We start from the raw sequence: 272,660 nt of genomic DNA, 5'->3' as shown, positions 1-272,660 counted from the left end.
AACTTCTGGAATAAAATGGAATCATGACGTGTCAGACATGTCATGTGTCCTTAAGGGGTTAAAGTCTCTCTATCTTCTCTTTGTCAGGGTTGTAATTGGCAAAATATGAGGGTTTCATTTAAGATATGATAAAAACATGTAAATACATAAAGGGAATCAACACAGTAAAGGAGGAGACCATATTTAAAAGAAGAAAAACTACCACAACAAGAGGACATAGTCTTAAATTAGAGGGACAAAGGTTTAAAAATAATATCAGGAAGTATTACTTTACTGAGAGGGTAGTGGATGCATGGAATAGCCTTCCAGCTGAAGTGGTAGAGGTTAACACAGTGAAAGAGTTTAAGCATGAGTGGGATAGGCATAAGGCTTTCCTAACTATAAGATAAGGCCCGGGACTAATGAAAGTATTTAGAAAATTGGGCAGAATAGATGGGAAGAATGGTTCTTATCTGCCGTCACATTCTATGTTTCTATATCAGGGCCCTTTCTCCCCTATCTAATACAGGTAAATGTCTTGTAGTAAGGTATCCAAAGGGTGGGATTATGATTGCACTGACATCTTAAACAGCTAGATTGGCAACCATTAACATGTTGAGAAACATTTTAAATGTGATTGTAATTTTTCCCTTTGTGGTTTTCTTCGTTGAGATGACAAATATTTGATGATCAAGATATTTTGTGGTTGAGAAGCTGGACAATGTGAAGCACATTAATCACAAATGGATATCTAGAGCCGCTACATTTCTTTGTATGTTAAATAGATAATTAGAGGCTCGGTGTCCTTATGAATGTAATATTTTAAGTTTGTGGCTGAAAGGTTTGTATTTTAATTGAAAGCAGTGCAGACACAATGTATTTACACCTACCATAGTAATACCTCTCTGCCGGTGCTATAAAGGGAATGGTATAACTCTTAAAAATAAAAATGTTATCTTGTGATGTGTACATGTCAGTTTGAAAATCACCCCATTTGAAATTCCCAATTGATTCCAGGAGTCTGTCTTTGAAATACACATACACATTTGTGTTGTCGTTGACTACATTACAAAATATTACAGAACTAATCTGTTCCACAAAAAAATAAATGTTCCACAACAAAATGTATTCAATTACATTTACATAATTTCATGTACAAAATCACATAATGTGTTTCGTGCAGCAACAGTCTATTTTGTAAACAGTACCATTAAAAGTGGAAAATAAAACAAATCACGAGAGTCAAAAAGTCTTAAAACAACTGTAGCGGACTGGACCCTGCACCAGAGTCTGCCCCAGTTTCCGGGAGGGGACTGCTTGCTCGCCTCCTGCCCAGTGATTATGGCCCCTGGGAGACATTGCCATTGAAGGGACTGAGTTGGGGCTTATGGACTGCTATTATACTGTGCTGACCCTTTAAGAACTGTATTTGGGCATAATGGATCATATAATACTGTTCCTAGCCCTTTAAATACTTTGGGGAAAGATTGGCACTTCGGATGCAGCCGAAGTTGCCGAAGTTACCGAAGTTGTCGAAGTCGTTGAAGTGACCGGCGTCGGACAAAGGACCACGTGGCGGTGGCCATTTTAACGTCGAACACCTCTGACCCTTACCATCGCCTCCACTTCGACACTTCGACTAAAGTCGAAGTACAGGCAACACTTCGAACGGGACTTAGTCGTTTTTTCAGCCTGAAATAGACCGACCGCACAGCCCAAATCTATGGAACTGTTTTGGGCAGGAAAATGTGCTTGCGGTAGGTCATAAAGGGACTTTTTATCTACTGGAGGGATTTGTATGATTTTTGAGAGTGTTCCTAATTGAAGTATGCTGATTAAGAAAATGTATGTTTTATGTTTGTGACATGTATATTTTAGAAGTTATAAATATTGTGTAAAAAGTATGTTTTAAACTGTAAGAATATTTGGATTACCTCTGAGGCTAAGGGGAGGGAATCTGTGGGTTGCAACCCTTATGCTATTGGCTATTTTACACCTCCCCTGTGGGCGGTCTTATATGTGTAAGATGGAAATAAAAGCCAGGCTGGATGTGCCAGTCCTGTAGTTCTACTTTACCCTCAATTTGGAGTGCCGTCTCTTATTCGGGGAAACTGCTACAAGGGATTGCTATGCTTGTCATATTCCCTTGCTAACTCACTGCTAAGTTCTTGTAAGTGCTGGTTCCTGTTTTGTTCTCTGGAGGAGTCTATGGTGGTTATGGTGTCTGCTGCAGTGCTTGAAGTCCTCAGGAAGTGCTAGGAGCATCCTTCAACAGAGGTACCCAGTCGGGGTGCCAGGCGATCCGTTACAACAACATTCTATCGGGGGCGGAGCCAGCAGCGCAATGGAGCGGTCGCATCTCAGTGAGCTCCGACTCCAACTCAACTAAAAAGAACCTTAAGTGGTGAAATCTACACGTGAACCTACCTGTAAACCCGACCACGGAGGAAAGGTAGAACATGGGCAGAAAGTCCAAGAAAACAAAGGCTGACAAAAGCCCTCCCGGACGGGATATTGGCGAAATGCTGCGGAACACGCAACAGGCCGCATGGTCCAAGATGACGCTGGAGGACGATATCGCCTCGTACTCCTCAGAGGACTTTGACACAGACCTGATGGAGGGAGCGTCCTTCGGGCCGACACCAAAACACAACACGGCGCCCAACACACCCGGAGACCCGGTCACTGCAAGCCAACTTAAAGAAATGCTGGCCGAATTACGCAAAGACCTATCTGCAGACATGGCCTACTATAACAGATAACAAGCACACGGACACCCGTGAAGAAAAATATATAATAATAAAAAACTTAGCTGGTAGGTACACTGCTTCCCAGGGTTATCTCCCAGCTGATAACCGTATAACAGAACTGTGTAATTGATGGGCTATTTTGGGTATCTGCTAGTATACCTATAAAGAAGGACAAAACATAGTGCAAATATTGCTACAAAACTATTTAAAACTTTCGGTGATTAATATGCACTCACATATTCCAGGCAAATTAAGCGTGTTATGGGTGCCTCCCCTTGATGGAAATGGGGGGTTTTTGTCTTTTTGATTTTCCCTCCTCCAGTGATAGCCAATATGGGATCCAGGTCAGCCAAAGATTCCAAGGAAACAGCAACCAAAACGGAATACTCCAAAGGCAATTTATTCACTGTGGCGAAACCAACCTCGCCACTGGGCATTGGAGAGGCCTGGCTGCCCGCCTCCTACCTGCTGACTATGGCCCCTGGTAAAGTTGTACTTTTGAATGCAATATTTGGGCATATTGTATTTTATTGTGCGGCTACTGGCCCTTTAAGCACAGTGAATGGACTTTTATTGTACTGTGCTGGCCTTTTAAAAACAGTGTATGGACATACTGAAACTTTTTGGACACTTCCTCTTCCCCTCCCCCGGATCCATTGTTCTCCAGCAGGGTGTTGTCCCAGGGACAAGGAAAAGCCATGCTTGCAAGTGAAAACAAAGGACTTCGACCTAACCGTTAAACCCCTGAACCTATTCAAGTGAATTTTGGATATGTTTGTCCCCAAGTTATACTGGTTAAAATAATATAAGTTTTATGTATGTACGATGTTAACTCACCAAGTTATAAAAATGTATAAAAAGTGTAACTTTTCAGCTTGGAGATAATTGAGTAGATACAGTAATTGACTCAATTATCTCCTAAGCAGAGGGGAGGAATATGCTGGGTGTGTTTCTATTGTCCCATTGTGTCTGATTGGCTGCTGTACTTGCATTGTATGTGTTGTAATGTGTTTATTGGTTGTTCTGCAACACCTCTGAGCAGCACTATGTTTTGTGGATTGTGAATAAAAGCCAGGCTGGATGTCCCAGTCCAGAGTTCCTGTTTTACCCTCAAAGTGATGTGTCGTCTCATTATTGGGGGGGAAGGATTTATGGCATGCTGTTCCAGTTGACTGCTAGGAGTACAAGCCTATTCGTATGGTTCCTATTCAATGGTCTACGGCATTCATATGCTTGGGAGGATTTAAAAGGTTTCCCGGATTCGGTGATTGTGGTGTCTGCCAGAGTGCTTGGAGTCCTCAGGAAGCACTAGGAGCATCCATTAACGGAGGTACCCGGTCGGGGTGCCAGGCGATCCGTTACATTGGTGGCAGCGGTGGGATGGCGTCCTAGTGTGAGGTAAAGCAGCTCAGAGACACTGTTTGGATTTACAAATTGAGGGCAACGCTAGCAGTCGTGCAGCGCCCCGGGGAGCAGACAAGTATGGAAGGTTCTGGCTCTGGAGATGATTGGCTGGCCGAGGTGAGGCAGCGAGTGGCCGAGTATGGGGATGATATACCCATGGAGACACGCCGGGTGATCTGGAACCAGGTCATGGCTGAGCGAAACACAAGGCTGGACCGAGAATTCCGGTTGGCAAAAGAGAGGAAGTATGCTCAGCAGCAGGAGCGGTACAGCAGCCGAGTAGAGGCTGCATCCGAGGAGGTTAGCCGTCTTTCCCTGAGGCGGCGGGAGGAACCCGAAGTGGGGGTCCTCATAGACTGGTCCTGTGAGGAACCACAACAGGCAGGTAGAGATGGGACCAAGGTCTCTCCACCGGGCCCTTACTCACAAATGTTGCGGGGCCTCACGGATTGGTCCTGGGAAGACCCACATATGGCAGGTGGAGATGGGACTGCGGTCTCTCTACCGGCCCTACAGGGATGCTGGGCAGTCGGCCCAGATCCCCAGCGGCAGTGTGCGTTACAGGGAGCTGAAGGTGCCGTTCTTGCTCCCCAGCGGCATTCTACGGTGCAGGGAGAGGAGCCTGTTATCCCCTCTCCCCAGCGGCTGAAGGTGTGTAAGGGAGAGGAGTTTGTTATTCCCTCTCCCCAGCGGCAGCGCAGCTCACCAAGGGGAGACAGTAAACCCCTCACCAGCGCAGATGGGACCGTGGTCTCTGCGCCCTGCCTACAGGGAGTACAGAGGGTCAGCCCTGCTCCCCAGCGGCTGAAAGTGTGTAAGGGAGAGGAGTTTGTTACCCCCTCTCCCCAGCGGCAGCTTAGCACACCAAGGGGAGACAGTAAGCCCCACACCAGCGCAGATGGGACCGTGGTCTCTGCGCCCAAGTTACAGGGAGCTGAAGGGGCCGTCCTCCCTCCCCAGCGGCAGTGTGATTTGTTGGGGATTGGGAGCCCAGTCTCCATTCCCCAGCGGCAGAGTATCCAGCAGGGAATGGAGAGCTCAGCCCCCTTTTCCCCACAGCAGGACTCTGTGCTGGGAGGAGAGACAGTCGGTCTCCCTCCGCAGAGACGGGAAGTATGCATGGGAGAGGAGATTGTTACCACCTCTCCCCAGCGGCGGATCATTAATGTACAGGGAATAGAGAGCCCAGTCTCCATTCCCCAGCGGCAGAGTGTTCTAATGGGAGAGGAGATTGTTACCACCTCTCCCCAGCGGCGGATCATCAATGGGCAGAGTGTTCTAATGGGAGAGGAGCTGGTTACCACCTCTCCCCAGCGGCAGCTTAATGTACCAGGGGGAGACTGTAAGCCCCACACCTGTGCAGATGGGACCGTGGTCTCTGCACTTCCAGCACAGGGGGTAGGGACAGTCGGTCCTGCCCCCCCACAACAGGGCTGTTTAGCCAAAGGGGAGACAGTCTGTCTCCAGCAGCAGAGCTGTGTAACTAAAGGGGAGACAGTCGGTCTCCAGCAGCAGAGTTGTGTAACTCAAGGGGAGACAGTCGGTCTCCAGCAGCAGAGCTGCGCAGCTAAAGGGGAGACAGTCGGTCTCCAGCAACCAGGCTCCAACCAGACTACTCCTGTAGTAGTGCTGGCACCAGGGCAGAGTACCGCTGGTCTCTGCCCACTCAGCAACCCACCAAAACAGCCTACCAGTCCCCCACACAGCCGGGGTGAGGCACCTGGACCTGGACAAGTTTTTCCATTACTCAGGTGTAGTAACCATTCATTGTGGGTGGACTGTACTGCTGTTTCTGTTTTGTGGGTGGGCTGCTGGACTAACAAGGGCACTGACCGGCAAGAGGTCAGGTACCCTGTTAGTATGTTTGGAAAAGGGGAGAAATGTGGCGAAACCAACCTCGCCACTGGGCATTGGAGAGGCCTGGCTGCCCGCCTCCTACCTGCTGACTATGGCCCCTGGTAAAGTTGTACTTTTGAATGCAATATTTGGGCATATTGTATTTTATTGTGCGGCTACTGGCCCTTTAAGCACAGTGAATGGACTTTTATTGTACTGTGCTGGCCTTTTAAAAACAGTGTATGGACATACTGAAACTTTTTGGACACTTCCTCTTCCCCTCCCCCGGATCCATTGTTCTCCAGCAGGGTGTTGTCCCAGGGACAAGGAAAAGCCATGCTTGCAAGTGAAAACAAAGGACTTCGACCTAACCGTTAAACCCCTGAACCTATTCAAGTGAATTTTGGATATGTTTGTCCCCAAGTTATACTGGTTAAAATAATATAAGTTTTATGTATGTACGATGTTAACTCACCAAGTTATAAAAATGTATAAAAAGTGTAACTTTTCAGCTTGGAGATAATTGAGTAGATACAGTAATTGACTCAATTATCTCCTAAGCAGAGGGGAGGAATATGCTGGGTGTGTTTCTATTGTCCCATTGTGTCTGATTGGCTGCTGTACTTGCATTGTATGTGTTGTAATGTGTTTATTGGTTGTTCTGCAACACCTCTGAGCAGCACTATGTTTTGTGGATTGTGAATAAAAGCCAGGCTGGATGTCCCAGTCCAGAGTTCCTGTTTTACCCTCAAAGTGATGTGTCGTCTCATTATTGGGGGGGAAGGATTTATGGCATGCTGTTCCAGTTGACTGCTAGGAGTACAAGCCTATTCGTATGGTTCCTATTCAATGGTCTACGGCATTCATATGCTTGGGAGGATTTAAAAGGTTTCCCGGATTCGGTGATTGTGGTGTCTGCCAGAGTGCTTGGAGTCCTCAGGAAGCACTAGGAGCATCCATTAACGGAGGTACCCGGTCGGGGTGCCAGGCGATCCGTTACATTCACTTACAAGGATTTTAAGAGGGTGTACAAAAATGAAATAAAATAATAAAAACAAATATAGATAAAAGGTATTGGTCCTACGCGTTTCGTCCTTACACAAAACAGGACTTCCTCAGGGACCTCTTTCAACAATTATCCAGTAATAGGTACATCAAATAAAAACAGCACCCTAACAAGCTAACACATAAAACATCTTATATAGGGCTAATCCCTTAAAGTCATTGGTGGAATAGTGGGTGTCTTCTTATCTTCCAGCTCTGATTCGTCCACTTTTTTTCCTTCAGGTGTGTCCACTTCGCCAAGAATGGAAAAAAGCCGGGTCCGTTAAGGTGCTTTGTTACTTCCGCGTACGTCATACGTTGTGCGTGTGTCACGTGATGAAATGCCTCGTCATGTGATAACTATGCGTTCCACACTCGGGAAAAAACATGGCCGTGCATTCCACCATGTTAAAACGGACTGGGATATCAATTGAAGCCTGACAGTAATATACAAATGGCTGGAAGGAGAAGACTATTAGAAAAAATACACAAGTATTCATTTTGACATAAAAAAATATTGAAAACTATAATAATGAGATGTCCTCCAATATATTCTAATCGATTAATTTGCTAACACACCATAACCATGAATGAAAGAACTCCCCATCCGAGTTGATCATTCATTATATTCATTTAAATTTTGCAATAATCAGTACTGATATTTAATACATTAATAAATTTATATAGTGACAATGACAATTTATAAGATATTGGCATAACCAGCTAAACCAATATAGTGATTTTAGATGATTGATCATCTCTCAATTGCAAATCCACAAAAAGTATAAAGTGACATGAATAAATTAAATATTCAAACTACATATCCATATTGCGTAAAACAAAAAAACTTTTTTATGAAAAATTTCCTTTGTGAAAAGATTGTACATTCAAATAAGGTTCAAATTGAATCAGAGTGTTACACAATACACATTATTATATGTCCTAATTACGGGACCGATGTTCGGTCTTCTATTGACTATCACCTTTCGTTATTATTTATCTGAAAACCTTTTGAACCCTGTGTATATCCCTCAATTAATTCAAAAAACAGACAATGTCCATATCCACATTTAGTCCCTTTGGGCTTAGGGTACGTAATCTGTGGATCCAGTACGATTCCCTTTGCGCCAAACGTTTTTCTTTGTTACCCCCTCTCCAATGGGGTTGAATTTGTTCTATCCCTATGCAACGCAAACTCTTCAAACAGAAAGAAGGGCAGCTGTTGCAATGAAGCGGGACTGAGTGGGTGTCTAATCTTTTCTTTATATTGTTAATGTGTTCTAAAAATCTAACTTTCAGACATCTCTTTGTGCGGCCCACATATTGACTCCCACATGGGCACTGAAGTAGATACACCACATAATTTGAACGACAACCAATCTCTGATTTTATGGGATACTGATTCCCTGTCGTGAAACTGCTATAGGATGTAGCCCTGTCCGTATTTACTTGTGAACAAGCTTTGCAGTTTTTACAACCCCTGAAACCTTTTGTCCCCTTTTTCGTTTTTTTAGAGGCATTTTTGAGGGCATAGCTTGGTGCTAATAGGTTCTTAAGATTTTGTTGCTTCCTATAGATGATCTTGGGCCTTTTAGATAAATGTTCCCCCAGAATAGGATCCTCTAACAGGATCGGACAATATTTATGTAGACTCCTTTTAATTTTTGGGTGATCTATATTGTATTGCGTAAAAAAGGCTTGTTTAAAATCTTCTCCTTTTTTCTTATTGCTAGGGCCATCGACCAAAAGATCATTTCTACTTTTTTTAGACATACCATGAATTTCCCTCTTTATCTGTTTTTGATTATAGCCTTTTTTGATTAATTTTTCGGCTACATGTTGGGCCTGTGACTGGAAATCCTCAATGTGCGTACAATTTCTTCTTACCCGGGTCAGTTGTCCCTTGGTAATTCCCTTTAACCAAGGTTGATGGTGACAACTACGTTTATGTACGTAGCTGTTCCCATCAGTTGGCTTGAAGAAACATTTTGTTTTAATATCATTCCCTTCACAAAAAAGGGTTAAATCCAAGAAATGTATTTCTCTACGGTCCCAAACTGGAGAAAATTTTAAATTATATTCATTCGCATTTAGATGGTTTACAAATTTCGTGAACTCAGAATTCGACCCCCTACAAATGATAATAATGTCATCGATATATCGCCGCCATAGGACCAGGTTCGCCACCCAGTCATGCCCCAAACGCACGCAGAGGTCCTCCCACCTGCGCATGTATATGTTGGCATAACTGGGGGCGAACCTGGTAAATTGATAAATTATCAATTTATCAGGAACTAATTTGACAGATCAAGAGATGCAGTTATTAGAGAAGGGAATGAAATTTGCCCCAAATCAGGAAGCAGATGATTTCCAATTATATATTGATCTAAAAAAGTTTATTAGATCCATGACAGTTACTAGACATTTTTTAAAATTTCCCAATCCCATCGAGAGTAAAGATAACAACGAACCAAGTGATATACAGAGAAAATTCAAACCCAAGTCTAAGTTTTTTCCGGTACAGAGTAAAGGGTCCCATTTAGAGACGTTTGAAAATCTGGTTGAAAAGGATTTTGAAAAATGGGTAGGTAAGAGGAAAAAGAGAGGAGGGAATCAGACACAAAATTTGACTAAGGGGGAGCAATCGGCACTATATGATTTGATTTCAAGGGAGGACATCATTATAAAGGAAGCAGATAAGGGGGGGGCAATTGTTATCATGTCAGAACAATACTACCGACAAGAAGCTTTCAATATTCTAGCCGATGGCATAACCTATAAAAAACTAAAAAATGACCCCTCCCAGACGTTTAATACAGAATTAAAAACTCTTTTAGAAGAGGCAAAAAATGAAAATATTATTACAAAAAGAAATTTTGACTATCTTTGGAATCCTCATCCGGTTATCCCAATTTTTTATTTTATCCCAAAGATTCATAAGAATCTTACAAGGCCCCCGGGGCGTCCAATAATTAGTGGTATCGAATCAGTTACAGCCAATTTGTCCGCCTTTTTAGATTCTTACTTACAAAAATATGCCCAAATGGCATGGTCATATACAAGGGACACAAAATCATTTTTGCAAGAAATTGACAACATAGAGTGGCAGGAAGATTACAGCTGGGCCACATTGGATGTGACCTCGTTGTATACGGTCATTAGCCATAATCTCGGGTTAGAGGCAGTTGCCTTCTACTTATATCAGGATAAAGATATGACTCTTGGTTTAAGATCCTTTATTTTGTGGGGTATCCAGTTTATATTGGAACACAATTATTTTTTCTTTGATCAATCCTTTTATTTACAGTTGGTAGGTACCGCCATGGGAACCAGGTTCGCCCCCAGTTATGCCAACATATACATGCGCAGGTGGGAGGACCTCTGCGTGCGTTTGGGGCATGACTGGGTGGCGAACCTGGTCCTATGGCGGCGATATATCGATGACATTATTATCATTTGGAGGGGGTCGAATTCTGAGTTCACGAAATTTGTAAACCATCTAAATGCGAATGAATATAATTTAAAATTTTCTCCAGTTTGGGACCGTAGAGAAATACATTTCTTGGATTTAACCCTTTTTTGTGAAGGGAATGATATTAAAACAAAATGTTTCTTCAAGCCAACTGATGGGAACAGCTACGTACATAAACGTAGTTGTCACCATCAACCTTGGTTAAAGGGAATTACCAAGGGACAACTGACCCGGGTAAGAAGAAATTGTACGCACATTGAGGATTTCCAGTCACAGGCCCAACATGTAGCCGAAAAATTAATCAAAAAAGGCTATAATCAAAAACAGATAAAGAGGGAAATTCATGGTATGTCTAAAAAAAGTAGAAATGATCTTTTGGTCGATGGCCCTAGCAATAAGAAAAAAGGAGAAGATTTTAAACAAGCCTTTTTTACGCAATACAATATAGATCACCCAAAAATTAAAAGGAGTCTACATAAATATTGTCCGATCCTGTTAGAGGATCCTATTCTGGGGGAACATTTATCTAAAAGGCCCAAGATCATCTATAGGAAGCAACAAAATCTTAAGAACCTATTAGCACCAAGCTATGCCCTCAAAAATGCCTCTAAAAAAACGAAAAAGGGGACAAAAGGTTTCAGGGGTTGTAAAAACTGCAAAGCTTGTTCACAAGTAAATACGGACAGGGCTACATCCTATAGCAGTTTCACGACAGGGAATCAGTATCCCATAAAATCAGAGATTGGTTGTCGTTCAAATTATGTGGTGTATCTACTTCAGTGCCCATGTGGGAGTCAATATGTGGGCCGCACAAAGAGATGTCTGAAAGTTAGATTTTTAGAACACATTAACAATATAAAGAAAAGATTAGACACCCACTCAGTCCCGCTTCATTGCAACAGCTGCCCTTCTTTCTGTTTGAAGAGTTTGCGTTGCATAGGGATAGAACAAATTCAACCCCATTGGAGAGGGGGTAACAAAGAAAAACGTTTGGCGCAAAGGGAATCGTACTGGATCCACAGATTACGTACCCTAAGCCCAAAGGGACTAAATGTGGATATGGACATTGTCTGTTTTTTGAATTAATTGAGGGATATACACAGGGTTCAAAAGGTTTTCAGATAAATAATAACGAAAGGTGATAGTCAATAGAAGACCGAACATCGGTCCCGTAATTAGGACATATAATAATGTGTATTGTGTAACACTCTGATTCAATTTGAACCTTATTTGAATGTACAATCTTTTCACAAAGGAAATTTTTCATAAAAAAGTTTTTTTGTTTTACGCAATATGGATATGTAGTTTGAATATTTAATTTATTCATGTCACTTTATACTTTTTGTGGATTTGCAATTGAGAGATGATCAATCATCTAAAATCACTATATTGGTTTAGCTGGTTATGCCAATATCTTATAAATTGTCATTGTCACTATATAAATTTATTAATGTATTAAATATCAGTACTGATTATTGCAAAATTTAAATGAATATAATGAATGATCAACTCGGATGGGGAGTTCTTTCATTCATGGTTATGGTGTGTTAGCAAATTAATCGATTAGAATATATTGGAGGACATCTCATTATTATAGTTTTCAATATTTTTTTATGTCAAAATGAATACTTGTGTATTTTTTCTAATAGTCTTCTCCTTCCAGCCATTTGTATATTACTGTCAGGCTTCAATTGATATCCCAGTCCGTTTTAACATGGTGGAATGCACGGCCATGTTTTTTCCCGGGTGTGGAACGCATAGTTATCACATGACGAGGCATTTCATCACGTGACACACGCACAACGTATGACGTACGCGGAAGTAACAAAGCACCTTAACGGACCCGGCTTTTTTCCATTCTTGGCGAAGTGGACACACCTGAAGGAAAAAAAGTGGACGAATCAGAGCTGGAAGATAAGAAGACACCCACTATTCCACCAATGACTTTAAGGGATTAGCCCTATATAAGATGTTTTATGTGTTAGCTTGTTAGGGTGCTGTTTTTATTTGATGTACCTATTACTGGATAATTGTTGAAAGAGGTCCCTGAGGAAGTCCTGTTTTGTGTAAGGACGAAACGCGTAGGACCAATACCTTTTATCTATATTTGTTTTTATTATTTTATTTCATTTTTGTACACCCTCTTAAAATCCTTGTAAGTGAATAAATTGCCTTTGGAGTATTCCGTGTTGGTTGCTGTTTCCTTGGAATCTTTGGCTGACCTGGATCCCATATTGGCTATCACTGGAGGAGGGAAAATCAAAAAGACAAAAACCCCCCATTTCCATCAAGGGGAGGCACCCATAACACGCTTAATTTGCCTGGAATATGTGAGTGCATATTAATCACCGAAAGTTTTAAATAGTTTTGTAGCAATATTTGCACTATGTTTTGTCCTTCTTTATAGGTATACTAGCAGATACCCAAAATAGCCCATCAATTACACATGGCCTACTATAAAGCAGCCATAGAAGGGGCCAAGTCGAAAATCACCCAGCTGGAGGCCTGTACGAGCACCCAGGACTCCAGATTAACAACGGTAGAGCAACAAGTAGCTGACCTAGCAAAGCAGCAACATGCCACAGCAGACCGCCTGGATGCACTGGAGGACCAAAGGAGGCTCCACAACCTGAAAATCAGAGGGATACCTGACTCGGTGAACCTCACTGAGCTACCCCACTACATCAGGCGCCTCCTGGGTGCCCAACTCCCGCCAAAACAGGCGAAGTCCCTGAGGCTCGACGGGATGTTCCGACTACCGAAGCCGACCCGGGCTCCAGTAACCGCATCCGCGGACCTCATCTTACGTTTCCAGAGCATATCGGACAAAGCAGCACTCCTAACTACACTGAGGGGCAAAACTCCCTTGTCGTTTGAGGGCAGCAAACTAACATTCTTCCAGGATATCACCAAGAGTACGCTTACCTGGTGGAAATCACTACAACAGCTGTTACAACACCTCCGCAACAGAGAGCTGCCCTACCGATGGGGGACCCCGTGAGCAGTATTATTCCCTTTTAACGGGACCTCACATAAAGCACAGAGCTACCAAGAATTGGAACCACTCCTGACATCTGCGGGTACACTCTAAGCTGTACTCACAAAAAGATTGGGACTGTCCAGGATCAACCCAGCTACCATACGGGAGTTCACCCCGAGAGTACCTCTGGGACCGACACCGACCAGCCTGCCGACTTGAGACACTCGGGACTATATACTTCAAGGGGACACCTCTAACCCACCACCAACGATAACCATGTTTTACACAGTTTAAGACGTCTGCAAACTAGTGTTGTGTTTTATTAAGATGTATTTGCAGATCGCTCCTGACACTCACCTGAAGATAGCGTTAATATTGCCCCAGCAAATCCCTCCCTACACTGACATAAAATTGCTCCGTCTCGCTTTTTGCTACACCCAAGTACAGATAATGGGACTCGGGAAACATAGGCGGACAACCAAATAGACAGATGATGAGCCCCCACATGCAGTAGCCCTTAATGAAACGACCGAAGCCGGGCTCTTATCGCTATAGCCCAGCCACACTCGAGTAACCACACCAACCCCCCCCCACCCCCGGCTGCCGATTCCTAGACGAGCCCTTTCAAAAAGCATAAGCGCAAATAGGCAAAGCAGGGGTGGATCCCCTATGTGAAAGACACACATATAACACCCAACCCTGACAGCACAATCACATAGGCTTACACAGACGAGCATCAAGTATGTTTATAATAATGCAACCTTATTCAAAAATGTGCAATGTTTATATGCGGCCATTACTGGTTTTCAAATGTTATATTTATCGCTGACAAAGCTGTTGTGGCGTTGCCTACCGCCATGTTATATATGAGCACGATAAAATAAAGAATATAAATAAAACAACATTCTATCTTTTTATTAGATGTGTTCCTTTAAGATATTTGCTTACTCCCCCCATACAAAAACTAGCAATCAAAAAACCTTTTAAAGCACCATTAAACTTAGCTGTAATCCAGCACTGGGTCAATCTATTCATTGCAGACTGATCCTCCTACCATGATGTCATTAATCCTGATGAATCTTGTCCAATCAGGTGCTTCTCATGCTCGTCAATCACCACAATCTGCAATCAATTGCTTCTTACAGAGAAGCACTGCATGCCCACAATGTACAACATTAGCACACTTTGCATGCTGACACCGGACATCAATTGAGACAATAACCGAATCTTTGATATTCCGAAGCCCTTAGTGGCTGTCTGTTTGAATGACAGCCACTAGAATGCAAGGAAACTGCTAACATGGAAACAAAGGCATTCCTCAAAAATTAATTGCTTAGAGGAGTAGGTCTGCAGGAGCGAGATCTGTGCTCTAAAATCACTGCATTAATCTGAATTGATTTGGGTGAATGTCCCTTTAACAAAACTGGTATTGTGAGATTACTATGTGCATAATCTACAGGCTTCTTTAAGATCGTTTTTTGGCACAGGAACAATAATTGGAATAATTCGGACGAAGGTGAGGATCAAACCACCGTCAGTGCTGTTTATTGTTGATCTCATTAAGATGAAAGTCACTTGGAATAGGTACAGGGGCATGCTCTATGTACTACTGTCATTATAAATAATGGGGATGTTATTGCACCTGTCGAAACAGCGCTGGTTTACCCAGCTGCAAAACTTGGCCAGGAGCCCGGATTACAAACTTGTAACATACTGTGCTAAGACATTATGACATTACGATACAGCCAACATGCTCAGATGTTGAGATCAGTGAAGTAGTATGTTTTAAATAAGCCAAATTAAAGTCCAATCAGCGAAATCTGGAAAAATGCTGTTTTCAGTTTGGCTATTGGACTAAAAATATCTGTATTTCTAACACTACAGTCCTGATACCCCTTGTCATTTTGTCGACCCCCCTAACCCCTTCCCCACCCAACTGTACACAAATAAATGAAAGTTAAACACCTTCTCGGGTTGCGTTGACGTGCCAATCGAATTTTCCTCAAAGAGGAGCATTGGGGAGCATAGGAACATGTTCACGGCACCTATGGTTTCTCCATTGAGAAACATTTAATTCAGTGATTCTCTATGGCCAGTGGTGATGGCACTTCAACACTGAGTCCTGTTACTGTATGAGAGTTAGGTAAGAATTACGATTCAAATACCCAGTGCGCTTAAAGCTATTCTTCCAAGCATTCTAATTAGTTTAATATTGGGTTTTGGGGAATTGTGGACATCTCACAACAAAATCGTATTCTGTAGGCAAAACAATCAAGACTATCATCAAACTCAACTGCTCTCAATACATTTTTTTGTGTTTTTTTTTTTTTTTTTCTTTCTTGGTTACTTTTGCAATTCTATATAAAAAGAGACATATATTGGTATGGATCATGAAATGCTGTTTTAAAAATATTGTATTTAAAACATGTTGATTCTTTATGTAGATTTGAGGTGACTGAACACTTGACATGAGCACAGTCGTTATTCGGCATGTGTACATTTTACCCCAAACCCCAATAACCACAGACACCATATTTCTGTTGGGAATATAAAAAGTCCACAGCGGGGGGGGCGTGGCTTGGCAGCCGAAGAACATGGCCGCTTAAACTTTCCCGCCGCCCGGGTCCCGACGCCAAAACCGCAACCTACCCGCTACACAGCCGACATGGGGAGACCAAATAGGACCCCACAGACCGGGAAGACCCCAGAGCCCAAAAAGGGACAGCTTACCTCGTCCCTGCGCCAGTTCCTGGTGACCCCTGCAGACCTCGCGACACAGCCGCATGGCGCCGATGGATCAATGGCGTCGGAGGAGTCCGCGCCGTCATCACCGGCATCAGACATGCTCACGGGCGGCACAGAACGGCCCCCGTGGTTAGACCTCCTGAGAGCACTGCCCACCAAAGAAGATCTCCGCTCGGCCACCTCAGAAATGGGAGCTACAATCCGGCAGGACATCCAGGCACTGAGAGCTGACATGCAGGGCCTGTCAGACCGCGTGAGCCACATAGAGGCAGCCTGTGACAGCCTGAGGGAAACACAGAATACACTAGCAGAGGCTGCAGACACCACCTCAGAACAGGTACGTGGAATGGCCCTACATATTGAGGATCTGGACAACAGGGGGCGACGCAATAACTTAAGACTGCGCGGCCTCCCTGAAACTGAGGACTCCCCCCAGCAGCTACAAGAAATCCTCCTGGAAATATTAAATGGGATCCTGGGCCGCGACCGCCTGACACCCATAGAATTTGTAAGAGCTCATAGAGCCCTCCGTCCTAAGGGCACGCCAGATAGCCCACCCAGGGATGTCATATGCTGCCTGGCGAATTTTGCCTTAAAGGAGACTATCCTTAAACAAGCCCGAGGCCAGCAATCGCTCACCTACCGGAACCAAGACCTGCAACTCTTTCCAGATTTATCACCGGCTACCCTGACCTACCGACGCGCTCTGAAACCACTCACGAGGGTACTGGTGGCCCAACAGATCCGGTACAGATGGCAGATGCCCACGGGACTGCTCGTCCACACGCCGAGAGGTCCGTTCCTGGTCCGCACACACAGCGACTACATAGCACTGGGCACGGAGCTCCAACTGCCTGCCATCAACATGAGATGGCCTGACCCATTGGACATCTATACCACCGCAAGAAACCCCTACCCGAGACCGGCGCTGCCGCAACGCACTAGAGGGGGATGCCAGGAGGCCACTAGGCCCACAGGTACCGCCCGTTAGAGGGCATGACTTTTCCCCCTTCCCCCCCACAATGCGCCCAACACCAGCCTGACCCCCTCCAGGGCACTAATAGCCCCGTTCCAGGACATAGACACTGTCCCCAGATACGAACTTAGCCAACCTACCACTTGGACACCCCACATTGGCACCCTGTCTCTCCGCCCCACAGAACTGATCCTTATGCCGGGCGGACAGTTGCTGAGCCACACCTCAACTACAGCCAGGCCGCACAGAAGCGCCACCATGGACACGAGGGCCCTGTCTACCCCGATGGCGTTAGGTGTGGCGGTGGATATGGCCCAGGGGACCGTGGTACCTGACAATGTCCGCCAAGGTTGACACTGGCCCGCTGGGTGCACCTACTGCCCTATGTCCCTGTGGCACACGCGCCCACGCATGCTGCAACTGCCCACCGCTTATGTGCCAGCGCATGCTATAACTATCCACGGCGCTGCATATCACCCGCACAGGTCACAACTACCCCCCCCCCCCCACGCTGCACACCACTGTTTCTGCGCCCGCCATCACCAAAACGGCTCACCGCAGTGCAGGCACCACGGCACAAACGCCCACACCCGCCACAATTGTCTACTGCATTACATTGACCGCTGTAAACGTGCCGGCTGGTGTATAGCCCCATATGCACGCTCGCGCATGCTCAAATTGCCCATTGCATTGTATAGCACATGAGATGTTTTTTCCTAGGAGCTGTTCGCAGGTCCCCCTACTTGTGGGGCTCCCTTTTTGACATGCCCCCCTAGTACCCTGCATTGCTTTATATCTGTACAATATGGTGTTCGCGCCTGCTACTGTTAGACTTGTCTACTGCACTACATGAACCAATGTGTATATATTGTGTATATATGTGAATGTGTATATATATGTGAAGACCTGCCAGGCAGGCTAACGGTACTCCTTGGTGCACATGCCACACTGCGTACACACCCGTACACGCTACTAGCACCATGGGACTGGGTACAACACAACATATGCCCCTGCATGTCCCACACCTGGCTACTACTTATACCTCAGGTTCGGCGCACGTGCAAGTCCCCAGGGTATAGGGGTTCGCATGCAACATTGGGATAGGTGCCAGACCTCGCTACACCAGGGTACAGCTCTATATGTAATATAGTATGAGCATCCGCGTACACAACCCAGAGACCTGCTGCAACCAGAGCGATGCAACCCACCACCACACAGAAGGGGGAACCCACAAGGGGGTCCGTTAACCGGGATACCCTCCAGGGGGACACAGGCTTCCCATACCACTTCCAGGGACGGAGGAATGGCACCACGGGACTACGCTGATGCTCATAGGGGGAATGGGTTGGGGGAGGGGGGATCCACCAATATCCTAACCACCCGCACTGTAAAAAGGAGGTTACACCCTGGGTAGGCTAGTGCATCTTCCCTTCAGATAGGACAACGTCGGGACCCGGGGGCGAGTCCCTGCAGACACAGAACAGGTTACAGTTACAGCCGGAACCCGGCCATACCCTGGGAAACTCGCCCCAGGGGCGCGACAGCAGTTTTCACAGGTTTAAGTTACACCCGTTGGTGTTTGTTTTGATACACAACCGCCGCTGTTGGCGAGTTGACAAGGCGCCTTCCACTCCCCGTGAGGTCGGTGTCTACTGTATAGGGGGGCCATCCCCCACTCCGGTCTCCGGGCCGGGGGATCTCTACCCCCCTGACACCGGTGCCTCTGCTCCACTGCGCGGAGATATCCGCTCCCCGGCTCTGCCCTGCGTCCCCCGGATCGGGCTCTACCTACCTAGGCCATCACCCGCCCTCACTGACCGGGGCGACTTAGACACCCGTGGGACTTGACATTATGGCGACACCCGCACCCAAATACGCACCGGCCCCACTCACCTTCTTATCCCTAAACGCAAAGGGCTTAAACTCCCCCGAAAAGAGGTCACCTGCTCTACGCCTCTGTCGGAAAACCAGAGCCCATGTGGTCTACCTCCAAGAAACCCACTTTAAAACCAACGCCGCCCCGAAACTCTGCAACCATATATATACCCAAGGCTTCTACAGCAATAACCCGGAGGGGAAATCTAGGGGGACGGCAATACTCCTACACAAATCCATACCCTTCGTAGCTGACTCGACCATGACTGATAACTGGGGCAGATACGTATTCGTTAGGGGCAAAATCCTGGACGAAACCTACACCTTTGCCAACATCTATGCCCCAAACACGCGACAGGACAGATTCCTCCGGGACGCACTCCGGGCCCTTCACGACTTCACGACGGGCTGTCTGGTCCTGGGTGGGGACTTCAACATCGCTCTACACCCGACGATGGACGCATCCAGGGGCCACTCATCGACACCCCCCCCCACATTGCTTAAAATACGTAAACTTCTCCACCAGTACAGGCTTACAGATTGTTGGAGGGCGACACACCCGACAGCCAGGGACTACACCTTCTATTCGACCCCGAATGACTGCTACACACGCATCGACTACTTCTTTCTGCCATACTACTATCTACCCAGACTGCGGGACGCTGCCATAAGGGGGACAATGTGGTCCGACCACGCACCATTCACGATCCAACTCACATCGCCACTACACAAACCCAAAACCACGACATGGCGACTCCACGAAAACCTCCTATCCAACCCACAGGTGGCCCAAGACGTACAACAAGCCCTGACAAACTACTTCGCCGAGAACCTACCACAGGACACATCCCCCCTCTTGACTTGGGAGGCCCACAAGTGTGTGATGAGAGGAATTCTCATCTCACACTCCTCTGCCCTGAAGAAGGCACGGGACCACACGATCCAAGAACTAACTTCCAGGATAGGGACCCTAACACAGGCCCACAAGCAAACACTAGACGACACACTTCTCGGGGAACTTACAGCAGCCCGTGAAGAACTAGCACGGACCCTGCGGCAATCGTACACTAGGGCTCTCCAGCGCACTAAATCGTTCTTCTACACAGAGGGAGATAAGTGCGGCAGGTTGTTGGCCAGAATGATTAACAAAAAACGCTCCATGACATATATTGCACGCATACGCGACGCCGCAGGCCAACTACACCACATGCCAGATCAAATCGCTACAGCCGTAACCCGCTTCTACACGGAACTTTACGCGATCCCCCCCCACACCCCTCGGGCGGACCCTAACGTGGGAACGACCCGCATGAACGCATACCTCTCTAAATACACTAAATCTAAACTCTCCACAGACGCAGCGGAGGCTCTGGAAGCGCCCCTGACAGAAGGGGAACTGGCCCTAGCCATTAAATCCTCAAAGACCGGCACAAGCCCAGGCCCTGACGGCCTCCCCCTCAAATACTATAAAACCTTCCTGGCCACATTGTCCCCCCAATTTATCTCGGCCTTCAACTCTATAACAGAGGGAAATACTATCCCCCAGCAAACACTAGCGGCCAATATTGTCCTGCTGCCAAAGGAGGGGGGAGATACCGAACGGTGCACGGGCTACCGACCGATATCGTTACTTAACTGCGACCTACGCCTATTCGCCAAAATACTAGCTACAAGGTTGAACCCACACATACCAGACTTAATCTCACCTGACCAAGTGGGATTCGTCCCCCACAGGGAAGCCCGGGACAACACGGTCCGGGCCCTCTCCCTGATCCACCACGCACAGCGCACCTCGGAGAGCCTTCTCCTCCTCTCTACGGACGCGGAGAAGGCCTTCGACAGGGTGGCGTGGGACTACCTGTTCTCGGTACTGGAGCATGTTGGCATGGGGACCCACATGCGCCAGTGGATAGAGGCCCTCTACTCGTCCCCCACGGCCAGGGTGTGCATAAATGGGGTCTATACAGACGCATTCCCGGTCAGGAATGGCACCAGGCAGGGCTGCCCTCTGTCGCCGCTTTTGTTCATCCTGGCCTTGGAGCCCTTCCTACAAGCGGTAAGGGACAACCCAGATATCTCGGGAGTGGCGGTGGAGGCAGACCACCACAAAATCGCAGCATATGCGGACGATATGCTATTTTTTATAACAAACCCAGAAATCTCCCTCCCAAACCTCATGGCAGAGTTTAAGACATACGGCCACATCGCCAACCTCAAGATCAATTACGCTAAATCCTCTATTCTTAACATTGGCTTCCCCCAGAAGAGGGCAGACCAAATCCGACGAAATTTCCCCTTCCAATGGCAGGACACCGCTATTAAATACCTGGGGGTGAAGCTCACGGACGACCTATCCAATCTCTACCATATGAACTTCACCCCACTGATGGCAACATTACGGAAGAACCTGACAGAATGGGCCACACCTCACTTCTCCTGGCTCGGCAGGGTGGCCATTGCCAAAATAAACATCCTCCCACGGGTACTTTACCTATTCCAGACACTGCCACTCCAACTCCCTACCACCTTCTTCTCCGCACTCCGCACCCTCCTCATTAAATTTATCTGGAAGGGTACTAAACCCAGACTCAAGTATACACAACTCACACTCCCCAAAACAGCAGGAGGCCTGGCCGTTCCTGATTTTAAACTATATTACCAAGCATGCCACATGCAACGGGCCCTGGAATGGGCAAAAGAGGGGATTAGCAAACCCTGGAAGGCCATCGAAACACACCACGCAGGCAGGCCCCTTTCAGCCCTCCTGTGGCTGGACCCATCGATTGGTAGGCGGCTAGTCCGCCAACAGCCCTTCACCACCGCCACCCTAACCGTATGGCACTCACAAGCGAGGAAACTACGCCTCTCCTCCTTCCCGTCCCCGCTACTACCTCTGGCGTACAATCCGGAGTTTGAACCGGGGGTAAGACCGGGGAGCCTCCGCTGCGTCCTCCCTCAAACCATACCCAGACTCCGAGACATGACCGCCAATGGGAAAATTGTGTCCCTACAGACGCTCACGGGCACACCCACCCAGCCTTTCATGACAACATTTAGATACACCCAAATTAGAAACTACATCACCGCTATACCACAACATCCCGACATATATAGGGACCTTACGCCATTCGAACAGCTATGCCAAGACCCGGGGGCCAAGCCCCATAGTATTTCATACCTCTACTCAATGCTACAACGGCAACAGGGACACCCCCCACCTCCCTTCATGTCCAAATGGGAGACTGCCGTAGGGGAAACACTTACCGAGACCCAGTGGCACAAGATCTGCGACCTAGTGCACCATTGCGCAATCGCTAGCAAAACCCAGGAAACGGCCTATAAGGTTCTCACACAATGGTACCTGACCCCAGAACGCTTACAGAGAATGCATTTGGACGCGGACGGCCTCTGCTGGAGGTGCAAGAGAGGGGCAGGATCCTTTCTTCACATATGGTGGGAATGCCCACTCATAGTACCGTTCTGGGAGAAAATAGCTGCCATGGTGGCCATGTTCACGGACAAGGTCCCACCCTTCCAGCCCGCCCCATACCTCCTACACCACACGACAACCCCCACATCACGTTACAAACGCTCCCTGACCATCCGAATTCTTAATGTTGCAAAACACCTAATACCTTTGTACTGGAAAAAAGACACAACCCCAACACTCTCCCTGTGGTTTACCAGAATGGAGGAGTTACGAGTCACAGAGGAGATCTGGTATTCAGCCCAAGACCGAACGCAGACATACTTAGACACATGGACACCCTGGTTGGCACGGGTGGGTACAGAGGCATTCCGGACTATGCACTTGACCATGGGGGGAGGAACAGACAATCCCCAGGAGAGGACGCTGGGAGACTAGCGGGACGATCCACACCTGGCCCAAAACGTGATGCCTCACTCCCGCCCCCCGTCAAAAGGGGGTGGGGCGCGGTCCGGGGGACCCGGGGGGCGGTGCCTGGGCCGACCCCGCGGGGGTGTGCGGGGAAGGCTACAGCGCCCGCTGGGGTGCGACCACATGCGGAGCCCGGGGCGGCCTGCAGCCCCGCTAGCGAGGGGGGTGGAAGTGCACCAGTTTTGTGAGCTATAGAGCTAATGAGTTTGGAAGGAGTCATAGGATACCCCTTAGGTTATCCCCATCAGCACAACCTACACCGCTGGGCAGAACCGAACCATACTAAGGTAGGGGGCCAACACCCCACAACACTGCCCTCCAGGACCATAGACACAGGGTCACTGGAGGGTTGCACGTCCTGAAGGGACCCTATACAACAGATGGCCACATGCCTCACTACTGCCTAGAGGCTACAGGGTGGGCAGGGGGAATAGACAAACAAAACACAACAGTGGGGCATGCAAAACCACCCAACGTAGAAATGGTGCATATTGAATATAACAGAGTACGAAACACCACCGGGTAACACCGGACCTGCGAGTCCATAATACACATGCTATTTACTCAAGAAAGCGACCTGCGAGTCGCCCAGACACGTACGTCATCATATGCCCTCCGATGTATAAGCTTTTGTGAATGACCAGAGGGACCTGGGAGTCCACGTTTCTCTTGTACATGTTGCAAAACCAACAAAAACGAAAGGTTCAATAAGAAGATATTTACAAAAAAAAAAAAAAAAAAGTACTAAACACCATGTAACACCGGACCTGCGAGTCCACAATACACATACTATTTACTCATGAAAGCGACCTGCGAGTCGCCCAGACACGTACGTCATGACATGCCTTACAATGTATAAGCTTCTGTGAATGACCAGAGGGACCTGCGAGTCCACGTTTCTCTCTTACATGTTGCAAGTCCAACAAAAACGAAAGGTTTAATAAAAAGATATTTACAAAAAAAATAAAAAGTCCACAGCTTTATTTATTGTAATAAACAAGATAACAAATTGGGGTCATTGCCACATAGTGTTAATTTACTACCATCCCCCACCGTACATAATTACCCCTGGCAATGACTCCGTACCAATAACAATATATAACATCATAAATAACAAATAATACATAACACATGGCCTACCAAAGAGGCCCCATATCCATACGTTTTTTAACTGTAGGGGTGTACCGAGACACCCCTACACCACCAGGTTCGGAGCCACCGATGAGCTCGAACCTACAGACCACTTAACACTCCGGTCTAATCCAGCCTAACTTTAGCCTAACCACTTGATACTCCTCCTACATCCCAATTACCCAAGCCCTATCCTGCCGCTGTGACCAAACGGGAACTCCTAAACCACAGGGAGGGTGGGAGGGACAATTAACAGGTAAGTGAAGGTTCTGTTAAAATGGCCACTTTTCTAAAATGGCTGCTTAATATACCCCTTATTCCTCCACCCCTTTTTTCAAATTAAATCCACCCCCTTAAATTAATAACTCCCCTGCTTACTCCCTGGCTCTGTCAAGGCCCACTCCCCTGACTACGCTGTTCCATGGGCTTCATACTAGATTGTTAAGCAATGTCCAAATTGTAATATGTTGAAATCAAATCTGCAAAATTAAGGCAAAAGTAGCCAAGCTATGCCTATTTTTAATTTCACAGCAATTCTGAGTTTAGTTAATCTAAAAATCCGCAGATGGGAAAATATAAAACTTGTGTCTCTAAAAAATGATTATAAGACAGAATGAAACTTACATTTAAAGAGACACTATAGTCACCAGAACAACTACAGCTTAATGTAGTTGTTCTGGAGAGTAAAGTCAGTTCCTGCAGACTTTTTGCTGTAAACACTGCCTTTTCAGCCTAGAAACACTTTTAGTGGCCACTCCTCAGATGACCACTAGAGGTGCTTCCTGGGGATCTATAGATCTATTGATTCAATGCATCTCAATGAATAGATACGGATTGGCCAGGGCAGTGTTTGGCTCCGCCCCCACACTATGCCTCCTTGACTGAGATCATCAGAATTGACAATCTCATCCAATCCACTGCTTTCCTATGGACAAGCATTGTAATTGGCTAAGGTACTCAATTCTGATGATGTTAGCCAAGGAGGAGTAGGTTTTGGGAAATTAGGAAGAAAAAAGGTACTTTTAGATCAATGGTCCTTAAACACTGGTTGAGACCTGAATTTTGGTTCTGTGCTATTTAAATAGAACTCAAGTGGTTGGAATACATCCATCATATTCATTAGTCTCACAATATGTTTACTGTAGCTGAACTGCCTTCCCAGCCTGTGCAGTAAAGACTGCTCTCCTACTGGGAATAGTTTAATTATTTTTTTATTATTCAAAATATATTTCAGTTATATTATACCTGCAGAATGTGCCAGTGAGTTCATCTTACGTTTGAAGAATTGGTCTTTATGCTAAAGCCATGTGTGATTTGGACCCCTCTCAAAAAAGGGCCAGAACGACTATTCTGGATAAAAGGGAGAAAGAATTAGATGTATATCTGAATGTATATCACAACAAGAAGAATACTAAATGCTGAATGGTCTATTTTCTGCTTTAAATAAATAAATACAGAGACACCCGCAGCAAGCCACTGGACACCAGGGATCACATTCCACTTCAGCTTTCCCTTTCAAGGTAAGAAAATTGAGGTTGGGTGGGCCTCACTGTTAACCCCTTACCAAAAGAAGATATAAATTTAAATTAAGTGTGTGTATGAGTCTGTGTTTGTTTATGAGACTGTGTGTGTTTTTCATATGAATCTATGTGTATATATCCCTGTGTGTGTCTCTGCATGTGTCTGCGTGTATGTATGTATATAAATGTAGAATGTATATGTGTATGTGAATGTATGTGTGTATATGAATGTATGTGTGTATATGAATGTGTGTGTGTATATGAATGTAGAATGTGTATGTGAATGTATGTGTGTATATGAATGTATATGTGTATGTAGCGGACTGGACCCTGCACCAGAGTCTGCCCCAGTTTTCCTGGAGGGGACTGCTTGCCCGCCTGCTGCCTTTGGACTATGGCCCTGGGAGGTTGGGCCCTTTAAAAACAGTGTTCAGTCCTAACAGAGTGCATGTCACTCATTCTGGCCCTTCAATTACTGTGGGAGAAGGATTGGCACTTTTTCTATGGCACTTCGGATGCAGCCGAAGTTGCCAAAGTTACCGAAGTTGTTGAAGTCGTCGAAGTGACCGGCATCGGACAAAGGACCACGTGGCGGCGGCCATTTTAACTTCGAACACCGCCGACCCTTACCATCGACTCCACTTCGACACTTCGACTAAAGTCAAAGTACCGGCAACACTTCGAACGGGTCTTAGCCGTTTTTATGTAGGAAACTGACCGACCGCACAGCCCAAATCCATGGAACTGTTTTGGGCAAGAAAATGTGCTTGCGGTCGGTCATAAAAGAACTTCTGTGTAACTTTTGATATACTGGAGGGATGTGTATGATTTCTGAGAATGTTTATGTTAAAGTATGCTGAGTCTGAATATGTTATTCTTATGGAGATTGGATGTATGGTTTTAGAGTTATGAATGTTGGTTAAAAAGTATATTTTAAACTGTATGTATAATTGGATTACCTCTCAGGCTAAGGGGAGGGAATCTGTGGGATGTAACCATTGTGTGATTGGTGTGTTGTAAATCCCTCCCTTGCATGGGAGAATCCTTTATAAGACAGTGTGTGAATAAATCTTGAGTTCCTGTTTTACCCCTCAAAGTGAAGTGTCGTCTCATTCTTGGGGGAGGATTTATTGCATGCTGTTTCAGTTTGACTGCTAGGAGTGCAAACCTATTCGTATGGTTCCTATTCAACTGTCTACAGCATTCAGAGGCTTGAGAGGATTTATATGCTTCTCAGATTCGGTGATTGTGGTGTCTGCCAGAGTGCTTGGAGTCCTCAGGAAACGCTAGGAGCATCCTTCAACGGAGGTACCCAGGCGGGGTGCCAGGCGATCCGTTACAGTGTATATGAATGTAGAATGTATATGTGTATGTGAATGTATGTGTGTATATGAATGTCTATGTATTTAAATTTGTATGGGCATATGTATGTGAGTATGTTTGTGTGAGACACAAAAGACAATTCTAAATTTTGAGGGCAAGGTGCCAAAAAACATTTCCGCCCGGAATGACGTTACCTTGGTACGCCTCTAGGTACCGAATTGCTGCACCCATTTTGGTGGTGCCAAATTTTTCTGACTTATAGGTTCTGCATTGCTGAATAGACACAGGCATAATGAAAGAGTGAGAATCGGGAGCCTCATTACATTTGTCGAACAAACTGAAAACCTGAATGTCTGCGCATGCATGTGCTCATACGCCTTTTTTTCTGTTAATGTTGCAAGAGTGCACCTGGAGCATCATGGGATGATATCATTGCCCTGGACAATGCAATACTGCAGAGGAAAGTGTGTTTTACATACCTCCTCCACACTACTCACCAAGAAAGGGTTTGTAATACTATTTTGGGGTGAGGTAACTTTCAGATTAGTGACGGTTCTGCTTTAACGTAGTACCTAACGTAGTACATATTAATGCCCTATAAAGGGTTAAGCCAGATGGTTTGGATTTGAGGCACACAGAGTGCTTCTGGAGACATATAAACATGTCCTTGGCACAGCCAGAGTATGGTTCTAGTTGGCTGCCTGCTATGGCTTCAGACGCTCTCTGAAATCTTTATTATTCTTTTTGCAAATCCACTTACCAAATACAGCAAACCACTTGCTCCGCTCACTGCAAGTAGCGAGTATCTTCATTGAATGTGAGGCAGGACATGTGTCCTAAGAACAACAAATTAACAGCCACCCCCGCACCTCACCTCCAAATTAAGCCCCTTCCATGCTGCTCTCATGAAGTTTATTATAGGGTCAGAGATTAACTGTGTGAATAAACATTTTATCTCCAAAATTCATAGTCTTCAGAAATCTCCCTTTTAGGGGGGATTTTCCTGGGATCCATCATTCAAAATGACTTCTTCTTCCTAATCCAACAAAGTAAACTCATTAATAAACTCACTTATAGCCAGTGGTATGATGAAGCTATTCTTCACACATTTTGCACTGAAAGAGTTAATATAAGCTTGTGTTATGTCTAAAAGTGCATCTTCCTATCACCCTGCTCCTGGCATGGGAAGGGTTAATGATTGGTATTCTCTTCACTGCACACACTGTGGGTTGTGTATACATGTGTTACCACTAGAAAACTTTCATTTTTGTGACACGATTAGTGTCTTATGTATAAAATTGATTCCTGACAGAAATGGATAGTACTGTATCCAAACAGGCAAAATAAAAAACGGATCTGATAACTTTTCAGCCATTTTTTTGGAGAATATCAAAAATAAGAAAAAATAAATACACAATTGTCTAGGCAAGTTATTGCACTCAACATTATTCGCTAAACACATATGAAGAGAAATAAAAACTGAATTGCAAGGTCTGGGCTGAAATAGTTGTGACTATCAGTAATTTAAAACATTCAGCTTTTTTTTATATATTTATTTTACTAAATTCCCTAAATTGGTATAAATCCTCCCTAGACATTAAAAGAGATTGACAATAGTGAAAATCCCACTGGAAGCTTACCTCTAGCATGTAAGCTCATTGAGCAGGACCCCCAACCCCCTCTGTTCCTGTACATCCAGGTGTCTGGTTACAATTACAGGTTTGTTAGTCCACCCATTGTGCAGCACTACGGAATCTGATGGCGCTATATAAATAATAAAAATATAATAATAATAATAATTTATAAAATGACAACTTATTCTCAGCAGTCTACATTCATAGAATAATGTTTGTCCCTCCTTCTTGAGCAAAATCTCTGAATTTATTTGAAGGTCATAAAAGTTTCCTATTTATCAACAACTCTCTTGGTCATATTGTTCTGTTAAGTATATATGTTTTAATTGTATGTAAAATACATGAGCTAAATGTGCAGTAAGTTCTCTAGAAGAGGACATGCAGTGCAAACATATACAGTGACTCAGGTCGTTTTTCAAAAACGACCCAGATAAAGGCCAACCAACCACACGAACATAGCGGCATGATTCGAACCAGCTGTGTGCAGAACCTAAAACTGTATAATTTAAAAGGCAAATTCGGACAATTTAAAGGGACACTCCAGTGCCAGGAAAGCACTGCAGGTCCCCTCTCCCTCCCACCCCCCATCCCAAGTTGCTGAAGGGGTTTAAACTCCTTCAGTGACTTACCGGAGTTCAACGCTGATGTCCCTCGGCGCTGGTCCAGGGTCCGCCCACGCTCCTCCCCCGCCGATGTCATCAGGCGGGGTAGACCGATTGCGCATGCACGGCCACCGGTGGAGTGACAGGTAATGCGCATGCGCGGCAATGCCACACACGTGCATTAGACCTCCCCATAGGGGGATTTTAGCGATGCTGGAGGTCCTTACATAGCGTGAGGACGTCCAGCGACACTCTAGCACAATCTGTGCTAGAAACCCGGAAGTGCCCTCTAATGACTGTCTAGTAGACAGCCACTAGAGGAGGAGTTAACCCTGCAAGGTAAATATTGCAGTTTATGAAAACTGCAATATTTACAGTTGCAGGGTTAAGGGCAGTGGGAGTTGGCACCCAGACCACTCCAATGGGCAGAAGTGGTCTGGGTGCCTGGAGTGTTCCTTTAACTTTTGGGGCTAGATTCTATAGCCAGTACCAGGACAATACTATGGCACAAAGTAGTCTCTGCTTATGGAAAATAAAGCTGCAATGCACCATTTTGGGTTTGCTCACTAGTTCACTAATTAGGGAGTTGTGGTGAATTGAAAACCAAGTTACTCAATGTATTATAGAACCAGGGAGTTGATGTAGTTAGAGTTTTTCCAGTCTTGTCAGCTGTTTAAAGGGAAACTCTTACTTTCTGAAATTGTTCATATTATATCCACTAATCCCTAGATTTGACAAATATGTATTTGCGAGGTGTGAAAAATAAAATTGCACATAGAACGCCGCTACCTTAGCTTCCTGTCAATCATTGTTATAAGCTCTGTCCTTTGCAACTGGCAGTCAGCATAGAGAAAGCAAACAAAGAAGAGGAGAAATGGAACAATGTTTATATTTTTCCTCCTCATTTGCATTGTGTGCCCTACCTGTGTCTGGATTGAAATAGAATGTGTTGCCATTGGCTAAATTGTTAATAAAACAGACAATCACCTGAAACCCCCCCACTAGTTCTAGGCAATTTAAAATAATTTCTTCAATAGTTTAATTTTGAGATAAGTGATGGATCCCCTTTAATGGCAATATCTTTCACGGCGTCATTAGGCAAATATAATTAGTACATAGGCAAAGCAGTAAGGGAGCCCCCCGGACAGGGCTGTTTACGAGATGTGTTGCCAGTGCAGGACAGAGGAGTTGCATTTTCTTCCTGTCATATAATGGCTCTATCTAATCTCTGATCTGTGACACAGTCATAAGTCAGAGTCACAAGTTGGAGATAACCTATATTTTGCAATTATGAATACTATTAATTTACAAGCAGAAGCTGAATGTATTGAATGCCTCTTTCGTAAAGAAGAATCAGATATGTTTCTTCAAACATTCTATCCAAGAGATAGATGCTTTATTGAATGGAGGTTCCTTAAACATATGTCAATTTCTATAGACAGCTGTGTGAGTTCCTCCAAAGTGTCGAGTACTCCAACACGTGGTGCAAGTTCATCCTTTATTGTCTCAGACAGACCTAGACGAAATTGATCTGCTAGGGCTCTTACATTCCAGGCAGTATCAGCAGCCACATGGCGAAAATCTGTAATGTACTCCTCTACAGGTCTTTTCCCTTGGTTTAGAGCCCGTATGGTAGACCTAGCAGTGGATGTCTTGGATCCTCGTAAAGGAAATCCATAGATGATTTGAAGGAGTCCCAATTGTTAAGGAGAAGGCTTTGATTACGTAGGAGATTATGGGCCCAAATTCTGGGTTCTCCTGACATGAGAGAAATTACAGTTCGTGTTTTTATAAAGTCGTTGTGATAAGTACGTGGCTTTAAAGTACATAATAATTTGCAAGACATAATAAAGGCATCACACTTATTTCGTTCTCTTGCCAATCGTTGAGGCAGGGGAACCTGTTGGTTCAGGGGCATGAGGTTCATCATCCGGACGTAGAGTCAGATGAGCTGGATAGGTAGGTGATGCCATCAGCTTGACTGTAGCTGCATTTGTCCTGTCTGCAGATCTTGAACCGTCTGACCCAGGGAATTCACTTGACGGGGCAGGGTATTTAAAGCTTTTGCAATCTCTAGCTCAGTTGTTATGTCACGGGTTTGGGGTGAATGGGCTTGGTATGCAGAGATTTAATACGGACACAGTCACTGAATTTATGGATTTATTTTAAAATAAATAAGTATAATGCAAAAGGACCAATGGAAAATAGAAATGGAAAATAAAGCAATATCTTCATAAGAAATAAAAGCCCTTAACCCCTTAAGGACCAAACTTCTGGAATAAAAGGGAATAATGACATGTCACACACGTCATGTGTCCTTAAGGGGTTAAGGTAAAACAAAGTCTTTTAGTTTCAGCACTGGGCAAATGATTAAAGGTTTGATTGAAGTTGTAGTAGAATTGCAGGAGTTAAACCAAAAGCTGAGACAGCGCTGCAGGGGTTAACCAAGGCTGGAACAGCATTGCAGGGGTTAACCAAGCCTGGATTCAGGCAGACATGAGTTTATTCAGGAAATCCACACGTGAGGGTAATCAACTCCCTTGAGTCAGGATCTGGCTCTGTACCCCAAGGAAACAACTGAGCACAGACCTTAGGGTGGTCTGTGCGTAAATAGGGAAAAGGGAATGGGAGCACTCCCATGAGGAGGAGTCTAAGGCCTATATAAGTGAAAGGCGCCTCTGGGTAACTTGGTGTTCACACCTCCCTATGTGGGCGGTACGCTATGTCCATTTGTTAACTGAAATTCACTGTTCCCCACACTACTTCCAGAAAAACCCGTATGGGATCCCCAGGGTTCTGATAGCCTAAGGGGATCCTGGGGCAGTGTGGGGTACATGGCATACATGCCACCTAGTCCGTCCGCCAGAGGGGAGGTACGCTGGTGGACAGGCAGAATTTGTGTCCCTTCCCCCGCACGCCGCAGCCTACGTGGTGCCTCTGCGGGCCCGGGGAGACTGGAGAGGGAACGGCGCGCTTTGTGCCAATGGCGTGCCGCCGAGGAGTGAAGGAGACAGCCGACCATTGGGAGGTAGGTGAATCGCATCAGTTACTCCCAGGACGCCGAGAAACACGTGGCGTCCGGCGAGTGAGTGAGATGGGCTGAAACCTCCCGGCGCGCCGTGACAATGTCCTGTATGTCAATTGTTTTGGCTTAATTTTCTATCCTTACGGCTTCCAAGCACACATGCAGAGTTTGTTCTGTATTTGTGGTGGGTGGATGGATAAATCGATAGTTGAATGTGTTAGAGATATAAGGGTCAGGTTAAGAGATTTTAAGACAAGGGTTCTGTTTAAAGGGTCAGGATTTTTTTTTTTTTAAGTTCTAGATTTTATGTTTAGGGCTCCACTGAAAAGATCTGTCACCAAAGGCCTATTCCCAAACTCTCACATAATTATAAAACATAATGTGTAATTGGAACATCCCAAGCTGTCAGAGTCAGATGTCATTTAGAAATATAAGATTTAGATTTCTAACTGACTCGGGATTAAAGCAGACACAAAAATGTGACAATGACTTTGGACTCTGACAATAGATGATGTCCTACGGGCAAATGATGGGATAATATTGCGTTAGACAATAGATTCACTAGTGACACTGGAGACACTTTGGAATTATAGGTATAAACTAATATTTATGTCAGCATAGATACTGCTTGAATTCTTACCAAAATAAACAATGGTTTAATAAAGTTAGAGAAATAGTTGAATATCGATAATCTAAAATACTACGTTCAAATATGAAACCATATGCAAATAAAAAAAACATTACAAAAGACAGAATATACAATGAGTGAAATTTGACAAAGTATTTGGGTTATAAAGAGCTGAGGAGAAAAGCCTAAAATTGTTGATAGCACTTTATAGATGACTTTTAAGAGTTGACTGAAGTTGTAGATGCATTGAATGATGTGCCAGAAAATGTGGTAGATGGAATACTTGGCTGGTACCTGCAGTCGAAATGTAATACTCTGTACAGAACAGGATGATTTCAGAATAAAAATATAATTTGGGGGGGGAGGGGGTGGGGCTTAGCGCCTAACGCGGTCGGACGCAACTGCCGAGAGCTCCGAGCACCGGCCGCAATATCCAGTAAACTGCGGGATATCCCGCGGCCATCGGAGCACCGGACAGCACTCACCAGATCCAGGAGGGGGTGAGCTACGGGCACATGCCTTTTTTGTACCCGAAATCGAGCGGGAAAGCTCGCCGCAAGTCCGGGGCCTATCAGGGGTACAAGACCACGCAGTCAGCCGCACGAGACTTGGAGGCTGAACTGGAAGAGCTCTACAGCTCCCCCTGGCTACCTGACTACGCCGCACAACACACAGACAACATGGGGCGCAGAACCCAGAAAGCTCAGGCTGGCCACAGCACGGACTCCCAAGATATAGGGGAGATGCTACAACGCCCAATGGCACCCAAGATGGCGGTCCAGCCGGACACGGACGTGCAAAGAGCTAAACCTGCAACCAATGCTCACATAACCAGTGACGCTGAAGCCCCTACAACCTTCCTAGAGGCACTGTCGGAACAAGATCCACACGCCCCTGCCACAAAACAAGACATCGCCAACCTCTTAAGGGAACTGCGACAAATGTCGGCGGCCGACATAGACACGGTCCGCACCGATGTAAAAGTGGTGGAGGCTCGCACACAAGCCACAGAAAACACAGTTCTGGAGCTCCAACGAGAGGTACGAGACCTGAGAGACAAAATTAACATCCTACAGCACTCGCATACCTCCCTGACACAGCGGGTCGACATCTCCGAAGACCGCAATAGACTCCCTAACATCAAGGTCCGTGGTGTCCCGGATTCAATCAGCCAGGCGGAACTGCCGCACTACTTACGACGACTGGTAGAAACGATACTTCCACACTCACAAGCTAAGAAACTCCAGCTTGACGGCTGCTACAGGATCAACAAATCCAAACAGGCCCCTAGTGAAGCCACGCACAAGATAATAGTACGCTGCCACTCTGTGTCAGACAGGACCCGGCTTCTGGCAGCCGTGAAAGGCAAAACCCCCATGGACTTTGAATCATCCAAACTGACATTTTTCCAATACCTTTCCAGCAATACCTTTCCAATACCTTTCCAGCAATGGCGGAAATCACTAGGCGCAATCACAAGCCACCTACGGGCAGCCGGAGTGGAATATCGTTGGCTATTGCCGAGAGCTCTCACAGCCACAACAGCGGATGGTAGGACCCTAAGACTCACCTCCACAACCAATGCAGCAGGATTCCTCCGAACATTGGGACTAAGCATGCACTCTGAGGCACCTAATGACCCCACCGACGAGCAACCCCGGACACCGACTAGACGGACGCTCCGCACGTCTGACGAGGGAGAGAAACCAGACGAGACCTGAGCCCCTATGAAACCTACAGCTGCTACTATCTTTCTCTAAAGTTAATTTCAACACTGTTTACCATTACAACAGTTGATTCACCACACCTAAGCCTTATAAAAACACCACACACACTGTGGAACATCAACTGACTACATAAACCTCAGCTAATCCCACAGTCACTACCCACATAGACGACCCCCCACCACTGAAACGCCCAAACATACACAGCTAAGCCCCTTCCCCCCGTATGTTCCCTTGGTTAGGGGCATGGCACCAACTAAGCAAAGCAACTGGTACCACACCTGACGATAGTGTCACTCACTACAATACCAAACCTACATGTACCGAAACACGACAAACACAAGGGTTCGATACCTCACGGAACCACAGCGACAATTATCACAACACACTACCCACCCCGGAGGTACCCACACACACCACGACTATACATTACCAATCATACCATACATCCCCACTGACACACGAAGAAAAAATGTTAAATGAGGCATGTTAAAGTTGAATGTTTTATCTTGCAACTCTGTTACCTCACAGTTTACGCACTGAACAATGCATGTGTTAACCAATTTGTCTCAATAAAACAAAGATTGACAAAAAAAAAATATAATTTGTATAAAAACTGAAAACCTCTATATGGAGCAAGCCTTTGGGCAAAGCTCTCTATCTGAACATTTTATTATTTGTACTCAGTGTATCCAGAGCTGCAGAATTAACTGGCGCTACATAAATAAAAGATAAAAATAACTTCATTACAGTCACAACAAAAACAGCTTAGATCAAAATAATGACCCCTGGAAGACATTCGGCTTATGTAACAGAGATCTGTATATCTATCCTTAAGCTACCCATATTCTGGTGCGCCATCACACAGTGCAGCGTAGAATCGTGTCTTTTTCCAGTAGTTTTGTTTATGCACTAGTCGTTATGAAGCGTCTCTGAACGGATTATGTGATGTTTGTCTGCTTTCTATCTGCTAACAACAATAGCTACATACACTAAGTTTATCATGCCTTCCAACCATCCTGATTTTGGTAGGACAGTCCCGCCACTGTGATTTTATTCCCTGGTGTTCCGCTTTTGGGGACACCAAATGCAGCCCTGGAACACAAATAAATAATTCCTGATATCTCTGCCTGACCCCTTCATTTCCAACCTTGTACCTTTGTATATGTGTACGGTTATTTACTAAAAAGAGAATTCAAAGTGAATTTCAAAATTAAAGCCAGAGTACCTGAACACAAAGCAGAGCTGACTTAGGGGATTTTTCCAGTTCGACTAGTCTAACATTAATTGGAATCCATTATAAATTCTCATAGAATTTTCACTGTAATCAATACCTATATTAGCTTTGATTTGCTTTGCAATGTAAACTGTATACTATGATACTGTTACCCTTTCCCACTGCTGGTGAGGGACTTTGCCAAGCAGAGACGCACCTGGTCAATCCCACTGCCCAATGCACGGATTTTAAAGTTAACTTTATTCACTGTATGAGGGCATCTATAGTCAGCATGCCTTTTATCCTTAGATTGATTAAAGGTTGGGCCTCCCTTCCTCATTTTTTATACAGTGGAGCTCTCCTGATGTTGGTTTCCCCTTGTGGGACTCTACACATCACCTACTCCTATTATGTAAATGGGACATTGTTTGTAATAATTGTTCCTCTTGCAGTATATGGGATTCCATCGATCTAATGTGTGGTTTATTCTCCAATAGTGAAGCATTTAGGTATAGATAGCCAATCTGAGACTGGAATTGGAAACTTCCCCAAGATCTGCTACCATGCCCTTCATTTGGTTATCTATTCTCCGTTATTCGTTCAGTGGAGATACCCCTGTACGTTTACTTTGTATATAAATAAATAACCTGCCCAGACAGAGTCTTTGTTAAAAAAAAAAGCTGCCATATTACCTTGGAGTCTGTACAGTGAACAACAAACAGAATCTGTCACATGCAGACAATGTAACAGCAAAAATTATTAATTCATGGCGCCTGCCGGCTCTGCACTATATAAACGTTTCAAAGTTGTTTTCAGTTGCTTCTTGAAATGAAAGTGCGAACGTGTTTAGTCTGTCCCATTGGTGCTACTGTAATCTGCTCCTGTGTTCCTCTGCCTTCCCCTTTTCTATGTATATTTTTTATTTATAACAGCATGGGAAGAGTACTCACAGCTTTACGGATGGTGTCACATTCAAGGCCGGGAATATATAAAATAAACTAAGTTTGAGACCGACGAATGTTAGCCGCAGCCATTGACAGAGATTTTCTTCAACACTGTAACAACTGCGGTACCCAAATGGTTCTCACACAGATCCTCAGGTAATTCTCACCTTGACTGAACTGGACACACAAATACGTCCCCCTTTTTTATACAGGGTAACAGATTCTATCTCGCTTCATCCATATCGAATGTCAGATAGCAACGAAAGTACAACGAAAGTATAACCAAATTACAGTATTAGCAACCGGCCTTTGGAATCTTCCTATTTACCCTAAGAAACGTCCATTCTTCTTGTCCATATGCTCACTCATCCTGATCATCTACCCACTCTGCCCACTCATCCTGAGTGTCTATCCACTTTGACCACTCTCCCTGTGTGTCTACTCACTCTGCACTCTCACCCTGAGGGTATACCCACCCTGTCCACTCACCCTGTGCATTGGTCCACTCACCCTGAGTGTCTACCAACTCTGCTTACTTACCATATGCATCTACCTACTCACCCTGAGTGTTTATCCACTCTTCCAACTCAACCTGTGCATCTACCTATTCCACACCTAAGTGTGTACCCGCTCTGTCCATTCACCCTGAAATTCTGTACATCCATTCACTCTGCCCATTCACTCTGAACATCTTCCCTCTCTGCCCACTCAGACGATAGAAAGTCAGGTGGGGGAACACTCAGAACTAGTCATGAGCATGGACTAACAAGATTTAATAGTTATCTCGATGTAAATAACTTTCTCTCCCAGTCCTAGTTATAGAGGAGGCATGGCATTTTACGGAGGTGCCAAAATTGATTAATACCACTGAAGTGCCAATATTTATACAAGTCCACTGAGGGGCCAACAATGATAGATATTTACTAAAGTACTATTGCTGGTGTAGGGCCATTGTTGACGAATACCCACTAAGGAAACAGTAATGAGAAATGCCCACTGAGGTGCTAGTATCGATATAATCAACTTAAGGTGCCAGTATTAATGGATACTTATTAGACTTGTGTACTGCAGAAAAATTTGGTGAGGTCAAACCATTTTTTTTTTAAATTGTAATTTAGTCCTGGGCCTTCAATACTCCAATATTCTGTTGACGGCTCGCTTCGTCCAAATATCGTCCATGGGGGGGGGGGGGGGGGGGGTGTTTCCAGTCGTCGAAGAAGATGGCCACATAAACTATCTGCTCCTCACCTTTCCTCGCACAACACCTGCAATGGGTCATACAAAAAGACCGACAGATGCCGCTAGCACCCTAAAACCATTGGGGACAGGCGGGGAGCTATCCATCCGCTCCTTCCTCACTGTGCCCAGGGACCTGGTTACGCAACATGAGACGGAGGGCACAAGTCCTACCCAGGATTCCTTCCCCTCTAACCCAGCGTGGCTCTCGCCAATGCCATCCCATTCTTCTGAGGCACAGGCCACCTTTGAGGGAGAACTGCGGGCCCTTCTACCCATCCTACTCACCAAGGCAGAGTTCAACATGCCAGTGAGTGGTGAGGCGACCACCCCCACCCAGAAAGGTTGGAAATCAAACTCAAAGGCTGCAAACAGTGGGTGTGGAGGAAAGACACACACCCCACCAGCTACTGCCAAGATATGCCGCACGGCAACAAGCCCGCCAATAAGCACGCACTCCTCCATAACCCATGCCAGACAAACACACATTAGATGCCTGTTCTAGACGGACCCCCGTAGCCCCATCACAATGGCCCACACACGGAACACGTCCCTTCTGACTTGAGCCATCATTCCGACCGTAAGGGGAAGCACATAGAGACCAGCTTCTTACTATGAACTGCATACACCCACGCCGCTGCGAGAAGGTGCAGCGACTTCACCCCTAGATAGGCCATACAGGGGAAGTACTCTCACATACTTTCTCTAGAGAGACCACATACTGAATCTCTCGACTACACCCCTAGATAACTCTGGGTACTTAAGGAAGATGATGTCTTTCCACAGTAGACAGTACCACCCCCGTCAGGGATGGGACATAGCGAACTCCATATAAAGGGACATCGCTTTCCTTCAAGAGTTGGCCTGCGTCTTTGGTTATACTGAGCCAGCACGCCCTTCTGCCTGGACCCTTGTCCATTGACCTGCACAGACCCCTTGAACTAGACGAGGGCGGTTCGAGTTGCGGCCAGTTCGTATTCATCTATTGGTCCACTACTGGACCTTACCCAACCACCTTAGCTCACACACTCCCTTCCTCGCTCCTTATCCCCTTCCCACTACCAAGCACACCCACCCTCCTTTGCACCGGCTGTGCCGATGCTGGCCACCCTGGCGATGCCGACCCTGGGGAGTGGGGCGTGACCGATTCGCCCAGGAGGACCTGGTCCTCCTCTCGTATAACATACACGACCTCTATATGTACACACACATGAGAAACGCACGTCTTTTTTGCATTCTTAAACGATATAAGACATCAATAGCGTTCCTCCAGGAGACACATTTCCAGGAGGGCCGGGTTCTGAGAAACCGCAACTACCCTTTGGGATACTTCAGCAACAATCCACTGAACTGCACCCAGGGGGATTCCCTATACAGAACTATCCCCTCTCCGCTGCAAAAAAGGTAGATATTTTTCACATAGGGCACTATCCAGGATCAGACCTACACCTTTGCTAATATTTATGCCCCGAATTCGAAACAATACCACTTCCTCCATACCACCCTCAACGCCCTGACGAGATTTGCTGAGGGCATCCTAGTAATAGGGGGAGACCTGAATTTGGCACTGGACCCTGAGCAAGACTCTACATCATAGACAGGACCAAACCCAGACAACAGACACACCAAAACCATCTGCCTCCTCCACCACCACTAGCTCACGGACTGCTGGAGAGCGCTTAACCCATTGGCATGGGACTACACCGTTTACTCTTCGACCCATGCCACTTATACAAGATGTGATTATTTCCTCATGCCATATGGTAATCTGATGCTCCTCTTGGAGTCGGAAATGTTCCCTTCCGCCTGCAACTCAGCGCACCCCTGTTCCGGCCCCGTCAAACTTCATGGCTCCTGAACAAATCAATCCTTTCAGACACACAATTGGTTTAAACAGCGAGAAAAACACTTCAAGACTACTTCACCACCAATGAGATGGGAGATACCACCCCCCTGATGTGCTGAGAGGCAGTAATCCGTGGGCACTCGTTGCCGTATGCTCCTCGCGCAAAAGGGAATTGGCACAGGCTACCATAGACCTCAGCAGGAGCATAGCAGCCCTGGAGTCTAAGCACAAATGCACGCTGAGCTAAGGGATATACCAGGAGCTCATACTAAAACGAGGACAACTCTCCACAATCCTGAACCACTCGATCCAACGCTCCTATCAACACTATAAGCATCTGATATACGAGCATGGGAATAATGCGGGAGACTACTAGCGAACCTTCTCAAACAGCGCAAGATCCAACTGTACATCCCTAAAGTTAAAGACTCCCACCAACAACTTCAACACCTCCCCGACCAAATTTCGGCTACATTCCTCCAATATTACCAAGGATTGTACCATATACACCGAGACGCACGAGATGCCATAGACCCCCACAGACAAGAAGAACTGCAAAGCGAAATAGATTTGGCAGATATGCCAAGAGCAGGAGTTAGAGGCCCCCATCACACCCGAAGAACTGGCACACGCTGTAAAAAGGGCAAAAACTGCTAAATCACCAGACTCAGATGGCCTCCCTCTTCTGTACTATAAAACCTTCCTGCAGGACCTCCTCCTGACTTTACAAGCAGCCTTGAACTCAATTCTGGAAGGGGCCAGACCGTCGGCCCACTCTATGTCCGCGAATATCACACTCCTCCTGAAGAAGGGCAAAGACCCAACACTGTGTCAGAGCTACCGTCCAATTTACGTTCTAGATCTAGATCTAGATCTCAAACTGCTGGCCAGTGTCCTAGCGGCCCGCATCACACCACTACTACCTGCAATGGTGCACCCGGACCAGACGGGGTTCATCCCGGGACGTGAAGTCCATGACAATACTATCTGAGCACTGTATCTGATCTCTGCGGCCAGGCAGCTAAAATTCCCAGTTCTACTTCTGTCCACAGACGCGGAAAAAGCGTTTGACAGGGTAGACTGGGACCTGATGTTTGGGGTGTTCCGGTCCAAAACATCTCTCCTGGGTCGAGGCATTATACTCATGTCCCACCGCACGCAATCGGATTAACGGTGCCATCACAGACACATTTTGCATCCATAATGGGACGCGGCAGGGCTGCCCACTATCGCCTCTACTCTTTGAATTGACTCTGGAGCCTTTCCTGAACAAGGTTAGACGTAATGAGAACATCCATGGAGTCAAAATAGGACAAACTCATCACAAAATACTAGCATACGCTGATGACCTCATTTTCATTGTGACTGACCCACCCTGCAGGCTATTCAATCAGAATTCGACGCCTATGGTCGTGTCTCTAATCTCCAACTAAATTACTCTAAATCTGAAATTCTGAGCCTCACCTTCGACCCCGCGCTCAGACAAACACTCCAGCACCGATTCCCATTATGCTGGTGCAACTCACATGCGTTACCTAGGAGTGTGGCTCACACCGGACCCGGCGGACCTGTACACCCACAACTACCTACCCACTCTAAAGACGGCTATAGAAGAACTGCACGTATGGAATTCATATTACATCTCCTGGCTAGATCGCGTGAATGCAGTCAAGATGACGCTATTGCCTAAGCATCTTTTCATATTCCAAACAGCGTCGATTTCATGCCCCGGAATCTTTCTTCATCACTTTAAAAGCAGAAATCCGTAAATTAATGTGGAGAAGCAGGTCCCCCCGCATAGCACATTCTCAATTAACGTTGCCCAAGCTCTGTGGAGGCCTTGCACTCCCACGCTTCAAGAAATACTTCCTGGCAGTGTACTTCACCAGAATCGTCAGCTGATCGACAGCAGGAGGTGACAAGCCATGGGTACAACTGGAGTCCGACACCACCACATGCGATCTACGGACCTTACCATGGATTACAAAAGAAGAGTGCAAACGCATATCACACACCAACCCATTTGTTACAGCGATCCTGCAGATCTGACACTGGTATGGTACAAAACACTACTTGACAACGGACCCCGGTCCCATGCTACCCTTAAGAGGAAACCCAGACTTCCTGGTAGGGGACCAATGACCCTTTCCAAACATCACAAGATGAACTCCAGTGCTTCGCATGATGGATGTCTTGCAACCACCATTTGCCAGCTGCCCCCTTGCAAAATTATTCCCGTACCAGACACACACGTTCCTACATATACTAGCAAGAGAACAGAAGACACAATATGCTTGGTCGAGCCCACAGAAACCATACATACTCAGAGACCGTACGCAATTCAAATTGCTTTGTGCACAGGATAGGGAGCCAGCGAGGGCCATATCCGTGATCTACTCCAACCTTGTCATGGGACAATATCTCCTAGCGCCCCCGAGCATCCAACGATGGGAAGAGGACCTTGGAGAGGCACTGACGGAGGCAGAATGGGATAAGATCATAACCCATATACAGAAGACACCGGAGTCGGCATGACTACAAGAAAACTCGTACAAAATTTTCACATGCGGGTACCTCACGCCTACGGCGCTCCACGCCAGAGACTCTGCAATTCCTGACTCTTGCTGGCGATGCAGGAAGGAGACGGGCACTTTCACCCACATATGGTGAGACTGCGCACTCATCAAGCATTTCTTGGAGTCAATTAGGGAAGTGATCCAGGAGGTGACAGACAAATCCCTACTGCTCTCACCGACCCCATTCCTCTTACACCAACATGGCGACACCGGCATACAAAAGGTCCGTAGTCCCGAGGCTCCTCAACGCTGCAAAGGCAGTCATCCCACTATTCTGGAGACAACTGCAAGCACCCCCACTCAAGTGCTGTGTGGAGGAGGTGGAAGACACAAGGAAATTTGAGGACCTGAAAGCTATAACACCAAGAGACAGAGACAGGTACACACAGCACTGGTTCTACTAGCTCAGCCATGTCGTTTCAGATGCCTTCCTACAACTTCTGACTAACCCCTGAACAACTGGAGGAGAGAGGTACACATTCACATCGGGCGACTTCGGGGAGAACCAGGGGCGCGATGGGCCAGGGCGGTGACCAAGGGAGATGCTTAGCTTTTCCCCACCCACCCTAAACACTTCCCTGCACTCCCCCTCATCACCCCCTTCCTCAGACGCCTTCTTACGTCTTACCAATACCTTAGCACACCAGTAGTCTATTTCTCTGGTTCCATAGGTGGTAACTCAAACACGAATCAAATAAACATGCATGGCTATCGCGCTAGTCGTTTGTTTCATGATAAGTCCAAATGGCGCTTCGCAGATAGAGAATTGAGCAGAAGAGCCAATTGGCCAAAATTTGGACAAGACCAAAGGCACAAGTCTAATAATTCCAGAAGTGCCAATTTTGCTATTAATCCACAGAGATGCTTTGTTAATGGGTACTTACTGCAGTACCAGTTTTGATGGACACGCACAAAGTGTACTCTAAGTGTAAATGTTAATGGGGGCCTACTGAGGTGCCAATGTTGATGGGTGTCTAAAAGGTGCCATTTTTCATGAGCCCCCACTAAGTGGCCAGTTGTGATTGGCACCCAGTTAGGTGCAAGCACAGACCAGTTCCCATCGCTGTGCCATGTTCATGGATGTCATCTTTTATGAGAACCCAAGAAGATGACAGTGACTGGTACCAGGATTTTTCTATTTACCTTTAGCAGGCATTAAAATGATGAAGCTTCTTTATATTTTTCGTGTTGATAAGATATAATATTCTAAATGCAGGAAAATTAAAATGATAGAAACATGTTATATATGAGATTTGCCTGTGACCAGTAGTAATGTTACATAACGTGCCGTGTTCCGAAAGAACAAATATGTTATCCCTTTAGGTACTGAAATGAAAATAAAACGCATTAAGTAACAGGGAGCAAGGGCTGCAACATTTTAGGTGCCAATGCGCCCCCTGATGGATAACTCAAGAACTTTTACATTCCAAGTTTTATTCGCGAAACGGGGAATTGTACAGACTTGATAAGGGAAATTCAGCGTATAAGCCAAATTACACCAGAATCTGGTTATTTTGTTTAAAATTTGCAAATGTCTTGTATGCATTGTCTACAATTCCCAATTTAGTGAATTAACCATATTTTACTTTTATGGGGTACAGAAATGGAAAATGTAAAACTTTTGTTCGCAGAAGGCGTATTTATATAGAAATTTACGGGGCTAATCAATATAATTTGAAGTGATGGCTCAGAGAATTTATCTAGTTTGTATATTTTGACTTTAAATTTGAAATTAACTTTGAATTCTCACTTTAGTCAATATAAACTACAACACCTCTCTGTAATAAACCCCTACATCCAGGGATCACCCCTTGTTCGTCACTTTAAATACAGTCCCACTCGCTACTAAACAGGAAATGTGTAGGGACTCACCGGAGAATTGTAAATATTGGGATAAAATCTTCAAATTTGAAAAAAGTCACTATTTTAACCTAAAATTTGAAATTCCCAGTTTAGTTCTTAATTATTATTTTAACAAATAACCCTGCTTTTGCACTCAAAACTGCTTTCTGTAGAAACAATGTGATTTTGAGGCATTATTTGGAATTTTTAGAATCTATTGACTTTCCTTTCCACCAGCTACTGTCAGTTGCTAGTGAAAGCAGGCACAGAGCCCAGGGATGGGGTTTTGTATCAATGTAATACTATTTATTCAAAGAGTCTTTTTACTTTTAGAAATGCATGCCTAAGATTGAAGGTGGTAGCGTGGGTTTTGGAAGTCCCCGGAGAAAATGGCGATGCGGTCACTCTCATTGCCACACTCCACGATTACTCGCAAGGAATGAGAGATGTATGACCTCACTCACACTCACTCGGAAGGCTTATTCAATAAACAGTAAGCCGACAAATGGAAGTGATGTACCAAGCTCCAACTGTATCTTCAATTAATAAAATATGGAAAAATATAAGCATTTCGCCCCAAATTACAGTTTGGTTATTCATGGAGATACTTATCTGAAGGCAGGAGATTATGGCTCTCGTCCAATAAATACGGTTTACACCTGGTTGGTCGGTATAATAATGTCAAAGTCTGAACCTTTTTATTATCACAGCAACTTATATGATTATTCACTAAAAGTAAGAATACAAAGCGAATTTAAAGTTTAAGGTCAAAATAGCTGATTTGGATTCACTTTCCTGAATAACTGTTGTACCAGAAGACACCCCTCAACCTCCCCCCCCCCACCTCAAGGGGGGATGGGGGGTGACACAGAGAATATGGTCCTGAAATATAAATCTGTCCGATTAAATTTTATCTGTACCCCCCACCCATTGTCCCCCAAATGCCATCCCCCAATCTTGTACCCCATCTATACACCTCCTCTTGTTCCCTATTCCACAGATTCCCCCCCCCCCCCCCCTTCCTTATTCCAATATATCCCATAATATCTTCATTCCCATCTCTCCCCTTCCCCCCCTTGAAAAGTCTTCACCCTCCCATTCCTTGGTAACCTTCCCCCACTGCCCCCTGACCTCCCCCCATTCCCTGCTCTCCCTCCTTATCCCCTGCTCACATTGAAAGCTGCCCAGTGTGTAGTACATTCTGCGGCCGCTAGATGTCGCCGGCACACCCGGGAGGGAGGGGGAGGTTGTCTCAGTCCCTCCCGGCCGCACAATGACTGACACGGACCAAAGTTATCCCGGAATAAGGGGAGCACGCATGTGCACGGACCCGGATGTGAAAGGCTCCTGTAACGGGCCCGCTGCGGCTGATCCGGGCTGTGCCGAGCCGTGCGATTCCGGGCCGGGCCAGGGCCAAACCGTGCCACCCGCATCCGAGCATGGAGCAGCCGCGGAGGGGGGCACGCAGCTAGACCCGGGACTGTCCCGTGCCAAAAATATCCCCCATTGGCTTAAATGTCCACACCGTCTATCATTAACCATTTAAAGAACATCAAACAGCATATTTTTGAGGTTCAGGGGCCCATCACACAGAGCAGATCCCCAATAAAGCTCTGTCCCACATGGGCACGGGTTTACCAACACGGGTTTATTCGGGGGAATCAGTAAACGGGCAGAACCCTGATGTGTGTGGGTCATCTTTTGGGTTCCAAAGAATCAAATAGTTTACAAAGTTAAATAAATTATCTACTAAATGTATATCCTGGGATTTGAAAGTTGTTGGAACTTAGAAATATATGTATATATATTTTATTATAAGTCACATTGAGCACATATTTATAAGTACGTTTGCACTTAATAAGGTCCCTTCACGGTTTAGAGGTTTAGGACCAACTCTGGATTCATAGAAGATATTATTTTGGGTGGAGGTATCCTGGGATTTTGGTAGGAAAGGATTATCCAAATTACGCTTTTCTTGCCAGTTTTTTATTATATTATTTTTTGGTGGAGGTCATGGATTTCCGCGGTAAGAAGTATGAGCGAGGCAGTAACTGGTCAGACCCAGAGGTGGTGGAGCTTCTCCAGCTCTGGGGCAATGAGTCCGTACAGATGGAACTGGAGAGCTGCCTTCGCAACCAACATGTCTTTAACCGGATCGCTGATGTGCTCAGGGAGAAGGGCATCCACCGTACCGGGGACCAGTGTCGAGAGAAGATAAAAAAGATGAAGCTTGAATACCGGAGGCTGAAGGAGAACAGCAAGACAATGCGCAGTGGGAGAGCCTGGAAGTTTTACGAAGTGATGGACAGGGTCTTAACCCACCGACCAACACTATCATATGGGTCTTTGGGACCTGGAGGAGTGTTAGCCCAACCTTTGTTGCAAGGGCCATTATCTGATGGCTTTCATACCCACTTCCCCCAATATGGTCATACTCAACACCCAGAGCTAATGGAGATCAAATGTGAGGAGGTACAGTCAGATGAACAATGTTTGACTCCAGAACCACCTCCTTCGATGACTTATATCCAGGATTCTGGAGGAGAACAAGAGGAGGAGGATCACGCAATTCTAGAGAGAGGACCTGAAGACTCGCCTATTTCTAGGGTGGAGGTAGCAGGTGAAGCCAGTGTATCACCTTCAGGTATGGTCATTGAACATTGAAATTAGTGTATTCTGATGACCGAATGTATTTACCTCTCATGACCAGAGTAACCTCATTTTAATATAGAAACGTCATAATATAATCATGTGGGATAATCTTCAAGAGTTGAAAAGTCACAAAGTGAGATCTTAAATATTATTTGAGGAGACCTTTTCTCCAGATTAAAATACGTAGCCTTAGAATAAAATGAGAATTTCTGTTTTCAAACTTTTCACCGTTTTGTAAAGCTCCCCTGATTAACCCCTTAAGGACCAAACTTCTGGAATAAAAGGGAACCATGACATGTCACACATGTCATGTGTCCTTAAGGGGTTAAAGACATGGTTTGGAAATATTCTTTCCGGCAATTGAAGCCATGCTATGTCTGTCGCTGTGGGTGGAGCCTTCCACGGTTACTGCACAGGCTTTATAACAGTGATGCGCTAACCTCTGACAGTACAGATTTTGTAACCTATGGGTGATATTTATGAGCGTGTCCTGAAATTTGGCGGAATATTGGGTGCTTAAATGTAATTATTATTTTGAGCGTTTTTAGTAAAGTGACCTAAAAACTCATTATTTTTCTTGATAGTACATTTTCCCAATGTTGCAGAAAAGTCCATTTGAGAAACCCGCCAAATTTATAGTAGAGGAAAAATTGGTGTAAATATTCAAAAATCTGTTGCGTTGGCGACAATAGACACATTTTAAAACTTACAGTTTTAGCAATAAAAGCAAATAAAGCAGCTGATGGGGAAAAAAAACCAACAGATTTAATAAACTGCACCAAAAATTCACTGAAAATTAGATGGAAATTCACTAAAGGGAGAAATTGCTGGGGATTCAAAATGAATTTAGAAATTTAGGCAAAATTAGTTGATATAGAACAATTCTCCAAGTCATTTTTATGCTCAGTCTGGCTACTTTTGCCTTATATATACAGGGTTCTTTATTTTGAGAATACAAAGTGAATTTCGAAATTTAGACCCAGACTAGCTGAATGGAAAGTATCGCTGACTTAGAGAGTTTATGCTACTTTAACCTTCATTTTGAAATTCACATTGAATACAGTACTCACTTTATTGAATAACCCTGTTAAAAAATTAAAGAAGCACTATAGTGCCAAAAAAACAAATCCGTTTTCCTGGCACTATGGGGTTAATAGGTCCCCCCCTCCCACTGGGGTGAAGGGGTTAAAACCCCTTTAACCGCTTACCTTAATCCAGCGCCGGGCTCCCTCAGCGCTGGTGACCTCTCCTCCCCCTGCCGACGTCAGCTCCGAAAGCGCGTCCAGAGCCACGCGCGCATTGAAACCGCCCATAGGAAAGCATTACTCAATGCTTTCCTATGAACGTCCAGCATCAATCGCAGAAGCGGCCTCTAGTGGCTGTCAGGGAGACAGCCACTAGAGGCTGGATTAACCCTCAATGCTAAACTCAACTGCTAAACATAGCAGTTTCTCTGAATAGGTTAATATAGCTGCAGAACTGGATGGATTTATAACAGGAGTGCAGATTGTCCCCTTAGTCATCTTTATCGTTGGGTAGATTGCAGTAAGAGAGCCTAATCCATTTATATCATCACATGGTTATCACATAGGGCTGAGATTTCTAATATATTAAAGTGACACTCTAGTATTTCTAATATATTAAAGGGACACTATAGTCCCCAGAACTAAAACTACAGGTCATCGTATTTTTTCTAGTGAGTATAGTCAGTCCCTTCAGGCTTTTTGCTGTAAGCACTTTTTTCAGAGAAAATACAGTGTTTACATTACAGCCAAGGGACGCCTTCGATGGCCACTTCTCAGACAGATACTAGAGGTGCTTCCAGGGGCAGTGTATATTGTATACATGTTTATATTATACATTCATCATAGTCAGCAAAAAAAAACAAAAAAAAAACAGGATGTCAACTTCACCTGATTTACTTAAAAACAATGTTCAGGGTCATTCACTAAAGTGAGAATTCAAAGTGAATTGCAAATTCAAGGTAAAATTAGCCAAACTGGAAAAAAATCTCTGTTAGCTATGTTTCCAGGTCGGCTACTTTGGTCTTAAATTTGAAATTCACTTTAGTAAATAAATCGGATAGTGTTTAAAGCAGCATGTGAAGAGTCATGACAGTGGTGCTGCAGTGGTGAGAGCGCAGGGTAATAATTACAGTGCACATTACAATTGCAGACAATGTAACTCTGTATTCTAAGAGTGTAGGGGTGAATCTCCTAAATATAAAGCAATCAGGACACACCCCTTCAACCTCTCCCTAATATAAAGGAATCAGTAAAAGCCCCTTCAACCTCCTAATATAAAGCAATCAGGACACACCCCTTCAACCTCCCCCTAATATAAAGCAATCAGGACACACCCCTTCAACCTCCCCCTAATATAAAGCAATCAGGACACACCCCTTCAACCTCCCCCTAATATAAAGCAATCAGGACACACCCCTTCAACCTCCCCCTAATATAAAGGAATCAGGAAAAGCCCCTTCAACCTCCTCTAATATAAAGCAATCAGGACACACCCCTTCAACCTCCCCCTAATATAAAGCAATCAGGACACACCCCTTCAACCTCCCCCTAATATAAAGCAATCAGGACACACCCCTTCAATCTCCCCCTAATATAAAGCAATCAGGACACACCCCTTCAACCTCCCCTAATATAAAGGAATCAGGACACACCCCTTCAACCTCCCCCTAATATAAAGCAATCAGGACACACCCCTTCAATCTCCCCCTAATATAAAGCAATCAGGACACACCCCTTCAACCTCCCCTAATATAAAGGAATCAGGACACACCCCTTCAATCTCCCCCTAATATAAAGCAATCAGGACACACCTCTTCAACCTCCCCCTAATATAAAGGAATCAGGACAAGCCCCTTCAACCTCTTCTAATATAAAGCAATCAGGACACACCCCTTCAACCTCCCCCTAATATAAAGCAATCAGGACACACCCATTCAACCTCCCCTAATATAAAGGAATCAGGACACACCCCTTCAACCTCCCCCTAATATAAAGGAATCAGCACACACCCTTTCAACCTCCCCCTAATATAAAGGAATCAGGACACAGCCCTTCAACCTCCCCCTAATATAAAGGAATCAGGACCCTCCCCTTCAACCTCCCCCTAATATAAAGGAATCAGGACCCTCCCCTTCAACCTCCCCCTAATATAAAGCAATCAGGACACACCCCTTCAACCTCCCCTAATATAAAGGAATCAGGACACACCCCTTCAACCTCCCCCTAATATAAAGCAATCAGCACACACCCTTTCAACCTCCCCCTAATATAAAGGAATCAGGACACAGCCCTTCAACCTCCCCCTAATATAAAGGAATCAGGACCCTCCCCTTCAACCTCCCCCTAATATAAAGGAATCAGGACACACCCCTTCAACCTCCCCGTAATATAAAGGAATCAGGACCCTCCCCTTCAACCTCCCCTAATATAAAGCAATCAGGACACACCCCTTCAACCTCCCCTAATATAAAGGAATCAGGACACACCCCTTCAACCTCCCCCTAATATAAAGCAATCAGCACACACCCTTTCAACCTCCCCCTAATATAAAGGAATCAGGACACAGCCCTTCAACCTCCCCCTAATATAAAGGAATCAGGACCCTCCCCTTCAACCTCCCCCTAATATAAAGCAATCAGGACACACCCCTTCAACCTCCCCTAATATAAAGGAATCAGGACACACCCCTTCAACCTCCCCCTAATATAAAGCAATCAGCACACACCCTTTCAACCTCCCCCTAATATAAAGGAATCAGGACACAGCCCTTCAACCTCCCCCTAATATAAAGGAATCAGGACCCTCCCCTTCAACCTCCCCCTAATATAAAGGAATCAGGACACACCCCTTCAACCTCCCCGTAATATAAAGGAATCAGGACCCTCCCCTTCAACCTCCCCCTAATATAAAGCAATCAGGACCCTCCCCTTCAACCTCCCCCTAATATAAAGGAATCAGGACCCTCCCCTTCAACCTCCCCCTAATATAAAGGAATCAGGACACACCTGCAACCTCCCCCTAATATAAAGGAATCAGGACACAGCCCTTCAACCTCACCCTAATATAAAGGAATCAGCACACACCCTTTCAACCTCCCCACTAATATAAAGGAATCAGGACACTGCCATTCAACCTCCCCTAATATAAAGGAATCAGGACACGCCCCTTCAACTTCCCCCTAATATAAAGGAATCAGGACCCTCCCCTTCAACCTCCCCCTAATATAAAGGAATCAGGACCCTCCCCTTCAACCTCCCCCTAATATAAAGGAATCAGGACACACCTGCAACCTCCCCCTAATATAAAGGAATCAGGACACAGCCCTTCAACCTCCCCCTAATATAAAGGAATCAGCACACACCCTTTCAACCTCCCCACTAATATAAAGGAATCAGGACACTGCCATTCAACCTCCCCTAATATAAAGGAATCAGGACACGCCCCTTCAACCTCCCCCTAATATAAAGGAATCAGGACACAGCCCTTCAACCTCCCCCTAATATAAAGGAATCAGCACACACCCTTTCAACCTCCCCACTAATATAAAGGAATCAGGACACTGCCATTCAACCTCCCCTAATATAAAGGAATCAGGACACGCCCCTTCAACCTCCCCGTAATATAAAGGAATCAGGACACAGCCCTTCAACCTCCCCCTAATATAAAGGAATCAGGACACTGCCCTTCAACCTCCCCCTAATATAAAGGAATCAGGACCCTCCCCTTCAACCTCCCCCTAATATAAAGGAATCAGGACCCTCCCCTTCAACCTCCCCCTAATATAAAGGAATCAGGACACACCTGCAACCTCCCCCTAATATAAAGGAATCAGGACACAGCCCTTCAACCTCCCCCTAATATAAAGGAATCAAGACCCTCCCCTTCAACCTCCCCCTAATATAAAGGAATCAAGACCCTCCCCTTCAACCTCCCCCTAATATAAAGGAATCAAGACCCTCCCCTTCAACCTCCCCCTAATATAAAGGAATCAGGACCCTCCCCTTCAACTTCCCCCTAATATAAAGGAATCAGGACCCCCTTTCAACTTCCCCCTAATATAAAGGAATCAGGACCCTCCCCTTCAACCTCCCCCTAATATAAAGGAATCAGGACACAGCCCTTCAACCTCCCCCTAATATAAAGGAATCAGCACACACCCTTTCAACCTCCCCACTAATATAAAGGAATCAGGACACTGCCATTCAACCTCCCCTAATATAAAGGAATCAGGACACGCCCCTTCAACCTCCCCCTAATATAAAGGAATCAGGACACTGCCCTTCAACCTCCCCCTAATATAAAGGAATCAGGACCCTCCCCTTCAACCTCCCCCTAATATAAAGAATCAGGACCCTCCCCTTCAACCTCCCCCTAATATAAAGGAATCAGGACACACCTGCAACCTCCCCCTAATATAAAGGAATCAGGACACAGCCCTTCAACCTCCCCCTAATATAAAGGAATCAAGACCCTCCCCTTCAACCTCCCCCTAATATAAAGGAATCAAGACCCTCCCCTTCAACCTCCCCCTAATATAAAGGAATCAAGACCCTCCCCTTCAACTTCCCCCTAATATAAAGGAATCAGGACCCTCCCCTTCAACCTCCCCCTAATATAAAGGAATCAAGACCCTCCCCTTCAACCTCCCCCTAATATAAAGGAATCAAGACCCTCCCCTTCAACCTCCCCCTAATATAAAGGAATCAAGACCCTCCCCTTCAACCTCCCCCTAATATAAAGGAATCAAGACCCTCCCCTTCAACTTCCCCCTAATATAAAGGAATCAGGACCCTCCCCTTCAACCTCCCCCTAATATAAAGGAATCAGGACACTGCCCTTCAACCTCCCTCTAATATAAAGGAATCAGGACACACCCCTTCAACCTCCCCTAATATAAAGGAATCAGGACACACCCCTTCAACCTCCCCCTAATATAAAGAAATCAGGACACTGCCATTCAACCTCCCCTAATATAAAGGAATCAGGGCACATCCCACCTCCTCATAATACACAGATATCAGGGAATAACCCAACCATTTAAATTCTAATACACAGACTACATGATATAACATTACCTAACACAGGTATCTGATTAAAGCCTTTTCTTTACACAGCATCTGGATACACCCCTCTCTCTATACACAAAGTCTGGATACACCCCTCTCTCTCTATACACAGGTGTCTGGATACACCCCTCTCTCTCTATACACAGGTGTCTGGATACACCCCTCTCTCTCTATACACAGGTGTCTGGATACACCCCTCTCTCTCTATACACAGGTGTCTGGATACACCCCTCTCTCTCTATACACAGGTGTCTGGATACACCCCTCTCTCTCTATACACAGTGTCTGGATACACCCCTCTCTCTATACACAGAGTCTGGATAAACCCCTCTCTCTCTATACACAAAGTCTGGATACACCCCTCTCTCTATACACAGGTGTCTGGATACACCCCTCTCTCTCTATACACAGGTGTCTGGATACACCCCTCTCTCTCTATACACAGGTGTCTGGATACACCCCTCTCTCTCTATACACAGGTGTCTGGATACACCCCTCTCTCTCTATACACAGGTGTCTGGATACACCCCTCTCTCTCTATACACAGGTGTCTGGATACACCCCTCTCTCTCTATACACAGGTGTCTGGATACACCCCTCTCTCTCTATACACAGGTGTCTGGATACACCCCTCTCTCTCTATACACAGGTGTCTGGATACACCCCTCTCTCTCTATACACAGGTGTCTGGATACACCCCTCTCTCTCTATACACAGGTGTCTGGATACACCCCTCTCCCTATACACAGGTGTCTGGATACACCCCCCTCACTCTATACACAGTGTCTGGATACACCCCTCTCTCTCTATATACACAATGTCTGGATACACCCCTCTCCCTATACACAGTGTCTGGATACACCCCTCTCCCTATACACAGTGTCTGGATACACCCCTCTCCCTATACACAGTGTCTGGATACACCCCTCTCTCTCTATACACAGTGTCTGGATACACCCCTCTCCCTATACACAGTGTCTGGATACACCCCTCTCCCTATACACAGTGTCTCGATACACCCCTCTCCCTATACACAGTGTCTCGATACACCCCTCTCCCTATACACAGTGTCTCGATACACCCCTCTCTCTCTCGCTCTCTATACACAATGTCTGGATACACCCCTCTCTCTCTCTATACACAATGTCTGGATACACCCCTCTCCCTATACACAGTGTCTGGATACACCCCTCTCCCTATACACAGTGTCTGGATACACCCCTCTCCCTATACACAGTGTCTGGATACACCCCTCTCTCTCTATACACAGTGTCTGGATACACCCCTCTCCCTATACACAGTGTCTGGATACACCCCTCTCCCTATACACAGTGTCTGGATACACCCCTCTCCCTATACACAGTGTCTGGATACACCCCTCTCTCTCTCTCGCTCTCTATACACAATGTCTGGATACACCCCTCTCCCTATACACAGTGTCTGGATACACCCCTCTCCCTATACACAGTGTCTGGATACACCCCTCTCTCTCTCTATACACAATGTCTGGATACACCCCTCTCTATACACAATGTCTGGATACACCACTCTCCTTATACACAGTGTCTGGTTTCACCCCTCTCCCTATACACAGGTGTCTGGATACACCCCTCTCCCTATACACAGGTGTCTGGATACACCCCTCTCCCTAGATACCTTGGTTCTTTGTTGGACTGTCCGCGCTGAGGTGAGGAGAAACTGTCCTGTGATATTCCTGTGGAATTTAGAGAACGTTCTCTCCTTAGAAACTACACAGCTACTGACCTGAAGTGATACAGAGGGGCAAACAAGTGGTACTGTCAGTGTGTCAATTTCCTGCAGCTGGTCAGTAGACGGTCCCTCACCTGGGTTATGTAACTCTCTAATCAAATACTTCCCAGTTTCTTTGGGCAGGTAGGTTTCACAAAGTTAATTCATCCAGGTTAACATGTAATCCTCCCTTCTTGCTGGATTCGCACTAACCCCAAGTATCCTCAGCCGGCAGAAGCGTCTCCCAGCTGTACTTAGACATTATTGTAGCATCTGCTTTGAAAGTAAAATAAAATATTGGGAAATAACCTAATTGAGTTCAGGTCTTCGCGTGGTAGTGCGTTGACTGTTTTTCATTTGTCCTGCGTTGATAGCAATGACTGCAAAGTGTCCTGGAAGTTATGGCGAAGCGAATTGCGGGAATTAATAGCGCTGTGATCCAGGATGAGCTATTCATTCATCGTGTCAGCGAAATAGCGTAAAAAAATACATTGTGACACATACAAAACTCTGAGCCGGCAATATTTTCCTATGACACTTGAATTTTTTCCGTCAGTCTCAGTCATAAAAAAAATTATTAGATTGCTATTTTTTTTTTTTTTTTTTTTTTAATGAAAGGAGGTAAAAAAAAAAAAATTGAAGGGGTTAAAGACTAAAACAAACAACATTTGAGGTGCACATGTTGACGCAGGAATATTGAAATACCGTACCTACAGCTGTGATTGAACTCTAAACCCCTTTGAACTTTTGAGAGCCAAAAACGCAGCATGTGGCTGGCAAAGGTCCATGGGATTTTGAACAGCTGGCAATGAATCCGGAGCCATGCTTGTGCACTCTCGCTCTGTAAGTTAAAAGAATACTTGATGCACCAAAACCACATCTTCTTAAAGTTTTGGTGCATAAAGTTTGTCCCTGCACTCCCTGCCATTTGTGAGAAACTGCAATGATAATATTTATCACTAATGATACATCTAGTGCAGGGGTGGGAAACCTTTGGCACTCCAGATGTTGTGAACTGAAGGTTGCTTACCCCTGTGCAGGTGTGCCCAAAAAGTTGATCCCCGCATGTCGTAGAACTAAAAACTCCCTTTGGCGCTTTGCGTGCCTTTACAATGACAAGGCATCATGGAAGCTGCAGTTTTAAACATATGGGGATCTACCTTTTGGGCACCCCTGGTCTAGTGGCTGTCAATGAGAGAATCAGTCTATCAGACATCCACTAGAAGCACTTCCTAATAAACACTTTCAGTAATTAAAAGCTTTCATCTTTGGAGTCACATTTCTTCTTTTTACGAGCTGTGAAACTACAGGACCATTTCATTCAGATAAAATGGCCTGGGTACATTTAGCTGTCATTTAAGGGTTATCAAGATGATCGTCAGATGTTATGGCTTCTTATTTTTTTTTTTTTATTGTTAGAGCGTAACTTTAGGTTGTCAGCAGAAGAATCCCCCCCAACCCTGGATCTTTTATCATTTCTCCCCTTTCTGGTACCGGATTAGTTAAAAGGTGCACAGCCTGACAAGGTGATGCATAATGCAGGAATTATCTGGAATAAAGTGCGGTATCATGTTCGTCAAATAATCCGTCCTGTAGGGTAACTAGCTGAAAGCACCCACTCAGTCTTGCAGCTTCTACAGGCTCCAAAGATACAGCCCGTAGTTTGTGATGCAGGCAGCTATCTGTAACTATGTACTGCTCAGCGTGAAATCTCCGGAGTATTTCGGACCCCCGCTGGTTGCAGTCAAGACCCCCACAAAACGCTGTCCTGTCCTAAAAGTACTCACAGGGAGCGCCTTTTTCGGTAAGTCAAGAAAGGTTGTAATAACAGCCCAAACATCTCTTGGAAAAGGAAAGAATGTTGCTGTTGACAGCTGGAATCTTGATGACTATTCTATCTTTCAAGACTCTGACAGTCAGGGAAGCGAGTCCTGCAAACAGCATGACTGATATTACATAAGCCGTAGCGTAGAATGGGAGATAAGGGACTGAATGAAAGGTACTATATATGCGATGAGCTATTAATATGTAGGTAACTTTTTATACATAGAGAATCGCAATCAATATAACGTAGTGAAGCGTAACCCTTAAATACTAAACTCTAAACCTATCTCCTACCACCTACCTCTGGATTGTTCAAGATTTTTCCTTCTACCATTACATGTCATTTTGAAATCACTGGGGCCACAGCATAGGCATTGTGTTCTACCAGTAGCAACAAATTGTAGCCATATGTGTGATATTTTGTCTTATGTAAAAAAAATTAAAAATGATTTGTTCACTTAACAACAAACTTTGGAGAATTGGCAAGGGACCTGCCCGTTTGTAGGCAAAGATGGACAAATGCAAAAATGGCACAGGATGGAAAGTGAGTTCAAATAAAAGAATTTATGGAACTATACGTTTTTGACACTCTAGGACAGGGGTCCTCAAACACCAGCCCCCCAGATGTTGCTGAACTACAACTCCCATGATTCTTTGAATTACATAGATAAAACGAGAATCATGGGAGTTGTAGTTCAGCAACATCTGGGGAGCTGGAGTTTGAGGACCCCTGTTCTAGGGTTTGTTGTTTAGTTGAGAATGATCTGAAAGATTAACAGGTTTATTGATTACAAACCAAATTCTAACAAATTAAGGGCTCAGTTTATATTTTTGGATACGGCTTTCAAATCCTAATATTTAGCAAAATTATTTTAATATAGTGATTTTATATATATATTAATGTATTTATTTTGATAGTTTAATATTTAAAACAAAACAAAGCAAACATTTTTATTTTATCCACAGGTATTACATAATTTCAAAAACGTAATCAAAAATAATCAAAACCTAAATCAGAATGGAAAAACGGAGTAAAGAATAGCTGATCTTATAGCTTTAATTTGCAAAAATGTGAAGTTTACTGAATAGCCCTGTAGGTGTTTGTCATTTTGATCACTAACCACTTATTGGTTGTCTAAAGATCACAACACATTTTAAATTGTAGGTTTTTTTTTTTTTTTACATAACTCCTATCTTAGTACCAGTCCCCACCAAGAGGGGTCCCAGTTCTGATAATTACCGATCGTGAATTGGGAGACATTGCTAGTCTTTTCTGGTAATGAAGCAAACAACATCAGGACTAGGTTTATAGTGGAAACAGGTCTGGACACAGCCAGTACGAACACCTGCTCATAGATCTGTGCACTCGAGGTAAGGCGTATACAAGAAGTGATACTGCAACACACATTACTTGGGGGCTGATGTAGAGACTGCGTAACTTTGTTATGACTTTAACGCTTTCGTCCTGATTTATCTATATTACACAAATTACAGAGTGGTGTTTTTTTTTTTTTTCGTGAAACCTGCTTTGTCTTTAAGGCACTAAGTAAGGTGTGTTATTGAATAACATTGTTTAGTGAGCGGAATTGTGCTTTGCTAATGCTCCGCATTGAAAGGGTTAAGTTATGGAGTCTACCGTACCCCAACAATTACAGGAACGACAAACTAGGGGCTCCACCAGACACCCTCAATGTTTGACAAGGATGCGGTAGATATGGTAAACCTGACCCAGGGTTATTCAATAAAGTGTGACTTTCTGGAATTTCAAATTGGATTTAAAACTTCAGGTTACATTTTAGCTGAATTTTGAAATTAACCCTGAGTGGTAGCGTCATAGAGTGTTTTCTGTGTTTCATTTTGTGTGTGGATCGTAATATCAGTTTGTGATCGGGTTAAACTTTTTGTAGCAGAGTTGTGTGTGGCAGTATTTTTTCACTTTATGTTTGGTGTATGAGAACTTTGTTGCGTGCCAGTTGACTTTCCCAAGAAAATCACTTAATTTACTCTTTTTAAAGTTTGGTGTAATATGCAATGCAGCGATCGACTCAGAAGGGGTGAAATATAAATTAAACAGAAGCGTTGACTCTATGGAAAGTCTGGTATCCTCAGGTACTCATAAAAACCTGTCTCTGTTCCTCATATATATTTAAGTTTTAATATATTTTAAATGTAAAATGTATAACTGTACTTTTGACGGTACTTTTTATTTTTGTATTTTATTATTTTCTTTTTAGGCTTCAGTGAATCTAATATGGCGGGATCTTCATGTCCCAATGGTCGACAGAACCTATGGAGAAAGAGGAAAGTCCGGGAGCCGTTGGAGGAACTGATTTCACGGATGCTTACTGCCCAGCGGGCGACAGAAGAGAGGTTCCTACAGATGGAGGAACGCAGGATGGAACAAGAACAAGAGGCAGAGGAACGTCGAATGCGCCTCGAGGAGAGGAGGTTGCAACTGGACCGCCAGCACGAACTGCGCATGTTCAGTGTTTTTGCCCAGATGCTTGGTATGTTGCGTCCTGGAGGGGCCGAGTCTGTACCCCAACCTCATGTGGATCCTGGGTACCCTCAGGAAGGGGAGTCTCTTGTTAGATCTGGAGCTGGAGTGGTCCAGGAGTCAGAACTCTCTGAGGTTTATAATTGTAATCCGTTTAATAGCCCATATCTCTCCACCCGTGGGAACATCTTGAGTGGCTTCCGTGGCTCGTCAGAGGAGGGATACCGGGCTTATCATGAGGACAAGTATGATGAGGACAAGAATCCTAATGTGAGTCACCTTTGTCTGCATGTCTTTTCTCTCATACTCTAGAACTTTGGCCAGCAGCTTGAATTACCCTTTATTAGACATTCCCTTTTTTTCTTTTTTTTCTTTTTTTTATTGTAGAGGTTGATTAAAGGACCACTATAGGCACCCAGACCACTTCAGCTCAATGAAGTGGTCTGGGTGCCAGGTCCATCTAGGGTTAACCCTGCAGCTGTAAACATAGCAGTTTTAGAGAAACTGCTATGTTTACAATAGGGTTAATCTAGCCTCTAGTGTCTGTCTCATTGACAACTGCTAAAGGCGCTTCCGCTCTTCTCACTGTGAAAATCACAGTGAGAAGACGCTCCTGTCCATAGGAAAGCATTGAGAAATGCTTTCCTATGGACTGACTGAATGCGCGCGCGGCTCAAGACGCGCATGTACATTCAGCGCTGACGTCGGAAGAGGAAAGGTAAGAGTTTAGCCCCTTCCTCCCCCTTCAGATGAGATTTGTAGCTCAGCAGTCTGTCTGCACCCCAACTTCTAACCACAGGGTTTTTGTTTTTTTTGTGCCAAAATTAACTGGAGAAATACTTTGACATCCTAATGTGCCTAAAATGTGTATGATCCAGCAATGAAAAGGGCAGAGCGTTTTTAGCTCTGACTTTATCCAAAAGGAGGTCCTATGTTTTTGATGCATGTTTAATTATTGTAAAGATATTAAATGACATATTTTGGTTCAAGATTGTAGTCTGTCCAGGGTTGACAGAGTCCAACTTTTGGTTAAAAGAGTTGGTACATCCGTGTACACCTGCAGTAAAAATGAGCGTGTCTAGATTCCCTACAGGTGGGCATTTGTGCCTATTCCGTGGGCATTGCGCCTCTTCACTGTGTGGACTAGGGTAGAGAAAGTTCTCATCCATTTTTTTTTCTTTTCCACATGGGCCGTGTTAATGACAATCAGACGTGTCTCCAGATTAGAAGTAAAATTCACAGAAATCTGTAACTATCGCAGTCAACTGAGAATAATACCAGTTTGTTCTGAACTTTTAATTTATTTTGATATCGTACTTTTGACATTTGAATTCTAATTCATGCATGCACACTATTGCTTGAGAAAATATTGGTATTCCAATCCAGAAACAGTATAAAAGATCTGCAGCCTTTTCAAGCTTTTTTATATATACCCCCTATGGAAAAAAATGCATAATTAAATGCATGGATGTTTTAATTGGAGTATATCTACTAAATAGTGATTTAAAGTCATTTAAAATATATATATATTTGGGCAGTGGTTGTTTAAAAACTACATGTGTGGAACAAGACTGATACATAAATGCTTTTGGGTTCTCTCTCCAATGGCACGACTGGCCAAAATTCATTTGAGACTTCAGTTGCAGATTAATTGTAGATGTAACAAGATATAAAACCTTTTGTTCCTTTCTCAGTGTTTGTCCCTTAAAGCGGCACTGTCATGCCGAATCCCATTGTTTTTATTTAACCCCCCTCTCGCCTCCACTACATCCAATTGACCCCCTAGTCACCCCCAAATACCCCTAAGCCCCCCAGATTACCTCTTTTTTAATCTTTATCTTCTGCCCCGATCTATATTCAGGGCGCCGTCATCTTTGTGTGGGTAGGTGAAGTCCCTGTGGGACACGTCATCTGCCCACACTAGGCAGACTGTGAGATTCCCGCACATGCCCAGTGAAACACCTGGACATGCGAACGGGAATTTCATCTATTCATTCATTCATCAGACAGACGAATGAATGAATAGAAAAAATCAGACGAACAAACAAACACTGAGTATCAGTGTTCGTTTGCTCGTTCGGTTTATTACAAGGAGGGAGCTACCGGCACGCAGCTCCCTCCTTGTAATATGTACAGATAGAAGCGGCAGGGACCAGTGCTCCCCTCCACTTCATAAGCCCCCCATGTCCCCCCCTCACTCTATGGGGGTTAATATGACCCCCATAATAGCACAAGGGAGATTAAAATCTCCCGAATGCCCCTACTCGCTATACCGCGAGTAGGGGCATGTCCACTAAACAGTGAGCAGCCTGTGGCTGCTCACTGTAGAAAAAAAATTACATAAATTACAATAAGGGGGGGCGGACCTATTGTCCTCCCCCCCCTCCCCCACCCTGAGCGGCGGGTGGGGGCCATGAAGATAATGAGGGGGGGGGGACCTACTGTCCTTCCACCCCCAGCCCCCACCCCTGAGCGGCGGGTGGGGGCCCTAAAAAAACAATAAGGGGGGACGACCTACTGTCCTCCCCCCCTGGCCCCCACCCCTGAGCGGCGGGTGGGGGCCCTAAAAAAACAATGAGGGGAGGGGGACCTACTGTCCTCCCCCTCTGGCCCCACCCCCTGAGCGGTGGGTGGGGGCCCTAAATAAAGAGAGGGGTGGACGGGGACCTACTGTCCTCCCCCCGGCCCCCACCCCTGAGCGGTGGGTGGGGGCCCTAGATAAGAATGGTGGGGGGGGACCTACTGGCCCCCACCCCTGAGCGGTGGGTGGGGGCCCTAAAAAAAAAAGGGGGGGGACCTACTGTCCCCCCCCGGCCCTCACCCCTGAACGGTGGGTGGGGGCCCTAAAAAAACAATAAGGGGGGACCTACTGTCCTCCCCCCTGGCCCCCACCCCTGAGCGGTGGGTGGGAGCCCTAAATAAAGAGGGGGGGACCTACTGTCCTCCCCCCGGCCCCCACCCCTGAGCGGTGGGTGGGGGCCCTAGATAAGACTGGTGAGGGGGACCTACCGTCCTTCCCCCCGGCCCCCACACTTGAGCGGTGGGTGGAGCCCTTAAAAAACAATAAGGAGGGGGACCTACTGTCCTCCCCCCATGGCCCCCACCCCTGAGCGGTGGGTGGGGGCCCTAAATAAAGAGAGGGGTGGACGGGGACCTTTTTTTGCGCTCAGGTTTTTTTATTTTATTTTAAGTTTGACGGGTATGATGGCTTTTTATTTGGCCTTTTTTGGGGCTGAAAAATGAAGATTTTAGAAAAAAGAAGACGTCAAATAGTAAGTTTAATTTCTTTTTTTACATGTCAGTTATTTTATTCCCCCCTCACTATTTTTAGGGTGAGGGGAGTAGGTAGGGGATAGTTTGATTTGGGTGGGGGGAGGGGTGACTAGGGGCTTGGGACCCCTAGTCACCTTGATTGGGGGGGGGTTTCATTTAGCGCCCCCACCCGCCGCTCAGGGGTGGGGGCCGGGGGTGACAGTAGGTCCCCCCCTTATTGATTTTTTAGGGCCCCCACCCACTGCTCAGGGGTGGGGGCCGGGGGGGAGGACGGTAGGTCCCCCCTGCCATTCTTATCTAGGGCCCCCACCCACCGCACAGGGGTGGGGGCCGGGGGGAGGACAGTAGGTCCCCCCCTCTTTATTTAGGGCCCGCACCCACCGCACAGGGGTGGGGGCCAGGGGGGAGGACAGTAGGTCCCCCCCATATCTTAATTTAGGGCCCCCACCCACTGCTCAGGGGTGGGGGCCAGTGGGAGAGGACAGTAGGCCCCCCCCTTATTGTTTTTTTAGGGCTCCCACCCACCGCTCAGGGGTGGGGGCCGGGGGGGAGGACGACAGTAGGTCCCCTCCCTATCTTTATTTAGGGCCCCCACACACCGCTCAGGGGTGGGGACCAGGGGGGGGAGGACAGTAGGTCCCCCCCCCTTTATTGTTATTTAGGGGGCCCCCAACAGCCGTGCAAGGGGGAGGAGTGGTGGAGGTTATTAGTTTTTTTGTTTTTTTTACAGTGAGCAGCAACAGGCTGCTCACTGCTTACTAGACATGCCCCTACTCGCGGTATAGCGAGTAGGGGCATATTATTTACTAATACTAAGTAATCTTTACTTAGTGTTAGTAAATGTGGCTGAAAGACCAATTTTAGGTCTTTCAGCAATTTAGTAGATAGCTCAATGATACCGTGGGAATTAGGGAGTTATCTACTAAGCGGCTGCAAGATGCAGCCGCGGCAATGAATAGGATCGGAGTTTCATTGATTAGAATGAAATTGCGATCCGAACAAAGTGCCGAATTGCGTTCTAAAACAAACGAACATACTGCTCTCATTCAGTTAGAACGCAATTCGGCAGTTTCGTCTAAAATGACAGGAAGCATCGTGGGAACAGGGAGGAAAGGTAAGGATTATGGGAAAATTGCTCTGACCAGCGGAAATGAAGCACACTTTGCTCCTCCGCTGGTCAGAGCTGGTCAAGCGGAGGAATCCTCCATAAGACAAAGAGTCCCTACTTTGTCTTATGATTTTAAAGAAAACTAAAGAAGACAGGAAGAAAATAATAACAGATCCTGAGAGAGGGGGAGAAGAGGAAGAGTTTGAGGAAAGGTAAGTTCGGCATGACAGTGCCGCTTTAAGTTGTGCGTGCCTTGTTTATGATATTTCAGGGTATGTGAAATGCAATTAATTTGTGCACTTTCATTTGAGGTAAATGTTTTTGGCAACTCATAACAGAAGTTTTAATATAATCTGTTAATTTTCACCAGGGCATCATCAACTTCGGCACCAGTGAAAATAAACTGTGCTTCGACCTAATGTCCAAACGGGTAGGTGAACATTTGCTTCAACAATGTGAACTGTGATACTGATGGAAGGAGGGTAGATTATAGAATAGAATTACTGAATTTCAAGCAATTAAAAATTAATGTCTATTTGGAACAGTTACACTATTACAGCTGTGGTGAGATCAAATGTCATCTACACTGATTTCGTTGAGGAAATTCTGAACGTTACTGCTATGCATTATTCACGTCTTCCATTGTAAGACTTATAAAAAAAGCCTGCATCACACAGGGTAATTCTGAATAATTTCATTTCTACAATTCTCCCAGAATGCCTTGATAAATATGCAAATAAGCTCTGATTGCAATAACTTTTTGTAATATTCCAAACCCAAATTTCGTAACCCATAAAACAACATGTCATTGCTTAAGGAGCCAGCATAAATGTGGGTTTAGAACTTTAGAATCTAAAAAGTGACGACTGTCAGTGCTTATTTAAATATCAATCTTGGCTTTCTGGGAAAATTGTGGAAGTTTCTCTGTCCGAGGCAAATCTTTTGTAAGCTTTACCGTTTTATATATAGGGGATGCAAAATAGTACATTTGTGAATTTATATATGGCTATAGAAATAAAAATTCACCTTGAATTTTGGGTAAATTAATTGTTAGATTGCGTAAAATCTGGCATGCTTTCATTCCATTTCGAGATTTGGTGGGCCACGCATGGACCCGCTGTGGAGGTGTGTAAACACTGCCATATTTTTATGTTGGAGCCTGTTTGTTTTGTTTGTGTGCTGATCAGTGTTTGCCTTTTGTTTATCTCATTTTAAAAATGTTTTTATTTTTTTATTTTGTTTTGTTCTTTTTAAGTCTGAGGCTTTATGCAATTGTTTAACTCCTTAAAGTCTATGGATTGGACTAATCATTTACCTTCCAAAGATGCCATTGGTCCTTTAGAGGTTAAACATTTAGACAAATCCCTTTAACCCCTTAAGGACACAACTTTTGGAATAAAAGGGAATCATGACGGAATATTTCCGTCATGTGTCATTAAGTTATCAAAGGCTTCCAGAGTCTTTTCTTGTTCAAAATGCTACAATAAGGGAATTTGGTAACTGGCCTAAAACGTTACTATTTTGCAAGATGTTTTTGGGTACAGTCTGCACATTTTTTGCAAACATAGAAACATAGAATGTGACGGCAGATAAGAACCATTCGGCCCACCTAGTCTGACCAATTCTCTAAATACTTTCATTAGTCCCTGGCCTTATCTTATAGCTAGGATAGCCTTATGCCTATCCCACGCATACTTAGCATTCTACCACTTCAGTTGGAAGGCTATTCCATGCATCCACTACCCTCTCAGTAAAGTAATTATTCCTGATATTATTTTTAAACCTTTGCCCCTCTAATTTAAGACTATGTCCTCTTGTTGTGGTAGTTTTTCTTCTTTTAATATAGTCTCCTCCTTTACTGTGTTGATTCCCTTTCTGTATTTAAATGTTTCTATCATATTCCCCCCTCTCGTCTTTCCTCCAAGCTATACATGTTAAGATCCTTTAACCTCTCCTTGTAAGTTTTAAAAGTTTATAAGTTTTATATTTATAATAATAAACAAATCAGTTTATTATTATTATTATTGCCATTTATATAGCGCCAACAGATTCCGTAGTGCTTTACAATATTATGAGAGGGGGGATTTAACTATAAATAGGACAATTACAAGAAAACTTACAGGAACGATAGGTTGAAGAGGACCCTGCTCAAACGAGCTTACAGTCTATAGGAGGTGGGGTATAAAACACATTAGGACAGGAAATATCAATCAAACAAGGTGGAAGTGAAGCAGGGCTGGAAGAGAGAGTAAAGTGCTGCCCTTTAGGAGAGAGCAAGAGACAGGTGTGTAAGGTAGATGTATCTCTGGGAGGCCATAAGCTTTCATAAAGAGATGGATTTTAAGTTTAGTAGCCCTTCTCTGAACTCTCTCTAAGGTATCCATATCCTTCTGAAGATACGGTCTCCAGTACTGCGTACAATACTCCAAGTGAGGGCTCACCAGTGTTCTGTACAATGGCATGAGCACTTCCCTCTTTCTACTGCTAATACCTCTCCCTATACAACCAAGCATTCTGCTAGCATTTCCTGCTGCTCTATTACATTGTCTGCCTACCTTTAAGTCATCAGAAATAATCACCCCTAAATCCCTTTCCTCTGAGGTTGAGGTTAGGACTCTATCAAATATTCTGTACTCTGACCTTGGGTTTTTACGCCCAAGATGCATTATCTTACATGATAAAGGAACATAGCTCTCTCAGAACCCAAAGGCAGGCCCCTCTGCTACTACAGAGAGTTTTACAAACAGGATTTGGATATGGAGAGTTTTACAAACAGGATTTGTTAGATATTAAAAATATACCTCTTTTCCTCCGGTTTCAGGAGTATTTCACAGGTTAGATTTCTTTTGATGATCTTTAATATAGTTGCTAGTCAATATTGAGGGTCAAATTTGAGTTTAGGGGTAGAGGATGGGTCTGAGGTTGCCAGATATATCATGTCTCTTTCTAAATACATATTACTTCAACATACTGTATGGCAGGACATGAAAAGTGCTCCTTGATAAAAATTTAGCTTTCATGTTAACTCATTAAGTGATCCCAAAGAAGACTCGTATTATATAATTAAACGGACACTATAATCAACAGAACAACTACAGCTTGGTATCCCTCAGTCCCATCAGGCTCTTTGCTGTAAACACTGGCTTTTCAGAGAAAATGCAGTGTTTACATTACAGCCTTGGGATACCTCTAGTGGCCATTTCTCAGATGGCTACTAGAGGTGCTTCCTGGGGCAGTGCTGCATGCTGTGCAGCATTGCCATTCAGTGTCTCCACCCTCTGCATGAAGACACTGAACTTTCCTCATAGAGATGCATTGCTTCAATGCATCTCTATGAGGTGATGCTGATTGGCCAGGGCTGTGTTTAGCTTGTGCTGGCTCTGCCTCTGATTTGCCTCTGTAACAAGCTCGGCCAATCAAATGCTTTCCTATGTGCAAGCATTTTGATTGGCTCAGATCAACACTTCTGATGATGTCAGCCAAGCAGGCAGATCAGGGGCGGAGAAAGCAGTAGCAGACTGGAAATAAAGGTAAGATTTTACTCTAATTGGGGAGGTGGCGGGGGGGTGGGGGCTAGCCGGCAGTTTTAATACTATAGGGTCAGGAATACATGTTTGTGATCCTGACCCTATAGTGTTCCATTACGGCTGCCTTAAATTCTCCCTAGTACGGGCATATCGCTTTTCAAGTACATCCCTACATTGTGGTGAAGCGATATGATCCAAAGGATGCGAATATGATAACTCTATATGACCTTCGTCTGCATTGCGCTCTCTGTGAGTAATTCCTTGCTCCTTTGTGTTTCTCCAGTTGACTCAGAGTGATATGAATGTAATAGAGCCTCCTCTCCTGCAGTATCCAGACTGGAAAGGACACAATTTGTGAGTACATGGAAACGCAGACATTCTCCCAAATAACCTTTTACATGAAATGACTGTACCAGACTTTACGGATACAGATCTTTATCGAACCCTCAAAATGCTGACATCCCTGAATAAAACATTCAATATCACCTTTTTTCATATTCCTTGAGATGCTTCATTTTTCTATTAAATTTATATTTAACATTTAGCAAATCGCATTGCAGTCCAGCCCAGGCACAGCCACGGTGCAAATGATGAGATGTAATATTTAAGTCTTATTTACCTGAGGGTAAGTAACCTCTCCTTCCCAGAGGACCTAATGGGCATGCATGCCAGGTGCCGCATGCGCATTCAAAATTATCCATAGGAAAGTATTGAGTCAACGCTTTCCTATGGGGCTTCTGCATCATGTGACTGAGTTTTACTCGGTCAGTGTCACAAAAGTGCCTTTACTGGCCTTCGTACTAACACCCACCAGAGGAGGAGTTAAAGAAACACTATAGTCACCAGAACAACTACAGCTTTATGTAGCTGTTCTGGTGAGTATAGTCTGTCCCTGCAGGCTTTTTGCTGTAAACACGGCCCTTTCAGAGAAAAGGTAGTTATTACATTGATGCCTAGTAACACCTCTAATGGTCACTAGAGGTGCTTCCTGGGTCAGTGCTGCACATTTTGCATGCTTTGCATTGCAGGGCTAAGAGGACAGGGACACTGCATTGAGATGAAGTGGTCTGGGTGACAATAGTGTTACTTCGAATACCATGACCTTAAATCGTTCATCCAGTCTCACCAACAATAACTTAGAACTAGACAAATTGTGGAACAAAACATATGACTTAGTGCTTTATCTGGGGTCACTAGTAAAAGATTTAGCCTGCAGGGTGGCAGTGATATAATGTATCCCTGACATTTAGGTTTCCCATAACATATGGCTGCCTTATCTGTATATCACCAGAGTGATCATGTATTGCTCCTTGTTAATTATTTGCATGTTTTTTGTATTTGCATCACCTCTGACTTTTTTCCCCCCACCCTTTTCCACATTGTCCTCATTTTTCCTTAGTTTGAGAGAAGAAGTTGCTCGCTTCCTGACGTATTACTGCAAGGCTCCAGCCCCTCTGAGTTCTGAAAACGTGAGTAGTACCAGTTTAAGTCACTGTATTCCTCTTGGTAATGGAGAAGGACCCTCTCTGCCTGTGTAATTGGAGCTTGTATATTGCCCTTTATTAGGGCTCTATGTTGTTTGTGTCTGTCTTTTCCTTATTTCATTTTGTGCTTTGAGGTAGAATCTTTGCGTGTCTGGGAAGCCAACACTAGCTGGCTAGATGGTCAGTTTAGCCCAGCCACTAATATGTGTTCCAAACAGAAGGCAAATGTTTCTACAAGTTTCAGTCCTGTAAAGCACACTTTCACAGATGCCGAAACGGAGGTGCATGTAGGAACATATTAAAGCTTGGTTCATGATGGCAATACCAGCTGCTCACTTAGCACTGTCTTCTAGAGTCTAGACCAGGCATAGGCAACGTTTGGCACTCCAGATGTTTTGGACTACACCTCCCATGATGCTTTGCCAGCATTATGGGTTTTAGAGCAGTATGGGGGATGTAGTCCACAACATCTGGAGTGCCGAAGGTTGCCTATCCCAGGTCTAGACCCTGCCCAGACATATTGGTCCCTCTTGTCCATAATGCCAAATCTCAAGGCATCATTCACACTTTCATATGGCTATTCCAGTACATCAAGCAAAATGTATAACAAGACATCAAGGTCCCTGTACACTGGCATGCTAAGTCAAATGCATAAAAGCTGCTTCTATGAAGTGCACAGTTAGAAAAGAAATTCTGCCTTAAATTGGTCTGCAGATGCCCTCTGGTGGCTATTTCTGGAACTGCAGGTTAAGAGAATAAATAAACTTCCAGTCTCTTTACAGGCATTTTTTTTTCTCAAACCTTTAATTGAAATTATTATCCTGGGGCAATACTGCAATGTGACTGACATTCAGTGTCTCCACCCTCTGCATGGAGACACTGAACATTCCTCATAGAGATGCATTGAATCAATACTGATTGGCCAGGACTGTGTTTGGCTTGTGCTGGATCTGCCCCTGATCTGCCTCCTTGACAGTCTCAGCCAATCCTATGCTTTCCTATAACACTTCTGATGATGTCAGCCAAGGAGGCAGATCAGGTGCAGAGCCAGCAGCTACAGACGGGAACAAAAGCAAGATTTTACTATATTTAGGTAGGGCAAGGAGGGCCAGGGGGGCTAGATGGTGGTTTTAACACTATAGGTTTAGGAATACATGTTTGTGTTCCTGACCCTATAGTGTTCCTTTAACCCCACGTTCTATTTATCATGAAAAAAGTGAATGTCCAATATGTTATATGCACTATGCTTTTTCTTGATTGATGGTACCATGCATGTCATTGCGATTCTGTCTTGCATTCACAATAAAAAAAATTATTTGGACAAAAAAAATCTAAAAATCTATTTACCTAACCATATGTCAACCTTGGGTTTATGAGAGAAGACATGTGAATAAAACAATATTAACCATTCGCTGTGCAGTATACCAGATGAACCACCCCCCCTCCCCTCCCCTTAAAACCCTGTCTGGCTTATTCACTAAACTGTAATTTGTGGAGTATCGACAATCGAGCTTCGAAAATATTTAAATTGTCTACATTGTTCAGAGGTAGCCAAGATTTACAATTGCCGTGTTGGTGTTATGCAATCCCCTGTCTAGTAAATTTGGTGAGAAATATGTGATTTGATTGGTCCTTTGCATTCCAGGTTGTTGTACTAAATGGCTGTGGGTCCCTGTTCTCTTCTTTGGCAGCTGTTCTTTGTGATAATGGAGGTAAGTGGGATATTTGTACCCTCCGATCTGTCTGGTTGGGGTGACTTATCGAGCAGTATGATGAACTCCCATTGACACAATGACGCAAATTGCTTATGGTGCTTCACTTGACCCTTTAAGTGTGTGTGGTGCTTTGAAATGGTGGGTGCTTTGTGTCCATCGACATGATTTGATATTGTGAGATACCAAGCCGTGTGGCTTTTGATCTCTACATTTGCTAACAATTCACCAATCACAGTGTAAGGCTCAAATGGTATTATCGATCCTAAGTGGATCTATTTTCTTTACATGTAGTATAGTATGTATATCGGGACTATGTTAAAGGAACACTTTAGTCACCTAAATTACTTTAGCTAAATAAAGCAGTTTTAGTGTATAGATCATTCCCCTGCAATTTCACTGCTCAATTCACTGTCATTTAGGAGTTAAATCACTTTGTTTCTGTTTATGCAGCCCTAGCCACACCTCCGCTGGCTATGATTGACAGAGCCTGCATGAAAAAAAAACTGGTTTCACTTTCAAACAGATGTAATTCCTTAAATAATTGTATCTCAATCTCTAAATTGAACTTTAATCACATACAGGAGGCTCTTGCAGGGTCTAGCAAGCTATTAACATAGCAGGGGATAAGAAAATCTCAATTAAACAGAACTTGCAATAAAGAAAGCCTAAATAGGGCTCTCTTTACAGGAAGTGTTTATGGAAGGCTGTGCAAGTCACATGCAGGGAGGTGTGACTAGGGTTCATAAACAAAGGGATTTAACTCCTAAATGGCAGAGGATTGAGCAGTGAGGCTGCAGGGGCATGTTCTATACACCAAAACTGCTTCATTAAGCTAAAGTTGTTCAGGTGACTATAGTGTCCATTTAAACTGAAACCACCTTGTGCTTAGTTACTGGGACCTTATATCCACACTGTTTGTATGCCTGCACTTTCGGTGCCATTGCAGCCGAGTATGTAAGAGGCAAACAAAAGTGGAAACCACCCAGAATACGTATAAGTATAAAAATAGAAAAGGGGACAACCTGATGTAAATCAAATGTCCTTGAATCGAATCTATGAAAAAATTGAAATAGCTTGCATAGCGTAAAAAAGTATATATAAATAGTGGATATAAGTGAGATTGGAAATACACTCACAAACAAACGATAATTCAGGCCTTTCACCCTCTCAGGGGTTGTATGATGAGTGTAGGTATCCTCTGACACGATATATGTAAATGTAAAAAATGCAATATAGTGAAGTATGTTTAGAAATATACAAAATCACATTTATTCATTGCACTTACAAAATAGCAGCATAAAAAGGCATCTCTCCATATACATATGGAACTCCTGGTAGTGGTAGTAGAGTGTCCACAGTGGAGGTCCAAGACCAATAGAAGAAATGCAGGATCCAAACCAATAAATAAAAACAATAAGCATATATAAAAGTTCGGTTTTATCTGGTTACATCCAACGCGTTTCGTCCTGTCAGATGTCGGACTTCTTCAGGGAGTATGTAAGAGGTGATTGGTGGTGGAGTGCGGTGTCACAGTTTGTTTATAATCACCATATCTTTTTTTTTCAGACTCAATCCTGATTGCCACTCCCTTCTATGGAGGGATTACACAGAGCATCTTTCTATACAGTGGCGTTAAACTGGTCTATGTTCACTTAGAGAGCAAGGTGAGGTGATGCAGTCAGTACAACACCATTCTAAAAAGATGTGTGCACTGTTTAGCGATGTGATGCCATGCAGATGTAACTGCAGGTTAGTAATGCAACACTCTGCAGATTTAAAATGTATTGCTTAGTGAAACCATGCTATGCACACTCTTTAGAGATGCAATGTTCTGCAGATGCAAACCGTAACCATTTAGTGATGAAATGTGCTGCAGATATACCCGTACATTATTTAATGATACTTTGCTTTAAAAGTACAAACTGTGTACTACTGTTCAACAGTGGATTGCTCTGCAGAGTTAAAGATCTTTTTAGTGATGCAATGCTCTGCAGATTTAATAATGTATTGTTTATAAATGCAATGCTCTGCACCATTTACCCATGCACCATTCATTGATGTAAGAAACACATGACAGATCTGTTTTACATCATTGTCTATTAACCCCTTGGCTGAGAGAAGTAAAACAAATGGGGAGAATGGCAATTTTAGATATATTCTTCATGGACTATATCTCCCATAATGATTTTACAGGCACACTCCTGGCTAAGCATCATGGGAGATGTGGGCCAAAACATTTAAAGTGCCGTAGGTTGCAATTTAAAGAGTTTGTCTCAATTTTGCCCCTCAGGTTTCTGGACCACGGACTCGACCATTCCAGCTGACTGTTCAGAAATTGGAAACCACTCTCCAAGCAGCAAAAGACCAGGTGAGGAGAGAAGCAGCGCTAGAAATAAATTGAAAACCAAAAAATTACCAACATAAATGGCTAATGAACAAACAGCACCTCTGATGGCTATGCCATTTAATGCTCGAATAATGACAAAAAATATAAAAATAAAAAGAAATTATAAAATAAAAAATTCTATTCTTTTTTTTTTTTTTTTTTTGACTAAATGCAAAATTCCATCTGATTGTTTTAGGTTTAATCTACAGAGAATGTTATGTGATTTTACACTTTTCTGTCCATTCCACCGCAGTTATCTGTGTTCTAATTTAGGACTTGTTTTGAGAAAGCAGCCCATCCAGCGATAGGTTCACAGCCCTCAACACTCTAAGCTGTGCATTTTCTTTCAGGGTACCAATGTTAAAGCGCTGATCCTCATCAATCCCCACAATCCTTTGGGGGATGTTTACTCAGCTTCAGAAATGATGGACTTCTTGGAGTTTGCTAAGAGGTAATATACCTGTAACTTTATATCGGGGTGTTTGAGACCTTCCTCCATTTTTACAGGGGTGGCTGTGGGGTTTTATGTTTAATACTTGATATGTGTGAGCGTGAGTTCCTTCCTGGAACTTTATTCTGGTGGGCTTTGAGTCCTCCCAGGAACACATATGTATGGGCACTGTGTCCTGCCATTACGTTTACATGGGTGGGCATAGGACCCTCCCTTGGACTTGGATGGGTGGGCTTTCCATGACACTATGTCTGGAAATTATATCTACCTGCCACTTGAACTAAGTGGATATTGACCTTACAATGACATCGCACCACATTCACTTAGAAGGGTTACAGCTGTATCTGAATACCACAGAATCTTAGGACCCCCACAACACATACCCTAACACACAAATCCATTTTTTCTTCTGGTGATCAAGAGGTAGGAGCAGGAGAGATGTGCTTTGAGTGGCACCTCTCTTTTCTGCTCAATCTGTTCTTTTACTCACTGTAAAATGGAACAGAGTGGAGAGCTGTTCCCTACTAGAGAACCACAGACTTCAGAACTACATACTACAAAAGGTAAGTTCAGGAATGAGTAGTCCGCATATCAAGCAATTGTACATGGTGCCCTTAACAAATATGGAACAACACCAGCCCTGCCCATCCAATGTATATGCAAGCCTATTGTGAGTGGTCTGTTATGTGTCGGTCCTATGATATCCAGCAGGACGGATTACTCATTTTTATCTTCTTTCAGACATTCTTTACACGTCATTGTGGATGAGATCTATATGCTGTCTGTTTTCGAAGAGTCTACAACATTCCAAAGTGTATTGAGCATGGAGAAGTGAGATAATGTGTTATGCTGTCACCCCAAAGACACATTTTGACATCTGTCACCCCAAAAGCACGCAGCGCTCTATATCACGACACACTAAGACTGTATCTACTGGCTGTTAACTTGTCCTACTGCTGCCTGTTAGTCTGACCTCCAAGCTGCAGAATTCTCAACTCGCTTTCTTCTCCTTTAACATGAGCCGATATCTTTTCTCTACTTACCTGCGCATAACGCACCTCTGAAGGCAAACCCCCATTTTCTGCTTTTCATTCCATTTCACTCCTTTTCTGTTTATCATCTGATTTAATTCACAACCCACACTGACGTTTGTCTTTTTTCCCACCCAGACTTCCAGATCCTCAGAGAACGCATGTTATGTGGGGGATCAGTAAGGTAGGTACATATTAGTTTTACCAATCTTAGGTGTAAAATAAAATAACTCTTCACAAATATCAGAAAATGTTAATTATCACTTGGGTTGCATATTTCCTATGACTGTATTGTTAGATATCTGCGGAGCTGCAAGATATTCAGCTAAAATCTCTAGATCGAATAAGTAAAAGCACCGACGCAAAGAAACATCTGAAGATCAATGGGAAGAGGAAAAATCTAGTTCAGTGAATGAAAAGATACCATATGTCTTCTCTCGAAACCGTGGAAAACTCGGGGTCAATAACTCACGTAGTCCCAGTAACACCGTATTATTGGAAACCTACAGCAGTGTTTCAGTGCGCACACAGTCAGGATTTTATCAGAAGCAGTATATGCATCGACACACAGGCTCACACATCATTGTTGCAGTTTTTTAATCACATGATACAAAACGTATCCTCCTTATCTTCTCTCCGCTCGACCTGTTGGTCTTACATTTTGTGAGATTAAAGTATTTTTGTGATCCACAATATAGATATAGATGTGACTCGTGTCAATTTTTTTATAGGAACTCCCTTTTTTTGAGAGGGACTTAAATACATTTTGATTAACATAATCTTGTGAGAACAGAGCTGTTTTCTGAAAAGGAATAGACTGGAAACATTTCCCATAATTCTCTGGTACACCGGCACAATGTGTTTCACTTTCGACTTTAGAGCCTTCATTTCAGGAATTTGGGTGAATATTAGATTTGTACACAGCTGAAATATCTGGTTCCACTGAACCGTTCTTTTCTGAAAATAAAATGCAGTTTGAGAACTCCAGTACCCGTTCATTTGACGGTTCATTCAGGGAAACTATTCGGACAAACAACAAAGGGCGCAAAATGGGACGATCAGTGTATTGCAAAATATATATATATAATATAAATCTTTATATATTTTGCAGTACACAATAGGCACATTTTCTCGTCATTTGGTTCACAAATCAAGTGAGAAAAGTAACCAATGAGGGAAAAAGAGGAGGCGCAAAAAAAAAATATCTATATTTATATATTTAGTATATCATATATGATATATATTTTTTTACTTACTCCCTTTCCCTCTAGTGGTCACTTCTTACTTGAGCTGTAGATAAAATCAAATAAGTGGCTGTCCCCTAGACATCAGTCATTCTTTTTGTCCCCATCGACCATCTCTCTCTTTGACACCACAAGTAGGACTGCATAGACCAGCTTGGTTATATATTCATATGGCACTTTGGAGAAACGTAACTCAGACGAATTGCAATTCGGATGGAATCAAATGCAAAAGTCTAGTAAATAGCCAGTGTACTGCGCCCAAAAATTATACGTACATACACCTCTGCGAGGAAAAGTTGGTAAAATACCTCGGAATAATAAAACAGAAAAAAATAATAGTGCAATACAGTATATAACAGTGCAAATATTTGTGCTAGGTAACTGTAGGAAAAACACTCACATACAGTAGAGCTATATAAGAGCTCTACTTTTTTCAGCGTGGACGGTATAATCCCCGTCTAAGGATGTAAGGTGGTGAAGATGGTACTGGTCCTCCAAATGCACAATGGGGATAAAAGAGAGAGACGCTCTGATAGTGTAGTAAGTACTATAAAATCAGGGTGATAAGATAAAGTAATGTACTTACAATTTTTAGAGCAAGACTTGCTCTAGTTATCACAGCATGGGTGGTACTATCCCCACCTAAGGATATGATGGCACCAGGTAGTTGAACAGGACATAGAGGAATAATATATAAAATAATAAAAGAATAAATGTCTAAAAGTATAAAATAGACTATTTATTATCAAATATCACATATAAAAGTATAGGTACAAATGTCCAAAGTATAAGGGGGTCCCACTTGACGCGTTTCGCCTCTCCAGAGGCTTTATCAAAAGTGTCACTTTTGATAAAGCCTCTGGAGAGGCGAAACGCGTCAAGTGGGACCCCCTTATACTTTGGACATTTGTACCTATACTTTTATATGTGATATTTGATAATAAATAGTCTATTTTATACTTTTAGACATTTATTCTTTTATTATTTTATATATTATTCCTCTATGTCCTTTTCAACTACCTGGTGCCATCATATCCTTAGGTGGGGATAGTACCACCCATGCTGTGATAACTAGAGCAAGTCTTGCTCTAAAAATTGTAAGTACATTACTTTATCTTATCACCCTGATTTTATAGTACTTACTACACTATCAGAGCGTCTCTTTCTCTTTTATCCCCATTGTGCATTTGGAGGACCAGTACCATCTTCACCACCTTACATCCTTAGACGGGGATTATACCGTCCACGCTGAAAAAAGTAGAGCTCTTATATAGCTCTACTGTATGTGAGTGTTTTTCCTACAGTTACCTAGCACAAATATTTGCACTGTTATATACTGTATTGCACTATTATTTTTTTCTGTTTTATTATTCCGAGGTATTTTACCAACTTTTCCTCGCAGAGGTGTATGTACGTATAATTTTTGGGCGCAGTATACGCCACATCTTATATTTTCTGTTTCACCAATACACAAGGTTTGGGAATCCTTGTATTGTATACAGCAGCCCCCATTGTTATCTTACGGTATAGTGAGCGCCTATAAACCCTGTTCTTTCATTAAATAGCCAGTGTACCTTGGAAAACTCCCAATAAATTAAGTGGAATAAGTACATTGACACCATCTACTTTTACCAGGTTATAATGGGAAAGGTTAGCTAATTTCAAATTAAAAACAGATACGTTTATGTGTTGTATTGATGGTAGCTGTAAGATCACATGACATGTAGTGGTTCTAGTGAGATCACATGACATGCAGTGGTTGCAGTGAGATAACAATTGATGGTTCTCTAGTGTAGTAATCTGTTCGCTTTTGTTTTATATGTTTAGGATTTTGCCGTATCGGGAATTCGTTTTGGGACCTTGTACTCCCAGAATCAGGATGTGTGCAATGGGGTGGCCTCTCTCTGCTATTTCCATGGTGTCTGTGGTCCCGTTCAGTTTAAAATGGCCCAGCTGCTTCGTGACAGAGGTAAGACCGCATAACATGTTTTTGTGATACTTTAGTACACTTGAGCCACACTCCCCTACAACCAATGACTTGGTAGCTCTGGCTCAAAAACTAATCAGGCAATAACACGCTCTTTCAGACCACAGTTTACTGACCCCTAATGACATTTTGCCAGGTTTATATAAAGCAATATTACCTGATTTGCACTCTGACATGATAAAGAGGGATTTGCCTAATATTGTATATAACTCTGTGGATTGTATCCGTCTCACTTTTTTTCCTTCCCTTAAAGAGACACTATAGTCACCAGAACAACTGCAGGCTTTTCAATGTAAACACTGCCTTTCCAGATACAAACATTTAGGTGGCTTGCTCCCCTTAAAAGGTAAGAAAACATTTCTTATTTCCAGTGTTGCGCCGATCCGCCTCCTTGGCTGACATTGTTAGAATTGATGTTCTCAGCCAATCCAATGCTTTCCCATAGGAGGAGATCATGAAGGAGGCATGGTGGGGCCAAATGCTTCCCTGACTAATCAGAACCTCCTCATAGAGATGCATTGAATCAATGCATCTCGATGAGGAAAGCTCAGTGTCTCTGTGGCTCTCTCTGTAGAGCATGGAGATGCTGAACGTCGGTGCTGCACACTGTGCAGCACTGCCCCAGGAGGCACCTCTTGTGGCCGTCTGAGGATTGTCCACTAGAGGTGTTGCTTGGCCTTTCCCTGAAAAGGCAGTGTTTACATTAAAAAGTTTGCAGAGTCTGACTATACTCACCAGAACAACTCCATTAAGCTGTAGTTTTTCTGGCGAGTATAGTGTCCCTTTAAAGGGACTCTCCAGGCAGCCGAATTTACTCACCTGGTTCCAGCACCGGGAGCCTTGTGAAGCCGCGCCCCCTATTTCGTCAAAATGACGAAATAGGCGTGCGCAAGCAGGGAGCTATCAGACGCTTCCATTTGGAAGCGTTATTGCTCCCTTGTGCGCATGCGCGGCTTAGCCACACATGCGCACATACTTCAGAGGGCGGCATTCATGCCACCCTCTGAAGTCCTGAGCGCACCACCGCGCATGCCCGCCCCCCTCCTCTGCTGACAGGCTGGAGAGAGAAGGCGCGCACACACTGCCTTCTCTCTCCTGCACACGTCAGACGTATTTTACGTCTGACGTGTACAGGGCCTTTTTAGGGCCTTGCATGATAGGAAGTCCCTCTGGTGTCCATCTGAGTGACGGCCACTGGAGGTATTCCTATCAATCAATGTAAACACTGTATTTTCTCTGAAAATACAGTGTTTACATTAGATTGCCTGCAGGGAGCTATAGATCCTACCTGAACAACTACATTAAGCTGTAGTTGTTCAGGTGACTATAGTGTCCCTTTAAGGTTGACCTCTGAGTGCCCAGGCCCTTATTCTTGTGTGGGAAGAATGTTCTATGTTAATGTATCTCTTTTCTTTTCCCAGATTGGATCAACCAAGTTTACTTGCGGGTAAATCACGCCCGTCTCCGTGCAGCTCAGGCGTATGTAGCCGAAGAGCTTCGCGCTTTAGGTGTGCCCTTTCTCAACCGCAGTGCCGGATTCTTCATCTGGATTGATTTCCGGAAGGTGAGTGGCTGAGTAGGAAGTGAAATGAGTGAGTGCAGCTCAGATACTTTCATCCTATCTCTACCCTTTCTCTCTGGTATTATGTGATACAGAGCATGGAAAAATACTTAGAGGCCAAACCCTGTCTCATGCATTAAAGATGTGTTTATGCTCAGAGTGTCCCATTTAATATGTACAGTTGACATAGTTTTTGTGTTCTCTGACAATTTTGTGCTGATGGCTTTTTCTCTTTCAGTACCTGCGGGCTCCCACCTTCGAAGAGGAGGTGGCGCTGTGGAGGCACTTTCTTGACAACAAGGTCCTCCTGTCTTGTGGCAAAGCATTTGAGTGTGGTGAACCAGGCTGGTTCAGGGTGATTTTTTCCGACAAGACCCACCGCTTGCAACTGGGTAAGGACTGAGTTTTGCTTTTATAGAAGTGGCTAGAAAACTGCATCTCAGAAACCACTGATCCACTCTGGCGGGCAAAGAATTCTGGGAATTGTAGCCAAACAAAATGTTACTACAATTTCTGCTACTCACTTTAAGGCAAAGAATAATAGAATATAGCCCAACATTAGCCAAGGTTATGCACCCAGCTTAAACTGAGGTTGGATTGCAACTCCCATCATTATCTATTAATAAACTGCTTTGTTTTTCATATTATAACGAAGTAAACTTTTCTCTTCCTACCCCGCAGGAATGCAGCGTATTCGCAAGGTGCTGGAGGGGAGGGAGCGCGAGATGCAGGTGGAGGCACAGCGGAACAAGGAAGTTGAGGAAGGAAAAGCAGATAGCACTGATGAAGTCATCTATGTATCCAGCCACCGCGAGCCGGCCAATTCGAATTTGGGGGACCTCATCGTGCAGCTGCAGCATCAAATGCGCTCTTCAGACTGGCTGCAAAGGAACACCGCTGAAAACTTTGCCCAAGAAAACCCAGAGGTTTACCAAGTGTACAGCAAATTCGCAGGGAAGCCGTAAAACGAGGGAAAATTAGTACGTGGCGACACGTTCAGCACAATGTGTAGAGTTGTATAATCAATAAATTGAAGCGATTATACTATCTTGGGGGAAAGTGCGGCTCATTTATTTTGGCTTGAGTTTTAACTCTCTTAGATGCGCGCCAGCTATCAGAATCATGTCATATAAAATGTCAGTAAACCATAAAAGCTCCTGATCTCTCTGAGGTTTGAATCCAGCAATGTCCTAAGAGGGCTGTTTTAAGCCTTAAAGGACCACTCTAGGCACCCAGACCACTTCAGCTTAATGAAGTGGTATGGGTGCCAGGTCCAGCTAGGGTTAACTATTTTTTTTATAAACATAGCAGTTTCAGAGAAACTGCTATGTTTATCAATTAGTTAAGCCTTCCCCTTTTTCCTCTAGTGGCTGTCTCACTGACAGCCGCTAGAGGCGCTTGCGTGATTCTCACTGTGAAAATCACAGTGAGAGCACGCAAGCGTCCATAGGAAAGCATTATGAATGCTTTCCTATGCGACCGGCTGAATGCGCGCGCAGCTCTTGCCGCGCGTGCGCATTCAGCCGACGGGGAGGAACGGAGGCGGAGAGGAGGAGGAGAGCTCCCCGCCCAGCGCTGGAAAAAGGTAAGTTTTTACCCCTTTCCAGAGCCGGGCGGGAGGGGGTCCCTGAGGGTGGGGGCACCCTCAGGGCACTCTAGTGCCAGGAAAACGAGTATGCTTTCCTGGCACTAGAGTGGTCCTTTAATAAAGATGAGACTCATCAAATGAATAAACGTTTATACACTGACTTACAAATCTAATTTAAAGTGACACTGTTACCTGAAGATGTATTCCTAACACAATAGTGTTCTAGTCATTAGTTTGATTCAGTCCCTCTCCCCCACATTTAAATTTAAGGGGGAAAACAAGTTTTACTTACATTTTTTTCCAGTGCTGGGTCACAGTCCTTGCACCTGGCAGGTCCTTCTCCTGCAGCGTCATTTTGTCTGCTGCCTCTTCTTCAGTTTCTCGTCCAATCAAATGCTTTTCGCAGAAAAGCTCTGAATCAATTGCTTTCCTATAAGAAGCATTTGACAACATTCTACGTCCTAATGGATATCGATTGTCACATGACTGAGTGAGTGAAATTCTGGCATTGCAGTGGAAGCGCCTTGTCTTGTGCCCATCAGTAAGACAGCCTCTAGAGGAGTGTTTATCCCAGCAATGGAAACGTTGCCGGGCTAAACACTCCTCCTGTTTTACATCGCAGGGTTAAACTTAAAGGGACACTGCACCCAGACAATTGAGATTAGGTGGCCGTGGTGCCTTTAGTGGTCATTTTAAGGGGTTAATCTACTAATATGTGTATTGTCGCGTGAATAAAAAAAAATTGCAAAATTTTGAAATGTAGAAAAAGTAAATGAATTGGAGAATTCTCTCTAAGTTCAATCTTTTGGTCCAAGTTTTCAGTTTACCACATTTCAAGGTTTAGTAAACAAACCCTTAAGTGTGCCCTTTTCATTAACATGAGCCGTCGCAATTTTAGGCTCCTGTGAATATTAAATGCACAGAAAATAGTATTTAAAATTCAGGGTCCCTTAACCTTTAAATTATTTACATTTCAAATAGTCCAACATATTTTCACAACAATAGATGTTGATGTTTATTTACCGTATCCTGTAAACTGTCAGAATATCCAGATACTGTCAGCAGACTTAGCACCTGTGTTTGCTGCAAAATGAGGAGATATAATCGTTGGTTGGAATTAGTGTCTTGTCCTTGTTGTATGAAAAACATGAGGTGTCTACATTTTTATTTCATTTTACGTTCCTGTACCATTCCTGCTTTTCCACCTGATTTTGGCAATAAATTCTTTGGAGCCATTAACTATGGATTGCTAGAGGCTATTATTGAACGTCTTGTTCTGGCCTCACAATGATGCCTGTGTTTGAATTCAATTATTTAAGGAGGAATACCTGTGTTGTGTGTCTTTTGGGTCCACTGGCAGCAAGTGTAAGGTAGGTCCGATTTGTATTGTCATAGTGGAGAAATACTTAATTGGGGTATACCTCTGCCTGCTACATCTTTATATGATTTAAAAAAAAAAAAACACAATATAAAATATGTTTAGAAATACATGTTATCAAATCCAAAAACATAAATAACATAATGAAACAATAACAGTCTTAGCAGAAATGACCAGCAACAAGTTTTAAGAAGGGTTGAGAACCCTCAAAGTCTTAGCACGGTTACTAATGTATTCGTTTGAGAAAGTCTGCGCGCAGGGACCTTGGGGGTTATCTACGTACGTACGTCGTCTGAGTTGTTTATAAATTGCATTGGGTTTTTTCACTAGTGACAAACAAAAGCAAATTATATGCAAGACCTGTAGAATACACACCTGAGTATAAATGTAAGCAATACACTGTTACATTTATGTAGAATGTGTTCAGCTGTAACTAATGATTTGTATCCATATTCAACACACAAGAGATTTTACTAACATTTGAGGGAGCAGTATGACTGCTCAGGACTAGGGGCACTAGATAATGGGCTTCAGCAATCCTCACTGTGTCATAAATGGCTAGTTGGTACAGGCAACACCACATAACAGGATAAATCAAGCAAAAGGGTTAAAGATGATTTATAAATTCAGAGAAACCATTTTTTTTAAATTTATACATAAAATATATATCTACGTGTATTACACAACCCCCAAAGTATTCTAATTCTTTTCGTTGTTGTAAATGGGAGAATATACAGCATACTCCTTCCTACTTGCTTTGCTTAATCGCCACATTCCCTTAAATGTATAAAATGTTAATAAAAAATACTTGCTTGAGCTTTTTATCTTCTTACTATTATGATTTGTTTTCTTTGTTATAAATCTGTAAATATCCTCAAATAGAAATCAAAAAATCAAGTAAAATCACCTTCAAGAGGTCACCCAATAGTGTTTATCCTTTTCTCCTCACTAGAGGAGACATATTATGTATAACTTTTTTTCCTAGCTTGTTGCAAAATTGGTAGTGCTTCAAACTGGGTTTTTTTTGCCTTCTTTTGGATCAACAGCAAAAAACATGTGAAGAAGGCTGAACTTGATGGACGCAAGTCTCTTTTCAGCTATGTAACTATGTGACTGTTATACATAAGCAACTGAGAAAACGACTCCGATTTAAAATGCAAGTAAATGACTCGGCCGTTTCCAAAGCATATCTTCTGCAGTCTGGTGTCTGTGACTTGGCTCTGTGGGCCAGTAGCTTCATGCAACTTTGGTTAAGGGCATCAGTTTTTTAAACCACTCAGAATAAAATGTTGCAGCCATGCTATACGTAAGGTGGTTTCTGTTCCTTCGTGGATGTACAGACATCTGCTATGTATGTGACTGGTAAGATAACCAACAACATACTCCAGGCTAAAGCCCCCATCCAGTACGAGTAGCCAAGGGATATCTTGTTGTTCTGTATGTTATTCCAATGTTGCCAGGTGAAGATTGTCCAGCCCAGCAAAAAGAACATTCCTGGATGAAAAAAAAGGGACATTAGGATTAGTAACTGTTCAATCTGTGCCCAGTGGGTTTATGGATTTATACACTACATTCCAAATTGAAATCGGAACATCAAATTTAAAGTTAAACCGGCCAAAGTTACAGTTTGGCTGTTTTAACCGGACATTTGCCACTTGGATTCAGAGAGTGAAATGCCTTCCTTACTGTTTGTGTGACCGTGCATTTCACAACAACTCGTTCGGGGTTATCCACTAAAGTGAGAATTCCAAATTAATTTCAGTTTAAAGACCAAAGAAGGCAAATTGAAAGCGTAGCTGACTTAGAGAATTTTTCCATTTTAGCCGTTATGGCCATGAAATCTCGGTTTGCGGGGCAAAGTTCTAAATTAGGAGCAGCAGAATCTTTCTACTGGTTTCCACAGTGACTGCTTCACCCCTAGATCTTTGCCTTGGAGTTGGACTGTGTAAATAGCTCCTCTGTATGGTCATAACAAAATAGAACAAAAGTATGTATCTATAATAAAAAAGGATATGATTTCAATGGGTTTTCTTAGAATAGAAGGGAGACTTCAGATTTATTTACAAATCCTACTTCCATATTGGGTTAATGCATTAAGATCTACTATTTCTACTATATAGTATCATAGCATCTTTCCCTGCTGCTACAGCAACATGATTTCTTACACGTCTGGTTGATTTTATCATTAGCAGAAGAATTTTCTTCCCATCCTCTCGAACGTCATATTTCAGCACATATTGACCCTTCAGGTGCCATTTTCAGATGGCTAATTGCCTAAGGGGTCAATTCATGCATTAGTGATTTTTTGGGAAATTGGACATCCCACGTCCAAAATGTATACTAGACTGCGCAGGAAAATATTTGCAACTCTCCCACACACTAACAACTTAATTGAGATTAAGTTGTTAATGATGGCAGGAGTGGTTGGGTGCTGGCTTACCTCCAAAGCGAAGAAAGGGGCAGAGCTGTCTGGCACAGAGAGACCAACTTCAAGGTTAACCCCTAAAGATATGACAGCACCCAAACACTAGTGCCACCATAACTACTTCACTGAGGCTTCTAGTTTGGTCTACATTTTACAAACTAGTTGTCAGCTGATCAGGCCTTTAGTTTAGTGAATATACCCTTTCTGAGTTATGTGTTACCTGTAGGAAGAAGCACAGCTAGGAGGAGGCTGCCAGGTCTTGGTGGCTCCCGGGTACCTGGAACCTGTCGTGGGGGTCTCCAGCAAAACAGAAAAATGAGGCAGAGGCAGAAGCTGGCGGCCGCCATGATAAAAGAAAGTCCCGTAAAAAAGAGCTGCGCTTTCCTCACTGTCAATAAAAGGAGACTGAGCAGATGTTATATCCAAAGAACCAGCGTACACTCCGTCCGTGGAATAAAACATGTAAATGTTGTCCATTTTTAACACTAATAACATTAGGCATGAATTTCTTAGTCTTACCTCGTAGATAGGTTTAGGGGGATTCAGGGTAGAGTGTACCTGCCTTCAAGATGCTGTGAATTGCAACTCCAATGATTGTCAGCCCTAAACCTAACTCATGTGTTACAATGCTGTACTCATTACAGCAGTGTACCAGGAGCCGTACTGTCACTATAAGCAAATTAATTCATGCCAATACTCTGGTAACATTTGAGGACACAATGGGAGGTGAAAAATTTAATTTATATATAGCCCTCAATACATTTACGATACACACACACCCATCTAATTTTGCCTATAATTTACTATTTTTGTTCCTGTTGTCGTCCCCCCTTCAAAAGATCTGAAATATCCTGCTGCAACAATGAACAGTCACAGTACATACACAAACACAGGGTTATTTACCAAAGTGAGAGTTTTCAGTAATTCACAGTGAATTTCAAATTTAAGGCCAAATTAGCTAAGTTGTAAAAAAAAAAAAAATATATCTCCAATTCAGGTATGCTTTTAGTTTAGCTAGCCTTAAAGGGTTACTGCAACCCTTCATCAATTTTTATTTTATTTTTTAAAGTTAAAGCACTCTATTGGGCATTACTATTAGGTTCCCCATAGTAAAATGCTGCAAAAAAACTTTTAACCCTTTCCTGACATCCAGTGCCTGGTGAAGTCCTAGGGACTAGGGACTGACCTCTCCTCGTCTGACGTCACAAGGGGCCTTTGCGGTCCAATCGGAAAAGCCTGTGAATGGACTGTTACACTGACTCAGCGCATGTGTACGCTCTGGGCAAGGGAAGGGACAGGGTAGTGCAATTTTCAAAAGAAATAAAAAAAACAATACGGGTAAGTGGGAAGGCTTATTGAAGGAAGGGAGGAAGTGGAAATTTTACTTTACCTGAAAAGGCAGAAATCAAGCATTAATTCTCATAAATTATTTTTTATGCACAAAATTGACATTAGGCAGCCTGGGGCAGAGCTCTGGGCTGCCTAAGATACGTGTGCGGGTGGGGCAACTTGCCACCAGCACACAATAGCCAATGCTGAAAACACTGTACACATATATTGCTATCACTATCACAACTTCAAATCACTAGTGGTCATGATGGTTGGAGTAAAACTAATTTCATTTTAAATTCCCTACAATTCTCTCTTTAGTGAATAACTCTGAAATAATTATTTAACTTAAGTACAAATAAACTTGCTCACAAGAGCTTGCCGTCTACAGAATAGCTATTAAAGTACAGCAACATGTTTTTTAAATGTATGAATAAGATGTTAAAGAACTTTGACTTTGATGTTAAAGAACATTAGCCAAGTAACAGTAATATATATGCAGGTATCCCTTAGAAGTATAACAAGTGACACATACCTCGACTGGTAGAGATAATATTGCTTTGGTTAGCAATCAGAGACTCATCCAAAAAGTGGTCGTTTTCCCACAGACCTTTATTGTTGTACCAATGCGGAGTGAGAGCTGAAGCCATAAGTGACAATGTACCCATAAATCCAGCTATGCCCTCCAATATCTGGGTACCAGACAGAGTCACACAACCTGTGGACATAGTGCTTGCTCCTCTCCCAAAAAGCTACCTCTTGCGAACCACAACTAATAACTAGAATTGTTCTTTAGAGTGGCAGAAAAAGATCAAATCAGAAAGCTGGGTTCTGGAAGGCTCCACATTATTGCAAAACTAAAAGTAACCGAAACGGACTTGTACGGCCAATGAGTGATGAAAGTAACAAAAAAGTCCCTTTTGTGTCTTGGGGAAACCCACAATCTAAAAGTGAAAGCAGTAATCCTCTCCTTGTCCATCCAAGCGTCCCTGCAAAGCTTTGTCTTCCAGACTTGTTCTGCGCCTTGTGTTCCGGGCCAAGGACGGACATTAAACAGAACACAGCAATGTTTCCTTTGTATATAAAGGAAGTTATTCAGGAACAAGTGACATCTGTATTTTTCCTCTCCCAAGCATAGACTCTGCCATCCAGCTGCAGAATATTTTCTCTCCCTCAGATTTTTTTAAACGTGTAAATAATGCCTTTTTTGGATGTGTCTTTTTCGTCGAGACACAGAAATAACGGAGTTAGGGCAGACAAAGTTTAACCCCTTAAGGACCAAACTTCTGGAATAAAAGGGAATCATGACATGTCACACATGTCATGTGTCCTTAAGGGGTTAAAGGGGAACTGTCATTTTCGTGGATATTCACTATTATGTCTACTTATACCGTTTATTTAACAAGATGCGTTCGTGAGGTGTGAAAAAGAAAATTACAAAATTAATGTCAAAATCCGCACCACATTATACTGCGACTGGATGTGCCAGGACGGAATTTGATTGTTGTGTTGTTTGCTTAATCTTTAAAATAAATCTTAAAGAATACCAGATCATGTGAAAATTAGGTTAACACATAATATGGGGGATTTTCTGTGTTTTAAGAGAAGTGGAATTTTCCCTTAGATTCACTTTCACTTTGATTCCTCTTGTGTTAACATATAAAGTCAGACAGTAATATAAACTAAGGGTGTTGAGATAATGTATAAATAATCAAGCGGAATGTGAGACTCTTTAAAATGTTGCCCCCCATTAAAGGTTTTATGACATGTCACTGTGATTAAGGCCAGCTGTTTGGTATGAGCTAATGTCTTAAAGTGGTTCGGTCACCACAAACTCCATTTTATTATTATCGCCATTTATATAGCGCCAACAGATTCCGTAGCGCTTTACAATATTACTTCCTCTCCCTGAATTTTTTCTTGTTTTTTTTCAGTAAAATATATGAGACAAAATACTTTGTTTTATGCATTTTTTCCTACACTTGACAAACGGTGGAGCTTAAGGCAAGCTTGACTTCCTTTGCCAAGTCCCATTGTCCCCATAACACTCACCTCTCTGTCACATCAATCCTCTGTCCTCCCCGGTACAGTTGGCATTGGGCATGCGTGAGATCACAAAAAGGAGGGAAGGAAGGACAGAATAAGGCAGGGGTATCATGTTGCTGTCAGGCTTTTGAAGATGGCGCCGGGTAGGAAGAAGATTCAGGGTCAATAAAGAAGATCTTTTCTGGTGTGAGCCAGATGGTTCACCTGTGCCAAATAATACTTGGGGGGGGGGGGGGGGGGGGTTAGAGGACAATAACAAAAAAACAATTCCCTGTGCCAGGGCCGCTTTAAAATTGTCTCTAAGAAAAAAGTGGCAGAGGTTTAAGGTGGTACTATCACCCAAAAAATATTTTTGAGCATTTTATAAAGAAATTCCAACACAAACAAAAGATAGCTTATAGTAAAATCTAAACTTGACTAAAAGAGACAAAAAGGTGGAGCTTCCAATGTCGTTTTGTCAGTTCCTACAGGTGTTGCTAGCAAGAGCTGTGGGATTCAGGTGTTGTCTTGCTCATAGCCACACATGATCTACGCCGGCTCCCGCTGTCAACCAATTTAACTCTATCAATCACAATGCTACATTTTAACCCCTTAAGGACACATGACGGAATATTCCGTCATGATTCCCTTTTATTCCAGCAGTTGTGTCCTTAAGGGGTTGATACAGGACATTACCTGAAAGAAGGCTGCCACAGGTTATAGGTGCTTTCAGTGTATTTTTTATGATGTTATACATTCCAAAGTGACGGTTCCTCTTTTAAAAATCCCTGAAAGTGTAAATGTATTGACTTGAGGTTTTAAATGTAGCAAAGATATATGTAATACCACACAAACGTAAATCACCACCAAATACTTAATATATCTTTATACACAAAAGAACAGTGGAAGTCTGCACACTCTATCAGCGACTACAGCAAATGCTAAGCTGTTTAATTAGAGTATTGCATTCATAAAAGTGCTGATTTCTCAAAGCAATAGGCATTTCTATAAAATGTAATTAAAATGGGATACTCCTGTCCTTACACATAAAACACATCAGCAAGCTTTATTGGTGTGGAGTGGCCCTTTATATAAACATTATAAATGTGTATTCCTAATGCTATAATGTCCTAGTCACCGTTTATGTGACCCCCTCACTTAACTTTGATCCCACGCCACACTCCTCTCTGCGCAGATATCCCTTGGCTCTTTCAGAGGATGTGCCTCTATTGGCTGTCAGAGTGACAGCAACTAGAGGCACTTAAACTCTTTAATCTAAACATTTTCATTAATACAAATGGGCACGGTTTTCACTTGCAGGGTTCAAATGAGAGGGACATGGCATTGAGATTAAGCGGTCTGGTTGTGTCCCTTTAACTTGTGGCATAACTGCATTTATCAACATTGTTCGCATCTGTTCGGATCAGGCACCAGCTTATCCAACCATTTAGGGTAACAAATAGCACAAACAGGAACAAGTCAGGTTCATGAATACAGCAGCAATGGCAAAATTCATAAGCAAATTATAGTACTTTTGCACAGTAAAAGTTTGGATAAATGGATTTGTCAAAAACAACATTGTGTCAATACAGTGGAACCTAGGAGTTTGAACTTAAAGGGACACTCCAGGCACCCAGACGACTTCTGCCCATTGGAGTGGTATAGGTGCCAACTCCCACTACCCTTAAAGGGACACTCCAGGCACCCAGACCACTTCTGCCCATTGGAGTGGTCTGGGTGCCAACTCCCACTACTCTTAACCCTGCAAGTGTAATTATTGCAGTTTTTTATAAACTGCAATAATTACCTTGCAGGGTTAACTCCACCTCTAGTGGCTGTCTACTAGACAGCCACTAGAGGGCACTTCCTGGATTATAGCACAGAAATCCTGTGTTAGAGCGTCGCTGGACGTCCTCACGCTGTAGGAGGAATCCAGCGTCGCTCATTTCCCCTTAGGAAAGCATTTTCAATGCTTTCCTATGGGGAGCGCTAATGCACATGCGCGACATTGCCGCGCACGCGCATTAGGTCTGCCCAGCCGGTGGGCGGGATCAGTTTCGCCCACCCTTTTGACGCAATCACTGGGAGGAGCGGAGGAAGAAGCAGCGACGTGGGACATCGTCGCTGCTTCTGGTAAGTTACTGAAGAGGTTTTCACCCCTTCAGCAACCGGGGATTGGGGGGTGGGAGGGAGAGGGGACCTGCAGTGCCAGGAAAACGGATTGTTTTCCTGGCACTGGAGTTTCCCTTTAACCCTACAAGTGTAATTATTGCAGTTTTCATAAACTGCAATATTTACCTTGAAGGGTTAAGTCCTCCTCTAGTGGCTGTCTGCTAGACAGCCACTAGAGGACACTTCCGTGTGTAAAGAACACGGAAAAAGTGTGCTATAACGTCGCTGGATGTCCTCACGTTATGTGAGGACCTCCAGCGTTGCTGAAATTCCCATAGGAAAGCATTATTCAATGCTTTCCTATGATGAGGTCTAATGCGCTTGCGCATTAGGTCTCCCCCGCCGCCGGCCGCGCATGCTCAATAGGTCTCCCCAGCCGGATGATGTCCGCGGGGGAGGAGCGTGGGTGGACCCTGACCTCGGTGCTGGAGACAGGTAAGTCACTGAAGGGGATGGGGGGGTGGGTGGTAGGGAGAGGGGACCTGCAGTGCCAGGAAAACGGTTTGTTTTCCTGGTACTGGAGAGTCCCTTTAATCCGTTCCAGAAGACTGTTCATATTCCGATTTGTTTGAGAACAGAATCAACATTTCCCATAGGAATTAATGTAAATTTGTTTAATCCGTTCCAGACCCCCCAAATTACATGGATGGGGAAAGGTAACTGTTCTTCAGGCATTACATACAAAAGCATGTAAAATGACTGTATAAGGTTTAAAATATCTAATACCCCTCTTTCTTCTGCTTGTATCCTTATGTCCATAGCCCCTCTTCCCTTACTCATGTCCCTTTGTCATCTGGTATCCTTCTCCTCATATTTTCCTCTTTCTCCTTGCATAATAATTCTGTTCATATCCCTTCACCCTTTGCTTGTGTCCCTCTGCCATCTGGTTTTCCTCTCCCTATATTCCCCTCTATCCCTTTACATAGGCCATCTGCCCATATTTTCTCATCTCACACTTATATCCAATGCTTCCCCACACTTGTGTTCCTCTGTGAATGCTGCATGATGTGTTCGGGTACTGAAGATCGTTTGCCTATTTTTTTACGCGAAATTTTAGTTCGACTTCCGAATTGTTCAAGAACATTCGAGTTCCGAGGTTCCACTGTATATCCATGTGGCATTTTGGTTCAAATTTTTTCCCATGCAATCATTTTGGGAGAAATGATTTGGACAAACTAAAAGGGTGCAAAAAATACAAATCATTGTACTGCAAAATATATACAGAATAGAAAAATACATTTATTAAATCTATATTCTTATGGCTCCTCTGTTTTTCCTTATATTGGTTACGTCTCACCTGATCTGTGAATATAATCAACATTTAATGACTGTCCCTTAGCCAGTACCCTAGCTAGTATGCAGGCTCACTATCCTTTTCAAGAATGGCGAGTACTGTTTTGAATAAACGCTCCATAAACATTCAAAGAGGAAACGTTCAGTCGGTTACAGTTCGTTTTTTCATCACCCTAGTAAATATTACAGAAGTGTTCAGTAGAAGGAAGAGCACAGAAGTGGGAAGTATATAACACCCCCCCCCCCCCCCCCCCCGTATCCCCCCACTCCAACCTTTATAGCCACTTCTGCTTTTAGATGTGGTCATAGAGGAAGGGATCTATATTTGCATGTGAAGAGATATCTGTATTGTAAATATAGCATGTATGTATAGAATATATAGGACTGGCTGCCTAATATCAATTATGTGCAAAGCGACCAGGGGTGGGGCTGGTTTGGGAAATTTTAGGTGAGTTATTATAACAAGTTATATGACAAATTGTTATTAAGAAGTTACCTAAAATTTCCCAAAATTTCCCGCATAGATGCAACGAAGATGCAATTTAGAACAAGAACAATGTGTCTTATTTACACAGACTGATGTCTAAACATATTTATTGTAGTTTAAAGACACATTACTGGGAGTATTATTACTGTGGAGCTCTGTTATACTCTCAGACACATTACTGGGAGTATTATTACTGTGGAGCTCTGTTACACGCTCAGACACATTACTGGGAGTATTATTACTGTGGAGCTCTGTTATACACTCAGACACATTACTGGGAGTATTATTGCTGTGGAGCTCTGTTATATACTCAGACACATTACAGGGAGTATTATTGCTGTGGAGCTCTGTTATACACACAGACACATTACTGGGAGTATTATTGCTGTGGAGTTCTGTTACACACTCAGACACATTACTGGGACCATTATTGCTGCGGAGCTCTGTTATACACTCAGACACATTACTGTGAGTATTATTGCTGTGGAGCTCTGTTATACACTCAGACACATTACTGGGAGAATTATTGCTGTGGAGCTCTGTTATACACTCAGACACATTACTGGGAGTATTATTGCTGGGGAGCTCTGTTATACATTTGGACACATTACTGGGAGTATTATTACTGTGGAGCTCTGTTATACTCTCAGACACATTACTGGGAGTATTATTACTGTGGAGCTCTGTTATACTCTCAGACACATTACTGGGAGTATTATTGCTGTGGAGCTCTGTTATACTCTCAGACACATTACTGGGAGTATTATTGCTGTGGAGCTCTGTTATATACTCAGACACATTACAGGGAGTATTATTGCTGTGGAGCTCTGTTATACACACAGACACATTACTGGGAGTATTATTGCTGTGGAGTTCTGTTACACACTCAGACACATTACTGGGAGTATTATTGCTGCGGAGCTCTGTTATACACTCAGACACATTACTGGGAGTATTATTGCTATGGAGCTCTGTTATACACTCAGACACATTACTGGGAGAATTATTGCTGTGGAGCTCTGTTATACACACAGACACATTACTGGGAGTATTATTGCTGTGGAGCTCTGTTATACACTCAGTCACATTACTGGGAGTATTATTGCGTGGAGCTCTGTTATACTCATACACATTACTGGGAGTATTATTGCTGCGGAGCTCTGTTATACACACAGACACATTACTGGGAGTATTATTGCTGTGGAGCTCTGTTATACACTCATACACATTGCTGAGAGTATTATTGCTGTGGAGCTCTGTTATACAATCAGACACATTACTGGGAGTATTATTGCCGTGGAGCTCTGTTATACTCTCAGACACATTACTGGGAGTATTATTGATGTGGAGCTCTGTTATACACTCAGTCACATTACTGGGAGTATTATAGCTGTGGAGCTCTGTTATACACTCAGACACATTACTGGGAGTATTATTGCTGTGGAGCTCTGTTATACACTCAGACACATTACTGGGAGTATTATTGCTGTGGAGCTCTGTTATACACTCAGACACATTACTGGGAGAATTATTGCTGTGGAGCTCTGTTATACACACAGACACATTACTGGGAGTATTATTGCTGTGGAGCTCTGTTATACACTCAGTCACATTACTGGGAGTATTATTGCTGCGGAGCTCTGTTATACTCATACACATTACTGGGAGTATTATTGCGTGGAGCTCTGTTATACTCATACACATTACTGGGAGTATTATTGCTGCGGAGCTCTGTTATACACACAGACACATTACTGGGAGTATTATTGCTGTGGAGCTCTGTTATACACTCATACACATTGCTGGGAGTATTATTGCTGTGGAGCTCTGTTATACAATCAGACACATTACTGGGAGTATTATTGCCGTGGAGCTCTGTTATACTCTCAGACACATTACTGGGAGTATTATTGATGTGGAGCTCTGTTATACACTCAGTCACATTACTGGGAGTATTATAGCTGTGGAGCTCTGTTATACACTCAGACACATTACTGGGAGTATTATTGCTGTGGAGCTCTGTTATACACTCAGACACATTACTGGGAGTATTATTGCTGTGGAGCTCTGTTATACACTCAGACACATTACTGGGAGTATTATTGCTGTGGAGCTCTGTTATACACTCAGACACATTACTGGGAGTATTTTTGCTGTGGGGCTCTGTTATACACTCAGACACATTACTGGGAGTATTATTACTGTGGAGCTCTGTTATACACTCAGACACATTACTGGGAGTATTATTGCTGTGGAGCTCTGTTATACACTCAGACACATTACTGGGAGTATTTTTGCTGTGGGGCTCTGTTATACACTGAGACACATTACTGGGAGTATTATTACTGTGGAGCTCTGTTATACACTCAGACACATTACTGGGAGTATTATTGCTGTGGAGCTCTGTTATACACTCAGACACATTACTGGGAGTATTATTGCTGTGGAGCTCTGTTATACACTCAGACACATTACTGGGAGTATTCTTGCTGTGGAGCTCTGTTATACACTCAGACACATTACTGGGAGTATTATTGCTGTGGAGCTCTATTATACACTCAGACACATTACTGGGAGTATTTTTGCTGTGGAGCTCTGTTATACACCCACACACATTACTGGGAGTATTATTGATGTGGAGCTCTGTAATACACTCAGACACATTACTGGGAGTGTTATTGCTGTGGAGCTCTGTTATACACTCAGACACCTTACTGGGAGTATTATTGCTGTGGAGCTTTGTTATACACTCAGACACATTACTGGGAGTATTATTGCTGTGAAGCCTGTTATACACTCAGACACATTACTGGGAGTATTTTTGCTGTGGAGCTCTGTTATACACTCAGACACATTACTGGGAGTATTATTGCTGTGGAGCTCTGTTATACACTCAGACACATTACTGGGAGTATTATTGATGTGGAGCTCTGTAATACACTCAGACACATTACTGGGAGTGTTATTGCTGTGGAGCTCTGTTATACACTCAGACACATTACTGGGAGTATTATTGCTGTGGGGCTCTGTTATACACTCAGACACATTACTGGGAGTATTATTGCTGTGGAGCTCTGTTATACACGCAGACACCTTACTGGGAGTATTATTGCTGTGGAGCTTTGTTATACACTCAGACACATTACTGGGAGTATTATTGATGTGGGGCTCTGTTATACACTCAGACACATTACTGGGAGTATTATTGCTGTGGAGTTCTGTTATACACTCAGACACATTACTGGGAGTATTATTGCTGTGGAGCTCTGTTATACACTCAGACACATTACTGGGAGTATTATTGCTGTGGAGCTCTGTTATACACACAGACACATTACTGGGAGTATTATTGCTGTGGAGTTCTGTTATACACTCAGACACATTACTGGGAGTATTATTGCTGTGGAGCTCTGTTATACACTCAGACACATTACTGGGAGTATTATTGCTGTGGAGCTCTGTTATACACTTAGACACATTACTGGGAGTATTATTACTGTGGAGCTCTGTTATACACTTAGACACATTACTGGGAGTATTATTACTGTGGAGCTCTGTTATACACTCAGACACATTACTGGGAGTATTATTGCTGTGGAGCTCTGTTATACACTCAGACACATTACTGGGAGTATTATTGCTGTGGAGCTCTGTTATACGCTCAGACACATTAATGGGAGTATTATTGCTGGGGAGCTCTGTTATCAGACACACCAACAATATGGAGCTCCTAGAACAGATAGGGACTGCCCCTCCTACACAGGGACACTTGGGAGGAATGGGAATGTATACTGTATGGAGTGACAGCAAGCAGTGCAGCACAGTGTGTTGATCTAGGTTACTGAATCAGTAGGCTCTGGCCAGTCCCGCCCTCTCTATGGAACTGGAGACGCTCTGGCCAGCCCCTCCCTCTCTATGGTTCGGGGCTGGCTGGGCACCGACGTCACTTCCGTTTAGGTCTGGTGGCTGAGAGCTGGGGTAAGGCAGGGCAGACATGGGGCAGGAGCTGTGAGCCTGGAGGGGGCGGCCCTGGGTCGGGAGCTGCTACCACTGGGGGCCCAGGTAAGATATAAACACACTGCTTGTGCACACAAATACATAAACCATGGAGTGGGAGCCCCTAAGCTAGCCTGGCATAGTACCATGGTATATAGTATAGGCTGGCACAGTATACATGGTATATAGTACAGGCTGGCATAGTATCCATGGTATATAGTATAGGCTGGCATAGTATCCATGGTGTATAGAATAGGTTGGCATAGTATCCATGGTGTATAGAATAGGTTGGCATAGTATCCATGGTATATAGTATAGGCTGGCATAGTATCCATGGTATATAGTATAGGCTGGCATAGTATCCATGGTATATAGTATAGGCTGGCATAGTACCATGGTATATAGTATAGGCTGGCATAGTATCCATGGTATATAGTACAGGCTGGCATAGTATCCATGGTATATAGTATAGGCTGGCATAGTATCCATGGTGTATAGAATAGGTTGGCATAGTATCCATGGTGTATAGAATAGGTTGGCATAGTATCCATGGTATATAGTATAGGCTGGCATAGTATCCATGGTATATAGTATAGGCTGGCACAGTATCCATGGTATATAGTATAGGCTGGCACAGTATCCATGGTATATAGTATAGGCTGGCATAGTATCCATGGTATATAGTATAGGCTGGCATAGTATCCATGGTATATAGTATAGGCTGGCATAGTATCCATGTTATATAGTATAGGCTGGCATAGTATCCATGGTATATAGTATAGGCTGGCATAGTATCCATGGTATATAGTATAGGCTGGCATAGTATCCATGGTATATAGTATAGGCTGGCATAGTATCCATGGTATATAGTATAGGCTGGCATAGTATCCATGGTATATAGTATAGGCTGGCATAGTATCCATGGTATATAGTATAGGCTGGCATAGTATCCATGGTATATAGTATAGGCTGGCATAGTATCCATGGTATATAGTATAGGCTGGCATAGTATCTATGGTAAATAGTATAGGCTGGCATAGTATCCATGGTATATAGTATAGGCTGACATAGTATCCATGGTATATAATATAGGCTGGCATGGTATATAGTATCAATGGTATATATTATAGGCAGGCATAGTATTTGTTCTAGGCAGGCATTGTATCCATTGTATGTGTAATAGGTTGGCATAGTATCCATGGCATATGTTATGGGCTGGCATAGTGTCCATAGCCTGTATTATAATCTGGCATAGTATCCATGGTATATAGTATAGACTGGCATAGTATCCATGGTATATAGTATAGGCTGACATATAGTATTTATGGTAAATAGTATAGGCTGGCATAGTATCTATTGTAAATAGTATAGGCTGGCATAGTATCCATTGTATATAGTATAGGCTCTCATAGTATCCATGGTATATAGTATAGGCTGGCATAGTATCCATGGTATATAGTATAAGCTGACATAGTATCCATGGTATATAGTATAGGCTGACATAGTATCCATGGTATATAGTATAGGCTGGCATAGTATCCATAGTAAATAGTATAGGCTGGCATAGTATCCATAGTATATAGTATAGGCTGACATAGTATCCATGGTATATAGTATAGGCTGACATAGTATCCATGGTATATAGTATAGGCTGACATAGTATCCATGGTGTATAGTATAGGCTGACATAGTATCCATGGTATATAGTATAGGCTGGCATAGTATCCATGGTATATAGTATAGGCTGACATAGTATCCATGGTATATAGTATAGGCTGGCATAGTATCCATGGTATATAGTATAGGCTGGCATAGTATCCATGGTATATAGTATAGGCTGGCACAGTATCCATGGTATATAGTATAGCCTGGCATAGTATCCATGGTATATAGTATAGGCTGGCATAGTATCCATGGTATATAGTATAGGCTGACATAGTAACCATAGTATATAGTATAGGCTGACATAGTATCCATGGTATATAGTATAGGCTGACATAGTATCCATGGTATATAGTATAGGCTGACATAGTATCCATTGTATAAAGTATAGGCTGGCATGGTATATAGTATAGCCTGGCATAGTATCCATGGTATATAGTATAGGCTGGCATAGTATCCATGGTATATAGTATAGGCTGACATAGTATCCATAGTATATAGTATAGGCTGACATAGTATCCATGGTGTATAGTATAGGCTGACATAGTATCCATGGTATATAGTATAGGCTGGCATAGTATCCATGGTATATAGTATAGGCTGACATAGTAACCATAGTATATAGTATAGGCTGACATAGTATCCATGGTATATAGTATAGGCTGGCATAGTATCCATGGTATATAGTATAGGCTGGCATAGTATCCATGGTATATAGTATAGGCTGGCATAGTATCCATGTTATATAGTATAGGCTGGCATAGTATCCATGGTATATAGTATAGGCTGGCATAGTATCCATGGTATATAGTATAGGCTGGCATAGTATCCATGGTATATAGTATAGGCTGGCATAGTATCCATGGTATATAGTATAGGCTGGCATAGTATCCATGGTATATAGTATAGGCTGGCATAGTATCCATGGTATATAGTATAGGCTGGCATAGTATCCATGGTATATAGTATAGGCTGGCATAGTATCCATGGTATATAGTATAGGCTGGCATAGTATCTATGGTAAATAGTATAGGCTGGCATAGTATCCATGGTATATAGTATAGGCTGACATAGTATCCATGGTATATAATATAGGCTGGCATGGTATATAGTATCAATGGTATATATTATAGGCAGGCATAGTATTTGTTCTAGGCAGGCATTGTATCCATTGTATGTGTAATAGGTTGGCATAGTATCCATGGCATATGTTATGGGCTGGCATAGTGTCCATAGCCTGTATTATAATCTGGCATAGTATCCATGGTATATAGTATAGACTGGCATAGTATCCATGGTATATAGTATAGGCTGACATATAGTATTTATGGTAAATAGTATAGGCTGGCATAGTATCTATTGTAAATAGTATAGGCTGGCATAGTATCCATTGTATATAGTATAGGCTCTCATAGTATCCATGGTATATAGTATAGGCTGGCATAGTATCCATGGTATATAGTATAAGCTGACATAGTATCCATGGTATATAGTATAGGCTGACATAGTATCCATGGTATATAGTATAGGCTGGCATAGTATCCATAGTAAATAGTATAGGCTGGCATAGTATCCATAGTATATAGTATAGGCTGACATAGTATCCATGGTATATAGTATAGGCTGACATAGTATCCATGGTATATAGTATAGGCTGACATAGTATCCATGGTGTATAGTATAGGCTGACATAGTATCCATGGTATATAGTATAGGCTGGCATAGTATCCATGGTATATAGTATAGGCTGACATAGTATCCATGGTATATAGTATAGGCTGGCATAGTATCCATGGTATATAGTATAGGCTGGCATAGTATCCATGGTATATAGTATAGGCTGGCACAGTATCCATGGTATATAGTATAGCCTGGCATAGTATCCATGGTATATAGTATAGGCTGGCATAGTATCCATGGTATATAGTATAGGCTGACATAGTAACCATAGTATATAGTATAGGCTGACATAGTATCCATGGTATATAGTATAGGCTGACATAGTATCCATGGTATATAGTATAGGCTGACATAGTATCCATTGTATAAAGTATAGGCTGGCATGGTATATAGTATAGCCTGGCATAGTATCCATGGTATATAGTATAGGCTGGCATAGTATCCATGGTATATAGTATAGGCTGACATAGTATCCATAGTATATAGTATAGGCTGACATAGTATCCATGGTGTATAGTATAGGCTGACATAGTATCCATGGTATATAGTATAGGCTGGCATAGTATCCATGGTATATAGTATAGGCTGACATAGTAACCATAGTATATAGTATAGGCTGACATAGTATCCATGGTATATAGTATAGCCTGGCATAGTATCCATGCTATATAGTATAGGCTGACATAGTATCCATGGTATATAGTATAGGCTGACATAGTATCTATTGTAAATAGTATAGGCTGGCATAGTATCCATTGTATATAGTATAGGCTGGCATAGTATCCATGGTATATAGTATAGGCTGACATAGTATCCATGGTATATAGTATAGGCTGACATAGTATCCATGGTATATAGTATAGGCTGACATAGTATCCATGGTATATAGTATAGGCTGACATAGTATCCATGGTATATAGTATAGCCTGGCATAGTATCCATGGTATATAGTATAGGCTGGCATAGTATCCATGGTATATAGTATAGGCTGACATAGTATCCATAGTATATAGTATAGGCTGACATAGTATCCATGGTGTATAGTATAGGCTGACATAGTATCCATGGTATATAGTATAGGCTGGCATAGTATCCATGGTATATAGTATAGGCTGGCATAGTATCCATGGTATATAGTATAGGCTGACATAGTAACCATAGTATATAGTATAGGCTGACATAGTATCCATGGTATATAGTATAGCCTGGCATAGTATCCATGCTATATAGTATAGGCTGACATAGTATCCATGGTATATAGTATAGGCTGACATAGTATCTATTGTAAATAGTATAGGCTGGCATAGTATCCATTGTATATAGTATAGGCTGGCATAGTATCCATGGTATATAGTATAGGCTGACATAGTATCCATGGTATATAGTATAGGCTGACATAGTATCCATGGTATATAGTATAGGCTGACATAGTATCCATGGTATATAGTATAGGCTGACATAGTATCCATGGTATATAGTATAGCCTGGCATAGTATCCATGGTATATAGTATAGGCTGGCATAGTATCCATGCTATATAGTATAGGCTGACATAGTATCCATGGTATATAGTATAGGCTGGCATAGTATCCATAGTAAATAGTATAGGCTGGCATAGTATCCATAGTATATAGTATAGGCTGGCATAGTATCCATGGTATATAGTATAGGCTGGCATAGTATCCATGGTATATAGTATAGGCTGGCACAGTATCCATGGTATATAGTATAGCCTTGCACAGTATCCATGGTATATAGTATAGGCTGGCACAGTATCCATGGTATATAGTATAGGCTGGCATAGTATCCATGGTATATAGTATAGGCTGACATAGTATCTATGGTAAATAGTATAGGCTGGCATAGTATCCATGGTATATAGTATAGGCTGGCATAGTATCCATGGTATATAGTATAGGCTGACATAGTATCCATGGTATATAATATAGGCTGACATAGTATCCATGGTATATAGTATAGGCTGGCATAGTATCTATGGTAAATAGTATAGGCTGGCATAGTATCCATGGTATATAGTATAGGCTGGCATAGTATCCATGGTATATAGTATAGGCTGGCATAGTATCCATGGTATATAGTATAGGCTGACATAGTATCCATGGTATATAATATAGGCTGGCATGGTATATAGTATCCATGGTATATAATATAGGCTGGCATGGTATATAGTATCCATGGTATATAATATAGGCTGGAATGGTATATAGTATCAATGGTATATATTATAGGCAGGCATGGTATGTGTTCTAGGCAGGCATTGTATCCATTGTATGTGTAATAGGTTGGCATAGTATCCATGGTATATGTTATGGGCTGGCATAGTGTCCATGGCCTGTATTATAATCTGGCATAGTATCCATGGTGTATAGTATAGACTGGCATAGTATCCATGGTATATAGTATAGGCTGGCATAGTATCTATGGTAAATAGTATAGGCTGGCATAGTATCCATTGTATATAGTATAGGCTGGCATAGTATCCATGGTATATAGTATAGGCTGGCATAGTATCCATGGTATATAGTATAGGCTGACATAGTATCCATGGTATATAGTATAGGCTGACATAGTATCCATTGTATAAAGTATAGGCTGGCATGGTATATAGTATCAATGGTATATATTATAGGCAGGCATGGTATATAGTATCAATGGTATATATTATAGGCAGGCATTGTATCCATTTTATGTGTAATAGGTTGGCATAGTATCCATGGTATATGTTATGGGCTGGCATAGTATCCATGGCCTGTATTATAATCTGGCATAGTATCCATGGTATACAGTATAGGCTTGCATTGTATCTACGGTATAGAGTATAGGCTGGCATAGTATCCATGGTATATAGTACAAGCTGGCATAGTATCCATGGTATGTGTTATAGGCTGGTATAGTATCCATGGTATATATTATAGACTGACATAGTATCCATGGCATATATTATAGCTGGCATAGTATCCATTATATGTGTTATAGGCTGGCATAGTATGCATGGTATTTAATGGTAAATCCTAATTATTAACCTACATAGAAAAATCTCCCTACCTAGGTAGGCATAGGATTCATGATTTGAGGCATTTCATTGTTTATATTAGACTGGCACAGTATGTGTGACATCTCATGGTATATATTAACCATAACCCACCAAGAGGAATCCCTTAACCTATGCTGGCTTAGTATTAATGTGATTTCATTGTGAATATTAATGTTTCACCCACAGAGAGAAATCCCCGTTCCATGGTATAAATTCATCACTAACTAGTGGGCAAGCCCCTGAATCCCCCAAACTAGGCTGGCATAGTACCAAGGTATTCACGGTGTAACAATATATTGATTACTTCACGGTGGTGCATCTAAATCTTTCAAACTTAATAAGCATAGTGTCCAAGCCATTTTTATTGTATGTTTTAATTTGAGTTTATAATTTGAGGCAGTAGAGAAATGTTTTTATTTTATGCAATATACCATGTATACAGAGGATGCTGCATATTGTATTGACACAGTCTGCATATAAACAGAGGAACTAGCTTGAACTGCGTGTGTCATTTTTCATGCTTTGTAGGGAGTCAACTATATTCATCTTTCCCAAGCTACATGCTAAAAGGGAGAGGTTAAATGTGCTGCACGCAGTGGTAAAGTGTATTCATTGTTCGCAAGTTAAATTTTGACATGGATCGATGAAGCAGCAATGATTACTTTATCATTACTGTACTAAGATATTCTAATTACACAGGCTGTATGTTTATAGAGGACGTTACTTGGGTTGTATACATGCCGTAAGCAAGGGACATATTATTAATGCACATGCTGTATACCGAGGAGTTAAAGTATATTCTGTTTTCACAGAATCTATTTTAAAACATATTGTGGAAGTATGGCTGTTTGTGTTTTTATAAAGAAGGAAGTACCGTAGCTCAGATTATTTTACACACCCTGTAAACAGGGTAAATTAGAATGTAAGCATAAATAGAGAGTGGATTTATGTAGATTGTGTACTTTATGTATTATTACCTAGGGTTCATTTTAACAAGAAGTAGCTTAAATTGTATGTGTATTTATATTGCAATGTTTAGATAAAAGGGAAAGTATATTCTAAATAAAGAGTCTGCATATAAACAAAGGATGCAACTGAATTGTATTTACATTGCAAAACACTTGCTGTGGGATTAAATTATATTAACAAAGGCTGTTGAGAGAGGAAGTAACTGTGTGTGCATTTTATACTATCCGTTATAAATCATTAGTTAAATATCATAACTAATAGCTAGTAAAATTGCTGAAATACAACAATGCTGTTAAGAACCTATACTTTCTCCTCTGTACAATTTATAAATATGAGAGATAAATGTGTCAGGGGAATATAAAAGCTTACTATTGAAAAGGTGGTTGATTAGTTATTTGATAGGAAAAAGTAGACACGAGATTGGTGTAGCAAAAATAGAATTTTTATTTTTACCTTCTTAGTGCCTAATACAGGGATAAATTCCTAAATTACATACTATACCCAGTATACCACATTAGTTTTACCCTCCGCTCTGCCCGCTCGCACCCGTATGGCCAACTCACGCTTGCAGGACTTCTCACGGGCGGCTCCTCTCCTATGGAATAACTTGCCTACTGCCATCAGACTCTCCCCTAGTCTTCAATCATTTAAGAAGGGCCTTAAAACCCATCTCTTCAGGAAAGCGTATGGCCTCCCAGAGTAATCTCTCCCTTACATACCTGTCGCTTGCTCTCCTATGGGATAGTGCTTTGCTCTCTCCTCCAGCTCTGCTTCACTCCTACTTGATATTTCCTATCCTAATGTTTCTAATACCCCACCTCCTATAGACTGTAAGCTCATTTGAGCAGGGTCCTCTTCAACCTATCATTCCTGTAAGTTTTCTTGTAATTGTCTTATTTATTGTTACATCCCCCCCTCTCAAAATATTGTAAAGCGCTACGGAATCTGTTGGCGCTATATAAATGGCAATAATAATAATAATAATAATAATAATAATATATACAATGTAACTTACAGGAGCAGTCTAGACTCAATAGCAATTTGAACGCAGCAGTGGTTATGGTGTCAGGAGATACCTGGCCTACTCTCATTATTTACAATAGTTTGACACTCCCTCGGCGCCTGCTGTCCTTCCAATCTTCTGTGATATCACTAAAATGGAAGTCCCCTATCATACTTTAGCAATATCAAGTTTTTTCAGCTGTGGACATAATTAATTTGTGGTGGTGTAGTGGTTATGGTGCTTAGTTTCTCTTTTAAATGAGCTGAGACTTAAAAAAAAAAAAGGGTTATGCAAATCAAGTTAGTTAATGTAGATTCGAAACCGGTTTAATCATGTTTGCATTTATTTAGAATGCAACTTGATTTCCATATTCTTTTAAGTGCATTGATTTGTCCCAGCTTTTAAGTCCCACTTTCTCTGGGCAGGTAAAGCTATTTGGTCTGCTTATAGTAAAACTATGATGTTGCGATGACAAACTCCAGATATAGAGACATTATTGCAAATGTTAACTGATTTAACTGCCTGATCTACCAGTGATCGTTCCATCTAGAGAGACTGATGCAGTGAAGTGTACTTATTATATCTACTGATAAATCTCTGTTTCCTTTTGATAGCCCGCAGTATCTGGGAGGAGGGGTCCATTATGCGTGCCTCGGTCAAGTACAATATAAGGGGTCCTGCCTTAATCCCCAGAATGAAGTCCAAACATCGGGTTTACTACATTGCTCTCTTCTCTGTGGTCCTTTTGGGGCTCATTGCCACGGGGATGTTTCAGTTTTGGCCTCACACCATTGAACCATCTGGGGACTGGAGTCCTGAAAAGCGCAGCGTTCATGATGTCCCAGCAGTAAGGCTTCCAGAAAACAGTCCATTGCCAGAGAGGGGGGACCTTAGCTGTAGAATGCACACCTGCTTTGACGTGTACCGCTGTGGCTTCAACCCCAAGAACAAAGTGAAGGTGTACATCTACCCTCTGAAGAAATATATTGACGATTCAGGGGCATCTGTGAGTGGCGCAATATCCCGCGAATACATCCAGCTGCTAAATGCTGTTTCTCAGAGTGATTTTTACACAGAGGACGTAAACCGAGCTTGTCTCTTCTTACCCTCTCTTGATGTCTTAAATCAGAATACTTTGCGGATCAAAGAGACTGCACAAGCATTAGCACAGCTTCCAAGGTAAGGAATCATAACCAAAAAATGCATATTGTGTTATATTACTGGCAAAGGATGCAGTTATGAAAGTAAATGAGCATTATTTTATGTGTACTCTAGATAACATTTTATTTAAAGAGGAACCGTCCCTTCCCAGGATTTTTAGTATTCTGTTTACCTATCACCTATATTTAGCAAATATTTTTTTTGTAATGTCTGAAAATTAAGTTAAACCACTCTATTTAGCTCTATCCTGGAGGTCCTCAATCTTGGCCTCCTGTCAATTATAGTCATAAATGCTGACCATTTCTGCCATTTGAATATAGTGGAAGAGGAGAAACCAAGAGGCTGTCTCTGCTCTTTACCTCATTTGCATTGTGTGCCCTTGCTGTGCCTTGAATGAACTGGATTGTGATGTCAGTTGCTGTATATTTGAGATACATTTTAACCCCTTAAGGACACATGACATGTTTGACATATCATGATTCCCTTTTATTCCAGAAGTTTGGTCCTTAAGGGGTTAAAGGGAAAAAAAAGATGATCTGAGTTCTATGGGATTTTCAATGTTTTATTTAGTTGTTGTGCACTTCCATTTTAAGTGTAAACACCATGTGGTTAACTCAATAAGCTAAGAATTGTAGAGGATTGGCAAATCAATTTCAGATTTTCAGTTGTAGTTGGATAATTTTTCAAATCCTCCTATATTGGCCCATATATTACAATCCCAACATCAGTTATTCACAGTTTGAGAGTAGATGAATAAGCACTGTGTCCTTACATTGTATACATGCATAGTTTTCCTGGAAACCAAGGACAAATTTGAAATTCACATCCTTGAGATTCTTAATGTTTCAAACAGATGGAAAAAATTATCTTTGACATTTAAAGGAACATTTCAGGCACCATAACAACATCTCATTTAAGTTGCTATGGTGCCAGAAGGTCATGGGCACTATGTTGCCTTTAGTTATGTAACTTGCTCACACAATTTTGTGATTGGACAGAGCGAATGGGTGCTGTCTTTACAACTTTGTGGTTAAACTGTTTGTAAATTATTTAAAGGGACACTATAGGCACCCAGACCACTTCAGTTCACTGTCCCTATTGCACTTACTGCTGCAATGTAAAACATTGCCATTCCAGAGAAACTTCAATGTTTACATTGCAGCACTAAGTCTGCCTCCAGTGGCTGTCTACCAGACAGCCACTGGAGGCGCTTCCTGGCTGCTAACGGACTTTTGGTCCAGTAACTGATGCTGGACATCCTAATGCTCAATGCTTTCCTATGGGGAGGCGTAATGCTGCCTGGGACTTCGTAGGTGGTGGAGGCACAACCCATTGCCGAGAGACATCGCCGCTGGGATAAGGTAAGTAAATAAAGGATATTTAACCCTTTATTCTCGTTGGTGGGGGAGTGCGAGGGAGGCGGAAGGCAGAGGAACCTATAGTGCCAGGAATACAGCTTTGTATTCCTGGGACTTATAGTATTCTTTTTACCGCTTATTGTAAGATTGCACCATAACAACTTCAGCTTCTTTGTATTGCAGTGAAATGCTCTGCTAAGATGGGAGCCTCCCTGTCTGGTTGCTTTTCAAAGTTGGGAAAACTGTGTAAACATTTGGGATTGAGGTGGTTTTGGAAGTTCATCTTCTTGTCGTGTTGTCTTTTTACAGGTGGGACCGAGGTACAAATCACTTACTGTTCAACATGCTTCCTGGAGGACCCCCGGATTACAACACAGCTCTGGATGTTCCCCGTGACAGGTGAGGGTCTAGTTAGCACCATTCAGCTTTGTGGAGAGACCCATTACATTGATAATTGATTACATAGTAGTATTCCAGATAAATAATAGATAAATAACAGATCACTGAGTGCCTTTCCCTTGGTGCTGACATCATCATCCAGGAAATGGCTGAAACTGATGCAAGCATTATTTCAGTAATTTTCTTCAATCATTGGAGAAGCCGTGGGATTTCCTTTAGTTCATGCGCCAGCATCTCCTTTGATTTGCATTAAATACATAAAGGGAATCAACACAGTAAAGGAGGAGACTATATTTAAAAGAAGAAAAACTACCACAACAAGAAGACATAGTCTTAAATTAGAGGGACAAAGGTTTAAAAATAATATCAGGAAGTATTACTTTACTGAGAGGGTAGTGGATGCATGGAATAGACTTCCAGCTGAAGTGGTAGAGGTTAACACAGTAAAGGAGTTTAACCCCTTAAAGACCAAACTTCTGGAATAGAATGGAATCGTGACATGTCACACATGTCCTGTGTCCTTAAGGGGTTAAGCATGTGTGGGATAGGCATAAGGCTATCCGAACTATAAGATAATGCCAGGGACTAATGAAAGTATTTAGAAAACTGGGCAGACTAGATGGGCCGAATGGTTCTTATCTGCCGTCACATTCTATGTTTCTATGTTTCTATTATAAACCACAACCTAGTGGTTTTTGACAGACTTTTTTTAAAATTAATTTATTTTAAATGTCAGCCGTATATTTAATTCGATCTTGCTTTTTTGTTTTTGTTTTCCTCTACACATTTTCATCCGTTTCCACTAGGGGTCAGTCCTGCGCCATTCTAAAGCTTTCAGTTGCTATGTTTTGAAGCAGCTCTGTTATAATGTTTATGAAATATTCATGTGGACTGCGTTGGGATTTCATTCCAACACAGCCTAAAGGTACTATAAGACAAAATAGGGACTGCTTTGACTCATGGTATATCCTGAGCTAGACAAAAGATCCAGGAGCTAACAGGGGTATCCAGGAATAAGATGGGACAACTTCAAGTTATTCATAATAATAATAATATTATTATTGGCATTTTTTTTTTTTTTTTTTAATTCTTTATTTTTGTTGTGCGGGTGATTACAGAGCATTGTCATGCGCCACAACAGCGTACGTTTACATAAAGATACATATAGGTTAAACAGTGGCATGATAAACTTGCACAATTTTTCTGTTTTGTAAAACATGCTAAGCGAAGCAGTTTTGTTTAAACGATAGCAATCTATTTGAAATCAGGTTAGCTCTAAAAACGATTATTACAAGGCTAGGCATACAAGTTTAAACTATAGGGTTGCTAATAATAAAACAGGCTTATACGAGTCGAGAACATATTGAGGGTTGAGCAGGCTCATACTATTTATGCCACATTAAGAGGCAAACAGGCTGATACAATCGGTGAGATATTGAGAGTTGTACAGGCTTGTGCTAGGTGGCTCACCGATCAAATGAGTTAGTAGGTGATTGCCTAGGTACAGGTTAGCCCGCTAGGGTCACAGTGCGTCTTCACAGGACTAAATTATGCAACAGGCAAAGTACATCAGGTATAACAGTGTGGTAGTGCATAGGTCTGCGCAAATTATCCAGTGCAGTTTCAATGATGGGGTACTCTGTGTGATTGCGTGCTGTAAATGCTGAACTGAGTGTGGGGCACCAGGAAGCATAAAGGGTGGTCAAATGGTGTAAAACATAGTAGGGGTTGGCGCAGAAAGTTAATCTATGTAACCTGCGTGTGTGTGAGCATGGTTGTCCACCAGTATGTTTAGATATAGGTAAATAGAGGGTACTTTCTCGTGACTAATAGCTACCAGGGTATTAGAGTCAGTGAATCAAGTACAACCTGGAGTCCAGGTAGGGTTTGCTGCATGTCAGTTAGACAAAATAAAGGACCCTTGTTAGTCATGTGTTGTTTAAAATTAAAACAAGCGTAGGAGAGGAGTAAGAAATGCGTCTAGTGCCATGAGGGGTAATATGGTTAGATATGTCATATCCACATTTGTATGAACAATACAGAGTGGGATCTGTGCAGAGGTATAGCAGTCAGCATGAGTAGTGGACATGTGCATTTCTATGCAGGCAACCACGAGTACTAACATGTGTTAGGTGGTCTAAGAAGTATCTAACCGCATTTTTATAAGTAAGTAGATTAGTGTCACAAATTCTAGAGTCAAGAAAGAAAGAAAAACTATGTATTAAAGTAACATGTTAAATAAACAAGAGATTTAACCACATGTTGTCAGTTCCCTTAATAAACAGAAGAGAAGTTAAGTAATTCAGTCGCCTTAAAAGGGCACCAACCCCATCTGAGTTAGTAAGTATTTGCTGTGTAAGTATGAATAAGTATGAATAAACTATGCTTCAAGCTGATGACCTTAAAACAACACAGCGCCCCACCAACAGATGTTAAGTCCCAATTTCCCTGGCTGTGGATTGAGGCAGGTCCCTGTCCGGAATCCGTGGAACCAGGCTATGGGATATCAGGCTTACTCAAGGTTGGTCTGTTGCATGTGAGTCAGTAACAAAAATAGTGGTTGAATCAAAGGGCCAAGCAAATATTAAACATAAACATGTCTTTGGGCAATGTGGCCTCCACAGGGGTCCGGCAGATCTGGTAGCTCTGGCGTGACTCGTGCAGCAGAAGGTAAGTCCGGCTCAGCCTACCCCCAATGACGGGAAGTGCAGAGATCCTGAAAGGTAGTAATCGGCTTTTTGGGGCATAGGCAGGGACCCTGTCGCTGGTTTCGGTGGCTGTTGGGAGAAGGCAAAGTCCAGTAGTGGTAGGTCAGATGTCGGGCCCGTTCGCTTGTCGCTGTGGGTACCTGTAGTTTTATGGCAGGTAATTGGTGCTCCAGTCCTGGACTCTGCAACTCCCCTTGATGTGGACAGGTTTTGGCACCCTGATGGATGTTTGCGTCTAGATGGTTGCCTGGCAAGATTCGGTGCCGTGTGAGGTTGGGGTGGGATCCGCCTGACCCTTTGCGTTATCCGTGCTGTTTGGGGCAAACGCTTGCTGGTATGCGGGTGAGGTCTCCGATTTCGGCGCCATCTTGGGGCTGTCTCCGAGCGGGGGACAGCGCAGCTGCGGTCAGCACGAGCGGGTTCGTCTCTGAGCAAGTTCACTTGTATGTTTGCCTGCCGCTCTCTGAGTGCCAGTTGTGCCCAGAAGGCATCGAAGATTGCGTCTAGCCTCTTCAGGGTATCGGTCTCCGCTCTGCCGCCATTGCAGTCGCACGTGGCATCCGCCATCGTGTGGGCCTGTGCGTCTGGGTTCTGCTTGTCGGGCAGTTTGGTCCAGCGGGAAGATAGGGGCGCAGTAGTGCTGCTGTAGTGGGTCTCTGGAGAGACTTGCATTTCGCTGGGCTGTGCATCTGCCACGCTACAGTGGCTATCCGTCTGCAGGCACTGTAGTTGGCCAAGGTTCGTGCCAGTCCTCAGAGACCACAGAGGTGTGTGGGTCAGAGCTGGTTGGACCGGGATAACCCCCGCCGGTCCTGTGGGGGGGGAGGGAGCCGGGTACCGTGGGTGTTGCTTGTCTTGACGGGCTGGGAGAGCGGCCGTCTCTCCCATGTCCTGCATGTTGTAGGCCCCAAGCCTCGGCTCGGTCATTTTGATGGGTACGTGGGCTTGAAGGGTATCCCCCGATTCCCCAGCCTCAATAGAGTAAGATGAGGTGGGTTGCAGTTCGATCCAAGGCTTTTTTGACCCGGTTTGCAGTCGATTATCGGGCCCAGGCCTGGGAGCTCACAGAAAGTGTGTCTGATCAGCTCCACAGCCAGGCTCCGCCCCCTATTATTGGCATTTTTATAGCACTTTACAATATTATAGGGGAGATTTCCCAATAAATGAGACTATTACAAAAACTTACAGGAACAAAAGTGAGTATACCTATCTTCCACTGCACCCTGTAGCCACTAGACGATAAAGGGACACTAGAGTCACCACAGCAACTACAGCTTAATGTAGTTGTTCTGGTGAGTATAATCATTGCCTTCAGGCATCTTCATGCAAACACTGCCTTTTCAGAGAAAATGCAGTGTTTACATTGCCCCTAGGGACACCTCCCAGTGGCCACTTAGATGGTCACTGGAGGTGCTTCCTGGCTCAGTACTGCACAGTAGGCATGTTCCTTTAGTGTTCCTTTAAACATAGATGACAAAATATGCAAACACCCATTAATTGAAATTGGCAGATCCACTTCAAAGGAACACTCTGACTTTAAAAATAAGTATGGTTTTAACATTAGATTTGTCTTTTACTATGTTTATATTGTGCTACCCACCAAACAAAACTGCAATTAAACTTGCCTGTAATATGCAGTCAGACCACCCGGCTGTGAGTCAGGATCATCTCCTTCCAATCTATTGGGGACGAAGAGCTTGTGCGCGTTTGCAAGTCTCATGCTGATTGTCTTCCTGAAAGCCATTTGTGGTTTGTTTTAGGCAAGATGTAATCAGCACTATTTGAAATGAAAGATAAAATGGGACATTCAAATGTAGCTGCTTTGCTTCTTAATGTACTTTTTAATGAAAACTCCAAGCACCATAACCTCTCAGAGAATTCCCCAACACCCAAGCCCAGACCCTCAGCTTGAGCCAAAAGCGCTGTGGTGATTTGGGGTGCATGCAGATTCTCATTGCATTTAATACATGCTGCCACAGTATAAACACTTTGACAGATAATGAGGAAGTGAAACTTCCTCTTTGTGATGTCCCATGCTGAAGCGGCATCCTTTAGGTGCTGGGAAAACTACTGCCTTTTATTAAAGGATCACTATAGGGTTAGGAACACAAACATGTATTCCTGACCCTATAGTGTTAAAACCACCATCAAGCCCCACTGGCCCCCTAATCCCTCCCTAAATTATATAAAAAATCTTACTGTATTCAAGCCTGAAACTGCTGGCTCAGCCCTGTCTGCTTCAGAAAAACAAGCAGTCTGCTGACATCATTAGAAGTGGTGGCCTGATCCAATCACAGTGCTTCCCCATAGGATTGGCTAAGACTGACAAAGAGGCAGATCAGGGGCACAGCCAGCATGATTCAAACACAGCCCTGGCCAATCAGCATCTCCTCATAGAGATGAATTGAACAGCCATCTGAGGAGTGGCCAGTGAAGTTATCACTAGGCTGTAATGCAAACACTGCATTTTCTCTGAAAAGACGGCGTTTACAGCAAAAAGCCTGAAAAAAATGATTCTACTCACCACAACAAATTCAATAAGCTGTAGTTGTTCTGGTGACTATAGTGTCCTTATATCATTTGAAAACCAGAGTGAAAACACCAAGCCACCTTGCACCATACTCACTAAATTAAGTGTCCCTTTAAATACGTTCCATATGATGTATCACATTCTGTTCACTCTCCCCATTCCTTATATATTGTATTCTCTTGGTAATCTGCAGCAGGGTTTTAGGTCAGATGAGGAGTCTTTATTTTATCCTCTATGTAATCCTTCTTTTGCTGTATGTAAGATCGGGTTTCTTGTGATCTAAGGCTGTAAAATTCCCTGAGTTATCTTTAATTCCATGATACAATAAGGTGGAAAATTTAACTCATTTTAACCCTTAAACATTTGGGAATGTTTTTAGTTTGTGGAATCTGTGTTTTTATGCAAATACCTTTTGAGAGTATTTTGGCCGAATTTTAGGACTGTTTGTTTTTAGTGACCCTTATTTCAACCACTGAGAATTATTTCTACATTATCTTTCTGATTCTGAGACTCAAGTTGTGATAGATTTGGTTTCCAGTAGGGTTTATATGTGTTGCACAAGAAATTTGCGATAAGTTTAGAAGGAAAAACATATTTTTTCCCATGTACTTTTTTGTTGTATAAAGTTTTGTTTTCAAACTCCCCATAACTCTCTGGACTATAATCACTATACTCAGTGTGTCGTGAATTGATAAGGGAGTTGTAATGTTTAAAACAAAATGGCAAAACCGAATAAAAGAGCTGATTTAGAAAATGTTTGATTTACTGAAAAAAAAAGTGTTCACCTTTGTACATGTGGGACTTTAAAGGGACACTCCAGACCCCTAAAGCACTTGCTGAAAAGCTTTGTGTGAAGAGTGCAGATTTCAATAGAAATATACACTTCTATTTTTGCCTGGTGCCGGGTTACACCCCCTTGGCTACCAAGCAGGCAACAGGTAATGTTACTTCCTGGTTTCTTTAGCTCAGTGGAGCAATTGCTCAGTGCACCTGCCTTGCAAAGACTTATCATTAAGTTCCATTGGAAAGTCTATGATTGGACAGTCACAGAAAGTCTGGGTGGGGCTAGAAGGGGTGGACTTGCAAAGACTGCAGAAAAGAGAATTGCAGGTTTTACAAGCTGTTTTTAGATCTATCTCAATGAAAAAATGCATAATTAAATGCATGCAAGTTTTCCTTTAGGGTATATATACTAAATATTGATTTTTATTTGGGCAGTGGAGTATCCCTTTAACCCCTTAAGGACCAAACTTCTGGAATAAACGGGTATCATGACATGTCACACATGTCATGTGTCCTTAAGGGGTTAAGCAATCCAAGCTATGAGCAGCTATTACTTGTAAAAAGATGGGTGGATTACTTGTAAAAAAAAGAATAAAAAAAAGATGGGCTGTATTTTGCCATATATAATTGCATAGGAAAGACAAGACTCCAAAGTAGTCCCTATTTTGCTTGATTTGTATTTTTTCATTGCACTGTATATGTTTAAAATGGACAGTGCTGATTTAAGGGACACCTGTAGAATAAAGCTGGATCAGAAACACTTGGCAAGGGGCCTGTGTTAATTTCATGTGTGAGTAGGAATAGTATCAATAAGCCACACCATGAAAAGTAACTTTAAAGTCAAGAGGTAGTCATAAGATATAAAAGGAAAACAAATGGTCAAGGAATGGAAAAGGAAAAAAACATTATAGGTTTTTCATGACCTTCTCCATGCGACGTCTGGTCACCTTTTCCATATTCTATATAGAGCTGGCATTTCTAAAATGGATTTCGTCTGATTTAATAGATCCATGTTTTGAGGAGGTACCAAGGAGACTAGATCTTCTAATATTGAAGGACACTCCTGCTGACCTGTTATAAGAAGGCATTAGCAAGCTTGAGTTTGACCTTTTGTCGTCCTGCCTTCAGTTTGCCCTCTTTCTATAATTATGCCAATGAGATAGATAATTTGAAGGTAGCTAGATTGGTGATGACAGGTGCTTGAAATGAGACCACATACCTATTACTGACCATGTAATCCTTGGTAATCACGGCATGTGAGAGCTGACATGCTAGTTATGTCCTTTTACAAAAACCTTTGACAACTGATCTAAGAGTTTTCCAAGAATGAGTGGTTATTGTCCATGGACTGAGAATGCGAGAGGCGCTCCTCATTCCTAAAGTCTTTGTGTTGTCTTATGCTTTCACTGATCCGTCTTGCACTCGAAGAATGAATGTCTACATATCCATCATTTACAGGTTGCAGTGTACGCTCTTTGAAATCTGAGGTATGGTCAATAAGTTGGTTAGTCATATAAAATAGTAAAATGCTCTTGCGATGGTTGATACAAAATCTGTGCTGCACCTTCTTGTTTAATCCAAATTTTTTATAATTCTATTAGAGCCGTGTTGGCTGGTGGAGGATTCTCGACTTGGACTTACCGCCAAGGCTATGATGTCAGTATTCCCGTTTACAGCTCCCTATCTGCAGATGTCAACTTACCCGAGAGAGCACCTGGGTAAGTGCCAACTCTGAGTGCCCAATTTAAAACAATCAAGGGCAACAAACATAAAATCACAACATTAGGTATTAAAGGAACACTATAGTCACCTAAATTACTTTAGCTAAATAAAGCAGTTTTAGTGTATAGATCATTCCCCTGCAATTTCAATGCTCAATTCACTGTCATTTAGGAGTTAAATCACGTTGTTTCTGTTTATGCAGCCCGAGCCACACCTCCCCTGGCTATGATTGACAGGGCCTGCATGAGAAAAAAACTGGTTTCACTTTCAAACAGATGTAATTTACCTTAAATAATTGTTTCACAATCTCTAAATTGAACTTTAATCACATACAGGAGGCTCTTGCAGGGTCTAGCAAGCTATTAACATAGCAGGGGATAAGAAAATCTTAAATAAACAGAACTTGCAATAAAGAAAGCCTAAATAGGGCTCTCTTTACAGGAAGTGTTTATGGAAGGCTGTGCAAGTTACATGCAGGGAGGTGTGACTAGGGTTCATAAACAAAGGGATTTAACTCCTAAATGGCAGAGGATTGAGCAGTGAGGCTGCAGGGGCATGTTCTATACACCAAAACTGCTTCATTAAGCTAAAGTTGTTCAGGTGACTATAGTGTCCCTTTAAAAAAAAAAAAAAAAACAGCCATGAATGAATACTCCAAATCCAATTGCCCGGCAGCTGAGTATCTATATTTGACTTGCTGTAAAAGTTAGACTTATTCACACCACAAATCTCATCACCCTCAGGCAGTCTTGAAGGCTAGCACAACCATAATTCTTATTTTAATTCTAATTATTTTTTCAGAAAATAGTTTTGGTATTTAAGCATGAGAACTCTTACTGTTTGTTGATTTTATTGTATCATTGCAGGATTTACAGAACTTCTCTTTTATCAACTTCAACTATTTCTTACCATTTTTTTTTTTAACTGAATGCCTGCTCGTCAGTGTGATTAATTTTAGATGTACTGGACTTTTAGGGTCTATTGTCTTCTGCTGTAAAAATGATTTATTAAGTCGCAGTTACATCTTCCACAATTTGGGCCTAATTTGCCCACCATTTCTTAGGTAACTTCAACAGCTGTTTTATTTAGTTCATTGGCTAGTGCCCAGTCTGTAATATTTGTAGAACATTTTCAAACCGTACGTCCAATTCTCAGCAACATCATCTCAGATTTTCATCCTGACCAGGTCAATAATATGAATACATGGAAGATTTAAAACTAGTAAAATAAAGCAAGTAATTCATGTTACATACTCCAGAAAAACACATAAAACCCACTTTGAACAGTTTAAATAGTAATGTGTTTTTTAATTGTTGTGGAGATTTTGTGATAAACTTATACACATCGAACTGTTTGAGCTCCTAGGGATACGGGCCACCAGTGAAGGAAAGAAGGACAGTGGTGTTAAAACCTAGAAATAGCATCTGGGAAGATATGGAGAACTGTAAGGATCTTAACAATAACTCTTTTGTGCTTTGTCGTTTTTTTTTTTCTCTGCTTCCTTCGATCGACCATTTGGCTTAATTCTTTAGTCCCCGAACGTTCTTCATCCTCTCCTCCCAGACTACCCTGCATCCAGAATTCCGCACTGACCTCGAAACGATCCGTACAGAGAATGGAGACTCTGTTCTGCTCCTGGACAAATGCACTAACCTCTCCGAAGGAGCCATGCCACATCGCAAGCGATGTCATAAAAATACTGTTTATGATTATCCTCAAGTACTCCAGGTAATCGAGCGAAACAGTTTAGTAATTCTCTTGTTTTAGCTGATGGGTTAAATTAATAATCAGAATAAAAGTGAGAATAACTCTGCTTACTTTGATCTTTTGATATTGAAATTTACAAAACTCAAGAAAACTTGCCATAGGAATGTTTAGCTACTTCTTGGTTCATGGTTTATAGTGCACTTTGTTTTCACCAGTCTTGTACTCATTTAGGGACTCGCACTAAGGTACACCTACGCAGGAAACATAATTATATTCGTTTTATAGAGATTGGATGCAGGTAATGCGACTAAGATACCTCTTGGCAAAATTGCAGTTCTATCGGGTCCATGCAGTTGAATGGGCGATAAAGGGATATAATAAGCACCAAAACAAGTTTAGCAAAGTGAAGCAGTTGTTGTATAGATCATGCCCCTGCAGTCTTACTTCTCAATTCTCTGCCATTTAGGCGTTAAATCACTTTTGTTTCTGTCTATGCAGCCCTAGGCACATCTCCCTGTCTGTGACTCACACAGACAACATGAAGAAATTATTTCCATTTCAATCAGCGCAGTGTGTTTATTTTAGAAGTTTTTACACACAAGAGGCTCTAGCAGAACAGGATAAGAAAGTTAAACAGAGTGTGCAATAAAAGGAAGTGTAAGCATTAGATGTATCTTTACAGGAAGTGTTTTGGATGGCTAGTGGAATGAAGGGGCGTTAATAAAGGTGCCCCTAGGCTGTAGATGTAATTGAATTGGTTTCATAGTGATCAAATGACAGAACTTGATGTGTTTGTCTTTGCAGGAAGCTACATTTTGTCTTGTCATCCGTGGAACCCGATTGGGACAAGCTGTTCTCAGTGATGTTTTGCAAGCTGGCTGTGTCCCCGTCATCCTCGCCGATTCCTATATTCTCCCTTTCTCCGAGGTCCTGGACTGGAAAAGGTAAAGCCTCAGTGAAACTCTTTTCTAACTCTGTATATCTGGGGTATACCTCGGCTCTTTACTAACCCTCTACATCTGGGATATAGCTTGGCTGTTTACTAGCCCTGTATATATGGGATACAGCTCGTTACTAACCCTGTAAATCTGGGATACAGCTCGTTACTAACCCCGTCTATCTGGGATACAGCTCGTTACTAACCCTCTGGAATACGTCTCTGCTCTTTACTAACCCTGTACATGTGGGATATACAGTGAGGGGGAAAAGTATTTAATCCCCTGCTGATTTTGAACGTTTGCCCACTGACAAAGAAATGATCAGTCTATAATTTTAATGGTAGGTGTATTTTAACAGTGAGAGACAGAATAACAACATAAAAAATCCAGAAAAACGCATGTCACAAAAGTTATAAATTGATTTGCATGTCAGTGAGTGAAATTAGTATTTAACCCCTTCGACTTAGTACTTGGTGGCAATCCCCTTGTTGGCAATCAGAGGTCAGACGGTTTTTGTAGTTGGCCACCAGGTTTGCACACATCTCAGAATTTGTCCCACTCCTCTTTGCAGATCCTCTCCAAGTCATTAAGGTTTTGAGGCTGACGTTTGGCAACTCGAACCTTCAGCTTCCTCCACAGATTTTCTATGGGATAAAGGTCTGGAGACTGGCTAGCCCACTCCAAGACCTTAATGTGCTTCTCTTTGAGCCACTCCCTTGTTACCTTGGCTGTGTGTTTTGGGTCATTGTGATGCTGGAATACCCATCTACGACCCATTTTCAACGCCCTGACTGAGGGAATGAGGTTCTCATCCAAGATTTGATGGTACATGGCTCCGATCATTGTCCCTTTGATGCGGTGCAGTTGTCCTGTCCCCTTAGCAGAAAAACACCCACAAAGCAAATTGTTTCCACCTCCATGTTTGATGGTGTTCTTGGGGTCATAGGCTGCATTCCTCCTCCTCCAAACACAGCGAGTTGAGTTGATGCCAAAGAGCTTGATTTTGGTCTCATCTGACCACAACACTTTCACCCTGTTCTTCTCTGAATCATTCAGATGTTCATTGGCAAACTTCAGACAGGACTGTGCATGTGCTTTATAGAGCAGGGGGACCTTGCAGGCGCGACAGGATTTCCGTCTTCACGGCCTAGTGTGTTACCGATTTGATTTCTTGGTGACTATGGTCCCAGCTGCTTTGAAATCATTAACAAGATCCTCCTGTGTAGTTCTGGGCTGATTCCTCACCGTTCTCATGATCATTGAAACTCCACGAGGTGAGATCTTGCATGGAGCACCAGACTGACGGAGACTGACCGTTATTTTGTGTTTCTTCCATTTGCTAATAATCGCACCAACAGTTGTCACCTTCTCACCAAGCTGCTTGTCGATAGTCTTGTAGCCCATTCTAGCCTTGTGTAGGTCTGCAATCTTGTTCCTGACATCCTTGGACAGTTCTTTGGTCTTGGCTATGGGGGAGAGTTTGGAATCTGATTGATTTGCTTCTGTGGACAGATGTATTTTATACAGGTAACGAACTGAGTTTAGGTGCACTCCCTTTAACCCCTTAAGGACCAAACTTCTGGAATAAAAGGGAATCATGACATGTCACACGTGTCATGTGTCCTTAGGGGGTTAAGAGAGTGCTCCTAATCTCAGCTCATTACCTGTATAAAAGACACCTGGGAGCCAGAAACCCTGCTGAATGATAGGGATCTAATACTTATTTCACTCGTTGACATGCAAATCAATTTATAACCTTTTTATTTTATTATTTTGCGTTTTTCTAGATTTTTGGTAAATACACATACCATTAAAATTATAGATTGATCACTTCTTTGTCAGTGGGCAAACGTTAAAAATCAGCAGGGGATCAAATACTTTTTTCCGCTTACTGTAGCTTTTAACTAAGCCTGTATACCTGGGATATAGCTCTTTACTAACCCTGTGTATCTGTGATATAGCTTAGCTATTTACTAACCCTGTGTATCTAGGATACAGCTATTTACTAGCCTTGTATATCTGGGATACAGCTCAGCTCTTTACTAACCATGCAAATCTGGGATATAGCTTTTTACTAACCCTGTATATCAAGGATATTTTATCCGGTCTGACACATCTCTGTGATCTATCTAGAGCGTCTGTGGTGATACCTGAAGATAAAATCCTGGAAATGTACAGTGTTCTGCAGAGCATTCCTCAGAGGCAGGTAGAGGAGATGCAGAGACAGGTGAGATTCCAACTTTCCTTTTTATATTTACGGCACATATATGTATCTGTGTTAATGTTTTTATGAGAAATTGTCTGCAGTTAAATTATGTGCCACTAGGTGTCTCTCTCAGATTTAGATGCATTAAAGTGCCATTTCTTTTTTTTCTGTATAGAAAGATGCCTTGGATCACAAGAAAATGTAATGTACTTTTTGAAGATAGGTACATTTTTTATTTATCACCCTGTGTTAGAGTGAATATATTGCCTATTGCTACCTACAATTTCCGTCAGTCAGGGTCTAATTAGTTCTGTGATCTAGAAGTAGGATGCAAATCCATTCTTCATTACTAGTTACTTATAAACATGAAGGACAAATCAATGTGGCATGTAACAGCTCTCTATGATTAAGTACCATTAAGGGGCTTAAATGCTGGGACCAATTGTTTTGTTCTTGTCTCTCCCATTTGAGATTTTTTTTTTTTTTGGAGAAAACATGCATGAAATAAGCACACATCAAGTATGTTATAGTGATATTATGTGACTTGCTGTTAAGTTTTAAAGGAACACTCCGGCACCATAACAAGGTTATCTTAATGAATGTTATGTTGCAAGGAGGACCCCAGGCAGCAGCTTGTCGCAACCAACGAATGGATTGAATGACCACTTCACACTGTAAAAGAACCCCACAGTTTAATAGATATACCCACAATAAATACATTAATGCATTTTTTTATGCATGTATTCATTGGGGGTATAGTCTAAAACAATCTAATTGATAAGACTCTGTTTCTATTCCGTCTCTTTGCATTATCCCATGAGTCACTGCGTGATCGAGAGGTTTTTTTTTTCCCCCAATTTGTGCTGTTATTCTGAATTGCGAGAAGATTTTCTAGTCACTATTTTAATTTATTGGGTGTGCACACGCATGATCACTCTTACACGCACACATGTAGATATGTGCGCACTACTGGAAAGCAATCGGCATGGTGTGCGACATTGAGAATTCTTTGTGGGCAATTTTGGAAGGCAGTCGCACTCTAGTAGAACATGCTTGCTACTTTTGTTAGCTTAGTGGAGGCGTTTCTATTTTTAATTATAAAAGTGCTAATTTCACAATGAAATATGCACTTTTGTTAAAGGGATACACCATAGCCATATAGCAATTCAGCAACCTGAAGTGCTCTAGGGGTGTGGAGTGTTCCTTTAAACCCAAAGTGTTGAATCCTGCGCCCAATCATTCTGTCCAACTCCTTCTGTTGCACTCAGAGGCTTGAAACAGTATGCCTTGGACAGGGGTGCCGCTTAGAGCATTTACTGACACGATCAGTAGCTCCCTATTCACAAAATTACTTGAGAAAGGTACTCTTTTTCTCAAGCCAATTATTGATTGTGATTTTTTTTTTTCTCCCTGATTCAAACTTCAGGCTGCACTAGAAGGAGATGGGCAAAGCAGATGTGTGTTGAATAAAACACTTTAGGGTTAAACCGTTCTTTAGCGGTTTAAGTCCTTGACGTAAGCACCTGGGATCCTCCTCGCACCGTAGCATTTTCAGAACGTTGAAGTTGTTATGGTCCTGGAGTGTCCCTTTAATGCTCCCACAGACATATATACATTTACTCTCTGCGTGAACGCTAAAAAAAAAATGAGATCATTTTATTATGGTTTGGTCACTGAACATCGAACTTGGATGAAAACTGTAAATTCAAAGCCACGTGGCAGAATTAAAAATAAAATAGCCAAGCTGTGACTATGGCGGAATTGGGTATTTTTCTTTTTTTGACATCAGCTACTGTTGCCTTCGTTTTGCTATAAAATGTTTATTGAATAAACCCTTTTGAGGTTCATTTTCTTTCACATTAGGTAATGGTGTAATATTCACATGTTCCGTGATATGCCCCGTGCATGCACCCGGCCATATTCTGTCCTTTTTACTGCACCGCCTCTCGTCACATTCTGTTGCCAGTTGGTAAATGGTGAGGAAAAACACAGGATGGAAAAGTGGAACATTTTGTTGGAAGCATTTTCACCATCTTTCCCTTACCAAGGTTTTTTTTTTTTATTATTATTTTTTTTTCCTACTGGTGGATGTACTAGTGTGCCTCGCTTTGTGTTTTGCTGATACGGAAAGATAGACAAAGTCTAAAAACCATAGCGAAAGCAACTCATAGCAACGGGATATTTATCCCTCTGCTTGTTGATTTGGCATGTCAGTGGAAGGTCTGCCCTTTAACAAATGTTAGGTAACAGGGTAGACAAATTGCTGTTTGTTTAGATCATGTGAACCTTTGTGCAATAAGGGTTAATAACCTCTGCGTACACTGCAAGTTCCACTGTGCTCAATAAATTGCTGGCTAAGTGTGACAAGCCTTGTAGTCTACGTACGTGCAGTCATATCTGGATAGTGTTTTCATAATGAGTGTCTGGAATGAATGTTAAAGGGAAAGTGCTATATTGAATGTCATTCAGGTATTTAAGTCTTGTCCGGGAGGGAGAGTTCCATGTTCTCTCATCCCAGTAAATTCTATTGAACCATTTGCTCTTACCTCTGCGGCACTTCCATGTTCCAGCTGTCATTGGTGCACCCATGATGCTTTGGTTGTACTCTGGCATCTGTATAGAAATGTCCATTCTCGTGAATATGTGCATATTGCTGTTAATTTACATTGTATGTACTGTAATTCAGTCGATTAATCCTATAAATTAAAACTACAGAGATTTTTTGACACATAAAATCAAACACTTAAAAATTGTGCAAATATCTCCACAGTGACCTTTCAGCTTTTTAAAATAACGAATTCAGATCTATTGCGTGCAGGCCACCTAATTGGGATCCACTTAACTTATTAGATATGAACATGATTGCCTCAATTTTGCCATTTTCACTGTGCCACATTGCAGTGCTTCTAAAACCAGATGGGGACAAAAATTGCATATATCTTAATAAAAGGAGCTTTTAACTTACAGTTTATATATTTTGTTTCTTACCACCATGGCTACGTTGAAAAAAATGGATTTTAGGTTATTTGGAAATTTGTTGGTCGTCCCTTTGCACTGTACGGATTGTTTATTCATTCCCTGCCCACCTTCCTTAAGATTTTGCGTAAAATCCAGAGCATTCTTTTGTTTTGTGCCATGCAGCTGATAACGAGTAGTTATTTTTTTTTTATCTCTCAGACAGAGAGATGTGCTTTACACAAAAAAATTTGAAATGTAAAAAAACAAACAAAAGTGTATATATGAACATTTAACATTGACATCAAATTCGACAAATACATATTGGCAGTTTATCAAGTGGTACAGAAAAGATCTGTCTATCTTGTGATGGAACTTTCTCTTTTATTTTAGTCGATCCGAAAATGATTTTGAAGAAAGTGATTCTGTCGTTTGTTTGCTGTCATCCCCGCTGCAGAATATGTTGGCGCTATTTAAATAACTATAATAATCTTCATGCTGTCATAATGCAGTTTGTTTGTGTGTGGGGAGAGGGAGGGGGCTGTTGTTTTTTTTTTTTTTTTTGGCTGCATTGTCAAAAAAACTTGAGGCAATCTGTTCTTTTCAGTTTCATCTCCCATGAGAATTCTGACCCCAAATCTTCTCTTTTGCATTAACATTTGCAAAAAAATAAATAAATCAAGTTTGGGAGGCTGCTTTTTTGAGGGTTGTTTGCCTTTAGTTTGGCAAACGTACTAAAATCGCCATCATTCTTTCTCCAGAGTGTATTATCCAAATGGAGAAATGATTTACCTTACCTGCAGTGGTCGCCAAAGATTTGCAGGAAAATGTGAAGATGGCCACAGATTCCAAAATTCTCAGGAATTAGAAATGTATTTTTTTTTTACTTATGCTTGGCAGGGAGCAACTTTTTTTATTACGATTATTTAAGCATTTGTTGTTGCAGTATGCTGCAAATGTTTTGAAAGGCTTATTAAAACACAACCCAGACCCACTGCTCTCAAAATACACTCGTCACATAATAGTAGTTTTTCAAAAAGATGCGTTTCACTTTTACACTTGTATGACCATTCGGACATTGTTCAAACAATTCAACAATGTTTGGATTTTGTGTTCTAGGCGCTGAACCAGAATTGTCTCGCGTTCAGCCGGACTAACTAATGCTGGACCCGAATTTTAAATATCTGAAATATGAAAATAAAACAAACCCGCAGCAGTGCCAAGGGCTAATCGAAGGCGGCTCGCCAGCACTCTAGCTACTTGTCCTAATAAAGTAGAAAACCAAGCTTATGGGGTTCCATATGATGCCCATTTAACTTTAAAACACTTTAATTCTACCCATATGCCCCCAAATGCTTCCAAACCAATCAATCAAAGCGTTCTGACTCGCATTAGAAGGCTTGGGGGGACACTCTTTATAAATTGAGCCAATTTGGATTCGTTTATTTTTGGCGTTTTTTGTTGTCATCTCAATAACATATCTCAGATTTGTGGGACTCCCTAGGTCACCCCAATCGGATCCGGTGACGAGGGGGTGGGTATTTGTCCTGCAGGGAGGGCACGATCTTAAGGGCGTGTTTTGCCACCCATCGGGAGTGGGTTAAAAGAATATACTGAATTCCTGGCATTCCCTTTGCTGTATAGATTGTAAGCTCATCTGGGCAGGACCCTCGTCACCTACTGTTACTGTTAGACGTCATATGTATTTTGTTAAATGTTTGTCTTGTTTACCTATTGTACAGCGCTACAGCATCTGTTGTAGCAATCATAGAAATCATTGTAATTGTATATCTTGCCCTGAAACCCATGCTTCAGGTGAGGCTGTCTATTATATTTTATTCAGTGTAGAGATTGTAACCATATTAGTTTGTATTATTATTGGTTGTTTTTTTTTAACGAAAATCCAATCAGGGGAGCAACAAGGGACAGAGCAACATGTGTGGGTCAGAAGGCCTGGAGAGGTGTAAACAGATCTGTGATTTATCTGCTATGTGGCTTCTGCAAACAAGGTTTTATTTGGCCAGCAGCTTTGCTTTACTAACCTCTAACCCTGCAAGGCTCTGAAGTGCAGCAACTGACAGACCAACTCTTCTTTCAACTCTTCCTGCTAGCCTTCTTGTATTTTTTTGGGGAGAGCCCTTTGAGCATAGCGGGGCGTCGGGATGTGGTGAATCCCCAGCACTATTTGATAGATGACCAAACATTTTAAAGGTATCCCTGGCACATGGACCATTCAGAATAAGGACAGTTATTGGCTAGGACCCAGGTCGATGGATTAAGAGATTCTTTACCCAGAATCCTTTGCTCAGTTGTGCTATAAACCTGTTTTGGTCTCCATTACAGCACCACTTAACACCTTTGTGCCTGCAGAATTATTTACTTCATTCTAAAAGATAGTGTCCTTGTCCAGAATGCATATAGACCGACATCTCATGATCTTTCTGTAGCAATCTCTCAGGGTGCATCAGTCTGAATAGCTGCTAGACAGCATGATTCTTATTCTTGGTGTATTATGCACTTCAACAGAAATGAGTTAAGTCAACAAACAAAACAAAAATATGGTTAAAATAAGTACAGCAAACATTTAACGTCCAACTCGGGCCTTGTCTGAGACTGAACTAAATTGACCCAAAGTCAGGTTTCACAGCTGTGAACAACTTATCTCCAGAGCCAGTTTTCTTCTGTTTTATCGAACACGTGCAGATCTTTGGAAAATGCAGTCAGAAAATTCTGCACTCAAGGCAATAAATTGTGAGATATGTAATAGTTTTTTTTTTTTTTTTTTTGGTGTTTGAATAACTGCTGTTTTAGAGGACGTGCCACTGATTACTGCAGAGTCCCTGCAGTCGTTAGCAAGACTTTCACCAGGGGATTGAATTTAATAAGTAAGGAAGAAACCACTAAATTCCCTTAGATCTTTTTCAATATTTATTATTTGCCTGTACAACACTGTGACCTTCCTTCCTTTGAGCTGGTAGAGAGTGAGAGAGAGAGGATGAATGATGACTTGGGAGCTCCACAGAAAGAAAAAAAAAAAATGAAGGAGAATCAGTCTTATGCAAAAAGTAGAAACAAAAAAAAAAAACTAAACAAAAAGCGAGCACCCGTTTTAGCCTGGAGGCTACGCCATCCCTAGAGAGCTTCAGGAGAGTTGATCATGGCAGCCTGAAAAAGTGGAGATCCGAATAAGCAATAAATAATCCTTTTGAGTTATGGGTCGGCTGTATGTAAAATGTCAGCTCTGATTTGCCACTGAATATTTAAAGTGCGCAGCTTTTTAATTTAAAACCCAAACCTTGCAAGTCTTGGAACTGGCCGAAGCTAAATAAGGAGCTGCCTAACAAGGCAGGTTTTGGGGAGTGATGGATGACCGCTGGCCTAGAGCCAAACCGCAGAACATTTAAAGGACTACGGAGCTTGAAGACTGTTTATTCTGCAGAAATAAGCTTAGACAAGCAGAGCGATTGGCATCTGATAGCAGAAGGTGCTTGTATGTTTTTATTTTGCAGTGTCCTCATGGTCTGCAGGATTTGTAGATGTTTTATGATAAAACTGGGACATTTTAGGACAAAATGATTATTTCATACTTATTGCAAAAAAAAAATAAAAAAATCCAATCACTTCTGTTATATAATATATATCTTTTTTTTTTTTTGCACCAAATCCAATTTTTTTAGGTTTTGTGTGTGTCTATTATTCAGTTGTTTTGTGACCTGTAAACATATACCTTTTATGTTTATTTTAGTTAATATTTGTTGATAATAAACATGCATTGAAATGAACAAACTTAAAGGGTTACTCCAACCCCCATGACCACTTCTACTTTTAGAAGCGGTGATGGTGCAAGCGATCTGTATGTGCAGCTTTTAAGCTTGAAATGCTGTCTATTGAGAGAAATGTGTATTTGTGTGCCATAATCTAGTTGCACTCCTGGCACCATGTGACTTAGGCGGCCTGAAAACTCTGTTCCGGACTGCGTGTTCTGCGCAAATGAAGTCTGACATCGGCATGCACTGCATTCTGGTTACACATGTAATCACCTGCAAGGTGAAGCCTCTCTTCCTGGCGTTCATTCTCTTACTCTGTCCACCCCCCTACCTTCTTTATCCCTCCTTCTTCTCCTTGAATTTTGGTTGGCTGGTGGTCAAGCTCTAATGCCAAGATGAGATGCGACTTCTCGCATACGCAGTGTATCGTTCAGTGGTACAACAATGCTTCCCTGTGAGAAGTATTTGATTGGACCAGAGACGCAAAGAGATTGTATGTGGCATGATGGCAGTGAGGATGATCGTGAATGACTTGGCCTCGGAAAATTTAATGCCAAGAGCCCAATAGGGCATTTAGACTTTAAAAAGTACTGCACTTTAAAATAGGCTCGGCTAACATGCAATAGATGCTGTAGAGGATCCTTCGGTGCTGGGGATTACAAGGCTGAGCTCATAGAAAATGTTTCTTAGCAACAATTAAAGTGTTACCAATTGGTTGCTCTTGACTAAGAATATCAACTGTGTTTTTTTTTCACTTCAATGGACACTATAGGCACCCAGAGCACTCTATCTCAATGAAGTGGTCCATGTAAACTGTCTCTGGCCTCAATGCCCATTGCAGGGTTAAAACTGCCTCTAGTGACTGTCTACCAGACAACTGCACTTCCTTGCTTTTCATCGAGTATAACTCTTGCATGAGGAAGTCCTGTGTCTTCAAAATCCCCACAGGTAAGCATTGAGTGAACGCTTTCCTATGGCAAAGGTCTAATGTGCTATGCATTCATATGAGTTACCATCTGCTAGCGTCACAGAAGGAGTTTGATCTGACGTCGATGGATCTCGCCGCTGGACTCTTATACGTGTTTAAAGAGACGCTGTAGGCACCCAGACCACTTCAGCTCATTGAAGTGGTTCGGGTGCTGTGTCCCTTTTGCACCTAGTGCTGCAATGTTAAACTTTGCAGTTCCAGAGAACTGCAATGTTTACAGTGCAACACTAAGTCTGCCCACAGTGGCTGTCTGCCAGACAGCCACTAGGAGCGCTTCCGGAATCGTGACAGACTTTTGGTCTGTTATCTGATGCTGGACGTCCTCACGCTCTGCCTGAGGACTTCCAGAGTCAGATTTTCCCCTTAAGAAAGCATTGATTCAGTGCTTTCCTATGGGGAGGTCTAATGAGCGTGCGGCATTAGACCCCGCTCATCGAGGGGCGGAGCTTCGATATGGTAAGTAAATAAAGGGTTGTTGTGTTTTTTTTAAAACCCTTTATTCACCGAGATGGGTTGTGTGTAAGGGACACTAGTTTTAATGAATACAAATTTTAAATTAAAAGGAACATTCCATTGGAAATAACACCTTTAAATTACAAAACCCAGTTGCTTTGGCCCAATCTCCAGCTTGTTTTTCATTCCCTGTTTAGTGAATTAGCCCTATTTTTTCTGTGTGCCTGTGGAAGGTTATTCTTTGAAACCTGTTCCAGTTCTCAGACTAGGGTGAGTTTCCCATTCATGATTTTCCGGACAATAAAGCGCGTTCATTAAATATTCATTTGGTTTGTAACAGATCCAATATGTGTTTTTTGGTTTTTCTGATCTAATCACTACCTTAATCTTTCCTTTATGATTTGACTTTACATATATTTAGAGATACCTGCTCGAATAAAGACTCTACTTCATATACAACATATGGTATACTTTTTATTTTTTTCCCCTACTTTACCACTTTGTCTTAACCAGCTGCAGGCTGTACTTTTACATACATCTTTGGCTCACCAAAGACTAACTGTTGTTAAAAAGTTAGGATTCGTGCATTCTTGTGGACATATTTCATTCTGTGCAGTGTCATACTAATTTGTTTTTTGCGTCCTTTGGAATTTTAGTAGCTATCTTGGACTTTTAAGCAGAAATGTGTCTGTATGCCGCCTTGCTCATCTGTAAACCTTAAACCAGGAGAGATGTGATTTTAACGTGCCGTTAAGTTTAATGATCCGGTTTTTTTTTTTATTCTATACGTATGTCTGGGCAAATAGTTCTTGTGAGAATGCATGTTACTTACCATTTGCGTTATCTTACTATGAACTCTCTCTAACTTTTACAAGACACATTTGACTATATTGTCCTGCACGGACATCCATTTCTTATAAAACTCCTCTTTCAGTATGTTGGTGACCGAAAAGAGACAAATCTAGGCCAAAGGCATGTTGATGGTCAAAGTGTTAATTTATTGTTCATCATTAAGAGCATTACGTCTTCGTTTTGGTGGCCAGTCTTTGTATATTTTGAAATTTGACCAACCTGTTAAATTCAGGTATTGGGGAATAAACGGTGCAAGCAGTTACTTTTTGTAGGCACCATGGCCGAAACAACAGTCAGCTCATAGTATGTTTCAAAGGAGCAGGCACAATATTTGATTCATTTTGTATTGAACCCCCCATTAGCTAGGATGTTTTGAACAAATGTAGTAATTTAAGATCCTCTTGTAGGAGACCCTTCATATACACTTTTCAGTAGACAAAGTGAAATGAAGAACTGAGAGCACAAAACGAATTAATCTGCCTTGGGCTGGCTGATGTGTTTTATCTCTTATTTCATAGACTTATGGTATTTAGAAGTTCATATTTATTTAATTTCTGGCCTCTTTGCTATTCCATGATAAACTTGTTTGGCCACATGGATAATGCCACATGAATGTTGAGACCAACCACTGTGGAAGAGCATTGACCGTGTGTCATGCCCTCGATGCATACCGCCAATCTTCTAGACTGACTGGGTTATTACTCCAAACACCATAACTAGTGGTTATGGTGCAAGGAGTGTCCTGTGCCCCCCCCCCCCCCCCCCCTCTACAGTGTAATTAGTCAAACCAATTTAAATTTGACAACTTTTATTTTTCAGACAAATAAACAGGTACAGAAAAGAGGAAGGGGGAGGGAGGGGAAGGTTCAGCAGATAATCAAATAGTACATTGTGGGCATCACATACTCATGGTCTGTGGTATAGATTAACAGTTTCTAGTAGGAGGTTTTCAAGTGTCTTTGACAATAAAAGTGGCAATGGCTTCTTTTTATACATACATTTTATGGTGTGGATAGTGTACATTAGTGGTACTCTGTTGTACAGAGTGGAACGATCTCCATGCGTCCCAGGTGTTCCATGTTGCCATGGTTGTCTGAGATGAGGGCCACAGTTTACTAAAGTTTTGTTCATAAGTGCATTGGCCATCTACGTCCGAGGTTGGCATATACATAGACGGGCATTTTGTGGACTTCCATGCTCTGGCTATTAATTTATGGGCTGACAGTAGGATATGGTAAATGACTTTCTGTTTAAATTTGGGTATCCCTTCTGGGAGAAGCATAGGTACATAGATTTGTGGGTCATGGGGTATTTTGAGTTTGGTCATTTTTCAAGGAGGCTTTGGACAGCGGTTCAAAAAGGTCTAATGGATGGACATTGCCACCATATGTGGTGAACGGTCCCTTCTTCCAGTCCACATCTCAGACAGGTGGGGGGGGGGGGCGCACTATCTGGGTAGATTTTAATGGAGACGTGTCGGTACCAATATACCACCTATAGATTACTTTTCGCTGTTGTTCCAACAGAGAGTGGTGGATTTAATCAGTCGGCTGGTGTCTAGAAGCAAAGCATTCCATTGTTGCGGGGGAACGTCTGTCCCTAAATCTGCGTTCCATTACTATGCTATTTTTGTTTCGGGGAATGGGAGGTGGTCCACAAGCCTTTTGTAAGGCATGGAGATGGGCTTACAAGTAGGTGGCAATTGCCCATTGATACAAATCTGTTCCCAGAGCGTAATATTCTGCTCTTTAGGCTCTGGGTGTGAGTCAGCAGTTAGTGAATTAAACCAATTTAGAATGGTTCGACTTCTTACCTGGGTGCCAGGCCTTGCCTCCACAGTGATCAGCTGATGCTCTCAGCCAATGAGCAAGACCTGCATTGCTTGGCTTATCTCAGCGGGCACCAGTGAACTTGTGATGTGCTGTAGTGGTTATGGTGCTTAGTGTTCCTTTAACGTCAGCTGGCAAACTTTCCAATAGACTTACTAAGACTGGGAAGTGAAACTAAGAATTTACGTATTGGGGAACACTGTCCCTTTAATGTACATGCAGCACACTGTGATAGGAATCTCTGAATCTTATTGTTGTATTTGATTTTCTGCGCAGCTTACTTATGGTATGTGTGCTTTACTTGTAGATATGGTCCTTTAGCTGCTGATTTGTGCTTGTGCGACACAAGCCCCTTTGCTCCCCCTCCATTCTCCTTTAGCATGCAATCTCCACAGGGCCATTGGTAAACCCCCGAGGCTGTAAATTAAAACCGCTTTATTTGATAGTCAGCCCTTCAGAGGCCCCCTTTCTTCAAAACTTTGTAACTCTAGAGGTTTGTAGCATGAAGTCAGCATCCCTGAAGGTACAAGATTTGACAAAATGGATTTCAGTCAAGGAATTTCAGGAAGGCAAAGGAATTTTTTTTTCCCTTTAACTCTAGCTATAATCTAACTATTAAATACTAGCCCTTGGCACTTTAACTGTACGTGATCTGATGATGTACAACCAGGTATTTGGTTCACTGTGCATCAGGGGAAATGTAGTCCATAGCAGCTGGAGTGCCAAGGGTAAACCTGGTACAACTCTTAATCCACAACAGCTGGATTGCGAGAGGTCTGCTAATTATGCTGTGTATACACAAGTTTGAAGGTCAGTCTTCCTTAAAGAAATCCAAAGATCGCCATTGCTTGTGATCTCCGTACTAGTCTATAACGGCATTCGTAACCAGAGAGTGAAATGGTCACTGCCGGCTGGATTTGACCTATTTGTTTATCCATATACATTTGGAGCAATGTATTAAATAAGAAAATAAGACCTCGATTTAATATTTTCAGATCAGCTTGTCAGAGGACTTATTATTTTTGGATAAACTTTTAAATGATTTAATATTATGAAAAAAATATTAAAATGTCATATTTTTATATTTTTTGATAAGTGTGTGTGTGTGTGTGTAATAAATGTATATATAATTAATTTATTTATGGTCGGTAACATAAAAGCCGTGTAATAACATTATTGATGGTACAGGTCAGTAGTGGTTTGCCGAAACGGACGTTAAGGGTAGACCTGTAATAAAAGAGGGCATCCCGGTAAAATTAATTTAAAGGAGAAGGGTGAGGTGGGTGGGATGAACTGAACGGCACGGCAAAGGTAAGATGGGGGGTGTGTGGTTTTTTTTTTTATAGGAACGTTAACTCCTCCCACAAATACAGGCCTTTGGCCTTGAAACACATACACACACATATATATATATATATATATATATATACACTATACATGATGTATTTTCTTATAACATTTAAGAAAAAAAAATATTTAAAAAGCTTATTGAAAAATATCAATTTATTTTAAAAGTTTATCTAGCAATATTACATTTTGCAATATTGTAATAACTGGATTCTGCACCAAAATGCATAGCATATTCAATATTACAACAGAGTAAATTAAAGTTTGAATGACAGGTGAATATACATTATATGCCTTTCTGTTTTCATGTGCAGTGATCTTCAGCTGTAAATATATCAAAGCCAGTGTTCACAAACCTAGGAGATCTGAGCAAATCTTTCAAACTGATGATCTTTGAGGCCTTCAGTGTTCCAAACAGACAGGCCAACTGCTTCCCTAGATATTTCTGTTTAGCTGCAGACACACTGCCATATAGAGTGTAGTGAAAAAAATGTGGACCTTATAGGCTTCCTTTGGTTAATGAAACTTTGCCCATGTTTTAGTAGAGAGGTGAGCTACATTCCAGATATATGGTGATTGGCTTTTTTTCTTCAGCAAGCTTTGGTTAATCCCCTGCCAGTGTAATGCAGTAAATGGCTGAGTTGTCACATGTTTTTACTGTCTCTATAAATCATTTATTCAATTATTAGTGACTTTATTTCCCTTTCAGAATGTCTGCTACAAATCGTCAACTTTATTATTTTGCTGACATCCCCATTTCTGCAATAATATTTTAATTGATTCTTCTCTTGGGTTTTTCAGGCCCGCTGGTTCTGGGAGGGCTATTTCCAGTCAATGAAACACATTGCGTTGGCGACCCTCCAAATCATCAACGACCGGATCTACCCCTACGCCGCCAGGTCCTACGAGGAGTGGAATGACCCTCTTTTTGTGGTGAGTGGATTAAGGACAAAATGACATATTAAGTACAAATTGACACTAATCCTGTAAGAAACACAAACAAAGCCTTGCCTTTGTATGTGTTCAAAGTGCATGTCATGCGCGACACTGAAATGAATGAGAAGTCTACTCATCTGCTAAAAGCTGAGTATACATTATATTTGTGAGACTATTAACCCGTTCACTCCCAATAATGGGAAGCAAGGCTATGCATCCAGATGACCAATCTCCGGGCTATTAATTGCATTCAAAGAATCATGACAGTTGTAGTTCAGCAAAAGCTGCAGAGCCAGAGTTTTTGAATACCCTGGTTTAGAGCAGTGCTGGCTAACTTTGGTATCCCAGATGCTGGTAAAATACATAAATCATTGTACATGGGAAATGTAGTTTAACACATCATGAGTACAGGAGGCCGTGCATTGTATGTGAACCAGCCTCTTACTGTATAATATGTAGCAAACCGCAGTTGTAAACAAGTTGAGCCAGCTACCTTTACCAGATAGTAAGCCGTAATTATATTAAAGAGACACTCTGAGCCCCATGACAGCACAGTTTATCGCAGTCCTCGTGTCTTTTTCATGTTGCTTTAAAATGGTTTGACAATAAAATGGGGCTCTCCTGAAACGCAAACCTGTTCCATTTCCACATTACGTGTATACATTTATCCAAATTTGGATGCCAGCGACCATGTGTTAGCGACAACCTATCCTGCATTGCATCTAGCACCATGGCAACCAAAAAAAAAAAACTTTGTGTACCTTTACTTAATGTTAGTCCAGGTCCTATATTTTACACAATTTTTGTCAAACCCAATTCCAGTACCCAGGTCTGCAAGTGTACTTTGACTTTGCGCTCTTAGTTGGACACAAGGCTGCTCAAGAATAAAGTCATGAATAGTGGCCTTTTTGTTGTATCCCATCCACCCCTCTTTGCCTTCTTTTAGGGAAGTGTCTCTATGAAAATATTGAACCCCAGTCAAGCCTTCTGTGTCTTTACTCTTTGCCATGTCACAATAAAGTTGGCATTTTCCAGAGAGTCTTCTGGGTAGGGAGAGAGAAGGGTTAAATTTATTCCAGTGGCGCCCTTTAACCGCTCCAGGATGAGAATCACGCTGAAATTCTTTCTCAGAGTGTTCTGTGGAAATACATTGTGCATAATTGGAGCAAAACACAGAATAAATCAAGACTTTTCCTTTTTGTAAGGTCTGGTAAGTCATAATTGAAACCATACACTGGGTTGAGGTTGGTATTTGTTTTAAGAAAAAAAAAAAAAAAAAAAATAGAAACATGAAAATACTGTGAAAAAGCAAAATGCTGCTCTATACTCTTCACGACCATGACAGAATCCGTTAATTTAAAAATAAAAAAGAGAAAAAGAAACCCCAAACTTTTTTTGAAGTTGGTGAAACCTTGCCATTATATTGAATGGCATAAAATCACTAAGAACAATGTCTCAAGCTTAGTGGCAGTAAAGACCACTGTTAAAAGGCTATATGTTCTTTTTTAGATTAAAAAAGTTACATTTGTCAACTCTGTCCTCCGTTTGTGCATCACAATGCAGCATCGTTTTCAAATGAATTGTTTTTATGAGGCATATGAGACCACATGTCTTGCAACCTTTCAAATGGCAAAGACAGAGTCTATAGACTGGAGCAAGACACGCAGAGTTATTTTAGAATATTTTATTTGACTTCATGACCTACTGATAGCCATTTGGTAATTTTAAAGAAAAATGATACGCATCTATGCCAAAGTAGTATTTTTACGCAAAGTGATTTCTGTACGCCTTTGCTCTGTTTTAGACTGATTACTGTGATGCTCAATCACACTACATTTCAGTGAATTATATTGCTGTGGAGCTCTGTGACATACTCCTACACATTACTGTTTGCTGTGGAGCTCTGTGATACTCAAACACACAGCACATTACTGTTAGTTGCATTTCTGTGGAGTCCTGTGATAGTCCTATACAATGTGCATTACTTAGAATTTTCTTGCTGTGGAGCTCTGTGATATACTCATGCACACCCCACATTTGTATGAGGTTTTTAAAGCTTTCAAGCTCCGTGATAGTCAGTCTCCCTTCACGTTACTGTGAGTTGCATTGCTTTGGAGCTCTGTGATATAGTCGTATGCAATCCCCATTGCTGCATTGCAGTGGAGCTCTGTGATATACACATTACTGTGAGTTTTATTGCTTATTGCTTTGGAGCTCTGTGATGTAGTCATGCACACTCCTCATTTCTATGATGTTCAATCGCCTTCCCCATTACCGTGAGTTTAATTGTGGTGCTGCCATGTGATTTACTCATATACACAACAAATAAAATACGCGTTTCATCGGAATTAATGAGTTTGTGATTCTGCCTTTCCTGCTTTTTCCTATGTTCTGCTCTGAAACCATATACATTGTTTAGGTGATGTGATCCCATTAAGAAATGCAGTTTAAAAGCCTGTTTAATATAGCTGTCAGTTTACATAAAGTTCAGTTATTTTGACTGCTGTATTCTTAGAAACTATTTCTCCATGTGGGCGTTGCTAGCCGTTTGTGGCTCCCATGCCTGGGTCAATAGGGCTTGCTGGATATAAAAGAAAAGCCAGCATTTTGTGCTATGTTTTTAACACATTAGAAGGCTGATCATACTAAGCTGGTAGTTGATAATGTACAGTTTGGTCCCCTCTTTTCTTATCTTGCAATGCTGTCTCTTCTACTTACATAAAAAATATATTTTAAAGGGACACTTTCAGCACCGTAACCACCACAGCTTATGTAGTGGGTTATGATATAAGGGGTCTTTGGTTGCATTCTCACCATTTTTTTTCCCCTTCTAATTGTTTTTGAGCTGTTTGACAAAAAACAGGGCTTTCCTGGCACCCAGCTCCGGTCCCCTCTGCTGCGGCCGAGATAAAGAGGATATTCACTCCTCATGAGAAAGAGGTGTTTTTCAATCCTTGGTAGAGGTGTAAACACTGTGTTAGTCATTGATATAGGTGAAAAGCCTACATGAGTATCTATCATGCCTAATAAAGTACTGTTCATGTTCTCACAAGCTTCCAATTGCACTTCTTGGCTTAAGTGCCCACTTCTGATATTGGCTTTATCTCATCCTTTATGTTTATCTACAAATTATTCTACCTATGGATTTACATAATGCAAAAATACATTCCTATGTATTTAGTGTGTCTCCGGTAGTATATAGGTGCCTGGGTAACTCCCCACATTATGTTGCTTACTGTAGTGGTATTGTGTTCCGTAGTGTAAAGACAAACCTTTTCCCAGAGGGTTTTGGTGCTTTGTGCGATGTATTTTAATTGTATTACACTTGATAATAGATCACCTTCAGGGTGCAGTGTGCTTAATTTGGGGTCTTCCAGTGCATAATTACCTGTATATTTGGCTACTAAGCAGAATCATTTTCAGAACAAGTGTTTGACAGCATCACTAAGGCAATATGTCCTCCTTGTTATCTGTGTGTTTAAACAAGTAATCATCTCTATTGGTCAGGAAACAATCATTGTGCCTCTGGAGACCTCTACCCAATGCTAAATAGCGTAGTGGTATTAGAGCTGGTAGATTTCACAAGTCGTGTCACAGCCTGCCATCATAATGGGGCTATAAATGGCCCCTGATGTTAAGCGCCTGTTTGCCTTTCTGTCCGACAGGGGTGTCTTTAAGTCCCCTCCCTCCCAATCCCATTGAGTTATTGGCTCTCAATGAGCCTGATTTCTCCTTTTGAAAGGAGAGAGGTCAGGAGGTCTCAGACAGCAGACACACAGGCAGGGGGTCGGCTCTTAAAAGCACTTGAGAATAAGTCCTAATAGACCCATTTGAAAGAGTTTTCCTTACAGGGGCACTTGATGCTGGAAACATTTAATGTTTGACCTGGCCCGGCTGTCAGTGTGTTAATGATTTTGTAGCATAGAACTTGGTCTCTGGTGTTCAATTCTTATCCGTTTGCAGGTTTTCGGCTGGTCTTTGAGCCCTGCGCATCAGTCAGTGTGTGACCATTCCAGACACTCGTCATTTACGCTTCCAGATCATTGGTGAACTATTGGGTTGGCAGTCTAGGTAATTTGCTTTCAACAGATCTAGAAAAGCTTTTTTGCTGCCACTGATGGAACTATAGCTCGGACAAGTGTCTCTCTCTATGCAAAAGGCAATCTCATTTATTGAAGCCTATTGGAAAGTAATGAATTTAGTGACACGTTTGGAGAAATTGCCCTAAATTGTAGCCACAGTTAAAGCATTGCTTTACGAATAGACTCCATTGTGCACGGAGTAAACAAAATATAAACTATTAGAAGAATGGCCAATTATCAGGGTATATATATATTCTTTCAGTTCACAAGCCGTTTTGCACAGCACATTTATTGCTAATTATTCTAGGTCTGCTGTGAAATGCCTTAATTGTCCCTACATCGTGTTGAAATTAAATGTTATGGGCTATATTTCAAAGTGCCATCTCTTTCTTGTGCAGATAGAGCCCTGCGTAGTACGTGTAATATTATATGTTTTAAATATTTTTATTGCACCTTGCCTGTGTTAAATCCTTAAATACCCTTTTCAAACCAATGAGTTTTCTTTATCATTTTCTGCACGGTGAGATTACTGCGAAACCAAACTGTGAGCAAGGCTTACATCTGTACATCCCTCTGATTATGTCAAAATAAATATTCTAGATAGCCATATGAGGTTACTTTTTAATCACTGCTAAGTGAATAGAATGCATTTGAAACCTGCCCCATAATTTTATTTTTTTCTTTGTAAACTTATGCTAGCCATCCTGGGGTAATTCAATAGCTGTGGATAACCTACAGACCGTGACATTCAGTATGTTAATATTTTGTGCGAGTGATGAGGATCGGTTCTAGCTGCAAAGTTAGTTGGGTGACATACGGCTAGGTGCTATGAATTTTGACTTGTTTGCAAAGAACTCTGTAACACTGTAATTGGTAGTGGCAACGTATTCTCACTTATTCCAAGTGCCGGACTGAGCTTCTGAATATGCATCACAGAGCTTTCAGCCACTAACGGGGGACAAAAGAAGCCCTGTATACCTCCAAAAAAACAAAAACCTGCTTTCATTCCTTTCGGCCTAAAAGCAAATAATTTGAACACAGGTCTTGGAGTCATTAAAGCTACTTAAAGTGTGTGTTGTTAGATCTGTTAATGTTAAATAATGCATAGTGTGCTCCTCAAAAGTTTTGTTTTATAATCCTTTGCAGATTTATTCGCATAGCCTGTGTTCAATGCGTTTGGGTTGTATCCGCTGCTTTTGCCATTGTCTAGAGATGCGTGCTGCAGCTTTAATGACATAGAATAGATCAATGCTGCTGCAGGTATAGTCACATGGAAAAGTCAAATTGAGCCCAACTTGCAGAAACCTAAGGCTTGAATTTATGTGGGTCAGTTATCAGTTGGTACCCTGCTTTCCCCATTGCCATGTGCATTGCCATTGCCAACTCCTCCACTTTTCCCTAACATGAAGCTCCCAGTCTCCATCAGGATGAGCTCCTATGAAAGATTTGACGTTATCGAGAACAACCTCATCGGAACCAAAAACTCCTCACCGAATGGCTAACAGCCAAATTGTGCTTGAGATGTGCTAAATAATTGTCAGTTTCAGGGCTCAAATTTATGACATTCCTATTAAGACCCCATTTGGAATATTTCACCGCTTAAATTATTGACTACTTTAGCTAGAATCAAATTGCTCAGGGCCAATACTACATCTCTAGTCTGTTGGATCACTACTACAACTTGTCATTGTCTTGCATTGTCTAGTAGCTGTCGCTACCATTGTCTAGATGACTGCTATTGCTGTGGTCCAATGGATCAGGATCAATACTGTTACTGGTTCTACTATAAATTCCTTATCGCCAAGTGTATTCACTTGCACTGCTGATTATACACTCATTCGGCTATTAATTGCTTTATTGCTCTGATTATTCACTGGTTCTAATACAAATTGCTTTATCACTCTGAATACCAAGTGTAAGAACTGAGGAATTTATAGGCAATGTTTGTACATGTTCCTGTTGGCCTTTTCACCTCCCCATCACATCCAAACACAGGGGGATTCATAGAACATTATCCAGTAGACAAGTGGTGCAAAATTCCAATATTACCATGGAAACTAAGGGAATGGTCCTACAGATCCCACTTGTTTCCATGGTGATTGTTCAACTGTTAGACCTTTGCTCACTTTACAAATAGCAGCATCAAGATGAATTCTTGTTCTCATTCATTGATAATCTTAAATTAAGTTATGGTCCCTTCATTGTGTTCTGGGTGGCTGAAAGCTTAAATCCAGCCCCCCGCACCATAATCACTTCAGTCGGCTATAGTGGTTTTGTGGCTGGTAGTGTCCCTTTAAGGTAAGCATTCTCCGTATAGCTGAAATGTACATATTGGCTGCATTAATTTTTTTTCTATACACTGAAATATCACAACCTCCTTATAAAATGGCAACCACTTACGGTAATTTCCTGTAATACCCAAGTCCAATAAATGATGTAAGTGCATATGTTTAATTTATTTGCCCAAGGGTAGCCTTGATTTATTTTATTCTATGGGGAAGGTAATTGTGGTTCTGTGTGTGTTTTGTTTACATGGAATTGTAAAGCATCAAACTTCATGTATATTTCTTTAATGACAAATTTTATTTTTCCATAATCCTTGTTTTGTCCAATACCAGCCTGGAACCTAAGTGTAGATCTGCCTATGTAATTGCATGGCTTGTAAAGTTGCTGATGAACTTGTTACTGCTTGCATTTTTGCTGGGAATTCTTTTGCCTTCCACGGTAATACCTGTTGCCTTAATGACATTTTCCATGTATTTGGACCGCCTTTCTAATAGTTATAAGCTATAAGCATTTTTCCCACTGAAGCTAATATAGCAAAATCCTGCTTTTCATTTGCTATTTACATTGCTAGCTTGCTTTGACACATTAAAACACCTGTGATGCAAGGCTTGCACAAATGTTTTGACAATCCAGGTACTATAGTTGTTGTTATTATTATTATTATTTATATAGCGCCATCAGGTTCCGTAGCGCTGTACAATGGGTGGACTAACAGACATGTAATTGTAACCAGACAACTGGACGTACAGTCTCAGAGAGGTGGAGGGCCCTGCTCAATGAGCTTACATTCTAGTTCTGTGTATATGTACAATATATAGCAAATGCCACAGGATGGGACTAGGGAACCCAGGAAGTAAGGGACACCCATAGCTATAGGTTCTACTAAAATAGATGTCTTACCCCTAAACAATCACATATTACAGTAAGACGCATTTAGCTGTGCATACATGCCAGTTAATAAATAAGTGTTTCTCTTTAAGTAAACCTATTGTGATAAGTTATTGAAGAGAAAAATAAAATAGATCTGATTGGTTGAATCATCCCAACAGTAACCAAACTTCAGAACAATAATATATTTTGCTGTCACTAAACTAAATTTGTGCCAGATACAGATTATCTCAGCCCAAGGCTGGGTAGCTTATGCAACAGTCACATTTTGTGGATCACTGTTAATTTATTCATTTGTGGGTTTTTTTAAATTGCAAATATTTTTTTATTTTTTTAAGTCAACAGACCTATGTGTTTATTGATTTATGTCCAGTGGTGCCCGTTACCCTGTGCCACTTCACCCCTCCTCTGTCTGTGCGGCACTGGTTGGCGCTCTTAATAGGAACAGACTGTGTGCCTTCTAGCTTGCCAACCCCTCTGGGTTCCATCTCTTTGGCAGGACTCAGGAGAAACAGCTTAAAGTTCTTAACAGGTTTGCCCTAATTAAAATTCAAATCTTGTAACTCTGCAAAATCAATCTTCGCAACGCGCTCTGTTATTTCCCCCACTTCAAGTTTAATGGATTCCTTGGCCATTTTTTCTTGCAGAAGAACAACCGTAGTTTTGTTTGAGTTGTTATTTAATCCGTCTGTATTGCGGCCTCTTTATTTACTTTTTTATTTTACATGCCCATTTTGTGTCAGAGTTCTGTATCTGCCTCACTCTGTTCCATTTCCTTTCACAAGGGAAAAAGGGGACGAGGGAGAGAGAGAATGAAAAGTCTTAGGACTTCCAGTGATGCCCAGGCTGGGACTACAGACAGTATTTTCCAGTCTCTGGAATCCATACTAAGCCCAGCTGGCTGACAGGGATCATGCTTTCTCTCTGTTGCCATTTCTAAATCATTGAAACCCACCTTTTAAATAGCTTTATGTTGGACTAGACCTCCCGTTAACTCTTCAAGATTGTGAAGGTTGTTTTAAAATAAACAAATTAAATAAGAAATGGTTGTCTGAGAATACTTGTTACATTAACTTTTTTTTTTTATTCTTTTTTTATTCCCCTGCTCATAGGTGCAAGAAGGGCATATAATCATTATGTACAGACATTGTAGAACAGTCAATAACAATCTGATATTAACCTTTGAACTAGTTATAATCCGGCAGGTAGTACAGAGCTGAGGGTTTTGAGTATGTAAGGAATCGCTACTGTCTGGTATGTGTGTTCGTGCCTATGTAAGGTCCGTGGCTTGGGTGGCGCTAGTAGGTGAGGGAGCAGTCCCCGCTATGTGGGTTCTTGGTTTTCCGTACATACTCCCCTGGGTAAGGGAGTGCTCCTGATCGTAGGTTGCAGGACCAGTTTGTTACATTTACTTTTATCCGTATCTTTTTAATCTAATTTCTTCTCTAAAGTTCTACACTTTTGTCAAGAATTGATAAGTCACTCAGTGCACTAAAGTGGTCAGTTGATTTCATCAACCGAGGCATTTTTCTTGCCATATGTGTGAGTAGAGTACATTATTGTGAAGTGAATACTAAATGGCTACTTTGGTTATGGTAACGAGAGTACCCATGTACCAGAGCTCCTGCACCGTGTGACCTATGAATGCAGAGGTTAGTATTTGCTTGCCCCCCAGTGCAGGGACATCAGAAAGAGTGCTTGTTGTGAGTACGAATACGTACGATGGTAGTCCCTACACTCCCCCTCACTGCGTCTGTACATATGCATGGTTGGTGTTGTGGGAGGCGCTAGTAGGTGAGGGAGCAGTCCCCGCTATGTGGGTTCTTGGTTTTCCGTACATACTCCCCTATGCAGGGACAGTAAATGTGCTGACAATAGCCACACAATGGGTGCTATCAGTTTGTTGATTGATTCCACTCATCATTTGTGATATGGCACTTATTGTTTAAACATAATGGACTCCCAATTTTCTCTGAAGTTAAACATCTAGCAATGACTAAGTCTATTACTCTACTGAGTTGAGTGCGTAGCACTCTGAAAACCATTTTAAAGTGGAAACATAGTCCTGTTATGAGACATATCTGCTAATATAGAGAAGCAGAAATAGATTGCATGTATTGTCTTGTAAGACTATCTGTCTCTGTGACCTTCTTAGCTGAGTTACTGTTTTATTTTCATTATTCTAGAAATGGAGCAGTGTATCCAATCCTCTGTTCCTGCCGCTGATCCCTCCACAGTCGCAAGGATTCACTGCCGTAGTGCTAACATTTGACCGTGTTGAAAGCCTGTTCCGTGTTATCACAGAGGTGTCTAAAGTACCAAGCCTGTCCAAGTTGCTGGTGGTTTGGAATAACCAAAATAAGAGCCCACCTGAAGGTAAGTGTATAAGGTTCTAAGAATGCAGTATCGATCACTATTATGCTACAACGTGCTTATCAGTTAGTTGGTGCCAGAGCTGTGGTGTGATTGTGTTCACCCACATGTGATCTGACAGAGCTTAGTGTTGTACATGATCTCTGGAACACCACGTATAAAGCTAGGTGGAGTGGAAGTGAAGCTCTAATCTGCCAGCAAGTCACACAAAGTTTTGGCCTTGTTACTTAAAAACAAAATAATAATAAAAGTACACCCTACATCAGCCACTGTAACAGTTATATTAAAGTCTATTTATTTTCTGTTGTTTACGGTAGAGGTGTTCTGGTTTTTTTTACTGCAAACCATTCCAAACTAACTACATTTTCCATGCACCCAATTTTTGTGTTGATTACTTATCGCTAGCATGAGAACATATTGCCAGTTATGATAAACTGGTAGCTTTGATAAACTGGGCGCTTTGCATGGGGTGTTCATAAAAAAAACAAAAGCAACCAATGAGCGCGAAAGAGTGCTTGCAGGGTAGATGGGGTTGATAATGGATTATTTGCCATTAGGAGAGACTGTCTGGGCCTGACTTCTTGTACAGAGTATATGGAGCACAGGCAGACCCATAAATAATGGCAGACTGTGTCCCATAATGACATTTACACTTTAAAGCCTCTGCCCTTTATTGACCATTAATGGCAGGATGTTTTTGAAGACTTAAGCCTTGAGGAATGGGTTTGAAGTCCGTAATGCCGTACAGTGTCAGATAAGACCTTCCCTATTGCTCTATTTTATGACCACGTCCATTTGTTTTTAATTGCCCCATGGAAACTCTTATGCTTCATAGCTATCTCTTCCATATGCCCAACTTTGTCCACAGTTTTGAACTACAATTCCCATAATTCTTTTCTTGCTAATGGTAGGTTGAAGAATAATGGAAAATATATAAAACTAAAACACTGTTTACACACCTTTGGATAGGTGGAGATTTACTGTTAATCCAAAGATTTGACAGCATGGTGTGTTTAAAGTTATTCTTACCTAAATCTAGCATGTAGCTTCCTGTCTATGGGTGCTGAGTTGTGGTATGCTGAAATGACACTTTTTTCCATTATTGTAGATGTAACCGTAAATCTTATTAAGGTGAAAAAAAATATATGGTGATACAACTTTATTAATTTGGATAACACAATGTATACTTGAATTTTTATTTTTTTTTACATTCTCTGAAAAAGTGACATCAATTCATAGTTGTCAAGATTGTTGCACCTTAAGACACATAGGTTATAAAAAAGAAGACAATATTTGTATGACGTAATTATTTCATGGAGGTAAATTATTGCCACACTCTTTGTTTTAAAAAAAAAAAAAAAAGTTGAAAAGAAATCCACATTGTGTTTGAGAAGTTAAAGACTCTGCTTTCCCCCCCCAAAATGATATTTTCAAACACTCGATAGAAACAATTCTGCGATGTGAATGATTATATGTAAATATGCTGTCATAATGTGTTCATATTGCAGCACTGTGCAAAGTACTTCATCAACCGGCTCTGCTAGGTTCACCGCTTTTACGGTAGCCAACAAGGGTGATAATTAGGAAGCCTGCATTTGACTGTGGCTTTGAAATGTCTGCTGAGGGATTGTTTCTCTGGCTCCCTGAGCTCCCAACTTTAATTTCATTTAAATAAATAGTGCGGTCAGACGTTTTAAAACTGCAGGGAATATGTATACGTAGACAGAAGCGAAAACGGGCTTTAAGTGTATTTATCTTCATTTTCGGTTCCTTTCATGCCCTACTGCTACGCAGTCATTTTATTTATTTTTAAACTGCAAGGGAAATGTGTTTGGAAGTTAATCCGCTGCCACTCAATAGATTAAATCGAACACAATTAAAGGTGCTCCGTCAACTAAAATGTTTTTAATGCAAGCATAGAAAAATGTCTCGATTCTGCCTGTGACATTGCCTTAACGTCTAATGCATATTTATTTTTCAGAGCAGACTGATTTGAACCTGTTTTATTCATTTGATCTATACATTTTAGCTGCTGCTCCCACACGTAAAATGTTATAGCTGTTTTTTTTTGTTTTGTTTTTTAATTGTGTGCTGTGTTGACACTGACGTGACGTGCAGCAGAGATAAATAAAAACACACTTCCTTCTACTGCATAGAGGCGCAGCCATCTTTGCTGTTCTTCCGATTAGACTTTATGTGCCCACTTTTTATCGTGAGGGTTATGCTACTTCTTTAAAATGTAGCTTAGTTCTGATAATGTTTTAGTGAAATTTGTACATTTAAATGTTTTTCTGACATTTTACTTCTCTCCTAACAGTTTCTCTTTGGCCCAAGATCCGCGTGCCCTTGAAAGTGGTGAGGACCGTTGAGAATAAACTGAGTAATCGTTTCTTCCCGTATGATGAGATTGAAACAGAGGCTGTGCTAGCCATTGATGATGACATCATTATGCTGACCTCGGATGAGCTGCAGTTCGGTTATGAGGTATGTGGCCGAGCTCTTCCTCGTGTGATCTTATTTAAAACCGTAACGGAGATTTGTTCACAGAGATGGCTTTCTGTTTTTGGTTTGTGCGAAGATACAGTTGCTCCTTATCTAGTAACTTTTTAAAATAGACGTGGCTTGCAGTCACTTGCCCAAACTAGGGTGGTCCCCGGGACTCTAGACTGCACTGATGATTGCTTGCATGGGTTTATGGAGTGGTGGGACTTCTTTTCATGCTCTAATAACAGACAAGGTTGATATACTTTGGGTGAAGACATTGCATTGCGATTTTTATTTTTTTTTGTTAACGCCATTCAAAATAATGAGCATTAAGACAGTTTTGCAGCTCCTTAAAATAAGCCCTGTCTGTAGGTGAAGCTCTTCTTGGGTTGCTCCTAAATGGTATATAACCTACCTATTCATTGCTCTAAAGCTAATGATTTATTTATTTGTTCTTATTATTATTATTCTTCTCTACCTGCTCTGGAGGGGAGGCTTATACATGGGGGTTTATAGTAATCTTTTGCTGCTTGTATTAATCGTGTACAGTGGTTTCATTCATGCCTTTTTATGACTGAAACTGCTGCCTAGTGCCGTGCTTTGTATATTTCAGCACAATAGAAGCACCAAGACTAGCTGAGAATTCCATACCACAACTAGCTTCTGGCAGCAATAAAATATATAAATATGATGAGACCCATAAGGACTAAACTGCAGTCCGTGGCTGGATCATAGACCATGGTTCGTTTTAAAATAAAAATAAAGGTTCTGTTTAAAAGTGTCCATTGCTAACGGTATCTTCAGAAATACAGTATGTACTCCGAAACCTAATTCCAGTCTGTGCTCATTTGAATGTAAACTTCTACAGGGAGTGCAGAATTATTAGGCAAATGAGTATTTTGACCACATCATCCTCTTTATGCATGTTGTCTTACTCCAAGCTGTATAGGCTCGAAAGCCTACTACCAATTAAGCATATTAGGTGATGTGCATCTCTGTAATGAGAAGGGGTGTGGTCTAATGACATCAACACCCTATATCAGGTGTGCATAATTATTAGGCAACTTCCTTTCCTTTGGCAAAATGGGTCAAAAGAAGGACTTGACAGGCTCAGAAAAGTCAAAAATAGTGAGATATCTTGCAGAGGGATGCAGCACTCTAAAAATTGCAAAGCTTCTGAAGCGTGATCATCGAACAATCAAGCATTTCATTCAAAATAGTCAACAGGGTCGCAAGAAGCGTGTGGAAAAACCAAGGCGCAAAATAACTGCCCATGAACTGAGAAAAGTCAAGCGTGCAGCTGCCAAGATGCCACTTGCCACCAGTTTGGCCATATTTCAGAGCTGCAACATCACTGGAGTGCCCAAAAGCACAAGGTGTGCAATACTCAGAGACATGGCCAAGGTAAGAAAGGCTGAAAGACGACCACCACTGAACAAGACACACAAGCTGAAACGTCAAGACTGGGCCAAGAAATATCTCAAGACTGATTTTTCTAAGGTTTTATGGACTGATGAAATGAGAGTGAGTCTTGATGGGCCAGATGGATGTGCCCATGGCTGGATTGGTAATCCGACTCAGACGCCAGCAAGGTGGAGGTGGAGTACTGGTTTGGGCTGGTATCATCAAAGATGAGCTTGTGGTGCCTTTTCGGGTTGAGGATGGAGTCAAGCTCAACTCCCAGTCCTACTGCCAGTTTCTGGAAGACACCTTCTTCAAGCAGTGGTACAGGAAGAAGTCTGCATCCTTCAGAATAACATGATTTTCATGCAGGACAATGCTCCATCACACGCGTCCAAGTACTCCACAGCGTGGCTGGCAAGAAAGGGTATAAAATCTAATGACATGGCCTCCTTGTTCACCTGATCTGAACCCCATTGAGAACCTGTGGTCCATCATCAAATGTGAGATTTACAAGGAGGGAAAACAGTACACCTCTCTGAACAGTGTCTGGGAGGCTGTGGTTGCTTCTGCACGCAATGTTGATGGTGAACATATCAAAACACTGACAGAATCCATGGATGGCAGGCTTTTGAGTGTCCTTGCAAAGAAAGGTGGCTATGTTGGTCACTGATTTGTTTTTGTTTTGTTTTTGAATGTCAGAAATGTATATTTGTGAATGTTGAGATGTTATATTGGTTTCACTGGTAAAAATAAATAATTGAAAAGGGTATATATTTGTTTTTTGTTAAGTTGCCTAATAATTATGCACAGTAATAGTCACCTGCACACACAGATATCCCCCTAAAATAGCTAAAACTAAAAACAAACTAAAAACTACTTCCAAAAATATTCAGCTTTGATATTAATGAGTTTTTTTGGGTTCATTGAGAACATGGTTGTTGTTCAATAATAAAATTAATCCTCAAAAATACAACTTGCCTAATAATTCTGCACTCCCTGTATATACAACTCCATAACATGTTTGAAAATATGTGCACAGGTGTTATTTTGGTTTACCTGCAGGATAGTAGAAATATTGTAAGAGAAGAATTGTGGATTTCTGGAATTGCCTCACAATACAGGGATCTGGAGTGAATTTTAGAGTGAAAGGTCAAGAACACTTGGCATAGACACTGTTGTTTTGGGCACGATCTAAAATGAAGAATAAAGTTTACTCTTTTTTTTTTTTTTTTTTTTTTTTTTTAGAAGTTACTTCACTTTAAGTGACTTTAAATGTTTCTTGGAAACACCGCTTTTAGATTCATGGAAGTTTGAGAGAGGCGACACTTCTTCTTAACTTGACTGGAAAAGGGACAAAAATAAAGCTCTATTTTTGTTTTGTTGTTTTTTGTTGTTTTTTTTTTCCACTCGTGGACCAGAGCCAAAATTGGAGCCATATTTGTACCGGATGACTAAAGCAAATTGGGTTTGGTTGAAGTTTTTTCTCCTTGGTCTTGTATATGGGTGTACTGCTCGTTTCTGAAGGTTACTGCCAGTCTCGAAGGATGGGTATTAAAGCCCTCTTGGTGCCAATTGTCAGACTGTGGGAAATCTGTTGCTGATAAAGCTTCATGCTGAGTTCTGTTTACTTTAGGGACATATAACATTTTCAATTTATTGGTCTTTTACCCATCATGTCATCTGGGAACAGGCAGAGATGATTAATGTCTCCACTATTGGAGCTTTTGACGTATTGCTTGTGTAATGTGCATATTTGTGTCTGCGCTGTCATTGCTGTGTGTGTTTATTTACATGTATTTACCCATGTATAAATATTACATTGTGCTCTCACTTTGTCAAGTGTGTGGAGAAAGAATGATATATTACATGTTTAAACAGAAAAATATTTAGTTAAGTACAATTATTTAATATTCTCATTGTGTATATATGTAAAGACAAATCTTACATAGATTTTAAACTAGTGAACAATGTGTTTAATAGTTGTGGAGCTCTGTGGCAAACAGCCTGACACACTGCTTAAATTACTAGACGTTGACTAGAATTTATAGAGGTGTGGGGAGCTGCAGTGGGCATATGCTGTTCAGGTAGTGTTGGTTAGAGAAAGTTACATAGTTACATAGCTGAAAAGAGACTTGCGTCCATCAAGTTCAGCCTTCCTCACATTTGTTTTTTGCTGTTGATCCATACGTTGCTTGTGTATTCTTTACGCCGAAGTGCATAACTTTGCATTTTTCAACATTAAATTTCATCTGCCATTTGAGTGCCCAGTCTAATTCCCTCTGCAGCAAAGTAATATCTTGCTCACATTGTATTATTTTACAAAGTTTTGTGTCATCTGCAAACACCGAAACATGTCTTTCAATGCTGTCTTCAAGATAGGTGTGGGATGCTACGATGAGTGGGCTGTACAGGTAGTGTGTGGGTTATAGGAGGTGTGGGGAGCTGGAGTTAGTGTGCTGTATAGGTAGTGTGTGGGTTATCGGAGGTGTGGGGAGCTGGAGTGAAGACGCTCATTATAAATGGAAAGGTTATGGTGCAGGGCGTGCCCTGCACTCCTCCCTGCTGACAGAGGTGTGAGCAGAACACCACTTTAATATACAGCAGAATTTGTTGAGCTTGCCTTAAAGGGACACTATATTCACCAAAACATCTTTAGCTCGTTGAAGCCATTTTAATGTTTAGATCATGCCTCTGCAGTCTCACTGGTTGATTCTCTGCCATTTAGGAGTTAAATCACTTTTGTTTCTGCTTATACCAGCCTAGCCACACCTCCCCTGGCTGTGACTGACATTACCTGCATGAAAAAAAAAACTTTTCATTTTCAATCAGATGTAACTTACTTTAAAAGTTTTTAACTCCTGATCTGTAAATTGAGCTTTAATTACATACAGGAGGCTCCTGTAGGGTCTAGTAAGCTATTAGCAGAGCAGGAAATAAGAAATTCGAAATTAAACAGAATTTACAATAAAGGAAGTGTAAACATAAATGACTCTTTCCAGGAAGTGTTTAGGAAGGCCGTGTAAGTCACAGGCAGGGGGTTGTGCCTAGGGTGCATAAACAAAGTGACGTAACTCCTAAATTGCAGATAAGAGCAGTGAAACTGCTTATTTATACACCAAAACTTCATTAAGGTATAGTTGTTTTGGTGACTATAGTGTCCCTATTTTTTTTATATTTGTCTGTTTATTGGTATGGGAAAAGCTCTATCCTTTGTTTACATTACCCTTCTTTAAGGGTATGCGCTGCCTAAAGTGATAGTAACATAAGTGCTCTCCAGGTTTAAAAGTGAATCATAAGGAACGTTCCTTTCAGCAGCTGCATCTGAGCGTCTGCGTCAAGCAAGCCTGTTCTACTTGCACGTCTAACATGCTCAAGAGAAGGGGAAAGTGTATTCCATCATTCTTCATCTGAAAGGATTGTCTGGACTAACTTTATTTCAGACCCAAGCCTGTAAATCAGTAACATTTAATGTAGCCAGTAGCATGTTGAACATTTTGGGGTGCTGCTAATGATTGCCCAGCCTGTTCTCATTTACCTATATTCTTGATCCTGTTGTCAGCAGTTTGATTATGAATGGAGTGGTAGAGATGGGGGTCTGATTGCATCCAGCTGCCAGCCACGTTGCCGGGGGGGTATGTCTGCTGCGGCGATACAAAACCATCACATCTTCACCCCCCAGCCCTGTTTTTTTTTTTTCCCCACCATCTCCCATGACACTTGCTGTAGCTGTGTCTGTCTCGCCCTGTCCAACAGAGTGGCATTTCCCCTCGTTTCTTTCCTCATTTGTATCTAATTTTTTTAAAGACCGTATTGAAACTTATGTGCATGTGATATATGCTAAAAGGTTGCTCTCTTTAACAAAAACATATTCTCACCACAATTCTCCTGGGTTGAGGAAAATATTCAGGGGTAGGAATATATGAATTGTTGGCTTATATACACATGTTACCTATTTTATTATGATGTTCATATTTATCTTTCTTGATAAGATATTCATTTGCCACTTTGGAAAATCAAGTTTATTGTTCAAGGTGCCTTGCTTCCTAAAAACGTTACTTTACTGCATTGATGGAATATTTTATCTAGAACTCTTTCGATGTATCAAAATTTGCCTGTCTTTCTAAATTCTGCATGTTTTGGTCAACATTGCCTTTTATAGTATGATCCTTCAGATCTGACCGACTGCATCTCATGCTGGATTACATCACGTTAGGGCAAGTAGTTGACATGCCCAATCTTTAGACCTTAAATTGTTCATGAATGCTTTTCCACGGGCCCCTTCCTCTAACTCAATTCCTCTTTCTTGCACAGGTTTGGAGGGAGTTCCCAGACAGGCTGGTGGGATATCCGGGTCGACTACACCTGTGGGACCACGAGATGAGCAAGTGGAAGTACGAATCGGAGTGGACCAATGAGGTTTCAATGGTTCTGACTGGAGCAGCTTTCTACCACAAGGTATTACTATTACTACAGTTTGTGGAATGATTTCTACACCTGTAAAGGGATTAATAGACCGTAATAATAATGTCTAAATGTGGACCTTCCTTGTCTTGATTTGCTTTTGTTAAAGTGACTGACATCATGCGTTGTCACTTTAAAGTATACAGTTTAATAAATATTTTTTTTTTTTAGCCAAAGTGTTAGTAAATGTGGGTCTACAGGTAGGTATTTCTCTAATACTTGATGTGAACTATCAATTTGTGAATAACAGGTTCACTTTTACTGGGTTGCATATCCTCCAAAAAACTTCCTTTTGTATGGAAAATGGGAAACGCTTAGATTCTTCTCAATGGTCTAATGTGAGTTTGTGTGATTTAAAAAAAAATAAAAAAATATATATATATTTTTTTCATCCCATCGTATCTTTTCCTTCAGTATTTCAATTATCTGTATACCTACAAAATGCCTGGAGACATCAAGAACTGGGTTGACGCTCACATGAATTGTGAAGATATTGCTATGAACTTCCTAGTGGCCAACTTGACCGGAAAAGCTCCTATAAAGGTGAGCTCCCAGCACTTTGTACTGCTTTGACAATATGAACTTTTCTTTCTTTCTTTCTTTCTTTTTTTTCTTCAAGCGAATGCCACGTTTTGGGGTATTTGCATATTTTGGGGTGACGCAGAGATGAGGTGTATTTTCCTGTTGCTGTCCCTCGCTGGTATTGCTGTCTTCTTTCTTCAGATCCTGACTCTTCATCCGCCAGTGCTGTGTTCTTGCGCATGCACAAGAGTACAACATTGGTGCCTATGGAACATCCACAGGAACCTCAATAGATGTTGTTTTGCAATACTTGACAGCGGTAGCTTTGCCTTTTGTCAAGTTTAGGAAAAATATGTAATACACATTAGCCCCACTTTGTTTTATGACAGTCATTGTGAATATTTTATAAACCGTGAATGATGTGTTTAAACCTGCCCCAAACAACAATTTCCCACTCGATGAACGTTGTAGTATGTAGTTCTTAATAAAATATCATGTTCAACATTTTCGTGCCTTGCTGGAGCTTGTGTGCTAGTGATTTTACATCTGGTTTTAAACCAACTGACAAGATACATAACCGTATCACCTATTGCCCAACTCATGTAGTGCAGAACATGGGTTGATTAGTTAATAGCGTGTACGGCAGCCTGTCACCGTGTAAAGGAAAAAACCCTAAGGGCTTCTGGGAATATTCAAGATGAACCATTGTAAGACCAGTCCTGGGAGTATAGTCATCGGATTGCCCTTTTTAGAAGGCCATCTGTTTGCCTGAGGACAGCTGACTAGAGGAATGTTAATTATAAATTTCGCTCCCAGGGAATGTTAATTTAAAAGTGATCTTGCAATCATCTTCCCCAATCCACCAGCATTAATGGAGTATCTTGGTGTAACCGGCCGTTCTTTGATCCCAAGCCCTTCACACATTCATTTCCCGTGGTGTCATCAGCAGCCGCTATCATGTGCCGCAGCTGAATCCCTTCGCTTGTAATCTGCCCATCCTTTGGTAGTCCTGGGTCCGTGCCAGTTCTGTAACCGTGATCACTGAAAATGGTGTTAGGGACCATAGCTCTCTCAGTATCTCTTCTCTCGGATTATCTCGTACTGCTGCTGGCAAGAGGGTAACACAACGTATTTGCTTTGGTGGTTGAAGGTTACTGGGAAGCAGTGTTTAAGCATGAAAACTCTGCAAGAACAAATTATGTTTACACAGGGACTTTGGCTGTGTGAAAAGTCATTAAAAGGGAATTAAAGGGGCTTGTCAGCACCATCTCCAGTACAGAAATAAAGAAGGGATAGATAACTGAAAGTGGAGTTGGCAAATCCTTAGAAATGTTTTTGTTGGGTCTCTACGGACTGCCCAACTAGAGTAGCCTTTGATGAAAGAACGAGCAAGCCTTGTGTTATGTAAGAAAACAAATAAAAAGTGCTATGTAAACAATATTATATATACATTTCTGCCCTTCCTGAAACCTTCATTTATCCTTTTCACCTTTACAGGTAACTCCACGGAAGAAATTTAAATGTCCTGAGTGCACTGCGATCGATGGACTGTCACTGGATCAGACGCACATGGTAGAAAGGTGAGGCATTTATCTCCGTTATGTTTTATTTGCAAAGCTGCTGTGACTCTTACACTTGTGCCACAGCGTAGTGTTATTGAAAATCTATTTTAAAAAAAAAGATTAAAATATTATACTCTCCGTTTTTAATATTAGATGGACCAAGACACTGCATGGCGAAATATGTTGGTGCTTTTTAAATTATAACGCTGCTGTAAAGCAGTCAAGCAAACTTCGTGTGTTCTTGTCAAAAAATGACAATGAATCTTTCAGCACAGAGCCTTCCTTTAACTGAAAGCAGATTGCGTGATGTGGTTAAAGAATATAGCTCATTAAAATATTGCAAAACACAGAAATGGATACACAGCACTCCTAATCCTTAAAGGTATCACGCTTTATTTATTGATGGTGCTTACCCACTGTTGACATCATTGCAGAAGATGCAAATTTCAATCACATTAACCCCTTGAGAACTTATTGCCTGGCACATGTTGCTTAAGGAATTAAGTAACTTCTGGTGTTTGGATTATGTTGGTGATTTAAAATTTGTTTCATTATAATTTATTAATTGTGAACTTATTCTGCAGCACTTCATAATTTTACAAAAGCTGATAAAATAGCAAATGAGAGAAAAGCTATGAAAAAAAATTAACTGTGACTCAACATTAACTAGTAAAGGTGGTGTTTGTACAAGCTTAGTGGATTTGTGCATCTGTGTATAATTATTACTATTATTTATAAAGCGCCAACAAATTCTGCAGCGCTGTACAATTTGTAGACTTACAAACAAGAATTTGTAATCCGACAAGTTGGGCGCACAGGAACAGAGCGGTTGAGGGCCCTGCTCAATGAGCTTACATTCTAGAGGGAGTTGGAGTATAGTGAATCAAAGAGGTGTAAGGGCATACATATTTGTTTGTAGGGCATACCTAATTGTTTCACCCTCTGTCTTTCTAAGAGAATCATTCAGTGTGTCTGAACCATCTGCTGTCTTTTTGTTATACCAATGAAGATTGTTGGATAACTGTTAGTGTCAGCTATGATGAATTGACTGCCTTTATGAATCCTGTCCTCACTGCAATTGGTTGTGTCAATTAATTGACACGTCTTGGAATTGGAACGAGTTTGAAATAAGACTAGGTGTCACAGAAATAGAAGATTCTCATGTAGTACTGTACTGTATGCGTAAAGACTAACCCGTATGTTGCTCATTGTTAGTCATTTCCCATTTAAATGGACAGTTTTTTTCCAAATGGCTGTGTGTTATGAGGTCTTCATCTCCATGCTCCCAAGTTTCCGGCATCCAAGGCTTATCTTCAGCTTGGGGTCGAGCGCTGATTGCCTTTCTGATTCCCTGTCATGCACACACAGCGCTTGGAATGGCAGGAATTTCCAGGGGAGGAATTGAAGGCAGACAAGAGGGTAGATGGTGTTTCTCCTGCATCTCTCTGCTCCAGCTCTCTTTGCTTTTGAAGTCAATGTTAACCCTTTTTCTTTGCAGCTCAGCCTGCCACATCAGTCAGATTCGCACAGATCCCCTGCTTGTTTATTTGCAACTTTGTGTGTGTTCTACTGTTATCCCCTTACACTTAACATCAGTTTATGCTCAATGAAAATGTGATGTTAGTTGAGTATTTTATTTTTTCTGTACATTTTGCAACCTTTTTTTGTACTGTGCTGCGGAATATGTGGGCGCTTTATAAATGCCAGTAAAAAATAAATATAAATTTGACACCTGCATTAACTTTGCAAATAAAATATAATGCGCTAAACAGTACATAATTATAAAAACTAGAACAATACAGACAAATGAGAAATATATATATACGAATGTCAATAGTAGATATGCTGTGTAAGCAGTGACACTGTTGAAGTTGCTGGCAATTAAGGTGACATTGCTATTAGGAAGAAGAAAGAATAATGTATGCTTGAGTCTGACACAATGTAACTAGAGCCCAGGCTTTTAATGAGGCTATTATGTAAGTGTGAACTGCTGTACGGCGGGGAATGCGGCCCTAGCAGAAGTAACCTTCTTCCCTCTAACCTTAAAATGGTTCTTCTATCCCATTCCAAACGTAACTTTTACAAAGTGGTTTGAACACTTTCCCTCCGTGCAGGCACCTGTGACTCTTTTATTAGAATATTGGGAGTTCGAAGTCATCCCAGGAGGCTACAGTGTTGTGTTCCTTATTTTAATACAGACTGGTGGAAGGATCCTGTCATCTGAATTCAGCCATGCATGTTACCTTTTCTTACAGCTTGGTGTCTTGCTAAAGGCTTTCAGCTCTTATAAGATTGCAACTCTCGCAAGTCTCTGCCAGACTTTGAGTGTTATAGTAATCCTACAGCTGGGGGACTGAAGTTGGTCAGCCAGCATGGAATAAATGTTTAGGCAGGCATGCCTGTGGTTGTTCTCGTACCCCAGTCCATGCCTGTAGCTCTGTTTTGTCCCGCTGCATGCTTTTTATTACAATGATTGTTCTGGCTGTCGTGCTCCTGCAGACTCCCGAATTCTTGCACCCCAGGAGTTAGTCACTGAGCAATGAGACACAGAGCAGCCTGTGACCTCATGTTCTGCATGTGGGCTCGAGTTGTCATGTCTGTAGAGTTATGTTCTCTCCCTTCTATTCTTGAGAGAGTAGCTGCGTGCTGAACAAGACAGATCTCCTGCGGGGAGGAACATGTGAATATTAGCAGAGGAAAAGGAGAGGGCCTGTGAATGGTTGGCCTGGAACATTGCAGTGCTCTAAGTGAGGCAAGAGTGTCTGAAAGGAATGGCTTCTCCTGCAAAGACAAGGCTGTTCGTGTAAGCAAATGTCTCTAATAAGAGAATCCGCAAAGAGCCCGGTACATATCGTTGACATTTGTTTACAATGTATTCTCTGATTGCACTGTGCTGTTCACTAGGAAAAGCGTATACATTTGTAACTTTCTGATACAAATAATACCTGCTTTACAAGCCCCCAAAGATGTTGTTGGTACCCCACAGAGGCTTTTCTAGAAGGTTAAACTCATCAAGAGTTCAGGTATGTGATTTTACAACTGCCCTCCCAAGACAGGATCTAAAACGCATGAGTGAATTTAGTATCTTAGCTGTAAATGGCTGGAGCATACTTAGCACTGTAGGAAAACACTCACTTTAAACATCCACATAAATGATGTTTCTGACAAAACATGTTAAGACTTTTGTTGCAGTAGGACTTTGCTAATGCATATTGCGACCGTAATCCCCTTTTGGTCCTACGTGAGCTCAATAAAGACTCAGATACACTCAGTGGAGTTTTTCTACCCGTTTTATTATCAGCAAGAATTGGTAATAGTGATGCTGACTTATAGGTTTTTCCTTAAAAAGTTTACTAAACTTTAAATTGCAGGGGGGAAAAGCCTGATCCTTATCGGAGATTTCCTTCAAAAATGCTGAAATTCACTATGGCTCCATCATATCCCAGTTTCCCCATATATCATTCCGATGTATCACATAACAGATAATATATGCAACATAATTTATCTTATAATGAAACAAGTGAGAATAAACCATAACTTATATTCTTAAGGAAAACTAGCTAATAGTTAATACAATGGGCATTTTATAAAGCATTCATAAACCATAGGATTGGGATTCGGGGTGTTTAATATTAAGTATTGACAAACTGGCAGTTTACTATTAATTTTCCGCAGTTTAAAATCTCTGAATTCAGGGAGAGTTTTTGGTTCTTACTTTGCGTGTGTTTGTGTTGTTTTTTTATTATATTTTTTTTTATTATACTGTATGGATGAGTAACACGTTTTACTTTTCCCCAAATCAGGTCTGAATGCATTAACAAGTTTGCTACGGTTTTTGGTACAATGCCCTTGAAGGTGGTGGAGCACCGGGCAGATCCTGTACTGTACAAAGACGACTTCCCGGAAAAGCTAAAAAGCTTCCCAAACATCGGCAGCTTGTGACATCTAAGAGGGATTTCGATCACTCCGCTTCCTGGATACTAATTCTGTCCCGGCGACATCCCATTCACACGCAGGAGACTTAAATTATTTCAGAATGTCTAAACTTTCAGCTTGTCGTTCATTTTTTTTAATCTTCTGTTTTATTATTGCTGCCCAAATGCATTACTCTAAACAATTCCCAAGCTTTAACACGAGCCACATCACCCTGGAACTAATCTGAACCACACGTGCGTTAACCTGCTTTATATTTCAATCATTTTGCTCAAAACCTAGTATCTGTCTATCTGGTTTTACGGTGAAATTGACGATCCAGAGTGAACAGTATATTTAACGGTTGCAGCCAGTAATATTTATATAATCATGGACCTAATATTGGTTGTCCCTCTGTCCTGTGACCTGCAATTCATAGCAACAATTTGTAGAACTGATCTCCTAATGTATCCAAACTGTAACTTCTTTGTGTTGTCAGTCTGCAACTCCCATGAGCCTCAGCAATTCTGATGCAGAGCATCATGGGGTTTGTGAGTTTCACAACAGCTGGATATCATCCATTTTGCATGTTGGCAGCTCCAGTCCACGTATTTCAACACTTTGTATGTGCTTAAGTTCATTTCGTTCTGTGCTCTCATTACTCATGTTTTGTTTTATTTTTGTTTTTTTTAAATGTATTTTATTGATTTGATTACAGATAGGTTGCATATCACATTTTTTGTTGTATCATTTTGTTTTTAACTTGTGTTATACTGACAAACCTGTCTTTTAAGCCTCCCTGCGTATTTTGTGTTTTCTAAACTGTTACTTACACAATGTTTAAATGTAAACAATCTATAGTATAATAATGTACGTCCTACTCAAGCCTTTAATAGAACAGGCTTTTAAAAACAGTTTTTCCAAAGCTTGTTTGAGGATACTTTTTCTGTTGCATTTTCCAGCAATTTAAAGGAATTCTAATGATCTGGCTGTGCGTCTACAAGAATTGTATTGGTCAGTGTGTGTGGGGGGTGAGGGGGGGATCTATAAGTATAAGCCTGTCCTTTGCCTATGTACCTGTGATGGGAGTAATGATACCGTAATAGGTAGCAGTGACAGTATTCTATTGAACATTGAAAACCTGCACATAATCTGTCATTGTACTCCCATCTTGATGAGCCTCCTGGGACCCAGCATTCATACAGTCCTGAATCCTGGCTCTGGAGTGTCCTTATTTTGACATGTTTTCTCTCACCATGTGATTTGAAATGTCTACAGACTGACAGAGAATCATGGGAAATGTAGTTCACTAATCTCTTGGGTGCATGGTTTAGCCACCACTGCTCTAAACCTATTAATAATGGTTGATCCCTATGTTTATGTATGTGAACATGAGATCTTTTTTTTTAATTTTTTTTATTTTTTATATGTGACATGACTTGAAGACACTGCCTGACGTACACTGAATTTTATGAGCTGCTGATATGAATTTGGTTAGTTAATCACTACTTGGATTTCAAAGGAACTGCTTTATTTTACTGATTTCATATCCATAGCCCTACCCATCAGAACGCAGGAATTGTGTGTCCTACAACCAATGTTGGCACTAGCGACTTACTATATCATTTCTATCCGCCCTTTTCTTATTTTCTTGTAACGTTCCGTCATTTACGTTAAAATGACACTTCTGTTACGGATGGTTTGAAGGACACTTCCACAAAGTCTGGTTGTGGTATCGATCACAGCAGCCTACATGCTTATTTTCTGCCATAATTCTTCTATATAATTAAAGTACTTGGGAATGTTTAGAGTTTATTGTTGTAACGGTGACCACGTGAAGCTGCAAGGTGTTTTGTAAGTTAGTGGCCATCTTATGACAACTTACCTTTTAGTATGTAAACATCTGACTTTGACTACCAGCTGCTGTTGTATCACAAAGTAAGGTAGTCTGTCAAGGTTGGAGACCCCTAATTTTGAAGAATGACCCTCTATTTTCCTACTCTACTTTGATAATTAATGGTTGAGATTTCCAGACCATGGCTAATCCAGCTCACTATCCCCTACTCGGAGCGAACATCACCTAACCCGTTGCGAGCCCCCCTTCCCTTACGGTTTAACTATTGAGCTGAAGGATTGTGTCAACAATGTTTATCTCACCCTCTTTCTGACTCCTAAATTCTGCACCAATTTTTAAACAGACGGCAAAAATGTTACAAGAAGCAGGCAGTCGGGTGTAGAGAATGCTGGGAAATCTGATATTTGGGGTACATGAGACCAGTAATGCATCAGGAATAGCATTTTTAGAAATATATTTTACAAAAAATGCAAACTATATTTTATATGTTAACATTTTAGTTTTTTTTTTGGTTTGTTGCTCGTCTGCTTAATAAAAAAAAAAAGGTAATGTATTAAATGGTTCAATAAGCAGATTGTGTATAGATGGAATTTTAAACATTATTTTTTTAACACTAAAAGATCACATTTATTCTGTTGTAACATGCAATGTGTACTACTGTTTGTCCGTGAAATAAATTTAGAAAAATGTAGTCATCCACAATGAAAAATGGATTAATCGCTAAACAGTCAATTGATGACCTCAAAAGGAAAGTCCGGCATACAAGCCAAGCCTTTTCTTTTTCCCAGCTCGGCTCTTTTGGTCTGAATGTTATGATTGCACCATAAATTGTTGTTTAGTGAATAAACCCCAAGATCATGTGCATTCTTTGTAACTTTTAGATTCTGTCTGGATTCTTTAACCCAGGTGTGTCCAAACGGTGGATTCCCAGATGTTTCAAAACTCCAGCTTCCGTGAAGCTTTGTCATTCTAACGGCATGCAAGACATCATGGGTGTTGTAGTTTTACAACATCTGGGGATCTACCTTTTGGGCACCCTTGCTTTAACCCTATCACCTCCAGAAAAGACAGTTGCAGAGGAGGTTGCAATTCCAACAATAGGCCTACAACAGTTAACGAACAGATCTCATGTGAAGCTTTGCAGATTACTCTACAGCTGCTTGAAGGCTAACAGCGGTCTAGCATTTGCAAAGCATCCTGGGCCTTGTAGTTTTATTGCATCTAAAGTGCTACATGTGGGCTGACACCAAACTTTTAGGGTCAATGGGTGCATACTGTGTAATGTAGTTTGGCAATTCCTTGTATGTAGCACTGGGTGTGTTCATGCCGTTTGCTGTCTATTGTCCTATATTGATCATGTAAGGGATATATACGCCCCTGTTTACAATAAATGGAAACCAAAATGCAGTGGAAAAAGACTCAAAATGTTACCACTACTGGAAATAAATTCTAAGAATTTTAAACATTTAGCATCCGTGTTTTACTGTGTCATTAATCTTGCGGTATATATTTCTCTGCTCGTAGTTTTTCCTATTACTCCAAATGTTTCTATTCTTGTGGGGTGTCTGTTATTCATAGAAAATAGTACATATTCCTGAAATGTCTTTCTTCCCTCAATAGAATTTGCAATGCATTATTTAGGGGGCTTCTTGAACCCCCCCAACCCCCACCCCCATCTTTTTAACACCTGGTTCAATTCTTCATAGACAACAGCCTCCTGTTCTTAATCAAAGCGCTGTACTAATCCATTGTCAGTGGCTCAGAGGGGCATTTTCAGAGGTGTAGCCAAGAAGTATCCTCTGTCTTTCGACCTCTCAAATTATATATTACCTGTCACAAATCTGGCGGGTGAAGGACGGCCAGATGGGGTTAAGAGAGGTGGTGATTACTGCACATTCTTCTGAGAGTGGAATTATCCATCAAAGTTCTTTTAAGCTCAGCTGGTTCCACATCCGGATTCACAGCTTCCAGCTCTCGGTTCCTAAGTAAAACCAAACATGTCCTTCCACTTTCATGAGCTTATTCGCCAATATGTTTATGGCTGGAGCGCTTAAAGAGGACTTGGCACATTTCTATTTTTTGATCTTTGTAGAGGGTATTCATCCCAGCAAATGCTATTTATACATATGGTTTTGTCAGATCACAAGAAGAAGTATACATAAAATTCACTTTTTTTCTTCTCTTCACTTTTTTCTTATTACGTTCAGAACCAGAGATTTCAGGGCCACCATTTTGAATATCCAAATCTTCTACGGTCTTTTCTATATATTCCCCCCCCCCCCAGTGATTCCACCTCTTGCTGAGCCTTGTTAGTTTAAGGACAACTGTCTCCTCAAACAATGTTTAATATAATCCTTTTATCAAGTGTGTTTAAGGATATAGATTCTTTTTTAAATAAAGTATAATTTATATTTCACCTTTGATTGGACAGTGTTTGAATACAGACAGTCTCTATGGTCTTTTATGCCCAAGGTGGAAGGATCCTGTCACTTACTAATGGTAGGGATGAGTTTTTCCTATATTTTTTACATATCCTTCATTTCTCAATCCTTTTTTTTTTTTTCATCCTTTTTACCTTTCATTATAGCCCTTTGCATGTTTACTGGTCTCCTAAAATCTGGCTCTTGGATATGTATTCAGTTAACATTGAATTGCAGTGAATAAAAAGCAATTTGTAAAATCTGGCTAATTTCTCACCTATGTCTGGAAAATAATTCTGAGAGTTGTAGTTTAATACGTGCTTGAGTGTCAACGTTGCATACCACTGCTATACAAAAAAGAACCTCAAACTTACTGAACTGTGTGTTGGGCATATTCAGATCTGATAGTGAGCAGAGAATAATGAACAAAGTCATTCAAAAAATAGAAGAATTGGAAATACAAATTTTGGTCCGACTACACGCATTGGACAAATGTTTAAACTCCACTGCAATAGCTCAGCCAACTTGGAATAAAATGTAATAAATAAGGAATTATTTATTAATTATTATGTCTCCACAATTCCCAGTTTAGTGAATGAACTGATGAATGTTTAAAGGGACACTCTTAAGAACCATAACCACTACAGATCACTGTATTGATTATGGTTATATGAGTTTACAAACAGTTTAGTTTTATTTATTTATTATATTTTACCATGGTTTGACAAAAAATGTGTTTCGTCCTGGCGCTCATAGCGTACACCTTCCTGTTCCAGAATGTCAAGTGTGAATCCATTTACCCTTTGACACCGTGATATAGAATGTGACTGCAGATAAGAACCATTCGGCTCATCTAGTCTGCCCAAAAATTATAATCTGAGAGCGCTGAAGGCTTCTTAGTCCAGCCATGCTTCTTTTTGTTTTTCTCTCGAGTTTGCATAAGCATTTATCAAGTTATATATTTTTATAATAATTTTTTTTCAAAATTAAAAATAAATAAAATTTTAAAGGGTTTAACATTCTTAAATGTTAAAATATAATTAACTAATAAAAAACAAAACAGACTCCGTTACAAGAATCACCATTTTAATAAGTCATAGCAATAATGGTGTATAATACATATAGAGATGGCCTATATACAACTTATTTTTTTTAATTAATATTTTAGTGTTAAAATGTGTCCAACTCATTCTTTGTTAAGCAAAGCAAATACAATCACATAGGAAAAACATGAGAGAGGAGCAAATTGTCATTGAGGTTATGTCCTCTCACACTCCTTGTATCACTCACCCTCCTCCTTTCGCTCCCTAAGGGGTATTTATTTCTCTGTTGCAAGGCACTGCATGTTTAATCAGTAGTATTAAATAGATACCTCTCTACAGACTTAAAGAAGGATCCAATGCTACAGAACACGGCGGAGGAAACTGGCTGACATTCGCTTTTAAAATAGTGAGGCCAGTATGATATCCTCGAAAACCTTTAGATTATATTGAAATTGATCTGCACGAACGAATTTACATTGTCACATTCGCCATTTCTCTGCAGATATCCAGTATACATCAGTCTTTACATTTTCTTAGCAGTGAGTGAGATTGAAATTCTAGATATATTTTAAATTGCTGGAATGAAAATCAAATTTGTTTCCTAATCGTTTGCGTTTGTTTTTCAAACTGATTTATTTTTACCCTCCTATATTTTGTACAGATCTCATTGCTCATTTTGCTCCAAAAAGCTGAAATTCCCACACTGGTAAAAATATAGCAGTCAAGTTCCATATCTTGTACATTTTAATATGTTTCAGTGTGCCTTTTCCTATAGAAGCTATTAATTTGAAGGCGTAATGAACCATTCAAATATATAAATGCCATAGAATTGATCATTCCTCTTCACATTCGTGTGGTCTGATTTAAGGCTATTTTTCTTCCCCAGTCGCTTTTATGCATTCGACTGCCATATACCTATTAGAAATTACAATACGTTTATATCTGCCCTGCGTATATGCCAGGTGAATTGCTAAAACATTTACTGAGGTCCGCTAAGAACTATCTACAGCAGCAAATCCACGTATTTCACAATGTTTAATGCTGTCAAAACGCTAGATTGGTGCTTCTTAAAAAGTGGCCTCCAACAATTCATTTAAATTTACAATTTAGCTGGCATTTTTTCAAATTAACATTGTAATTACACCTTCGATGCAGGAATTAATCTATAGATAATCTATGCTGTTTAAAGTTACTGGCTACTCCATTAGTGTAACATTTGGTAAGGTCCCTAACACAGCTTGGTTCTGACGTGACATCACTGAGATGGGTCTCTCCCCACGTGTACTAGTAAGTGGTACACATGCAGTCTCAATAGGACCCAATTTCTACATAGCGAATGCAAGGACGCATTTGAAAAAAATAAAATTGGATAGTTGAGTCTAACCAATATTATTACAAGGGAAACGTGAGCTAGCTTATCATATAGATGGGATTCCAAACTTTGTGAAATCACGTCCAGTATGTCACAATTTGTGGAATTTGGCAGATTGTTTCTTTTTTATACTCAATTACAGGTTTCATGGAACATATTACAAATTCACTTTAGGATTATGTTTCCTTGTTACATTTTAATGGAACCAAATATATTTATCTCCAACACAATCTAGAGTAGACGGATGGACTTTATAAGCTCTTATGCATAGAGAGTGCTGGATAAAAGCCAACCAATGGAAAGCAGCATATGATCCCAAATGCCTCTATTTAACTTGACTTAAATTAAAGAGAACCTTCCATCTAAATAGAGAAAATGAGCAGAACATAAAACAAAAATTTAACAAAAATTGTGTAGAAGTTATTCGTCGGTCACTTGAAATTCTTATAGACATTTATCTCAACCTATCTTTTCTTTATCTATGGAACTCTGCAACCCCGTTCCTTTTAGGTTGCAGAACATTCTAAAAAGATATTCAGTAGCCAATCTGGAAGAGGAGGAGAGTGGCATTCTAGGAAAATTAAAATTTGTAGACACAGATGACCAACTATGGCATGTGTTTATGAAATGCAATTCTCACGTGGTAGATCATAGAAAATTTAGTTTACAGACCACGAACAAGGCCATTTTTGTTTTTCTATGCTCTGTTTGTCATATTTTGTAAGGTGATGGACTTTCTTAAAATTTGACATGTCCAGAAATTCTGGATACAGACCAACAGTTAAAACGTTTAAAGGAATCCCTCTGTGTGTACAACTTCACTAGAGACTTTTGTACGAATTAATTAAAGGTTGCTTATTTCGGCTTCAGTACCCAACTGCATTTCTTGTTTGAGAATAATCTTTAAAAAAAAAAAAAAGCACACTGGAAAAAGTGAGGATTTCTAAACCGACGCCTCTTCCATAAATCCCAGGATCCTGTCTTAGCATCTTTCTGATCTGCCCTGTTTTCTAAACCTAAGTATGAATTTCTAGAAAACCTCAGCTGACCCAGGAGGCGAACAGTGTCACTCGACTGCGGAGAGAGGAAATTTACAAGCCAAATTCTGTCTTTTGCACTGACCAGAAATGGTTTCTTTGGAGGTTTTCCAAGACTTTGAAAAACAAGAAAACCTTTTAATGCCGAGGTTGATGAGAACACTTAATCCACTAAAAATAGGGTAAACTCAAAGTTACAAATTTCTAAATCGCAGAGAGGTGACACATTGATGCCATACATCCGCTCTCCTGAACTTCAATTTGACTTATTGTATAGGTAGATAATGATCACTTATCCTGCTGTTTGTGACCTAAACTCCCACCATTTTCTGCCAAGCAAAAACAGCTTGAGACCTACCAGTTGTCTTTTTGACTAAACATGTTGTTACATTTGGTGGACTAACAGGCAGAATGGCTACAAACTGACCTTTTAGCTGAGAGGGTTCTTTGGCTACCTTCATCTCAACAGGAGAGATGGGGACCTTTCCAAACCTCCCATACTCCCCTTGTACCCTTTAGAGAAATGCGAAAGGAGAAAAAGAACAAAACACACACAAAAAAAAAACTCAACAAAATAATTAAAAGCAAAGCAATCCAATTTCCAAATATTATGAACATGAACAGGAGGACAAAATGTGATCTTGATGGCATCTGCATAAATTGTTCCCTGCACTGCTTGAAGCCTTTCTCTTGGGTCTTTTTGGAAATGATACAACCCGCGGACGTTAAATTATCTCCCAGTACTTTCTAGAAAATCAAAGAAGTGGCTGATATTCAGGAGTTTTCCAGCCCACTAGGATGTCAGGAATTCTCTGTATTACTCCACTATCCCCTCTTCAAGGCACTGTTGGGTGTTTGGAAGGGCACTACAAGTGGTAATAATGAGGAAGAGCAGATGATGACAGATTTTTGGTTTTTAGCGCACGCTTTGCTGAACTCCCTGTCTTTGGGGTGAAATATCCCTGATTAGTAACCTTAAGATTTGGATTGTCAGTGTACAGAATATTTCCTCTATCGCCCTCTGCAAACCCAATTTGCAGAGCTCCCAGCACTTCTTCAGAAGTAGACGTTTCAAAATTTGGCAAGTTTGGCTTCTAGTCTTTGGGGAAACTATGTAGAAGGCCTCCTTGTGGTGCGTTGTGTGTCTGTACCGTAAGGCATGGTTTAATGTCCATTTTATCTGGTGGTTCTGTCATGTGGCCCAGGACATAGCTGCGCTGTGTTCCTTGGCTTTCATCCTGAGAGCTGCAATGCTGGAGCTCTTGCGATCGGGCTCAGCATTCAAGTCGTACCCATTTATTCCAGGGCCCATGGCCCCACTGCTGAAGAGACCTCCCATGTGTGATTGACCCACATGAGCACCAGCTCCTTGAACACTGAGGAACTCGGACACTGCGCCAGCAGAGTGCGGATGGGTGTGAGGAGACATACAGGATGAGACTGTGTCACAGGGTACTACGCAGGCAGGTACTGGGGAACCTCCGCTGTTATTACCAATCCAGGAAGGGTTCTGAATCTGCAAGTAGGAAGAAGAACACAAATAATTAGAATGGGCTACAGACGTCCATTGTAAGAATCAGCCAAACTAAGAGTTCCAATATAAATGAGTGTTATTCTTAAAACAGGATATGAGCAGCTTAATCTCTCTTAATCTCCCATTTTTGGACTCCACCTCCTACACCCCTCTATGTCTTGATGCAGACTTTATTGGATGGCAATGCAACATTTTAGTATGGCCCTCAAGATGTTATCTAAACGACACAAACAAAAACAGATTGGGGAAGCATTTGAGTTAGGGAGAGAATGCACCGTTAGATTTAGGGATTTTATTTGATCGGGATAGAAATTGAGGTTAGATTTAAGTTATCAATGAAATTTACAGGGAGTGCAGAATTATTAGGCAAGTTGTATTTTTGAGGATTAATTTTATTATTGAACAACAACCATGTTCTCAATGAACCCAAAAAACTCATTAATATCAAAGCTGAATATTTTTGGAAGTAGTTTTTAGTTTGTTTTTAGTTTTAGCTATTTTAGGGGGATATCTGTGTGTGCAGGTGACTATTACTGTACATAATTATTAGGCAACTTAACAAAAAACAAATATATATTTCAATTATTTATTTTTACCAGTGAAACCAATATAACATCTCAACATTCACAAATATACATTTCTGACATTCAAAAACAAAACAAAAACAAATCAGTGACCAATATAGCCACCTTTCTTTGCAAGGACACTCAAAAGCCTGCCATCCATGGATTCTGTCAGTGTTTTGATCTGTTCACCATCAACATTGCGTGCAGAAGCAACCACAGCCTCCCAGACACTGTTCAGAGAGATGTACTGTTTTCCCTCCTTGTAAATCTCACATTTGATGATGGACCACAGGTTCTCAATGGGGTTCAGATCAGGTGAACAAGGAGGCCATGTCATTAGATTTTCTTCTTTTATACCCTTTCTTGCCAGCCACGCTGTGGAGTACTTGGACGCGTGTGATGTAGCATTGTCCTGCATGAAAATCATGTTATTCTTGAAGGATGCAGACTTCTTCCTGTACCACTGCTTGAAGAAGGTGTCTTCCAGAAACTGGCAGTAGGACTGGGAGTTGAGCTTGACTCCATCCTCAACCCGAAAAGGCACCACAAGCTCATCTTTGATGATACCAGCCCAAACCAGTACTCCACCTCCACCTTGCTGGCGTCTGAGTCGGACTGGAGCTCTCTGCCCTTTACCAATCCAGCCATGGGCCCATCCGTCTGGCCCATCAAGACTCACTCTCATTTCATCAGTCCATAAAACCTTAGAAAAATCAGTCTTGAGATATTTCTTGGCCCAGTCTTGACGTTTCAGCTTGTGTGTCTTGTTCAGTGGTGGTCGTCTTTCAGCCTTTCTTACCTTGGCCATGTCTCTGAGTATTGCACACCTTGTGCTTTCGGGCACTCCAGTGATGTTGCAGCTCTGAAATATGGCCAAACTGGTGGCAAGTGGCATCTTGGCAGCTGCACGCTTGACTTTTCTCAGTTCATGGGCAGTTATTTTGCGCCTTGGTTTTTCCACACGCTTCTTGCGACCCTGTTGACTATTTTGAATGAAACGCTTGATTGTTCGATGATCACGCTTCAGAAGCTTTGCAATTTTTAGAGTGCTGCATCCCTCTGCAAGATATCTCACTATTTTTGACTTTTCTGAGCCTGTCAAGTCCTTCTTTTGACCCATTTTGCCAAAGGAAAGGAAGTTGCCTAATAATTATGCACACCTGATATAGGGTGTTGATGTCATTAGACCACACCCCTTCTCATTACAGAGATGCACATCACCTAATATGCTTAATTGGTAGTAGGCTTTCGAGCCTATACAGCTTGGAGTAAGACAACATGCATAAAGAGGATGATGTGGTCAAAATACTAATTTGCCTAATAATTCTGCACTCCCTGTAAAGTGTGTGTTTAGGGTTTTCATTTTCAACCAGATGTTAACTTGCTTTAGAAGTTCTTATCTCTTGCTCTGTAAATGCCACTCTAATAACACAGGAGGGTCTATGGGCTATTAACAGAACAAGACACATGAAATTCTAGATTAAACTGAATTTGCAAAGCTAAAACCCATCTTCTTTGTGCCAGAGGGAACTTTTTATTACCCACAAAACTGGATTCAGATTTGAATTATCTTACGATCATGCCTATGCCCACAGTGTCTACAAGGATTCTACATAGGGTTTTTGAATTGTAAATTTTGAATTGGAAACATTGAATCAATTAACCAAACAAGTAGCAAACTATAGTACGCTGATATTATTAATAGTATTTTGAGAACAAGACAGGAGTGAATGCATAAGCTCGTCTTTTGAGATAGCTTAGAAATTCCTCGAGCCTTAGCCCTTCAGAAGCTACACAATTATTTATAACATTTATTAAATGAATTTATCTGCCCTCCAATATTTCTTTGTAACTGCCATGCTGAACAAGTAGTTTGGGGAAGAGTCAAATTTGAATGCACAAGTAAAAAGCTGTGTTTTTAACTTTTAGGTTGAATTCCTTTAAAAATCTTTGTGTGTGATGGTAGGAGCGCATCCCACGGCGGTAGAAAAGCAAACACATTCACAGAACTAGAACCACAGGCCCATGTCTGTGGGTCAGATTACACTCATTTACAAAAATTCAAAGTGAATTTCAAATTTAAGGCCAAGATTGACAAATTTGAAAAATTATCTGCTATGCTTTGAGTTCTTAAAAAAAATTGAATTCACTTTTCATTCTCACTTTAGTGATCAATTCTAATAATAAATTACTCTTAATATAATTATTATTATTAGCATTAACAAAGCGCCAACATATTCTGCAGCGCTGTACAATTCTAGAATGGGGATATTTGGCAAGTAATTTCTATACAGAATGTAACAGAGAAAGCCCTTCTCAAAAGAGCTTAGAATCTGGGAACTAGAACTTGCCAGAAATATGTTATGCGCCCTCGTCAATATCTACAGGACACATTTTTTTTTATAATTTTTTTTTTTTTTTATAATTTTTTTTTTATTTATAAATTGCCAATAAAAAAAAAATATCTACAGGACAAATTTTTTGGTCTGGACAGGATATTTCCCACAGCAACCTTGGAAAGCAAAACCGACACTTACTGCCTTTTCTTTCTTAATGCCTTATTGTTAACAGTTCTCGATGTACAGGAGTATTCTCCAAATACACGCCAGTTATCATGATCTGTGTCTTGTATGCATCCCAAATACGTATACCACGTGTCTCCACATCTGGGCGATGCTGTGACAGAAGCTTCAAAGTCAAATAAATTACACAGCGCGTTTCAGCAGCTCTTAACCCTTCACGTGTCAATGCTTCTAAAAGCACGAATCCACTTAACCCTGCGCACACCGCGACCCACGCTGCGCTTGATGCCTGTTCTGTGCGATGAAGAGCGCCAATGTTTGTTTTACATTCACTCAGATATTTTAAAACGTGCAGCTGTTTATAATGTTTATACAGTTTGATCAAACCGGTGTTATTTTTTATTTTAATTTTTATTTTTTTATAGTGTTTTACAAATCCACTGGTTCTTAGAAATGTAAGCTTTAACCTCTCAGTTAATATTAATGTTTATAGGGACTCTCCACGGAAAAGCGACAGGGCTGAGATTGGACATAATCCCAAGCAGATTTATTGTGGCATAAAAAGGGTCCTAAGAGTTTTTGACAGACTCCTGGTTAAATTAATTCCTGATTTCAGTGCGTTACAGGGATAATCCGTAAAAGATATGTGCAATAATATTATGAAAAAAATATTCTAAACGCATTGCTGTGGTTATGGTAGCAGGAGCGCTCTGGTACCATATTTAAGTAGCTGGACCATTTAGTAACAGTTTGACTTTAACCTTGCTGGAGTCTGTTGAGCACAACTCCTCTCAAGGGGAAGTTCTGTTCCTGCTTTCAGGAGAGCAAACGAAAGCTCCTAGCAGGAGCTTTCACCTCTCACTTCCAGGTAAGAGGAGGCAAGGAGTGGCACATGGCAGACTCTGGGTGATAAGTCAAACTGGTATCAAGTGGTTTGATTACTTACGTTGGAGGGGTGCAATGACACTCCTGGTACTATATCCACTACAGTGCATGATAGTGGTTATGGTGGTTGGAGTATTCTTTAATATAACAGGAAAACTAAAAAGGCTCCTTATGTTGGAAGCTCCTGCAGTTGCTGTAAGTACGCCTAGCACTGACCCTAGCACTGATCCATACGATGTCAAACCACTTGAGAGTAGTTTCCATCGCTCCAATCATCTTCAGGAGGAGGAATCAGTGGTTAGAGCAAAGAAAGATCGCAATCACTGGCTGAGAGCGTCAGCCGAGCTGTTTGGGCCAATTAGCGTAGTCCTGAATTTGCTTACTTTGCTCTACAGCGCAATACAGCTACTCTGGCTCGTAATGACCGTCTATGGCAGATGTGGAGAAGGTGGCTATAGGGGCTCAGGTAAGTTGTCACGACATGCTAAAACAGTTTGGCATCTTACTGTGGGATGTCGCACTCCAAGCACCATAACCACTACAGCAATCTGTAGTTATTATGGTGCTTCGAGTGTTCTCTCAAAGCATTGAGTACCCGTCTTAATGGTCCAACAAGGTCCTCTGTTCCTGTCTAACTACAGCTAAAATACTACCCTTCCTCCCTCTAACGTCAAAGGAAGACTTTCAGCGTCCACCTGAGCGCGGGATGTGCACGCGTAATATAAAAACAATATATAGCAAAGCTTGATAACAGTTAGTGAAATGGTGCTACAATCACCGTGTGTATCACGCGGGCCGCAGCGCACAATGCGTGACCCCACCTCCCTGGGCCACTGGTACAGGATCAGACCCTATAGACCAGACCGAGAGGCTCCTGATTGGTGGATACTCTTCCTGGAGAGGGGCGGGCTATCTGCTGTTGATGTTTAAGTTTTTTCAAATGCAGCAGGAACTTTAAAATAATAAACTAAAACGAACCCCTTTTTTTTTTAATTGTTTTGCGTATTTGCAGTCATACGTAATCTTATTATGGATTATTATTGGGGATCACTCCGAGCCGGGATGAAGGCTATTTAAATATCATGGTAATCAATGGAATGGGGTAGTTCTATAAAAATGGGTGCCATCAACATGAAACCAATGAAATCCGTTAGACCATTCAAACAAGCTGGTTTCCATGGTGATTGCCACAGATGTAGAACTAAACCAGACTTGCAATTTATAGATACCCATTCTTTAGAAGATAATAAATGGCCAGCAAACAGGACATGTTGGGGGCACGGTGTCTGTTAACCCTTTAACTAGACACTTTCAGCAATAAAAATACTGTTGAACGAACCCCAACGATTGGAGAGCCTGAGGTGACCTGATATGACTTAGGACGCAGGATAATAATGGCTAAAGCCATCCACTCAAACTGTAGGCTACCACTCCCATAATGCTTAGCCAACTTTACAAATGGTGGAGCATCATGGGAAATAATTTCCTACAGCAGTTGCTATGCCAACGACATTACTAACTAGACGGTTGTGATTAGAGTTAAAACCTGGAACAAGGTTGGCACTAGGGACTGTCTGCCGAAACCCATGACAGTTGTCCAGTATAGGTCACTAGCCATTCTGGCAGGGGAGCAGAGAGCTGATAGGCTTACGTTGATTTCTTCCCCGCACCCCATGTCCATTCTGATTGCAGCTCATATTTCAGAGATCACCCCCACGTCCCATAGGAATATATGAGATGGAGGGGGGGGGAGATTATGAAATGAAAGAATGTAACAGAAAAGCACCAGATGTGGACTATGGAGCAGAACATTCCAGAAGTCTCTCAGCAGCCCTCCTGCTCGTCAAACATTTGACCTTTTCCTTTCTTACAACTCATTCCTTTTTACACTCACTCTTGGTTTTATGGATACTGATTAAATACAAAATGACCGGGGAATCAAAGCTGCCTTAATCACAACTCCACAGAATCTTGTTTTACCCCTTCCTCCATTAAACGTTCTCATGCCCGCCTGATGGTGCACACACTGCTGGGATTTTAGGAACGGGTGAAGGACATCTAATAAGGACACGTTCATTTCTTGCAAAGGATGACAATATGACACTACTTTTTGTCCGGAGGCTAAATATGCAGAGTTATTAACTAAAGTGACAATTCTAACGTGAATTCAAAGTCAAATCCAAATTTAAGGTTAAAAAATGCTTCCCGTTCAGCTACTTTGGCCTTAAATCTGAAATTTACTTTAAACTTTCTCACGTTAGTAAATGCTGATAATATTAGACTCTGTATGTTTCACTGTAAGATGTGAGTAGATAATAACTGGTTCTCAGGGAAGTGATTTTAAGTGGCCACAATGTTTACTTTGTTAGATATTCCGTAATGATGTAAAATAGGGATGTGAAAACTATCAAATCAACTATAAATAAAGTTAACTGAGGCACAAGCGGGGGGTGCGTCTCTGCTACAATTCGGAGTTTAGTGTATAAAAAGCAAAGTACAGGTTAATCGAATGGATTTCCTATTTATGGAGCCGCCCTAAGGTGTACTCAGCACTTTACAGGTTACATTACAGTAAAGGGGGGTTCAGTAAGTGCAGTAGGTATACAGTGTATGTATATTTTATTTATATAGCACTAACAGGTGTACTCAGCACTTTACAGGTTATGTTACAGTAGAGGGAGGTACAGTAAGTGCAGTAGGTATACAGTGTAAGTATATTTATATAGCGCTAACAGGTGTACTCAGCACTTTACAGGTTACAGTACAGTAGAGGGAGGTACAGTAAGTGCAGTAGGTATACAGTGTATGTATATTTTATTTATACAGTGCTGACAGGTGTACTCAGCTCTTTACAGGTTACATTACAGTAGAGGGAGGTACAGTAAGTGCAGTGGGTATACAGTGTATGTATATTTTATTTATATAGCAATAACAGGTGCACTCAGCACTTTATAGGTTACATTACAGTAGAGGGAGATACAGTAAGTGCAGTAGGTATACAGTGTATGTATATTTTATTTATATAGCACTAGCAGGTGTACTCAGCACTTTACAGGTTATGTTACAGTAGAGGGAGGTACAGTAAGTGCAGTAGGTATACAGTGTATGTATATTTTATTTATATAGCAATAACAGGTGCACTCAGCACTTTATAGGTTACATTACAGTAGAGGGAGATACAGTAAGTGCAGTAGGTATACAGTGTATGTATATTATATTTATATAGCGCTAACAGGTGTACTCAGCACTTTACAGGTTACATTACAGTAGAGGGAGATACAGTAAGTGCAGTAGGCATACAGTGTATGTATATTTTATTTATATAGCGCTAGCAGGTGTACTCAGCACTTTACAGGTTATGTTACAGTAGAGGGAGGTACAGTAAGTGCAGTAAGTATACAGTGTATGTATATTTTATTTATATAGCGCTAACAGGTGTACTCAGCACTTTACAGGTTATGTTACAGTAGAGGGAGGTACAGTAAGTGCAGTAGGTATACAGTGTATGTATATTGTATTTTTATAGTGCTAACAGGTGTACTCAGCACTTTACAGGTTACATTACAGTAGAGGGAGGTACAGTAAGTGCAGTAGGTATACTGTGTATGTATATTATATTTATATTGCACTAACAGGTGTACTCAGCACTTTACAGGTTACATTACAGTAGAGGGAGATACAGTAAGTGCAGTAGGTATACAGTGTATGTATATTTTATTTATATAGCGCTAACAGGTGTACTCAGCACTTTACAGGTTATGTTACAGTAGAGGGAGGTACAGTAAGTGCAGTAGGTATACAGTGTATGTATATTTTATTTATATAGCACTAGCAGGTGTACTCAGCACTTTACAGGTTATGTTACAGTAGAGGGAGGTACAGTAAGTGCAGTAGGTATACAGTGTATGTATATTTTATTTATATAGCAATAACAGGTGCACTCAGCACTTTATAGGTTACATTACAGTAGAGGGAGATACAGTAAGTGCAGTAGGCATACAGTGTATGTATATTTTATTTATATAGCGCTAGCAGGTGTACTCAGCACTTTACAGGTTATGTTACAGTAGAGGGAGGTACAGTAAGTGCAGTAAGTATACAGTGTATGTATATTTTATTTATATAGCGCTAACAGGTGTACTCAGCACTTTACAGGTTATGTTACAGTAGAGGGAGGTACAGTAAGTGCAGTAGGTATACAGTGTATGTATATTGTATTTTTATAGTGCTAACAGGTGTACTCAGCACTTTACAGGTTACATTACAGTAGAGGGAGGTACAGTAAGTGCAGTAGGTATACTGTGTATGTATATTATATTTATATTGCACTAACAGGTGTACTCAGCACTTTACAGGTTACATTACAGTAGAGGGAGATACAGTAAGTGCAGTAGGTATACAGTGTATGTATATTTTATTTATATAGCGCTAACAGGTGTACTCAGCACTTTACAGGTTATGTTACAGTAGAGGGAGGTACAGTAAGTGCAGTAGGTATACAGTGCATGTATATTTTATTTTTATAGTGCTAACAGGTGCACTCAGCACTTTACAGGTTACATTACAGTCGAGGGAGGTACAGTAAGTGCAGTAGGTATACAGTGTATGTATATTTTATTTATATAGCACTAACAGGGGTACTCAGCACTTTACAGGTTACATTACAGTAGAGGGAGATACAGTAAGTGCAGTAGGTATACAGTTTATGTATATTTTATTTATATAGTGCTGACAGGTGTACTCAGCACTTTACAGGTTACATTACAGTAGAGGGGATGTACAGTAAGTGCAGTGGGTATACAGTGTATGTATATTATATTTATATAGCACTAACAGGTGTACTCAGCACTTTACAGGTTACATTACAGTAGAGGGAGATACAGTAAGTGCAGTAGGTATACAGTGTATGTATATTTTATTTATATAGCGCTAACAGGTGTACTCAGCACTTTACAGGTTATGTTACAGTAGAGGGAGGTACAGTAAGTGCAGTAGGTATACAGTGTATGTATATTTTATTTTTATAGTGCTAACAGGTGTACTCAGCACTTTACAGGCTACATTACAGTAGAGGGAGGTACAGTAAGTGCAGTAGGTATACAATGTATGTATATTTCATTTCTATAGCACTAACAGGGGTACTCAGCACTTTACAGGTTACATTACAGTAGAGGGAGATACAGTAAGTGCAGTAGGTATACAGTGTATGTATATTTTATTTATATAGTGCTGACAGGTGTACTCAGCACTTTACAGGTTACATTACAGTAGAGGGAGGTACAGTAAGTCCAGTAGGTATACAGTGTATGTATATTTTATTTATATAGTGCTAGCAGGTGTACTCAGTACTTTATAGGTTACATTACAGTAGAGGGAGGTACAGTAAGTGCAGTAGGTATACAGTGTATGTATATTTTATTTATATAGCGCTAACAGGTGTACTCAGCACTTTACAGGTTATGTTACAGTAGAGGGAGGTACAGTAAGTGCAGTAGGTATACAGTGTATGTATATTTTATTTTTATAGTGCTAACAGGTGTACTTAGTACTTTACAGGTTACATTACAGTAGAGGGAGGTACAGTAAGTGCAGTAGGTATACATTGTATGTATATTTTATTTTTATAGTGCTAACAGGTGTACTCAGCACTTTACAGGTTATGTTACAGTAGAGGGAGGTACAGTAAGTGCAGTAGGTATACAGTGTATGTATATTTTATTTATATAGCGCTAGCAGGTGTACTCAGTACTTTACAGTTTACATTACAGTAGAGGGAGGTACAGTAAGTGCAGTAGGTATACAGTGTATGTATATTTTATTTATATAGCGCTAACAGGTGTACTCAGCACTTTACAGGTTATGTTACAGTAGAGGGAGGTACAGTAAGTGCAGTAGGTATACAGTGTATGTATATTTTATTTTTATAGTGCTAACAGGTGTACTCAACACTTTACAGGTTATGTTACACTAGAGAGAGGTACAGTAAGTGCAGTAGGTATACATTGTATGTATATTTTATTTTTATAGTGCTAACAGGTGTACTCAGCACTATACAGGTTACATTACAGTAGAGGGAGGTACAGTAAGTGCAGTAGGTATACAGTGTTTGTATATTTTATTTATATAGCGCTAACAGGTGTACTCAGCTCTTTACAGGTTACATTACAGTAGAGGGAGGTACAGTAAGTGCAGTAGGTATACAGTGTATGTATATTTTATTTATATAGCGCTAACAGGTGTACTCAGCACTTTACAGGTTACATTACAGTAGAGGGAGATACAGTAAGTGTAGTAGGTATACAGTGTATGTATATTTTATTTATTTAGCGCTAACAGGTGTACTTAGCACTTTACAGGTTACATTACAGTAGACGGAGGTACAGTAAGTGCAGTGGTTATACAGTGTATGTATATTTTATTTATATAGCACTAACAGGTGTACACAGCACTTTACAGGTTACATTACAGTAGACGGAGGTACAGTAAGTGCAGTGGTTATACAGTGTATGTATATTTTATTTATATAGCGCTAACAGGCGTACTCAGCACTTTACAGGTTACATTAGAGTAGAGGGAGATACAGTAAGGGCAGTAGGTATACAGTGTGTGTATATTTTATTTATATAGCGCCAACAGGTGTACTCAGCACTTTACAGGTTACATTACAGTAGAAGGAGGTACAGTAAGTGCAGTAGGTATACAGTGTATGTATATTTTATTTATATAGCACTAACAGCTGTACTCAGCACTTTACAGGTTACATTACAGCAGAGGGAGATACAGTAAGTGCAGTAGGTATACAATGTATGTATATTTTATTTATATAGAGCTAACAGGTGTACTCAGCACTTTACATGTTACATTACATTAGAGGGAGGTACAGTAAGTGCAGTAGGTATACAGTGTATGTATATTTTATTTATATAGCGCTAGCAGGTGTACTCAGTACTTTACAGGTTACATTACAGTAGAGGGAGGTACAGTAAGTGCAGAAGGTATACAGTGTAAGTATATTTTATTTACAAACTACTAACAGGTGTACTCAGCACTCTACATGTTACATTACATTAGAGGGAGGTACAGTAAGTGCAGTAGGTATACAGTGTATGTATATTTTATTTATATAGCGCTAGCAGGTGTACTCAGTACTTTACAGGTTACATTACAGTAGAGGGAGGTACAGTAAGTGCAGAAGGTATACAGTGTAAGTATATTTTATTTACAAACTACTAACAGGTGTACTCAGCACTCTACATGTTACATTACAGTAGAGGGAGGTACAGTAAGTGCAGTAGGTATACAGTGTATGTATATTTTATTTATATAGTGCTAACAGGTGTACTCAGCACTTTACAGGTTACATTACAGTAGGGGGAGGCACTGGCGTACATCCCACAGTCGCAGGGATCGCAGCTGCGACCGTGCCCGCCACTCCAGGGGGCCCGGCCACCCTACGGACCCCTGCGACCAGGTACCCGCCGCCATGTTTTGCGGCTACGGCCCGCACAGCATACCTCCGGGGCCGCACATGAAGGGGTATGTATATTATATCTATGTAGCAGTAACAAGTATACTTAACACTTTACAGGTTACTTTACAAATGGTTAGTGCAGCCTTTATATTATTATTATTTTACTATTTATATAGCGCCATCAGATTCCGTAGCGCTGTACAATATTGATATTATAATGGTTTTATAGCAGGATAGATCGCCCCTTCTTTTTATAAAAATCTCCATTTTCAGCTGACTGTTCAGGTGTTAATTGGGAGGTGGTCTTTTTTTTGTCTACTCTTAACCCCTTAAGGACCAAACTTCTGGAATAAAAGGGAATCATGACATGTCAGGCATGTCATGTGTCCTTAAGGGGTTAAAAGGGTTTTGGCAGCAGCATTGTACAGTGCTCTTGAATAAAGGTGGTGTGCTTAATAAATAATAGTAAGCCATCTGTCCACAAAACACTTGGGAAGCTTCTATGACTGTAGCAGAGAGAGTGTAAATCATTTAACTAAAACCCCTCATTTCTATTATGTTTATACACTCAATGCCAACTTAAATAAGGAGGAGAGGCACATTTTCTCTAATAAAAGTGGATACGTTCACTCTTAATCCAATTTCCGCTGTAATTCTATAGATTATAGGTGTACACAGCCAATTTGTAAAAACCTCTGTCATCATCAAAATGTAAACTGGAACTAGGAGAGATCTGTGTAGCTCAGCGGTTAGTGCCCTGACTGAAGACTCTTACATGGTTATTCAATGAAGTGAGAATTCAGAGTGAATTTTAAATTTTAGGCCAAAGTAGCCAATCAGGAAACATACCTGGTTTTTCCAATTCTGATATTTTGGCCTGAAATTTTTAATTCACTTTGAATTAGCTCTGAATTGGCAATTTAGTAAATAAGCATGTTAGGATTGTAAATCTGACCTGACCCTTTAATAACTCAGCCTCTCGATCTTCTCAGTATGATTAAGGCCTCGATTTACTATTTTTGGATACAATTTTAAAAGTATTTAATATTTTGATTATTTTAATATTTTTAATATATTGATATATATTTTTTATATATTATATATTTTTGATATTTTATTATTTGATTGAAAGCAATCATTTTAAATGTTTGTGGGGAAAATATTAACTCGTTTGAAGAGGTCATCCTAAAATATTAAATGAAAGTCTAAGTTCGGTAATAATAACAACACAGACGACTAAATAACTCACCTGGGCGTAATTCTCTGCTCGGGTTAAGAGCGGCAGCTCATAGGCCGAGGAAAAGTGAGTTCGTACTTGCTGCATCTGTCCAAACCGTTCCCTCTTTCTCCACTTTGCCCTTCGGTTCTGGAACCAAACCTTGGAAAGAAGACAAGAGTGAAAGGTGCAAATGAGGCTTGTATTATGAAAAGATTTTTGGTAGTGTTGCCGTTTGCATGTATAGCGCCTACATATTCTGGAGTGTTGTATGGTGGCAGAAGATAATTGTGACGCAAAGGAAGATGTGCTTACAAAAAGCGAATTAGAGATAGTACTAATTTACTAATCAAATAGAGAGTTGTTAGTAAATTAGAAATTATATTGAAATCTTTCTGTCTATGAAGTTCTATAGAGTAATATAAAGAATTAATAATATAGATAAAATAAACAGTGCAAGTCCTCAAAACAAGTATCTAAAAAAGCTTTAATTTTGGAGACACTGAGCGGATATATATTATCAATAATGAGTTATGAGCATTTATTAAACACATGTGAGTGTAATAATAATAATAATGTGCACGTGTCTATATTTACGATGATATGATTATACTGGTTAATATCAGGTGATTTACAGATTGGTAGCTGCAAGATTCTCCCAGAGGGTATTTACAATGTCCTACCTCCTATTAATCACCACGTGTTTATTTAATATTTCAGCACAGAAGCACGTTCATTGAGACTGTGGCCCGTACAGCATATGGCGAGCAGGCTCATCAATCAAGCACAGTTTAGCGAAGCAAGCTGGGTCTGCTAGAGAAGAGGCCCTGGGTTCCCTAAACCAGGCATATAATCTCATCATTATCTATCACTAGTGACCAGCAATGTCACCGACTGGTGCATGGAAATAACGGTGATCACTTATGATCACAGATTATACCGCACACTATTATTCTGTCATTGGCTCAGAGGACCCCAGGTCCTGTTACCAAATAGGCCCAGCTTCTTTAAATGATGCTTGATTAATGAGCATGCTAGGGATCAGCTTCACTTGGCTGAGGATCATAGGAGTTGTTTACAATCCATTGCATGTTGGAAACAATTACCCCCCTAACCTTCCCCATGCCAAATTTTACCCTCACTTCCCCAAAATCGTAAAGGCCTGCATTAACTTAGTCCTTATTAACATTACTATTACTAAAGGGATACATCAAGTACCATGACCACTTCAGTGATTTGACGGGGTCACGGTGCCTGAAGTCTGTATGTGCAGCTATGAATCGCTGCGCATGCTGAGTTTAACTCCGTTGCTGCCGGAGTTGTAACTAAAGCTCCAGCTGGCTAATATCAATTGTGTGCATATTTAAAGTGTGTCATCAGGACGCAGAGCATGCTGGTGAAAGACGTCCAATAGCAGCAGAGCTTCCCCCTCAGTGCTGCCGATGTCCTTTCCTCAGCCTGTACTCCCCCTTTATCCCTCCCTCGGCAACAAAGGGGAGAGACATCAACAGAGGAGGATCAGGCTAATAGGAGATCTTGGTCTCTGTCTGGCAGTCAACAAAGCCGGAACAGAGATACATTTCAGCTTTTTTAACCCCTTAAGGACCAAACTTCCGGAATAAAAGGGAATCATGACATGTCACACATGTCACGTGTCCTTAAGGGGTTAAGTTTGGGAGGTGAGGCAGAATTGGAAGGGGTTACTCTAAACAAAACCAATGTTTTCTTAAAATACTAAGTTCCAATAAGCACAGCGTCATGCCTGTGTCATGACTGTAATGGAGAAATTTAAAGCTGGCCATTTAAATGCCAATGCATTAAAGGACAACACAAAGCACTATTACCACTACAGACCACTGTAGTGGTTATGGTGTCTTGCGTGCTCTAACTTCCTCTCAGTGTAAGTAGTCAAAACATTGAAGTATGGATTGACAACTTGCCTGGAGTCCATTAAGTGCCTATTGAGCATCTCCTGGAGTCGGAAGCTTTAACAAAGAGCTTCTGTTAGCTCCACTGACCTTAGCTCTGCCATGCCAGGCTAGGTCAATGAGAGTGTCACCTGCCAGGCTTGGCTCAGTGGCAGAGCTTCCGGCTGTAGTGGAGGTGGCAGCAGGCACTAAGTGGACTCTCAGTAAGTTGTCAAACTGCTCTTAAATGGTTTCACTACCTCATATGCCCCAACATTTCAAATGGATAAAGAGGTACACTTTCAATTTTGGGGTGTGAGTGGGCTGTGGTCATTTGCAGGGCTGTTCTGAGACATTTTAGATTACTTACTTATAACAATTTATGTAACAAAAATATAATGTAGAACAAGAACAACGTGTCTTATTTACACAGACTGATTTCTAAACACATTTATTGCAGTTTAAATAACATTTCTGGAAGTATTGTTGCTGTAGAGCACCAGGAACTGTAGGCTGTAGTGGTGCTGCTGTTTGAATGTACCTTCAAATGTATAAACAATATCTACAATATTCTAAACAGGTACAAATAAAGAACAAACACATTCCTCAGATCTCATTCATTGTATCTCATCCTAATTATAAATAGGAGAATCATGTGGCTCTTAGAGAGATGGAGCCAAAGTTCTGTGTTCACTGTTAATACATTTTAATTGTATGTGTAACATCCACATGGGCCCCTGGAGTCTGAATTGGGTCACAGGATGGATGACAAGACAGTCAGATTAAGATAAGAACTGGGCTATTTATCTCACGGTGATATTACAGCTACTCCCCGCCCCCCCCCCCCCCCCCCCATATTTACACTTTTATTTTAGGGGGGCGGATGGAAACCTGAGATGACATTGTTAGCATCCTGCCTTGGGAAAGCAGTGAGGGATGAGAGGGTCATGTAGATTATGCTTGTTTTCATTATATTTTTAATTTCCTGCAGCCTCTGCTGTCTTTTTCCTTTGCACCTACCCCCTATTGCTCATGGGGGATGGGACGAAGGGGCAGTGGAGAGAGAGAGGTCACTGTGAATGAAGTTTAGCAAGCAGAACAAAAAAAGGATAATTATAAGAAAGCGAAGAAACAAAGGACCCATGAAACTGCAAGGCCATTGATTCAATGTATCAATTCACGGACGATGGATACAAAAAGAAAACACCAGTTTTTTTTTGTTTGTGTTTTTGCTAAACACTGATTTTTTTGTAAAAAAAACAAACTGCAAAATTTCAGCAAAAAATTGTTTCTTGTCGAGCTTGAGAATTTTCCCAAATCAGCTACTCTTGCAAAATTTAGAACCTTAGATACATGTACAGATCTGAAAAGCCACAGTCTTCTCTAAGCCACCAGCATATAAAATGAGTTACTTGTTATTATTGTTAATAAAGCCCCAATATATTTCACAGCACTCTATTTTGTAATATTTTTTCAATTAATACAATTACACTCTGACAACACTGTTTTTCACCAAACCGGCATAGACAGGGCATTTCATGCAAATTACCCTACTTTTCCCATGATTCTCTCCTTTGGTCCAATTATTTATGTTTTTATTTATTTATTTTGAGCCTGGGTTGGCTCCTATTTGATTCCAATGGGAACAAGGCTGGTGAACCCAACTAGAAAACATTTGAAAAAGCTGACGTATTAATATTCAGTAAAGTTGTGAAAATGGGTAAATAATGACACAACTTCCACAAAACAGAGAATTATGGGAAACCCTCAATAAGCATCATTCAAACTATGGTCCGGCATTAGTGCAAGAGGTTAGCCAAGAGTGTTTGCTGCTATTGCATACATATATACTTAATATAGGACCCTCTTCATATACCAATATGGATATACAATTACAGGAAAAAGCTCAACCGGAGAGGGTGTATAAGTAATGTGGTATACAGGGTTCTGGGTGCTCTCAAGGGGAAAAACCCGTCCCCAAACAGGTATGACAATAAAGTGCAACAAATGTCAACCAACACCCATATAAATGTTATACTGACCAAGAGCAGGAGAAATAACAGCCCCGACGTTTCGACCCGCAGAGGAAGGCTAGAATCTGCATTATTATATGCCCTTTGTCTTCTAGAAATCTGTATAACTTATTATGATATTGCATGAATAAAATGTATTTGCTATGTGCAAATTCTGGTGTGCCTTGGGTTCATTCTCTAATTTCTGTATACCAATGTAGATGCCATGTTTTGCTGTACACAGGACATGAAAAGGGCTGCCCCGCGGTATAAAGAAATTAATTTGTTGGAGGACAAAAAGCTAGTAATAAAGGGAAAACTCAAAGGGACTGAATAGATTTTTTTAAACTTAATATGAAGCATAAAACTGGATAAAGCAGAATCTTTGAAGGCCGGATGATCATCATTTTTATATCTATTTTATAACAACCTGCATATTCTGTACTGCTGTAAATATGGGAAAATCCTAACGAATTGTGACATATTAAGACGGACAGGCTGGAAAGGCTTTAAAGACATGCCTGAATGGGACTGATTAGTGTGATTTAGGAAACAAGCACAAGGTTAACTAAACAAAAACAAAGATTTTCAAGGAATTGACGTCCTGCAGATAGAAAACATATTTAAAAGGGGCCGTAGATAAATATATGTATCTTACTTTCAGTTCAGTATTTCACTGGGGAGGAACTCCCACACCTTTTAGTAAATAAACTGGCCTTCCGAGGGAAATCACCTTTCATTGGATTCAGTGTGGCCATGAGTGTGGAATGATCGTGTATAAGCACACGCCCACTGCGCGGTGCAGCCTGTAAGCACACTCCCGCTGCAAGGTCAATGATGTCTGGGTGCTGGGTTGAATCATATCTCCCAACATTTCAAACACACATAGACGGATATTTTGATTTTAGGGATGTGGCCAGGTTTAGGCTTCTTAGCACCAATAACAATTTATACAACTAAAATGTAATTTAAAACAAGAGAAATTTATCATATTTCCACAGACTAATTTCTAAACACATTTATTGTAGTTTAAAGACACATTGCTGGGAGTATTATTGCTGTGGAGCTCTGTTATACACTCAGACACATTACTGGGAGTATTATTGATGTGGAGCTCTGTTATACACTCAGACACATTACTGGGAGTATTATTGATGTGGAGCTCTGTTATACACTCAGACACATTACTGGGAGTATTATTGCTGTGGAGCTCTGTTATACACTCAGACACATTACTGGGAGTATTATTGATGTGGAGCTCTGTTATACACTCAGACACATTACTGAGAGTATTATTGCTGTGGAGCTCTGTTATACACTCAGACACATTACTGGGAGTATTATTGCTGTGGAGCTCTGTTATACACTCAGACACATTACTGGGAGTATTATTGCTGTGGAGCTCTGTTATACACTCAGACACATTACTGGGAGTATTATTGGTGTGCAGCTCTGTTATACACTCAGACACATTACTGGGAGTATTATTGCTGTGGAGCTCTGTTATACACTCACACACATTACTGGGAGTATTATTGCTGTGGAGCTCTGTTATACACTCAGACACATTACTGGGAGTATTATTGCTGTGGAGCTCTGTTATACACTCAGACACATTACTGGGAGTATTATTGGTGTGCAGCTCTGTTATACACTCAGACACATTACTGGGAGTATTATTGCTGTGGAGCTCTGTTATACACTCAGTCACATTACTGGGAGTATTATTGGTGTGCAGCTCTGTTATACACTCAGACACATTACTGGGAGTATTATTGCTGTGGAGCTCTGTTATACACTCAGTCACATTACTGGGAGTATTATTGTGGTGGAGCTCTGTTATACACTCAGTCACATTGCTGTGAGTATTATTGCTGTGGAGCTCTGTTATACACTCAGTCACACCAACAATATGGAGCTCTTAGAAAAGAGGGACATTATTGTTATTTTATTATACATTGGGTGGACTAACAGACATGTAATTTTAACCAGACAATTGGACGTACAAGAACAGAGAGGTGGAGGGCCCTGCTCAATGAGCTTACATTCTAGAGGATTGAAAAGAGCGATAAAGTGATTTGATCACTATATAGGGACTGTCCCTTCTAAATAGGGACACCTGGGAGGCATGGGTTGTACCCATCTAAACCCTTCTCAATTCTAAGCAGAACAGAAGATCATAAATTTTTCAGCCACATTACAGAAAGGGTCAAGTTAGCTATTATGTAGAGTTTCTGTTAGAAATTACATTATAGTTAATTATTTATTATTTATTAAAGTGTGAATTACCTTTACAAAAGGTTATGACACCATGGCAAGATAGTTTTCCCCTCTGTTTCGCAAATTGCAAAACTAAGGCTCTAAAATTCAAGGAGCGTTTATATCTGACTTGAATAATTTCTTCAAATCAGTAATTTGCTTAAATGTAGGGACTTTCCCGATTTCAGGGTCCTGCAACGAGTTCCAACTTTGTTCACCGATGTCCTGCTTTTGAAGACACTGGGGAACTGTCTTCAGAAAGCATAGTCATGCGACACGTCCGCTAAGCTCCAAGCACTAAGACCATGAAACAGTAAACCATCTATTTTGTAACAAAAATAACAAAATGTGGGTTCCCAGAAAAACATTAAAAAATAATATCCATGTAATATAGTCAGAGAATAAGGATCCAAGATAAGGAGAGCAATGTTTAACTATATAAATGATAGAGATATGAAAGGTACTGCGTTATTAATGAAGACCAGGGGAAGATAGATTTGTTGCTTGAAACAAGGGTAAAGCTAGCTGTCTCGATAGATATTAAATCTCCATTTATCCTGAAAGAGAACGGATCTGCAAAGAAAGCTTTATAAATATCCACACGCAGGACAGAGGTCAATCCACAGATGAGGAAGATCAACTGAAAGTCTCGAAATTAAAAGAGTGGGCGAAATAGGAAATATCAGTAATTATTGAAGAAAAATATATATTTTGTAGATTGTTCCCTGCTGAATAAAGCAAAGGAACTCCCAACGCACAAATGCCTGATCCAAGGGCTGCGCAGACTTATAGAATATTTTCCTTTCGTTTTTTTTTTCCTTTCCTTTTTTTTTTTTTTTAAATTTGGATAAAGTGAAATCATTATCAAATAATTGATGTTAAAGTCCCTGAAAAATATTGAGACGTTTTGGTAGGTTTAATGAAAGGGAATCCATTATAGGAACTTCAACTGACTCTTATTTTGTAATTGTAAATAAGATAAATACAATAAAACTAATAAGGATTTTAACTATAGACTCACATTACAGTCCCTATGTTTGCTGCAAAACCACAAGATAATCTAGGAAGTGGCTGAAAGCACTTGGCCAATCCTGTTGCTCTCATTGCTGTTTATATCTCTCTTGCACAGGAGCAATTTATAAGATTTGTAATACAGTTGTTGCTGTAGCATATGGCAGAGACGGCTTTGAGGTCAGCTACTACAATTATTCACAGGCTACTTATTAACCAATAAAGTGGATTATGGCTTTTTAAAAATATATAGAAAACCATAAAGTTTACCTCCCCAAGGTTGACCTAAATTTTGAAATTCTGTTTTCAATTCACCAAGAAAACCGAGCAGAGCCTCGTCTAAGAAAATTATTTCATTGCATTGCTACTAAATTTATTTCAAAGGTTACTCCAAACTCCATGACTACTTCAGTTATTTGAAGTGGTTATGGTGCCTGGAGTATGTATATGCAGCATTTCGCTGTGAATGAAGCACACGTGGAGATTAACCACTCTGCTGCCGGAGGTGTAACCCTTCTCTAGCAGCGTAGTTTCATTAAGTGTCATTAGCTAATTAATTCTAATATTCTGTTCAAAATTGGTGTCTAACGCCACCACACACAGCTTGCTGGTACCAGACAGCCAATCGTAGCAGGCCCCTTACTCATGCTATCCTTGTCCTCCTCTGAACCCACCCTCACTGATTTCCCTACTTCTTCAGCAAGGGGGAGTGAAATCAGAGGAGGAAGATCGGACTGAGGGAGAACTTGGCCTCATCGCTAGAGCGTAAGGTGATTTTAGAAGTTTTTTTTTGTTTGTTTTTTGTGTTTTTTTTAAAACACTGATTTTTGGTTGAAGTAACCCTTTAACAGCAGAGCACAGTTTATAAGGTGATTACTAAATTTGGTTTACTCTTGCTTTTTTGGCGGTAAAAATACTTATAGATGTTTTCAACAATTCAACCAAAGGCAGAAATCAGAATCAATAACAAATTCAAAAGTAAGAAATCAGACTGACTGATTAAAAACCAGTAAAAAAAACAAAAAACAAACTAAATGTACTCCATCACATATTAAAAAGAGACCATATAGCCCTACATAACAATGGCTGGCATTTAAAGATGGTGGGATACTAGAGTCTTTCCCAGAATATGAATTTGCCACCTGACTTTCTGGGATCCAACCTATTCAACACCGTAAACCTATAGCTACACATATCTGGGACATAACCACCACTTTAAAGAGGTTCAGCTAAACCTCCAATGACAGTTCTAGAAGGTAGGACCATACACAAGCCTGTCTTTTAGGGCCTCCATGAGCTGACGTCCCAAAGCAAAGCCAATGGGTGATGTCAGAAATCTTGTTAGAACAGTCTAAACATATCTGAAAATGGAGCAGTTTTCAGGTCATGTCAAAATCATTGACATGATTCGTTTCTCAACCTTCCAGCCACATTTCTAGCCGTCAGTAAGTGGGAATCTAAATGGCAGAACTACTCATCATGACAGACACAACATGATTTTTTCCAACACACACTTACCATTAATCCTTAACACAACAATACATTTATTTTACTTTATTGCAACAAAAAGCTGCCTCCGTGGACTAGCCTCCACCGTGGTAGTCCAGAAAGAGCTTGATCCCTTCTACTGCACCTTTGATATTTATATGTTTTTTTTTATCACTGCAAGCACTCATCCAGTGCTAATGAATTGTGAGTGAAATGTATAAAAACCATTAACAATGAAAATAGTTTTACGAATTGTTTTCTTATTCGTGCCTCCTCTGGGAGAACGCTTTCATTTAACCCTTCGGGACCACTTCTTACGATTTAGGAATGCATGGGAACTGTAATAGTATATAGAATTTAAGATTTTTGTCTGCTGCTGGTTACATTAAACTACAGCAAACTGAGCTCAATGAAGCAGTGAGCTGAGCTATAAAGTAAAGCCATATTTAACTCACTACGCCAGGTCAGAATAGTAGTAATATCCATAGGGGCGTCATCGTAAAACCTCATAACAAATTAACAGTGATCATGAATTGTTTCGTTGGATAGGATTACGGCTATTACATACGTATGTAGCTGAACAAACTTAAAAACATGAGAAAAATAAATCCAGTTCACTGGCACAATATTTTTTTTTTTATTTGATGCTTTGATAAATGAAAAAATAATGTAAAACAATTTTTTCAGGATTTTCTTTTAAGGAAAATTCTATCCCCCCCCCCCCCCCACCTTTGTTGTGGTTTAAGGAACACTATAGGGTCAGGAACCACAAACATTTATTCCTGATTCAATAATGTTTAACCCATCATTGAGGTGGTTTGCCACCCCCCCCCCTTAGATCCCCTATAAAAGTTTAAAACTCACCTTATGTCCAGCGCCGCTTTCCCATGCATCTCTATGAGGAAAATTTAGCATCTCCATGCAGAGCGTGGGGACACTCAACATCAGGGCTGCTTTTTCGGCAGCACTGACCCAGGAAGCACTTCCAGTTGCCATCTGAGGAGTGGCCACTTGAAAGTGTCCATAGAGGCAATGTAAACACTGCTTTTTCTCCGAAAAGGCAGTGTTTACATGAAAAAAGCCTGAAGGGAACTATTATACTCACAGAACAACTACATTAAACTGGAGTTGTTCTGGTGACTATAGTGTCCCTTTAAGGAGAAAGGTTTGAGGGGAGGACATGGGTGGCACTGAGGGGAGACGCAGGCCAGCATTGTCTGCCTGGTGCCAGATCATACCTACACATTGTGTTAGAATCAAAAATACACAAAACCATATTCAAACTCATTCCTCCCCGATATAGTTGTTAATTTGCATATGGAGTTGTGAGATGATGTCAGAATTAGTAAGGGAATACATGATTTTAACTATTTTAATCCCTTTATCCTTTTATTTGCTTACATAGTGTACAGACTGCTCCCAGAGGCTCAAACCATTCAGTAAAAACTATAATGTTTCAAACTGCAACAATGGCAAAACAAAAACAGAACACAGACACAATCATGGAATGGCTGGCTGCATTTGGCCTGCTTAGGGGGGCACCAACAAATTTCCCAATTTTAGATCAAACAACCAGCAAACTCCACTCCCTTTCTTAATTTTTACATATATATTTTTATATTAATTCTGCAAGAACGATAATAATAATATAAGGCCTCAGTTACAAAGTATTGTTTCATTTTGTGCCCCGTTCCCCTTGCCAGCCCTCCTTTGGACTTAATACAAAGCAAGGATATCAAGTGGCAAAAAATGGGTTATCTTTACCCAGCCTAACTTTCGTATAAATAACACGTAAGAAATATAACTGTAAAAAAATAGAATGTAAGCAGTTTCATGGGGGAAACCTAGAGTGATTCCAACTATTTAAATCTTTATTTGTATTGCAATTCATTTTAAATATATACAAACATCACATAACGGCGAATAATCACAAACATAAACGCATACGGGACGGAATCCTTCATGATTTCTCTTAAATAATAAAAAAAAAAAAAAAATTTGGGACTTTGATACACGATCCTTATTCAATGCAAATGGAGCAACATTCGCACAGCTCGGAGACATCATTTTATTTCAACAATATAACAGGTAAACATGTTGTTCTAAAACAACTGGGTCGATTTATTGTACCCGTAAAGAGCCATGTAGCACGTAAAATGGGTTAGACTCAGTCAGACTAGTCTGCTAGCTTGCTGACTTCATAGCGTAATGTAACACTTCCAGCGTTAGTTTTTTCCAACATAAGTACCGAGTTTGTGTAAGGCCAGAAGAAAACGTTAAAAGTATTTACCTATATATTGTCCTTTGGCACCACAGAATAGACGGTCTACGTCACCGTATAATCTGCTCATTTTAAGGTTATATTAGTGTAATAGAATATCAATTCCTTAAGGTGTTAATATTGGTACTCTTTTTACTGCGCCATAGATCGGTCAAAAAAAAAAAGTTACAAAGATTTTTTTTAAATGTACATAAAATAAGGAAAAAAAGATGTTGTGGACATGTTACTAAACTTCCAAAGAAAGCATTTAGATTTTTCTTTTTACAGCTTACTGCGAATTATCTTATTTTATAGCAGTAGGTCTACTCTAAGGCATCCAATACATTTTTTTATTTTTATTATTATTGTTATTTTTTTGGGTGGAGGCATGTTGGTCAACATATTACGAATCATCATGTACCTGCACTCTGGCTTCTGTTAGGTCAGTCCGCATGGCCAACTGTTCCCGAGCGTAGACATCAGGGTAGTGCGTCTTTTGGAAGACTTTTTCCAACTCTTCCAGCTGGTAGCTGGTAAATGTAGTCCTGTTCCTTCGTTTCTTTCCTTTGTTGCTTTCAGATTCAGTCTTATCGATGGGCAGATCTCCACTCCCTCTGTCTTGGGATCCTTTTCCTGAAGTCTCCTTGCTGGTCATGTAACCACTCTCCATTCCTGGTGGGTCACTGTTTGGAGTCAGGGAGCTCTCTTTGGCTAAAAAAACAAGATACAATTAATTACAAAGTGGTCACACTGATAATACGATGGGGTAACATAGATATCAGTAAGCATTCCACTGGTCCATATAGTCTTCCACATTGTCATCTACATATAGGCACACTTTACATACACACATATTGTAGGTGCCATCACAAGACAATAATGTGCATGTTCAATGGTAAACTGTTCGTATGACGTTTCTCTGCTTATTTTGAATGAGTTCCCAGTAGTAAAAAAAAAGCCACAGTTAGTATAGGTCACTGAGTTAATGCACCAACTGCAATACCCGCTCTACTCTCAGTTACAGATTTTGTCCCAGAAATGTCATCCTAGACTTATATTCTTTTATCCTTAATGATAAAATAAGCAGCAGTAAGTTGGACATAGTTAAAAACAAGTGAAAATCTCTACTTTATGGTGAATGTATTTATGAACGAATTGTAGCAAACTGAGATCCAAATGGCAGAACCATCCAATCTGCTGCTCTGGTTGAGTTGGACTTTTTCTTCCAGATCAGATATGTTTGGCTTAGTTTCAGATTTCAATTCAGTACAATTCACTCTTTAGTGATTGTGCGGAGGAGGACTGACTATGATGCTGCAAGTTCTAGATTGTAACATATATGATATAGAAGAACTTCCCAGCTTATTTTTCCAGCTGGGTATACTTGCCCTAAAATGTGTGTCTTCCTTTTCTCTTCCCGAGAACGGAATAAGCCTCTTTTTTTCTATTCTTGCTCATTTGCCATGAATCTCTTTGTTTGAGTTTCTAAGTGTCTGTGTGGGGGATTCCTGTATTCTAGATATCCATCACAGGCCACCTTATAAGGTGTGTTTTCAACATGACTACACCAAGTTTTTCTTTCTCAGTTCTGCCGGAAAATCCTTCCTCCCTTTTCCCCCCATTGCATGATGCATTAGGGTTATAGTTCACTAAAATCAAATGTTCCCATAGCTTAAGGATTTAGGACCAAGACTTCAAGACTCAACTTTCCGTGACCTTGGAAAGGTAATTTTTATCTTTCTGTGCCTACAGCAGCACATTAGATTGTCAGCTCCTCTGGTGGTGGTGATTCATTACAGACAAAATGAGCGCACTAAAGTAAAATGGATGGATCCACAAAGCTGAAGAGGATTTATTTAATCCCTCCAGCGCTGTTGGGGCCCAGCATCTACAATGTACTTTCTTATCTATCAAAATTTATGAGCGTATTGTTGGAAGGTCCATCCAAGACAGGGCTCAGCTCATGGTATTGATAGATTGAATCAGAAAAGCTGCTGCCACATTATATTAAGAACTGTCTATCGGTGGATTTAACATGTTTCACAATGTTCAACTGTTTTTAAAGGAATACTCCAGTTAGTTATACTGGATGGGTTTATATTATTAAATGGACACCCCAGGCTCCTACACACGTTAGCTGCTCTGTGTAGGTTAGGTTACAGCTAGTTATACTGGGTGGGTTTATATTATTAAAGGGATACTCCAGGCTCCCACACACGTTAGGTGCACTGTGTAGGTTAGGTTACAGCTAGTTATACTGGGTGGGTTTATATTATTAAAGGGACACTCCAGGCTCCTACACACGTTAGCTGCTCTGTGTAGGTTAGGTTACAGTTATACTGGGTGGGTTTATATTATTAAAGGGACACTCCAGGCTCCTACACACGTTAGCTGCTCTGTGTAGGTTAGGTTACAGTTAGTTATACTGGGTGGGTTTATATTATTAAAGGGATACTCCAGGCTCCCACACACGTTAGCTGCTCTGTGTAGGTTAGGTTACAGTTATACTGGGTGGGTTTATATTATTAAAGGAACACTCCAGGCTCCTACACACGTTAGCTGCTCTGTGTAGGTTAGGTTACAGCTAGTTATACTGGGTGGGTTTATATTATTAAAGGGACACTCCAGGCTCCCACACATGTTAGGAGCACTATGTAGGTTAGGTTACAGTTAGTTATACTGGGTGAGTTAATATTATTAAAGGGACACTCCAGGCTCCCACACATGTTAGGAGCACTATGTAGGTTAGGTTACAGTTAGTTATACTGGGTGAGTTAATATTATTAAAGGGACAATCCGGGCGGAAGCCAAAGGATTAAAATTCACTATAAGGTTTAATTGGCATGTACTATTCACTGTGGCAGCCATATTTCTTCCTATGCTTTTGCTTGGGCAGTGGCGATTGGTGAAAAGTGTCAGAATTAATGTCCGCTCACTGATATTTACAGTGGGGGCTGCAAAAAGCACTGTAGGAGGCAGGGAAGATGAGCACCGCGTACCGAACTTCAAGGTGACACCATTCAAAAACTACTCAACACATTCATTAAGGTCTTTTCACGTTTGCTTCTATCAAAGTTTGAAATCATCGTTAATGCGGCAACGTCACATTGTCATTTTATTACTGCATCTTTTTTTTCTCCCCCTATTTCCCCTTGATTTTTTATTTTTTTTTTACATTCACTTTAGTTTGTGTTTGTTTTTATTACCAAACATAAAGTGGTGAATACTATGTGTTACGTTGAGCATGATCTTTGGCATTCTTTGGCAGATTAAAGATTGATTTCCGATATCAAGCTAATTTATTCACAGTCCACCAGTCAAAATAATCCCGCAGAAGGGCAAAGTGCAGACATTATGGACAGAGGAGAGCAAAATGGTGGCGCTCAGATATTGAGATTTAGAACAAGGAAGGAAATATATTAATGATAAATAAAGGTGAATGGTAAGGAGGGAATCTAGACATTAAGATACTAGGGGCATATGAAAAGAAAACCAACCAGACAAACAAAAAACATCACAGTTTAATTTGAGGATAATTTTGGCTCAAACTACTAAGTTATTAAACCATTGCAACTGTTGCAGATCTAAGAGAGATGGCAAGATGCTTGCTATATTACCATAAGTCACATCCTTATTGGGCTCAATAAATAGCGAGTCAGAGAGAATGAATAAACACTCTTAAACCATTACGTAATGCCACTGCTATAAAGTAAATTTATTAACATACCCAAAATGCTTACAATTAGTACCTGGCTGGTTCAGTAGGCTCCTGTGGATTCAATGTTGACACCGTGTATTTTTTTATAATTTTCTGCAAAATTTTAAAACTTACAAAGAGATATGGTATTTTGAAGTGATTATATTAGAAGAGAGTTAAAGATTTGTTTAACTACATTTAGGTATGAAACAGGACTACTGATACTTCATGGGTAACTAAAAGATTATTTTGTTTAACTCCTTATTGACCAAACTTCTGGAATAAAAGGGAATCATGACGTGTCACACATGTCATGTGTCCTTAAATTAAAGCGGTTCTGTCACACCACATCAAAAATGAGTTTTTCATAAAGATAGAATTTCAATCAAATACTCTGATTGGCTGTGCTGGAACTTCACTGAAATTCGAACCCAGTAAAATATACGGAGACAAAGTCTCGGTATTTTTCCTGTGCTTGACAAGATTGACAAAAAGGCAGAGTTACTGCTGTCAAGCTCGTCATTTACCCCAACCGTCACCAGTGATGGCTTTATGGAAAAAAAGCTATCTCTATGGAGGATCCCGTGACCTTGTGACCTTAATGATGTACTCTCGTGCATGTGCGAGAGTACAGTGGCAGCGCTAATGTCGGCTCTTGGCAGCTAAAGCGGTGGGAGCTGAAAATGACTAGATGGAAGAGGATGGCTGCGCACACGAAACACAGGTTCAGATAATCTCTTCATTCCCTCCCCCATGTCCACAGGACCCCCCAGCGGCGATATCCCCATCGGGGGTCTTTGCAAATTATGCAAAGCCCCCAGAGGGTGACAGAGCCGTTTTCATTTTTTATTTTTTATTTCTGACTCAGCTTCTTTTCTTGTATTTACTTTGTTCTGTATTGATTTAAGGCTACGCTGGCACAGCCTGGCATCTGATGTAAATTCCAAATGTCCCGTGATTCATGAACACACATACAGGTAATTTCAGGAAATCGTGGAAAAATAATGCTAAGACAGATCACCTCAAAAACACAGTGGTAAATGTGTATTATACTAAACTCTGCAACATATCTAAACCACATAAGCACTTTGGCAACATTTCCTAAGGCGAGGAGACACATGTAATATACTTATTAATTTGTCCCACTTAGTGTTTGTTATTGTTATATATTTCATCTCCTAATGAAGAGTAGGAGTAAACACACACATGATTACTTTGTATTTTTTAGAGACACTGAGTTTAAAAAGAAGGATAGGTTAAGTCAACTTCACTGATAAGGCAGCAAACTGCATCAGAAGATGACATAGAGGGAGGTGAGCCACACAGAACAATTCTGAATGTATTTATTGTAGATGCAAGGAGCCTATCAACTCTACTGACACAACCGCTAGGTTAGGCCGCAGAGATTTTGTTGCTTAGAGTGTCCCTTTAACTGTGTTATGCCAGAAACATGATATTTTTTTTTAAAGATTATGTTATTGAGATAAATTGTGCGTCTGACCAAAGTGGACCTGAAGATGGCCATCGCCATAGAACAATGGTAAGCCTGCAGATGACTAATTAAGACATTACAAAATAAAATATACACACAAGTCATAATAATACAAAATATGATGAACATTTTCTATAACAGGACATTCTAGGTATCTGCACAGTTAGGTACAGTGTGTAGTATAGGTTACAGCTCATTTTGTACATAGAATAGAATGTGACGGCAGATAAGAACCATTCAGCCCATCTAGTCTGAACAATTTTCTAAATACTTTCATTAGTCTTTGAAAACACACTTCTTCAGGAAAGCATATTACCCCACTCCCTCTAGGATGTAAGCTCATTGAGCAGGGCCCTCAACACCTCTGTTCCTGTGCGTCCATTTGTCTGGTTACAATTACATGTCTGTTATTCCACCCATTGTACAGCGCTACGGAATTTGCTGGCGCTATATAAATAATAAAATAATAATAATAATAATAATAATAATAATAATTAGTCCCTGGCCTTATCTTATAGCTAGGATAGCCTTATGCCTATCCCTTGCATGCTTAAACTAATTCACTGTGTAAACCTCTACAACTTCAGCTGGGAAGCTATTCCATGCATCCACTACCCTCTCAGTAAAGTAATACTTCCTGATATTATTTTTAAACCTTTGTCCCTCTAATTTAAGACTATGTCCTCTTGTTGTGGTAGTTTTTCTTCTTTTAAATATAGTCTCCTCCTTTACTGTGTTGATTCCCTTTATGAATTTAAATGTTTCTATCATATCCCCCCTGTCTCGTCTTTCCTCAAAGCTATACATGTTAAGATCCTTTAACCTTTCCTGGTACGTTTTATCCTGCAATCCATGAACAAGTTTAGAAGCCCTTCTCTGAACTCTCTCTAAGGTATCAATATCCTTCTGAAGATACGGTCTCCAGTACTGTATACTATACTCCAAGTGAGGTCTCACCAGTGTTCTGTACAACGGCATGAGCACTTCCCTCTTTCTACTGCTAATACCTCTCCCTATACAACCAAGCATTCTGCTAGCATTTCCTGCTGCTCTATTACAGTCTCTGCCTACCTTTAAGTCATCAGAAATAATCACCCCTTTCCTCAGATGTTGAGGTTAGGACTCTATCAAATATTCTGTACTCTGCCCTTGGGTTTTTACGTCCAAGATGCATTATCTTGCACTTATCCACATTAAATGTCAGTTGCCACAACTCTGACCATTTTTCTAGTTGACCTAAATCATTTGCCATTTGGCTTATCCATCCTGGAACATCAACCCTGTTTGATATCTTAATATCATCAGCAAAAAGACACACCTTACCATCAAGACTGCTGCAATATCACTAATAAAAATATTAAAGAGAATGGGTCCAAGTACAGATCCCTGAGGTACCCCACTGGTGACAAGCCCAAGCTTCGAATATACTCCATTGACTACAACCCTCTGTTGCCTGTCACTCAGCCACTGCCTTACCCATTCAACAATATTGGAATCCAAACTCAAAGATTGCAGTTTATTGATAAGCCTTCTATGTGCAACCGTGTCAAAAGCCTTACTGAAATCTAGGTACGCAATGTCTACTGCACCACCCTGATCCATTATTTTAGTTACCCAATCAAAAAAAATAATAATCAATGATTAGTTTGGCATGATCTCCCTGAAGTAAACCAATGTTGTCTCTGATCTTGAAATCCATGTGATTTTAGATGTTCAACAATCCTATCCTTTAACATGCTTTCCATTACTTTCCCCACTATTGAAGCAGACAATTGAACTACCACTCCCAGAAACCACTGCTGCATCCCTCAATCAATTATAGAATAAGATCAGCCGTGCTATAGTAAATTAAGAAAGCATTGTGAACGTTGTGGATTAGTAAGCACTCACTTAAGATGCTGCACAACTTGGTGTCATGCAGCAAATGCAGGGACTTCAAATATATGCTTATTATTATTTTTAGCAGTTTTCTTTAAATATTTGTTTTTGTTTCAATGCACTATAATAATATATCTATATATTGTTTTAATGCACTGTATAATATTTCCATATTATACAGCGTCAGTTGGATCATTAACGTATGCACCGACACAGTGTTTATCCCTCGCATTCAGTAACTCCAGTGTTACGTTCTCAAAGCCAGGAGGAGAAAATACTACAGTAAAACGGTATGTGGGCTTAATGTGACAATACTGAGGAGAAGCAGTGTACCATCTCTCTGATAACCTGTTAACTAGGCCATAACTCTGTCCTTTGAGGCCCTGACGGCTGATAACAGGACTTTGAATTGTTGAAAAAGACAGACAGTGGGCTCTGAAAAATCCAAGTACTGGGTCCTCTCACAGGAATGAATCAAAGGCAATAAAAGCGGGCAATGAAAAAATATCTTGCAGATAAGAAGCTCGTGATGACAGATCTTTACCTAACAGGATCTGCTAAAAGTTTTTCCACAAGCAAAGCACTGTGCTGCACATGTTATCGGCTGGATAGTAGTAGTGATTGTCAGCTCTTCAGCCCAATACCAGACACCTTCTGTATTATATATTTTATTCCAGGTTGTATACTATTATTTTTTTTATTATATCTATAAATTCAGGAGGAGTACAAAAATCAAAAGCATGTAACAAACCACCCAAACACCGTTAACACAAATTATGATGATACAATCAAGATGGCAAATGTATAATATATTTATGATGATACAATCACGATGGATCATAGATGATCCTATTGGTCAATTAGATAATGGTAATGATGAGATTGGTCGAACATTAAGCATCATATGGGAATTTGGGTACTTCCTGACTTTAGACACATGGAAATATAGATTTTGAAACACATCAGAATATGAATAGTTTAAGAATACTTGGGAGGTAGGAAATTGAGAAGGCAGAGGGAGACCCAGTAGGGTGCCAATTAAGCCTTTTTATATCACTAGTAATGCCATAAGAGAAACCTGTTTATAAAAGGGGTGAGCCAAGAGCCAATATGGAAAGGGGTCACTGAGGGCTGGCCATTTAATATTATCATCGTTAGCATTTCAATAGCACCAACATATTCCGCAGCACTTTCAAATTATAAAATGAGGATATCTAACAACAGGTAACGTAGCAGAGACAAGAGAAGAAGGCTTTGCTCAAATCTATGCTTGCAATCTATGAATATAGATACATATATTAATCTATTCACACTTTGAATAACCCTTAAAGGAACACTATAGTCACGTAAACAACTTTAGCTTAATGAAGCAGTTTTGGTGTATAGATCATGCTTCTCAGGTTTCACTGCTCAATTCTCTGCCATTTAGGAGTTAAATCCTTTGTTTCTGTTTATGCAGCCCTAGCCACACCTCCCCTGGCTCTGACTGACACAGCCTGCATGAAAAAAACTGGTTTCACTTTCAATCAGATGTCATTTACCTTAAACAATTTTTTCTCTTGCTCTGTAAATTAAACTTTAATCACACACAAGAGGCACTTGCAGGGTCTAGCAAGCTATTAACATAGCAGGGGATAAGCAAATCTAAATTAAACAGAACTTGTAATAAAAGAAGGATAAACATTAGATGACTCTTTACAGGAAGTGTTTATAAAGGCTGTGCAAGTCACATGCAGGCAGGTGTGACTAGGGTTAATAAACAAAGTGATTTTACTCCTAAATAGAAACATAGAAATATAGAATGTGACGGCAGATAAGAACCATTCGGCCCATCTAGTCTGCCCAATTTTCTAAATACTTTCATTAGTCCCTGGCCTTATCTTATAGTTAGGATAGCCTTATGCCTATCCCACTCATGCTTAAACTCCTTTACTGTGTTAACCTCTACCACTTCAGCTGGAAGGCTATTCCATGCATCCACTACCCTCTCAGTAAAGTAATACTTCCTGATATTATTTTTAAACCTTTGTCCCTCTAATTTAAGACTATGTCCTCTTGTTGTGGTAGTTTTTCTTCTTTTAAATATAGTCTCCTCCTTTACTGTGTTGATTCCCTTTATGTATTTAAATGTTTCTATCATATCCCACCTGTCTCGTCTCTCCTCCAAGCTATACATGTTAAGATCCTTTAACCTTTCCTGGTAAGTTTTATCCTGCAATCCATGAACCAGCTTAGTAGCCCTTCTCTGAACTCTCTCTAAGGTATCAATATCCTTCTGAAGATACGGTCTCCAGTACTGCGTACAATACTCTAAGTGAGGTCTCACCAGTGTTCTGTACAATGGCATGAGCACTTCCCTCTTTCTACTGCTAATACCTCTCCCTATACAACCAAGCATTCTGCTAGCATTTCCTGCTGCTCTATTACATGGTCTGCAGAGAATTGAGCAATGAGACTGCAAGGGCATGATCTATACAACAAAACTGTTTTTGGTGACTATAGTGCCCTTTAATGAGGTGCTGCTGATTGAACCTGAAAACAACATTTATCTGAAATTAAATAGTAACACACTATGGGATAAGGAGCCGATTAAATCAGAAAAATAGCAAAATAAATAAACAAATAGCCCAAACAACAAGAAACAGAATACAGTAAATAAGTAAAATGTGTACAAATAAAAAAGTACATCAAATAAAACTCTGTAGAAGTTTATAACAAAAAACGTGCTTCTGCCATCTCCTATTATAGGCAAGACCTATCCATCACATGACCCTGTCTCAGGACACCTGGCCTCCCCTAATTCTCCCAATAGTTGGCTGAGCTGAGTACAGTCAGCCGGTGTCAAGAAGACAAAGGGAATGTGCATTGTGAGCACATTTAGTCACACTCAGAGTTAAATTCAGGGCATTTCAAGCCAATATTTCAGCACTAAACCGGAGCTTGGTACATGGGCAGCCATGATTGGCTTGGCACTCTGGGATACTGCAACCCTTTTGTGGGCGCAGATATTGTCTGTGACGCTGATTGCATCATGGATCATGGATACGCCCAACTAACTGATATCATACCTGCTAAACGATGAGGTTTTTTTTTCTTTACCTGTGGGTCATTCCAGCAGCATTAGATACAGCTTAGTAAGATGGATATAATATCAATCAGTTTGTATTACTAGTAGAAAGTGATTTATATTACGGAAAAACATTTTCAAGGGACATTGAAATTTTAAAGGATAAATGTGATAATTAATTTTATTATTTGAAAGAAAATATTCAATGGAATATAGACTTGTTTTGTATTATTTTGTCATGAATACATATAAGGTAAAAACATTTAATCAAATCCCCTGACTTACTCTTGCTCTGTGGGGGCAGTCTTCTTTATACCTCCCAACATTAAGAGGTAGGAATTTGGCACAGGCGGTCAGTGTTCCATAATTTAAAGGTCTTACTCTTGCTATGTGGGGGCAGCCTTCTTTATACCTCCCAACATTAAGAGGTAAGAATTTGGCACATGTGGTCAGTGTTCCATAATTTAAAGGTCTGAAATCCCAGAGTGCATTTTTAAGATACCACCATCTTGCTCATAATAAGCCAAGCTAGTGATTACCTGCATGTTTATTGTTTGGATTATTATTATTATTATTATTTTATTATTTATATAGCGCCATCAGATTCCGTAGCGCTGTACAAAGGGATAAATTATGATAAGTTATGATCTGACCAAAGAAGACTTTAGATTATGGAGATGCACTGAAAGGAAGTATTTATTTATTTATATGTGTGCATTGCAAATTAATAGAGATTCTGTAATCTCCCATTTGAAATAATAAAAATAATTATGAAAATTTTTCTTTTAAGCGGGGCATCAGCTCTTGAATCCCTGTTGCAGATATAGAAGGAACTACATTACTCAGTACAGTTAAACATGGCACAATTATTATTGTACTAAAGGATCACGGGAGAATAAAGTTAATTTGTGTGAAATACAGTGTCACTTTGTTTCTTAGAATTCACTTGTGACGTTTGAGTGCTATTTTACAATTCAAATTATATCAACGAGGCACATCATTTGTAAAGCCTCTAAATGCTTTCCTATGGACACTTTGAATGCGCGCGGCCGGGGAAGCTGACGTCGGCCGGGGAAGCAGATGTCGGAGTGGGAGGAGAGGTCACCTGTGCCGAGGGAGCCCGGCGCTGGAATAAGGTAAGCTGATGAAAGGGTTTTAACCCCTTCAGCGCCACAGGGGTAGGGGGGGGGGGGACGACACCCTGAGGGTGGGGGCACCCTCAGGGCACTATAGTGTCAGGAAAACCGCTTTGTTTTCCTGACACTATAGTGATCCTTTAATTAAGTGCCGCATATTTTAGGGCTGCAGTCCACTTCAAACATAAGATAACACTAGTATTGATTAGTGGTTTGTCTAAAGTGGTCACATTAATAGCAATAAATATTTAATAATGAAACAAATCAGCTTTAATCCACCGAGTACAATTATTTATATAGCACCAAAATATTCCGCAGTGCTGTAGAATAGGTAAACAAGACAGCCATTTAATTTTAAAGCGACACTTCACTGCCCAAATACAAAATAAATTTAAAAAACTGTTTAGTAGATATACCCCAAATGAAAACTTGTATGAATTTAATTATGCATTTTTTCATGTGGGGTATATCGAAAAAGACCTTGCAAAAACTGCAGTTCACTTGTCTGCTGTTTTTGTAAGCACTTCCATTCTAACTCCGCCCAGACTTTCTGTGGCTGTCCAATCACAGACGTCCTAATGCAGCTTAATGAGAAGTCTTTGCAAGGCAAGGCTCAGGACAATTTGAGTTCAGTGCAAATAAGCTAACCAAACCAGGAAGTAACAGGACCTGTTGTCTGATTGAAAAGCCAGTGGGTGTAACCAGGTTAAAGGGACACTCCAGCCACCCAGACCACTTCTGCCTATTGGAGTGGTCTGGGTGCCAACTCCCACTACCCGTAACCCTGCAACTGTAAATATTGCAGTTTTCATAAACTGCAATAATTACCTTGCAGGGTTAACTCCTCCTCTAGTGGCTGACTAGGAGACAGCCACTAGCCACTAGAGGGACTTCCGGGTTCTTAAGTGACTTTTTGGTCGCTTAAACGATGCTGGATGTCCTCACGTTCTGTATGGGGACCTCCAGCGTCGCCGGAATTACCATAGAAAAGCATTGAATAATGATTTCCCATGAGGAGGTCTAATGTGCGCTCGCGTCCATTGGCGCGCATGCGCATTAGGTCTCCCCTGCTGACGTCGGCAGGGCAGGAACGTGAGCGGAGCCTGACACAGCGCCGAGGGACATCGGCGCTGGATACAGGTAAGTCACTGAAGGGGTTTTACCCCTTTCACCAATATGGGATGGTGAGTATGAGGGAGGGGGGCCCTGCAGGATCCCGTTGTGCCAGGAAAACGGGTTTGTTTTCCTGGCACTGGAGAGTCCCTTTAATTTATAAAAGTGTTCATTTCTATTGAAATCTGTACTATTTACAAAATGAAAAAGAGGTCGCACTCTTCACACATAAAGCTTTTCAGCGACCTAAAGAGCTTTAGGGGTCTGTAGTGTTCCTTTAACAAAACACGGGCATAGTATGTGAAGAGGGCTCTGCCCAAATGAGTTTACAATCTAAACCGGAGCAAGATACAATACGTTATGATTTAAAGATACGCCATGTCTTCTCCTGGCTTGTAAATCACTTTTGTACATACTACCTCTTCACGTTTATAAAAGCATGGCATGCTACCTTTAGAGTAGGACATGTGGCAGCTGTTAATGTCTTTGCCATGGGATGAAAAATAGCATTTCATATCAGCATATTCACAGGCCAGATCTGGAAGGGATTGGGTTAATCTGTGGAGACAAGGCCTATTTGTAAATCTGCGCTCATTATCATGAGTTATTTCCTTGAGTGAGGAGGTGATGATGTGGCTACTGTGTGTATATGTACTCTGCGAAACAACCGCTCCACAGTGGATTAAAGAGACAGGAAAATCTCTTTTATCTCCAGGAAAATAAAAAAATTAATGATATTTTCTTTGGCATTACTGAGCTGTTTGGGGTAAACGCACTTACAGTCTCCGAACAGCTTGCCATTCCTCCAGCAGGTTTAACAATTTATTTAGCCTGTTCTCTGGGAAGTGATCCCTTCCTATGCCTCTTTGACAGTCCCTTTGTGTGAAACATTCGTTCAAGCACAAAAGGCTGCAGACTTGCTACTCTAACTCCGCCAACATCCCAGGCTGAGGAGTACTGGGTTAAGGGCACACAGGGTGAATGCAGAGGTGAAGCTAGAGTGAATTTTACGTTTGAGACCAAAACAACTAAATTATTGTATGCTCAAAACGTCTCAGGAAAGTGGTCGGATTGCAAGTGTAATGTGTAGCAAAGATTAACAGAATTTTTTATACCAGCTAGCCCCCCATTACATCGGGGAAGGCACCCTAAGAGCGCTTATATCGTCTACATCTTGTGAGTGCAAAAGATTGCTGAGCAAAATATTGTATTTTATAACAATATCACACTATGTTTTGTTTTACGTTTTTTCTCTGTATATTTATATAGCCATATCCCGAATCTTCTCGTTTTGGTTTACACTTATATGATATAGGTCGCTTGTTTGGGTAGCGACCTAGGGAGGCTGTTACACATCTTTATAAGATAAGTACCATTGCTTTTTATATTATTAATTTTCTGTATATTGTTTGAGATATATTTGTAAGTTAACAGAATGTAACTCTGAACCTTTATTTGTGAATTTCATTACTCACAGGGTTGTAAGTGGTTGTGTATTGAAACTCCACAATTACGGTATATTGATAAATTCTATTTTTATTAATTACATACATTTCTCTTGCTGTTTTTTTTTTTGGCACATTTATTAAAAGATATACAAGTGAAACCGGTAAACTTTCTAAATAAAACTATTTCTAAAAAAAAAAAACTATTTCTAAAAAAAATAAAATAAAATAAAATATTGAATTGTACCAATTGCCAAGTGCAAAAAAAAGAATTTCCACTGGTTTCTGTCTAATTATTTGGCACCCCCACCCTCCCTAAAAAATTTAGATAGTATTAATGTGTAGTAGTTATAGTGTTTCAGGAGTCCATTTAATATGAATTGCATTAATAATACTAAAGTAACCAAATTACTATTGTAAAGAATTGTATAGTGCATCGGGGGACATCTTTCTGTGTTCTTCAAACATCTAAAGCCAGAAATAAATATTTGATTATTATAACTTTGCTCTATTCACATTTTATCTGGATAATATAAATGTTAACTTGTATGAATGAGTGAATTAGCTGTGTAAATTCCAGTTTAAATATATAAAGAATTTATTAAAATATCATGTTTGTAGGTTTTATTCCCCTCATGTCAATATAAGTGCCAGGTCTACACCATACGTGAAAAGCAGTAAAATCTAAAAATATCATCCTTGTTTTGATTTTAAATTGTTATTTATACTCGTGTGACTCAATTCTGTGCATGTGCCCTCCCTGACAATGCATCTCTATGAGAAACATCGGATTGGTTGAAAGGACATCGGTACTGACAATCTCGCAGTGGGTGGAGTGGAGTGATGCGGTGACGGACTGCCTTGCTACTGGATTACAGCTGAGTTAAGTCCTGTTCTAAAGGTAGTTAACTCTTTATTTTTTATTTTTTAATAGGGAAAAGAGGGCCCAATTGTTCAGTATTAACATTAAAGGACCACTATGGTCACCCAGACCACTTCATCTCAGAGAAACTGCTATGTTTACATAGCAGGGTTAATCCAGCCTCTAGTGGCTGTCTTCCAGACAGCCGCTAGAGGCGCTTCCGCGACGCTCAATGCGAACATCGAATTGAGCTCGCAGAGTAATGCTCTCCTATGGGCAGTTTGAATGCGCTCGCGGCTCTGACCGCGCTTGCGCATTCGGCTCCACTCGGGAGCTGACGTCGGAGGGGGAGGAGAGGTCACTAGCGGCGAGGGAGCCCCGCACTTGATAAAGGTAAGAGGCTGAAGTGGTTTTAAACCCTTCAGCCCAGCGGGAGGGGGGCCCTGAGAGTGGGAGGGGGGAGGGGGGGAGGGGGAAGGACCTAAGGACTATATAGTGCCAGGAAAACTAGTTTGTTTTCCTGGCACTATTGTGGTCCTTTAAATGTATTTATTGGTAACACTAAAGTGTCCCTTTAATGCATTAAAATGTCATATAAACTCCAGCTTAGGATGTTTCGTTTTAAGGTGTTACCATCATCCAACAGGTGTGGGTCCATGTAAGTTACTATTCAGGGCTTTGCAGCTGTGTACCCAGTGGAAATGAATCTACATCATACCTTTCAATCACCGATGTGACATTAAAACATTGCCAAACTGCACATGTCCTTCTGACTCTGCAAAAGGTTTTCTAAATGACATAATGACAGAACCAGGTGTAATCCTTATTATCCAATGAGTCAGGAGGCCCTGGATGGTGGACCAATCAGATTAGATCAATTTAGCAGTTATCCAAAATTAAGAATAGGCCAAATCTCTCTTTTTCAACATGCGGTGGATTATTTCTCCCATGATGCTTTGCTTTGCCAGACAAGCACGCCAGACAGCATGATAAAAGATATATGTGTTATCAAAAATGCCTTTTTATAAAGATTCAGCATATTCCACGTCACTGTGCAATAATTCCAAAAAGTTTCAATACTGCTCAGCTGTATTAAGGAAATTTAAATAAATGAAGTTCTGCCAACCAAGGATTAAAAACCACTATAACCCTCTCTCCTGGCACATGCATCATTTTTATCACAAGACTTAGAAGATTAATAAATTAAAGCTGAGTGTATATGGTAGCACTGTACACATATATAAAGAATTAGTAAAAACCACTGCTAATGTGCTATCCTGTTCTTTAACAGCAACATTCACACATTCAAGAGGTCACCCATTCAGACTGGAAGAAATGAGTTTTTACTTACAGCAAAGGAAATGGTTCTTTACAGTAAGAACATTAAAAATTTGGAATTCTCTACCCAAAAAGGTTGCCATCAGATTCTATAGGTAATTAAAAAAAAGTCTGGGATGTTTTTTGCAAAAACAGAATATGAAAGAGTATAATTAATGTGTGTGTGAACAGGTTGCTGAGCCAAAGAGAAATCAGATTGCCGTTATGGAGTCTAAAAAGATTTTTCTCTTTTTTTTTGTGGCATAATTGCTCATTGCTTCATATATTTGTTTTGCCTTCCCTTGGGTTAACAGAACTAAAAGAAATCTTTTCAAGGTTAATCTTGATGATGTTTTTTTTCATCCTATATTACTATATAAATATGTCAGCAGCCAATCAGCAAGACTGTACCTTTTTTTCTTAAGGAACGGATTTAACTCTTGCAATGTATAAAAGCAACTGCAGTATGTGTAAAATCTCACGCTATTACGCAATGCATAGTAAAGAAAAGTGACGTATCCCCAGAAAAATATGGCAATCTTGCAATCCCATTCTTGGGATTTAATTTTCTTTTCCTTTCTTAATTTAAGTTTGGACAGCAGGTGGTACAAAAAAATATATATTTGGAACACGTTAATATCAGTGTACAGCAGCAAATGATATCCCCAGATGTTGTAGAAATACAATTCCCATGATGCTTCACGTGCCTTTAGAATGACAAAGCATCATGGAAGCTGTAGTTTTTTTTAGACAAAATACGGGGATATATCTTTTGGGCACCCCTGCATTAAATTAAATCAGATAATGTTATGAAGAAAAGAAAAATAAGAGATTAGTAGAAAGAGGTCACCGTGAAAATGAGAGCCAAGATCCCCGAATGTCCCAGATAAGTAAAAAATGGTTTCAGTTTTTTATTAATGAGGTATTAAGAGCCTAGCTGCCTACTGTTTTCCATGATGCAATAATATAAAGCCCTGCTAGTTTTATCTAACAACAAGGTATTATTATTATTATTTTTACTGGTATGTATATAGCGCCAGCATATTCCGTAGCGCTTTGCAATATTATGAGAGGGGAGATTTAACTATAAATAGGACAACTACATGAAAAGTTACGGGAACAATCGGTTGAAGAGGGCCCTGCTCAAACGAGCTTACAGTCTATACTAGGAATGTATGCACATCAGTTACAAAAGTCTCAAACAATGAGATTTATTCAATAAATTGTGAATGCTGGGAACTGACAAGGAAATTAAAAATTTTAGGCCGAAATAATTTAAAGTGGAACTGCTACTTCTCTGCAATTTATACAATCAAATAAAACATTAATAGGTCAGTCCAGACAAGGCCAAGTTAGGATACACACTGCAAAAAAAATATAGAAACTGTTTCATTTCTCCTCTTCTCCCTATGCTCTCTCTATGCCGACAACCAGATGCAAAGGAGAGACTGTATAACAGTGATTGACAGGGAGGTTAATATGGAGGCACCCAGGAGCATCTCACATATTAACATATATTTGTTACATATAGGGATAAGTAATCGTAATATTAAAAAAACCCAAAATGTGACAGTTCTCCCCTCACTGACCTCCCCACCCCCCCCCCCCATTCCCAAATAAATATTTTAAAATGTCTCATCACTTAATATTATAGTATAATCATTATTTATTTTATGACTATCTGTTTATTCTACTTTTATTTATCTCATTCACTGGGACACTTTCACTTTTTATGGAGTGTGTTTGATGTGAAGCTCTGTTATACTAACTCATTTCCAGAAAAAAAACAGACCATAAAAAATGTTGGACAGGTGGATTAGGGTTCAAAATAGGGACTATCCCCGCTTAACAGGGACACTTGGAAGGTATGTTCTTATATCTTATACACTGTAACTGAAATGCTGCCTACATTTTTTTAAATATAAGGAAGGAAAGTACTGCCCAGATCACATCCATCTATGACACATATGCCCTGGCACCGCAGAGATCTAATGCTATAAGATGGTTTGGTTCAACATTATCCCAAGTGGCACCATTTTCTTGCCTATCAAACAGGCATATGTGCCAATGCCACCAAGGATTTGCACAGAATTCCTCTCTGATACACCAATTAGTATCTTGTCAATAATAGAAATAAATCAATATCTGATATTTTTCCATTTATCGCTAAAAATGTATAATATAAAAAAAAAAAATGATTTCCTATAAACCTAGAATATGCAATCGACCGAATTTGGAAATTGTGGAAAATCTACAGATAGACAAAGTAACAAAAATGTGAACCCCATTTATATAGCTCGGCTCGAGGCCAAATAGATACATTCTCAACAGTTCGGTAAGTAACCTCAACCAATGTTTTGACAGTGATGTAAAAGGAATCTCGGCCCTCACTGCTGATGTGGACTTTGGGAGGTATGTACAGGAGATTTAACTCAATCTTTTGTTTGTTTTTATCTGTAATCGCCACCCCACCATTCCTGCTAGCTCTTTGGACTTCCTTATTGACACAATATGCGAACCACACAAACGGAGCTAAGCTTGTGTTTGATACCCTCGCCACTTCGCCCCAAAGCTCCCCCTCTCACTCCAGCCAGAACTGCTTTATAATATCTATCCTTGTTTTGAAGTTTTGGAGAGAGTTAAGACTGACAGATAGCAAGGGCTGGAAACCACATGTTAAAAGGTTCCGATTTCTCAGTTTTTCTTTTTTTTTTTTTCTTTATCCCCCCCCCCCACTTCATTCCCTTTGGAAACCAGATGTGGACAAGGTTAGATTTTCCTTTAAAGTCAATCACACATGGAAAGCAAATGGGGGAATTTGAGAATCCCCGGCTCCAGAGCTGAACTTTCGGATATTCAATAACCGAGGACATGAGGAGCCGCCATCGCTGACTCGATGAAACAGACTGTGATTTCCTTTGGCCTCATTGATAGTGATATCAAGAGTTCTCTGGCCGCGGGCAGTGAAATGCAATGCTCTGCATATGGTTAGCGCTGCGTTGTACACATAGAGCTATTTATCAACAATCCCCAGGTGTCTAGATTATGCACAAGATTTAGCCGCTATTTAAATGAAATATTTAAGGTTTCAGCTGTGCTAAAAAAAGACCCCACCACATTTCTGACATCTGAAATTACTTTCTATGCAATATATTTATTCTTTTGTTTTGTTTTAATTAAAAAAAAAAAAAATCCAACAACACATAGTTTTTTAGTTTCCCCTGCTTTTACCTCTGTTCTAGACATTTATGGCATTCTCGGCTACCTGCATTTCACCTGTACCTCTGCCATTTAGATTGTACACTTCTGTGCGGGGATCTTAAAACCTACTGTATCTATATATATATATATATATGTGAGTTACCGGTATTTCCTTTGCTCACAAGCAAGAGGCATTGGGCTGTTCCGCCCCAGTAGAGGTATGCACAGAGCACCTTCCTCCCCCCCATAGCAGGTGCCTGCTCTCTGCAATGCATTTTTATTATTATTATGTTGTTATTATTTATATGGCGCCAACACATTCCGCAGCGCTTTACAGTGGGTGGACGAGCAGACATGTAGTTCTGTTTCTCTGCACAGTCAGTGTCCAGCTTCCTTGCGTGACTTGTAGTAATGAAGCTGGAGCCGGGATGTGATGTCATCACATCCCTGACATCATTACAGAGCTGCAGGGGACTGGGCAATCAGCACAAAAGGATCACAGCAACTCCCCCCTGGACTCAGGAATGAGGTTCCAAGGTGAGAAAAGGGAATCTGGCTGGACCTCGTTTTGAAAAAATAAGAAATTGAATATAAATGAAGTGTGTGTTTGAATGTGTGGGTCTGTGTGTATGTATGCGAATGTGTGTATGTCTCTGTTTGTATATGGATGTGTGTGTTTTTATGTATCCATGTTTATGAGTCTGTGAGTGCATGTATCAATATGTGTCTGTGTATATGTGTCCATATGTGTATGAATGTATGAATGTCTATGTATATGAATATATGTGTGAGTATGAATGTCGATGTATATGAATGGATGTGTGAGTATGAATGTCGATGTATATGAATGTATGTGTGAGTATGAATGTCGATGTATATGAATGTATGTGTGCGTATAAATGCATATGAATGTGCACATGAATAGGCATTTGTGTGTGCAAACTAACTAACAAAAAGGGATTGGTGGATGCGTAGTGAGACAAAAAAAAATCTACAGTTCTTGGAGGAGGTAGAGGGTGTCAAAATACATTCCCATCCTGGACGCACTAACCTAGGCAAACATCTGCTCACAAAGTTATTCACTAAAGTGTGAATTGTCTGGATTTCAAAGTTCAGTTTGTATTTTAGGGAAAATAGCCAAAGAAGAAACTGATTTGGAGAGTTTTAAATTCCTTTTGTATTCCAGACATTTGAACGTTTAATGAATAATCTTGTTTGTGTATATCGTGCTTCAGAGTTTGTTGGTGATCAATAAATGATCATCATATAACTAATCCATTATTAGATAAAATGGAGGTGGGCACATGTAGGGCATATTCCCACTGAGTATCTAAACATGCTTTTTATTAGCCAAACCTAGCAATCTAACAGTGACATCATAATTACTTAAACAAACTTATTATTATAATTCAGTGGCACAGTCATTTCTGGTGTCAGTGCATTTTTTGCAATTACCCAATGAAGTGATATGTATGCTTGCATGGAGGAGGCCAAGGAAGTAGTAGTTAGAGAGGTATACTTACCTTAAGGGAAACTATAGTGCCAGGAAAACAAAGCTCCCTATAGTACCCCAAAAGTCACAGACCCTGTGCCCCCTCCATGTGGCAGAACCCCTTCGGTCACTTACCTGACTCCAGTGCCGATGTCCCTTGGCACTGATTCAAGGTCCACCTCTGTTCCTTCCCAGCCAGTGGCCCCACTTACATTAGTACTTCCCCATTGAAAAGCATTGTATAATGCTTTCCTATGGGGTTTTACATGACGCTGGATGTCCTACTACATAGAGTGAGGACATCCAGCGTCAGTTAGGCGACCACAAATCGCCTAACAACCCAAAACAACAACTGGTAGACAGCCACCAGAGGTGGAGTTAACCATCAAAGGTAATTATTGCAGTTTATTGAAAACTGCAATAATTACAATTGTTTCTCTTTGGCACTGCCATCTTCTCACCAGCATCATTCTTCATTTGCCAGGAGCCATCGTTGAACTGTCACACACACAAGAGTACATATTTGGAGATTCCTGTGAGACAGCAGGTTCTTCCGTAGATAATTTTGTGCATGCGTAATAAGTTGCCATAGACAACATCTTCGTCCATCTTCAAGAACCAGACCATCTGTGCGCATCGAGCCAGTGACAGCTCGTGTTTATCTTTTCAAAGAAATTCCAACACAGTCAAAAAGAACTACATCAAGATTCTTTCAGCTTGTCCACGAGACAAAACAGAACCTGCTGCATCTTGTGATGTCTATGAGTTTTTTTTGGAATATCAATGAAATTCCAAAACAGTCTACATGAGTTTCTCATCAAGATTATAATCTAAATATGACAGTGCTGCTTGAAGGTCATGAAGACCATATGGGGGTCTAACCCTCCACCCTTCCAAGTCCTCATGAAGAAGAGGACAGCCCAGTCATGGCATTTAGGGGTTTGTTCTGGAGAACACCAGAGAACAACAGCTTTCTCTATATCAGTGGTTCCCAACCCAGTCCTCAAATACCCCCTAACAGTCCAGGATCTAGGTATTGCCCAGTTGTGTCAAAGGTGATTTTAGAAAAAAAAAAACACTTTCGACAAAACTGAGTAATCTCTGAATCCTGGTGGACCAGTAGGGGGTACTTGAGGGCTGGGTTAGGAACCACTGCTCTCGATGATCGTTATCCACATGCTTTATGTTCAATCTTTGTGTAATCCAAACCTCTGACATTGGGAGTTACGAAATTGGATTGGGGTGTGGGCCCCCGATTTGCAAAGCACTGGAAACATTTTTACTTGGACAGAAACGACTTGCATTTGTTTTGTGATGTGCGTATTTCTTGAGCTGTAATTATAGAGCACTGGAGAAAAATCCCAGTGCAGCAGGAATGGGGTAAAAAATCAGGACTGCCCTCATCAATCTGAGATAGTTAGGAGGTATGATAATCAATAAACAGCTGCCTGACTGAATTACAGCACTGAGCACCCAACATTATAACTCCCACCAATAGCCAAATACTGATCAGTTCCATTGATATTGATGTCATGATTAAATCAAGCTACTGTAGGAGATTTATTAATAATGATAATTGTGTTCGACCTGGCCATACAGTGTTTTGGCCAATGCAGCCAGGAACATCCCACTATAAAATAGCCATAGACTTGGTGTCCAATGTGGGGCCATAGGCAGGGCTGGCTCTACCACTAGGCAAACTAGGTAGCCACATAGGGTGCACCGCTGCCAAGGGCACACCCAGTGGCAGAAATTAAGGAGTCGCTGAGGTTGCGAGTGCTCCCTCTGTGTTCAGCCTGTCAGTGGGGTCTATGAGCCGCTGGGCTGGCCACCTTAAGGCTCCCCAGGCAGAGCGGGCACCTGCTTACCTGAACGACAGATGCCTACTCTTCCAAAATACAGTGTGTCCGGGGTAGGGCTGAGCATGTGCAGCGAGGGTGGGCTGATGTTCTCCTCTTCGTCACTGCTCCCTCAGATACCTTCTCTAGTGATGCTGGGAGCTGGAATATGACATCACTCCTGCCCCAGTATCACTTAACGGCATGCAAGGGAGCAGTGAGGAAGAAGATTCAAGCAGCCCCACACAAGACCTAAAGGTAGTGATGCTGGGTGGGCTTAAATGTTGTTTTTTTTTTTTTTTTGAAGACTACAAATAAAATGTATTTGTGAGTGTGTGTGTGTCAAATCAGTGATTGTGTCAGTGAGTATGTTATTACTACACGGTGTAGAAATAATAAAACCATGCATTATAAAAAATAAAAAACTGTAACAAGGAACCCCCACGCACTTTTTCCCAAGCGCTGCCTCTTTTTTCCCCTTTTCTTGAGCAGGGGGTGCATTAGCTGGTCTTGGCTAGCATCGGCACTGACTATAGGAGCAAAGAGACTCACATTCCATATTCCCTAGTTACTATGTAACAGGTCAAAGCAGAGCAAAGACAGAATGTTGTGGGTTCCAGCATCCAGCATCCCTACTAAAACATTTCAATGTGCATGCTCCATCATTTTTGTGTGTGATGCCATGGAAGATACTGCACTAAGCCTTCGCTGTGTCACTGTGCCCACTATATCTCTTGGCTAACCTCAGCTGGGTCCTTGGACTCAGGGCCCAGTAATAATGCCACCCTCTGCCACTCCTGTTACTGCATCATTGGATATAGAATATTGTACTGCCCTGCAGAATTTGTTGGCGCTATATAAATAATAATAATAATAGTAATTTGGCTCATACACATAACGGGGCTTATTCAATAAACTACGAATTGTGGAGAATTTATAAAAGAATTTATGGTCAAAATAGCTAAATTTGAAAAATTTGCTAGCCCAGCTATTTCTCCAGCTTAGATATTCTCGTCTAAAATGTGCTTTTCTCTTTATATCCTTGTTTAGTAAATATCCTTAAAAGAGTTACAATGTACCTTAGGAAATATACTTAATGTGTGGCTTCTGCCCCCCCATCGCTCTCACATTCCTGCTCTAGAGAGTTAATTTCCTGCATCTTAACATCAAACAAGTGTTTGTGTTTATAATGGTGTGTCCTTAATAAACTGCTGATGTAACTGTGTTTAGTCTGCGAAGCAGAAGTGTTAACCCCTTGACGCCTGGCTGGTGAGATCTATAGTGATCTGTTTGGCAGCTTGCTAAACAAACCTCGGATTCTCTGTTTATTGTTAACTCACATGGTACTGAACTGTGCTATGTTACCCCGTACTGTAACACAAGGAAAGCCAACCGATAGCTTTTCTGTGACTGCCTCAGGTCGATGTCATGTTCGCTCTAACATGAGATGTTAGAGATTATTGTACAATAACTATATTCTCTTTCTGTACCTTTCACTGCAAGAACATATAATTATATTATATTATTATATTTTTTTGTGTAAACCTCATTCTCGTGTTCTGTACCAGAAGCCTGGCGGTCTGATGGTTCTGTGCAGTATCTTAACTGTTCCTAGAACTGGACTCTTCTGGACCTGGTCCCACCTGGTATCTGTCGAAGTAACTCCCCCAATTTGGGATCGCAGCCCCATAGTGCTCCTACCACAACTGGGACTACTATTGCCTTCACTTTCAACATTCTTTCTAGCTCTTCTTTCAGTCCTTGGTATTTGTCCACCTTCTCATGTTCCTTCTTCCTGATGTTATAGTCACTGTGTGTTGCCAGATATTTTGGTACACAATCCCAATAACTTGGTTATGTCTCTATGTGTATGCTGTTCCTGCTAACAACTTGCACCCGGCTACTAAGAGCTGGAGTGACTCTTTGCAAAGTCTGCACCTTTGGTCTTGCTTGGTGTGGTAGACCTCTGCTTCTATTGATTTGGTGCTGAGTGCCTATTCATATGCAGCTAATATTAGTTCCTCAGTTCTATCTTTCATTCCTACCTTGTGCAACCTGTCCATGGGGTGTACCACCGGCCACATCCACTATCTGCCGGTGGTACAGAGGTTTGTCTTGCCATGGAATCTCCTCCTTTTCTGCATCCCCATATCTGTTGTTGTCTCAGTCATTCCCTTAGCAGTAATCTTTGGGAGCCATCTTCATGATGTACTTATTGATTGTCTGTATTTCATCCAGGACTGTGGCCTTGACACTCATCAGACACTGACCTCCTTTCTTTCGGCTGGTGTACAGTTTTTGAGAAGTGGATTTTGGTAGAATCCTCTATTCATAGTGAGTAGTTTCCTGGTCTTGACATCCATGGTGCTCTTGTCTTGGCCATGTTATTATTCCAGCTGGGTATCTGATGTGTTGATGGCTTGAATCTTGTAATTGCCATTGAGTTGGGACTTCAGGACCTCTCGGACTCTTTGCAGGTACTGTTGCTATACCCCTTGTCTCTTCCGCATGGTTGCCAAGTGTTTGTGGTACCCCCAGGTAGCTGTTCTCTACATCTCCTACTTGACCTTCTGGTACCTGAACGCCTTCTGTCCTGATCATCTTCCCTCTTTTTCTTATCATCTGCCTACACTTATCTAGTCCAAACGACATTCCTATGTCCTTGCTGTACATATCCTAGTTAGGTGGATCAGTGAGTCAATGCCCACTCACTCCGGGCATACATTAATATTCTCCATGTAGAGTAGGTGGCTGATGATAGCTCCACTCTTTAACCTATATCTGTATCCACTCCATGATTATCTTGCTAAAGGGGTTGAGGCCTCTGCATAACAGCATTGGGGATAGTGCATCACCTTGTTATATGCTAAATTTATTTACTTGTGTTATTGACCTGGACTTCTAGAGATGTTTTCCACTTGCCCATCAATTCTTGATAGTGATGAAGGCTCTTAGTGTCTTACAGGGACATCAAGACACTAAGAGCCTTCATTATATATATAAAGTCGGGGGAGTGGCTTATATATGACTGCTGGCATGGGGATCAGACTGGTTTACAAACCAACATGAGTTTTGCACTCCAGAATACTATTGCATTGGCGCAAATACCAAATAATGGCCTTGTACAGCTATAAGGCTGATATTCAATGCTCTTCTGTGTGATGAAGTTTCCTGGTGTTCCAAAAAACCCAGGCTGTCAGGACACCAGTCCCAAGTAGGCACTGTCTGGAAAGACTGGGAATGTTAAGAGATATGTATATAGATACAGTGTGTAGTTCTGTATATAATGGCTGCAAGAGGATATAAACAATGTAGCATACAGTTCCAGTTATGGTAAATTACAACCCTCAAATGTAGGTAGACTAAGGAACCGTAAGTATGGGCATTGCTGGGATGAATTTTATATCACGACAAATTAGCATACCGTTTTTTTAACAGATTTCCTCAGCACAGTGTTTATACTACAGTTATGAATTCTGGGTAAAACATGCAAATGGTTACCCACAATGGTTACATTTGTCCTCGGTATCAATTTAATACATGTTGTCAGGCAGTCTTCACATTTAGCATGATGACGCAGAACACAGCTGTACTTCTAATCTTATAGAGAAGCATTGAGTTCACTAGTTCTCTGTGAGAAGCATTGGATTGGCAGTGTGCCATGATTGTCACCCATGTGCCCAGTGGTGTATCCTGGTTTTGTGCTGCCCTAGGACAGACACACACTCACTCACTAACAGACGCACACTCACTCACTCACTCACTAACAGACACACACACACTAAAAGACACACACACTCACTCACTCACTCACTAACAGACACACACACACACACACACACACACACAAACACTCACTCACTAACAGACACACACACACACACACACACTCACTAACAGACACACACACTAACAGACACACACACACACACACTCACTCACTCACTAACAGACACACACACACACACACACACACACTCACTCACTAACAGACACACACAAACACACTCTCACTCACTAACAGACACACACACTGACACACACACACACTCACTAACTAACAGACACACACACACACACACTCACTCACTCACTAACAGACACACACACACACACACACACACACACACTAACAGACACACACTTACTCACTCACTCACTAACAGACACACACACACACTAACAGACACACACACTCACTAACAGACACACACACACTAACAGACACACAAACACTCACTCACTCACTCACTAACAGACACACACACACTAACAGACACACACACTCACTAACAGACACACACACACTAACAGACACACACACACTTACTCACTAACTAACAGACACACACACACACTCACTCACTAACAGGCACACACACACTAACAGACACACACACTCACTCACTAACTGACACACACACACACACATTAACACACTCACTTTAAAAAAAAATGAAATCCCCCCAGGCTCCTTACCTTTGTGAATGCTGGGGGGGGGGGTCTCCCTTTCGCTGGGGATCCAGTGGGGCTGCTGGGTGGGCAGGTGGCGCTGGCGTCATATCCCGGCTCCCAGCATCACTCTGCGGCGTGCGAGGGAGTTGAGCAGAGAGCTCACTAATCAGTGCTCCCTCGCCAGCGCCGCCTGCCCGCCCGACCGGATTTTTAGTTAGCCGAATGCCACCAGGCTAACAAGGTATTTGCCTGGGCATTTGGGGGCGGCTTTTTTTGCCACCCCCTGAAAAGTGCTGCCCAAGGCAAATGCCTTGTTTGCCTTGCGGCTAATACGTCCCTGCATGTGCCCCTAATCCTTCTCTACGATAACAAAAGTCATCAGGATTGATAACTTCATCTGAGGAGGAATGGGCTAAGAAGAGGAGTCTGTCCCAGTGATTTAATTGTTGGTTTATAACAAAAAAAGGAGAGCCCGTAAATCTAACAAGAATACAGGAACAAATCTAATTAAAAAAAATATATATTTTTTTTGTTATTTAAGTTGTTGATTTAAGAGACCTGGGCTGCATGCAAAGCACAGAATGTCCGAGTGCAAGAAAAGGAATTATTTACTAGGCCCAAGAGACATACAGTAAGCTCACATAACTCATCCTGACAACATTACTGGTGTTTTTGTTCCGGGTCTCTGCTGTCTGATCCCCAGGCTGAATACAAATTATTCACTAACGTTAGAATTGCATTTTCAAGCTTAGGCCAAAATAGACGATTTAGAAACATTCTCCAAGTGACTTTTATGTTCACTTTGATTATTTTGGCCTTGCATATAAAATTCTCCTTGAATTCACACTTTCTCGCTCTAGAATTCTTTTGGAGCTTTGAGTAAATGTATTGAACTGCACGTTGTGCTCCATGGACTAATTTAGACCAAACTAACAGAGTTCTAACAGCCGAGTTAGGATGTGTAGGTGAAAGTCAACGTTTAACTTCATTGAATAATCTCTCACTCGGCTTTTCTGTTCCAATACTCCATCTTATAAGCGGTTATCATAGCTACCCTTGTAAATATTCACAAAACAGAGTGAAACTGTGGTGAGATAGAGGCCATGTTTGCAAAATGATGGAGATATTCTTGACTTAACCCCTTAAGGACACGTGTGACATGCCATGATTCCCTTTTATTTCAGAAGTTTGGTCCTTAAGGGGTTAAAGTGCATTTTTTGCTGTGATTTTCTCCTTAATTAAGTATTTTTTGATATACTGTTTAGTTGCCAATGCAACCAGGAATACCCCACTATACATTAGCCATAGACTTGGTGTCCAATGTGGGGCTATAGGCAGGGCGGGATCTACTGCAAGGCCAACTAGGTAGCCACCTAGGGTGCACCGCTGCCAAGGGCACACCCAGTGGCAGAAATACAGGAGTTACAGAACAGTTTGAGGGACACTCCAGGCACACCCCAAGCAGCAATGCAATTTATGTGTTTGATAGTATGAATATCGTACATTCATATTTTATGTTTTTATCACATTTAAATCTCTTTCCTTTTACTAGAGACCAAAAAATAAATAAAAGCTTTGCAGAATTCTGCAGCATAGCCGGACCCCTTAGTCAAGCCCCCCCCCCCCCCCCCCTTAGCTTTGCCTTTTCCTGTCAATGCATTTATTTACATCAGAAACACCAAATTCTATATTTTTATCTTTCACATTTTTTAATAATGTTTTAAATACTTTATCTACATAATGCATTAAAATAAGGGACCCCTTCAGCGTGGAATGCCCTTAACCCCTTAAGGACCAAACTTCTGGAATAAAAGGGAATCATGACATGTCACACACGTCATGTGTTCTTAAGGGGTTAAATAACCCTTCTCCACCAAGTTATTTTCATTTAAACAGATACTAACTTTGTTTCGTCTAAAAATTAAATGATGTACATTTCCACAATTGTATAGGTTATTTGTTCATTCTATACAGCAAAAGTAAGGGTGTATTTTCTCTGAAAACACAGTGTTTACAGAACAAATACAATAAGCTGTAGTTGTTCTGGTGACTATAGTGTCCCTTTAACAAATCATTTTTTTTTTAAATGTTCCTCAACTGGATAAAATGGAGACTGATGACTGCCTCAGAGTGAAAATGTACCATATCAGACCATATCAGTGTAATCACCAGGTGAGAAAAGTGTTGATGCAGAATTATTGTTAAAAACAACATATGTGAACAGCTAAACTTAAAAATTGCATATATTTTTTTTTTTTTAGATATTTGGAACATTGCTACAGAAATGGACATAAATATAACTGCACCAAGTGTGGTAGAAGGTTACATTGTAAATGCAGGTGGAACTTAACCCCAGGATTGAGACCCAGAATTAATTACCTAAGGCTGTTTCAGTGGGTCTCATTTGGGGTGGACAGGCACATTATATTTCATCATAACCAAATGTATTAAAATGCAAAAGCTGTGGATCTAAGATGTTTCAGCAACACAGTTGTAATGGTAGATTAGCAGCGTACATATTGTAAATCTGAGGTCCCTTTAAACTTATACTTTTAACTCAGCGTTCTCAAAATGGGCATATTATCATTGCTACTTTTTTTTCTAATAAAAATATAAAACATTGTGGATGAAATTTCTAGGGAAGACTAATATTTGTTATCCACCTACAGAGTCTGGACAAAGTAACAGAAACAGCATTAACAGAGAGGTGAATTCTGAAATGAGCAAATTACGATGATAAATGTAGCCGTAGAGGTTAGTCATATTCGGGTGATTGCCAGCTGTATGATTCAGTTATAAAGTCTGACCAATATCACTTTGATGTGTGAGATTTCAAAGTAATATGGAGGAACTGAAACAGTTCTGTCTGGATAAATTGTATAAATAAAGAGTAACAGTAGTTCAAAATCAAAGCTCAGTTATTTAGATTTTTCACAGGATTGTTAAAAAGTATGACAAGACCAGTGCACAAAATAAAAATAGTACCAAAAAATAGATTGTGATCTGATAAGAAATCCCCCCTGCCCCATGCGTGCTTTTTAGCCCATGGTGTCTGTTGATATCTATTAAACATGTTGGATGAGCGATAGATTTAAAGGCGGCCATTTTGTATGAGACATTATTACTCATAACAATATCTGTACGGCCATATAATCTGTTTATAATATGGGACCAGGTACATAGAATAGAACGTAGATGAATAGAGATAGATAGATAGATAGATAGATGGATACAGACAGAGACAGACATATAGATGGATACAGACAGAGACAGACAGATAAATAGATACAGACAGACAGAGACAGACTGATAGATAGATAGAGACAGACTGATAGATAGATAGATAGATAGATAGATAGAGAGAGAGATAAAGAAAGAGATAGATAGATAGATAGATACAGACAGAGAAAGACTGATAGATAGATAGATAGATAGATAGATAGATAGATAGATAGATAGATAGAGACAGAGTGATAGATAGATAGATAGATAGATAGAGACAGACTGATAGATAGATAGATAGATAGATAGATAGATAGATAGAGACAGACTGATAGATAGATAGAGAGATAAAGAGATAGATAGATAGATAGATAGATACAGACAGAGAAATACTGATAGATAGATAGATAGATAGATAGATACAGACAGAGACAGACAGACAGAGACAGACAGACAGATAGATAGATAGAGACAGAGACAGACTGATAGATAGATAGATAGATAGATAGATAGATACAGACAGACAGAGACAGACTGATAGATAGATAGAGCGATAAAGAAAGAGATAGATAGATAGATACAGACAGAGAAAGACTGATAGATAGATAGAGACAGATACAGACAGAGACAGACTGATAGATAGATAAATAGATAGATAGATAGACAGACTGATAGATAGATAGAGAGATAGAGAGAGAGATAGATAGATAGATACAGACTGATAGATAGATAGATAGATAGATAGACAGATAGAGACAGAGACAGACTGATAGATAGATAAATAGATAGATAGACAGATAGAGACAGAGACAGACTGATAGATAGATAAATAGATAGATAGAGACAGACTGATAGATAGATAGAGAGATAGATAGATAGATACAGACTGATAGATAGATAGATAGATAGATAGACAGATAGAGACAGAGACAGACTGATAGATAGATAAATAGATAGATAGACAGATAGAGACAGAGACAGACTGATAGATAGATAAATAGATAGATAGAGACAGACTGATAGATAGATAGAGAGATAGAGAGAGAGATAGATAGATAGATAGATAGATAGATACAGACTGATAGATAGATAGATAGATAGATAGATAGACAGATAGAGACAGAGACAGACTGATAGATAGATAAATAGATAGATAGATAGATAGATAGATAGAGACAGACTGATAGATAGATAGATAGATAGATAGATACAGACAGACAGAGACAGACTGATAGAAAGATAGATATATAGAGAAAGACTGATAGATAGATAGATAGATAGATAGTTAGAGAGATAGAGAGATAGATTGATAACTAGATAGATAGATAGATAGTTAGAGAGATAGAGAGATAGATTGATAACTAGATAGATAGATAGATACAGACAGAGACATACAGATAGATAGATAGATAGATAGATAGATAGATAGATAGATAAAGAACGAGATAGATAGATAGATACAGACAGAGAAAGACTGATAGATAGATAGATAGATAGATACAGACAGAGAAAGACTGATAGATAGATAGATAGATAGATACAGACAGAGACAGACTGATAGATAGATAGATAGATAGATAGATAGATAGATTTACATGCATTCCATTTATATTAAACAATTCATCTGTGTAAAGCAGAAATATATGGAATATTATTAGTATTATTGCCATTTATATAGCGCCATACATATTCTGCAGCGCTTTACAATATTATAAAGAGGGAACGTTACAGAAACAATAGGTTGATGAGGACCCTGCTCAAAGGAGCTTATAGTCTAGAAATGTTAAATCTTTATCACATATTTAACAAACTGGAAATGAGAAATTTTAGCAACATCAAATTTCTCACTTAGATCAAATTACTTAATTGAAAAAAAATCTTTGAAACAATATAAAGGGGTCAACTCCTATACGCTTACCCTTTCTCTATGTATATCCAATAAATGATGAGATACAGAGATACTGTTGTGTAGGGTTGGGTTAAAAGTGAAAGGATTGTGAAATAAAGTGCTCTAGATAATGAGTGCTCGTTTGGTGTCATTTGAGCCCTTTCCTAAGGGAATTAACCTTAAAGGTCACGAAAACCTGCAATGTTTGTCACTCCAGTTAATCAAAGTGTCACCTTTCCCTTCTTTGTATTTGATCTTTAAGAAATAGTGTTTCCCAAACTTTTTTTTTCCGTGGTGCAACATCTAAAATAAATTTTCATGTCACCCGGCCAGAAAAGGCAAAGAGTTCAGTCAATTCGATTTCTGTTAATGTATTTGCACAAAAAATTTTTATTTCTAAAGAGCTGTAATAAAAAAAATACAGAATTATATTTTTTCTGTAGCTTATAATTACTTGTTACCAAATGTACAGAATTATTATAATTTTTATTTATTATTATTTATAAAATATTTTACCAGGAAAGATACATTGAGATTTCTTTCGTTTTCAAGTATGTCCTGCGAAACATCAAGCTTTGATGAGTTGCTCCTTTTACAAAGTCTAAAAGCTTTCTATATGATAAAGAAAATCTTCTAAGCAGGTCGCCATCCGAAATTCTGTAAGCCCAATTACATAATACTACAAAACATTATGTTGGATTTGCATTGCTGAACTAATATTGCTACTCAGACATAGAGAACACAGACATATGTGCGTTAGGTGGTCATTTTAGTAGGTAAGTCACTCTAGCACAGGTTGGTACCATCAAGGTTAGTCTCAAGGTTGCCTGCATTGTTTATACAAGGCAGGATGCTTCATGGGTTCATGTGATTTACACGAATGTACCACCTGTTAACAGAAATCAAGCTCTGTCATGGCATACTATTATTATTTTATTATTTATATAGCGACATCAGATTCCGTAGCGCTGTATGACATGTTTCGGACACTCTGTTTTCCTGTTCTGGTGATTATACACCTTACGTAGCCTCACCTGCCCATTCATATCTTTATAATGTTGTGCATTTAAAGATGCTATTTTCACACTTCTGTCTGCTTGAAAAAAACGTCCATTCTCTCTTGGCCTCTTTCGTTAACATTGTGTATCCAACCAATGAACACTGCCTGAACAGATACAATTATGATTCCATTTTCAGTAAATTTAAATTTTATGTAAAATATAGTATGTTTGCTGCACTGAAATGATGGAACCTCTACGTCTGGTACCCACCATTATCCACAAGTCACTTAGATAGCGAGCTGCCCTATAAAAGGTGTGTCTGCATACTTTCTGTGCTGAGTTGTTGCTACATGACCCCATTCAGGGTCATTCAACATAAAATGAATTGTAATGAACAAACATCGGATTCAAAGTGAATTTCTCATTTGAATTAAGTCGCTGAATTTAAAACATAGCTGACCTTGAAAGTGTTTTCTCTTTGGCTAACTTGGTTTAAAATTTGCAATTCTGTTGGAGCTTTGGATGGGGCACTGGTTGGAGCTTGGGATGGGGCATTGGTTGGAGCTTGGGATGGGGCATTGGTTGGAGCTTGGGTTGGGGCATTGGTTGGAGCTTGGGATGGGGCATTGGTTGGAGCTTGGGTTGGGGCATTGGTTGGAGCTTGGGATGGGGCATTGGTTGGAGCTTGGGTTGGGGCATTGGTTGGAGCTTGGGATGGCGCACTGGTTGGAGCTTGGGATGGGGCATTGGTTGGAGCTTGGGTTGGGGCATTGGTTGGAGCTTGGGATGGGGCATTGGTTGGAGCTTGGGTTGGGGCATTGGTTGGAGCTTGGGATGGCGCACTGGTTGGAGCTTGGGATGGGGCATTGGTTGGAGCTTGGGATGGGGCACTGGTTGGAGCTTGGGATGGAGCACTGGTTGGAGCTTGGGATGGGGCATTGGTTGGAGCTTGGAATGGGGCATTGGTTGGAGCTTGGGATGGGGCATTGGTTGGAGCTTGGGATGGGGCATTGGTTGGAGCTTGGGATGGTGCACTGGTTGGAGCTTGGGATGGGGCATTGGTTGGAGCTTGGGATGGGGCACTGGTTGGAGCTTGGTATGGGGCATTGGTTGGAGCTTGGGATGGGGCATTGGTTGGAGCTTAGGATGGGGCATTGGTTGCAGCTTGGGATGGGGCACTGGTTGGAGCTTGGGATGGGGCATTGGTTGGAGCTTGGGATGGGGCACTGGTTGGAGCTTGGGATGGGGCATTGGTTGGAGCTTGGGATGGGGCATTGGTTGGAGCTTAGGATGGGGCATTGGTTGGAGCTTGGGATGGGGCACTGGTTGGAGCTTGGGATGGGGCACTGGTTGGAGCTTGGGATGGAGCACTGGTTGGTGCTTGGGATGGGGCACTGGTTGGTGCTTGGGATGGGGCACTGGTTGGAGCTTGGGATGGGGCACTGGGTGGAGCTTGGGTTGGGGCACTGGTTGGAGCTTGGGTTGGGGCACTATTTGGAACTTGGGATGGGGCATTGGTTGGAGCTTGGGATGGAGCACTGGTTGGAGCTTGGGATGGGGCATTGGTTGGAGCTTGGGATGGGGCACTGGTTGGAGCTTGGGTTGGGGCACTGGTTGGAGCTTGGGTTGGGGCATTGGTTGGAGCTTGGGATGGGGCATTGGTTGGAGTTTGGGTTGGGGCATTGGTTGGAGCTTGGGATGGGGCACTGGTTGGAGCTTGGGTTGGGGCATTGGTTGGAGCTTGGGATGGGGCACTGGTTGGAGCTTGGGTTGGGGCACTGGTTGGAGCTTGGGATGGGGCATTGGTTGGAGCTTGGGATGGGGCACTGGTTGGAGCTTGGGATGGGGCACTGGTTGGAGCTTGGGTTGGGGCATTGGTTGGAGCTTGGGATGGGGCACTGGTTGGAGCTTGGGTTTGGGCACTGGTTGGAGCTTGGGATGGGGCATTGGTTGGAGCTTGGGATTGGGCACTGGTTGGAGCTTGGGATGGGGCACTGGTTGGAGCTTGGGTTGGGGCATTGGTTGGAGTTTGGGATGGAGCACTGGTTGGAGCTTGGGATGGGGCATTGGTTGGAGCTTGGGATGGAGCACTGGTTGGAGCTTGGGATGGGGAATTGGTTGGAGCTTGGGATGGGGCAATGGTTGGAGCTTGGGATGGGGCACTGGTTGGAGCTTGGGTTGGGGCATTGGTTGGAGCTTGGGATGGGGCACTGGTTGGAGCTTGGGTTGGGGCATTGGTTGGCGCTTGGGATGGGGCATTGGTTGGAGCTTGGGTAGGGTGCTGGGTGGTTTTAAGTTAGAGCGTAAGAGGTGTTATCAACTAAATATTTTGACCTGATGCTCCTGGTCTTTTTTTACATTTAGCAACGATCCTGCATTCAGGTAATTCTGGAAGTTGTAGGAAATCAACATCTTGGAGGCCAGAGTTTGAGATCCCTGGTTTAAAAAAAGTGTAATTTCAAAGTTTTTTTTCACTAATCCTTCGATTCCAAGCACTTTTTGTTTTAGAAATAGCAGAAAAGTTAAAGGGACACTATAGTCACCCAGACAACTTCAGCTCATTAAAATGGTCTGGGTGCAGTGTCCTTTTAGTGCAGTGTCTGGGTGCAATGTCCCAATGTTGTTTACATTGCAGCTCCAATTCTACCAGACAGCCACTGGCAGGGCCGCCATCAGGGGGTGACAACCGTGACAGTTGTCACGGGCCCGGCGGCCCTGGGGGGCCCGGACTGCTCGGGCCCCACTTTCCCTCCCTGCACACATAGATAGCGAATATCGCTATCTATGTGTGCAGCCGCGGGCCCCCGGCTCCCTGTTACCGCAGAGGGGGCCCAGGCAGCACACAGCTTCTCTTCTCCTCTTTGCTAATAACGCTCGCGAGACCCGGTTGCCATGGCAACGCTCCGCGGGTCTCGCGAGAGTTATTGGAGGAGAGAAGAGGAGAAGCTGTGTGCTGCCTGGGCCCCCTCTGCGGTAACAGGGAGCCGGGGGGCCCCACCATGCCACCGGACCACCGGGGATGGAATCTCCCCCCTCCCTAGACACAGGTAAGCAGGGAGGGGGGAGAAACAATTTACCTATTTTTTTTTTTTTTTTTTAAATAATGTTAAAATGCCCCCCCTCCCCCTCCTCATTGGACATTTACACACACACACTACATACACTGACACAACACACACACTACATACACTGACACAACACACACACTACATACACTGACACAACACACACACACACTACATACACTGACACAACACACACACACACACACACACACTGACACAACACACACACTACATACACTGACACAACACACACACTACATACACTGACACAACACACACACACACACTACATACACTGACACAACACACACACACACACTACATACACTGACACAACACACACACACACACACTACATACACTGACACAACACACACACACACACACACACACTGACACAACACACACACACACACACTACATACACTGACACAACACACACACACACACTACATACACTGACACAACACACACACACACACTACATACACTGACACAACACACACACACACACTACATACACTGACACAACACACACACACACTACATACACTGACACAACACACACACACACACACACTACATACACTGACACAACACACACTACATACACTAACACACACACACTAACACACACACACACACACACACACACTACATACACTGACACAACACACACACTACATACACTAACACACTACATACACTAACACAACACACACACACTGCATACACTGACACAACACACACACTGCATAGACTAACACAGCACACACTGCATACACTAACACAACACACTCTGCATACACTAACACAACACACTCTGCATACACTAATACAACACACACCGCATACACAAACACACACACTGCATACACTAATACAACACACACTGCATACACTAACACACACAGTGCATACACTAATACAATACACACACTGCATTCACTAATACAACATGCACTCTGCATACACTACACACTAACACACTCACTGCATCCCCTATACTGACACACACTCTGCATTCGCTACAAATTACCACACTCTGCATTCACTACACTAACACACACTCTGCATCCGCTACACACTAACACACTCTGCATTCACTACACTAACACACACTCTGCATCCGCTACACACTAACACACTCTCTGCATTCACTACACATTAACACTCTGCATTCACTACACTAACACACTCTCTGCATTCACTACACTAACACACTCTCTGCATTCACTACACTAACACACTCTCTGCATTCACTACACATTAACACACACTCTGCATTCACTACAAATTTACACACACACTACATTCATTACACTGACACACTCTGCATTCACTACACCCTAACACACACTCTGCATTTATTACACACTAACACACACTCTGCATTCACTAAACTATGCACACACTCTGGATTCACTATACTGACACACACTCTGCATTCACTACACTAACAAACACTCTGCATCAACTGTACACACAGCATCCACTACACAAACATCCTGTATTCACAGTACACAGACAGTGTCTAATACACACACTTCATCCACTACAGACACTGCATCCACTAAACACATTTCATCTAGTACATACAAACACTACATCCACTACACAAACACACACTACATCACTGTACACACACTACATCCACTACTCAAACACTCTGCATTCACTACACTAACACACACTCTGCATCCGCTACACACTAAAACACCCTCTGCATTCACTACACATTAACACACACTCTGCATTCACTACACATTTACAAACACTCTGCATTCACTGCACTAACACACACACTACATTCATTACACTGACAAACTCTGCATTCACTACACACTAACACACACTCTGCATTCATTACACATTAACACACACTCTGCATTCATTACACACTAACACACACTCTGCATTCACTAAACTATGCACACACTCTGGATTCACTATACTGACACACACTCTGCATTAACTGTACACACAGCATCCACGACACAAACATCCTGTATTCACAGTACACACACTACATCCACCACAAATTGAAACACTCTGCATTCACTATACACAGACACTGCGTCTAATACACACACTACATCAACTACAGACACTGCATCCACTAAACACATTTCATCTAGTACATACAAACACTACATCCACTACACAAACACACACTACATCACTGTACACACACTACATCCACTACTCAAACACACTCTGCGTTCACTATACACACTGCATCCGCTACACTAACACACTCTGCATTCACTGCACAAACAGTATCTAATGCACACAAACACTACATCCATTACACACATTCTAATTCACTTCCACTATACACACCACATTCAGTCCCGCATCATTGTCAGCGGACTAGGTAGGGCGTGGGCGGGCCCGGGAGGGAGGGGGAGGGGTGGGGAGGGAAGGGGGGGGGGGGGGCCAGACCTTGTGCTTTGTCAGGGGCCCCAAAATTTCTGATGGCAGCCCTGGCCACTGGAGATGCTTCCTGAGTCGTAACGGGCCTTTGGTCCGGTATCTAACGCTGGACGTCCTCACGCTCTGCACGAGGACATCTAGCGTCAGATTTTCCCCATAGGAAAGTATTGATGGAATGCTTTCCTATTGGGAGGTATAATGCGCGCACGGCATTTGCTGCACATGTGCATTAACGCCCGATCGTCGCGGGATGTTGGAGTAGGGAAACGTTGACCCAGTGGTGAGGAACATCAGCACTGGCATACAGTGAGTAAATAAAGGGCACAAGGGAGGAGGGAGGCAGGGGGAGTAATAGTGCCAAGAATACAGCTTTGAATTCCTGGCACTATAGTATCCTTTTAACAAAACTAATTCTAAGTTATTTGTAATTGTGTCTTTATAGCATATAGCTAGCACACATATGCAGGACATTTTTACTGTAAATTATTACTCATAGATAAATATAAAATATATACATTTTCATTATGTAGAGATAATACAGATCCAGAAGTATTGTATGATGCACGTGAGGCCCATCTCATGATATACAGGCTATACTCCTACATAATATAATAACGAGAAGGGCAGATAAGGTGCAGTTCCCACATTCCCTGCTTTGCTGGTCCCTCCTAGCATATCAGTCCTGAAAAAACACATAACTGATGGCATTCGAAAAAAAAAAAAAATATCAGCAGAGGGTACAAGTACACTCAGAGGGAACATCTGTCCATCTTGTCCTTTGACTGAAATTGATGCATTGAAGGTTTAGGCAAAAAAATTGAATAGCGTGAATGACTGCAAATAAAGTACAAGCATTTCAGAAGAGATTAAGGACAGCATGTACCAGACGTGCAAAAATTATTTGTTGAATAATATTCGACAGGTAAATCCTGGACGTATCAATTAGTTCAGGTGTCGATTAACAGGAATTTGATTCGTGTGAACTGGCTCAAACACATTATTGCACAAGTCTAGTATTTAGCATCAGAGACAGGTTTGGTGGAGAGTAGATGGACCCTTGCAGGTCATCAAAACCTAAGATAGCTTTAGTTTAGTGCTGAGTGTGATGGGATTTGTACTAAAAATTGCAGCTGTGGCCTACACGTTAACTATACCTCGGTATGCAACGGAGAGAAGTAGAGGCTATATAAGGGGTACAAAGACTTGGCTGTTACAGAAAATTCATATCTCAACCAGATCACCTCCTAATAAAAACACATTGTGGGTAACCAAAATTTCATCAGGCCGCGCGCCAAACCAGAAGGGGCAGCAAAGGAAAGGTTGCAAGCAGTCGTGTTAACGGGATATATACTTTCTGTACTTGTCTGTGTCACCTCTTGCTAAAATTGGATAATCTTAAGGGAACTTTGAGCCTCAAAAACTTCCTTTAAACTCGCAACACATTATGCACTGACAAATTAATAATGGGTGTAAATCTCTTCTGAGCACTGCACATTACATAATGGGGCGATACTTTCTTAAATTACTATATATTTTTATAGCAAACTTTCACACGGCAAACTCATGTTACCTGGAATATATTAAATGTATTGCATAATTAGACATTTATATATATTTATATATATATATATATATCTAGAGAGAGAGAAAAGGGCAAAAATATAAAGTACTAAAAACTTGGAAAAAAGTTACATTACTAATATTATTTTGTGTGCGACTAAACCGTTAATTGGAAAGATTGGATTTAATGCAGTAAACAGCTAGTGGAGACTAGTGAACATACAGACGAAATTTAAGGCTAAAAGATGAGAGTGGTAAATAAATCTTCAAAATTCTTCTAAATTAGCCATTTTTCGCAAACTTTATCATAATATTATTTTTAACTTGGTTCTCCTATCACCACATATAAATCCCATGTAGTCTAAAACTGTGTGTTCTAAAACTGTGTTTTTGGCAGGAAGCAAATCTGAGTCCTAATGCTAGTTTAACGTAATCCCATTGGTTTTGAACTGACTCACTAAATTCATCAGATAGCAGGTAACTGCGTACAGTCACTTGACTACTTTTATTTAAAATGGGCAAAGTGAAAATCTTAAATTGTTGGGATGTGAGTGGGGGTGGGACCGGGGGCGGGGGGGGGAGGGGGGGGAGCAATTTAGCAAATAGCAATTTATACAATTAAAATGTAATTTAGAACAAGTACAATGTATCTTATTTACACAGAATGATTTATAAAGACATTTATTGTAATTTAAAGGCCTATTACTGGGAGTACTATTGCTGTGGGGCTCTGTTATACATTTAGAAAAGAGGGACATCAGGATAGAAAAGAGAGACAGAGTGATTTGGGTCAAAAATAGGGACTATCCCTCTTAAAAAAGGACACGATAAAGGTATGCAGTTTTTTGATACAGTGAAGAGTCTAATGAAGGTAATCTACAGAAATGTTGATATATATACTGTTTCAATTAAAGGCTGGCTCACTGAACTAATTATAGAAATGAAGAATGGGTCACACAGCTAAATATACAATTAAAGGATGGGTCACCAAATTAACTTCATGTTTGTAATTTGTGCCTTTTCAAAACCTATTAATGAGCACTGCTCTAAAATACCTCCATCAGGGAGAAATCATTAAACTTTGATACCACTTATTGGTCTATCTCCTAAACAGCGATTTCGTGATAGCCTGATCGACGATTTGCAAAATTTAGGTAAAATTAGAAGACCTAGAATGAAAAAAGTAGGTAGTCAGGCTATCATTAATCACTGTTTGATTATAATGGAAAATAAAATTAAAAGTGAATTCAAATTCTAGACTAAAATAGCCGAATTGTAAACATTGCTAACTTGGAACTTTTTGGGGATTCAAATTTGAAATTCACTTTATTAGTTTCAAGTGATTTGTCTGAATAAAATCCCTTTTAAATAATTCCAGAATAAATTATTTTGAATCTATCCCACCTGTTGACTGTTAAAAATGTCGACAGGTAAAACTACAGATAAAGTGATTCTGAACTGATTCATCCAACAATTACCGGGAATTCTATTCGGAAAATTTGCTTTAAATTATTTTTGCACATCACTGGTGATTCCCTTCCAATCCTCAATAATTCACACTTTGGTTCATAACCCTGATTCTGGCTTCTGAGACTGGTGAAAGAGTAACAATACATTTCAAAAATCCTCAGAGGTTTTTTTGGCAAAACTAGAATTGTGGGGAAACTCTTTGAAGAGAATTCAAAGTGAACTTAAAATTTTAGATCGAAATAAGCAAATTGGAGGTGTAGCTGACACCATTTTTTTTCCTGTTCAGATATATTGGTCTTACATTTGAATTTCACTTTAAATTCACTTTGCATTTCCGACAATTCTCCCTTTAGTAAATAATCCGGTTAGTCTACAACACAATGTACAGGATGGTCTCTCCAATAAATCATCACATTCTGCAATTTAAGAGTCTGGCTCTTTCTTTGTAAAAAGTGAGCAAAGCTTGAACATTGAGGCCTTAATGTCCGATATATGTTTTTTCTAAAAATGTAGTTTTATTGCATATTGACTTAACGGCCTCTGAACGAATACATAAACCTAATGTATCTTACAGATAAATAACAATTCTCAGGCACATTTCTAAAGGCTGAGTATTAACATTCCATTGGTTCCATGGAGATTTCTTTTTTTACTTGTGTTCTTATATACGTAGCTGAAAAGAGACATGTGTCCATCAAGTTCAGCCTCTCTCACATGTTTTTGTTGTTGATCCAATATAAGGCAAAAAAAAAAAAAAGTTTGAAGCACTTCCAATTTTGCAACAAACTAGGAAAAAAATCCTTCTTGACCCAAGAATAGCAGTCAGATATCTCCTTGGATCAAGAAGTTATGTTACCCCATATATTAAAAAACACATCCCTAAATCTTGTGTTTTTGCAAGTATTCATCCAGTTGCTGTTAAAACATCGATGCAGACTCTGACAAAATCACCTCTTCAGACAGAGAATTCCACATCCTTATTGTTCTTTTGCTTTAGACTAAATCTCATTTCTTCCAGTCTAAAGAAGATGTGTCCTGTGCATAGTCCTCTCTCTCTGCCTATCTCTCTCTCTCTTTTCCATCCATCTATACATTGTTCTGTCCAGTTGATAAACAATACACATTCTGTAATTTATGTAATAGAACTTATTGAAGGATCATGGCTTGGTGTTTATGAATACAGAACTGTACTCTGTTTCAAGGTTCCATTTGCTGCAATTCACAGACATTTTCTATTTGGTTTCTATGGTGATTGGTCCAAATTTAGCATTTTGTCCTAGAAAAGCTATAGTAATTTGGTAAATAAAGTCCTTGATACAACTCTAGTTTCTCAATCACTACCTTTCTCTGCTCCAACTTACTCTCCCCCTCATAAGATTAAAAAAACTATTTTTTTCCCCTTTTTTTCATGCTTTACAGCAAAACCAAGTTAAGTAAAACTAATGTTTTTCAAACAGTGTAAACAGCTCACATCAGTCTCTGGGATGTGTGTATAACATGGACTGCTCTGTAGCCCTCTTCTTTATGTGATTTGAAACCGGCACCCTGCTGTGCTCTCCAATCTGTTTCAGGGCCTCAGGGCTGGAGTGGGGTCACACATCGGGGTACGTTTATATTATTTTTTTGAAAAACGGTCTAAGTGAACTGGGCATGCAGAACACATTCCTAATCTAACATTTATTTGTAGCGTGTGTGCTCTCATATGGAATATATATCTCCCAGCAGTGAAACACAAATGTATAGACATTCAGCTGGTGCAGGTGGTTTTTGAGCTAAAGGTTGGGAGATTAAACTTTATGGTCTTCAAATCCTTTTGTTTGATGCACACAATTACATTTACAAGCATGTAATAAAGCATCAATTGATCAGTATTTAAAATGTGTATGTATTTGTCAAACAAAAAAATTATTATATGTAATGAATATTATATGTGAACTCTCTACAGTGATATATATATATATCTGTTCCTGCCTAATATTATAACTATCAAGGGAATTTGTACATCCATAAATGTTCCGATCTCGTGTAAAGTTATATATATATATATATATATATATACATACACACACACATACACATACACATACACATACACACACACATACTTTTTTATGTGTTTAATGTCAGATAGACAAGATTAATTAGTGAGGAAGGAATTGTATTATTTACTATATTCATCTTAAAACCCAATCACACACTGGTGGAGTCTTAAAATGGCCAAAGAACAAAAAAAAATTAAATAAAAAAATTGCAACTTGCAATACAATCAGTTTTCTGGTCTATATCCAATTTTCTGGAATAGTGTACGTGTATGCATATGAAATCTGTTATTTTTTTTTTTTTAATAAACAGACAGTTTTGTTACTTCTTAATCATGTGGACAGGTTTTTAGAATTTTAGAAATGATGGGATTTTTTTTAAAGTTATACTATATTACTATATACTATATTAAATTCAGCTTTGATGATGTTTTTTATAAAAAAAATTGTATAACTTTTTTTCTTTTAGAATTTATTATTATTTTTTTTTTATTTTAATTTTTCTTTACAAAGTAATTGGATGACTTCATTCAAGTATTGAATTGCTGAACAAGACAATAGCGTAAACGTATGTGAAACACCAGAGGTTTTAAATATAATTTAAGGAAATGTATCTCCTATCTGTGTCTCGGAACACAGAGTCCTACACTCTAAAGTCCTCAGAAAATGTCGAAGAATGTGATATTATTAAGTTTAACATACAGAGAAACTTTATTTAATTAATCAGATAAGTGATAGTCAACGTTTAGACCCAGGGATGAGTTTTTGTGAAGACGGACCTTTATTTTTTTTTACATCTTATCATAAAAATTTCAAATAAAGCTAGCAGAAAAAAAGTATTTTGCTTTTATTTTCAAAGTCCGTCGTAAAAATTGCAAATAAAATTCAGTAACCATAAAGTATCGCACATAAAAGAAAAAAATCATATGTTTCCCAACAGAAATTTGTAAATAAAACCCGGTATATTTTTGTCTTGACATAGATCAGAGTTGTTGAAGAGCCCCATAAATTATAATTCAAGATTTATAGGGTACTAGAAAAAATGTTTTTTGAGTGCGAATGGTTGCCAATTTTTTTTTTTTGTTGTTGTTGTTAGCAACCCCTGATACGTTTGGTGTTTTAGAATCTATATTTTAATAAATCAAACTCAATGCTTTTTGGTTTTTTCAAATGTTTAAAAAGGAAATTACCTTTGCAAGTTTCATTATTTTCCTCTATGATTTACAAAGTGGAAACTAATTCCACGGCACTATAGAAAGGAACATAAAATATTTATGAAAAATAAATTTGAAAAAACAGAAAGTGTGGATTTAGAGAGACCGGTTATTGCATAGTGCAACTAGCTTCAAAATTGTGCGCGGTTAATAATCGGATACATTTTGCTATAATTAAATAAAGGTATTTTCTCTCAAACGCAAGGTGGAATGTTTCATCCACAATTGTAACACTAATTCTGTTGATAAAACACTTTCAATGTACGAAAACACCAAAAATCAATAATTCTCAGGTAGTACATGATTTGGCTGTGGTTAAAATTTTGACGATAGCTTGAACTAAAATATTAAAATTATTTTTATAAAAATCCTAGGATAGACTTAACCTTGAACCAGGGATGGCAAAAAAGTAGACCTGCAGGTGTTGGGAAACTACAACTGCCATGATACCTTTGCAGCCTTCAAACAAGCAAAGCATCATGGGATATGTAGTACTGCAACATATAGGGATCTATCTATCTTTCTCTCCACTCCTGCCTCTACCATTTCTTAACTTCTTTCCTTCAATGCAAAATACATGTATTCTGCTATCAAACTGAGGAGTTAGTTGTCAACCTCAATTTTCATCCTGCAGCTATGACATAGAAAGGCTGTTTGCTTATTTAAATAGGAAAAAAACTGCTTTCAAAAATAAATCAAATACAATTGCTTGCTTTCATTGGTTGGGTTTGCAATACGTCTTCTTTGAGCTGCATTTGCCATTATTTTGAATAAAACTCGAAAAAAAAAAATACAATATTTTTTTTAAGTACTGTCCTTGTATTTATGTATACATAATAAGATTTTGAGGCATTTTAATTTGTGCACATTATACAGGTGTTGATTTCAGGAAAATATGTGAAAACTATTATTTTTCTCCAAAATATTGTATTAAAAATGAAAGTTTTTAGCCAATAAAGATCTACCAAATTAATATCTCCATTGGTGTAAAACCTATCATGGCTCTATTATTATAGAACTGGCCGACACAGACAATCACACGTATCCTTCTACAACATCCAGCATGTACCCAGCCACCGTCTGGCTAAGCATGCTGTGAGTACTAGTTGGCCACATTACAGCGAAATTATTGTGAGTTAACAACCAACGCGCATGATTTAGGCTACAACGCTGGAGTGCACAAAATCTCTAAATCGAGTCTTGGCTTCCAGACTTATTTACTATAGTGAAAATTCCATAGGAATTTCAAATTCAAAGTAAAAATTTTTGAAACTGGAAAATTCCCCAATTCACCTATTCTTTAAATTTGGCTAATCTGGCTTTCTAATTGAAATTCACTTTGAATTACCTTGGTATCCTCACTTCACTAGATAGCCCTGTTAGACTCAACTCTAATTCTATATATTTTAAGTTTTTTTTTTTTTAACCTAAATATTAAAAGTCAGTCATCAACTTACCCCAACCCATTGCTTGGTTAATATCTCCACTGATGCAATGAAATATTATTGTTGCCCAGTATGTTAAAGGTTTCAGTAATCAATTTGAACCCTATTAACCCATTTGACTGTAAGCCTCTACGAACCAGGCCTTGGATGTGTTTTGTTCTGCGTGTCTAAAGACATTTTGTAGTTAAGATAAAACTATACCACCAACCCCCCTCCCCCTAGAGAAACAGGAGTAGGTCATTGTCAAATACCATCCGTGAGTACTATATATGTCTAGGCATTTATTTACGAAACAGCAAATTGTTTATTAATATTAATAGATGTTAATGAGATATTGCAATTCATTTGCAGGCTGTAATCAATACAAACCATTGCAATGGAGTAAAATTATTATTATTGTTATTATTATTTGTATTTATATAGCACCAACTAATTCCACAGCTCTTTACAATATTATGAAAGTGGGGGGGGGGGGGAATTTACAATAAATGAGACAATTAGACAGTGACACAGGAACAATAAGTAGATAAGAACTCTGCTCAAACGAGCTTACAATCTAGATGAGGTGGGGTACAAATACACAACAGGGCAGCAATGGTGACAGCCACCAAACAAGGTGGACACATAGCAGAGATGGAGGTGAGAGTGGAGTATGTATCTTTAGGAGAGCAAGTGACAGATTTGGATGAGTATAGATAAGCTACTCTGGGAGTCCATAAGCATTCCTGAACCGATGTGTTTTGAGGGAATTTTTAAACAATTGAAGACTAAAGGAGCGTCTGATGGGGGTAGGTAGGCTCTTCCAAAAGAAGGGGTAAAAAAAAACAATCCAATCAATTTATGTGTAACATAAAACTGCTAAAATTGTCACAATTACACGTTCACCCAAAATTCTACAGATCGACCATACTTTATATACTAAAGTGCAAACACGTGCCATGTAAAACCCAGGTCTTAATGAATTCATATATTTTTTTTGATATTTACGTTTTGATAGAAAAAAAATTTTTATGTTTTGTTTATTTTTCATATAACTTTGCAGAATACCATAACACTTTATATATATATATATATAAAAAAATAATATTAAGTTTAACTGAATGATACGTTCACGAATCAAGGTATTAGGTCCTATTTTATTTTCTACTTAAAAGGGGATCTTATGGACATATCGAAAAAGGAAAAAAACACAGAGGGAATTACAGAGCATGGCGCAAAACAGATTTCTGTTTAAGAGGCTCCATAGTTGAAATCTGATTGCCTTGTGTATATTTCACTTTCTCAGCTGATACATTGGCCATGGTTACGGCCTTGGATAATGGGATGTGACAACATGTTGATTTCTAAGACAACAATTGCTATGTGCATCCTGAATTTAATTCCAAAGGGTCTTCAGCTTTATAAACCTTTCCAGCCAACAGATCTGTGTAATGTAACAGAGTCACCAATCAAAGCTATATTATCTATACATCTAGTACAGCTGCGAATAGCAGAAAAAGAATGATGACCTAATTTTGAGATATTTGTGGAAAGACTGATATACGGAAACCGAAGAAAGTGGATCTATTATTTACAAAGGTTTTCCAGCTGCAAAACTGAAGCAAAATATAAGAAGGAGGGGTTAGGCCTGAACTATGTAGAAAAAATAAACCGCACTGCGAAATATTGCGCGTTGGGGACGTTGGAGTCATTGTGACCTTTCCCGGATTTGTAGACAGTAGGGTTACTCAGCGTAAATATTTGAATCAAAGATAACAAATTTACAAGAATTTTCATTTGAGACGATGGTAAGAAAATAAAAATTATCGGGGGGGGGGAGGTTGGAGGGGAGAAGGGAGTAGGGTGCATTTAGATAATACTTAAAAATATTATTGTGAAAATCCATAAAAAAAAGAAAAATGATAAGCACAAATAAACCTTACGGATCTGTTCACTAAATAAAAATGTGTTGTGACTTGAGAACCAATTTTCAAAATGTAGGCCAAAGTAGCAGGATCGGAAAAAAATATTTTTTTTCAAATCAAAGCTTTTTTTCAACTGTGATTATTTTAGTCTAAATTTTAAAAACTGTTTTCACATTCCCATAGTCCTCTCTGTTTAGTGAATGGAATTTACAGTTAAGGCAAAAATCACATTTCCACTTTCCTACTATGAATTGAAATTAACTTTTTTTTTTTTTTACCAATAAGTATACATTGAGAGTCATCTCCTTCCTACTTGTGCCTTTTTTGGTCAAGCATTTTACAATATTTTATTCAAAGCGATGTCATTTGATTTCCAAAGAGGAGAACAACTAATCTGTGTATTTTACATGTTGTAAAACTTGAAAGGTTATTCCACAAATTGTGAATTCAAGGTGAATGAATTCAAATTTAAAGTCAAAATAGTCAAACTAAATACATTCTGTAAACCAGCTATACTTTCAATTGAGCTGCTATGGCCTTAATATAAAATAAATTTTAAATTCACTTTAAATTGTCACTTTGGTAAATAACACTGTTAACCTAGTCTTCCTTGTAAAAAAAAAGGATTGCACGCACATTTTTCTACTTTTTAGAACTGCTTCAATAAGCACAAAATTGTAGTGCAAAAAATAGATTAAAACACCCAAACTGCAAATAAATGTACCAATTCAGCTGTTCTGTAGTCACTGTGATTATTTAACCTACATTTTACAATTTGGTTTTTAATAACCCTCTTTGGTTTTTGAATAACCCTCTGAGATGGTGGTTGAAAGATATTTATTGTACCAGTTAAGATCATATCTTTTTGTTTAATGCTTTAATTGTGATGGCTGTTTTGAAGTTTTCAAAACATGAAATGCAAAAACTTATATATATATTTTTAGGTTTTATTAAGATTAGGATATATGTGTATGCTTTTATATATGTCATATAATTTTGGTTAGAACACAATTCAATAGTCTCACAAACATTCAAAGACACACACACACACACACACACACTCACACACACACACACACACCACCTGCCAGTAAATTAAATAGGTCGATTAGAATTAGGTATTATTTGAGGTATTGTAAGGAGCACATAATCGAGTATAAAAAAAATTAGACGTTTAGCATTAATTTATTAATAGAGGTCTTGGTTAAGTATAGATATTAGTAAATATTGAGATGGTAAGGTTAAGATATAAGGTCTTATATTTGCATACGATATGAGGCTGCATTATGCGATAAAGTCCCGAATATTGTTCAGTTTTATCCAGATTAACCCCGGATTAGTTCGCGATTGATTGAGTTATTCCGGCGTTAACTATCAGCATAATAAAAGCGTTTTTAGCGCGGACAATGCGCGCTGTGCGGAGCGCCCGCGGAACTGAGTGAATCTCAGGAATCGCTGGGAAATAGGTTCTCTATAATAACAGGGATTTCAATGGAATCACAGCAGCCTCTATGGCAATCCCAGGACAGCAATCATTATCGGAAAATCGAACTACTCACATAAAACCAATACAATTCAATGTAAGCCATACATTTATAGAAATAGAAAAACAGAAAGTATTATTTAACTACAGTAACCACTTTAACAGTTTATATATATTTAATTGTAAAGTGCTTTAGAATATGCTGCCGTTAGACTCACGCTGACAATGTGTTTGTACCATAAATATTATAGAATAATTATAGAATTTTAAATAATAATTTGTGTGTATATGTGTGTGCTCTCTCTCTATATATAATTTCACACAAACACACATATACAAAAATAAACAGTATCTATATATTTAATGCAGTGTCCACTTTGTATATATTTAATGCAGTGTCCACTTTGTATATGTTACTTTGTATTTATCATATACATCGATCGTGTGTACACACGTGTGTAGCTGCTATCTCTGAGTTGATACATTTCTGTGTGAGCTGTGTCTTGGTATATTCATTCACACAGGACAATCCATACAATGCAGAAATAAATAAATAAATATATCCCTGGACCATCATATACTTTGCACTGAGCACCAGGGCTCAGTATACCCTAATAATAGCAGTAGTGACAGTAATCAGACCATTATACTCTCTATCTCCTATCTCAGCGATGCCCAGATACTGAATACTTACAGCAGGAGGCAGGTTCAGACTATTCCTGGGCTCATTCCATTCTGGTAGTTTATAGCATTCCCCCCATCAGACTAGCAGGGGTTAATTGCTCTGACTATTAAACATTCCCTGCTGGGAGAATGAAAGGTCTGGCCTGTACAGGGGCAATAAAACATATATTGCCCCCATCCTACCTGTGGCAGTGAGAAATTAGTTAAAGATTCGCTCCCAAGTTCTACAGAGACAGAAACTGGGGCAGCTTGGGAGCAGGAATGAGTTTATTAAGGAAAATAGTTCAAATAAATAAGGTTACAAGTGATTGGACCTATTGATCACATTTTTCAGAATTGCCCCAGGTTAGCATTTATAAAGATAGATAGATAGATAGAAAGAGAGAGAGAGAGAGAGAGAGAGAGACAGACAGACAGACAGACAGACAGACAGGCAGGCAGGTAGATAGATAGATAGATAGATAGATAGATAGATAGATAGATAGATAGATAGATAAATAGATAAATAGATAGATAGATAGATAGATAAGGCAATGATGAAATGTTTAATTGAAAAAACGAGTAAAAAATAAATTCAAATAATATAATAACAAATTCTATAAATATCGTTAAATTGCTTTGATTTTACACTTTCTCCTCTTTTTCTGCACATAGCTTAATAAATTGCTTTCCCTTTCCATAAAGCACTATTTGCCTCGCCTCCCAGAACCACATGCAGCGGGGCTTTAAATATTAGCCACCCCTGTCACCCCTGCACCAATACCCCATAGGGCACGCGTTAAATTACACTTAATCTCCATTAATTTTAAGAACTGTAAAGAACCCTGTAAATGCTACTAATCTGGGATAAAAGGGCAGTAAAATTCAACCAAGGGCTAAATCAGTGCCCTGAGTAATGTGTTCTAATAAAGGCTACAACTTAACAGCTACACAGAGCGAGTATTACTTCTGATACTTTATATCTCTCTCTACATATTATTATAAATAATTACCGATGTAACATTAATTTACCTACAAGATAAAGTGCTCGAACTATTCGTTACGTTTGCAATAAATAATCATATACTTATTTATGGACACTGTTTTTTTATTGCAGAATAATTCTGGGTCAACGTTCTAAAACTGACGCAGTCGCCATGGCAACTAATGGAATGTTGCCCTTGACCGCCCCACTTTTAGAACGTTGACCCAATATTATTATTTGTAAATATTCCCTTTTGTTTACAGGATACAAAAGTAAAATTTTTTTTTTTTTTTTTTAGTGAAGGGATTTATACAAAAAAAATGAATACGATTTTAAACTTGTCAAGAAAAATACAAATTAAAAATTAAACTATATAGATGCATAATTTATATATTAAATATATACGTTTTAAAAATAAAATAAAAATGGGTTTTCAACTGTATGAAATAATTCGCTGTTTCGCCTAGAAATTCAACGGTTCATTTGACATTAATTTACGTTAAATGCATAGAAATAATTACTCAAAAGATCTAATACTCCAAAAGTATTTTTAATATACCAGAGTAATACTTCTGTGCTACTACAAATATCTTTTTTTAGTTACAGGCTGAAAAGAAACTACATTTTTTTTTTACTAATTAAATATTATAAAGTTCTATCACTGCAAAATATTCACAGTATAAAAATAATGAAAAAAAAAAAAAAGGCAAATATTAAATTACAACCTCCTATTTTAAAACCCTGGGTTTTGTTTTTAGCCAAATTCTGCATATTAGGTTTTAGTCTTTGATGTCCTTTATTTATTCAGCTAGTTGCCCTCGGCTACAACACAGGGGAAATCTAGAATCTCTGGAAAAGCCTGTGCAATGTTTGCATCCAAATTTCAGGAATCAAGACATTTACAAGTCTACAGATCTAGGTTGTTATGACAAATAAGGCAAAGAATGGGTGGTAGAGCAGACAATGGGTATTGGGATGATGGGTATTGGGGTGCACCCTCTTACCGTAGCAGGGAATTAGGGGGTCCCCAGGACTGTCCTGCAGTTTCAAGCTGTCTGCTGGGGATTTGTTGCAGGAGCTGTTCTGCATGTAGATGTGAGGCTGGTATTTGGTGAAGGAGCCCTGTTGCTCTCCTGTGCCACTCTGTCCATTGCCATCCAAGGACTGGCACTCCTGCTGGTAAGGGCCCCTGGACTTGTCCCCAAATCCTTGTCCTTTGCTGGCCAGGAAAGCAGGATTGAACTTATCACTTGGCTGGAATGCCCTAAAAGGCGAGCTCTGTGTCTGCCTGCCCTGGGCAGAGGCTGTGGGGCTGTAGAAGCAATCCATAGCTGGGAGATCACAGTAAGACACACAGGGATCAGCATTCATTCCTAAAATAAAAGGCCCAAATGCCCTTAATTTTTGGAGAGTTACCAGCACTCTAGACGTCTCCCTCCTGTTCCCTCCCCCTCTTCTCCCTTACCTCTCTCTCTAGTTCTCTCCCAGGATCTCTTCTCTCTGTGTGAAAATCTTACAGCAAGATATCTCTCCTTCTGCTCTGTCTCATTCTCTCTCTCCCTCTCTCTCTCTGTTACTTAGCTGTCTCCAGTTCTCCGTTTCGCTCCCTCTCTCTTTCTGTCGCTCCCCTTTCCGTTTTCCTTTCTCTCTCACTCTACCCCCTCTGTCTATCTCTGTCACTTTCTTGCTATCCTTTTTTTTCTCTTTTTTTCTGCTTTCTCTCAATTTACCTTTCCTGCCATCCTCTCTCCTTCCCTCTCTCTGTTCTTCTTAATTAATTTTCCTCTGTGTCCCTACCCCCTGTCTGTCTATTCCTTGTCCAACTCTTTTTGGGATCTAATCCCCCTTCTCATCTATTTCTGTTACGCTACACTCTCTATTGCCTCTCTCTCTGCCTGTATCTTTCTGTCTGTCTCTCTGTCGCTCCCTTTCTGGAAGGCGGTCTCTCTCTCTGTCTCTGGCTGTCTCCTGTCTCTCACTGTCTCTCTCACACAGACACTCACAGCTGGAGATGTCCCCAGTTAGTGATGCGCTGGAGCTGTGGTTGCAGAGTTGGTCCTGTTGGGACAGAGATGTCTGTCAGTGTCAGTGCTGTCTCTGTCAGTGATAGACAATTCTACTTTACTCTCATTAATAAGAGGGTGGTGACACTGGGGGTAAGGGGGTGGGGGTGGGGGGGTCCATGGACCATTAAACTTTCTTCATAAAAACCCTTTTTAGATAAAAAGTAGGCAACAAACTCATGACATTAATGTAATTAGAGGCTGAATGTGTTTCTCTGTGATCAGACCGGGACTTTTGGCTTTGTCCTGAATGGAATGCCCTCAATTTGCTGTGCATGCTCTCTGCCTGACCATGGTTAGATTGGGGAGGGGGGGTCTCTATAAGTGCCATTATAGTACATACCCCCACCCCCGGGATATCCATGGGATATTAACCCCGATGCTGCTTTGAGTCCACTGTTGGTTATATATCACTTCCCATGGATACAATGTATTTCTCTCGCTCTCCTTCTTAACCCATTGTCTGCCAGCTGTTATAAAGATACAGAGAGAAGGCTTACAAGGTCCCCGATAAATTGGGCAGCGCTATGACACTGGCAGTAATATGGGAAACTGGCACACTGTGAGCAGTAATATGGATGACTGGCACACTGTGAGCAGTAATATCGGAGACTGATATGTGGGCAGTGATATGGGAGACTGGCACACTGTGAGCAGTAATATCGGAGACTGACATGTGGGCAGTTATATGGGAGACTGGCATCATGTGGGCCATGATATGGGAGACTGGCACACTGTGAGCAGTAATATGGGTGACTGGCACACTGTGAGCAGTAATATCGGAGACTGACATGTGGGCACTGATATGGGAGACTGGCATCATGTGGGCCATGATATGGGAGACTGGCATCGTGTTGGCAGCAATATGGGAGACTGGCACACTGTGAGCAGTAATATGGGTGACTGGCACACTGTGAGCAGTAATATGGAAGACTGGCATCATGTTGGCAGTAATATGGGTGACTGACATCATGTGGGCAGTAATATGGGAGACTGGCATCATGTTGGCAGTAATATGGGAGACTGACATGTGGGCAGTAATATGGGAGACTGGTATTATGTGGGCAGTAATATGGGAGACTGGCATCATGTTGGCAGTAATATGGGAGACTGACATGTGGGCAGTAATATGGGAGACTGGCATTATGTGGGCAGTAATATGTGTGACTGGCACACTGTGAGCATTAATATGGGAGACTGACATGTGGGCAGTAATATGGGAGACTGGCATCATGTTGGCAGTAATATGGGTGACTGACATCATGTGGGCAGTAATATGGGAGACTGACATCATGTGGGCAGTAATATGGGAGACTGGCATCGTGGGCCATGATATGGGAGACTGCAATCATGTTGGCAGTAATATGGGAGACTGACATCATGCAGGCCATGATATGGTAGACTGCCATCATGTTGGCAGTAATATGGGAGACTGACATCATGTGGGCAGTAATATGGGAGACTGACATCATGTGGGCAGTAATATGGGTGACTTGCATTCGGTGGGCAGTAATGGGTGTGACGATCATCCTATGGGACAGTAATAGGGGTAACTGCATCCTGTTGGCAGTAATAAGGGGGACTGGCATTCTGTGGGCAGTAATATGGGTGACTGGCATCCAGTGGGCAGTTATAGGGGAGACTGGCATCCTGTGACACAGTAATGTGGGTGATTTTACCATCCTGGGGGACAGTAGGTAATGTGTATGTATCAGCCAGCCCTGCGGTAAGCAGTAATGGGTTGACTGGACCAGCCTGTGGCCAGTAATGTGGATCACTATGCCAATTGTGGAGCAATATTGTGGGTAATGCCCTTTCTCACAGCATTACATTGTGCCAAACGTGTAAGAGTAATGGGCCCTGTAATAGACACTGGCCCCATCCTTTCATTTCCATGTATCAGAGGACCCCTATTACAGCAGAACAATGTGTGACAGAGCAAGGGCTCACCATGCAGTAACAAGGGCAGAGACATATAGCGCACACATAGGCAGTAGAGGACCCTCACCAATGTAAATCTAGATGGGATTTGTTAATGCAGGTTCCTGGGGATAAACAAATACTGGGGTTTTCTTAAATGACGTTGTGTCCCACCCAGGGCTGGGCTTGTTATACAATTCTCCTCTTCCTATAATGTTTATCATTTAGGACATGGGTTCATATCTCAGCCAAACACATAAATCATTATGCATCCTAAAAATATTTACACATGCAGCAAGAGAGTGCATTCTGGTTTATAGATCATAGGGTGGGATACATTACTACACATTGCATGTACATATAGAATATATACATTTCTGTATACATTTATCACATACATTTGAACATATTGTTTTCTGCACATCCAGGGTCATTTTAGAGCACTAGGCATGTAGCACATACAGTGAACACATACTAGGTTCACCTCACATTATAGTGCACACTTAGAGATTATATATGTGTATTACTGTGTAATATAGCATGTATAATATATTATAGCATATCTAGTGTAACACAGATTATCTGCAATGTATAGTGTTATAAAGAGTATGTATAGTGTAACCCAGAATTTACAGTATAGTGTAATACAGAATCTAATATAGTATGTATAATAGAGTATATTATATTATATAATGCTATACAGAATGTACAGTATAGTGTAATATAGAATCTAATATAGTATATATAATAGAATATATTATATTATATAGTGCTATACAGAATGTACAGTATAGTGTAATACAGAATATAATATAGTATGTATAATGGAATATATTATATTATATAGTGCTATATAGAATGTACAGTATAGTGTAATATAGAATCTAATATAGTATATATAATAGAGTATATTATATTATATAGTGCTATACAGAATGTACAGTCTAGTGTAATATAGAATATAATATAGTATGTATAATGGAATATATTATATTATATAGTGCTATATAGAATGTACAGTATAGTGTAATATAGAATATAATATAGTATGTATAATAGAATATATATTATATAGTGCTATATAGAATGTACAGTATAGTGTAATACAGAATATAATATAGTATGTATAATGGAATATATTATATTATAAAGTGCTATATAGAATGTACAGTATAGTGTAATATAGAATCTAATATAGTATGTATAATAGAGTATATTATATTATATAGTGCTATACAGAATGTACAGTATAGTGTAATATAGAATATAATATAGTATGTATAATGGAATATATTATATTATATAGTGCTATATAGAATGTACAGTATAGTGTAATATAGAATCTAATATAGTATATATAATAGAGTATATTATATTATATAGTGCTATACAGAATGTACAGTATAGTGTAATATAGAATATAATATAGTATGTATAATAGAATATATATTATATAGTGCTATATAGAATGTACAGTATAGTGTAATACAGAATATAATATAGTATGTATAATGGAATATATTATATTATAAAGTGCTATATAGAATGTACAGTATAGTGTAATATAGAATCTAATATAGTATGTATAATAGAGTATATTATATTATATAGTGCTATACAGAATGTACAGTATAGTGTAATATAGAATATAATATAGTATGTATAATGGAATATATTATATTATATAGTGCTATATAGAATGTACAGTATAGTGTAATATAGAATCTAATATAGTATATATAATAGAGTATATTATATTATATAGTGCTATACAGAATGTACAGTATAGTGTAATATAGAATATAATATAGTATGTATAATAGAGTATATTATATTATATAGTGCTATACAGAATGTACAGTATAGTGTAAGCTAATATAATATATAATATAGCATATATATAGCATATATAATTGTTTATGTTATATTATATAATGTAATATAGTATATATAGTATTATAGCATATTATAGATAATGTAATACACTAATGTAATGTAGTATGTTATAGTATCACACCCACACACACTCATACAGGATAGTGCAATGCAATAATGTAATATTGCTTATTTTATGTAGTGTAATACAGTTATGTGATATATTATATAGTGTAATACAGTCATGTAATATAGTATATAGTGTCATACAGTAATATAGTGTAATATAGTGTAATACAGTCATGTAGTTTAACATATTATATAGTGTAATACAGATATGTAATATATTATTTAATGTAATATAATATAATGTAATACAGTAATGTAACAAATTATATATTTTAATAAGTCATGTAATATATTATTTAGTGTAAAATAGTTTAATACAGTCATGTTATATAATATAAAGTGTAATACAGTAATGCAATATATTATTTAATGCAATATAGTGTAATACACTCATGTAATATATTATATAGTGTTATACAGTGTAATACACTCATGTAATATATTATATAGTGTTATACAGTGTAATACAGTCATGTAATATATTATTTAGTGTAATACAGTGTAATACAGTCATGTAATATATTATGTAGTGTTATACAGTGTAATACAATCATGTAATATATTATTTAGTGTTATACAGTGTAATACAATCATGTAATATATTATTTAGTGTTATACAGTGTAATACAGTCATGTAATATATTATGTAGTGTAATACAGTGTAATACAGTCATGTAATATATTATGTAGTGTTATACAGTGTAATACAATCATGTAATATATTATTTAGTGTTATACAGTGTAATACAATCATGTAATATATTATTTAGTGTTATACAGTGTAATACAGTCATGTAATATATTATGTAGTGTTATACAGTGTAATACAGTCATGTAATATATTATGTAGTGTAATACAGTGTAATACAGTCATGTAATATATTATTTAGTGTTATACAGTGTAATACAGACATGTAATATATTATGTAGTGTTATACAGTGTAATACAGTCATGTAATATATTATTTAGTGTTATACAGTGTAATACAGTCATGTAATATATTATTTAGTGTTATACAGTGTAATACAGTCATGTAATATATTATGTAGTGTTATACAGTGTAATACAGTCATGTAATATATTATGTAGTGTAATACAGTGTAATACAGTCATGTAATATATTATTTAGTGTTATACAGTGTAATACAGTCATGTTATATATTATGTAGTGTTATACAGTGTAATACAGTCATGTAATATATTATTTAGTGTTATACAGTGTAATACAGTCATGTAATATATTATTTAGTGTTATACAGTGTAATACAGTCATGTAATATATTATGTAGTGTTATACAGTGTAATACAGTCATGTAATATATTATGTAGTGTAATACAGTGTAATACAGTCATGTAATATATTATGTAGTGTAATACAGTGTAATACAGTCATGTTATATATTATTTAGTGTTATACAGTGTAATACAGTCATGTAATATATTATGTAGTGTTATACAGTGTAATACAATCATGTAATATATTATTTAGTGTTATACAGTGTAATACAGTCATGTAATATATTATGTAGTGTAATACAGTGTAATACAATCATGTAATATATTATTTAGTGTTATACAGTGTAATACAATCATGTAATATATTATTTAGTGTTATACAGTGTAATACAATCATGTAATATATTATTTAGTGTTATACAGTGTAATACAGTCATGTAATATATTATGTAGTGTAATACAGTGTAATACAGTCATGTAATATATAGTGTAATATAGTGTAATACAGTTATATCATATAACACATAGTGTATAGTGTAATACAGTTATATAATATAGCATGTATATTATATCAGGAAGTGTTCTATAATGGAGCTGATATTGGGAAAGTTACCCATCCAGGCAGATGAGACTCTGTTTACTCCTGGTGACCTGCAGCTCCAGCAAGTTTTCACCAGACTTTCATTTTTGCTCTTTACTGCTTCCTTAATTCTTTCCTGATTTTCTCCCTCTGCCTCTCAGGGTTTAATAAAAACCAAATCAGATGGGGGTTTCCTTCTTGCCAGGCTGTACAGAAGCCTGAGCTGGGATTCATGATAGAACGTTCTCTTTTGGGACACACAGACCTGTGCTGGGTGAGTAGGACCTCGCAGTTCTAGGTCTGCACTGCAGGTGACATTGGGGGTCCAGGAATGAGGGCGCTGGGGGCAACTATTTAATACGTCTCTCATAATTCAATGATCAGACTCAGGTCCAGGGCAGACTACCAGCCTCACTTTATTTATCACCGTAATTACAGAGAATCTCAAATAAATCTTTCCCAGGAATTGTTTTTATTTTTATTTTATTTTTCGTTAATTAGTCTCCTCATTAAAATATTAGAACTATTAATTACTGTTACTGGTTACATTACTATTAACAAGCGACAGCTGATTGAGAGAGGGGAATTAAGGCTTCTGTTCACAAGAGCTTGCACTCACTCTGTTCAATAAAGCCACATTCCCCTCACATGCTCTCTGACAGTTTATGAATAATTTAGGACTGCATTTCAAACGAACAAAATACATAAAACGATCAGTTCCTTTTTCTCTTTGCTGTATCATTCACATCTATCTGTAGCCTTACAGCAATGATTACATACATTTATGTTCTGTGTTTTCACAAGTTCCAGCCAATCTGTCCCTTTCTTCAACAGCCATTGATATATATGTATATTGGAGGGTGTACTTACTTATCGGTGAATTGTGGGAAGTCAAAAAGCAATCAGGAAAGGAACATTTTAGACTTAATTAAAGTAATGAGTTGGGAAAAAGGGAATTAAATGTGATTCTTCTATTTGGTTCTTTTGTCTAAATTTCCAAGGTCTGTATTCAACTGCTCACAGCCTAATTTTTATTCATCGAAATAAAAACAAACAAACAAACAAAACAAACACAACCAAATTAAAAAAAAAAAAAAAAAAAGAACTCCCCCCCAAAAAAAACCAAAAAGAAAATTGTGAACGAATCAGGTTGTATATGAAAATCTAATTTTATTTATTTAATCCCAATCCCAATTTATGTTCATCAAGTTTAAAATCTAAAAAGGGAATTCGAATTAATCTGTAGGATAATATCGTTTATTTTACATTTTTTGTTGTTGTTTTTTTTGCTGTGCATTAATTCTGGTGTGTTTACTTTAGCATCTTGCTTTTAGTTATTTAGTTATTGTTAATATTAGCTGGCTTTATACATCTGTTTTTCCTTAAAAAAAAATATACAATGACAAAATAGAACAAAATAAACAATGCAAAAATGTTATAGCCAGACATTTAAACACCCAACAATTAAAAGTATAAAGGTAACAAACACAGACTATTAACCATTTCATTGCCTGAGTGTTGGTATTCAGCTTGCCCTGGAGGGGTTAATCCTGCATGGTTTGTTTTGTTACACAACACCCTGTCAGAATGCAGTTGTGGAGGTAGAATTGGGATCTGGTGTCAAAGTATACTTTGTATCACATGTAATTACCCTTCATTTTAACCCCATGAGGATGGGATAATGCCAGGTAGGGCAATCATACCAGCTTTATACATTAGTCTATTCCCAGGTCTGAAACCAGTGAGACTGTTAACTAATTATAGAGAGAAAGATCAGGAATCTTACAAACTAATAATGAATACTATGTATCTAAAATTGGATATTAATTAAAGCAAAACGGGCAAATAATGTAATATATATAAAATATCTCTGCGTGCTCCTGTATTTTACTCTGTGTATATGTGTTTTAATATACGTGTGTGTCTGTATGAGTATGTGTCTGTACCTGCATATGTGTATATGTGTCTGTGTGTATTTTTGAGTGTGTTTGAATGTGTGTATGTTTGAGCATGTCTGTAACAGATAGACAAATATAGATGTATATATTTAAGTGTTTATGTGTGTTTGTTGGTTTATGTATTCTTGTGAGTGTGTGTTTATGTATTTGTGTATATGTGAGTATGTTTTATGTTTTTGTGCTTATGTGAGTGTGTGTTTATGTATTTGTCTATATGTGAGCTTGTGTTTATGTATATGTGAATGTGTTTTTATGTATTCCTGTATATATGCGAGTGTGAGTTTATGTATGTGTATATGTGAGTGTGTGTTTATGTATTCCTGTATATGTTAGTGTGTTAATGTATTTGTGTATATGTGAGTGTGTTTTCATAAATTTGTGTATATGTGAGTGTATGTTCATGTATTCCTGTATATGTGAGTGTGTTTTTATGCATTTGTGTATATGTGAGTGTGTGTTTATGTATTCCTGTATATATGCGAGTGTGAGTTTATGTATATGTGTATATGTGAGTGTGTGTTTATGTATTTGTGTATTTGTGAGTGTGGACTGTGTGCTTATGTTAGTGTTAATGTGTGTGTTTATGTATTCCTGTATATGTGAGTGTATGTTTATGTATTTGTGTATATGTATGTTTATGTATATGTGTATTTGTGTATGTGAGTATGTTTATGTATTTGTGTATATGTGAGTGTGTGTTTATGTATTTGTGTATATGTGAGTATGTTTATGTATTCCTGTATATGTGAGTGTATGTTTATGTATATGTGTATTTGTGTATGTGAGTATGTTTATGTATATGTGTATATGTGAGTGTATGTTTATGTATTTGTGTATATGTGAGTATGTTTATGTATATGTGTATATGTGAGTGTGTGTTTATGTATTTGTGTGTATGTGAGTATGTTTATGTATATGTGTATATGTGAGTGTATGTTTATGTATTTGTGTATATGTGAGTATGTTTATGTATTTGTGTATATGTGAGTGTGTGTTTATGTATTCCTGTATATGTGAGTGTATGTTTATGTAAGTGTTTATGTATATGTGTATTTGTGTATGTGAGTATGTTTATGTATTTGTGTATATGTGAGTATGTTTATGTATTTGTGTATATGTGAGTGTATGTTTATGTATATGTGTATATGTGAGTATGTTTATGTATATGTGTATATGTGAGTGTATGTTTATGTATTCCTGTATATGTGAGTGTATGTTTATGTAAGTGTTTATGTATATGTGTATTTGTGTATGTGAGTATGTTTATGTATTTGTGTATATGTGAGTATGTTTATGTATTTGTGTATATGTGAGTGTGTGTTTATGTATTTGTGTATATGTGAGTGTGTGTTTATGTATTCCTGTATATGTGAGTGTATGTTTATGTAAGTGTTTATGTATATGTGTATTTGTGTATGTGAGTATGTTTATGTATTTGTGTATATGTGAGTATGTTTATGTATATGTGTATATGTGAGTGTGTGTTTATGTATATGTGTATATGTGAGTATGTTTATGTATATGTGTATATGTGAGTGTATGTTTATGTATTCCTGTATATGTGAGTGTATGATTATGTAAGTGTTTATGTGTGTGTGTTTATGTATTCCTGTATATGTGAGTGTATGTTTATGTAAGTGTTTATGTGTGTGTGTTTATGTATCGATGCATGTATTTGAAAGTGACAGTGATGTTATGTTTTTCCTTACATAATGCACACACTTTCAAGATATCGCTGTTTTTTATCCTCTGAGATATATACTATGTTGCTGCAGAGCTTTCTTTAAAAGTACTCAGGCTATAACATAACGCTGGCTTTTATATCAGTTAATCTAGAAGTCATTTGATAAATATGAACTGTTGGCAGCAGTGGAAGCTCTTGGTAGTCTCGGGGGTCTGAGCCAAAGTAACGAAAAACACATTTAGTTTCAGGCCAGGCAGTCAGAGGTAGTGCATTACCTTTGCATTGGCTGGCTGAGAGTGATGGCAATTGAAGTCCAATGCAGCTAAAACACTACATCAGCATAGGTTAAACTTGGCACTAGAGGTGCACTTTAGTCTGACCAGGGCATTATGGGACATGTAGTTTACAAGCTGCAGCCCCAGTATCACATGGGTTTCCCAAAACCCATAAATCCAGTTTGAAATATATTCTGGAAGCCACATATCTGTCTTTTACTGGTAATATTGTGAGTGACACAAAATCATTTGTTGAAATTTTTTGAACTAATGTTTTTTTTTAATGTGTACCACAAACTGTCTCAAACTTTTAGACAGAGTTGAAAATCTCTTTTGACTTTTGCTGCACAACAATAGTTAAAAAAAAAACCATACATTTTCCCACAGAAAGCATTGCATTTACCAGCCTCCATCCTGATCAGATTAACATGCATGAAAAAAAAAAAAAAAAATACTGTGCCATATTTTTTTTACAGGATCAAAATCCTCTGAAATTTCTTTTCAAGGCCCAGTGTACTTTAACCCTTTCCTTGCCAGTGCAATGTGTTTGAAATCAGCCGAATAGCTGTAATAATTTAAAAAAAAAAAAATCACACACACCAACTGGGTTATTTACTAAATGGGGAATTCCAAGTGAATTCCGAGTAAAGGTTTAAATTAACCGAACTGGACAAATTCTCAAAGTCATCTATGCTTTCAATTCGGCTACTCTGGCCTTAAATGTAAAATTCACTTTAAATTCTAACTTTGTAAATAACGAGGTAATCTTTTTCCTTTCAGAATTAAATCCGAATGGAAAAATTGCGTTAAAAACAGCGGATCTGGAGAAAGTCCTCAGGGACAGCTACCATCACAACTCTAAGTCTTTATGACTTTTGTCATATTCGCACATACTTTGATAATATGTGACGTTTAGTAACTAACTGGTTCATTTATTTATTGTGACCTATTCGCTAAAATCTCTGTAGGATATTTTCAGAATAATTAAAACTATGTTTATCAAGGAGAAACTAGAACAATTTTAGGGAGGAGAGCTGAAATGTGAGGGATTTATGATCTTGGAATTTTTTGATTGACTGGTCAAAACTTAGCACTTGACTCCTAGATTATTCCAAGTTTTTTTTTAGCCTTAGTAAATATCCCCAGAACAGAACACTCGGTTTAGCTTGTTGAAGTGCTTAACGTGTGAACAGTGTGTCCTCTTTTTTTCATCTTACAAAAAGTGTAGATTTCAATAGAAATTGGCACATTTATAGAATAACCTGGTAACACCCCCCCTGGCTGTCAATCAAAAAAAAAAAAAATTCGACTACTTCCTGGTTGTTTAGCTCAGTGGAGATAATACTGAAGAGGCAGCAATTGTTTTTAGAAATACCCTAATAAATATAAAGCATAATTAAATGCATGCATGTATTCATTCAATCTCCATCTCTGTTCTTCAGGCCTCATCTCACACTCAAACTCAGTGAAGCTCTCCATTCTTTCTCACCACTTCCCACCCACCCAGGTTCCCCCTAAATATATAGCATGTCCTACCAGCTGTTTGAGATTCTCTCTCAATTACCTCTTCATTCCCTTTGCATTTTACGAATAGCTGCTTCTCTCTGTTAACTCTTTTAGCCATCACCTCCAAATTTCCCCTGCTGGCTCTTGTCTCAAATCCCCACTGTATCCTTTAGATTGTAAGCTCACGGGCCATCTAGCTAAGCGCTTTGCATAAAAGAGCTCCCATGGCTAGTTATCAGCTTACGGGCAGGGCTCTCTCGACCTCTTGTATTTGTCTGTGTATATTTTACGTTCTCCACTAATTGTACAGCGCTGCGGAATATGTTGGCGCTTTATAAATACCAGTAAAAAATAAATAAATACAATTCAGGCGAATCTATTGAATCGTGATTCGTTTTGTTTTATTTTATACGTTTTATGTTTGTGGAGTGAGGAGTCACTTTTAAAGTGGCTTTTTTAATGTGACCAAATGGCTTTCGTTGGACAGATAAAGTATTAAAAACTTAGATCCTGTGCGAACAAATACTCTTGTATGGGCAAACAAAAATAACTGATTTAAGTGGACTCAAAAATCAGAGTGATCTCGTAACAATTTGGTTCCCACACTCCAACTTGATTTCTAATTATCTTGTAGAATTCTGACAATAGATGACTTCGAAATCCCAAGTTGGCTTGGGAAAAAAGACCAGTTATCAGCATTGAAAAGTACTAAAAAAACCATAAACTAAAAAACAAAATTGCAATATTTTCGCACTCAACATGAAGGGGGAGGCATACTCACGTCCCCTCCTCCTACCCCTATTCTATGGCCTAAACAATATGGATTTATCCTATTGTTCATTTGATGGATGATAAGGCAACAACTAGAATGTTGCTTCCCATTTTAATGGGGCCTACGGACCCTCAAATATTTTTTTTTATCCTCATGCATTTCTTTTTAACTGTCATCAAAACAAAACACTAAACCTTTATTGAATACTATCGTAACAACCTACCTTTCTACCCTACCTTTACCTTTTGTGTCACTATACCCCACTCCCTCTAGCATGTAAGCTCCCTCTGTTCCTCTGTGTCCAACTTGTCTGGTTACAAATACGTGTCTGTTAGTCCACACATTGTACAGCGCTACGGAACATGTTGACGCTTTATAAATATTAATAATAATAATAATAATAATAGCTATTTATCTGCTTGCCGCTCAGTAATGTTTTTTTTTTTTTTTTAGAGTATGATTGTTTAAGTCAGGACATCAGGAAAATGTGATACAATCACATGTTTGTTAGTCCACCCATTGTACAGCGCTATGGAATCTGATGATGCTATATAAATAATAAAATAATAATAATAATCTATAATCTTCAGTTTCAATATTTCTTCAATCTCAGTTTCAGGATTTGGGTACAAGTAGGTGTTTTTTGACACTGCTTCGTTCTACGAGCTGTTATATCCAAGGAGGTAATTCTAATTGATGTACCCAACTTTAACTGATCTAGGCAGTGGGAATTGGTTGCTACAGGCCTCTTAGTAAACAACTGATCTTCTAGTGAATTGGGGATATTTTTCCTAGACTGTTATTCCTCCCAACATTCTACAAGTTGGTTGTAAAGTCGATCTTTAGTAGATAGAATCCATAGCATATAAACAAGCAGCTAAAAAAATTGGGAGTGAGGTTCATTTTTATAACACCTGGTACTTTTAAGTGCTCTATGTTTTGCTATGATGTTGGCTGAGAGCGAAGTGGATTCATCCAGTGCCAACACATACAACGTTTATAGGTCTAATTTTACATGGATCTCCCTCTGCCTAGCAATGAATAAAACTTGCCCAATATTGAGTCTGATATAGCAGAATTCCCAGCCTTGATCTCCGTGTTGGAGCAGGTAACGCTACTTAACAGGCCTTGTTCATATAAAAGAAGTTATAATTCAGTTCCACGTACCTGAATTTCCTCTGATACCTATTGTTGGGTGCGTCTCAAATGGATTGCAAGCTCTTCTGTACAAGGCAATGAATGGATTTTTAAGATACTGAATTTGGGTAATATAATAATAATAATAATAATAATAATAATAATAATGATAATAATGTTACAGTGTTGAGAACGATGTAAAGTATAGATTCCACAATCTGTCTTCCTGTTTACTAACCTATACCAATTCACACAGTCAGTCAGCAGCTGCAAAGGCCACTTAGTTACTGTCATGCATAAAAAATCATATTCACTTGGATGATGAATATATAATTGTCCCTGTATATAAATCAACGCCAAGACTCCACCGTGAGTATGTCATATACTGCTATTGTTTCTTCTGGCAAACCCCTCCCCCACTCACGGCCACCCTCCCCCACTCACGGCCCCCCTCCCTAGCAGTTAAAAGGTTAAAAACCCTCTATTCACTTACTTGATTCCAGAACCGAGTTCCCTTGGTACTAGGTCAGCTCTCCGCTTCCTCTGACGTCATCTGATGGGGGACATATGCATTAGGTCTTCCACATTGGAAAGCATTGCCTCAATGCTTTCCTATGGGGATTTTACTGATGCTCGCATTAGGATGTCCAACGTCAGTTAAGGGACATAATCTCCTGGAAGCGCCTCTAGTGATTGTCTGGTAGAAAGCCACTAGAGGCTGTCTTAGTACTGCAATAGTTTCTCAAAAACTGCAATGTTTTACCATTGCAGGACTCAGGGGGGCAAGGACATTGCACCCAGACTACTTCAATGAAATAAGTTGATTTGGGTGTCTATAGAGTCCCATTAAGTAATGTGAACAAGAGCAAATGTGGGCTACAATATGAATAAGGAGAATGGAAGATCTTAGTTATGAAGAAAGGCATTAAAAGCTGCACTTGCTTACAGTAGAAAAAAATTACATATTAGCAGGGATGTGATAACAGCTGCTCTGCGACCTGCTCTGTGACAGCACAGTACAAGATGTCATCTACTGACATTAAGAAAATAGTTTTTGGCTAAAACAAATTAGAGGATTCTTTACATTAAAACGGTGAAGATAGGGCATTCTATGCCTAGAGAGATTGCAATATTAAATAAAAGGTCAACAGAAAAATCAAAGAGAAAGGAGAGATCGAAAGAGGAAGAGATTAAATGACGGAATAAAGTTATTTCAATAAATTATTTGTATACATAACTACCTCTTATATATACACTTTTTACATTAATAGACAATTAAGGATTCCAGGTGTCCCTTTACGATTTATTTCCGATACAGTTAGATGTCATGTGTTGACAAGTAGATTGGAAATACGAATTAAGATTAATGTGTTGTAAATGATAAAATTTAAGTAAATTGGAGATTTTGGTTTGATTTTGCTAGTCACTTCTAAGCTATTACTCAGTGTTTAGTAAATGAACACAATGTGTTATTACGCAGTGATATATTTACGGCAGTTTGTATTTACATACTATTTTGTTTGGGATAACTATTCCCTGATGCTGAAGCATCGTAAATAAATACAGGACAGTTAAAGAAAATAACAGTAATCTATACATAGCAACGTAAACCGAGCATTAAAGTGGGTTAATGCAAACAAATGTGTAGATGTAAGCGAAGGTCACAATTTTCGTAATCCTAACTGGAAACTAAACGTGTTGTGGGTTAATTCCCAGTTATATTTAGTGCGAAATTTGGCAAACATTTTCTTTTCTTTTTCTTTTTTTTGCATTAAAGGAAAAATGTGGATATAGTGCCACTATAGCTCCCTATGGTTTAGAAGGAGTTAAAAACCTGATTCCAGAGCCGATGTCCCTTGCAACTGGGTCAGACTCTGCCTCCGCTCCTCCTCAACATCAACAGGCGGGGGGACCTAATGCGTATGCATGGCATGCGCCACACTCACATTAGGATTTTCCTGATAGGAAAGAATTGTATAATGCATTCCTATGGGGTCTGTGTGACGCTGGATGTCCTCATGCACATCCAGCATCAGTTAGGAGACTAAAAGTCGCCTGACGGCCCGCAAGCACCCCTAGTGGCTGTCTGGTAATTATCAGATCATCTACTGTTATTGCTTACTTTCACCGGTGCGGGGGGCGGTAGAGTGAAGATGAGGTGCTATGGGATAACTGATTTTCTACAGGGAAATCTGGAAAACGGCAAAATACGTTATTTAATAATAAAAAAAAGATAAAGTCTATTTGTTGACCAAAAGCAATGTAGCTATATAAATACAACGTAAGCCATATCTAATAAAACAAAACACGAGTATAATTGCTACTTTTGTGTTTTGTTTAAATGTTTTTATTTCAAATATTGAAGTTGCTCATTGATTCCTAGCACACTGAGAAATTTCAATTGGGAACTGCTAGGCATTGTGCTTCCAGAGCCCTACATGTTGCCTATTGATTATAGCCAATGGCCTGTTTATTCATCCTATCATCTGAGATTGGAACTAGTTAACCCAGCTCGAGGGCCATCAGTTGTACAGCTGGAAGATTTTGATACATCACCTCTTTAATATATACATAGCATTCTAGGAAACAGCTGGTACTCCTACCTTGTAAAATCATCAAAAAACCCAACAAGACACAAAGCAGGCTCCACAGAAAGAAATCTTCCCAGACCAGAGGGCTTTGTGATTTGAAAATTACATAAATTCAACAAAGAAGGAGTGTTCACCCTTGTGTAATCAAATATCACAGAGAGGATCAACGTTCGGAGGGTCTGGCAGTGCAGTGGGTACGGGGTCCAGCTGCAGGATCGAAGAAAAGAGTATAAGGAAATATTTTTGACAGGACTAAAATCATTGTGGCTTGCGTTGTGAGCTATGTTGTGTGTTTTCCTTCGAGTAAAATGGTTACTTAACCTCCAGAGTAAAAGTGCTTTGTTGCACTGATGTCAAAGACATTATTGACTTGTCTTGTCTTTTTTCTTTTAAGATTTAATGCATTGAATATACAGAGCAATTTTAAAACAGCCACTTTTACCTCTTTTCTTGTAGTAACAGATATTGCCACTAGAGGGCAAATTGAATTTTCAAGCTGTAGCAACTTGCTAATACTGTTATTGGGATATTAGGGGTACTATCAACCTGATTGAGGGTAAAAAAAGCATTTTGAACCACTATGGGTCATAGTAGTGGCAGCTACAGCCCTAAAATATATAAGTAAGTGTGCTTGTGGTCTAAGATTACTATAGAACCCCATTGATGGTATTATATTCCCATAATACATTATTCCCTGTCACTCATTGATCCTCCTTTGCATCAATTACCCTGGCTGCCTCACTTAACGACCCCGTCAATTTCACCCATTGTGTCTGCATGAATTCTTGCTGGCCCCTTGTTTAAATCAGTTACTATATCCACCTTTTCTCACCTCATCTCTATCATTGTATTATTTCGATTTATTTTTAAAATACCAACGCATTTTACTGCCCTACCCAGCTTGTGAACGTGATATATAGGAATAAAAAATCATGATGTGGGCCTTGATTGTATGAGGGTACAGCCTTTGTCACTGGAAAACAAAATGGGACACTCATAGCGGTTTGTTTTATGCTATATCACATAGTCTGTCACACTCTACGTCACTCTGAATAAATCCAAATTACACTGGCAGTCCCCAGGCAGAATAACGTGTTTTTATTTAGGTACCCCGATTACTACAAATTTTGTGCCTTGGTGTTATTGTATAGGAGCTTGTAGGATCTTACTTAGTTTAACAGTTAATATTTAAATTTATTTAAAAATTACAATTCTTTGTTTTAGCTTACATCTTTTATTCTAAACTTTTGCTGAGTTTCAAAATCATCTGGATTTTCATTTTCAAAAAAACAAAGTTCTCACTTTGATGGGTTCTGCTTTAGGTTACGGCTAAAGGCCTTGATGGCATTAGGTAAGGAAACAGTTACTTCCTCTCGACACTTTGATACTGCAATCACCCGTCCTTTAGAAGTGTAAGTGAGATGGTGGCTGCGGAATTCACATTTTACAGAGCAACACGTATTTATCCATCTCAGTGTTACATGTACCCTAAGATCTCGGGGTCTGTTTAACATCGTCACAAAAAATGCTGGCTGAGGTGGTCACACTGACAGGGAGGGAGCACTAACAGAGGAGGTACTGCGCAGTTATGGCCGTCTCATACAGCTAGCAGGCATGGGTATATTGTGCTTAAATTGTGTTTAATAATTGCCGGGGGAATGTGGAAATGTAAATTAGAGAGGAAGGAAAAATTGCACAAAAAAAAAGGGGCTCAAGTTTGGGAGGAAGGGGTAAATTGCAGAGCAGTGTGGGAATTTATATTGGGTAGGCAAGGGGGGACTATGGGGATGTAATGGGGAATCGGCAAGTAAATGTTGGCATCATGTGATTACTGAGGAGAAAGACATAAGGATGTAGGGATGTAAATGCTATGGGATTCTTGTTAAAGGGATATTCCAAGTACCATAAACACTTCTGAGATCTGCAGTGGGTCTGGTGCCAGGAATCCCCCAGCACCGTCCACCGGTTTAAGAACTGTTTGACACTTACCTGACTCTTTCAGGGGTTTGCACTACTTTATGCTTTCGGTCTGAGTTGATTTGCTACAGTGGGTTTTCGTACTGAAATGGGATATTAGTCATTGGCTAAGAGTGGTAAATGTATTACCATCAGCCTGATAACCACTATGGCACCATGTAGTGGTTATGGTGCATAGAGTACTCTTTGAAGTTTATTGAAAGGAATGCAATGGATGGCCATAATTATTTATGCATCTGTGGTCCCTTATCATTACTTCTGCCAGCAGTATAGTTTAACCCACACAACACAACCACTGATTTTCTTCCTCCACATATCATTGAGTAACAGTCATCATCACCGAATTCTTTATGTTTCTGGGTTCTGTATACCTGACCGAGCTCCAGGGATATGTGAAGGGCTCAGGGCTACCTATTCTAAAGATTTTATTATGTAAATGGCACTTTTCAGACTCTTTTATTGCTGGGGCATTGTTCGAGGTATATTAGGGGGCTTAGAGAAAGCTGAAGCAGAAAGAGCGTTAGTTTCATGAGGGAAAGTGTGTTAAAAGACAATGGAATGACTGGTAAAATTCATGCACTTGGTGTCTGACAGCAGTGTTTACACAGGACAGAGGTTCCCTCTAATGGCCTTTAAGTGCTGGTTAAGTGTTTCCTTTTCAGTGCTAAGTTTTCCAAAAAGTTTATCACTGGAGTGCTAAAACAATCACTACATCTGAAGCAACCAGGTGGAACTGGGCAAGGAGTGTTTTACAAGCCAAATTATCTTTGGAAAAATACATGAATCGCACCCTGAAAAAGAGCTAAAAGTGGGAACTTTTCTGCTGTTCACAGTTTTTATGTAGCAAACAGTGTGGCAAACGCTCCTTCCCACGTACATTTACCACAGACTCCTGGAGGAATATAGAAGCCGGCCTCCTGCCCACCGACTATGGTCCAGGTCTGGGACACAGTTTGGGAGTTACCCTGCTCAGCCGCCACTAGTAGCTTTCCCTGGGTGCCCCTGTTTCAGCAATTTCCCTTCATGCAAATAGAACCGAAGGCTGGCTCTCTGGTGGCCGTTCGCATGAACCAAACCCACGAATAGTCCCAGTGATACTTAGCCGTGACCACTATGGAACTAAATTTGACATGAGAACGTTGTGGGTTCCCGGTCACCTCAGCGGGACTTAGCCACGAAAGTCATGGAGCTATTTTTGGCATAAGGTGACCGTGCGGTTCACGGACAACTTGGTTTGCGGTTTTGAACCACTTTGAAATCCACCAGGAGAGAGCTTTTTTGAAGGAAGGTGCCTGAGACTAAGGGGAACAAACGCTACCTAAGAGCCAGGCAGAGCACCCCATATTGCGACCACAGGAGCTACCGAAAGTTGAACGGCAAAAGCACCAAACGCCCTGGAACTATTTTGGGCATAGGACCACATGTGCGGCCGGTCAGAACTTTAACACGGTGGTGTTTCAACTACACTGCATGGATCTGTGCACTATTTGGAGAACTTGGGCACTCAGATCAGGGCTATTCAATGATGTATTATTTGTGGGGTTATTTAATGTTTTTATTATGTTTTGGGGTATTTTTATGTTTTATATTTTTATGTTTGCTTATCTGTTCCTGGGAGATAATTAGCTTACCGGTCTTTAATGCAATTATCTCCCAGGCCCAGAGATACCTGGGAGGGGCTTGTGGTGAAGACAATGGAGACCCCTTGCTGGGGTCTGTGTATAAAAAGACTGTGTTTGGATGCATTAAACCAGTTGACTCCCAGAACTATGTGTCGCCTAGTTACTGGGAGGGGAAGGGCTATAATCCCTGCTTAGCAGTTTGTTTCAGCTAGTGCAGGATTCTGTGGGGAAAGTCTTTGTAAGGACTAGAGCTCCCAGGACTGGGTGTCATCCAGTCCCTGGGATGGAATAGAGCTAGCCCCCATCCTGCTCCAGGAGGACCCCAGTCAAGCCACGGCGACTGGGGCAAAAGCACTGAGGGTTTTCCCTATTTCAGCTAGGAAGCGGTCCTTGGCAGAGGTACCCAGCTGGTGTACAGGGAGCTCCGCTACAAACAGAATAAATAAAAATTCTTGTTAACTGAAAAATTTAATATTAGCACTGTTTTGCTTAAAAAACAAACCTGGTGGTGGAGGTGCAAGCGGACCAGTCACAAGGTGCATAAGCTGCTGATTAATTGTTTGGTTTGGGGGTGCCAACCCCGGCCAGTATACTGCTTTAACGTCAGGGTTCTCCGGACAAACACACAGAAACTTAACTCCACCAGGAACCTAAAAAATACTGCTGAGGATGGAGTTGGGGAGAGGTGGCTGACCTCCTTGCCCATATGATTGCTGCACAGTCCCACTGCTCACATACCCCCCTTTCCCTGCCCCCCGTGGACCGGTGGGGGTTATCCCGTCCTCACTGGCCTGAATCAGTCTTTGTGACTGCACAACGCTCCTGTTCTGATCTGTATGCTGACCAAACTTCACCCATGCAAAATGGCGGTTGCTCTAGCAACCAGCACACTAGGTTTGAGTCTATTCTGATGACCTCCTCACAACTCTGCAGAGAGTACCTTACTGAGGCTGGGTGAGATCTTTCAGAGATTTCGTCTCAAACTGCGTGAAAAACCCTGTGCTGCTTTGTTTTTACACACCAGTGGTTCTCGTACAGGCTAGTTAAAACTATACAAGTTTCTCTAGCTTAGTATTACATGTACAAATGTGTTTACTACTTTCCATGTCTGGTACTACATATTGCCTCCTATTGATGTTCTGACATGTTTGTCTGACATGTCTTGTAACTTGTGTTTTACCTAGCTCGTTTTATTTTCTCTTTACATTCCTAAAAACTGTGCTGATATTGTGATTGCCACACACTGTTCCCATTTATGTTTTAATGTCCTTGCATCTGCTGTTGGGGCAAAGCAGGACTGCTTGTTATATGTGCACAACACCAAATAAAGATTGACCAAACAACCAAAAATAAAACAAACCTTGAAAATCGGGTATCATAACACGGAAAAATAAATTATTAGAATTTTTGTATTTTAGTTTTTTTTTAATACACTTTGAGGAAGACTTACCAAATGTGAAAGGTGAATGCTTGTAGTTACATTATCTTTATGTTTCAGTTGGCGAATGCACCACATCCTGTACCAGCCAATATACCCAGGGGTGCACTGAGACAGGAATTCTGCATCCTTAACTGGATGACATTCTAACGGAGGATTTAGACCAGATCTCAGCATTCTATATCTGACAATTATTTCAGGGATACGTCAATTCAGGATCTCTGCATTCTACACTGGAAGACAATCTCAAGGCTGCACTCAGGCCCAGACTCAGACTTCTATTACACCTGACTATATTTTTAGGGTGCATTGAGATGGGTATTTCAACCAGGAGCCTTTTGTCTATAAAAGGCCAAATGTGGCTTCTTACACTTTCTGTCATTTAATTTGAATCACTCCAGCATGATGCGTTTTACATGAGCCTTCTGTAAAAAAACACCATGGTAAAAATAAATAAATATTCTAACGTTATATCAATATATATCTACTTTTAATGTTAGTGTGTTTCTTTAAGGATCTCTTCAATCTGAGGCAGAACAATATTACGGCCAAATGTGCAACAATGTCTGCGTACAAATGGGTCACCTTTTTCTAGTCATTCGATATGTTTCCTCTCCTGTTTCAGTGAAAAATGCAAGTCCCCGCCATGTGGTCAGAAAGCACGGACCTAACAATGGGCTAACGAAGGAAGGTGTTGATTACAGGAGCTTCCTTTAATTTGGTCACGTTAATAGTGGCTTGAGGACGAGCTTAAGAATGTCTGTAAAATGACAGCTCTGTCATCCGGTGATGATTATCACCTGTCCCTTATAGCGGCCCCAGATTTATAGAGTGCCACATTTTAATAAGAACCACGCACCTCTGCGCTTGCTGCATTAGGAGATTTCAGGCAAAACAGGCTGGTTTTGCTATAAATTTCTCTCGCAACTAATAATTCAATCCAAATCCTCATGGCCCATAGTAAATGTTTAGGGGGCAAGCAGAATGTCCATATTTGGCATTTGTACCCACCAAGAACTATATATCTGTCACCTGACCCTAGTTTCCACAGTCAGTCCTTAGTTTGTCTTTGTGTTCTGTGCCACCACTGCTGGTTTTACCAAGTATCCAGGATGTATCACCCAACAGCATTGCTCCGAGACCTATTCCCCCAATTAATTGCCATCATCTCAATTCATTATATGCAAGTCATATTTTCTCCATTCCAGTGCTCTCTTAATAATAGATCTTGTTGAAAATATGTCTCTCGAGACAAACAAAAAAGAAAAGCCCAAATAATTCTAGGATATTACATATGAGAATTTCTTTGTATGTATTGTTTGAATGCATGTCTGTTGTGTGTAAATACATATCTGTATTTATGTGTGTGATATTGTGCCGTATGTGAATGTTATATTCAGCGTGTGAATGCTGTGTGCAGCGTATGAACAATGTGGGTAACATATCAGCAGTAAGCACCATAGGTTATGTGAATGCTAAAGGTATTATGAGAATACTAAGGGCAGCATGTGATGGTATATTTACACTTGTGTGTGAATGCTGCGCGCATGCAGTATGTAACATTATAAAACTCCCAAGATGCTTTGTCACTGATGGAATATGTGTCTTAACTGTTTATTTATATATTTATTTTTAAATATTAAATTACTTAATATTATATTCAAAAAAGTACATAGACTTTGTATATTGAAGGAAAGGGCGGATAATACTCATAATAATGTTACATTACTAGAGTTCTCTATAGTATAAATAGTATAGTCTCCAAATATTTTTGCTTCTCGAGAAACTAAAGGTAATTCTATAGAAAAAGTGGTATTGTTAACAACCATTGTCTGGGATGTCTATCTGTGTGAGAGTGATTTAGCAGAACTAAGGGTTGGCACGGTTATATATTGACTTAGCTCACATGTGCAATGAGCTGAATTATCCACTTTTTGGTCGTGCCTACTTTCACAGTTACTCTTTTTCCAGAACGTCCCCCTCGAAATGTACTTTCATGCTGCCTAACTATGTCATTTTATAGAGAATTTGTATCATGTTTTGCCATAAACCTTCAACTGTTTCTCTTAAAAGGAACTCTTAAAGCATTATTTTGCAAAGGTCTTCCAGGTGGCATGTCCACTTCCACGTTGGCACCCATGGAGAGGGTCAGAAAGGACATATATTTAGCTAAAACTACACCTCCTCTGTGCCGGTTTATTCCACACTTTCTGGCAAATGACATAGTGAAGAGTTGTTTCACACACGAAAGTACAAAATGGGGAACCACTGTGGAAGATCCTATGAGACCAGATAGTCCTAAAATAGCTTTTCTTGAGCATGCGCAGTGAGAAGTTAGAGGGATCTATTGAATATCATGTGAGATAATGGTTCCTATCAGCTGTTACAAGTGACATATGATGACATGATGTGTCAGACGAACGAAAAACTCAGAAGGGACAATATCTAAAAATAAGAAGAGGGGTTAAACACATCAAATGAGAAGTTGGAGTAGCATTTATGCTAAATGTTTCTTAACCCCTCTAGATTACGTGGTCTGCTCAGCAATTCAACGTAATGTCATGGACTTCTTTGGTCTCCTGTCTCCACTGGAAGCAGGAGCTCTGTTTAATCCATCACTGTGCGGGGAGCAATCTGTAGCTTGGTCTGACTAAGCTGTAATGACCACGGGGGAGTCCCCAGCGTGTCCATAAATCAGTGGCACTGCTTTCTTTAACCTTCCTAATTAACCTCTCCCTCTGACGGCTGAGAGGTGTGACATGCCGCTGCAATGGATTAGAACTCAATGGATTTATGAGGTTCTGTAAAACGAAGAAAGAGTTTCCAGATCGTTTCAGAAACAGCTCCAACCTGCATTGTGCCTCTATATGGGATGCATTTTTTTTCCTTCGCATATTGTTAAAAACGTCTTCATTACTTGGACCATACATTGATTGCAATAATTACTATGAACCTATTTAAAATGCACGCACCGCAGCTAAATTTAGGATAAATTAACAGAGTTAGAAATATTGAGTTTCAGGATATTTCTGACCTGAAATTTTCAGGATCAAAGTTTGGCAAAATCCCATTTCGCAATATTGGGCGGCTTCATTATGGTCACCTTACGTATTTCCTGGGCCCCAGACAACAAATATTTTCAGAGGAACACTCCAAGCTCCATACCCCAAAATAATCCTGCATTGGTTATAGTGGTAGGAAGTGCTCTGGTGCCGTCCCCCATTGTAAGTAGTCAAACTATTTAGTAATGGTTGGCCTTCTTATCTGGGGTCCAACGGGCACTGTTCCGTATCTTTTTTCTTGTTGGAATCTCTCAGCCAATGAGTTGGCCTCGCTCTGTAGGGCTTAGCTCAGGAAAGGTGACAGAAGCTTCCAGCTATCCCTCACTGCACTTCCAAATAGTTAGCCTCCTTACATGGGGAAAGTCCAGGGCACTCATGGCACCATAACCACTTCAGTACGCAGTAGTGGGTATGGTGCCGGATGGATTCCTTTAAGACCTCTTAATGCTTTCCACATCCCAACTACCGCTCACATATCAAAATGCCTTAACTCTCCACATATTACAGGTATCCCTCTCTTATATCATATACTCTACCCTTTTTCCTACCTTTCCTACCTTTTCCCAGGATGTGGGATCCTGTCCCCAGTGCTCCAGCTATTGGGTGTGTGCTTTCCGTGGTGCACAGCCGCACACCTCTCTCACACGCTGCCAGTGAGAATCAGCGTGTCCTGGAAATAAACTAGATCCATATGTTTAGAGTAATGGTAGCACGTCATGCCAGCACAATCTTCATCTCGAAATAGTGAGAGTCATGTGTGATGGAATTTATCTTGATTCCAAGGCTCAAGCTTATAGGTGTCATATTATGATATCCTATATTAAAATTGGCTAACTTGGACTCAGGAAATGCTTAATGCTTAAAACGACACTTAAGACCATATATGTCTAGTTCCGGGAGCAGATAGCCCCCACCTGAGCTGTCTCTCCTAAATCAGTCTGTTCTTTCTCTTTCTCTGAACTTATTTGTTATATGGACGTGAAGTTCATCCCTATGTCTTATCTGTACTCCTTTCACCCTTTCACCTCCCTTCACCGCTACTGTAGTTTATGCTGCTCAGAGAGAGAAATAATAATAATAATAATAATAATAAATGTAATTGCATGGTGTGGAGCAGGTGCCCAGTTTTCCCCTTCCTAATGACGGATCTGATTTGAATTGCAGGAGTGACGGGCAAGATGTTTGCCAACCAGCCCAGACTTTTTGCTGCTCAGGTGTCCATCGCTTCTGTTCTAGTGATCTGGTGTGTCATGAAGGCAGCAGGAATGACAAGTCATATCTTTGTCACACATGGCACTGTGTGCTAGCATTGATTGGGCTCTGTAAAGAGACGTACAACCATTTACTGATCCGGCATTGCTGCAGTATGCTAGCACCACAGGGAGTTTAATAACTACTCTAGTAACCTACTTTTTCAAGTACATTAAATACATCCTACCCCTACCTCTTGTGTCACTTTACCCCACTCCCTCTTGAATGTAGGCGTGTTTGAGCAGGGCCCTCAACACCCTCTGTTCCTGTGCGTCCAACTCGTCTTGATACCAGAGGACTTGCTCCCTTTCCTGCATTAGTGGCAGCCAGTCGCATCCAATCTGTCCATTGTCCTATGCAATTCATATCACAGGTGTTAAGTGCAATTCCAGTATCGTGTTTACCTCTGCAATCCCACTCGAAACCTATTCCTTTTACCTGCCACCTATTGTGTTCATGATCACTGCAAATTGCTTGTTTGTTCTCTGTTAAAAAAGTAAAAAATATCAGTTGTTCTTTGTAGAAAAACTCTCTTTGTAGAACCTATCAAAATCTGTAAAATTATCAACACCAACAGCGTGCCAGTAATTAACTCCAGCTTTCATATGCAAATTAATTGTCTAGTCTACAGCAAAATGGACAGAGGTTTCCCAAGTTGCACACACAAGTTTTAACTCACTTGTGACATTTCATAGGAATTGTATGCATTATTTTTCAGTATGTCAGTAATGTAGTTGCTCTGAGGTCTATATCCTGTCCCTGCATGCTTTTTAATGTAAGCATTGCCTTTTCAGTCAAAAGGCAGTGTTTACATTGCTGCCTAGTAACACCCCTAGGCACAGTCACTCAGAAGGCCCTTTATAGGTGCTTCCTGCAGAGTATGCAGCACCTACATTTATGCTCCCCATAGGGATGTATTGATTCAATGAATCTCTATGAGGAGATGTTGATTGGCGCAGGGTGGCATTTTGCTGCTCATGCGCAATAGTTCACCAATGCTTTCCTATAGGTTTGGCTGAGATTGGCAAGATTGATGATCTGGGCCTCCTGCCTGTCTCCCTCAGCTCGGCCGCCTCACTCAGTTCTCCATGAGCCAGTCAGCTCGGGGGCTGAATGGGCTCACAAATCCCAGGTGCAGGACTAATTTCCTGGTTGCCATGGCGACCTGGCCCCTGGGATTTGTCAAGCCCTGTATTAGCTGCACATTGAAGCAAATCAAAAATTCAGCTCACTGTTTATATGTCAATGGGAATAAAAATATTGACCAGTAATATCATATGTATTAAGGCAATTTGCCTGGATGTGTGGGAGGGGCTGGTTTGCTACCTCTAGCCTACTTAAGGCACTCCCCTTACCTTGCTCCTTACCATTCGAGGTCAGAGTTGAATGAGGATCCACTTCCGGGTTCTCTCAGACGCCATCTTGGTTTTCTTACCCACAAGTTTTTCTGCAGCAAGCTGTGTCCAGGAATCCTCTTGCAGGCCTTTTCCGTCCGTCCAGCTTCTTACCCGGGTCTTCGTCGTAGATCGCGTCCCAGGGACTCCTAAACCGTAAGTAAGACCTACCTGTCATGCCAGGATCGGTTCCCACGGCGCACGGTACAGCACGGGTCCTCGCTTTACGGTTTTCTCTGCACAGTCGCATTTCAAAGCCTTTTTCGCGGCTTCATTTCTTACAAATTGTTCGGCTAAATTATGCGTATTAGAGAAGCGATCAATTCGTACAAACTGTTTTTCCCTTACTTCATTTAAACGATTGTCATTTCGGTTTGTGTTTTCTGGTTGGCACTTATTCATAGTATATTCTATGCACGATTGCTGTTCGCATTATAATGCATACGGTTAAGCTATTCATGCTAACTTCTGTTTCCCTTCATACTAAGATTCGGTTATTCTGCTATGTATTCACATAGATCTTTTTCGTGAGTTACATTTCATCATTTCATGTATTTACATTTGGTTAAAAAGTTGCTTGGTTAAATAGACAGACCATTTTCATGCTATTTTTAAGGTATCACTTACTACATCAAGGGTATGAAACCAGCTAACATTTATGTATAGACCATTGGACTCCCACGCTTACTGGAGTTTTTTTCATTTTTCATTACAATTAAATCAGCCTACGTTACAGGCCTCATTTCTTTGTTGTTAACCATGACACATAAGGATTTAATTCCTTTTCATGCATACTCGGGTTGAATCACACGTACTGATCCAACCAATCATACGTTTCCTGCACAGTAATATACATATATATATAACTTACATTTTATGTTCCCCTTACACACCATTATTATATAACACATGTGTTGTTGGTACATAGGCCACGACCTCCCTCAGATATCTTATTAAAGCCATGCCAACATTTCTGAGTAACACATATATATTGCATAGTAGCAACAATTTATTTGCAATCATACGCAAGCAAACCTTAAAACATTGCTGCTACAGGCTATAAGTCTGTTTTCTTTCCAACAATCCACACTCATCATACTACTTTCTTTTACCCATTTCAGGCTGTCAAGCTTATATATATTTGTTCCACACAGGTTTTTTTCCTGTGAATTTGTCATACTACCAGGTACGTACACCTGCTCATATGGTATTTCTACCATACATTTCATTTCAGCCCCCTAGGATAGAGTGCTGGCAATAGGGTCCCAGGCATCCCAATAGGTATTTACCCCTTCTTGGCAATCGCCATCAGTTAGTGGTCCCGCGAGGCCAACACCCCGCCTCAAACGTTTCAGAAGCAAACACCCATTGGGCCACACGTTAGCTAGCCGCCTCGCATGTTGCATAGAGAGGGCCTCACGTGTCACTCCCTTCCCCTGTTTTCTGTCTTACAGTCACCGAGAGGCCTAAAACTCCTGCCACTACGACGAGTGGCCTCAATAACCCCTCGCGTCAACGCATAGATAGAGCCTCTAAAGCCGCTTGGCAATTAGCAGGGCCTCATCTGTCACCAAACATGTTTTCGCCATCCAGCCTAGCTAGCCTGCCAGTACAATTTGGTAGTTTCCTATCTTAATTAATTGTTTTGTTTATAGTATGTCTCAGGAAGGGGTAGAGGATTTCTCCATGCCTAGCACACCGGCTAGAGCTGTCACTCCCACACAAGGAGGAGAGCTAGCCAGTCCAGCATTGATCAGATCCTGGACGATCCCACGTATAACCACGGAATTGAGGAGACGACAAATCCCCTAACCCGCTACAGCAAGGAAAGCAGAACTTTTCAAACTGCTACGCACATCTACAAATAACATGGATGCCGGGGAAGGACCCAGCCAGTCCAACCCATGAGATATACATGCCATGTTATCCTCACTCATGGCGTCCATGAGCAAGGTCAACTCCAGGCTGGAGAAACTTGAGTCGGTCACCACGGCCCTTACTCTAGCAGGGCCACCCGCTGCTGCTTCACAAGCACCAGCTGACTTGCCATTAGTTGCTCTAGCCATCACCCTGGATGACCAGGAAGTTAGCCCGGCTCATATGATACCTGAGCATATAAAAAGGGATATCCTGGAAGGTAAAGACGTCAACCTGGCTTCCCTGTTGATTGCCTCCCAGGATATTGTTGAGAATAAAACGTATGCTTATGATGATGTATCTGTTATTGTCAGGTCTAGGGATGCCCGCCTAAACAGGAAACTGACTATCCCTGAATTTGTACTAGCTTTTGGTATTTACAGGGATGTCATCTGTGCGGTCTATCCCAACAGAAGAGAGGAGTTTGATCTCTATATGCACAAGCTGGTAGACCTGGGCAACAAATATGGTGGTTCAGCCTTCTATGACTACCATAGGTCTTTTTCTGCAAAAGTGTCTGGAGCCTTCTCCCAGTACGGAACACGATCCAACTGGGGAAGGATTGATACCGTCATTTTTTGCAGACACTTTGCAGGTCTAAGAACACCAGCTTGTGCATACTGCTCCTCCACAGCTCATACTACAAACTTTTGTCCCAACACGGCGGACGAACATGCCTCCACGCAAGGAGCTAGTTCCTCTGGGGTTCCAGAGAAGTTGTCACGAGACAAACTGGGACGCCCAATCAAGTTTCTGGGCAAGTCCCAGATATGTAATAATTTTAATGTTGGGTCTTGTAATTACAGTGGATGTAGACTATTGCATGTCTGTTCAAAATGTTTTAGGGCACATGCAAAGACCATGTGTCCAAATAAAATGTATTTCAAGCCTTACCTAACGTCCATTAATATGCCAGTATTCACTGCATTTATGTCTCAACACCCATCTAGACACCTAATAGACTTTCTTATCTCTGGTTTAACAGAAGGCTTCCATACAGGTATCCTACACTTACCAGTCTGAACTCTGGAATGCCCTAATCTACAATCCGCCCAACACAACCCCACAGCGGTTGACACCCTCATAGCTCAAGAAGTGGCTGAAGGCTTCGTATTGGGGCCTTTCAAAACTCCCCCATTCACAGAATGGTGCACTAACCCCATTGGTATTGTCACAGGGAAATCTTCCCGAAAACAGAGACTCATCATTGACTTATCGGCACCCCACTCATCGGTCATCCCCAGTCTTAATTCCCTCATCCCCTCTGAGGAATTCTCCCTGCAATACACCACCATAGATCATACAAGCAGGGGTTGGAGCCTGGCTCAGTAAGACCGACATTACCAACGCCTTTAAATTACTACCAATCCACCCCACACTGTGGCACCTGCATGGCATCAAGTGGTCCGGGAACTACTATTTTTTCTCCTGGTTAACCTTTCGGTCCAAAAGTAGTCCAGCTATTTTTGACACATTTGCCGAAGCATTATGCTGGTTACTATTAAACATAGCCAGATGCCCTACGGTATTACATTACCTGGACGATTTCCTACTGGTCGAGGAGAACACTTCCCCTCCTACTAGTC

At 40.6% G+C, this 272,660-nt stretch overlaps 3 protein-coding genes across 7 annotated transcripts; 2 read left to right on the top strand and 1 right to left on the bottom strand.

The window, feature by feature from the left end:
- The first annotated feature begins 45,465 nt into the window (after positions 1-45,465).
- Positions 45,466-79,833, top strand: ACCS (1-aminocyclopropane-1-carboxylate synthase homolog (inactive)). Of its 4 annotated transcripts, XM_063437300.1 has the most exons (16): positions 58,420-58,440; positions 58,538-58,631; positions 58,757-59,289; positions 63,771-63,830; positions 67,211-67,281; positions 68,327-68,396; positions 70,057-70,123; positions 71,693-71,790; positions 72,417-72,494; positions 72,863-72,963; positions 73,705-73,794; positions 74,133-74,178; positions 77,066-77,207; positions 78,647-78,789; positions 79,025-79,178; positions 79,468-79,833. In XM_063437300.1, the coding sequence occupies exons 2-16, from the start codon at positions 58,610-58,612 to the stop codon at positions 79,749-79,751; spliced, it is 1,959 nt and encodes a 652-aa protein (XP_063293370.1). In that variant the 5' UTR covers positions 58,420-58,440; positions 58,538-58,609; the 3' UTR covers positions 79,752-79,833. The 4 variants fall into 4 exon arrangements, with proteins under 4 accessions (XP_063293369.1, XP_063293372.1, XP_063293371.1 ...); XM_063437299.1 differs by lacking the exons at positions 58,420-58,440; positions 58,538-58,631 and adding an exon at positions 45,466-46,850; XM_063437302.1 differs by lacking the exons at positions 58,420-58,440; positions 58,538-58,631 and adding an exon at positions 56,425-56,502.
- A 15,612-nt stretch (positions 79,834-95,445) lies between these two features.
- Positions 95,446-157,482, top strand: EXT2 (exostosin glycosyltransferase 2). The gene is made up of 14 exons (XM_063438158.1): positions 95,446-95,545; positions 104,462-105,026; positions 106,676-106,765; positions 114,388-114,504; positions 116,041-116,236; positions 117,020-117,159; positions 119,287-119,380; positions 132,352-132,483; positions 141,929-142,118; positions 144,433-144,599; positions 150,315-150,458; positions 150,879-151,007; positions 152,484-152,566; positions 156,352-157,482. The coding sequence occupies exons 2-14, from the start codon at positions 104,491-104,493 to the stop codon at positions 156,488-156,490; spliced, it is 2,157 nt and encodes a 718-aa protein (XP_063294228.1). The 5' UTR covers positions 95,446-95,545; positions 104,462-104,490; the 3' UTR covers positions 156,491-157,482.
- A 5,053-nt stretch (positions 157,483-162,535) lies between these two features.
- Positions 162,536-258,481, bottom strand: ALX4 (ALX homeobox 4). 2 transcript variants are annotated; one of them, XM_063437567.1, is made up of 4 exons: positions 258,426-258,481; positions 189,740-190,029; positions 178,415-178,543; positions 162,536-165,703 (listed from the first exon to the last, which is right to left on the bottom strand). In XM_063437567.1, the coding sequence occupies exons 1-4, from the start codon at positions 258,436-258,438 to the stop codon at positions 165,380-165,382; spliced, it is 756 nt and encodes a 251-aa protein (XP_063293637.1). In that variant the 5' UTR covers positions 258,439-258,481; the 3' UTR covers positions 162,536-165,379. The 2 variants fall into 2 exon arrangements, with proteins under 2 accessions (XP_063293637.1, XP_063293636.1); XM_063437566.1 differs by lacking the exon at positions 258,426-258,481 and adding an exon at positions 241,691-242,769.
- Positions 258,482-272,660: the final 14,179 nt, after the last annotated feature.

This window comes from Pelobates fuscus, chromosome 12 (genome assembly GCF_036172605.1).
Source record: "Pelobates fuscus isolate aPelFus1 chromosome 12, aPelFus1.pri, whole genome shotgun sequence".
In the NCBI taxonomy this organism is placed as follows: Eukaryota; Metazoa; Chordata; class Amphibia; order Anura; family Pelobatidae; genus Pelobates; species Pelobates fuscus.
This window is presented reverse-complemented; position numbering and strand designations above follow the sequence as displayed.

Coding starts and splice junctions, on each gene's coding strand:
- ACCS (XM_063437299.1), top strand. CDS start 46,220: ATGGATTTCCGCGGTAAGAAGTATGAGCGAGGCAGTAACTGGTCAGAC. Junction 59,290..63,770: donor ATGAGGACAAGAATCCTAAT/GTGAGTCACCTT, acceptor AATTTTCACCAG/GGCATCATCAACTTCGGCAC. Junction 72,964..73,704: donor TTCTTGGAGTTTGCTAAGAG/GTAATATACCTG, acceptor ATCTTCTTTCAG/ACATTCTTTACACGTCATTG.
- EXT2 (XM_063438158.1), top strand. CDS start 104,491: ATGCGTGCCTCGGTCAAGTACAATATAAGGGGTCCTGCCTTAATCCCC. Junction 114,505..116,040: donor TTACCCGAGAGAGCACCTGG/GTAAGTGCCAAC, acceptor TTAATTCTTTAG/TCCCCGAACGTTCTTCATCC. Junction 119,381..132,351: donor TAGAGGAGATGCAGAGACAG/GTGAGATTCCAA, acceptor TGGGTTTTTCAG/GCCCGCTGGTTCTGGGAGGG.
- ALX4 (XM_063437566.1), bottom strand. CDS start 242,057: ATGAATGCTGATCCCTGTGTGTCTTACTGTGATCTCCCAGCTATGGAT. Junction 190,030..241,690: donor CCCCCTAATTCCCTGCTACG/GTAAGAGGGTGC, acceptor TTGTTTTTTTAG/CCAAAGAGAGCTCCCTGACT. Junction 165,704..178,414: donor GAGCAGAGAATTACGCCCAG/GTGAGTTATTTA, acceptor TCCTACTTGCAG/ATTCAGAACCCTTCCTGGAT.